This window comes from Haemaphysalis longicornis, unplaced genomic scaffold (assembly GCF_048455015.1).
Source record: "Haemaphysalis longicornis isolate Haplotype H1 unplaced genomic scaffold, Haemaphysalis longicornis Haplotype H1 scaffold_243, whole genome shotgun sequence".
Lineage (NCBI taxonomy): Eukaryota > Metazoa > Arthropoda > Arachnida > Ixodida > Ixodidae > Haemaphysalis > Haemaphysalis longicornis.
Genome location: NW_027526309.1, coordinates 104,575 through 331,275, shown reverse-complemented (window position 1 = coordinate 331,275; position 226,701 = coordinate 104,575). Strand labels below are relative to the sequence as shown.

Here is a 226,701-nt window from a genome sequence, read left to right as displayed (position 1 = left end):
CAATCAACTTCCAAAGGGAACGTCTTCCCAGACGACTACTCTGGTCTGCTTGTGCAGTTGACGGCGCAACAAGCCGGCACTTTTGGCGGGATGCGAGCGAAACCAGCCCATGAGCGCGCGAACTTCCGGCGGCCGTGCGCCGGAGTAGAGTGAACTAGAATCACAGAACAGGGAGGATTTTAGAGAAGCAAAGGTCTAGCTTTGCCTGTAGTGCCAGAAAAAGCATAGTGGCGGCGTCGTGAACTACCCAGTACGCCCGCTTGATGGCGCTGTAAACACGGCTTTGTAAACATGGCGGATGCTTTTTGCACAGGCCGCTTGAACTCTTTAATAACATGGCTGCCCTCGCACGGCGGCCGCCGGCTCGCTGCTCCACGGCCGGACTCGACTCTCCTCCTCCCGCGCGCGAAAGGGGCGTCGAGTCCGGCCGTGGCTGCTCCTGCTGGCTCCTGGCTGGCACGCTGGTCGCGTGTTTACTTGCGCCGCGCTAGTGAAGTGATGTTACGCCAGGTGACCAGATGGCCTCGACTGGCACAGACCACAGTGAGCAGCAAGTGAGAACAAATCGTTTATTGACATCCGCAAGTTTACAGAGGCCAGGACATCATTTCATTTCGATCGCTGCAATTGTACGTCGCTTTCGTGACAACATTTTTTTTTTTTTTGCCATAACAACTCGTTCACTTGCGCAAAGATTTCGAACGAAGGGCACAAATGAAGTATTGACGGCGACAACGGTTTCCTTTGCACCGTCTTTCTAGCGGAGTGCATAACGCTCACCTTCTGTTGGAAGAATCGAATATTCTGGCCTCGACAGCTGCCTTCCGATGCGGAATTTCCCACATTTGTCATTCCACAAGCACCCAATTCCCGTGTTTTGCCAGTCCTCTCAACAACTGATGGACGCAAAAGCACATAACAGCAATAACAGTCACGAAACCGGTGCTCCGCGCACATTGAAACGGTCGGCCGTTGCAGCGGTTTCAATTTGAATTGGCGGCTTTGTGGTTGCGAATTCAGAAACGAGGTGGTGCACCAGTCGGCTGTTCGTAAAAAGTTGCGTACATTTTTGCTCAACGGATGTTTGATGCGGAACTTGTTAATAGTATTTTTAAATAACACATTGTAAGCGAACTGTGTGGGCTCTTTGAGTCACGGAATGAATGTTTTGTATTCTATACCAAAAGTAACATTTTGCCTGCGCCGTCTGGTGGGCTTGATGGTCGAAAACAGCGCTTTAGGTTGGTCACGTAGGGCGTCGATTTTTACGCCGCCTATAGGGAAGACAGGGAACGTCCAAGCTTGAGAGGCCTGCTAGAATACTTGGGTAGTGGAAAAAGCGGCCGCCGCCGAGTGAGGCACTTCGTGTCAACCCCGCGCGGTGGCGCTCGCGTGCCCCGCCCGAGTGCTTTTTCGCCTCGGGTAGCGGCGTTTAGGCGTGCGTTGGGGCATTCTCCGAGGGGCTACAGTTCTTTTTTCGTGTAAAAACCATTAATAATGCTATTAATGTACAAGTGTTTTTATGGGAAAGGTAGCTACGTCGTGTATTTACTGTTTGCTCATTTCTTCATCCCATTTAGCCAACCGAGCAGACCGCACCGTGCTTTAGCGATCGAGCTCGTTATCATGCCGATATTTTTTTCTTCGTTGTTTGATGATTTTGCTATCGTATTGTGTCAACTGAGGAAAGAGTGGCGTGCTTTAGGCTGGCCAGCATACGTCACTTCTGATTTTTTTCTTTATTTTCTTGCTGATTTTTCTATCAAGATCTGCATACCGAGCAAACTGCGTCGTGCGTACGCAAACGTTTCCCGTTTTCTTTTTTTTCAAATTTGACCCATGCAGCACACATGACAGATGTCTTAAAACTTCAGTTAAGTCAACGAAAAGAGCCCAAATACAGGGTTCGCAGCCGCAATTCTCGGAAAAGCACCAAGTCACACGGCATAATTTTATTGCGTGATCATTTTATTTATTAAATACACATAATTGTATTGCACGTGCGCGTGCGCGCGCGAGTGTGCGTGCGTGCGTGCGTGCGCGCGTGTGTATGTGCGTGTGTGTGTGTTTATGCGCGCGCGTGTGTGTGTGCGTGTGTGTTCGCACGTGCGTGCGTGCGCGTACGTGTGTGCCTGTGTGTGTGCAAGTGTGCCTGCACACACACACACACACACACACACACACACACACACACACACACACACACACACACACACACACACACACAAATTTAAATAAGCCTGAGCCCGCCAGACTGTTTCTAAATATGAGCCCGCGTCCGACAGAGTATGAGCCCGAAAAAAATCGGCCTTTTCAACCTAGAGCGAGTATATATACAGATATATCGCATTTAATTTTCTTAAACTTGGACCGAGCTTCGTACAACACACACACACACACACACACACACACACAGATATATATATATATATATATATTTTTTTTTTTTTTTTTCCTGAAGCAGACCAGGCCACTGGTCGAAACTGTAGAAATAAAGTCTTTGTTAGTGTTTTCCAAGTGGTCGCACCCAAGTTTTTGAATATTTTAACAGTAGCGAAGAATTCATTCTCTGCTCTGTATATATATATATATATATATATATATATAGAAAATAAGGGTTGGCAGTCAAGAAAACCTCGGAAAGCAAAGGGGAGGTTGTGGTGGGTCATAGAAACAGATGAAGAATTTTTTGAGTCAGAAAGAAAGTGGTGAAAAAATGCCCGCCGGGTGGGATCCGAACCCACGACCTCCAGAATACCGGTCTTGTGCGCACCATACCGGTATTCCGGAGGTCGTGGGTTCGGATCCCACCCGGCGGGCATTTTTTCACCACTTTCGCACCAGACCGGTATTCTGGAGGTCGTCGGTTCGGATCCCACCCGGCGGGCATTTTTTCACCACTTTCTTTCTGACTCAAAAAATTCATCTGTTTCTATGACCCACCACAACCTCCCCTTTGCTTTTCGAGGTTTTCTTGACTGCCAACCTTTATTTTCTGTCTTATTTCACAGAGCCCCTCATTTCCCATTTTCTGAATCGCTATATAAATATCTATCCTTACATTGAAAATATTTTTTCAGTATAGTATCAGCGAAAGATATTTTTAACGGCGCCGCAGTGACCTCGCACTTTGATTTTTTTGTTTTTCATTTAGGCTAAATGATCAATGCGGAAACTTTTTGGCATCAACCATCACGAAGACACTGCATGCATGCGCTCGGGCAAGCACGTCCCAAAATATTTTTGTTGAAGCCCGAGCCTGGCCCGGGCCCGAGAAAATGCGTGCTACCTGTCCCGGGCCCTTGCAGTGCACTAATTCACGCAACACACACGATACGTTTTAAAAACTTCCCTCAAGTCAGCGAAAAGCATCAACATTCGCAACCGTACGTAGTTCTAAGAAAAGCACCACATGGCACACTTTATCGCGCGATCAAATTAAAAGTGCACAGTTCATTGGAACGCTGGTTACCCATTAACATAAAATAATTAGCGCTTTAGAAATGCACAAGTTCATGAAATGTACTGCCCACGTCTTGCAGACGTAAGATAATTATGAACAGTTAGGAACTCAACAAATAAAAGCAGGGTAAAACAAATCGCAAATATAAAATATTTCTAGCAATCGCATAAATTTATTAGGGGTGCAGTCCCACCCCACAATACTGCACAATCCTTTCAAACTGCATGAGCCATGCCCCTTCTGCAATTAGAGACCGTGCACGCATAACACCCTGTCCGTATTACCAATAAAAGACAGAATCAAGAACACTTAAGGATCAGTGCAGTGCCTGCAAGGCTCCTCTTGTAATTACACACAAAAAATACCATGTGCAGCGGTTAAAAAACGTCAAAACACAGCGTGAATCGCCGAACAGCAGCATAGCGGCACGTCGATCAACGCGCGCCGCTTCGGGATCTCCTCGGGCGGGGCACACCAGCGCCACACGCGGCGGTTAACACGTTTGGCTTCAAGGGCGCCGTGGGGAGCAGCCGTCGCTTTATCCACTACCCAAGTATGCCGGAGGGGAGAGGTTTTTTCCACGGGCGGACTCGACTCTCCTCCTCCCGCGCTCTAGCGCGCGAAAGGAGCGTCGAGTCCGGCCGTGGTCTTTCGCACTCACCCTCACTGCTCTCTGCGCATGCGCCGCGTTGCTATGGCAATGGAGGCGCGTCGCCTGCGTCGTCTGCTTCCTCTCCGCCGCGGCTGCGCTCCGCGGCGCCGAAGTCAAACGGGAGCGCGCGGCACGCCGCTCGTCGATGCGCGCCGTCGGCAACGAGAAGCGTGTAGCCGCGTATGCGATCACGATGGAAACAAAAACAAAAGCAAAACAAAGAAAGAAAAGAAGAAGATTCGAACGCGGAGATCGAGGCATTGGGCACATTTTTCTCAGCCTAGCAATGAACAGCTGATCTCACGATCTCAGTGCTTTCGTCAACTGCAATAGAGAATGCTTCAAACTCGTGGCATCGGTTGATTTTTCCTTTTTCAATGTCTCCACTGATCTCGTTAATTCTCTGGGCGACTGTGTTTGGAGAGAGGCCTATTTTCTCGAATGTCTTTTTCATGCTGGGACAGGTAGCATCAGCGACTCCGAGCAGGCACTGCTTCACGAACAGACCTTCAGTGAAGGGCTTGGATGATTTGGCGATAAGCTCAGAAATGACGAAGCTTGCCCTTGCCGTTTCGTCTCTTGCTTTGGCAGCCTTTTTGAACAGGTTTTGCTGCTTTCCCAACGCCGCCTTCAGTTGAGTCACGGTGTGCTCGCGAACGTTGCCAGTAAGAGCACCATATACTTCTCGTGATGGCAAGACATGAAGTGGCGTCGAACATTGTACTCCTTCGGCACAGCCACAGACTGGTGGCAGACTAAGCACAACACATTGTCTCTTGATTCCGTGAAGAAATAGGAAAGTTCCCATCGCTCCTGAAAGCACCTCTTCTCGTCTTCCACTTTGCGTTCTGAAGCTTGGACAACGACATTGTGACCCGTTAGACTTCCACAGCAGAAACCTTCGTCGTTTGCAGATCTTTAAAAAAACAACAGGTCAGAAACTGTCACATTTACAGAGGCGACAGGCGCGTAGGAGCACAATTATGCAGTGCGCTCTATCATGAATGATCTTTAGTAATAATCTCAGGATCAACACCGACAAAACAAAGGCAATTCTATTTCACCCCCGACATAAAAATATCACATTGCTTCCCACTCATATAGATAATACCGAAATAGAAATAGTAGCGCATTTCCAAACTTTAGGTGTATACTTTTCAGAGCATATGTCCTGGGATAAACACATCAGTTACCTAAACGGGAAATTATCGGTTGTGACTGGCTGTATGCGGAAACAGCTACTTTTATTTTCCCATATCTGTTAATATCATTTTATACAATGGTCTTTTTTCATCTCTATTGAATTATGGCGTATTAGTGTGGGGCACTACCACTCTTCAAAACATAGGAAAACTACTCCTTATGCAGAAACGAGTTATCCGAATTGTAAATAAAGTACCTCCGCTATCCCATACAAGTAGTCTGTTTCATGAACTTAAAATTATCAATGTAAAATCCATTTAAGTTATCTCAGAACTTTAATTCAGAAACAGCCAGAAACGTTGGCACAATGGCCGAACTTGCGAAACTACGAAAAAACGTCATTTCTTATGCAACCCGCAGTCCTAGAGCAATGGCAAGTTGACACGTGACGCACAAATTATGGAAAGCAAATGCTGAAATTTTGCCTCCCTTCAATGCTAAATCGACTTTATTGCGAACATGGAACTGATATTTTTACAGTCTCTTTTAAAGATCTGCGTAACGCGTTTTTGTAGTTGTCTCATAGACCTCCTGTATATATTTTGTTTTTTTTTTCATTGTATTGTTTCTCCTTTGTTATCAATGACATTTATATGTTGCTGCAATCCCAGATTAACTATTGTTCTTAGCGTCACACATTATGGAATGCCTTACTGACCTCCTGGTGCACATAAAAATCCTTTCCCTTATCTGGTCACTATAGTACGGTCTCTGTTCTTTGTTGTAGTTTTTTTGTTTTACAAAAGTGGCGCTCTGCTTCTGTACGCGAAAAACATGTAATTGCTTTGTTGCCAATATGAACAACGGCTCCCGTTACTCTCCACTGTGTGCCATGTAGGGGGCACGGACCTCTGTCAAGCCTTTGTATGGCTTTTTGTCTGTGCCTCCAAACATCCTTGATGTTGAAATAAACTGAATTGAATTGAATTGAATTGAATGATTGACTTGGGACGCCGCTACCTTTCCCAGTGCTGTCAACAGGTTGCGAGTCGGAGGATAAGCGCTTAGTTTTCAGTCTCGATATGGGGCGTTTGATGTCTGGAAGTACACAGTTTGGACGTGCAATGTGCAGTCTTTTCCTCAGCAGCGCGATGTTTCTCTCTCCCAGGCCATAAATAACGTTGCGACCCGCCCTTAAACGCACGTGGGCGCATTTTGGAGTCCGAACCCAGAATCTGACGTGTGTCTGCGCCCTTTTCGCCACATCTGCAGCGAAGTAAAAGTGTAAAAAAAAAAAATCAAATTAATCCTACAGCCCAACAGAGCCAGAGTTAGGTATATTTTTTCACAGCTTCTAGTAACATAATCCATGTATGCGTATCTGGTCATGGGACGCATTTTTGTCTTTAGCAAAGAATGTATGCTTTGTTTTGCCTGTCCTGTTTTTATTTGATGAATATATTGTTTCTGGGACACGTGTAATCACTCTCATAGATTTACTAGAGGGCACAATCTACGCTCTCATTCTGGTTTAGTACACTCTGTTCTGGTTTAGCAATTTCCAGTAAGGAGCAGTTTCCTATTTTGATATATTTTCCAACACTGTGTACCCCATACGTGTATATTCAACAAAACTGGTGTTAATTGTCGCATGCAATAAATATGTCCTGTGCTTTTTTAAATAAATGAATGATTCATGGATCCTGTGCTATAACCAGCCTCCCTTTGTCATTGAAGCATGGCATAATCCATCTCAAACGATCAGGGCCCGAACAAAAGAAATGCTTAAGAGGCCTTGCCGTTTTCTACGCAATGACGGCACGTGTATTATATTCTTATTATTGCGTAATTTTTGGCAACTTTAAATTCACGATGTAAACACGCCTTGTGCGGTGCATGAATGCGTCTGCTTGAGAGCGTTCGCGTTACTTGCTGCCGAATTCTGCTTTGTGGGGTCTACGAAAGAACCGAAAAACAAACACGCGATGAAGCTTCTTTCATTACGTGGTTCATCTTTCCCGGCCTAATGAGAAAAAAAAAAAACAAAAATCGTTGCGCGCGCGGAAGGCTTTCAACCCTGCAGTTGCGCGTAACCTTTGCCCTTTTCATTCGGGTTTTTCATAAATAGTTAGTAATGAAAATATTATTTATTTATTTATTTATTTATTTATTTATTTATTTATTTATTTATTTATTTATTTATTTATTTATTTATTTATTTATTTATTTATTTGTACGACAAGCCTCTATTTAGGCCCAGCACAGGAGGGTGGTGAACAGAACAACTTCGACAACAACAAAAAGACTGATCAACGCGTACGAGACTAGCATCGTCCCGGACAAAGGAAGCACATCAAATACACAGCTTACAAAAGTTGATAATTTGCGTAAGAAGTTCTGAAACAGGCGCTACAAGGATGGGATGCACAGACAAGGGCGCCGATTGTATCAAGTGACCATCGCAATGAAACCCCATGCTAGCGCCGATTTAGCTTAGTCACAACCAGCGCATTTCGAAATACGACACGAATCGTGAGATCAGCTGTTCATCGCTGGGCTGAGCAAAATGTGCCCAATGCCTAGATCTCCGCGTTCGAATCTTCTTCTTTTCTTTCTGTTTTTTTGTTTGTTTTTGTTTTTGTTCCCATCGCGATCGCATACGCGGTTACACGCTTCTCGTTGCCGACGGCGCGCATAGACGAGCGGCGTGCCGCGCGCCATGGAGGCCGCGCGCTCCCGTTTGACGCGTTTGACTTCGGCGCCGCGGAGCGCAGCCGCGGCGGAGAGGAAGCAGACAACGCAGGCGACGCGCCTCCATTGCCATAGCAACGCGGCGCATGCGCAGAGAGCAGTGAGGGTGAGATCAAGTGCGAAAAACCGCTCCCGTGGCAAGTTCAAACAAAGCAATGAAACATATCACGGTACGGGGGGATTAAAGAGAAGGGCGTGGCTGGTGCCACGCGCGTGGCTGGAGACGCTGCCATAATTATATTTATGGCCCTTCGAAGGTAAATTTTTTTAGTCTTTGTTTTGTTATCCTCAAAGCCTGCAAAATATTTACGAGGTAGTTTTTCCATTTGATTCAGAAGGGGTGCACGGCAACGTTGCAGAGAAAGTTCTGTGATGCCGGTGCAGTGCAGCAGCGTGGTTCCGTGGTGCAGTGCATCACGGCTGCACCGTCAGCAGCGCCCCTGCGTGTTTACAATCGAGCGAGGTGCAGGCATAGTCGTCTGCTAATCATCCTCGCCTGTCGTCCTCTATAATGGCCATCTGGGTTGCGTCGTACGCATCAGCGGCGACGGCAAATTCGTCCCGCGTATCTTCGAGTTCGACGGACATTTTCACGCGGTCGCCGCAACTGCCGGTAGCCGCCTGCTAACCCGCAACGCCCCAACGCTCACGGCACCGAATCGCTGCACCTCCTCCGTAGCAGGCGCAGCGATTCTCTGCACCGCGGCGGCACCGCTGCTGCACCATGAGCAATCGAGTGACGCGGTGCACGGCACCATTGCTGCAGCGGCGAATCGAGCGCTTTGGTGCAGCGCACCGTGCAACGTTGCAGGCGTTGCAGTGAATCGCGTCTGAATCGAATCTGGGTGGCCCCGGTTCCGGTTTCCCTACGTGTGCGCGCGCCTTTTGAACCGCAATTTCCGTCAAGCGGCCATCAATGATGCAAGAAGCAATATGCCGAGAAGATGCCGAGAAGTCAATCACGGGTTGGACGACGGAGCGACCGACGCGGAAATCGAGTACGAACTTGTGGCATCAAGATAACTCTATTTTCCCAGTCGTCTGGCGGCCAGACCTCTAGACGACGGCAAATCTACACGGTGCGCTACGCATGGTTGGAGAAACGGTGTTTTATCTACCGGAAGACGCTTAATTTGCTGCATGTTCCAATTGCGAAGACGCGGGACACAGAACGGACGTATGCCCGAAACCCAAGAACTTTGCCTGCGAAGACTTAGGACAACCTAACGCCATGCAAGACCATTCGTGCACTTTCACGTCCGCACTTATATATGCAGTGAATCGCACAAGACATACTCCAGTGAATGCAAGGAGAAATTCTTCAGACCAGACAAACCAGGGAAAAAGAATAACGAAATGCAAAATCCGGACCATGGTTGCGTACAAGCTAGAGCCGGGATCCCAGCAACAACGGGTGCGGGGAAATTCATCTCCGGCGACGGGAGCGAGTAGCACCTGCGGTGAAGATAGAAAAGTGACGACGTCATGCGGCCGCACCCACGGGCGGGTGATTGCAAGTGACAGGAGTGATATCCTGGGACAGGGCCTGCAGGGCCAGCTCTCTGCCGGGCAACACTCAACTGCAGCAGCAGCACACGAAAAGAAGCAGACGTCCTCGAGCAACCAGCAGACTCTTCAAGCCCAGGACCAAGCCAAAGTGCAGAGCAGTCAGGTGGACTGGCCTCCCTTACTCCCACTCTCTCTACACACAGAAATACAAACACTCCGGACCGAACACCAATCGCAAAAGGCATAAATCCGAGCACTGCGAACAGAACTCTCGGCCTTAAAGGCTCAAATGGCGGTTTTATCAAAATCCTAACCACTCCCCAAGCCGCTACCACCTACAGAATCCGTAGCCCCTGCGTGAACTCCTAGTCCCCTAGCTACCTATAATACCTCACAAGCCCCTCTCCTGGGAGACGTGTACCAACTTGTCCTACAGGAGTTCAAGGGTTTCAAAGAGGAAGCCAAGCAACATCAAAAGTGGGTGCAAACTCAACTCCGGCAGATAAGCGAGCAAATTGGAGGCAAGCGGCGCTACACTGAAACAGCAATAGCGGCACTTCTACGTGAGATGCAAGAACAATGCAGGAAGCGCATGGCTCTGCGAGGACTGACAGAGGATCAGTGGTCAGATACGGACTTGACATGCCATTCAGCCGCAAACTGACGCGGACTGCGGATTTCGCAGTGGAACTGTTAGGGGTACAATCGGAAGCAGTCGTCCCTCCAACTATGTGTAGAAAATGCTGTGCATTCCCCGGCAGTCATACAGATACAGGAAGCTCACAAAATGCCCATCAAAACTTCAGGGATACAACACGTTTCAAACGAACAGAAACACCGCCATTCTAGCTGTATGCCATCATGATGCACTTGACTCGGATACCCCTCGCGAATATGTGGAGACACACCCGACAAAACGAGGCAGACATAGTCTACATACCCTGAACGTATACAGCAGCCCTGGCAATCGCAACCCCACTTTGGGCTATCTAATCAAATCCTTCCTCATTTCGGCCGGCTGTGGTTCCCGTGTGATGGTGGCAGGGTACTTCAGTGCTCGCAATGTGGCGTGGGTTTACAAGCGAACGGACGCAAAGGGCAGGAAGTTGGAAGTACTGGCAGCACGGGAGCATCTCGCGTTACTCACCGACCAACTGCAACTTACTAGGACAGGAAATAGCGTCAGCAGGGACTAGCGCTTTACCTTCAGGGATCAGCAGGGACTTGACCTTCGTAGGAAATTCTAGGGAGGGGAAACCTAGGGCAGAGTCTCGGAAATGGCAACTTTATTCTACGGACAAGCATGGACGACACATGTGGCAGATGGGAGAGAACAAAATTGGCTGTGGCTTCACTCAGTTATGCCTGGGTGTGCGTAGCGAGAGGCACAGTTAATGTTGTTGTTTAGCTTGGTTCTCTATACGGGTACGACGCTTCTCGAGGCGTGCAGCTCGTTCTTCCTCTGTCTCCTTGGCTGGCTGCCTCCTCTTGGTTTTGTTCCGACGAAGAAGCCGGGCGACAAATCCCACCGAGCCGCCCCTTCTATATATACGTTTTCTAATTTTTTATTTATTATTTTTATTTTTCGTTTGTCTGTTATTTAATATTTTTATTGTTATTGTTTTAGTTTTTTATTTGTTTTACTTTTTTTCTTCTTCTTTCACGTGGCGAGCAGCATGGGTGCGACTGCTTTCACAACAAATCCCTGCAGTGCGGGGCTTTGCCTCGATGAGGTAGCCACCATTTTCTTGTTTTTTTTTCTCTGTTTGGTGGTGCAGTCGATGAGGTGGCGTCAGCGGCATTGACTCCACGTGGACGAGAAGTTGGCGCGTGTATCATGTTCGCGGCATGCATTGTCTTCAGTGGCCGGAAGATCAGATGCAATGATGAGCGAGCCTCCTGACCGACATAAGGTTATCGACAAGTATACCTCCAAGGGTTACATCATAAAGACGCATCTACTCCTATGGCTACCTGAAGTCAGACGATGAGGTTAAATAAGCTTTTTGAGAGGTCCTTAGCTGCCGTCAATGAGAGGTATGCTACATCAGGAGACCTGAACAAGTCATCTAAATGTAAGCATGTATCGATTGCTTCTTAAAAGTTTTGCTCAGCGCATAGATTTAGCATTGAAAAACGCAGTAGTAATTTCAACCAGGGACTCAACCCGGCAGAGCGACTTGTTTTCAGTTATGGTTAGGGCAAAACTAGACAATTTCTCTGGACTTTTGTAATTTCTCTGTTCACGGCAGCACTTCCCTCTCCACATGCATCATCTGGCCGATGACCTCAGGTGCTGTGCAGATGACTTCCGGGCTTGAGACAGCCTTATTCTGGGCGTGAGCTGCACCGAGTTTCCCTTGGGGCGCCATTGAGCACCGCAGCATCCCCGTTTTGTGGCTGGGAAGGCTTCATCATTGTGCATCTTTGCGCTTGACGTGATCTGCTCATTTTATGCTTTCTTCTGACCACAGGCGCCCAAGAAGCTGAAAGTGCGCCCTGGCTGGCTACATACCTGCTTCACACGCATGTGGCATTCAAGCAAAAATTACGCCCATCTTCCCGCGAGGGAACCCTGATGTGATGCGACGCATCGGGGGGTTCAATTGGTCGCAACGTTGCCTTGAGCGTTTGCGCTGACGCTGGTATTGGATTGTGTCAGCCCACTCACTGAAGGGACCGTCGCTTCCATCACGTCTTCATCGGAAGAATCAAGTCAAGCACGGAGTCGTCAAGCAAAGTCACGCGGAGTCGAATGAGAGCAAGCACTGACTGAACCGCTGCAGCGCGCTACCCGCTTTATATTCACAGCGCCTGAAGGAGAGGAGACAGCGGAGGAGAGTAGCGCATGCGCGCACGCAGCTGTTGTTTATGATAATGAGACGGAGTGAGAGTGTTGCGAACAGCTGTTGTGCACAACTGTCGGAGAGAACGGAGGAGGGATGCAGACGGACGGCGCGACGACGACGACGCAGGAGGGACATGCCTCAGAGCAAGAGATGCGTCGCATCTAAAAAAAAGTAACAGACAGGTGCGAGGCTTTTCTTTCAACAGCACCCACCCTCGTCCCTCATAAAAGTGCCCCAAGGTACCACCTCCTCCTCCATGCCCCCTCTACCCACTACCCTGGATCCTCTCCGGCGAATACCCACATTTTTTTTTTTTCATTTGTCAGGTTGTGCTTCACCTCCAGTAGGGTCGTGTCAGTGTACATGCTGTATGGTAAGAACGGAGACCAGCCTATAGTGCGAGGTGCTGATTGAAGGCTCCATGTAGCGACAAGTCCAGCATCGCTGCAATAATGGAGCCGCGACTGATTTGTATGGTGGGCCGTTTTGCCCCGCTCCAGGCAAAACATCGCTGTCAATGGCTAAGTTTAACTGACCTGCCTGCCCCTGTATATATATGCTCCTAATATATACTTTAAATTCAGAGCCCCCCTACACGTGCTTGAATGGCTGGGTTTCTCCATTGTCAGGTGTGTGGCAAAATAAATTTTCTGGGAGCATAATAAGCAGCTGGCTATAGAAACAGAATCCATGTCTTTTGAATTGCTCACAAATATGCTACCAACTGGGCCATTTTGACTTTCAGTTGATTGGGGGGAGGGGAAGAGAGAGAAAGGGAGGGGAAAGCCGAGAGGCTTTCCAGAATCTCAACACCAAATGGCTAAAGGCAGAACTCTAACCTTTCAATTTAAAAGATAAATCAATAAAAAAGTAAAAAGTAGCCTAAACCTGAGATTCATGGGCGACATTCTGGTGATTTATTTTAACATATCAATAAATGCTACGGATGCAAGCACTATGATAGTTTGAAAGCAGCTAGATTATAATTCCAAGGCAGCAGCTACCGCAACTAGGAACAGGCACAGACATGGTGGGAATCAAACATGGCTGTTGTGGGTGTGTAGTTTGCGATGCTGCCGACTGGGACAGAAGCAATCAGCGTCTCCAAAACATCCTCATTGGAGAATTCAGCTAGTAGAATGATGAATGCAGGAAAGTGTGGTTGTCGGATAGGAATATCTTTAACCAAAGTGTTGCTAGTGTGTGTGTGTGCAACATATGATGCAAGAATTCATATCTTTAATAAATAAAGTACAACACTAACTTACAAACAATAGGTGGTGTTAGGCAGTTGTATAATAAAATACAAAAAGTCCAAAATAATAAAAAAGCCTTTTGAAGCCGACTAGCTCATCCCTCTCCCCTTGTGCTATCAATTACATCTTCAGAGATTAGGCCATTATCTGCTTTTTTTGCCAACGCATGACTTCAATAAGGTGGATTCATTTTAAACAATGGTTATTTGATTACCTCCAAGGTGTCCAGAGAACATTGGAGTTACGGTCTTTCATTCACACTTCCCCATTATGACATTATGAAGCCAAGATTAAAACTGCAGTGGGCTTTGTACAATGGGGCTCAAATGAGGAACAAAGTCGAACTTCGTTACAACTTAGTAGTACCCGGGTGCTAAATTAGTTCGTTATAACCGATATTCGTTGTAACAGTAGTGGTAAAAATCGACTCAAACAAATCGGCAATCTGGCGCACGCAAACATCCTAGATATGAAAACACATTATTCTAAGCTTTGAACCACCTATAAATGTGGGAATCCTTACCTGTCCCCTTGTGATTTCAAACTAAATCGACCGGTACACGAGAATGTGAAATTACGACAGAACAAAGTTCATTTGACAATACAGGCCTGCACTGTTATTTATTTGAAGGATAATGGGGGCTTCATCTGGCGACTTTTCCCAGGACTGAGCAGGATAAGTTTTTCACAGTGTCCACCCCGGCATTTGAGTTTTTAGCCTCGCAGAAACAAATTATTCCTTCGTTACAGCCAATATTGGGCACAGCTCTCGCGGTTCCGGTTTCGTTATAAAAAAGAACAAGTGCCACTCACAGAAAGCGTGTCTTAGTTTGCTATAGCCGATAATTCGCTATATCAATGTTTGTTAACTGTAATCAGCAAAAATGTGTAAGGCATGCAAAATAAGAAGAAAAAAAAACAAATATTAGGCAGCTAAGCAAATGTGCCCAATCAGGTGGGGAGCCAGAAGCTATTATGCTCGTGTCTTCTTCTTTCAGCCCCCAGACACACATAAAGTGAAACAGTTATTGCTGCTGGAAAAATAACGAACAAAAACAGCCTTATTCAAAGTGAACAGTCACTTTATTTAAAAAGCACACTGGTGTAAACAATCACAAAAATACATTAAGGCACAACAGCTGATTTGGTCCCGAGAACATCATGCTGACAATCAACCATAAAAGTACATGTTGATACACTGTTTTTGTGCCTCTTGAGTACCGGCATGTGTTCCGCAATAATGTCCTGCACGTGTTCCCCCAATAACACATCAGTGTCTCTGTAAATATGCCTCGTACATACTGGCTGTCCATTATTAAAAACTACAAAGATGACTTCAGCTTGTCCAGCTGTGATAAAGGTTTGGGTATAGAGTAAAACATTGACCTTCTTTGAAAAAAAAAAACAAGACTAGTAGAGTAGCCACAATGCAAAATCACAGGCACGTTCAAAGGTTTCCGTGTTCTAAGGTTGTGACCACATTCAACAAACAACTGCGATGCATGTCCAGCATTTTGGGCCGCACCACAATCGCGACTATTTTTTCAAAGGCTCTCCAGCACTCGGCAGTGTTGTTGCACAGGCAGTATTAAAATTAGATGCTTGCTTTGTGCGCGACAGCACGCAAAAAGTGCCTTGCTGTCGTCTACTGCATTTACTTTGTGCTGTGCTTTGTGATCCTTCCTTCTCTGATTGTGACGATGCTTGAGCCTTTCCTTTACTGCACCTCCTGCTCTGGCGGGAATTCTGCTTTGAAGTACCAATAAAAAATAAATGAGAAACGGAAGCAATCAGACGTAGCTCTATGAGCAGCATTTATGTACCAATGATTATTATGCAAATGTTCCAGGTTAAGAACAGCACCCACCCATTGTCAGCCGAAAGAGCATTGACTAGTTAAAACATCTCTTGACTGTGATTTTCAAAGAAGTGACTAAGCTCAGCCGAGACTAGAGGTTTAGGCATCTGCCATTGAGAAATAGTGGCCTCTCCAAAAACTTGCCGTTCGAAAGCAGTAAAAGAAGAATAAAGAGTGCAGCAACCTATTGCTTGAGCATGAGTCACTCTGGAATTCCAGGTAATGAGACCGCAGACCGAATGGCGGCCGCTGCTGCCCTTACAACTACCGTTGACACAACAATACCCTTCACCGACCTCAAATCACACATCAGAAAACACCTTCTCACAACATGGCAAGCGCACTGGAATCAACAGACTGACAACAAACTACACATTATAAAGCCACTCTTGGGAGCATACACCACTGATACTCACAACCGACAAAACGAAGTTACCCTGGCTCGATTACGGATAGGCCACACGCATGCAACACATTCCCACCTGCTCACGGGATCTCCAAGACCCCTGTGTAGCAGGTGCGGGGAGGGCCTATCCGTAGTCCACATACTAATAACATGCAAGGCACTTCACACAACACGACACAAACACGTCAGAGAACTCTACAGACAACATATCCCACTACATCCATCTCTGTTTCTAGGTGACGATGCCAGTGTTTCTATGAAACGTGTTTGATTATTTGTCAGATGTTAAGTTTTTAAACCTTATCTCATATCACGCATAATCAAATCTGGCCCTATACACCAGCCATCACCATTACCTTTAATTGATTTTACTATGTCCCATTTACATGTTTTTATACCTACCTTTTTGTGGTAATCTCTTCGCTTCATTATATAACTTCTTTTCTGGCGCTCTTTGCCCTCGTTGGCCTTGCGCCATGAAACACCAACCATCATCATGCTTGAGCATAAATGAAAGCAGGGCACCGGATGCGTACCATAGCATTTACCATATCAAACATAACAAACTGATAAGCCCAACTCTTATATATATAAAAAAACGTGTGCTCCTGATAACCAAAAGAACACTTATTCCAATACGAAAATTCTTTCAGGCAAGCCAGTGTCAGAGGTTGCTACATTTTAAACGAGAAACATCATGAGAGGAAATGTAAAACCACAGCAATCTGACAGGAATTTTTACCAATGGAAACAAAACATTTTTTTTGTCTCAATTCAAATGTACAAATAACATTATAAAATGGCACAGGCAACCACTTAACTCGGCATGATACATTTGGCACTGCATAATCTGCTCATTCTTGAAGGGGCCATGAAGACTGATTACAAGGTAGTTCATTAAAAACTTCTCCAGAAAACAGTGAGATCAGTTTTATCGAAAACTTGCATTTGTTCCTTTGAAAATGTTAAAAACAAGTTGTATTTTGTCGTCATGGCCCCTTTAAAAAAAATGCATCCCAAAGTCGCCAAAACAACGGCTACAACAGAACAGAGTAACTATTCGTTGGTGCAGGTACTGGTACGCAAATGAGGCAATTTTTGAAGGCCCTTCTTTTCACCTTCTCAGCCTCTGCAATCTCATTTGAGCAAAATTTCAGTACGAATGAGTTACAACAGCCCACATCACAGGCAGCAGAGAACGTTCACAGACTTTTTCCCGAACGATGCTTTAACACGAGTATTGCCAAAACTTACTCTAGTTGTAAGCATGGTTTGCATGAAAAACAACTTTTAACGCATTTTGTCTAATTCAAGTGCACCAGGGCCAGAGTGAGGCCGAGTGCATTGCCTCAAACGGGTTGCCCACACTCACAAAGTGTGCAGTGCGAGCCTTGGCACATGATTGGGTGGCAGCGAAAAACCGGGTACATTCGCAAAACGTCTTCTCAAAATTGAGCAGAAGCACTGTACAGGCAGGAAGGCCTTTGACTGAAGGCACCCCAGATGAATACAACCCTGAGGACCAATAACGCTACGTCGTTCCCGCTGAAGAAACTGGAGAAACCGCAACCTCCCCCTCTTCCATCCCCCTTCCCACCCATGAGCTGGGGGAGAACCTGGTGACCAGCAGCTACCTGGATGTCCAGACACTTTTGGCCTCCAGAGCGACAGCTGCCCGCTCATCACATGGCTTCCTGGAATAGGGAACCACTCCCACTTCACCGGCACAATAAAACGTTTTTCACTTTCTCACTCTGGGGAACTAAGTGAATGCCATGAATGTAGCTGCCTTCTGGCACAAGCTCACAATCATCCGAGTTAAGGAAAAAGAAAAGTTGATAATTTGTGTAAAATGGAATAATATTGCACAATCAAGGGTTGAAATTGGTGCAAAGGGCACCCTGCATTTATGACAAAGCAAGTGGAATTGTAAAACAGTGCAACCCCTAGCAGTGACACAGTGACAAGATGCTACTTTGCACTTCGTATCCATGCACCATAAAACTCTGCCACCAACAACACAGGAAAAGTATCACGGGGCAGTAACTACCTGCGCGATAGAAGGCATAATGGAATGTTGTCAGGACGCACCTAACATAGGAAGACCATGATTTAGATGGGAAGGACAGGGCGAGACCCGAACATGTCAACCGAACGTCAGGTACGTCTTGCAACTGTGGGATAGGCACCTTGAAAGCATTATAACCTTCAAAAACTGATAAAACACTACTGCTAGTACTTGCATAGTGTGCAGCTAGCAAGTAACCTAATCATAAATCCAACTCTATTCACCTTTTTTTTAATCTTTTCTCTCAATGGAACCACTTCAGGAATACCAGCAATCAGGCGTGAGTGCATTCCAGCAGAAAAGACTCCGACATACCCTTGATTTGGGTGGTTTTAGCACTACGCCTGTGTCGGGAACGGCAAGTAATAGAACAGCCAAAAGCACACAAGAGGGGCAGCTAGAAGAACTGTCAAAATCGGGTGTGCTTTTCCCGCCGTTATTACTATATTTATAATTTGTTGCGCTCAGATTTTTTGCAACGTAAGCCACAAAAGCACATCTGAACGGGACCTTGAAGACCCAGTAGAAGTTTGGTTCATTTTTAAGAAGACTGCTTTGTCCCGGTAACGATGATGCAAGTTTTATCACAAAACTTAAAACAAATAACCCCGCAGTCACTTTCTGGAAATTTCTCAATGATGTCACACAACCTTGTTCGTGTGATTGGTGGCTGCCAAGAAACATGACCAGGCGACTGTAGTGGGGGCAAAGCCGCAGACAGAAGTGGGACAGATAAGTTTGTCTGCTGTGTAAACTTGCCCCGTCAGCATTCCACAGTGACGTTTGTTCGGCACATTTCCTTTTTCATGTAAAGAATTTTGTATTCATTTGGATTAATCAAAACATCCAAGAATTTAACTGGCAGGCAAACACACATTCAGTGTTTCATTGGAAGATGCACATGGCCAAAGCATGGTGCAACTGCCCAACAACACTCGGAAAACAGGCAGACAGCCCAGAGGTTTGTTTCTACAGAGGCAATGGTACAAACAAAAAAGCTGCTCAGGGATACTTTTCGAGCATTTCGAGAAATTGAAGTCCCCCAAAAAAGTGTGGACTGAGCAAATCTTCGATACTGAGGCAATGGGGGCATGTTATCACCCAGGTTTCCAAACACTTCTGTCTACCCTAAGGTGGGGCGCACAAGCAAGCCCTACTGCAGCGGGGCAAAGGAGAAGCAAAGGTCCCGTCGGCGGAGTGGGCTCACAGTAGCACGAACGTGGGCGCATGTTTTACGTACACAACACAGCTGCCCAGCAATCTGCCATGACTTTAATTAAACGACTCCCGAACCTGCTTTCTTTGCCGTCCGCGGGGAGGCCAGGGTTGAAATAGAGTTGCTTTTGCAAACCTTGTAGCTCGATGCTGACCGTTTGGCAGTTGCCCTTGTCGGAAACACGTGTGTTGACTTTCCCCTGAACGAGGAGCAGAAGCTCCAATAGGGGCATGGTGCAGGCGTGCTCGCTGAACACCTCGCAGACGGCCGAGAGAAGCCATGATCCGGTCGCTCCGTTCCTGTGCGACACGTAGTTGTCGACCGAGGCATAGCAGAAGCACGTGTCTGTCACGGTAGGCACCTTCTGGATTGGGACAGAATCCGAATTGGTCTGTACCGCGGCATCATCCGTCCTGTCAGGCGGAACGTACTTGGCTGTGCCTGCGTCCTGCTTCCCTGCACACACAAAAATTGCAGTCAATCACTCAATGGGATGCGACTTTCAGTGCCCTTTTGGGGCTTCGCGAAATGATTTAGTATCCTAATGCTGCACCTCGAATTCAACAGAACAATCGCATACATTCCGCTACTCCAGCTCCATGGATTCCACATGCATTTTCACTCTTAACTTGGTCAAAGAGACAGACAACTGATTTTTGTGGAGTGCATGTCCTATAGCTCATACGAAACCCAGCATTTTGTATGGCGAGGTAACAAGGAATTTCTAAATAAATTAATGGGAATAATTTCAATTTGGCACTAGACTTCCTGAAGTGTGAAAGGCCGCACCATGTATGGACTGGACTGAATTTGAATACATTTGGTAAATGTGTACAAACAGCTCTGTCAGTTTCAAGACTCGCTTAAAAAACTGCAGAAAGTATTCGGAACGACTTCATTTTAATATTGCATAGGCAGCGGGGACACGTTTTCAAACACCTCTTTTCGTCTAACGTACAGCTGAAAATACGTAGCCGCATGGCTCACAGTCACGGTAAGCAGCATTCGTTTTGGCATCACATGGAAGGCTGGTATAGATCTAAAAGTTCCGCTTTGAAATTTTCTAGGACCCTATAAAGGAAGCCGTTCGGGATGAAGGCGTTTTAAGCGCTGCCCTTTCATTTGGGATGAAAAGCGTATAATCCACAAAAACCGGTTGGCTGTCCCAACTCACGGGTGCCCATTCTTTTGAATGGGCACCATCACGGGCACACTGTTGCTCTCATGGCTCTGCTGCTTCTTCCTGCATGCAGATGATCCTTGGACGTGCCCTTGTGCGAGTTAACAACGCCGCATGAGCTCAATGTACGGTCAGTCGCACAATACAGCTGACACTCTTCGGTCGTAAGTGTCACATTTCATAGCTGATGTGTGTGCTCTCTCACCGAATTTTACATGCAAACTGCATCTTAAGAAACTCGGGGAGGTTTTGGCTGACTATTTTTGAAGCCAATCTGAGGCCATGGGTTACTGTACTGTTGCAGAACTACTTCCCACACTATTGTTACGAACAGATGCATATTTATACAGGAACCCCTCGTCAACTTGAACTTGCACCTCTATGAACATCGGTTAAGTCAAAACTTTTTCTCTCCACACATTTACGTCCATAGGTGCGATGTATTTGCCTACCTGTATCTGGAAACATTTTTTCGGGAGACCACAGATATCTCAAAATGTTGGCAGAGAGGACACAGTGCAAAGTCCACTACAGGCAGCTGATAAGGCCTCCGTGTTAACGCATAGGTCCCACAGCCCACCGAACAGGTTCATGAACGGGAAATTTTAAATCCCCACCTCCGCGGCACTTTCCCATCCACCGTGTCAAGAAACTGCGGGAGTGACAACTTATGCGTCATCAAGGCATGGTATGCCATCTGTGCGCGGGTGATCATAGGTTATTAAAGACGGTAGTCTTTCTTGGGCTACTTAAACCCAGAAATTTTGGTCTGTCTGTCTGTCTCTCTGTCTGTGTCTGTCTGTAACTCGATTCAGCCACCCGGCCAAAGTAAAACAAGGCCTGGGCATTGGTCTTATGTAGTCACAACTAAATCTACCTGTAATGCTAAAATCTACCCGTCCAGTGTAATGTTCGTACTTGTCAACATTGTTGAAGAAGAACAAGACATTATGCAAATATCAGACAACAAATTAATACAGAAGTGACATTTGCAGTGTTCCTTTATAAAAAATCATACATACTTGATTTTTGCAAAATTAAATACTTCATCAACTGCAGAAAAAAAAATTCACTCCACCGTCGCCTACTGTCGCCTGCGCCACTATAGCTTCTGGCGCCATTTTAAGAAATCAACCGGCAACAGTTACGAAAGGTTCCACTAGATATGTTCCACGTACTGCTTGGAATGCACGTGGAGTAGGGCGTTTCGATTCACGCGTGTCTCCGCCGTACGGCAGCGTTGGCATCGAGTCACCCGGCCTGGAGCAGTGGAACGCGGTAAATATAAAATGATTTAAGCAAACCTTTGGCGTCTTTACCTTGGGAGAAGCGCGACGCAAGAGGAACAATATGAGAGGTGAGCAAGAAAGCGAAGGGAGGCATTTAGTTGACTTGTCGACATTTGCAACGAAAGGTGCAGATACCCGGCCAATTTTTTTTTATCGGTCAGTCCGACCACAGACACACCCAGCCCTTGCAAGTGCACTAAGGAGGTTGTTCTGACTGTTATTTGCTTTCGCCGGTCTAGACGTGCGAAAACAAAAGCTCCCCTGTGCAGTGGAGCTTATGTTGTCAGCACTAGCTCTTATTTCAGTGGCCAGGCCACAAGTTTTTGGCTTTTCACTTAATTGGAAACTCGGCTTATCTCGAAATTTTTTGCGGATTTTAGGACTTCGAGTTAGCGAGGTATTACTGTAATATGTTAAACCTTTTTCACCTGAAATCAGGTTCATACACATCACCTTTGTTTAGCACAACACAAGCCCCATACATTAGGTCACTGTTGATACACAATGGGCTGGTAAACATAACTGTCAAAAAAATTTTGAGGACGTGCACCTAAGCAGTCCTTCTGATGTATTGATTGCAAAAACATGAGTTACTTTTAAAACAGCATGGGCACCTCAATTTCACTTCAATGATCTTTATTTGTCCTATACATTTCTCGTTTCGCATTGCAGTCTAAAATTTACTTACCGCATTTTAGCTACAAAGGTACAAAAATGGCGCAACATGTTTTTTAAGCATGTCAACAATTGTAAATATAGAAGACTGAATAGAGAAGCATGTGAATAGAGAACAATTCTCGTTTTAGCAAAAAAAAAAGAAAAGCCGGTGAAAACCCTGAGAAGCGAGAAAATGCCAAACACTTGTGAGCACGTGCATCGCGATGGCCGCCAAGCATCTCCGGCTCACACAATGGCTTTAGCAGGAAAAAAAAAGAAGAAAAGAAAACCCCAAAGAGTGCCTTGTGTTGCCTAGCAACCAACAATGCCACAGCTGACACAACCCCAGCTCCACGGAACCTCAACACAACTCCAGGAACACTGCGCGTGCGTCGTGCACATACGCGCTTACACTGCGCCCCAACTGTCATCAAGCACTATCGCACACGTAATGCTTGGCATGAGGAACATAATGATAACGATGCATATGGTGATGGCTACTTACTAGCATGACGCACAGTGACAACAGAACATGTAAATAAACAATGTCAAACTTGTGCAAAAACGTGGTGGTGTGTCCTTCAGTGCTCGCCAGGAAAAGAAATCCTCAGCTTTGCTATGGTTCAAGCCTTGAGCTATTTAGTGTAAGCTTCGCCAGTTTTTTTAAATGCAGAGCATTTCAGTAACTCACGATGTCACCCGCGTTCACGTCCGTCGTAGTCCGCACCCCTCCCCCTACACTATATAAAAAAAAATACTATCCGGCGCCTGGTTTCGATCCCTCGACCCTGCGGGCGGAACGCAATGTACATGGTGCTCTACCCACTGCGCCACAAAGCCGACACAGAATGGGAGGCTATGAACACGCCTTATATCCTGGACTCATTCAAACTACGTCAAGAAGCTGCTGATACAACGCATTCACTACCACCAATTCCCCAAACACTAAACGTTAACGCAATACACCCACCCCCTATGTGACGCATTTACTCGAGTCCCCCTCGCGGGGAGATTGGCCCAATTTTTTCATGTTTGGAAACAAAATAGCAATTATTTGTTTGGCGTAACAGCAGCATGCGAGGGCACTACAAGCCTCTCCATTACAAAGAACCCAACGTGTGGCATTTGTCCACACTCCTAGCAAGCTGGTGGGTCACTTGATCTAACTCAAGAGAAAAATAACAAAAAAAGCTGACTGTTTAATTCATTACTGCACTGATTGAGTTTGAGCTGGACGAAGGAGTGAATCGGCGGCATCAGTACGCTCTGCCGCTATCAGGCGTAGCGTTTCCCTGGCCTTACCGCATTAAACAACCGATGGTCATGGCCATATTTTTCTGTGATCACGTCAGGAACTTGTAACATAGCAGTAGACAATAGCATTGCGGAGGTGACGGTTGGGAAGGTGATAACGCCACAAAACTTGCATTGATGCAAAGAGCTCAATCAACTACGTTATTAAAAGCGACTGAAATAAATAAAAAGATATGGTAAAAAGATTGTGTGATGTTATTTTGCTTAACACATGCCTTACGCTCGCTTTTGTAGCTTTTGGATCAATGTTACTTGATAGCTTTGTGGTGTTGACGCCAATTCTAACCTTAAAAAATGTGTTTCTCTTGCCAGTCTAAACAGCCGCCCTAATTTTATAAGACATGCCAAGTGTTTTTATATCTTCTATGCGCAATATTTGATAACTTGGTTGCAATCTTTATAAGCTAAATGTCAAATTACACTCCATTCCACCATAGCTATATGAGCATACATCACTGATTGCTGACCGTAATTACCCGATTCTAACGCGCCCCCGATTCTAACGCGCACCCAATTTTCCTGGCAAAAAAAAAAAACGAAAAAACTTGCACTTTCGATTGTAACGCACAAGGAACTTTGTGAGCAAGGAAAACGAATGCGAGAGAAACGGGCGATTTATATCTCGAAGTAATCATGCTCATCTTACTCCTCGTCGCTCTCCGCTGACCACAACATCTTGTCCTTGGTGCCGTCAAGCGCGTTCACGATGCCACAGGCACACTTCATAACGAACGTTCAACCATAATCGATGGAATCGTGGCCCACGCCTCGCACGCCCATCCTGCGAACTTCTCCAGAGGCGCACGCTTCATCCGACCACTCGTTTTGAAAGCGTGAGAGCCGCTGCTGCCATTGCTGTTATCAAGTGCGCAAGTGGAACGATTTGACGATTTGTATGAACGCCGATAGAAAAGCCTGGGCGCCTATGCTTCCTGCGTCCGAAAAATCGTTGCTAAAAGCTTTGGCGCCATCTTGAGATGGCGATGGTGATGGGCGGGACGAAATTTCCGCTGTTTCGGCAGTTTCGGTTTCGTATCCGATTCTAACGCGCATGCGATTTTTCGACCTATTTTTCCGGAAAAAAGGTGCGCGTTAGAATCGGGTAATTACGGTACGTTTTGCTCATGCAAAAACATGGCGAATTTATCGTGAATTTATAAAGTAAAGAATAGGGCCCCCAGCGTGGTCTTTCCGATATGTTGTCGCCAGACACGCATAAAAACGTGTTACAGGTGCTTTCTAATACTGCTAATTCTTTCTTTCGGTTATTGATAGACGTGCTCACTTTATATTTATGCCGGCCGGGGCCTTTTGCCGGTTTTCGCACAAACGAGTACATGTGCCACTGTACTATGATGAGAGTGCCATGCAGACAACCCACGACTCCCAGCCAATCAGATTGCGCCCCTGCGGTCACGTGCAGTCAGTAGCCAATTAAATGGCGCATTCCGTCTTTTTTCTTCCTCGGTTTTACACACAACCAATGGACGAAATGAAGTGGTTATGGCGGGGAATTAAAAACGTAAAGACGCACTTCTGAATAAGACCAAGACGACTCGGACCAAGATGGCTCGCATGGCTTGGACGCCATAGCGCACGACCACACGTAGAACCCAAGCTAAAAGTTGTGCTATTTTCGCGTGCAATCTTGGTTTATTTTAGCGGTCGTCGGTGCTATAAATTGCCATTATAGCTCAAACACATTTCTCTGTGTCTGGATATTTGGCTGGCCAGAAGAAAAAGAGCTCTACTTTCCAAAAATTGGCAATTTTTCTAAAAAATCAATTTTTTTGGCCAAATTTCAGGATTCTAAAACCCGTGTCCCCACTTAAATTTAGTGCACATTCTTTTTATAGCAGTAAGAATGGTGGGGTAAACAATGGAAGTTATGAACTAACATGCAAACATAGAAGCATCAGTGCGCCTGGCGTGCACTATGACAGCCGTCCGGTGCATTAGGCTTTTCCGACATGACACTGGCCAACTTGCATACGCGACATTGTCTTACATGACGCTGTTTGTCGAGCATACCAAATGATTCACGAAACTATTACTATCAACCATAACAAAAATAAGCTTGGCACGCACAAATTCGGTCAAAAACAAAGTGATTGTGGACAACAGTCCTGAGCGGTATCGTAGCACCATCTAGGAGGGCCGACGGTAAACAAGGCAACAAAAGGCGCTTCGCCGTTCATTGCAGCCCTAGGCAACAGGCAACATACTAAAAATCGTTTCAAGTATTTGCCCTGGTTACATCATCGCTAACATCCCGAAATGCAGGGTTTAGCGGGGGATTAATATTTTGCCCCCCCTTAATCTTAGCAGAGGGTGCTAAGAATCCCTGGATCCGGACAGGCCACCAATGGAATCTGAACCTGGCAACGTTTAATGCGCGAACCTTATCTAGCGAAGCAAGTCTCGAGGTATTGTTCGAGGAATTAGAGGGCATTAAATGGGATGTAATAGGGCTTAGCGAGGTTAGGAGGGCAGGCGAAGCCTTTACGGTGCTGAAAAATGGACACATCCTATGTTACCGTGGTCTAGAGGACAGAAGAGAACTGGGAGTGGGATTTCTAGTCAATAAAAGCATAGCTGGCAACAGATGAATACTACAGCATTAACGAAAGGGCAGCAGGTGTTGTAATTAGGCTCAATAAGAGGTACAAGCTCAAGGTGGTGCAGGGCTACGTCGGCAATGGCTAAAGTAAAAACACAGTATACCGTAGTTATGGGGGACTTCAATGCTAAAGTAGGCAAGAATCAGGCTGGAGGCAAGGCAGTTGGGAACTATGGTCTGGGCTGTAGAAATAGCAGGGGTTACCTACTAGTTGAATTTGCAGAACGGAATAACCTATGCATAATGAATACCTTCTTCTGTAAACGGGAGAGTCGGAAGTGGACCTGGAGGAGCCCGAATGGGGAGCACAAAAATGAAATAGACTTCATATTATGCGATAACCCTGGCGTCGTGCAGGATGTGGAAGTGCTCGGAAGGGTAAGGTGTAGTGACCACCGTATGGTAAGATCTCGAATTAGGCTAGATCTGAGGAGGGACCGCAACAAGCTAGTACGAAAGAAGCCGATAAATGAGCTAACAGTAAGACGTAAAGTAGAAGAATTCAGGATCGCGCTGCAGAACCGATATTCCGCCCTTAACGAGGAGGCCGAGCCTACAACACAGGAAGCCAGCGACAACCTTACACGCATTATCACGGAGTGTGCAGTGGAAGTCGGGGGCACTATGGCTAGACAGGATACTGGTAAACTTTCACAGGAGACGAAAGATCTAATCAGGAAACGGCAAACCATGAGAATCTCTACCGCAACTGACAGAATAGAACTAGCCGAGCTCTCGAAGTTAATCAATAAGCATAAGACAGCTGACATACGGAAGTATAATATGGAGAGGATCGAATACGCTGTAAAGAACGGAGGTAGCCTGAAAGCAGTGAAGAGACGTCTTGGCGTGGGGAAAAATAAGATATATGCACTTAAGGATAAGCAAGGCAATGTCATCACAAATAGGGATAAAACAGTCATAGTTGCCGAGGAGTTCTATAGGGACCTGTACAGTAGCCGGGACATACATAATAATGCCGAATGAGACAGTAGTTCAGAGGAGATAGACATCCCACTAGTAACGACCGAAGAAGTAAGGAAGGCTTTGAAAGAAATGAAAGGGGGCAAAGCACCTGGTGAGGATCAGATAACAACAGACCTCTTGAAGGATGGCGGAGAAATTGTACTTGAAAAACTGGCAAACCTGTATACGCAATGCCTAATGACCGCAATGGTACCGGAATCTTGGAAGAACGCGAACATCATCCTAATCCATAAGAAAGGCGACATGAAGGACTTGAAAAATTACAGGCCGATCAGCTTACTGTCAGTCGTCTACAAGATATTTACCAAGGTAATCGCTAACCGAATCTCTGCAACCTTAGATTTCAGTCAACCTAAAGAACAAGTAGGGTTCCGTAAAGGTTATTCAACAATGGACCATATTCACACGATCAATCAAGTGATAGAGAAGTGCGCTGAGTATACTGAGCCCCTATATATAGCCTTCATAGATTATGAGAAAGCATTTGACTCGGTCAAAACCCTAGCAGTCATTCAGGCATTACGGAACCAGGGGGTAGATGAGCATTATGTAAGAATACTAGAGGATATCTACAATGGGTCTACAGCTACCATCATCCTCCATAGGGAGAGCAGTAAAATACCTATAAGGAAGGGTGTCAGACAGGGAGACACAATCTCTCCAATGTTATTCACAGCATGCTTACAAGAAGTATTCAGAATGTTGGATTGGGAACAGGTGGGAGTAAGGGTTAATGGAGAATACCTCAGTAACCTCAGATTTGCTCATGACGTTGCCTTGCTAAGTAACTCGGGGGACAAAGCATGCTTTCCGCACTGGGCGAACAGAGTAGAACCATGGGCCTGAAAATTAATATGCAGAAAACTAAAGTAATGATCAATAACCTCGGGACAGCACAGCAGTTTGAGATAGGTGGCGAGGCAGTGGAAGTGGTAAGCGAATATATCTACTTAGGCCAAATTGTGACGCCAGATCCCAACCATGAGGCAGAGATAATTAGAAGGATCAGAATGGGGTGGGGTGCATATGGCAGACATTTTCAGATAATGAATAGCAGCCTACCATTGTCGCTGAAGAAGAAAGTGTATGACAGCTGCATCTTACCGGTACTCACCTACGGGGCAGAAACATGGAGGCTCACTAAGAGGGTTCAACTTAAATTGAGAACGACTCAGCGGGCAATGGAGCGGAAAATGATAGGTGTACCATTAAGGGACAAGAAGAGAGCGGAGTGGGTCCGGGAGCAAACTGGTGTTAAAGACATATTAGTAGAAATTAAGAAGAAGAAATGGACGTGGGCAGGGCATGTAATGCGAAGGCAAGATAACCGCTGGTCATTAAGGGTATCAGAGTGGATCCCTAGAGAAGGCAAGCGTTGCAGGGGGCGGCAGAAAGTTAGATGGGCAGATGAGATCAATATGTTTGCGGGGATAAATTGGTCACAGTTGGCCCAGGACCGAGGTAATTGGAGAATAATGGGAGAGGCCTTTGCCCTGCAGTGGGCGTAGATAGGCTGGTGGTGATGATGATGATGAATATTTTGCCTGAAAATGTTTAATTTCTCAGAGAATAAAGCATTGTTTGCTGCTGGGCAAGCGCTGGGGGCACTATAAAAGACCAAATATTTCGAGCACAACGAACTTGTATTTTGTACTCATGGCCCCTTCAAATCAACTTGTGTGTGGCAGCCATCTGCGTCAGTGGCATGGCTTCTGTGGCAATACACAACCCTTTTTTGCTGCCAAAACACTGGACTTTGCCACTGTGCACAAATACCCATCGAACCTGTGCAACAAGTATTCAGATGGTGGTACGTAGCCTGTAACTCTCGCTCTAAAGGAGCCATCTGGGGTAGTTTTCCAAGGATTTGCAAGCTGCCCACACCTGGCCTTCATATGATTCGGAGTCAATACAAAGTGGTGGTGACAACAATGAGCAGCACACTACTTACTTCCACGGCATGCCTGGATGAAGAACAACTTGGGCTTCCCCTGAAGGGATGGACAGTTCTTGTTGTTAAACAGCTCGCAGATAGATTCCAGAGCAACCGGTTCATCGTCGGACCCATAGATACATTGCTGAGGAAGCGGTTCATTGTCGGACCCACGGATGGTGTCCTTGCCACCGTGCGACATCAGCACCACCACCAGGCAGTCCGCAGCTTTCTGCTGCTCCTCTTGTGCCGCCTTGGACAGCTCCTCCATCATTCCCTGCACAGGCAACAGCATTGTGCTTCACAGTGGGCTGAGCAGGGGCAGCTTTCCCCACTACCTTAGCGCACATCTACATGTATATCCGTGCACATATGAGCCCCGGTGTGCATTAAAGGGACACTGAAGTGATTTGTAAGCATTGCGGGATTACTAGAGCAAATTGTAGTCCGGAGCATGTATGCCATGTTTCGAGCATTCTTGCTACGTTTACACGACTTTATTCAGTCAAGAACCACGCATCCTCCTTGCCTATTTCCTATGACATTTCGTATGATAAAAAAAGATGGCTTGGCCTGACTGCACCACTGCACGGCTCCCCAACCTTCGGACAGAATCAGTCAGTGCAGCGTTTAGTCGGCCGGCCACCGGCGGGTCGTCACAGTTGAAGCTAACCACAGTACGTTTGTGCCCGGATGAATGTGCCTTTAGTTCGTCAGTTTGTACACTGAATCAAGCTCCAAGTACAAGTCGCTCCACACAAGCGCTCATGAGACGCTTCGCTGGCTGGTACGCTAGTAGAAAAATCTAAGGCCAATTGACGGCGGGAGAGGGGTCAGCGAAGTTAATATAAGTACTAAGGAATTAAAATCAACCGAAACCCTTAATGTTTTTGCGCTGGGTGAACTAGCCCAGTGGTCAGCAGCACGAACACACATCTGCAAATGCTTTTCCACCTAAGGAATGCAGTCACTAGAGACAGGATAGTTGTGGAAATTTGGGGGCTGCACGAGTGCTATTCAAGAAATAGTCACCTAAGCTGCTTCAAACGCTAAAACTTAATAAGATTTCAACTGGCTATACATTACATACTTCATATTTCTCCACCTGGCAGAGCTGGCTTATGACCGAGTGGTGTGGAGGACTAGGCATATCGCTTTGCAATTTCCAAGTTCGAATCCCTATAGAGCATGTCTTTTTTTAAATTGATTTGTTTGTCTTTGGTCATTGTGTTCTGTATACTGAATTCACCATTTTTGTGCTGTAATGCATGCTCCACAAGGAAGTTAGCAGAATGCGTGCAAGATTGACACTGACGCACTGGTGAGTTCTCGTTGGCATAGTGTTGATAAAAGCATTCATCCACAGCGTACGCCTGGGCCAGTGATTGTAGTGATTTCAAGTTGTGCTGGTTATAAGCTTATCTGATGCCTTTTACAGCTGACAACATGGCAGAAGTGCAGTATGCCGACTACAGAGATATCGAGAATACCCAACCAAAGATAAAATCGGATGCCAAGCATGTTGTTGCAATGAACCGAAACCGAAACTGATTAATATTCGAACCTTGGACATCGTCCAATCACGTAGTTAATTGTATTGACGTCACTGCTTTAGTTGGTGCGGCCGCCACAGACCACGCATGGCAGTTTTTCTTCTTTTGGGCTTTATAAAATTAATAGCACTTTATCGACCAGATAAGCGATGAAAAGTGCATTTACTTGAGCCAGTGTGCACAGTGAAAGCAAATACAGGAGCTTGACAAATTCACTTCAGTGTCCCTTTAAAGGGGCCACAGAGAGAAAATACAAGTTTGGTTCACCTATTTCGCCATAACACTGATACCAATTTTACCACAGACTAAGAACAAATAACCGAGATGATAAAGAAAGCAGATAAAGCAGTTGCAACTCCCCAGCCACTTTCCGGTGACGTCACAGACTCTTGTTGGCGAGATTGGCGGCTGTCGCCACCAAGTAACCTCAATAGGCAATTGTAGTGGGGGCTCTAGTTTTGTTTGACCGCATCACTCGAAGGCCAATGTGCAGTCGACACTCCGATAAGTATGTTTTTCATGCTGGCCCATACCAGTAGGTCACTCCTGCCCCTATTACATCACTGGAGCAAGAAATTCGAAAAATTTAACATTTCTTGTCTCTTGGGTTAAAAAAATGTCTTCCAGGGCTGTAATGGAGTCGAAGGAATTACCAAAGGCTTGTTCTTTCAAACTGAACAAAGTGGTATTATATTTTCATGGCACCTTTACGGAATTTGCACGAGCTGCATCCTGTTCCATGCAAGCTGAAAAATTGAGGCAGCTAGCTTATGCGTAACACTATCCTAGCTCCATGTTGTCTTACATCTGCCTGCACTGCACTGGAGGACTGTGGTCCTTGCATTGACCCGACGTCTAATCAGTGTAAGCACCCACAACTGCTGAAGTGCAGCAGCTAGATCGTGATGGTTCCGAAAGGGTATTTTATCATGACAAACCCTAAAGTTACTGCTTCGACATGTTTACACACACGTCTAGTGTACGCTTTGTGTCTAGTGCATGTGCTCATTGCATCCAAAATAGGGCTGCAAAAGGAGTTCTTTTCTTTTCCATTTTCACAGTACTAATACTTCTAGATCACCACAAAGAAAGCCTTGTTTGAAAAAAGAATGTCATGTAAGCATGTTTCAATTTTAGGAGAATTTGAAATCATAATAATGCCTTTTCACTGGAGACAACGAAACAATCTACAGCACTGAGAATTGTCCCTCTGCTGATATTGTAAACACAAAGTTTAGACAGAGTAAAACACCTTATATTCCGGATGTCATTTTTTTTAATGGCTCGAGCCTTTCACGTTTTAAGGGTTTGAGTGTAAGGGTTTGAGTTTTAAGGGTTTGAGTGCAAGAAACAGACGACAACTCACGTCTGCGATGAGATCTTGGAATATCTTGCACTCAAAGTGCAACCCCGTGAAGAGCTTCGCCATGCGATCCACGTCCACATCTGAGCCATCTCGCCCCGACAGCTTCTTGAAATTGTGATTGTTTATGATGAGGCACTGGCCTCTCGGCTTCCGCTCCATGGGGTAGATCTGCAGATCGAAAAAAAGGCCGAAAATGTGAGTTTTGCACACAAATGGCTCGGCTCATGGCAACAACATGCAGAGGTTTACACACGTTTACAAACACCCAGCTTCCCAGTAAACGCAAAACGTCCTGAGGACTTCCTCAAATGGTCTAAACATCCTGGATCCTTTACTGGGCGTCCAGGGGACATCCACAGGGTTAGATATTGTAAATGATCCCTCAATGGTCCATCCTATAACTTATTTTGGACCACAATGGATTGCGAATGACCCCTAAATGATCCGTTGTATTACTTCTTTTGGATCACAGTCCGTATGGACGTCTGACGCTGCCGTTACCATGGAGGAAAGGCGATTACACTCGTATCCCTAGCAAAAATTCTGATAGAAACTTGTGTTAGTCTTATACATTTTTGTATTGGGTGTATAAGACGTGCATTAGTCTTATACAAACTTGTATCAGTTTTATAAGTTTCACGTATAAGATGTATTAGTCAAATACAAATGAACCAATAAGGTTGTATTAGTTTACAAATACAAATAGATCTGATAGACCGCTAGTAGACTTAAGAGCTATTAGTTTGTATGAGTCTAATACGTAGAGGTGTATTGGTTTAAATAAAAACTAATACAAATGGACCCACAAAGTGCGATTTACTGAATTTTATTTTTTCCCGAAAATCACGCGACAAATAAAATTTATTTGGTATGACATTATGAAGCCTATTGTTCAGTTTTAAATCTCCGTAAATCTCTAACCAAATTAATATGCAAAATAGGTCAACATTTTTCTTTTTCTCACTTTCGCTCCTAAAAAATGCGCTGGAAGAGACCTGATGGGAGCTAAGAGCGCTAAAAAAAAGTGCTGCGCCTGTGAGGCCGCAAGAAGAGCAAGAAATCTAACCCGGAAAGACTGCAATGAAGTCAAGCCAATCCATGCCATAATCTTCGTTGGGTAGCCAATACTAGAGTGAACTAGAAGTACACTCTACCAATACGGCGACAAACATCGAAGTGCGGTTGGCGTGTGTGAACTGTGGTGTGAACGTTCAGGAAGAAGACGGCTAGAAGAAAACAGCTTGTAGCGTTATTTCACATCAGACGCGTGTGCATCGCATCATCGAGAAGTGTTGAAGATGTGTCTAACGCTCGCATAACTTTGGCAAGTATGAACCAGGCCACCGCGCAACCCATCTTGGACCCGTCACCTCGCCGCTTCGAACATCTTTGCTCCTTCTGCTATGCTGTGTAACGAACACCTGACATGGAAGAAAGCGTGCGCATCACGTCATCGAGAAGTGTTGGAGATGTGTAGCGCCCGCCTAACATTTACAAATACAATCTGGGCCGCTGCCCGACCCATCTTTCACCCATAACGCCTCACGACGAAGAGATTCCATTCTAATCGCGTGTTGCGGAAGGGTGAATGCCGTTTTGAAGTTGCATCACAATGGGAATGGTGTTCAATCGGCCATTAATGCGTTCGATGTGTGCCTATGACTGGACCGTGCAGGTTTGACTTGAGCTTTTTTGATTGCATGCTGCAGCTATTTTGTGGATTCGCATTGCAATTTATTCGTTCGTTCTTAATCAGGTTACGAAAGTATGCATCGTTAAATTATTCAGCCAGAGGAATTTGCCTGTGTACAGGGGGGATTAAAAGAAATACGAACGGAGCACACAGCCTCCGACGCATGCCACACCGTCTGGCTGCGCTGTCAGTAAACGGCGCGCATGCGTAATTCTTTCAGAGTGTTTGAGAGTGTGGTCTACTGTTAATGGAAATTCTTGATAAAGAAGGGACGCCGGCCATTTATTTTGGGGCGTCTTATGCTCTGTCGCCACTGAGCATATTGTTATCTACTACATTCGGGAGCCAAGCCCGCAGCATGCTGATTGCAGCTAGCATGATGCCCTTGAATGATCACCCTGCTGAGTGGCGACGCAGCGTGAAAAGACGGTTCTCAATAAACGATCGGGGTCGCGTCTTGATCAAGCATTTCCCATAAATATACGCCTCGAGCTTCGCGATCGCTGCGCCGCCTGCCGCCGCTTCTCCGCGGCGTTGACGGGATTTGCGCTGCGTGACTGATAGGGGCTCGTGCAGTGTTTTGGTTCTATTTCGCTTCTTTTCGCCTTTCCGCGCCCTAAAAAAACTTGTTATGGTGGCGACTATAGGCAAATGGTTCGTTTAAGTCACTTAAAAAGCAGTTGCGTCTTCGTAGAGTACGCGATCGCCTGCAAGAGCTACCCGGGGACGCGGTTCTGCGCGCTTCGTCGCCGCTCTTCCGGGCGTCGGCGACGGCAGCAACATATCACCCATGTCACCTCCAAAACATCAGGCACAAATGAATTCTACTGACGCCTCGTTTAGCCCTCATACTGGCACAATGAGAGGTTGGCTTCATTTTGCTGCGTGGACAACGAATGCGGCTTCGTTTCGAATATATACGTTGCAGAAAAATATGTTTCGGGGATGTGATTACCCAATCCCGGACAATAACTTATGCCTTTTATAAGAATATAAACCATGCGAAAATGTAAAGTATATTCCAAGCCTGTGCGTCGTTAAATATGTGACCACACACGCCATAGCAAGAACCAAGGAAATGAAACCACAGAAAAATAAATGTTGTGCCAATGCGGAATTTAGAAACATACTAATAGCTCTAACGGAAATGAAAAAAAAAAAACAGTGCAGCGTCTGGTACACTAAAGACGTTCGTCTAAACTTAAGCCAGGTAGGTTTCACTAGACCAACTATACGCGAAATGCACTGCAATTTCGCGAAATCGGTGGGGGGGGGGAGGGGGGGCGGGGCGGGGAGGGGAGGGGGACGCCGTGTACAAATGCGGAGCGGAATCAAGCAATGAACGTTTTAGTAATTCCACATATAAATCTGGCGTTCACTTTCCTTTTGTTTTTCTACTTCAACGAAGAGCTGATCGCACGGCGGAAGCATTTTTGGAAGTATACAGGGTAGGCTGTTAATTCAACGAGCGATGAAATGTGTCGTTGGAAGAGTGTGGTATGTGATAAGGCCCTCTGATTTCAGTTTCTGGTTTATTCTGCAGGCTCCCTGTGCCATATGACGATATTTCAAAGAAGCATTTAGTCGCGGACGCGGATTATATTGTAAGCCCGTCTCCGCGCTACTCGCAGAGGATATATGTAGCAGATGAAGGTCTGCGGGCGCGCACCTCACGACAACACGACTCTGTCGTGTGCTGATCCCCGAGTATAATTATGCATTGTCCATCGTACTTTTGTTGAATATTCCCGTAATTAACACAGGCTGGCTTGTAAATGGTGGTGATCAATATCTGAGGGATAATATTGGCAAACGTAACTGGTGTGCTGTCAGGTATGAGTGCTCCGCTGATTATGTAAGCGCACAAAACCGATTTAAATCGTAGTGTATAGCCGTAGCATGAACATCCGAGGAACCGGTGGTTACGGAGACACGGCTAGTAAATTCAGGTCAGTGTAACTACAATTGGCTCCATCATACGCCGGTTCCGCGACGCTGGCCTGTGACACACACCTGGCGCTTATACAGACCGAAAATACCACACTAAGATCGCGTCGGAAACATTTACACTCTCGTAAACACACCCCATTTGCGAACCGAGTGACTGCTCCACACAAACATGAATTTCAAACGCCCACAAACGGTAAATCTCAGTCATGAACGTGCCGCAAAAGCAGCGGCGGCACTGGGGAGCGATGCGCGGACTCCCGCGCCTGCTTTCGAAATGGGCCGCTAGGGGGATTTCAGTGGCGCCCCTACAGGCCGCGCTCGAGGCGTATAGGCCACACTCTCAAACGCTCCCAAAAAAATGCGCATGCGCGCAGTTTACTGACTTTGCAGCCAGACGGGGCAGCATGCGTCGGAAGCTGTGTGCTCCGCTGTTCCCATTTCTTTCAATCCCCCCTGTACCCTGATAATAAAACGTGTTGCCATGCTTCATTGCTTTGTTCGAACTTGCCACTGGTTCTGATAGAACTAGTACACTCTGGTAGACCAACCAGACTAATACACACTGATAGATCTAATAGACGAATACAGACTGATGGACCTAATAGACTAATACAGACTGATAGGTCTATTAGCGGCAATAAGTATGTACGTGTATTAGAATTTGTATCAGAATTTCGCCAATAAAAGAAAAACAGTTAAAAGTTTATCAGGAGTTTTTTTTTTCATAATTAGCCAAGTCCACTTTGGGTGGAATCGAGAAAAACGTCGTTTTTTGCTCCCAAAATAACGGTCGCAACTGCTGAAATAATTTTTTGCTATGGTGTAGAAGCAAGGAAAGAATGAAGTTGAACAGCGCAGGGACGGGACTAAGGGTAGAGGCAACAAACACGGGCGCCTCTGCTCTTAGTCCCGTCCCTACGCTGTTCAACTTCATGCAATGAACCAACTAGCCCAGTTACAAACCCTCCTAAAGGAAAGGATCTTATTTGAGCACTGAAATAGAAATGTGGCTGCATTACTTCCCTCGATGGTAAGTACTTGTAAAGTTCGGATCTTGCACACATTGATGTGACATGCAGAATTTGACCCATTTTGGATGAAAAGTTGTTAATTGCACAGGTCTTTGCGAGTGAATAACGGCTGGAAACATATCACTTAAGGGATTTTTAAAGTAACCTGCACAAAAGTAGTAATATGACTGTCATTTTTCAGCGGCAATGCCTTGCTGCTCTGGAACTGAGGTCACTGGGTGTCGAGAGCACGATTGATGCGGACAGAAGAAGTGTCTTCTTGGCAACATCCGCACTCTTCCTGTTCAACAGCTGCCTTTTCTTTATCTTGGAATATCTTCAAAAAGTCGGAAAAGTACTTCAACTCTTCATGCAGCTGCCATGATTCTCCAAAGCTAGAGAAGTCCCGTGACGCCTTTCACCTTCAGGGGGCTTACGTTGTGCTCGTACAAGCCACGCCTCTCTGGGGCACCTGAAAGATTCTTCCCTTTGCCTGAAACTGAAACAAAATTTGACACCGAGAACTGGTAATGTGGTTCTGCTCGAACTTCCAGGGTTCGTCTGTTGGGGTTCAGCTAGCCTATATACTCCGCTTTAGTTTTCTTGGGTTACCCGTGCTGTCTTTTTGGATGCAGTGTTTTTGCCTCCCTGCCAGGCACGGCTTCCCCAGGTTCTACTGTAATCATTTAAGATGTGCCTGATTTCTGTAGTGAGGCCTGTTGCATTAGCTTTCGAAAAAAAGAACGAGAAAAAAGAACATTAGTTTGTATCCTGGAAGTGTACGAAAATTGTCCAGCGGCATCATTTTGACGACGTTCTGAGGATGTACGCTGGACGGACAAACGGGCCCCGATTAGACTGGCTGAGGATAAGATATGGTCAACCTGAGGATGCTAAAATGTCCAGAGCCGGACATCCTGAGGATTTACCCAGGTTTGTTTTGCGTTATCTGGGTTAGAGGAGAGCTCATCACACTTGGCTATGCCATGCTTCCGGCAACCAAAGGCCCAAATCACGAATGCTCAATAAAACTTTCACACATGAAATGACCCGCCCTTTGAGCTTTCGATTTGGTGTCATCACAATGTGAATCTATAACAGTGCCCCAAATCGAATGCATTACAACTTCGCTCTGAAGGCATGGTGATGGCAGTTACATAATACAGTAACATGATACAGCTACATAATACCATCCCATCTGCATGCCCATAGAGCATCAGTAGCGCAAGTGACTCCAAAGCCACAACAACTTGGTAGCAGAGATGTATAAGGCAGTGCTATCCAGCTCTTTTTAAGTAGTTGGCCACTCCTTTGAAACAGCTACCTTGGTGGATTTAGGTCGCGTAAGTGATCTCATTCATCCACCACACTTACCTAGCTCGGCACGCACTTGAGTGTTATACTAGTGCCTGCCACATTATTTTGATGTGTTTCTTTTGGCCTTTGCTTTTTCATGCTAAAAAAAGATTAAAAATGCCTCCTTAATTAGCTGGCACAACCATTGTACCACTTGTCACATGACCAAAACCTGAAAACATGTTTCGAAAAATTTGCTTTAAAAGACCACCTTCCAATGTCACATTTGAACTGCAAAATAAGCAATAGCCCTCATAAAAGCCAACTTTCAATGCCATTTACGTGTCAATGCAATTCCCGTGAAGTTCTGCAAAAATGCATAGATTCTGCTTAATTCTCATGGTGTTCCGTTCCCTCCCTTTAGATGTACTATCTGCACGCATTGCAAATTAAGAAAACTAGGATAAAATAATTTAATTATTGCCAGTTTGGCTGGGACGTAAAAAAAAGCACCGAAAACCCTGAAAACACTGTTACAATATGTGGCATCACAAAAGCACCTTACAAGACAGAAATTCCCTTTTACAGGTGCCATGACCAACTTGTCCACTTCACCCCAGTGCCCGCTTGTCTGCTTGCAACAGCACGCAGGAAATCCGAGAATTGCAGCGGCAGAGCATTACAAGTGCAAAACGATGCACAAAGCAATGCACCCCAACTGTACGAGGCAATCAACTAGCGAGCCCTCTTTGTGCCTACCGTTCATCACAGCATGCATTTATTAGGAAAATGCACACACTGCGATTTCAATGCACATGCAGGCACGTTTCAATTAAGAGCCAACAATGCTGAAAGCCCAAAACTAAAAAAAGAAAAGCTCACTTTAGGTCCACTCTTTAACTCCGTGGCTGGAACAACCTTCACTTCGGCCGTGCTTCGTTCGCCCATTGTTACATGACCTGCAGGAAAAGTGAAATTAGTGGCGATGGACTTTCCCTGATCATGGCCCTTACAGTTTCTGTAATGAAAGCTGCACGTGGGACACATTTTATGAAAAAGTCTTCATTCTATTCGGAACGATGTGTTGGCAAAGTGGGTTCACAAGGAACCTGCACAGTTGTTGCTCAAGTCAACACTGTCAAGCAGCCAAGTGCCGTTTGCCAAAACAAATGAAACACCGCAGTAGCATCCTAGCTCTGACCAAATGAACGGGGATACTAAATTGCGACAAACTTAGCGCTACACTTAAAGCACCAAAATTGGACTAGCAAGGTGTGTGTGTATATATATGTATATTATATATATATATATATATATATATATATATATATATATATATATATATATGCCATCGCCTTTCTCATCAGTACCTTTCATCTCTAACCCATTTCATCCGTCACTGGCCAGGTGAATTCTTGCTTCAAAGCGACCAACAACCGAAATTTCTCGAGTGTATGCTGTCTACTGCATGTGGCAGTTGGCATTGTACAAACTAAAGAACATGTAAAAAGTGTCTAATTAAACCTAAATGAAATATTGTTAATCTGCCATTCAAAGCAGTGGAATAGGAAGGTGTCCAGTGCATAAACTTGTAATCACGTGACTTAAAAAAAGCTTAAAGGGGCCATGCAGACAAAACACAAGTTTAGCTCATTCAAAAAAAGATTGCCTCGTTAGAATCCCACTGGCACCACTTCTAACGCACACTTCGCTCAAATAAGCTATATATTTAGGAAAAAAGGAAATGGCCATGCGACCCGCTAGCTCATTTCCGATAACAGAACCTATGATGTCATATGCCCAGCTGTGCGATTGGCTGAGACCGGCAAAAGCAAATACAAATTAGGCAGGGCTTATAACCTTGCCGAACGAGCTATTTACGATTAAATGTAATGCATATCCACTTTGCAGCCATAAGAATGGTGGGGCAAACAATGAAAGTTGTGAAAATACTACACGTTAAGATAGAAGTACCGATGTGCACTGCTGTTGGTGCACGGGGCATTACGCTTGTTTTAGCTGCACAGCAGTCCACCTCTTTGGAGTTGTCTGGCCGAATGGCGTAAGCGGCGTTGTCTTATGCAACCCTGTATGTCGAGCATACCCCATGTTTCACGAAACGATTACTTTCTACTGTAACAAAAAAAAAGCTACGTGCAAATACGGCCAAAAATAAAGCAACGGCGGACAACAGTTTCCGGCTCCATATGGTAGCGCCATCTGAGAAGACTGAGGGAAAGTGAGGCTGCAGAGGCTAGTGGCTGGCGCACTGGAAGTTCGTTTGAGTACCTGCCCATGTGACTTCATGGCAGATGTCACGAAAACACACAATTTGGCGGAAGAATCAAAATTTTAACCTAAACTGATTAATTTCTCAGTGAATATAGCATTGTCTGCTGCCGGGCAACAGCTGGGGGCACTATAAAACACGAAAGCTTTCGAATAAAACAAACGTATTTTGTCTGATGGCCCCTTCAAAGGGACATAGAAGACAAAATGAAGTTACTCAAGATCGATGGATTAGCTCACTGAGAACACAAAATAGCTTTTCTAAAATAAGGTAGAAAGTAGCCAGAACATGAAGGCAGGTATCGCCACCACTGGCCATAGCCCACCACTTGCACCAGCAGTGGTTAAAATTGTGCGACATACTTTAACCGTACGACTTCACAGGTTTATAAAAATTGAACTGGAACTTTTTCTAGTGTCATGTCTGAGAGCAGGAGAACAAAAAGGAAGCTAGAAGCAACATGCTGGGAGCCCAGACGATAGATCACACGGCGATCTAACAAGTTTATGTCGGTTTCAGTGAAATACTGGGTGGGATAGCTGCAGCCCTCACGCAGTACTCTGTGCATAGTCAATCCTATTATGACCCTCTGCGTGCTTTTGCAGCACTAAAAGAAAATAAAAGGTGTCTTCGATTTGACAGCACTCGCTGCACTCATTCAGGTGGTGCAGCACTCGCCTCTTCGATTTTGGAGTGCAGCACGCGGCGCCTGCACTTTTCTCTTCGATTTAGTGACGGTGCAGGGAGTGCAGGATGGGTTCACGGCTTTTCCTGCACCTCCCAGGGAGGAGGTGCGGAAGCAGACAACAAAAGTGCAGGACCGGTTCTGCAGTGGCGGCGCCTGCGCTGAACTCATTCTGAACTCATGCAGAAAGTGCAGGCCAAATCAAGAGACCCAATAAAAAACACGGGAACTCCTATTTTGGCCTAATGGCCTTCCCGCAAGGAAGCACAGAGAAAACCAGCGGCGCACTCAAGCAGGGTGCACGCATCTTTTTACAAGCTGCACTCATGTCTTGTAATGAGAAGCGTGCACAGGTAACAGAGTAAAAAGGGTAAATATTGCCGCGAACCATGCATTGGGTTTGTTTATGTTTTGTTTTTGCCGACCGGCTGCGCCAGACTGTGTTATCCGTGTGCCAGGTGTGTGAAGCCTGTGTTCCATTCTTTATTTTTATGCTGCACGTGTTATCTCTTTTGATAGGGAGAGCGTTTCGAACTAAGGTCAACAGTCTAGAATAATCTTATTTGATCTACGGTGTTCTGGTTAAATCAATGGTTCGAGAAACACTTGCGCCCAAAGATAAATTCCTGCAGAGCAGACGCAGAGGCATTCGACTCGCCGACGCTCGCCTGCACACGACACTTTGTTGACTGCTGCTTCAACGCCTGTTCGCTCCAATACAACAGTTTTGCTTCAAGACAACTGCGTCGTCATCGGCTTCGTGACAATATAGACAAACACGATAGCATGCTACAAGAATTGGTAATTAACCAAAGGTGCCGCCGCAACCCGCCAATGCTGAGCAGACGACGCTTCTCTTCGCAGGAAGTGTGAGAAGAAGCCGTCCCATAGCACGATCTCTGCTTCGTGATCTCTGCTGCCTGGGCCAGTTGGTTCTTGCTGAAGCTTGGGAAAAACCAGCGAGAAATAAGACGTAGACACAAGCAGAGAAAAGCGCGTCTTCTCTTTTTTTTGCTCATGTCAACATCTTATTTTTTGCTGGTTTTTCTCAAGCTTTCCAATCTTTGCCCCAGCAATTTTCGTAACTCGTCCCATCACCTAGTTTCTGGCCTTCCCCTGCGTCGAACGCAGTCTCTTGGTAGCCACCGAGTTGTGCAGGTAGGTGGCCCATTTCTTTTCAGTCCTCTATATCCCATAATATCAGCCAAGATGTCTTCTATGAGAGTTGGCAATAATGCTGCTTTCCTATATCCCCATGCGTCACCTCTGTCATCTTTATTTCCGGGGCTCTTTGAGCTGTCCAATGTCTTATTTTGAGTTGGTCAACGAAACCTCGCACTTTTGCCGAAAACCTTAACACTGGAAGGACAAATTCGTTGTACAGCAACCTTTTTAGCTACAAAGGCTACGTATTGCTGTAACTTGAGAATGCGTGTCGAAGAAGGAGCTAGCCAGTTGGATGGCTGTCTGCACACTCTAGCAGGGCCGTAATGGTTCAGCGAGACTTATACCCCTGTCAAACGTGCCTATTTTAAGTGCACTTACGCCGAGTGCGCTCGGGCTCCCCGAATGATACTTTAAATTTGGCTGTGCACTGCTAAACGATGAAACAAAGCCTCCTTTGCCACGAGGTCAGTGACGATAGAAGGCGTAAATATTATGCAAAATGACTTCCAATTTCCTCTGTTTATCCCGTGAGCAACAATGTAAGCATTACTTCCTGTTCGCATTGTTCAAAATCGCAATCGGCGCCTCGCACAGATCCACGAAAAAATAATAATAAAACGGAATCGAGACGGTGACTGAACACCGGCGCTGAGATCTTCGCTGCTATTCACTGTGCAGCGAATCGGAGCAGCATTATCGCGTGGGGGAAATTATCTGAAAGCGTAGAATATAACAGAGAAGGCTGAAACGGGGACACAACCACAGGGCTAACAGGGCCACCTACGAAAACGCCGCAGAGAATGGCCGCCTTGGAGCAACACACCACCAGGCGGCCGTGCCACATTGTTCAGAGTGACATTTTCATGTTTTTGTCGCCACTTCTCTTTATATAAAAATAATTCAACAACACATGTATAATTGCCCTTTAACATGCCTGTTATCATCTAAACGCTCGCTGTTCTATCTTATTTATCCCGATTTTCGGAATCTGCTGACGAGATTGCTCATTCGGTGAGCTGGCCCCACTAAAGTGGGATTCGGGAACACATTCAAGTGCGTTTCGTGAGAAGCATCATTCGCGTTTGCCGTTTAGCTGCTCCCGAATGACATTTTAGCCGAGTGAACTCTGTGGAGTGCACTTAAATAGGCACGCTTGACATGAAGACAAATAACAATTTTGTTCAATTTGAAAGAACTGGCTTTTGGTAACTCCCTCAGCTGCATCCAAACCATGAGAGATGTTTAAAACACAAGAAATACTGAAATACTTCCAAAGTTCAGATTTCAGCGATGTGTTATGGGCAGGAGTGACATAATATGGCACAGCACTAAAACAGTTTTCAACATGACAGCGGCACATTAGCATACTAGTGATACGACCAAACGAAACTAGAGGTGTGGCCCAGGTTGGTGGCCACCAATCACATAAACACGGTTTTGTGATGTCACAAAAAATTGCCGAGAAGTGGCTGGCGCATCGCCACTGCTTCAGCTGTTTTCCCTAATATCTCCATCATTTCCTTGTAGATTGTGATAAAATTGTTATCGGGAAAAAGCAGTCTTTTAAGAGAACCATACTTCATGGCCCCTTTAAGCCTGGCACACAGGCAACAAGCATGCGATTTGAAGCAGACAACAAACGCGTCAGCTCATGAGGTTGCATGCAACCAAACTTGTCACTGCCATTCAGCGGATAGTCTAGTTGCCCGACTCGTACCGTTGCTTTGAGGAGGGTTGGTGGCAACAGGTTCACTGCCGGGCCCGGACGCCCAGACTTTGGTTGTTTCTTTTGGTAGCACTTGATGCGACGGGGTGCCACCCATGAGAAGTCTCAATGCTTCCCACATTTCATTATTTTGCAGCACGGCAAGAAAGCGTTTGTAGGCACGCGGTCCCATTTCGGACATCTGGTGCAGGAAGCACCTGTTGCGTTCTTCCAACTCTGCATGCTTCTGCAAAAAAGGTGATAATGATGACAATCATTATGTTGGTCGTGATGTTGTAATTATTATTACACCGGTGTCTGGAATGAAACATAAAAAACTATTTTTGATGGAACAAAAACAAAACTGGAAGGTTGCATTGCTTTTTGCTCCAGATCAAAACTGAAAAGTCGACTTTATGGCTTTTGAATTGAATTGAAGCTGAGGTTTAATGGCGCCAACCACAAGGTAAGGAGATATCTATGCAAGTTAAAAGTTTTGTTTAAGGTATCATAAATACAGAAATGATTATTTTTAAAAACTGTTTCGTGAGATGAATTAGCTAAAACTGGTGTAAAAAAGCCAGTATCTCTAAAAAATTCAAGAACTTTAATCAAAGGTACCATTGGTTCATCACTAGGTAAAAGCATTGGGTGTAAGGGTATACAAAAGGTGTATAAAGCTCTAAAATGTCTAATGCGGGCTGCTTCTAGGTATGGACAACTTATTAGGATATGCAGTACAGTAAGAAGTTCTCCACAGTGCTCGCAAATGGGTTCCTGTTCCTTTTTCAACAGGAAGCCATTATCAGCACAGCGGGACCGATACGCAGCCGGCACAAAATGACCTTGAAGAAACGATCTCGGTGTCTACAACTTTTCCATTCAGATACGTAAGGTTTGACTAGATGTAATTTATTTCTGGTTTGTTTATCCCATTCAGACTGCCAGTACAACTTCATTGACTTTCGTATGCTGTTTCGAAGGTCCTTGTAGGGAACCTTTAACTCTGTTATTTCAAGATGCTTGGTCTCATATGCTGCTTTATCAGCGGTTTCATTTTCTGGGATGCCAATATGGTTTGGTACCCAACAAAGGACAACTCTGACCCAGTGCTAATGTAAGGCAGCACAGTCGGTTTTTTAGCTCACCTACAGCTGCATTCTTTGAAGGGACAAGGGAGGTTACAGCATGTATGGCACTCAAAGAATCTGTAAAAATGGCCACTTTTTGTACTCCCTTTGCTACTACATCTTCAATAGCTGAGGTTATACCAAGAATTTCTGCAGTAAAAATGCTACTCTCATACGCAATCCTCTTTGCTACTGTCACCGGTGGATTGAAAACAGCAAAACCTGCATGACAGGATGTTTTTGAGCCATCAGTAAAGTAGTGGCAATAGCTACTGTATTTGTCCTTAAGTTCGTGAAATTCTTGGCGCAGAATTTGGTGTGGAAACGTCTTTTTGTTGTATTTTAACAAGGACAGATCACATTCGATGGCCCTGTGGTCCCAGGGGGCCACAGCGTCCGAAAAACTCGGAAGGTTCGATGGGCATATCTTGAACGAATAGCGAGACATGTATTCCTCCAAACGAAGGGCAGGAGGGCGGACCACTCTGGGCTTGTTCGCATACAGTTTCTTGCACCTATTTCGAACATTTCACCAGCACAGGGATGGTCCTGTATACATGCTGTCTTGGCGACACATACTCCACTTAAGTATGCTCGACGGTACTCCAGGGGCCATTCATTGCACTCAACGTAGAGACTGTCGATAGGGGAGGTGCGATATGCACCTGTGGCAAGTCTGAGGCCCAGATTGTGTACCTAGTCGAGTGAGGTGAGGACAGACTGGCGGGATGACCCATACACGATACAGCCATAGTCAAGACGAGACCGAACCACCGAGCCATAAATTCTTAACATACATGTGCGGTCTGCACCCCATGACTTGTGCGACAAAATTTTCAGTATGTTCAATGTTTTCGTGCAAGTCATTTTGAGTTTCTTTATATGAGCTCCAAATGTCAATTTTGAGTCAAATGTGACACCTAAGAATTTGTGCTCATTGTGTACTGAAACGGGTACATCCTTAATTTTTATATCAGGGTTGGGATGCATACCTCGTTTTCGTGTAAAGCACACACATGCACACTTCTCAGCAGAAAAACGAAAGCCATTTTCATCCGCCCATCGTTGTAACCGGTTTACTGTAGTTTGGACCTGCCTTTCACAGATAGAGAGGTTACACGAGCGAAAAGCGATCTGCAAGTCATCCACATAAAGGGAGTACATGACTGGCTGGGAATAACCTTTGCCAAAGAATTTATCTTGATGGCAAAAAGGGTCACACTCAGTACGCTGCCCGGAGGAACTCCATTTTTCTGACTGAATGTATGGGATAGTGTATTGCCAAGTCTTACATTGAAAGTTCATTCCTGGAGAAAATCTTCAATACATGAAAACATTCGCCCTCTGATTCCGATTGCTGCTAAATCCTTGAGAATTCCATAACGCCAGGTTGTATCATAAGCCTTTGCCATATCAAAAAATATGGCAAGGTAGAACTGATTATTAACAAAGGCATCTCGTATCGTTGTTTCAAGCCTCACCAGGTGGTCAGACGTAGACCGAAACTGCCGAAACCCGCATTGAAACCTATCTAGATAACCAGAACTTTCAAGAATAAAAACCCACCTAAAATTCAACATCTTCTCAAAGGTCTTGCACAAACAGCTGGTCAAAGTTATGGGTCGGTAGCTTGATGGACACTCTGGGGGCTTGCCGTCTTTCAGTCATGGTATTACGATAGCCTTTTTCCACGCTTTAGGCAGCCTACCTGTTTTCCATATTTTATTAAAGAACTCCAAAATCACTTCTAAACACCCATCACTTAAGTGCTGCAGAAAGGCATAGTGAATAAGGTCGGGGCCGACGGAGGTAGCCTTGCACTGAGCTAATGCTCATTTCAGTTCATACAAAGTGAGTTCTTTATTATATTCCTCTGTGTGATTGCTATTGTTTTTAATCTTAAACTTTTCAGCATTATTTTTATGTTCCAGGAATTCTTTTGTATAATTTTTATCACTAGAGACTTCTGCAAAGTGGGCACCTAAAACATCTGCTCGTGTTTCCAGTAAGTTGCACGCACCGTCTGTAGAGAAAAGTGGTATGCTGAACCGTCTGTATTTGCCTTTAATTTTACGCAAATGGTCCCAGACCTTTTTTGTGGGAGTCGCAGTATTTATTGTACTAACAAAGCTCTGCCATAAATTCCTTTTGGCCACTTTTCCTGATTTTTCGGGCGGCGGCACGGGCTGCTTTAAAGCTCAGACAGTTCTCTAAGGTGGGGTACCGTCTAAATATACCCCAAGCGTGATCTGCTTTTTCCGGGATTCACGACACGCATCGTTCCACCACGGCTTTGGTTGCTTGGGAATCCGTCCAGATGTCTGGGGAATCGCAACTTTTGCAGCTGCAAGAAGTTCCTCGCAGATGTAGGTATTTGCCTCATCAATGGACATGCTACTGTCAAAATGATCAAAGCAAACTAACACCTTAAATCTTTCCCAATGTGCCCTCTTGAGCTTCCATCGGGGTGCACAGCCCTTGAGGGAAGGAAGGGTCTGCACTTCGCGCAGTAAGGCAGGAAAGTGATCACTTCCATACGGATCATTCACAGCACTCCACTCATAATCCATCTGGAGGTCTGGTGACCCAACACAAAGGTCTAGAGCAGAAAAGCTTCCATTGCATGCAGAAAAATGTTTCTTGTCTCCGTTATTGAAAACTAAGCTGTTGGTAGTTACCCACTGTTCAACGAGTTTTCCCTGGCTATCTATTCTTTCACCTCCCCACAAGTAGTGATGAGCATTGAAATCTCCCATAATAATTATTGGAGCTGGAAGTTGTTCAACGAGGTCATTCAGTTCCTGTAAGGACACATGATCTGATGGTGGCAGGTACAATGACACAACAGTGACAAGCTTGTTAATATAGACTTGTGCTGCTACAGCCTCCAGCGTAGTGTTAAGTTGTATCGGCTTGAGAATTGTGCCTGGTGCCACAGCCAAGGCCACACCGCCCGAGGCACGGTTGCAGACTTCTCTGTCATTTCGAAGGAGGTGACAGTTGCCAAAGATGTTGTCATGTCTTTTCGTTAAATTTGTCTCCTGCAAAGCTATTATTATGGGTTCATATTTGTGTATAATTGCGTGAATATCATCTATATTGTGCAATAACCCACGGCAGTTCCATTGGACTATTTGCACCATACGGGTGTCTTCTTGAGTTGTCGTCAAGTAGGTGTGGACGAAGACATGCTCGCAGAGGCACTTTGGCACACCTCCATCTCCTTCCCTACCTCTCTTGCACTGCCTTCAGTTCCGTGAATACCATTAGGGGGACCAGGTGGTTTTCCCCGGCCCTTTGGCTTCTGCCGAGGGTCTGGGGGTCCCCAGGTCGTTGCCGCCCAGGAGCAGCACCTGCAGCAGTGCCACTTCCTGAAGGCACCCACCTCTGTGGCACGTCGACCGTCACCCGAGGAGAGGAGGTCGATGGTGTGGCAGGGGCGGGGCCTGCACAGTCTTTTGGTGGCTTAGAAGCCACACCACTTTCTTTGGTGGCCGGGAGCTTGGCTGCCAGCTTGACTCGTTTAGGGGGCTGTGGCTCTGCGCAGTTCCCCTGAGTAGACTGCGCCAGTTCTGGAAATTGAGACAGCCCCGCCCCCTTACGGGCTACCTCAGCAAAGAACCCTTTCCGAGTGAAGGCCAGGCGTCGGGCCTCCTGGAAGGACACATTCTCTTTCACCTTGATCGCTAGCAGCTCTTTCTCCTGTCGGAAGCGTGGGCCCTTCCTAAAGTACACGGGGTGTTCACCGCTGCAATTCACACATTTGACTTCTACATCACAGGCGTCATTTCCATGTTCGGTGCTAGCGCACAGTGCACAGGTCGGTTTTCCACGGCATGACTGCTGTGTGTGCCTGCACTTCTGGCAGCGGAAGCAGCGCCTGGGGTTTGGTACGTACGGTCTCACACGTAGATTCAGGTAGCCTAGGTGTACATTGTCGGGTAAGGTGGTAGAGTTGAAGGTTAGAACCAAATGTTTTGTGACAATTTCCCCATCTTTCCTGCGGATCTTTATTCTTCGCACTGCAATAACATTTGTCTGTTCTCCTTTAAACCCCTCCCGAATCTTATCTTCAGACACATCAATCAAGTCTTCATCTGACACTTCCCCCAACCTAGTATTTAAGGTGCAGTGGGCAGTTACGTGAACCTTGTGTGTTGCTAGTTCTTTCATTGACAGCAGGGCATCTGACTGAAATTTTGCTTGGACCTCCACAAGGAGATCCCCGGTTGGCAGCTTTTTAACACTGTATCTTGGTCCAAGTAGATTTCTCAGCTCTCTGGCTGTGGCAAACGGTGACACTTTCCCCAAGGGCTTCTGAGGGTCGTCAGATTGCATCACCAGAAATTTCGGGAAAGTCGTCTCAGTCAGTGAACGATTGCTGTTCGAACTTTGCGAGGCATTAACTTCGGTGCGCCCTCGTTTAGGAGGGCGATCAGGGTCAAGATTTTTCTTCTTTTCCATGAAAAGTAAAGTGTTCGGCAGCGGTACTGGTCGCCCACCACGGAGCCCAACAAGGAAACGTGACTTTGTCACGCTAACCATACAGCGCTACTATAACCCCATGACGTCTAATCAAAGCTGATTATAACCACAGGGTTAACCCTTGCCGCCAGAGGGGGAAAAGAGGAAGCTCAGGAAAAGAATAGGTGACAGGACAGCGGTGGAAAGGTGACAGAAAAGAGAAAGGAGAGAGAGGAAGGATAGGAAAAGGCGACTAGCTGATTTCCCCAGGGCGGGTCAGACCTGAGGTGCCGTCTGCAAGAAGCAGGGGCCGAAGTTGCGTGTTGTTTCAGCTGAGGGGCCGTAAAGGTCCAAAAACAACCTCGGCGTCAACTCAGCAACCAGGATTCCCTTTTCCTTGGATACGGCTAAGCCACGCACAGCTGGGGCATGGGTGGGTCCAACCCACATGGGCTCGGGGGTTCGCGGTGTCGCCACTACCATCACCTTGAACTCACAAAGTGCCCCTGCGGGGGTCACTAAAGTCACGTCCGAAAAAACCGAAAAAAAATATCGGTTCGGTTACGGTTCTGGTTCAGGCGAAATCAGCTCATTCCGGTTCAGTTCCGGTCCGACAAAATCATGTACCGAACCGTCTCACGAACCGGTTCGACAAGTTGAATTATCACTGAAATTAGAAAAAAAATGTTTAGTTGTTAAAAAACACAGTCTAATCAAAATACCAACAAAAATTCAAAATGCTGCTGTTCCCAAAGGGCAGGGGCGCAATTGCAAAGCAAACTCTAAACAATTACGAGATCTTAGAAAAACAGATGAAGTGGCGACGATTTACCACCTACTTTCTCGCCCAGACTTTATGTTGTCCTAGCGATTATTCATGAAGCCACCGCCAAGAGATATCACGGTCGGATATATTTTCTGCCCTTTCCTTTTTGTTGAAATCGAAATCGTCGCTATGAAATTGCCGATCACGCTAACCTTGCAAGCCTTAAATTTAGGCCTGCGTACTGGCGCGTTCAAATACCAGTGCTTAATACCAATGGTGCACATTTTTTTTATATTTGTAAAACAGAAAAATCCTACAACAGGCACATAAATACTACCAATGAATTAGATTATTTGGCCACCCTGAATATTTTGTTAGCTGTCACCTTATCGAATGTGTTAGCCACACTTTTGTTAAAAGTAAGCTTTAGTGAACGCTCAGTCACTGCATTATTGCTCTGACCACTGCAATTCCTTTTGAGATAGCAATACCGGATGTGTGCATTACAATCAGTATGTCATCGTACCGTCTGACCCCCGGCCATCGTTCCATGTGCTACATTGCGGAATCTTATAGTCGCAGTAGAAGTAACGTCGAGTTGGGCAGTCAGTACAAGTGCACCTTCGAAAAAAAGCAGATCTGAAAGAGACAAATTTAACTGCATCAGCAGCAAACGGCTTAGCCACTGAGCAGCTCCTGCGGTCACACTTGTCAAGTATTAACAATTTGCAGGTGTCGGACCTTTTAAACAACTTACGAAATGCAAAAACATTGCACACATTGGGTGTGGGCTTCCGCTGTTGCGCAGTGGAGCACTCCTGCAGCCTTATTGCTCCAATAAATTCGCAGCTAGGGAAGGGCAAAGTCGTTTTATATCCCCTGCAAGCTGCGAGAATGACATTTCGCTTGGTCAGCTTGCACTATGCTCGCGCTTCCAGAAACAACAGATCATTGCTACATTGGTGCTCATTCATTTCCCCTGTTGTTACATAGAGTGTGATAGTGTTCAATTGTGTGGAGGGGAGAGTGCACAAGCGAGTACGAAGTTGATGGTACGCGAAAGAAAAAAAAAAGGCCTGAATTGCATTGACTGTGCAATATCAACAACGGAGGGTCGAACCGTTTCGGCATGAACCGGTAACCGTTATTTCTTTTTTCGGTTCAGTTCCGGTTTGGGTTCAGCGTGCTCAAAAATACCGGTTCGGATTCGGGTTCAGTTCCGGCAAAAATACCGATTCAGTTCTGGTTTTCGGTTCGGTTCTGGTTCGACAAGAAGAAGACGACGTCGACTTGAACAGCCAAGTCTACGATGCTCAGCTAAAACTGACCTTCCAGAAGTGCGCTACTTCAATACTTCCTTGCGAAAGCATAAGGACGTTATGCGTGAAGTCATCAGGACCCTGTGCATACCAAAGGTTTGCCCGCTAGTGCCGTTTTTCATGGCCGGTTTTCTTCCCGACGTGGCGGTGCCGTGCTGGGCCTAACGTTCGACCTAGTACAAGCACGCACTCAGTGGCGATGGCGAGCTCGGCCATGGCCTCGACTCTACCTCTCAGCAAGCAGCACGACGATACCCAAGACGAAGACAACATGCAATGTGGTTCAAATATTCACCCACAGCTGGATATTGAATGTAAGCAGAGCCCAAAGACGGAAAGCCAAGGTGAGCGACACTAAGAACCAGAGCCTTGTCCCTCCGCGGCCGATACTTCGGCCGAGCATTCATAACGCGAAGCCTAAGCCCCCGCTGCTGCCGAAAGACGACTACAAGCTTGTCATTAGGCCGAAAGAAGGCCTAGCCCTCGCCAAGCTTAGCCCTGCCCAGCTCTCAGAAGCGCTTCTGCAAGAAGCAAAACTTACATGGCACGAAGCCGACTTGCTCATTTGTGTGGATGAGACCCAGAATATCTTGACTGTGAGCACGCCTCATCAGCAAGCTGCCAGGACTCTCAATCAAATCCGACAATTGAACATTGGTGGCCGGATCTACCCTATTAATCGCTACGGGCTCGCTCCCTCTGAGTCGACAAAGAAGGTCATCCATGACGTTCCAAACCACTATACTATGGAGCAAATTCTAGACGACCTGTACTTGCCAGGGTACGAGCTTCTCTCGTGTCGACGCCGCGGCACTACCGGAGCAGTTGTGATCACATTCCTTGGGCATAAAGTGCCGTTCTACGTGTATTACAAAGGAGTTGAAGTCAGGTGTTACCTCTATAAGAAAACTGTGCCATACTGCAGCAGCTGCAACACCACGGGTCACCGCTTTGATGTATGCCCAAACCCGAACATGCGTTCCTGCGAGCTCTGTGGACTGCGGAATCCTCAGTCTGGACACGACTGCAAGCCTATATACTGTGCCCTGTGTAAGGGAAACCATCTGACAGCCAGCAAAGGATGTCCCAAGCCTTTCTGCGAGCCTTACATCCTGCGGCGTAAGGCTCTGGATCGGGAGCGTGGAATCGAGCGGAAAGCTCCGGCGGTGCAGTCAAGATCTTCAAGAAGCACGTCTCGGCGACGGTCCAGCAACTCAAGGTCGACGGGTCCTATCCCGACAACTACCACATCGAGGAGCTCCCAGTCTAAATCGAGGTCCAGATCTGGGAGAAGGAAGAGCAGCTCTCATCCACAACCAGAGAATGGACAGGTGAGCTGGGCTGAAGTTCTTTCTCTCGCTGCTCACGCCCCCAACTCTGCGTGTACGAAATGTAACCAGATAAAAGCTGAAAATGATAGGAATAAAGCTGAGTGCTCTAAGCTGGAAGCCGAACTTCAGAACTTAAAAAAAAGGAATTTGTGTCCTCAAAGAATTCAGTAACCCTGTCTGCAGAAACTCAAAACCACTTGGTTGCGCTTAACGCTGCAAAGTGGACGAGAACAAAGGACACGTTGAAAACTCGGCAGAAATTCACCAGCTAAAATCAGACATGAGAGAAGAAATTAAGCAATCCTCAGAGGCAATCACCAAAATGGTTGGCGAAATGATAAAAGAACAGGTAGGTAACCTTACAGCGGAGGTTTCGGCGCAGATAAGAGCACTGACACAACAGGTGGCCACCCTAGCCGCTACCGCAGCCCAGCTTCAACAGTCAAACGCCGCTATAACCAATCGTGTAGAAGCCTTACAAAGCCCAGGTGTGCAGTCTTTGACCAGACATTCGCGTCGAGATAAACAGTACGCGCGACTATCACTGCAAGAAACTCAGGACAACTCCGACATCGCCAACTATGGCATGAACGCAAGAGGAGGCAGGAGCTAATAATATGGCTGCGGAACTGCAGGAGCATAAAACCCAAAATCGCAACTCTAATGCAGTACATGGGGTCCGGCTGTGGAATTCCTGATGTCATTGCACTTCAAGAGACAAACGCGCCAGCAAAGCTACCGGGCTATGTTTCACACGGGGACACCGAAAGACATAATGAATGAATGAATTTGAATTTTATTGGCGCAGCAGCCAAATTTGGCTATAATGCGCCAGACACAAGGTAAATATTTTGAACACACTACGGTAAAAGGCTCACATAAAAATCATGTAAAGTGGTAAAATCAAAGTTTCTGTAAAAGCTTGATGAGTGCACTCAAAAATTTAAAAACCGCTTAAGTAAAAATGACGTAACATGGTAAAATCAAAGTTTCTCTAAAAGCTTGATGGCACTCAAAAATTTAAAAACCTTTTTCAAGGGAACCAGGGGTTCATTTGCCTAGCAGTAAAGCAGGGTGCAAGGGAATTTGAAATTTGTAAAAGTAGGAAAAAAATTCACGACGATTGTTTTCGTAACTAGGACACTCGATAAGTATGTGTATTACTGTAAGGCGCTTCCCACATTGCTCACATTCTGGAGGGTCTTCTCCCAGCAATAGGAAGTTGTGGGTCAAGCGCGTGTGCCCACTTCTTAGGCGACATAGCACCACCTCTACAAATCTTTCTTTATGTCTGCAGCTCTGCCACTCTCTTAGGTGCGGCTTCACAAGGTGGAGCTTGTTTTCATTGAGTTCTGTCCATTCAGACTGCCACTTCTTCGTTATTGATAATTTTAGTCTCCATCTGTAATCCTGGTAGGGTAAACGAGTTTCCGCCACCTCGAACTCTTTTGTCTGGGCTGCGAGGGAATCTGCCTTTTCATTGCCATCAATTCCTACATGACTCGGTACCCAACAGAAGCTCACATCTAAGTGATTTTTGCTACAGTCCATCAGTTGGTTAAGCACTTGTTGGACAAGCTGATTTTTGGTTTTGTTTCCTGAACACAGGGCTGCTAGTGCACTGAGAGAGTCAGAGATGATTGACTGCGGTGTCCTTTCAGTGCATACTTTGTTTAGAACGAGCTGTATGGCATGCAGTTCGGCAGTGAAGATACTAGCGTCGCGTCTGAGCCGTTGGCATTCTTCGTAATAAGGTCCAATTGCAGCTGCTCCACATGCCTTTCTCCTTTAGAACCATCTGTGAAGTAAGTAGCACATCCGGCATACCTGAACTGGATATCTAAGAACTCTTGTTGCAGTAGTTCCTTTTGAGTGTTGTGCTTATTGTACTTCAGCAAGGAAAAGTCACACTGTGGCTTGAGGTATTCCCATGGAGCATAACCGGTTCTGTGGGTGACTAGCATGGTATCATCTACATAAAAGTCAAGGGCTTCATTAAGAATGCGGTACCTGAAAAACATGATTGGAATAGTCCGAGGCTTGTTGGTAAAGAGAGTTTCAAAGCGAGGTTTCAAAAACAGCTGTCGACAAGGGTGAGTGGTGCAGGAAAGAATTCTCATTATGTACATGTTTCCCAGGAGTACTCTCCGTTTGTTAAGTGACCATTGATTGGTTTCTGCACACAGGCTTTGTACCGGAGATGTCCGGAAAGCTCCCGTGCTTATTCGCAAGCCTGAGTGGTGAATGGGGTCGAGAGCTTTGAGTACAGATTCGTGACCTGATCCATAAATAAAGCAGCCATAATCCAACTGGGAACGAATTAGACTGTTGTACAGCCGCAAAAGGCAGGTACGATCTGAGTCCCAGGTTCTATAGGATAAATGCTTTAACACATTCATTGATTTCAGACATTTTTGTTTTAGATAATTAATGTGGCTTTGAAATGTTAACTTTTGGTCAAATATTAGACCAAGAAATTTGTGCTCAGTTCGAACAGGGATTTGGGCTGATTTAATGTGCGGCTCAGGATCTAACACAATTCCTCGGTACAGACTGAAAGGCCCATTTCCTCGGCCCACTGTACCAGACGGTTTATGCCAAGTTGCAGTTGCCTTCGCAGGATGCTAAGTTGCACGAGGAAAAGCTGATCTGAATATCGTCCGCATAAAGCGAATACATCAAAGATTTCGGTATTACATGTGCAATTGAGTTTAGTTTGATTAGGAACAACGTAACACTGAGAACACCTCCCTGAGGTACGCCATTTTCTTGAGTGTACACATCCGATAATACTGTTCCAAATTTCACTCGAAAGGAGCGATTGGAAAGGTAACTTTTCAACATCCCAAGCATTCTGCCTTTTACACCATATCCCTGTAGATTTACACCATATCCCTGTACACCATGTTTCCATGTGGTGTCATAAGCCTTTAACAAGTCAAAAAATATGGAGACGCAGTGTTGCCGTTGAACAGAGGACTCCCTAATTTTAGTTTCTAAATGGAGAAGGTGGTCAGTTGTTGAGTGCCTTGCCCGGAAACCAAACTGAAGGGTATCAATAATGTGATTTTCTTCAAGAAAGTGTGTGAGTCACTTGTTAATCATCCGTTCAAAACATTTCCCAAGGCAGCTTGTCAAGGCAATCGGCTTGTAGCTTGCTGGCTTCACTACGGTCTTTACCTGGCTTCCTGGCCCCGCTACTGGAAAGTAGGCTTCAAACCATATTTTATTGAAGAAATGCAGTATGACTTTTAAGGTTCCTGGGGTAAGATGTCTTAACATTTCATAATGAATTCGGTCTGGTCCTGCCGCCCTACTTTTTCCCTGAGCAATCGCCAGGTGTTGTTCAGCCATGGAAAAAGGTGCATTATATGCTTCTTCATTACATAAGTTTATCTTAATTATTCCTCTTTCAGCCTGTTCCTTATACCTGAGGAATGATTCGGAGTAGTGGGATGAACTGGACACTTTGGCAAAATATTCGGCTAGAATGTTTGCCTGCTCGGCAAGGCCTTTGTTACCATCAAAAAGTGGCATGGTAAATGCACTCTAAGTTCCACCCACTTTCCTGACCCTATCCCAGACCGTTTTTGAGCTTACGTTACTACTTATGGAACTTACAAAGTCCTGCCATGAAGCCTTTTTCGACTGCCGTCTTATCTTGCGTGCCTCTGCTCTGAGTTGTTTGAAGTTTATTAGACATTCGGCAGTGGGGTAGCGTCTGAAACGGGACCATGCGCAGTTTTGCTTCCTATGGGCGTCCCTGTAATCAGAGTTCCAGAACAGTTAACTCAGTGGGGTTCTTTTTCGCATCTTTCGTTCTCGAGCGCTTTTCCTCAACACCTAGCGCATGTGGGTTTGCCGCGACAGGATCCAGACCCGTGACCAAACCGTTGGCACTGAAAGCAGCGCCTTGGGTTTGGAATGTAGGGTCGCACTTTGCAACGCAGATACGCTGCATTTACTAAGACTGGTGGCATAGTACAGTTGAAGGTTAAGTCTTCTCCATTTTTCCTGATCAGTATTCTGCGTGCTGCAACCACCCCTTGTTCTGCAAGTTCGTTTTCTATCTCCGCGTTGGAGCAGTGAAACAGCTCGGACTCGGAGACCACGCCTTTAGAGAAATTTAGTGAGCGGTGCGTAGTCACTGTCACGTTCGTGTCGTTGGTTTTTGAAAGCTCCATGATTTTTGCACTTTGTTCTCCGGTGTGCACTTCTACCAGTACGTCACCATTCTGGAGTTTCCTAGCATTGTAGTTCTTCCCTACTAGTTGACTGATCGCCTTGGGTATTGCCAAGGGGGATTTCGTCTGCATGGGTTCTTCGACTCCTTGAATAACAAAGAATCGTGCGAAGTTGTCACTGTTTTTTTGCGGGATGTACTGTGCAGTCACTTCGGTCCGGGCCCTTTTCAGGGACCGATCAGGAGGTGTTTTGCTTTTCGCCATGTGGATAGCTGGTGTTTTTCGGTAGCCACACTGGCCGCCCACCACGGACCCCAACCAGGGGAGCGTGCAGGTAGTCACGCTAGCCATATGTGGCCACTATAACTTTATGAAAAGTGGTCTAGGTAGGCCATTTCGCACAAAGTTAACCCTTGTCGCCTGAGGGTAAGAGGAAAAAAACAGGAAAAGAGTAGGTGACAGGACAGCCATGGAAAGATGACAGGACAGAAAAAGAGAGAGAGTTAGGGAGATAGGAAAAGGCGACTGGCTGCTTTCTTCAGGGCGGGTCAATCCTGGGGTACCGTCTGCAGGAAGCAGGGGCCAAAGTGGCGTGTTGCCGCCACCAGGGGGCCGTAAAGGTCCAAAATAACCCTGGATTGGCTCAGTCACCAGGATGCCCTTTTCCCTGGACACGGCTAAGCCACGCACAGCCCGGGCATGGGTGGGTCCAACCCACATGGGCTAGGGGTTCGCGGTGTCGCCACTACTGTCACCTTGAATAGACAAGGTGCCCCTGCGGGCGAAAGACATAATTCAAGCACCCTCATACGGAAATGCATAACTGCAATTCAACACTCCCTAATTCAGCAAGAGGAAGTAGGAATCTTGTCAGAACTGATACGAGAAACGCGGGTAAGGCCAACAGTCTCTTCATACTAAATATGTACTGCCGACCAAAACACAAGACGTCTGAAATTCATTCTATTATTAAACAGGCGGTCAACAAATCGGCAGGTAACCCACTCATTGTGGTCGGGGACTTTAATGCCACACACCCCCTGTGGGGTTATGGCTACATGAATGGCAGAGGCACAAAACTCAATCTCATCATCGAGGAGGCGGACCTCACGCTAGTGACTGACCCGTCAGTACCTACGAGAACGGGCAACAGCGTGACCAGAGATACGTGCCCCGACCTCATGCTCGTCCGAAACATTAACGAAGTTCGATGGTGTAACACTGGAGAGAACCTGGGCAGTGACCACGACATAATCTAATCCTTGCGGACAATTACAGTGCTTATGTCGGGGAAGCGAAACTCACAGACTGGAGCAAATTTCGAGAGCGTCGAGAGACTCAGTCCCCGAAAGAAATTGAAAGTATAGGGGAATGGGCCAGCGAAGTCAGGGCCGACATTAAAGCCACGACGAAGAAGGTTCACCGCACGACGCAAATACCACACGTCGACCCCAGGCTACTCCACATGTGGGAGGCCCGTAGGAGTCTCATTCGTCGTTGGAAGCGACAGCGACATAACCGAAAATTAAAGAAACGCATTGCCTCACTTACTGAAGAAGCGGACCAGTACGCAGTGTAGCTCAGTCGAGAAAATTGGCCCTCGCTCTGTGATGAGTTAAGGGGGACCCTCAGTACCTCCAAGATATGGAGGTTGTTGAGGTACCTTATAGACCCGACAAAAAGCAAGGGTGAGTCCGCCAGAGTAATGGCCACTGTTATGCACTCGTTCCCCGGTACGCAGGACGACCTCCTTCAAGAACTGCAAACAAGATATATACCAAAATCTTGCACTGCACCCTTCCCGAAATACACAGGACATCCCAGCCCCAATTTGGACAGCGACATTCAAATCTTCAAAGTCAAGGCAGCACTTGCAAAAATTCGCAGGAACACCACTCCCGGCCCAGATCAACCAATCCTAACTCCAGGTCAGAAGCCAGAGGTCTGAGCCCAAAGTGGCAGATGTCCAGCGGGATTAACGCCGCAGCGCTTAGAAGGGGCGAGTCCACAAACAAGGCATTGGCGAATCTTGATACGCCCTCGGTGGTTGCGCTAACCGCATTTATGAATACTTGTTGGAGGTACGGTACGCTCCCCGCGGAGTGGAAGACGGCCGAGGTACGCTTAATTCCGAAAACTGGGAAAAAGCCAGACATCGAAAACCTCCGCCCGATCACCCTCACGTCTTGCGTGGGGAAGCTACTCAAGCATATCATCCTAGAAAGACTTCAATCCTACCTGCAAAAGCAAACAAGATGCTACCGACCATGTTTGGTTTCCGCCGTCATCTTTTAACCCAGGACATTCTCCTGCAGATAAAAGAAGATGTAATGGGCCAAGCCAATCGCCACACTCCGAAAGCCATCCTGGCCTTGGACCTGAAAGGGGCTTTCGACAACGTCACTCACCAAGCAATTCTGACCAACCTGAACAGCCTTGACTGCAGAACGCGAACTTACAATTACGTCCGAGATTTTTTTATCAAATAGAAAGGCCGTACTTAGGCTTGGTGACTTGTCCTCCGGTCCCATTGACGTGGGTGGCATAGGCACACCACAAGGAGCGGTTTTATCACCCCTACTTTTTAACATAGCACCTACCACCCTGGGGGCCATCCCGGATCTGCACCACGGCTTCTATGCCAATGATATTACAGAGTGGACAGGCAAGGGTTCGGTAGGCGAGATGCAGGACCGTCTCCAGCTGGCCACTGATGCTGTGAGTGAGTATGCAAGGAGGTGTGGGCTTTCCTGCTCACCACACAAGTCCGAACTTCTTATGGTCGGAAAGAGAAGAAGAAAGGAAGTCCAAGATCCGGGCATCGAGATCACCCTGGACGGTCATACCATCCTACCGTCACCTCACATCAAAGTCCTCGGTATGACTTTTCAAGAGGACTGTTCAAACACCATTCTTCTTAACCGGCTCAGTCACACAACGGGACAAATTACCCACATGCTCCGAAGAATAACCACCAAAGAGAGGGGAATGAAGGAAGCAGACACCCTTCGTCTGGTAGAGGCCTTCTTCATTTCACGCATTACCTACACCATTCCCTACGCTATATTAGGCAAGGGTGACTTGGCCAAGATTGACACCATGATTAGGAAAGCCTATAAGCATGCTCTGAGGCTCCCTATTAGTACCTCGACAGACAGGCTTCTGCAATTGGCCCTACATAACACGGCCGCCGAACTAGTCGAGGCCCACCTCGCCAGCCAGCGTCTGCGACTAAGCACAACACCCTGCGGGATGAGTCTCCTCACCAGACTGGGAATGGCATCCCCCGAAGAAAAATTGCAGCAATTACGCGAAGTACCTCCAAAAATAAGAATAAACATTGACTTTGCCCCTATACCCCATAAGATGGACCCTACTCACCACGCAGGGAGAAGAGAATCAAGAGCGCACACTCTCAACAAACGGCACAGGGACCGAGACCACGCAGTTTACACCGACCCCGCCAACTATGCCAGAAGGAGAGCCATGACCGCCGTGGTTACTTCAATGGTGAACCACCTCACGAGCATCACCTTGCCCTTCACAACCACTACCCAGGCAGAGGAAGCGGCCATTGCTCTGGCCATCTCCCTGACAAATGCGGATACCATTATTACGGACTCGCAACAAGCTTGCCAAAACTTCCTTCCTGGTGGAATTTCCAAGACGGCTCTGGATATCCTGCCGCAAAGGCCACCCGAAAGAAAAGTGAAGGTTGTTTGGACGCCAGCCCACTCAACCCTCCAGGGCAACACGACCGCCCGCGACATCGCCCGAGATCTATCCCGCCAGGCGACACGAGGGTGTAGGTTAGAGACTGAGTGTCCTTTGGTCACATATCAAGACATAACGGGGTACTATAAGTGCCAAAGAATGATCTATCCCCCCGGCCATGAATCTCTAACCAAAGGGCAGAAGCATTGCCTCCGGCTCCTCCAAAAAAAATACGTTTCCTCATCCGACAAAACTTCCCTTGCTCCATCCCACTCAGTACTTCCCGTTGTGCAAATTTTGCGCTTCCCCGGGCACCCTGTACAACACTGTATGGGAGTGTTCCGCAAACCCCAAAATTCAAATAATAGCGCACCCTTCCTGTGAGCAGTGGAAGAAGGAGCTGTCCAGCTCCGGTCTCGATTTCCAGCTCCGGCGAGGTCGTTCCGTTCCGGTCAAAATCATTCCGGCGGCGGGAACGCCCGGCGGATGGCGGAAGGGGTTTAAACGGTCTCTCCGGCACACCGTGCACTCCGGCGCCGCTAGAGCCATCTTATTGGCCGGCGAGTCCAATGACGTGCGTGCAATGCTTTTACTTTTTAAAGGAGTACTGACACGAAATTTCAAAGCTGTGATAACTATGTAAAACACTTCCTTTTTATCAGGAGATATCTCCCAGCAAGTTTCAACAGCAACCGTTCAGCGAAACATATTTAAAATCCATTTTAATCTTCGCCCGCACGAGAAAGCCCAGAGCGGGCTGACATGACATCATGTGCTACTTGCCCCAAACTGCCGACGTCGGGGCTCCCGTGACAAAGCCGACGCGCTGGCTGTGGTTGGCGCGCGCTGCTCGGGCGTGTGTACACGTCATGGTTTTGGGACTGACGTCATGCTGCCCGGGCCTGTGGGGACGGCGAAGACCTCGGCCGGTCTGGGCGCGCGCGTGCGCTCGCTCGCGCGCGCTTCCAGAGAGGCAGCGATGCGGCAAGAATGGTGACGTCATGTGATACATCCTGTCATGGCGGCCGCTCGGCGTTTTTCAGTCGAAACCGAAACTGGCACGAATAAACGACGCCGTAAATGAATGTTTACGCTGCGCTCGACCGTCTAATCTGTCATTCTATGATTAGTGGGCTGGTAGGCACGCATAGCAGCGAAAAAAACGTAACACGAAAATTTCATGTCAGTGCTCGATTCGAAGACGTTTGTTGTGTACTTTCGGCGTTGAGAGGCCGCGATATGGATTTACGCGAACTTCAGTAGCGTCCCCCGTGAAAATGGATAGAGCATTTCTAGCAAGAAATCGTAATTTCCAGCTTCATTTCCGACTAGATTATTAGATTCTAGCTGGAATCGACAACTTTCTAACTAGAAAAATTCTTTGTCTAGCTAGAAACGATTATTTCCAGCTTGCGGTTTTTTTTTTCCTTCTAGCTGGACCAGTGATGCTACCGGCTTAGGCCGCTCTGGAGCAGCTTTTGGAGCAGGCGTTGATGGAAGCAATTTTAAGACACGTATTGCATTCATGATAGATAATCGCTAAAAGCACTCCCTTCAACGATAATAAAAAAATTTAAAGAACACTGCACATGGATATTTTGTCCCCATTTTCATCAGTCTCCTGAAGGATGTCTGCATTGGACTTAGTGCAGCGGCCTGCACAACAAAAATTTAAAAAACAAGCTCTCATTTTTACACAATAGAAGATTGACTATGAACAAACTAAAAATTGTTCGTCACAAAATGTAAAATCCAGCACAATTGGAAGGCTACCGTGGGAGCACGGACCAAAAACATCAGTAGTGCCACGGCTTTGACTGAATAATTGAACATCGCGCTCTTCCCCGTGTTGCACATGCATCACTATTTAGCAGCGTCAGCGCTGCCACCGTAAGGGTATAAAATGACAAGCCACCAATAGCAGCGCTATTGTTTACAAAGGCAGCGGGCAGCCACTTCTGGCATATCAAGCAGCACCAGGCTGAATCTTGCCCCTTCACGGTACGTTTGCCGCAAGCAACCAACTAGTCCCCCCCCCCCCCCCTACCCCGAGACTATGTTAATTCCCTGCGAAACCACATGCGCGCATTTCACCTTCAATTTCCACGTATGTGAATTCTATGCCTCTATGAACTCTACGTGAAATCTAAGACGGGCATCGTCATATGCGTGCCGTACTCGTTAAGCTCGGACACAGCGTCAGGCTAGTGTCACTAACCTTATTTAGTGACTCTACGTCAGGCGTCGTGAAATTGCCGTACTCGCTCACCGGCGCGCGGCCCGAACTATGTAACCGTTTCCTGCCCTTGCATACCATTTTCTCACCCTTGCACTTTGCAAATTCTCATGTAAAATCTCGATGATACAAATCTCGCAGCACCGCGAAAAATATTGGCGGTGAGCGCGAACACAGGCGGCGCTGCGAAGCGCGCTTCCGTGACGTCAGCTTGGGGATTCTCGCATTTGTCGTCTGCTTCACTGAGGATCGCTCTCCCTGCTGTTTCTTTGCGCTCGGTCAACGTCTGATGCTTGTCCGCACCAGAATTGGCGTGTGGGTAACTTTTTATCATAATAATAGGCTTAAAATCGCATACACTAGCTCATGGTGTCAATTAAAGTATAGTTTTGGATACCGCTACGGGAGAAACATTGCCGGCGCCACCCCATTCCTTGCGAAGCCGGTCGTGTGCGGAGCGCGAAGAGTCGGAGCTAGGCGTCAGCTTCTCATGTAAGCATTCGAACAAAAGGAACAGTCAGCTGCTAATAACCGACAACAGCGAAAATGGAAGACCAAAACAAATTCTAGGCCTTCAGGGCTGTCGGCTTTGGCAGAAGGCATCACGATTCCCGGTAATCATATGCAAGGTAAAACAGTTTTTGCAACCTTGCCGAACGCTCGAACGCGTTTTGTCACATCACTTTACGTTGTCAAGGCATGAAAGTTTGCCGACATGCACTATAGACTGCAAAAACTGTAGGTTGAGTTCCAAATAACCCAGTGTGTATATACGCGCGTGCTGATTCTATACCAGGCATCTAACCAGTATGGAGGTTTATTGAGCAAAACGAGTCACGTCTTCGTTAAATTTATATAAAACACATATATGTTTGTTAAGACCTGGAGGGATATTTCGGAACATTTTGCACAGCCATATCTTCCCGATAATCGGATATGCGTTATAAGAAAACTGTACTCAAGAGGAGGGGGAGGAGCAAGGGGAGGAGGGGAAAACTTTGTTTCACAATTAAATCGATCTGGTTAGTGGGCCGGGTCCTCAGTCCAGGACAAGAGAGTAAAAGTAATTTTCTTGTAATCATAGAACGCCATCCCGAGTAGAATAGGATTTGTTCTTCGCTCCTGGAAGGGTTGAAAAGCAATAAAGAGCTACTTGGAATTCTTCTTCGGTTTCGAGTCTTGTAATATATGCAGGTATACTATTTATTACGTTAGTTAGCGAGTATATCATATGCCTTCAACACCGTAATCATGTCATCATTGTTCGAGTTGAGAGTCAGTTCGTTATGATAACGATATAATTACGATAGAGATTCGGAGCACAAAAGCCGCCTTCGAGTACTGTGTAACGCGTTGTTTAGGGCGCGATCGCGGTGGCGTAGCACAAACCTTCTCATTGTATTTGCATGTGAATAAACAAAGCGCGTTGCGGATATGCACCTTCTTGCACGCAGCCGTAATGAAAGCCAATTTGTGAAGAAGGGAATGTATGCCATACAAAATGAAGGAAATATCCACACGACCTTTGTGAGGCTCCCAAACATCCCGAAACCTGCTAATATGAAGTTGGTGACGGCGCAGAAAAATTAATGCGTTGGGCAGAAAAAAAAAGCAATAAACCTTAATCGTATACAAGACAACAACGAAAGAAACAGAAGAAAGCCGCTTTATTTCCTGCTATGCGATGAGCGTGTAGAGGCCGCTGCTTGGTACGTAGTATTAGACTGTTGAGTCTTCATATATAGCATCTCAAAAATACTGCAGGGAAGCCTACGTATTTTGGATACTTATCGAGAAGCTCTGATCGGTGATCCTCGCGAATAAGGAAGAAAGGATGAGTTACACACGATCTTCTGACCGATACTCTGAAGAAAGTTGTTCTCTATCTCTTCGTGTGTTGCAAACTTGTGGGGGATACAGCTTCAAATTATTCAGATGCGTCAGAAGCTGGCAAAATAACTGAGTCGCTAGAAATACGTTTTTTAACGCACTACAGCAACGAAGCGGGCGATTTCTAGCCCAGGCACTGTTGCCCCTCACAAGCGGAGTGTAGCAGACGACAGCGGCGCGAATCCCTAAGCCGACGTCAGAGCCAGGGGGCGCCACTCAAAGATCTCACCGCCAATACCCATGATCCGAAATTCGTGTGAATAACACAGACCAAAAAATTAAGCACTAAAACAAGTTTGCGATTATTTCCTTTTTTACTTTCGCGTGACGAAATCCGTGGCGTTTTTATGCTCTTTTTTTAACCTCCATGTCGCCGAGCGGTCCTTTCTGGACTTTTGTCTCCTCATCACGGTGTTCTCCAGCAGTGTTATTACGCGCGACGCGCGTGGCAGTGGGAGGAGCTTGACGACTTGCGCCAATGTGAAGGCGTGCGCCTCATGGCGGCAGTTACGAAGCACTCAAGACAGCCGGCTGGCTCCGCCGGAGATGTTTAGGCTTAGCACCCTGACAAATATTTCCTGGGCGCTTTTACTAGCGGCGCGGATGATGTTTTATACCACCGGTTTCGCTCCCATTATTAGTTCATTTACTGCACAAGAAACTTCGTGTGTGCTTTGAGCGGCATTTTAAAGAGCGGTTAGAAGCGGTCTCTTGAGCGCCCCGCACTACTTCGCGACCGTATCCGCCGCCGTATTAGACAGATTTAGTTGGGCGTTCCGGGCGTTAGCGTATTGCTGGGCGTAAAGCGGAGCGTACGCTCGTCGCGACGCGCCCATGCGCTAACGCTTGTGGCGCCACCTGTTGAACCCAACGCGAAGTACCCAAATTTAACCTTGCGGCGCCACCTGTTGAACCCAACGCGAAGTACCCAAATTTAACTTTTTTACGTGGCTAACCAAGGCAAACTGTAGCTGGACGGCGTTTCTTTTTTTTCTTTTTTTCAATGCGTTAATGCTGGTTTCGATTGTAAAAATCTTGCAAGTACGATAAAAAATACCCTCGTACCTTGATTCAGTATTAGGCAAAAATATGATACACCCGTCGCGATTGTTTTGCTCAACCGCGCGACGCCGAAGTTTTGAAGCAACACGCAATGCTCGGGATACTCACTTTATTAAGCTCTGAAATATGGCAGGACCATGCGACAAATACAACTGAGCATGGCATGCGACGCTAATGCGACACGCAAAATGAAACAGCGGGTAGGCTGGCACGGCGGTTTAGTGATACACTTCACCCGGGTGTAGCAACTCAATAAGATGCACGATGCGTTCCTATTACTCACTTCCTCTTATTCGTGGAGTCCAACTACAAATCCTGACGTTTCACACGGTAGCGCAACGTCCTCGGCTCGCACCCGAGGGCGCGACGACGGCGCAGGCGAAAATTCTTGAATTCCCTAAATGGAGGCCGCCGATCTGCACCAACACTGCGCGCATTCCACCGCCGCGACACGCACACAAACACCGCCGCCCGCTTCGGGAGCCATCCAGGTTGTCCTTGGTCGCTCATTTCTGGTCTGCATGCCTGTTGGAACTGAAACGTTGTCGCCTAACGAGAAAAAAACATCCCCCTCGCGAGGGGCACGATCAAATGCAGAGCATTTCTGCGGGGGGGGGGGGGCGCCTGCAAGTCGTATTTATTACGTATTGGTTGTTGTTGTAATTGTTGTCTTCCAGCGTAGACATTGTCGATGAAGTCGATGGTGAAACGTGCCGTGAACCCCCTGCCGCGGCTATGACGCAACGTGGAGCGGCTATGACGCAACGTGGCGCGGCTATGACGCAACACAATCCAACACAATCCACTTTAATCCAATCCAATCCAAATCCAAGCCAATCCAATCGAATCCAATCCAATGCCCCTCGCGAGAGAGTGTTATAGCGCCGAAATCGCCACCACGCGAACGCGTGATGCTGACGTCACGATCACGCCACAGATGTTAGCGACCGCAGCGCGCGCGAACGACATATGTGGTTTAAGCGCGAACCGACCGCGGCGAGAGAGCGCGTTGCGAGCGCCCCACCTGTTCTTGCGCGCGAACCTAACGCGGCGAGAGAGGGTGTTGCGCACGTCCCCACCTGTTGTGCGCCCGAACCGAACGCGGCGAGAGAGGGCGTTGCGAGCGGAGAGAAGTAGGGTGCCTGAATGTTCCTCCTCGCCGCCCCTCCGTGACGGGTGGAGACAACTGCGTCGTCTGCTACGGAAGCCGCCATGTTGAACCCCGCCGCTGGGGCAGCGCGCTACAAGCACGGGGATGTCCTATCGGATTCTTATATGCACACGCATTCCGTGGCCACAAACCGCTTCCAGAGGGAAGGAGAACTTATTTGTGGGCTTGTTTGTACGTCTTAACAGTGAAAACACTGCGCTAGCTAAGTCGACAAGACGAAATAGCGGGAGAAACACGGCACACAGAGGCGCATCCGTGCCCACCGCCTATACGTGCGTCTCCTACTTTTTTGTTTGTAAACTTAAGTCAGCGCAATGTCTCTACACCTTTAAATGTAACACGCATAATAAAGCATCAATGAGGCTCGCTTCTTGATCGTTAGTTTTGGTGTTAAATCTCATCTGCGAAAAAAGTTGCGTCTTATATAAGTGCGTTCGACCGGCAATGTATTGTGAAAAGAATTCGCGGGAGAGGTATGTTACATGAATCGCCCTGTTCTTCCACTAAGTCTGTCTGATTTCGCAGTTAACTGATATTAATCATGAGCCTTCTTTGCCGAAAATCATAGCCGCAAAAAGCATACCTTGTATATGCAAGATAATGCGCAAATGGCGAAGCGAGGACTCAGTTGTTGTAGTAGTGTATGTAGTTATTTCTCCAAGGGGAAAACGAAAGCTAAAAGTGAATGGACGAAATAGCAGAGGCTTATCTAAAGCACTGCGGTTAACACATAAAGAAAAAAAAAGAAAAATCTGCCAAGAAGCACCAAATGTAAACGCTTTGTAAATGAACAAAAATGCCTAATCGGCGAAGCCATTTAATAGGTACAGTAAATAGGGGCGCAGAATGCAGAAGTTAATTTTGGGTGAGGGGGTGGACCTTAGAGCTGTGCATGGGCCGAAATTTCTAGGCCCGGCCCGACCCGCCCCGATAGAGACACGGCCCGGGCCCGGCCCGAGCCCTCCAGAGTGTTGTTAAATATCATCCCTAGTCCGACAGGATATTAACATGAACTTGAAGATGTTTGTTGTTAACCTAAAAAGCGTAAGCACAAAGCGAATACGACTGTCTAAGATTTAAATTTCCTTTAAACTTGGATCGAACTTTGTACAACTTATCCTCACTTAGAAGCTTTTTTTTTTTCGGTAGCCGTGTAACTTCATTTGCCAGCCTTCGAAATCAAGGCACACCCGAGGATACCTTAAATGATTCCGAGTAAGGGGATTTTTTTTATTATTGTAGTTCTTCAACAGATATTGCACCTTGCGTTCTTCCATTCCTTGCTGAAATTTGATCAGACGATGCGTCCGGTTTCACCGTTTAATTTTTGTCTTTCCCTCTAGTTACGTTGGCAGCATGATTTTATCTGCGCTTCAGTTCTTTCTTGCCTTTAGTCATGGCTCTAAAGAAATTCTTACGCGAAATAATTACGGGCTCTGCTTAGAAAATTGGTTCTTCAAACTCTGCACACACTGCGAAATCCAGGCCACGTTTGTTCTGTTTGTTTTCGAAAAGGAGAGAGAAACTACAATCATGTTGTAGTCGGTGGCTGGAGTGTCCTCGTTTCCTGGCCCCTTCTCTCCCAATAAGCTGATGGTTTAATTGATTGTAGGGTTTAACGCGCCGACGCAACGCAGGCGATGAGGCGCGCCGTAGTGGAGGGCTCCGGATTAATTTTGACCACCTGGGGATCTAACGCGCGCCGAAATCTCGTACACGCGGGCGTTTCTGCTTTTCGCTTCTATCAGAAAAGCGGCCGCCGCGGCCGGGAATCGAACCCGCGACCTCGTGCTCAGCAGCACGAACTAAGCTGGTGGGACCCAGACGTTTCTTTTATTGATGTGAAGGCTTTCTAAGTGCAATCGTTTTTTTATCATGTCTTTTAACGGCGCGGTAGTGAATCAGCACTTCCTTTTTTTTGTTTTCACGTTACCTGAAATATCAACAAAAAAACTTTCTCTTGCCAACAATTTAGAATTTGCTGCACAGGATAGCCGTGCCTCAGGAACTGCCCGGGCCGGATCGGCCCGGCCCGACAAAATTTTCGGTTCAAGCCCGAGTCCGGCCCGGGCCCGAAATATTGCGTGCTACCCGGCCCGAGCCCGGCCCGCGGGTCGGGCCGAGCTCGGGCTTTCGGGCCGGCCCGGGCCCGTGCACAGCTCTAGTGGACCTACCTCCAAAAATGGAGGAGGGGAACTTGTAAGAAAACTATCAGAAAAAAGAAAAATCGATTCACAATCGATTAATAATTAAAAGTAAAAGAATTGGGGATCAATTGGTAAAAAGTTAAAAACAAACAAACACAACCAAACAAAAGCGAGAAGTCATGAAAGGGGAACTGATTACAACAGCAAGTCTCCCAGTTTGCTACACACAGCCACATCTCGTTATAATACTCAAAATGATGCAATGAAATCCCAAAAGTACGTGTCCGGTTCAGCACCTTCACTTGATCAATTAAAAATATTGCACAAGATACCACCACAGAAACATTCGCCAACCATTCCTGCAGTGGTTTGTGCACAGAGGCACGCAGCAACCAGGCATTCTGAGCCGCTAATCGCGGCCACACAGTGACAGCACGTCGGCCGATGCACAATTCGGCGGTTCCGCCGCAGTAGCGGGATTCGTAATGGCGGTCGGTGGCTCCGAAAACCGGTCGAGGCGGCGAGGGACCCTGCAAAGAATGTCTCCACCCTTCACGGAGGGGCGGGCGAGGAGGAACATCCAGGCACCCTAGAGAGAAAGCGAGGAGGACGCGGGGGAGAGGGCGCACCTCTGGCCGACGGTTGAATGAGTCAAGGATATAAGGCACGTTCGTAACCTTCCGTTCTGTGTCGGCTTTGTGGCTCAGTCTGTAGAGTACCGTGCACCTTGCGTTCCGCCCGCAGAGTCGTAGGATCGAAACCTGGCGCCGGCAAGTATTTATATAGTGTAGGGGGAGCGATGCGGACGCGGACTACGGACGCCAACGCGGGTGACATGGTGGGTTACTGAAATGCTCTGCATTTAAAACACGCGACGGTCCGCGTTTTCAGTCGGGGAACCTCCTGCCACGACCGGCCGCCGACATCGCCGAGGCAGCAGCCATTTTGAAAGCAAGGGGCCTCCCAGCAGGTCCGCAGCGCCCCGCCTCGCAAGCGCCCCGGAGCATACGCTCCCAGCCGTTGCGTGCGTAGCACCGCATCGCCGGGGCGTTTATGTAGCGTACTGTGCATGCGCAGTCGCGAGCCGCCCCGCCGGGGCGTACGCTCGCCCGGAGCGCGCGCCCAACTCCGCGGCCGGCCGCGCCCCGCGCAGCGTGCGGGCGGTTTCGCGGCGGTGTCAGCGTGCCTGTGGAGTGCGCGGCGCGTTTTCGCGAGCAGAAAACAGCTTGGCCGTTCCTTGAGAAAGAGCGCAAAGAGGGCAGAGAGCCCGTACGTCGCCGTAGCTTGCTCGCTCGGCAGCCGGGCGCCTCCCCGAATCCTTATCATCCGCCGAGCACCGCAGGTCCGTTCGAAAGAGCCAATTTTTTTCCCATTTCAAACAGTGTGATTTCGCCGGGGCTTATATCAGAAATTCGTATCATCCAGATTCCACTGTAACTACAACTCCTCCGCGTCCTCATCTCTTGCCTACTTTTCTTCCAGCACAACTCCGCAGACACCTGGTTACGCTGTCGGGGCACATTGGCGAGCGAGTACGGCAATTTCGCGACGCCTGAAGTAGTTGCCGAACTTCACGACTACGGCACGCATATCACGACGCATATCGCGGCCCGAAGACCGCGAGGCGGACGGTGGCGACGGCGGCAGCCGATCTCGCGAGTCCAATAGGTGCGAAGCGCACTGCACGGAATTAACAGTCCCGGGTAGGGGGGAGATTTAACAACGCCTACGGGGCGCCAGCCGCAAAACGCATCATCGCCGTTATCGCAACAAGGGCCAGTTTGTTTTGACTTGGCTCGGATTGCGTCCTGAAAACAGGTGCACCGCGATGCCGCTTTCAATGGAGAAACTCAAGTAGTTTCATTTATGAAAGTCGGCGTACACCCTTGGGCGCAGGATCGCCAAATTTAGAGGAAATGTAGCAGGATGTAGCAGCCAGAGCACTTGGGCGCAGTTTGGCGCAATTGGCGCAGCGGTATCTCAATCCATCTAGAAATGAACTAGAAACTGAATTTCTAGCTAGAAGAAATTTCTGGTTCAATAATCCAGCTAGAAAAAAAACATATTTTCAGCTGGGGTGAGAGCAGTCTGGAAAAACTAACCTGACCTGGGCAATGGTCGTGCTTGCGCGAGAAACGCGCAGCGCCCCGCGTCTTATGTTGCACCTGGGCGTCAATATTTTGCCAGCTGGCGCCCGCGCGACTGCACAAAGGCAATCGTAGGTAAAAACTGTCGGCAGCTGATTTTAAGCAACGCACGTACATACCGCGGTTTGCTTGTGCATGTTTACGCCATTTGTTTAGATACCCTTATTGCCCTTATTTATCATCGCTAGGTAGCTACTCCAGGATACTGATTATTAAAACCAAACATGCCGCGGATCTCGTTAGGGGCGAATGGATCTGATAGTACAGTGAAGCTAGAAGTGTCTAGTTCATATCGTACCATCGCCCCCGCTCCCCCGCCGACCTCCCGCTTGTCATATTCGACCCGTAGCCGTAGGACACCGCGGGACGCTGCCGCTTCCCATCATTTATTTAGCCTCCGCAGAAATTTAGATAAAGGGTCATAATATAGTTTTAAACTTACAATTTCATTACCCAACAGCGCTTGCACAAGTTTATTCAGCTTAGATTTGAAGTGACCCCAGTTTGCGAACTGTACTGAAGCAATATTCAGTCAACTGGGGCGGGTGGATCGCCATATCCCCCCCTTAACAACAAGTACCCATCTTCCAGCCTCTCCCTCACACAAACCCCTAACAACTCCACAATTCCGTAAATATTTTAAAATGACTGCAAACCAAGCAGCCTCATCAAGAAATGAGTATGACTAAGCCCTAGGAATACCCATGTACGCTCCAAACGAAAAATATGACGCGTTGGGTGTGCGCAACACTTTCGAAGAACAAATCAAGGTGCAAGCCATGCAGTGCACACTGCACACCTAGAGCACCTCACCAAGATAGCCGCGAGCAGACACCTATTAGACAGCCTAGCTGCGCATTTTATATGAGAATACCGTCGGCGACATCTCCACCCCTGCGGAGAGAGCTGCGAGTCCAGGAACTTGAGGAAATCCGCACGTTGTTTGTATTGACACAGCCACGTGGAGCTATGGTTTCAGCCGCTACCGACTGCTCGAGCCAAGTTCTTGACCCCTGCTCCACCCAAACAGCCAAAGGAGGACGAAGAACTGGCCTTTGCCCTAGCCCTATATAGCAGCTACCCAAGTGCGGAAAATGATTAGCGATTCCCATCAAGCGATCTGCAAAAGGAAGAATTTCCAGCAGAAGGCGCAGGATCTTTACCCGCCACGAGATGAACCAAAACACCAGACCCCCGCACATGTGGCACTACAAGGCAACGAACGGGCCAACGAGGCTGCCCGAGATCTCACCCACCGAGAGCCCCAGCACACATCCCACAGACAACTCCAAAGATCGCGTGTGTTCTCGCCGAGACGTGCTTGTCCACTACAAAGGGGAAAGACGAAGCCATTCGGTTGCTGGCCCCTCGCTCACCAAGAAACAAGAAGTGGTGTGTAGACGTCTCCAGATGATCACTTATCCAAACCCAAGGCTGTACTGGCCCTTCCATTTGGAAATAGACAACGCTGGATGTAAACACTACCCAAAGCTTGCGACCTTGGCTCGCATGCTATGGGAACGCCCCTGTATACAGAGACATGGGTTCGAAAATTCAAAAGGAACATTTATTATCACTAGTAAGGAGCAATGGGAAACAGTGCCGCACAGCGAAAAGCCTGAAATCCAACAGTGGGCCATCCAAAGGAAGACATCGCCAGAAGCCAAGGCATCTTGGCTGTCGTCTAGAATGCCACAGGCCTGAATAGGCCTCCCCTTTCGACCGCATAAAGTTATTTTCTCCTCCTCCGGACCGATCGGAGTTCAACATTTTCTAAACTAGCCATAGGATTTACTTGAAGTGAATTTAGTGCTGCAAAATATCATGAGCTAATTGCTAATTGGGCATATTTCAGAAAACTTCAGTGACAGAGAAGGATAATAGAACACTCAAAATAAATTCAACAAAACCCAAATTTAATGTCTACATGTGCCCAAATGCCCAGCTGTCAGTTGTACCACTGATGACGACCTTTGAAGGTTGGAATTCTGCAAATGCATTCAGCATTGTTTGCGAAACAGGGACTACAAGTTTATAGTGGCATGGGAGCTCAAAGGGAAAGACACGTGAGCGTGGGGGTGCAAAAAAAAACATCTTTTGGTGCAACATCATCCACCCACCAGTTACGTATCCAGGATTTCATTTCGGGGGAGGACTGGGGCCAAAAAAGGTAATAAAAGAGCATGAAAGGATGAAAGTGCACACAAAAAAAAATACAAGCCAGAGCAAGGAATTCATTACAAAGAAAAACAGCTTTGTTATCTAACTCAACAGCCCGCACAAGCACTGTTTGAATTGCCTGCACAGTGGACGAGCAGATATCACCCTCATACCGAAGATCCACAAACCTCCAAGGACTACACGCCTGTACCTCTTCTGTTGGCAAAACATATTTGAACACTTGGTACATACACAAATCACCACGCACCTTGAACAAGCGGACAGTATCCTTATGCCATGTTTGGCTTTTGTACCGGACTGTTCGCTCAACACGCGCTGTTACAGCCAAAAAAGGCGAAGAAAAAATTCTGGAGGCTCCGTTACATCACCTCTCTTTTGCAATGCTAATTACTCCACTCACCCATAAGACTACACCAAATTTCAGACCTTCATTACACTCTCTATGCCGACAACATCATACTGTGGACAATTCGAGGTCAGTTGGAGACGACACGACACCCTACAGCAAGCTATAGATACAATCAACACGCATCTCATACCAAAAGGGCTACGCTGCCAAGCCGAGAAGTCTGCACTACTGATGCTTCGCTTACGCATGCGAGAAAGACCTGCCGAAACCCCATCAAATTCTACTCTGGCGATTAAAAACACTCCTATCCCCCAAGTTTCTGCTCTGTGTAATCTTGGCGTTCCTTTGCATCATGATGGCCCGAGTGCTGCCCTTACCCTCCTACTCACTAACGCATGTTCGCAAGTTACATGCCTCACTCAATGTCTAAGACACCAACACGCAGTACTCAGAGAGGATGAATCTTGCAAGCAAGCTCAAACAGGCCCTGCTGCTTAGTCGCATCACCTACAGGATGACTTATACTCCAGTCGAACCCCCCTGAATTAAGAAAATTTGATATGTTAAGGGGGAACATGGGTCTTTGGGACCAAAAAATTGCCCAAAGCAGCATTTTTTCAGGTATTACTTTTCTCTTGATTTGCAGTTTTTCCTCCAAGAATTCCATATGTGGAACAGGGCCACCGACTTATAAAAGCCATAGAGGCCCGATTTTAATAAAGAAATAATTATTTTCCCATAATTCCACACTTTTTCGCCTCGAGTGGTATCGCAGTTAAAACTCTCGAGAGGTACTATCGGCGTCAAATGAAACGTGAACACGAAAATATGAACCTGAACACACAAATAGCGCAATTTCTTTCCATGCAAGTTAAAATGATGCGTCGCTTAGTTACAAAAACAAAGTTGGAAAAAGTGGATTTTCAAACATACCAATAGCAAGCCATTATATGAACTTTACGAACAGTACTTTTCGATTTTGCACGTTCTGGTTCATATTTTCATGTTCGCGTTTCATTTGACGTCGATAGTACATCCCAGCATGTAGTGCAACTAGAAATGATCATTTCTTTCACACTGTGAAGCTGAATGTGTAAACCATGCGATATGGGAAGCAGATTTTGCATTTTGTGTTTCAGTAGTTGTTTAATTAGCATTATTTTTAATTGGTTAGCAGTAGTAGTTCAAACCTAGAAGTTAGAATTGGTGTAAACTTGTATGTGATTGCAAAACAAAAAAACTGCTTCCCATGTTCCATTCTCCACAACTTCTGGTATCTATTCATGTCTTGCTGGCAATCTTTTGTTGAAGTTTTTTTTCTGTTCTCAAAAACAATCAAGGAATTCTTCTAATTAACACAGAAACTAGTTGCCTCACATCAAAACTAATTAGATATTTTAAATCAGCCAAAAAAACTGAACAAGCCCATGAAGTTTCATCAGAATTGGTTGGAAAGCAAAAAAAAAAGTTTCTGGAACCAGTGTTTCCATGGAAAGCCTACAAAATGGCCCTTCACCTGCCCACCTTTACACCCTCACAAAAACTCTTGGGCACCCACAACACAAACTCACTCAAGTTCACCTTCAACTTGCCACCTAGCATAATCAGAAGAAGTTCCAAGCAGGAAAATTGACCCAGAATGCAATACTGCACTGGCTAAGGAAATGATTACACACATGGTGGAGGGGCGTGTTGGCTATTGAAATGAACTTTACATGAAGTTTTGTTCACCACACATACAATTAAAGGTAGAAACTAGCAGGAGGACCAAAAACACTTTTCAAGACAACAATCAGTGTAAGTTCTACTGCTTTTCATTCAACTTAACAATTTTAGGCTTTCATATTTCCCAAAATTTTAACAACTGAAGGTTGCAGGCTGACAAAGGTTGATTTTCCTTGCACTTAAACTCAACATTAAATGCACATCTGTAGGTCTGTACATGCTTTATGCCAGATTGACTTCTATCTATCACCCGAGGCAAACTATGTCACTGCGATCGCTAATCAGCTATAGTGTCAGCTCTCAGATTTATTTTATTAAAATTCGGGATTGGATGGGAATAATACACGTCTAAAATGCGATCCCAGTACGCATCCCCGTCGCCAGTGTGTTTTATGGTTCCAGATGAAAGTGGGCCTTGTGAATGCGTTGTGGCTTTCTACTTAGAAAACACGGACAACTGGTACATGCAGCTCAATGTACAGTGATTTCGACATTGCTTGGCACGTAAAGAGGGTCGACATTACGGTAGTAACGACAGGGTAAAATGAATATTGGCATGACGACATACCAACTCAGGTGGATTAGCCAGCAACGACTACAGCTGCCATCAGAACCAATTGACTGTTCCACCAAATCGCATTTGGCTGCAACTTCACATATGCAAGCATAATTCTCACAAACCCATTGGCAGATGCAGAAGCCCAGCAGACACACCACAATGAAACTCTCTTGGCTATACCCATCACACGGCAAGATGCTAACACGATACTCTACCGAGCACGTAAACAATCTACAGCCTTGCATTCGTTTGGCCCGCAGAATCGACATGAACGGCTTCACAGGCTCGATGCAGAGCAAAAGTTCTAGCTCGCTCACACTCCTCGGCTTCGCAGAAGTCAAGAGACATTGCTACACCGGCTGCGTCTTGGAGTAGCATTGACCTAAAAGTATCCACACAATCGGACGCGAGGACTGCCCGGACTGCCTTCTGTGTGGTTGTCCTGAAACTATCGAACATTTGCTTAGCGCTTGTCCAAAGTACTCTAGTGAGCGAAAGATCCTTGGGGCAGCATTAATACTACACTTGGACACTCGCCCTGTAATAATCTGATTCAGCGTCCCATTGTACATGAGGCGTTTATTGGTTGTACTGCTTGTACATAGTTCATTTGCCGATTTCACTGTCATTCCTCATACCTTCCATATTCATTCTGTTCTCTTTTTGTCCCCAGTTTCATTCCCCCAATGGGAAATAGCAGGCCGAAGTAGTTTCTTAGGCCGGCCTCTTCTTCCTTTCAATAAACATTTACTCTCTCAAAAGGTGACAATGACAATGACCGCTGTTAGAAGCTCATGGCCAATTCCCTTACTCTCATAACAAACCAAATTCTCACATACCGACAGAGTGGGACTGGCGACTGATAATGAAAGGTGCTGTCAAAATTCACGGTGAATTCACCAGTTCCTATAAGCTGTGATGTGAACATACCCACTTGAAGGAACACTCTGTGGCATTCTTTTTATTTATTTATTGCACAATTTTGACACAGGGCATCAAAGTAACAGAGGGGTAAAAAAAGGAAAGTGAGGGGATGCAAGCGGCTTCATGACCTACAGAATGGTGTATAGGCCAGTCTCGGCAAGAAGTTCCAACAGCTGCTTGTGGAGAAAACCATGCGTGCAATGGGACACTAGTGCTTTTGCATTCCAAACCCATAAGAAGTGCTTCGGTGTCCTCGAACTTCTTCCCCTGTGACTTACACAACATATAGGTGTGCAGACGTTAACACATTTAAGCGAAACAAAATTTTTGTTCACTGACATACACTTACAGGGCAAAGTGTAGGTAACCTGTGGCATCACTACTAGTAACAGTGCTATGTGCACATACAAGTTTACCCCAGGGTACTATTTTTGGGGAAAATCACAGGCCTATACGCCTCGAGCGCGGCCTGTAGGGGCGCCACTGAAATCCCTCTAGCGGCCCGTTTCGGAAGCAGGCGCGGGAGTCTCCGTCCCGCTCCCCACTGTCGCCGCTGCTTTTGCGGTATGTTCACGACTGAGATTTAGCGTTTGCGGGCGTTCGAAATCCATGTTTATGTGAAGCAGTCACTCTGTTCGCAAATGGGGTGTGTTTACGAGAGTGTAAATGTTTCTGACGCGATGTTAGTGTGGTATATTCGGTCTGTATAAGCGCCAGGTGTGTGTCACAGGCCAGCGTCGCGGAACCGGCGTATGCATGGACCTGATCGTAGTTACACTGCCCTGAATTTACTAGCAGTGTCTCCATAACCACCCGTTCCTGTGATGTTCATGCTACGGGTATACGACTACGATGTAAATCAGTTTTGTGCGCTTACATAGTCAGCGGAACACTCATACCTGACAGCACGCCAGTTACTTTTGCCAATAACATACCTCATATATTGGTCACCACCATTTACAAGCCAGTGTGTGTTAATTTCGGGAATATTCAACGTAAGTAGAACGGATAACGCAGAATTATACTCGGGGATCAGCACACGACTAAGAGTCCTCTTGTGAGGTGAGCGCCCGCAAACATTCGTCTGCTACTTATATCCTCTGCGACCAGCGTTCAGACTGGCTTAGAATATAATCAGCGTCCGCGACTAAACGCTTCTTCGAAATATCGTCACATGGCACAGGGAGCCTGCAGAATAAAGGAGAAACTGAAATCAGAGGGCCGTATCACATACCCCACTCTTTCATCGCTTGCGAACTGCCTACCCTGTATACTTCCAAAAATGCGTCCGCCGAACGATGAGGTGTTCGTTGAAGACGAGAAACAAAACGACAGTGAACGCGAGATTTACGTGTGTGATTACCAAAACGTTCTTTGCTTGATTCCGCTCCGCATTTGTACAAAGCGTCCTCCTCCCCTACCCCCCACCTACGTCTCGCGAAATAGCGGTGCATTTCACGTATAGTTGGTCTGGTGAGCCCTACCTGGCTTAAGTTTTGACAACCGTCTTTAGCATATCAGAAGCTGCACTGTATTTTTTTTTTTCATTTCCGTTAGAGCTATTATTTTTCTTCCGCACTTACACAGCATGTATTTTTCGGTGGTTTCATATTAGATTGCCTTGGCTCTTGCTATAAGGCATGTGTGGGCACATATTTAACGACGTACAGGCTTGAAATATACTTAACATTCTCGCATGGCTTATATTCTTATAAAATGCATAAGTTATTGTCCGGGATTGGCTAATCACATCCCCGAAACATATTTTTCTGCTACGTATATATTCAATACAAAGCCGCATTCGTTGTCCACGCTGCAAAATGAAACCAACCTCTCACTGTGCCAGTATCAGGTCTAAACGAGGCGACAGTATAATTCATTTGTGCCTGACGTATTTGGAGGTGACAGGGGTGATATGCTGCTACCGTCGCCGACGCCCGGAAGAGCGGCGATGATGCGCGCAGAACCGCGTCCGCGGGTAGCTCTTGCAGGCGATCGCGTGCTCTACGAAGACGCAGCTGCTTTTTAAGTGACCTAAACGTACTCTTTGCTTATAGACGTCACCATAACAAGTTTTTTTTAGGGCGCGGAAAGGCGAAAAGAAGCGAAACAGAACCAAAACATTGCACGAGCCCCTATCAGCCACGCAGCGCACATCCCGTCAACGCCGCGGAGAAGCGGCGGCAGGCGGCACAGCGATCGCGAAGCTCGAGGCGTATATGTTGTGGTGTACAGCTGACAATCAAACCATTCAAACTGATGGCCTATGTTTCATCACTTTTGTGGCAAATAATTTCAATGCAGAAGCTGTTTTAGCTTATTACTGGACATAACTGTAGCTCTTTTCAAATACGTACTTCTCTGACAGAATCTGTTATGATGAAAACACTTGATAATTAGTTCAGTTGTGGAAGTTGAAGCTATTTGAATGACATCTGAATTCAGTATGGGGAGGCAGCTTCATGTTTATATCTGTCGCACAGTGATGTCAACAGTAGAAGCTTTCTACATGATGTTTTGCCCACAGGAAAGCCGGAATGGGACGTGCAGTACACACTGCAGGCAAACCGGGGATATTTTCCTGCTAGTGCTACCTTCTTTGCATGCCTTATTTTCCTCACAAGATATAACCAATTCTCAGAACTGATCTAGGCAAGCTAAAAAAGTAACAGCAGATAACAGCAAAAGGAACAAAATGAATAAAAGGAACAGCAGATAACCTGTTACATTCTTTACCACAGATCAACAACAAAAATTTAAGCAATGGGGAAAAAATATACTGCACTTGTTTAGGAGAAGCAAATGTATGTTTGGCTATTCAAGACTTCATTCGGCTTCATGTTTAAGTGACACACAAGAACTAAGACCACAAATGTGACAATTAGCGACCATAGATAGCGGGCTTGTAGTGTTGTGATTGGTCTGCGAGGGCAAAGTGCATGGGTGATTACCAGATTGGCGGCACCAAATGACATTGACTGCAGATTACCAACAACAAATGTTCTAACTCCTTTGTCGTGAGCCAGTAAATGCTACTCTTTTTTCGGTTTAGTTCCAGTTCGGGTTCAGTGAAAGCACTGTTTACTGCTGTACAGTCAGACCCAGTCCTCCTGTGTTCACAATGGTCTGCAACACAAGAGCTACTCGACGACGGGATCCTGGCACCTCCTAGTAATGCGAGAAAAATTGTTCTTCTGTAATTCATGCTATGCACGACTACGCCACAGCTGGGCATCGGTACTGTGCATGCACTCTTCACCGCACACAACAGCATTAATTTTTGCCCGGAAATGTGACAGTCGACCGAGCTGTACGTGGCGAGTTGCCCCCAGTGTCAACGCAACAAATGCCCCATGCCTGCTCAGCCGGGAAGACTCCACCCTGCGAATCCCCCTCCCCCCCCTTTACCAGTTTAAAAAGTGGGCATAGATTTGATGGTCCCTTAACCTCGGTCAAAGAATGGGAACCATTGGATGATCGTGTGCATCGACTACCTTTCACGCAATAGTGATACAGCTGCATTGTCATCTGCAACAGCTGCCAAAGTGACGAACTTCATTCTCAGTCGCCGTATACTTCAACATGGCCCACCTCGTGTCCTCATCAGTGACCGTGGGCGCCAGCTCACTGCTGACGTCGTTAAGGAGCTACTTCATCTGTCCGATTCTCAATTCTGCCATTCAGTGCCATATCATAAACAAACAAACGGTCTCACTGAGCGGACCATCCGGACACTCACTAACATGAATGCCATGCCTGTTGCTTCTGACCACAACTGGGACGACATCTTGCCGTTTATTACCCATGCTTACCACACTGCCAAGCATGAGACAATGGGTTATAGCCCATTCTACCCAGTTGACGCACGTGTTCCCCCAACTACCATAACACCATCTTTCCCTTTTTTCACGACGAGGCAGCCTATCAAACACCCTCTGCGTTGCTGAAGAAGCTCAGAAACTCACTAGTCTCCACATACTGCCGTCACAAGACCGCTCGAAACTCCGCTACAACAGCTGACATCAGGAAATTCGTACTCGCGCGGAGACCTGGTTTTGCTTTGGGCACCTCAGCGACAGCATCGACTGTGCAAAAAGCTGCTGTCACATTAAGTCAGCCCATTCGTGGTCCTTGACTGACTTAGTTGTCTGAACTATGTCATGTTCAGCTTACTGCTTGAGGACGGCATAGTCGCAGAACTCAAGTGGCTCGCGTACCTTGCTTGAAACGCTTTGAACCACGTGACTCACTGACTTGCAGAAATGACTGCATCTTTGATGGGGGAAATGTTATGGCCTCCAGGGCCTTGCGATATTGGCCGCCTTAAATTTTGACACCAACGAGAAAGATGTCACGTTACAGTACTGAGGAGGAAGACGAAGCTGGCTGGTAGCCCAGTCTGCCATCTTGGCTCGCCACCCCTTTGTAAATAAACGAGTTTTTCACTGTAATGACATCGTGGTGGCTGAAGCAGGCTTTGACAAGTGGTCTTGGGCAAGCAAGAATGATCCAGCTTCGCACCAAGCACTAGCCGAGACAGCATTCCACTCTTAACAGTTATACTGAAAACGATAATTGTTTCACCTCGAACAGCTGGGTACAACAGTGGGTGTGAGGGCCATCCTCAACATATCACTCACCGAGTTTAAACAATAAATACGGCATAAAGCTGCATTATCGCAATTTACCATGCAACTGCCAAGTGCAATCAGCAGTGTTTGATTCACAAACCAAACCAGAGCTTTATATTCATGAGCGACGGTATAGCTATTGCTGTTACATCAGCATAGCTATTGCTGTTACATCTGTCAGAAGTGCATTGTGCCACCACCGCTCACACCACATGGAAAGTTGACAACTCGAAATTCAAGTCTGCTTTTATCAGGTTATCGGCACTGCTTACACACTTGTAACGCTCATTAATGTCCAGGTGGCAACCGAGGAGGAAACCACTTTTGCCGAAAAATGTTTCTCAGTAGGAGTGTGTTAAGACATGACGGCCAGAAGGCAGCCAAGCAATCATGATCCTAGTTAAAGGAGTCATGAAGACAAAACACAAGTTTGGTTCATTCAAAAGACGGCCTCGTTAGAATCATACCGACACCAGTTTTAACGTAAACTTCGCTCAAATGAGCTATATAATTAGGAGAAAAAGGGAATGGCCATGCGACTCACTAGCTCATTTCCCGCAACAGAACCTATGATGTCATATCAGCCCAGCTGTGCGATTGGCCGAGGACAGAAAAAGCAAACGCAAATTAGGCACGGCTTATAGGCTTTCCGAACGAACTATTTGCGCTTAAGTGTAATGCATATTCATTTTACAGCAGTAAGAATGGTGCAGTAAACAATGGAAGTTACGAAAACACACGTAAGCATAGAAGTACTGATGCACACTGCTGTTGATACTGGGCGCACTATGCTTGTTTTAGGTGCACAGCACTCCGCCGCTTTGAAGTTGTCTTACAGGACACTGGCCGGTTGGCGTAAGCGGCGTTGTCTTACGTGACCCTGTTTGTCGAGGATACCCCAGGTTTCACGAGACGATCACTTTTTACAGTAACGAAAACAAGCCGGGTGCAAATACACTCAAAAACAAAGCAACGGCGGACAACGGTTCGTGGATAACTATAGTAGTACCAGCTGGGAGGGCTGACGGATAGCAAGGCCGCAAACCCGAATGACGCAGTGGAATTTCGCTTGAATACACGCGCTCATGACGCCATTGCTGAAATTACGAAAACCTACGATTTGGCGGGAGAATCAAAATTTTAACCTAAATTGATCAATTTTTCAGTGAATAAGGCATCATTTGATGCCGGACAAGCGCTGGGGGCACTATAAAACGCGAAATCTTTCGAATAAACAAACTTGTATTCTGTCTTCATGGCTCCTTTGTGTATACAATGGCCGTTCCCTTAATTTGAAGTCACAGAAAGAAGCCAAAGTGCCCACTCCTTCAATTAAGCACAGCAATTCCAAGGCAGACACAAAGCTGGAACACTGAAGACTACACGAGGTTGCAGCTGTGCTATGACGATTCCTAAATGGCAACAAGCCAACTTTTTCCATTTCATTAATGTCGGGAGCAAAAGTATGGAGCCCACACAAGTGGCGGCCAAAATGTATTGCAGGGCCATCATGCGAAAGAGCTTCTGCTGTCGACACACTGGTTGTGCGTCCCATTTTAACTGCATGCACCTTCGTTGGCTCGCCTGAGTTGATACGCTTTTAGTACGAAAAAGGACTGAGCTGTTTCGCTTCGGTTGCCCATGTGTCGCACCTTTCCCTAAGTGTTCTCGCTGAGCAATGATGAACGATGTAATTAGCGTAGAATGATATGCTGAACCAGTGGGCCGCTCTAGTTACTCCTTATCACGAACTCAAGCACACGACATGCTTCATTCAAAAAAGGCCAGAGTATGCATTATTTTACTCTTGAGTCCCAGATTGTATAGGAAGTGCAACAATGACTGAAGAAGACGGAGTAACAATAAAGAACAAAAACACAGATGACAATTAATGCGCACACATATAGCAACTGCAAATTCAGCCACTCACTGGGGCCACCTTTGAAAAGAGGCACAGCATGTGCAGCTGAAGCAACACTGTTCAGTCACTGCTTACCAACACTGCATCAACGCATAGGTGCAAACTATGATGTGTGCAGTTAAAATAAGCGACACAGCCTTTATCTCGACAGCAGTCGCCCTTCCCCAAGGTGGCACTGTAGTGTGTTTTGGTTGGTGCTTGCGTGGAATCCAGACTTTAGCTCCCGACAGTACACATTTGGCCATGTGGAATGGTTATCGATTGATTCCAAAGAATGAGTCAGTTTCATACAAACACCAGTATACTCAGCAGGTGACGAGCCTATTGTATACAGTGGGTGTACCCCAGAAGCAACACAGAACAGTATATCTGCTTTACCCCAACGAGCGTGCACTCTTACTGCTTGAACACTCCTGACACAAACGAGCACACTCAATCAGCCTAGCACACACCCAACCCAGACAAATGAGTAGACTGGGTCACTCACTAATGTTTCAATACACGACTCTTGAAACTCGTATTGTCAGCTGTTAAGAGAGGTTTGGCGTGTACTTATACAACTGCATGGTGTTGCTACAAAGCATATCCCTGCCTATGAAAAGCACTGCCCGTAGGATTACACCACCAGCGCCCGCACGCAAAACAAACTTCGGCGCAAGCGTGCTGTTGAGCACTGTTGCGCAGTGTACAGTGCTCGTCAGGCTTGTCTAGGGCAAGCGAACGTGCGGCTTCAGAGCATGCTGGCGACATCTGCTGATAGCGGCTGGGTTGGAGATAACTTGGCATTGCGCGTGCGTGGATTTCGGACAGGCTCGGGCCTGTCGCCTTTTAGCATGGGCAAGTCAAACTTACAGACGCCACTCACCAAAAGGGGCGCTTCTGCTCTGCAGTACCAGCCGTATACAGGCGGTGATACAGGGATAAGCGCGGAATTTGACGCGATGCATTATCAGCGCAGGCGTTACGTAATCGCACAAGAGTTTCGACGGAAAGAGCTGCAGTGCGCTCTTGTTTGGTGCTTTTCGTTTGCTAAACGTAAGATTCAGAAGATTAGCGCAGGGCGGTTGGCATGATTGAGCGTTGAACGACGCGTCCGTTCAACGCTCACTGTTGGCCCTGTGGAAGAAAAGCGCCCGACGAGGGTGGTGGCGTTCGGAAATTAGAGTGGCACATACGAAACGACGACTGGCCTGAGCCTATCCGAGATCCGCGCATGCGCAAAGCCAAGCTATCTCTAACCCAGCCGCTATCAGCAGATGTCGCCAGCAGGCTCCGAAGCCGCGCGCTCGCTTGCCCTAGACAAGCCTGACGCGCACTGTACATGACGCTGCCGCCGTAAATAAATGCTGCCGGCTGCAACAATCTTGCTGTCGGCGTAAATGAATGCTGCCGGCTGCTGTCTGCAACAATCTTCGTGGATGTCTAGCTTACTGCAATAAAATTTAAAATCGTGCGCGCGCTTACACGAATTGTCGCGGTCAATGCGGTGAAGAGCAGCACGGCAGCACATCACATACAACGTCCCACCGCAATGATTTCTTTGGCTCGCTTCATGGTGTATCACGGTCGGAACTTTTAGAAACCAGTGGCACACAACAGTCGCCCGTACACAGCGCATCGGCGCGAGACCCTGGCCGTAGTCGTTGCCGCACCGCGAACTCCCACGGGCCACGGTCGGAACTTTTAAAAACCAGTGGCACACAAAAGTCGCCCATACACAGAGCAAGGAGATTGTATAAAACTTCTGGAGTGGAGGCCGCCCATAGCGGGCAACGCGGGGAGATGAAGCCAGGCGAACTGTTCGGCGGCCATATTGCCGTGGGTAGAAAAGGCGCTGCGCCGGCAGGGACGCTGAAGTGCGGTCGCGTTTTTTAGGGGCGAAGCTCCTTAAGGCGTGGGTCTGTCCATCCTCGATGTATGTATGTAGCCACCTCTAGTTTAGTTCTTGGATTGTTTACTAGATGGCGGTACTTGTATATGATGAAAAGATGCGCTTGGATTGTTTACTAGATGGCGTGGCTACCTCTAGTTTAGTTCTTGGATTGTTTACTAGATGGCGGGGAGCGTTGTAATAAAATCCGTTCGCTGTTGGCGCGCGCTCGGAGTCGCCCGATGGATAAAGGCCGACTTCCATGCAGCGAAATATGCTGTGGATATGCTGTGACGCAGAATACATGGACATTCTGAGAGCCGGATTTACGCGTCCCTGCGTTCTACATCGTCGCACCCCGGCGCAAAAAATGGTCAATCCCTTCAACCCCTGGATCGCCAAGGTCCTAGATTCCAACATGGATCTTCAGGTGATCCTAGACCACTACGCCTGTGCAACGTATGTCGTCGATTACGTCAACAAGGCGGATCGCGGCATGTCCAACCTCCACAAGGCCGTAATGCAACGGAGAACATGCAGCCATCAAAGTCCTTGACTCTGGAATCGTATTCATGACCATGTATCTAGCTCCTAACCTGTCGGTCGGAAATGTCAAGGCATACATAGACACGGCATTGAAAGAGTACAATACAAAGTACAAGAATGCACCGTTCGTACTCGTTGGTGATTTGAACGTGGATATCGCAGACATGACCAATAATTGGCTTATCCAACATATGGCTTCTAGATACGCACTCAGATGTATATCGTTTGACCATATGAAACCTACCACGATCCGAGGAACATGCATAGACCTAGTATTTGCAAATTTTTCACTGCAACCCATACAGGAACCGCTCACCCTTCATTTCACGGACCATAAAGCCGTCATAATGAAGGGACATCGCAAGCCATCCATCCTCTCTAAGAACAAATAAAAGTTGATTTGTATATATACACACACAGTGTTTCTCACGTCTTTCTTGATGATGTAGTGGGCGAACTTTCACTGAAGAGTCACGGTTTTACCGATGATTTCCCCTCAGGAGCTCCGCCCACTCATCATCATTCACCCCGTGGATATGCTGTGAATTTTTTTTGGCTTTACAAGGGAGAAAACGATGGTAAGCTAGTATATCGATTACGATATTTGAGGGCAGACTGAATTTTGCCTTACGCGTAAGGTTTTGACGTAAGATATGGTTCAAGCAGCGAGTTCGCCTGTGTATATCTTACGGTGGTCAACAGAGCTGTCGATGCGGGAAAACGCGCAGCGCTATGCTAAAGGCACCACCCCTGATTTTATTTCAATAAACGTTTATTCGGTATAGCTAAGGCTATAGACCGCCCCCTTAACATTAAAATTACCTCATGTTGCGCGCCATGGCAAGAGAATATTCCGCGTTATAAGGTTACTATTAGCCGTGATTTCACGCTGGAAGTGCGGGACACGCGAAAGCGCGATTATTTGACGCTTGTTTCTTTTAGCAGCGTGGCTAGGATTAATGAATGCTTATTCATTAATGATTAATAAATAATAATGCAGTAGCGGTTCGAATGGTTTTTAAGCAGTACTGCAAGAATCATATCCATCAGGATATTGCAATCTTTATATGTAGTGCAAATGCACGTTTTCTAGTTTAAACAACATGCCCAGTTTTGCCCTTGCCGAAGACCAAATTAAGCACGAGCTTTTGATTGATTCATTCATTCATTCATTGTGGGGTTTAACGCGCTGACGCAACGCAAGCGATGAGGCGCGCCGTAGTGGAGGGCTCCGGATTAATTTTGACCACCTGGGGAATCTTTAACAAACACCGAAATCTTGTTCACACAGTAGTTTTCGCTTTTCACCTTCACCAGAAAAGCGGCTGCCGCGGCAGGGAATCGAACCCGCGTTCTAGGGATGAGCAGCACAGTGCATTAGCCACTGAGCCAACGCGGCGTGTCTATTTCCAGCTTTTCAATCGTATTTTGCGAAATGGATTTGGCACACACTGAAGCACATTAAAGCAGGTTTTTTTTTTATTCCGCGTGCACTTCACAGAAGGCATGGGACTCCCATTGACTTTATTTTTCAAATCCAGATGGTTACTTAATTGGATGCACGACTACATTAACCGCGCACGTTGGCACGATAGTAGCGTGCTATTGATAAGAAAACTACTCGCAGGAGGTTACTCAATCACATTCACAACCTCGTTGACCGGGCAAGTTCAGACGCGAGCAGCGTGCTATTGATAACAAAATCACGCGGACGAAGAACGCGGGAGAGCATTGCGGTGCATCAAAGACTTCTACGAAACAGCGCTAACGAGAAACGTCAGTGTATTCACGTATGGCCGGATGTAAAAGAAATGTATTAAACAAGAGTGCCTTGATTTTTGACGGTAACTACCTTAGCAATACTCTGCATTTAAATTAGTGCGGAAAAACAATTTGCGCCCCACATAGTTACAAACATGCGCAGCCAAGCGACTACAGGACCACCACCACTACGAGCGAAAACATTCGCATATCTGCGCAAACACGTATGGTATGCTCAGTAAGCGGACGGCAGGTGCTACGGCAAATTTTCCCTTTACATCACGCACAAACGGCGGGCGAATGTGCACTCATAACGTTATAATCTAGTAATGCCCTCGAAACCCAAAACAGATACCCTCAGTACTTACAGATGGAAGGCGATTCCCGACGCCTTCTTCGCGCAGACCATTTCTGCTTTCTACACCTTTGGAGCATCCATCCGCGAACGAGGATCGAACGAACACGAGTTCTGCTCTTTGGCAAGAGAGAACTCGGAAGAACGACACATGGGGCAGAAAAAAATGTCATTGTGTCTACTGTTTATTTTAGTTGTTAGCGCCCAAGAATGTAAATAATTACCAGATGTGTGCGCCCCCGGCGCACGCACGGGCGACTTGCGAAGCGCTTAACTAGAAACACGGCCTCCGCGATCGGCTTCCGGCCGTCCCAATCGCCCGGAGAGAGCGTAATTCTGAAGAGGCCGTTTCGCCGTTTTCTGCCGCACCGCGGCGCGCGGAGCCGATGGTTGAAACGAAAGGCGTGTATGCTGCAGCGCTCCTCGAAATGGCGTTTCGTCAGCTTTCGCGTTTTGTATCGGAATAAAAACAAAGCATACCTGATGTCATGGATGCAAAGCGACTCATAGAACCTGATGATTCATTTATTTTAGCTAGGATTGCAGATATGCGACTTCTTTAATATGTGCCGCATGACGCCTTTGACACACGGACAATATTCGCTGCTGCCAATAGATAATTTCTGGCGCTTAAATAACGTTCAGTTCGCTTTATAACGTACTTAACGCGTTATAACGTACTTTATATAATCTGCATGGTCAATGCAGTTTATTAGAGCGTCATACCCGTGACGAATGGCTGTGCTTTTATCTAGCCTTTGAATTAATGGCTGTTGGGTAGAAGGACCCATCATATTTTTGGGATTAACACGTTTAAGGAGTGTTACCCTGAGCGATAGCCTCAAGGATGCGGCAATCTGTTTTACACATGCGCGTTAAGCAAGTTACGGTTTCAACTTCAGTCGCAACAAATAAAAAACCTGAAGTCAGATGTACCCCGATTTCATTGTATTCTTAAACGTAATTCGGTGGCCACAGGCAAGCCCAATTTTGCCTATTTTGGAATGAATAGCCAAGACATTTAAATTTTCAATTACTGATTTCGAAGCACATGTCCATATGTTAAGCAATGATGACAGCTTTCATGTTTGCTTTGGACAATATCCACTTATATGTACACACTAAAAGTTGGGAACCAAATCTGTACTTAAAGGGCTGGTGAAGTGGTTTTGAAAGTGGGTAAATGTTTGTTTTTTTACAATTAGTATGTTGGATAGTTTATGACTGTAAAAAAATTTCTTCATATCTCGTTTGGGGACTGAGATATTCGTCGATAAAGTTGACCCGACGCCCCGCCCACCGCTCGAGGCTGTGCCGCCGGAAGAGCGAGAAACCGAGAGGCAGCGACCGGAAGTAGCGTCATATTCGGAAGACGGCCAGCGGCGTGCGCCGCCGCTTCGCTGTGTCCCAGTTTTCTCAGCGAAGTTCCGAATTAAGCAGACGTGCAATGTGCCCTTTATTAATCTCAATTGTGTAGAGTTGCTACCGCGTCGATTTTCAACCGTAATGCTGATGTGTGCTTCCCTAAAGCGACTCCTAGATACCAGAGATTTCCTACCCGAGCGCCCGTGGCTACTACATTGCCTTCACGAGTAGTCGCAGGGCCGGCCGTGTCGTCGGGTGCTCTGTGCTTCATACGCGAAGAGACTGGCTCGAACAAATATGCAGGTACCCCTAGTTCCTGACCCATATTATTATAAGGGGATTAAAAAATTCGTGGGACCGCAGCGCTCAGGGCTTCGCGAACTTCTTGCTCGTTTTGCCGATCGACGTTGTTGGCTGTGACGGAAACTGAGCTGAGTAGCTAGATTTTAAGAAGAAATCAAGCAAGCTGAAAGCATGAAGCGTTTTCTGCGCGCGGAAGCGCTCCGCACACTCGCCGGTCGTGCATTCCCGTACGGCGCACGAAACGTCTCGCTCGCACCACGCATGCCGCGGCAGCGACCGCTCTTGGCTGCCGGCCAGAATCAAGGCCGTCGCCAAAAGCAAGTGAACGTGCGAGAGAGTGGATGAATAGTGTGGTGAAAAATTGTGTTAGGGATTGTCATCCAAGGTGATTTTGAAAGATGTGATCGAATTTGTATCGCGATGCGGAGCGCCGACCGGTCGCGCAGCGCGTCGTCGGCAGCAACCTGCCCGAGCACGAGATGCGGCGAGAGGCCGACGGATGGCGTTACCTGCGCGCAAGAATGAACATAGACCTGACGTTCAGGAACGGTGGACGAGCACTACTGCGCATGCGCCAACTAGACATCAAAAAACAAAGAAAGCGACTTTTTTTTTTTTGCCGGATGTGACGTCATGGTTTTAAAAAAAAAATGGCAGTTGTTGTACGGTTATCTCGCTGCGATCTTCTCGCCGTGATTTTTGTCTGCCGTTGCAGCGGTGCATAGGTGTTCGGCTTGCCATTGTGATAAGGGCGCTCTCGAAGAACTTCTGGAGAGCACTCACGATGGTGTGCAGCGTGTGATTGAGACGCTGAGTGTGTGCGGCCGCCTTATTTGCGCGTAGTGCGTTACGACGGTGAACACGGGCGTTCTGCATCAGTTGTGCCGCCTCGATTTGCGAGAGTGATGAGTGCGCTCGCGACAAGCTTCTGCGCTGCATTTCATTAGAGCACCGTGTTGAGGCCGCTGAGCGTTTCGTCTCCGACGTGCCAGTGCGCGTATGCCTTCAACATCAAACGGCGGTGCTATCATGGCCAGCCGCGAACGATCGTTCGCACGAAACTCTTGTCGCTCACCACACGGTCATTGACTAAGAAATATCAAGACAAGACTATTGCGACCGGCCAGCCACGAACGATCGTTCGCACGAAACTTTTGTCGCTCACCACACGGTCGTTGACTAAGAAATAACAAGACCAGACTATTGCGACCTACAAAGGTGATTCCTGCGCGTCGCTTTGGTTCGTTGAACCCCGTGTCTTGTAATCGCTGCATGCTGTCATAAGCTCCTGGACATTATATTCAGGAGGTCATGGACCTGCTGCATATTCTTGTTAAATCATTGCAGAGGACTCTTGGCGCGCAGAAATGGAAAAGTTTGTAATTATCCAAGTTAGTTTCGTTGGTCTCCAGAGGGTTGCTTTCCTAACGAGTGTATTGATGCGTATATCGCGGTATGGAAGCTGTACAAATGTGTTGACGGATGTGGACGGGCACACTTTGTAGCTGTTCTTGGGGCGCTGGATATACGAGGAGTTCAAGGGTGTCTCGCTTGGTAGGTGGTTGAGGCGGGAGGTTTCGGAGTGATGGTAAGCTTCGTGCAGTTTATCTAAGGTATTATATACTTCCAGTTAGACCAACTTGCACGTGGGTGTCGAGAGGGCACTGTTCGATCTGTGAAAATATTTATTTCGCCCACCACCATATTTGGTGCCCGTTTGTGCTTCTGCGATCAGCCTTCGTCGTGTTCTGCTTGATTGTACACTGTGACTAAGTTTGATAACCGTAGCGGGACCCCGCACGACAAGCGGCAGTGGGCCAAATTAACATTCTCAAATGCTATTTCCATAACACTGTTGGACACGAATTCTTGTAACTTTGTTCCTCCTGTGGCTACACAGCCCGTCACCATGATGCACAGAATATACTGAAAGTCACATAGTTTGTTGTTCCTATTTCAATGTATCTTGATGGTACATAGGGCAGACAAGGACCTAACAGGCGGTGGTGGGAGCATGCCGCATTGGTGACGACTTGAACAGAAACCGATTTGGTGCTCCACTCCAAGACTCAATGCACGCTAGGTGGCTGCATGCCAGAATTTGATACGACGAGAGTGCTGAAGTTATATGGCACAAAACAGGAACGAGAAATCTTTGAGGCCTATGTGATAAAGGTGGGAGACAGATGCACTATAGAATACTGAATAATTAGTGTGAAGTGTGCAGCAGCTGTAATTGCTTTTTACATGTGGTGTTAAAGCAGTGTCACATGAGGGTTTTGTTTACTTTGTAATCACTCTCAGAGGGAAATGAAGCTTCGTTGATGAAGCTCATTCCTGTCTCTATCCTTTCCTTGAGTCATGCCTGACATTTGACCAAAATTTCCAAGATGAAGTCTCAACTAGTCTGCGTAGCCACCTTCATTCAGTTCACTGTTTTGATGCATATTTAAGCACAAAACCCTGGGACGTCTGCCATTAATCACTCGTAAGAAACCCTTGATGCCCGCCACACTCACCACTACCACTTCCACAACTTTGCAAAAAACAGATGCAAGCACAGCCATGACAGATTCCACCGTGCTTCCCAGTAAGCATGTCCCTTTATCAAGAAGGATGCATCACACCTCAAATACACTACAACGCATACAAAAGCTAGTGATCATCTACCTCATCCGGACATCACGCCTTTCTACAAGGGAATGAGGCGGCACGCACTGCTGCCCCCAAATTTACTAGCCACGGATTCGTAGAAAGCAGAAAAGACCTGCCAGATTCCCTCACCAACCAAAGCCGTTTTACAGATGCCTACAAACCCACACATACTACAACACAACATATTACCCAACACATGCCCCTATGAATGCCCACCCTGTAAAGGAAGGAAGGAGAGAGAGAGAGAGAGAACAAACACTTATTTCTAAGTCCAGGTCCTAATTTGAAAGTTCAATTCACCGGATCCGTGTAGTACTCCTGAATGCCTGGTCCTAATTTGAAAGTTCACTTCATCGAATCCACGTAGTACTCCTGAATGCCTGTGCGGATCTGGTGCACGTGTTTGTAGAGAGCTTCCTGGGCAGCCTGGATGTTCACTGTCGGCGGGGGAGACAGCCAGAGCTCCCAGGAAGTGATGAAAGCGAGGGATTGGGTAAGAGATGGTGGGGTGAAGTCCCAAATAGAATGAGTGATGGATGGGTAGGAAGAACAGGTGGGACAGGAAGGATGACCAGGGCGCCGATAGATGCGGTGAAGAATGTGATGGGAGGGGAGTGAAGAGGTTTGAGCCTGCCGAATGAGGCACGCAGCCTCACGAGTTAGACGGGAACTGGGGGGTGGGTACAGGGTACGTGATAGGCGTTGGGCGTATAATTGGTAACGGCGGGAAGCGCGGTGTTGAATACCAACAGTCGGCGGGTGGTACAAGGTTGGCCAGGACATGGGCGGACCCGGGAAAGGTACTCGGGTGAGCGCGTCTGCTAAGGCGTTTCCGCACATGCCAGCGTGGCCAGGAACCCAAACCAGTGTGAAGCGTGGCCGAGGATTCGATGCAAGTATCAGAGTGACGAAATCAGTGGTTTGTGGGTGGGTCTCATGGTTAGCGAAATTACGAAGGGTTGACTGACAGTCAGAGAAGATATATACTGGCGTGGTAGTAGGAACATTAAGAGTAGCATGCTCTATTGCAAGGGCAATGGTGTATTTTTCGAGGGAGGTCGAATCCGGTGGAGGAAGAAAGGAAAGCATAGCAGTGTTTAAAGAAGGGAGTAGGAGAAATGAAGCCATGCCCATTGAGTTTGAGGGTATGTAGGAGATAGTAAAGGGAAGACAGAGCGGTTAAGCATCCAATCAACTGCACCCAATGCTTATCAGTGATTTCAAATAAATGCGTCAAACTTGCATGAAACACCTTACTGCATTTTTAACTCTCGTTCATGAAATTATTTGTGTAAATTATACACTTATACTGAAGTGACCAGGAAGTATATTTGAAGGTGTGTGAACATTCGCAACTTAGAATACTGTGCGAGTACTTTTTGATATTCGATTTGCAGCTCTGTTTCAAATGTTTGAAATTTACAAATAGTAGAGGAACGAATGTTTGCTCTATCTGAAGACGTGCAAACTTTCAAGCTTCACTACATGGTAAGACCTTGCGGGTTGGTTTTTCTGCATGACACCGAAGCCGTGCCAAAAGCCTAATGCAGAAGCCTTGCACCAAGCAAGTGTTCGCTAACTGTGGTGTATGTTAGGTCAAGTGCAACACTATGAAAGCAAAATTTATAATCTAAAATAGGTTTCCTATAGATATAATAGCAGAAGTGAGAAATAAAACGTTATTGCTGGCTTGTTCGTGAGGTCCCACCGGCAATTGGCATGCCCAGCCTCCTTTCAATCATTGAGGAGAGTGGGGGGACTGCTGCCTATCATATTAAATATACCTAATATGCTTACTGTGTTCACAGTATTTTGAGGAACCCATATTTCTTTATCTCAATGTATGCAAAATTCTTGTTGCACTGGTTTGCATGTCTATGTTTTATTTTCTCTGTTACAAGTACCTGAACAGAGATGTGTCTAGTTCTGACTGCCTAAGCTGTCTTTTTTGGTGTAGTTATGTTTTATACACTCTAGAAACACCAAAACAAAGATAGTGTGGTTTGAAAATATTCAATTCGCAGCCAGCTTTTACTATTCGTATTCAAAAATAATTTATTGAATTCACAGCCACGTTTAACTTGTATTCAATTCACAGACGCAAAGTTGATAATCACACACCTCTAAATATATATACAAAAGGTAAGTTGTCGTTTGTAGTGACAAAAAACACTCAGCTGCAGTGGCGTCGCTAAGGGGGGGCCGGGAGTGCCTGGGCCCCGGGTACCAGCCCCTCAGTAAAGGGGGGGGGGGGGGAAGCCACTTCATGCTGACGTCAAAAACTGACGTCAATGCTGACGTCAAAAACTGGAAGACAACTGTAACGAGACCACAGCTTTGGCCTGTTCAATTTACATCCCCACCAGTCTATTCAAATTTGTTTCCTGGTACAATGGAAGAAAGCGAGGAGAGTTTTGGCATCCAGGAATGTCGCGGTAGTCGAGGATGGGTGCGGCTTGAGGAGTTAATTGGCTGCAGGGTGAGCGGAGGCGAACAAGGAACGATTCCTGGAGAGGGGGTGTGTCGGTATACGACTGCGACGCACGGAGGGGTGTAGCGAGCGAGCTTGCTTTTCAATGGGATGACAGGGAACTAACAAAGCCCCTTCATCACATCCAGGACCACTGTTAGGGTGGCGGACGAGATCAGTAGGGAAGAGGAGTGAAGGGGGAGGCATCCAAGCCTACGAGACTTGGGTCATGTGTCCTCGGCGGTTATTTATATGGCTTTTTTTACGCTCATGAGATGTTGTGTACGGGTCATGGTGAATGTTTAGCATTTTCTGGAGTCTTCGCAGTGACGCGTCGGAGACCATGTACCCCGGTCCAGTTGTCATATTTTCAGAAGGAAACTCAGGTGAAAATGACCTGAAAAAAAAAAAAAAAAATATGGGGAAGATTGTATCTTGAGGAAGCGGGGACTGATAATTAAAACGAAATGAAAGTAAGTGTGAAACATGCAATGAAGGTTGGTGCGGGGCAGCTAACTGTACAAATTAAGCCTGTGTTGGGAGGAGGGGCGCAAGTGGAAGAAGAGGGGTGGGAGCTCAGTTGTCCAACATTAGGCGAGACAAATGGGTTGTCGCGATTTCCCCTATGTTGCACCAGATTCCTTCAGTGCTTGCACTAACCAACCAATTTGTGATTTATGCAATCACGAAGGATCTGATATCGAGTGTTGATAGCTCATATTTTTTATGTCGTTGACTTTCCTTCATCGTGCCCAGTGACGCAGCCAGCACATGGCAATTGTACGAAGATGGCATTATATGGAAGGGGCGTATCCCATGCGGCCCCGTGTGATTAAACTAAAAGAACAACGGACGAGTAGCTTGCCGAACAAATTATGCAAGAAATAGAACAGTTATGTAGGCATTTATTTTATTTACCTAACTTTTAATCAGGTAAATCTACGTTTTTTTATTTCATTCCCCTGTAAGTTAAGAGCAATATAAATGAGTATCTGCGTTGCGCACATAAATAAAGTGGATAGCCGTGTGTTCATCTTCTTTCCATTTTATCATGGTTTTCGTGTGGCCGTCCCAAGGAGTTCTAAGTGAAGAAATATTTGAAGCTGATGACCTAAATATTTTGCTCTGGTAGGTTCATCTTTCAAGGTGGAGGGTGAGAAAAAAAAGGACAGGACAACGAATTAAGTGCATAACAAAAAGATAAACACCAGGTACGTCACCCACTTTCCATCATTAGGCATTCAATCCGCTGAGTGCTCCCATCCCGGAATATGGTCGGGAGACCCCACGATAATTGAGGTGGGAGTGAGGAGCAGTTTCTGTGTTAGTGAAAGCGTTCTGCTGAGTGCTTTGTGAACATTACTAGAAAAAAAAATGTTGAAGACTGTGCAACAAAGGACAGGACGCCCGGTGTCGTATACACGATTTTTGAGCTGAGTGCCCCTCCCCATGCATTGGGGAGGAAAAATCTACTGGAACGACTCAGGCAGCACAACGACGACGTCCAGCTGCAAAACCATCGCCCAGTACTGCAAAACATCAGACCGCAAAAGAGACTTCGGTGAGATGCTCCAGAAGCGTGACCAACTGGAGGAAAAGATGCAAAGAACATAAATCCTTCCCTCCGAACCCTCCCACTTGTGTACATGCGGGCACCGCGCTCCACAGCGAGGCGCTTTGTGAGTGACCAGCACTACAACGCGACCCCAGTCACCCCTGAAGGAAGAGGGAAACGAGATGGGTCCCAAACGTCGTGTTCTTGGTTATTACTCTTGGTTGGAGAGGGCGATATTATTTCCTCAGCTACTGGGAAAAGGTTGTTTCATCTACGATCTGTCTTGAGCTAGTTGACTTTACAACCACGTCAATGAAATCGTCACCAACACATCGGGATGGGTGCCGCCGAACGGTTGTGAGCCAGCGTGTGGCGCTGATACACTCGGGCCCGTACGAATCTGATATTTTACTCAAGAGTTCTTTCTTTATCGGTTCGTAACCTCCTTCGATTCAGATTTCCTCCATTGGCTGGTGGCTGCTTCACTGGAAAGCCCGAACCTCACATTTTATACTTTATACTGTGTTCCGTTTTCCCAAGACGCCAATGTCAATTAACTTATTTGCAAATGTGTGGTGGAATCTTTTTACAACGTACGAAGGGAAATGACAAAATTGTCGCAGACAAACATCCACACGACTAGCCGTGCACTGGCCGCTTAGACGACTCATGTACGGCAAGTCGTCTCTTTCCCCGCTAAATGCTCCCTTTCTATCTGCTTCCATTTTCAGTAATCACATAACCATAGAAATAAAGAGACCCGACAACGTATCTATTTCAAATGTACTAAAATTCTCACTTAGAGAAATTTCCAGCAGTTGCATGCTGCCACAGAGGCTGCCTTTAGTGACAAACGGGCAGGCGCAGGCGGTTTTTCCTAATTTATGGGGCGGCCGTTTCTTTCACACTTATCCTGCACAATACTTGGAAATAGCTTTCTTTCAAGTCCGGCTGTTGTTTATTTGCTGGGACAACTTCTATTTCTCCCCCAGCCTTCTTTCACCAGGCTCCGCCTGTGGTCCTTCAAACATAATTTGTTCAAGGTGCGTTCCTAGACACAGGAAAATTGATGCGAATGAAGCGACTATTTGTCTTGCATGTGTTGCCTTTAAACAACCCTATCATTGCTGGCCACCCTCCTCCAGGCCCGCGGGTCGTCTGCATAATTTAGTCGGCACAGCGGGTTGCAAAGCTTTCCGAACGCCTCTGGTGACCACCTTAAAGTGTCGTTTTCTGATGAGGCCCGAGACTCTCTCACACCTCCATTGCTCTTGCAGGCATCCATTCGCTTGGTATCGGCAGTAAGATGTGGTACTCTCACACTGCTGCATATCAGCCTTCACTTTTCCCCTACCCTACTTTGGTTTGGCGCATTACACCCTCTGCTGCCGCAAGTAGCTCTTGGCCACTCCTTTCTCGGCTGCTAATGGTGTTTTCGTGCTCACGAGTGACACACCATGATGCTCCTTACTGTTAGGATTTTTATCGATGCCTAATTCACTGAAAAGGTCGGTGTTGTGTATCAAGATCTGCACCAGAGGCGTCGTCTGGGGTTCTCTAAACCAAGCTCGTGTAGCTATTGCCTAAATAACACACGGCTTCTTATCTTGCTGCTTACTTTTCTAATACTACATTGCCAGTTCTTTATAAATAACTACACATCAAGTATCCTGTGGCTTCATTTTGCATCGCATGTCGCATATTATGCATGCTTGCATTGATGTTTCGAAGCCCGTGCATTAAGTAGCTGTAAAAAGTTTTTTTTTTTACGTTGGTATCCAAATGAAAGACACAAAATTTGCCGAGACCAATCGCTCTTGTTGCGCGATGAGAGCAATGCTGAGTGACAAGAGTGACAGAAATCGCTTTTTGTAGCTCCAGTCACAAGTAGAAGACATTAAAAGATATTAATATTATCAATAATAACAATAACACTAGTTTTATTAATAATAATTGTTTTGTATATGTGGGGGGAGACAAATTTTCTGGGCCCCGCGTGCAAGTTTACCCAGCAACGCCACTGCTCAGCTGCCATTGCCATCACTGCTGGAGAGAGAAAACTGACAAGCAAAACCTCATCCCTGACTAATTTCAGTTTTAAGTTGTAGTGGCACTTTTGTGCTGTTCGACAAGCAATAACTTATTTGCGGTAAGATTGCTGCAGACAAGTCCTCAGTCACGCTAAACACAGAAGAAATGAACTTGAAAGCATTGCACATCATATAAGATCTGTTCCTAAAAGTACCAACTGAAGTACAATATTGTTCTTCGGCATGTGACAGCACACATCAAGGACATATTGGGTGAACTGTCCAGCATCTGTTGAATGCATGGCATTATACCAGCTTGAACGTGCCTTAGAAGGGATAATTTTAAAAACGGTACCAACTTGAGAGGGCCCACGAAAATAAAAAAAATGCTTGGCACCAGGGCTAAGTGCAACTAGTTAATATTTTCTCATTCACTACTTGAGGCCTGGATGTGTATTATTAAGGCTTGGGTCTTACAGCCGGTAACAACAAAAAAAAAACTTTTTTTTTGTGCGCAGCCCTACGTCCCACCGGGCTGCATGTCCTATTATCAGCTGGATTAAGGTTTCAGACCAACAAAGTGATTAGCAGACAGATTATGGTAGTTACTACACTTTCGCAATGGTGAACATTACCTGTCTGCCTCACGACTCCGAACACACAATTATACCTTCGCACAGGTTAACTCTGTTGTACTGGGACAAAAACACAGCCCTGTGGTCCACGTAGAAGTGGTCTACGTTTGCAGTGGCTAGCTTGGTTACGATGGGAGTGGTCATGCGCCATCCCAGTGCCCTCGTCTGACCGGCGTTGCTGCCTCTCGCCACGGCACGTAGGCGGCGAAACGCCCAGCGGCCTCAACACGGCGCTCTAATAAAACACATTGCAGAAGTTCGACGGGAACGCACTCATCACAGTCGTAAATCGAGGCGGCAGAACTGATGCAGAGCGCCCGTCGTCACCGTCGCAACGTACTACGCGAAAATTAGGCAGTCGCACACACTCAGCGTCCCGATCACACGCTGCACACCACTGTAAGTGCTCTCCAGAAGTTCTTCGAGAGCACCTTCATCACAATCGTAAGCCAAACACCTATGCACCGCTGCAACGGCAGGCAAAAATCACGACGAGAAGAGCGCAGCGAAATGACCGCGCAGCAGCTGCCATTTTTCTTGAACCATGACGTCACATCCGGCAAAAAAAAAGTCGCTTTCTTTGTTTTTTGATGTCTAGTTGGCGCATGCGCAGTAGTGCTCGTCCACCGTTCCTGAACGTCAGGTTGAACATAGCACCGATGGCTAGAATGACTATCAACGTGAAAATAAGGTTCGCACGCGAGAAATGGGATGATAGTGCGGTGAAAAACTGTTTTAAGGATAGTCATTCGCGATTGTAGAGGTAGCAGTGACCAAATATCGGTCTCGGTGCTAAGCATAAAGTTCGCGACCTCCGAGGCGATCCGTGCAACCGAAGCTGGCTGGAGCTGTTCGGGAAGGTGTTTTTCTAAAGTTCGTCGGCGACAAGTGTGCTGCGTTTTGGTTCCGCTACCTTTCGGGTGACCACAACAGTTCGGTTCTCCTATTCTAAAACTGCGTTTGTGCAGCACTGACACGTTCCGCTGACCGGCCGCGCAGCGACCCGGCACCAGCACCTCCGCGCGACGCAGCGACCGGCCGCTCGCTAGCTGCTGCTTGTACGCATCGCAGGCCGCTGCACACAGCTTGTTGTACCGCCTGCCCGAACGCAAAAACAAAGTCGCACATGCGAAGAAGGGGATGATGGTGTGTCGAAAAAATGTGCCAGGAGTTGTGACTAGCGCTTGTGGTAAAAGCGGCGAACCAATATCTGCACAACTACCCTGCACCCGAGAAGCATAAGTCGGCCATGAGTCGTCGGGGGAGAACCTCTTTCTCAAGCTCGCCGCGAGCGAACTTGTTGCGCTTATACTTCCCTCAGGCTCTCATATTCTAAGGAAAGATTGTGTGAACCCTCCATTCACCAGAGGTCCTCCGGGCCCGTATCTGAACGGGAACAGAATGAGATCGACGAGATCTTCAGGCCGAGCAGTCACGGCAGCGCCGGCATTTCCGAATATGACGTCATCTGCAGCCGGCCAATCCTGAAAGGCAGCCAGCGCTCTGACCGCGCCGCCGGGCAGGCGTCGTTTATTTTGACGAAAAAAGATGGTTTGGGTGTATTTACATATTAAATAAACACGTTTTTCGAATTCAGCGTCAAGAAAACCATAAAGTAATGCCCCCAACAAATTTTTTTTAAAAAGCTCTTCACCAGCCCTTAACGCTCGTCCAAGAGCTGCATAGTTTATTGAACGTCTATTTACAAACTACACTGCACTTATATTCACAAATGTACGCTTTCAAGGCATCGATGCCTTGAAAGCGTACATTTCTGATCTGCTTGTCTTGACAAACAGAATAATTCAGACATGAAGCACTTTGCAATGCAGGAGCTCGGAAACCAGTTTTTTTTTTTTTTTGCTGTATACAGCGTTGTTTGTGACAGTTGCACCAACATTGGCAAGCAGTGACCTCACAATCACAATGGACAGAGTGATGGCAGCATATGTTCATCATCTCTTGCTGTGCACGTGAACAGAGGACAACGTTTTAGATGAGGCAAAATCATTGCTTTGTACGCACAAGCAGCACGCGCTTTATCAGGAGGAGGAGGAGGAGGAAGTGGTTGTTGGGGGTGGGGGAAGGGGAGATAGAGGCCGGTAACTGTCTGGCGTTTCGCCGACACCTCAACCGGCCGGCGCTTTATCAGCATTTAGGATAAAAAGAAGCTGCAGCTGTTTTCAAACAGGCCCGTCCTTCCTCCATGACAATATCCTAGACTTGTCCGTATGAAAAAAAAAAATGCTGGCGACAACACCGTTTGCAAAATAATTTTAGTTTGACAGCACAACCTACATAAAACTCCTCATAAGATTTTCTGCGTTGTGGGGCGCAACCGAATGCCTGTAAAGCTGCTTTCTTTGGATAGTGACAGTGCGCCTTCTATTTAGAGAAAACTGAATAAAGAATTATGAATCATACCATCGTAAACGGTGGCTAATTGTCTTAGCTGAGTTGCATGCCGCAAGAAAACGAATATAAATTAAAATCTTGTAGTAAATTTTAAAAAGCATGAGCGCAAGAAAATAATCAGTAGGCTGCATAGCAGGTGCACCCTGAACGAAGTATCAAACAAAAATATAGAAATGGTTGATTTCTAAAAATAACTGGTAAAAATCAAACACGGCGTCAATATAAAAATGCAATGACTGCTCTCGATTGTCCATAACCCACCCTATGCGGAAAAAAATATAACGGCTGTTCCAACAAGCAAGCACCCGATAAATCTGTCGCCGAAAAGTTTTCGCACCCAAATGTCCGCGCACCGGAATGTCTGCACCGAAATGTCCTGCACTGATCAAATCAAGCCCAACAAACAAAACGCGATTAACTTTTCGCCGTACCGTGACATATCTTGGTTTCCGTGCTATTCCTCGAAGCTTCTGAGACAAGCGGACTTCATGACCTGATCGTTTGGTTGGTCAGCTCAGCAAAAATAAAGCTTCAACACAGTTACGCGAATTCCGGCAGCGAAGACACGCAGCGATTCCGCCGCTCTTGCAGCGTACATGACCGGTTCACCAGCCCCACCACTATCAAACACCAATATACGGCCCCCATGGAAATTCCACCAATTAACGGATACACGACCTGTTGCCCGTATTCATCCCCGGACAGTTGGTGCTCCGATTCCGCCTTCTATGGAGATTGGTAGCCCCTCGTCTACGCTGATGTTTGTCGACGCCAGTGCTTCCGATACCTTACTTCATACGGCTCTACTCTGCCCGACTGTGGCTCCCGATCCAGTGACCTGCACTTACATAACAACGGAGAAGTGGCCGTCAACGCAGGCAGAACTCCTTGCAGTGCGGGATGCTCTGCTACACACATCGTTGCTAATCAACCACGCTTCACCACAGTGTACAATTTACACTGATTCGTCGGCAGCTGTTCGAGAGCTTCGTAAAACTCTCACGTCCAACGAACTTCTTCTAGAAATCCAGGACATAATGGACACTTATCCGTGTCGTGTGCGCGTGTCATGGCGCCAACGGAATAGCCACCCCGCAATGCAGGCTGCAGATGCCGGAACACACCCCGTGCGTGTGCAATATCCAGCTCCTCTTGCACCTTCGTCAAACGGTGTTCGCCTTGCCAGTGCAAAAGAACGTCTACGGCGCACCGCGCGCGCTCTCATACCCCCGTGCGGTACAGATCTCCCTGGCGGGTTGTCTCGCCAAGATGAGGTCCTGCTCAGACGTCTTCGCCTGGGAGTCGCCCTCACGCCAGCTGTGACGAGGTCCTGGCCTCCTCAATACCATGCCCCGTTCAACTCCACCTGCCCCTTTTGCCCCGCTCCAGTTGACCAGGCTACAGCAGAGCACCTGGTGTGGAGTTGCCCTGCTCTGCGAAGCCTACGCGCTGTGCACATCGCCACCTGCGGCCCGCGCCCCGGACGTCCGCCAGACTTCATGGCGTGGATACAAGGACCACATCACGGCCCCCTGCTCCGATTCCTTCGGGAATCCGGCGTGTATCTGTACATTTAGTTTCCCCTTATGCTGATTAGCAAACTTCCGCAATAAAAAAAAAAAAAAAAACTCAGGCCCCGCAAAGCCGTGGAGAGGAGTGGGTGCAAGCTGCCGATGATGATGATGATTAAAGGCCTCCCCTTTGAATCGGGGTGACGGCGTACGCCATCAAGCCTATCTTAGTAGTTTGAATTTAAATTTAGTCCCTCAACTCGGATTTCTTTTTAATTCTGCCCTGCCGCTACCCCTGGCTGGGATGTTATTTTATCGACTTCCCTGCTTTTTTTCCACCAATACTCTAGCCGCTGCTTAGTAATACCTACTGCTGACCAGTTAATGCTTCCATCAATTGCGAAGCCCAGTGCCTCAGGAAGTAGGACTTTCCCCCCAATTCTATCCGGCTGAATCTTTTGGCATCCCATTACTATGTGGTCGATTGTTTCTTTATCCCTGCCACATACAACACATGTATCATCCATGGGACGAATATTTGCTCATGTAGGTTCGAGTTCTCAAGCAGCCAGCCCGCGCCTCAAAGAGCAACGCACTACCTTTATTGTTGTCATAAAAGTTCTTTCCGGATCTCTTTTTTGCCTGCTTTGTAGATTCCCAGCGATCCCTTCTTTTCCATCCTCTCTTTACACATGAGCGTCTCTGTTTCCTTCACTTGCTTTTTAACTGCCCCCTCTTGTTTATTTGCCGCGGTCAAGGTATATTTAGTCGCCAGCTTTCGCGTCCTCTTCCGCCATTGGGTGTCCACACTTTTAAGGTACATGTACCTGTGCACTCTGGCTGCCCAGTTTTTCTCATGTAAATGTCTAAGCCGCTCCTCAAAACGTATCTTACTTTGCGCTTCCATCGCCTTAAATGAAGCCCAACCCATATCGCCTTGTACCGCCTCATTTGTAGTCTTACTGTGAGCTCCCAGTGCTAATCTGCCGACTGCCTTTTGGTTAACCTCCAATCCCGACAGGATATCGGACTTTAAGCATAATACGGCATTAGAGAACGTGAGCGCCGGCACCATTACCCCTTTCCAGATGCCTCGCACTACCTCGTACTTATTGTATCCCCACAGTGCTCTATGTTTCATTACTGCTGCATTTCGTCTCCCTTTCAGTTTGAGGTGTTCTTCATGGGCATTCAGGTACCCTTTTCCTTCATTAAGCCAGATCCCCAAGTATTTGTACTTATTTACTAATGGTATGGCTTCCTGTTGAATTCTTATTGGTGCTGTATGAGCACCAATGGAGATCTGTATGAGCACCACATGGAGATCTGCCGCCACCACACATGATGATGATGATGATGATGATTAAAGGCCTCCCCTTTGAATCGGGGTGACGGCGTGCGCCATCTAGCCTATCTTAGTAGTTTGAATTTAAATTTAGTCCCTCAACTCGGATTTCTTTTTAATTCTGCCTTGCCGCTACCCCTGGCTGGGATGTTATTTTATCGACTTCCCTGCTTTTTTTCCACCAATACTCTAGCCGCTGCTTAGTAATACCTACTGCTGACCAGTTAATGCTTCCATCAATTGCGAAGCCCAGTGCCTCAGGAAGTAGGACTTTCCCCCCAATTCTATCCGGCTGAATCTTTTGGCATCCCATTACTATGTGGTCGATTGTTTCTTTATCCCTGCCACATATAACACATGTATCATCCTGGGACGAATATTTGCTCATGTAGGTTCGAGTTCTCAAGCTGCCAGCCCGCGCCTCAAAGAGCAACGCACTACCTTTATTGTTGTCATAAAAGTTCTCTTTCCGGATCTCTTTTTTGCTTGCTTTGTAAATTCCCAGCGATCCCTTCTTTTCCATCCTCTCTTTCCACATGAGCGTCTCTGTTTCCTTCACTTGCTTTTTAACTGCCCCCCCTTGTTTATTTGCCGCGGTCAAGGTATATTTAGTCGCCAGCTTTCGCGTCCTCTTCCGCCATTGGGTGTCCACACTTTTAAGGTACATGTACCTGTGCACGTTGGCTGCCCAGTTCTTCTCATCTAAATGTCTAAGCCGCTCCTCAAATCGTATCTTACTTTGCGCTTCCCTCGCCTCAAATGAAGCCCAACCCATATCGCCTTGTACCGCCTCATTTGTAGTCTTACTGTGAGCTCCCAGTGCTAATCTGTCGACTCCCTTTTGGTTAACCTCCAGTCCCGACAGAATATCGGACTTTAAGCATAATACGGCATTAACGTGAGCGCCGGCACCATTACCCCTTTCCAGATGCCTCGCACTACCTCGTACTTATTGTATCCCCACAGTGCTCTATGTTTCATTACTGCTGCATTTCGTCTCCCTTTCAGTTTGAGGTGTTCTTCATGGGCATTCAGGTACAAGCCAGATCCCCAAGTATTTGTACTTATTTACTAATGGTATGGCTTCCTGTTGAATTCTTATTGGTGCTGTATGAGCTTCCTCGTTGAACACCATGACTCCAGATTTCTGTGGGTTAAAATGTACGCCTAGGTACGTTGCCTCATCCCCACAAATGTCGGCCAGTTTTTGAAGGTCTTCCGCATTATCTGCCAGCAACACTATATCGTCCGCGTACATCAATCCCGGAATCCGTTGCGCCACCAACTCTCCATTGCTTCGGTACGACAAGTCAAAGCCTAATCCACTCTCCTCCAATCGTCTTTCCATTCCTCTAATGTACAGTGTGAACAGCAATGGCGAAAGGGGGCACCCCTGTTTTAAACCTCTTCGAATGTACACGGGCTCTGTGGCTGTACGTCCTTCCCATGTAATATGCGCCTTGTTATCCTCATATATTGCCCTTATCAGCCCCACAAATTCTGACCCAATCCCCTCTTCTTCCAGTATATGCCACAGCAATCCCCTATCTACGTTGTCATAGGCTCCCTTTATGTCCAGGAACAGTAGCCATGTTGGTCTGCCCTGTGCTGCCGAAATTTCGATGGTCTGGTTTATTACGAAAATATTGTCTTCTAAGCGTCGACCCGGCCTAAATCCATTTTGCAGTTCCCCTAAAATACCGTTACTTTCCACCCACTTCAACAACTCGACTTTTATGGCTTGTATAGCTAATCTATAGAGCACTGACGTGACTGTAATCGGCCTGTATGAGCTCGCCTTGTCCTTCTCTCCCTTGCCTTTATAAATCAAACTCATTCTGCTTTCGCGCCATTGCGTGGGAATCCTCTCGGATTTTATAGCGCGCTCGATGGCTCTATACAAGTGCGTCTTTCCCGCTGGTCCCAAATGGTTGATAATCTCTATTGGGATACCATCCGGTCCTGTTGCCGTACTTTTGGGAACACTGTGTTCTGCCTTTTTCCAATCCAAAAATTCGATATTGAATTTTTTTTCTGTCGCTCTTCTATTGGCCACATGTGTCCGGGTAGCCGATATCTCGCGTGTTTGGCCGAAAGTATTTGCCATGACTCCATGTAGGTATTTTAATGCGCTGTCCCCCAGGAGAACGTTACCGTCCCCGTCCTGTATCTGAGTCTGCACCTCTTTAGTCGTCGTTCCCAATGCTTTTAAATGATTCCAGAATTTTTGGGGGGCGCTTTTATCCTTCTTACGTATACCTGATATCCATTTCTCACTCGCAGTTTTAATCTTTGCTTGTACTAGTTTTTGCACCTCAAATTTCTTTTCTCGGTACCGGCTCCACCGTAACTGCACCTCTTCCTCCCGATATCCCATTTGTTTTGCCTTTCTGTGCAATCTAGAAGCCCGTTGTCGCTCTTCAATAGCCAGTTTAATTTCCTTGTCCCACCAGCTTCGTGGTTTCCTTTTACCCCTCCAGCGGTTTTGTTTCCTTACTTTGTATATTTCCTTCTGTATACAACTCACAACCTCGTCATATTCCCACACCTTCGTGGGCTGGGCCTCTAATTCTCTTTCGATGCTATTGACGATATCTGCTATCTGCTTTTCGCTCAATTTCGGGAGCCCAACCTCCGGTGTTTCCTGCCTAGCCCCTCCACTGTCAAATTTCAGGATTATACGCCTGTGGTCGCTGCCCAGGCTGTGTTCTCCTTCTTCATCTATCGTCATTTGGTTCAACCGCTCGTACGTGTGCTCTGAGACCAGGCCGTAGTCTATGCAAGACTGTCTATTACCGCTTTGCCACGTTATCTGCCCGTCGCATTTATGCTCCCGGTTAACTATTACCAGTTGCTGTTCTTCACACATATCTAGAACCATTGAGCCGCTATAGTCCGTATATCCATCTAGATCCTCAATGTGGGCATTTAAGTCGCCTACTAATATCACCTCGCCGGATTCTTTAAATTTCGTTATGTCCTTCCTGAGGCAGTCCACCAACTCTTTATTTTGTTCTCTGGCGTCATTCCCTGTCAACAGATAGGCCACTCCCAACCGTGTCTTTTTTCCACCCACAATTCCACAAACCCATAAGTGCTCCTTACAGCCCTGATTCTCCCTTTGCCAATTCCCTCCTCGCCTAATCAACATGCCCACGCCCCCACCTTTCCTCTCTCCCGCTGCCCTGTTGCACCCCACCCATACGTAGTCATCCATCACTGGTGGCTCCTCCATATCTCTCAGGTGGGTTTCAGTCAGGGCGTACACGTCAATTTCTTCTTTCTCGAGTTGGGTTTGTATCTCAATCCATTTTTCCTGCTTGCGGCCACCTTGCATATTTATATAACTAATTTTAGTTCCACGGTTTATTTTCCTTTTCTTTGCTTTACGTTTCCGTCGCCGTGCATCAGTGCCCCCTCCTTCCTGCCTTTCGCTACCGCCTCCACTCAGTCCGCCTTCTTCTTGAACGTTCGGGGCCCCCCCTAAAAAAGCCACTGCGCGGGCTGCCAGTCGGTGCCCTACAGGCTCAGCTAGACGGCCACTGAAGTGTATGCCGTCGAACACAAACGCCCCGTTGCGGCCTGCACGAACCAGGTCCCGGTTCAGGTTGACCACCTCAAACTTCATCGTTTTACCCAGGGTCCAAAGCTTCCTGTTTGCCGCAACCACCGCCCTTTCTACGTGGACCCCTTGTTTCTGCACCTCCGGCACCGTGCAAACCGCAATCTGCACATCCTCCGAGACCGCCCTCAGCTCGGTGACCCCCTTCGCAATCTGCCTTGCGAACCCTCCCCCGCGCCCCTGCAACACATCGTTCACACCCCCCATTATCACCACCAAGCTGCGGTCCTCCATTCTATCCCACAGTTGCCCCTTCGCTTGTTGCATTACTTCCCCGACTCTTTTTCCGGGAAGCTTACTAACCTTCACGCGTTCGTCGTCTCCCACCCTCCCCTTAATCACCTCTCCCACCCTGCTGATGATGATGATGATTAAAGGCCTCCCCTTTGAATCGGGGTGATGGCGTGCGCCATCTAGCCTATCTTAGTAGTTTGAATTTAAATTTAGTCCCTCAACTCGGATTTCTTTTTACTTCTGCCCTGCCGCTACCCCTGGCTGCGATGTTATTTTTTCGACTTCCCTGCTTTTTTTCCACCAATACTCTAGCCGCTGCTTAGTAATACCTACTGCTGACCAGTTAATGTTTCCATCTATTGCGAAGCCCAGTGCCTCAGGAAGTAGGACGTTTCCCCCAATTCTATCCGGCTGAATCTTTTGGCATCCTATTACTATGTGGTCGATTGTTTCCGCAACGCCACCTGGCGGCGCGTTGCGGAGTTAGCCAAATTACAGGTTTTTGGTGGGGGACCGAATGGGACGGTTGGAGCAACGGCGCGCCGCCGGCCAACGTTACGCCGGCAGCCGATCGCGGAGGCCGTGCTAGAAACACGGAGAGGGGAGCATAACTGAAACCACATGCGGCGAAATGAACGCGCGCAAGAAAAGCTCGGTGCGCTTGAAGGTAGCCGCATGAGAGAATCAACTTGCAAAACAAAACAAAAAAAGAACGGAAGCAAAAATATAACGTAACCCGCCGCAAAAACAAGTACATTATGCGACGAATGCAATGCGTCTGCTACCGCGGAACGAGTTTTCTACCCACGGCAAGATGGCGGCCGTCGGCGTCAGTTTTCGAGCACCATCTCCACTCCAGAGAGCATCGGCGCGAGACCCTGGCCGTAGTCGTTGCCGCACCGCGAATTCCCACGGACGCACACAGAACTGACCGCTTGCTGGTTTGTCACTCCTTGGTCCATTTTGGACGATGGCGAGCACAAATGACGCTGTCAACTTCTTCAAACACACTCACGCACACCCAAAAACAAGGACAGGCCAGCCGTCACCAACATACACATCGGGGTATGCTTGCTGCCATAATATCGCGGCACTGCGGATCTCAAACTAAGCGCCATGCAGGTATACTTCCGCCGGCACAAACAAATGCTTCGTGGATTTATACCTCGATTCAAGCAGTCACAAAATAGTCGCGACGTACTATAAGCCGGTGCGACTATTTTCCTCCGCATCGCTTCGCTTGAGCAACGCCGCCATGTTGTTTAGCCCGAAACCTTCTGATAGCCCTGATTGGCCAGTAGGAGGTCGGTAGGAACCAATCAGGGCGTCGGATGATGGCTGGCGAAACGCGTCATCATCGCGGACCGGCAAAAAGTTGAAGTTGGCCAACTTTTGGCGGAAAGCGATTTTCGGCCGGAATGCACCGCGCTCCGGCCGCCGGAATGATTTTGGACGGGACGGAACGACCTGGGCCGTGGAGTCCTGGACTGAGGGCCCCGCGTCACCACATTACGATGCTGTCAATAAAGTTTCCGCGGTTAGAAAAAATAGTTCGTTATATTGCAGCTGTTTATACCCATGATTACTAATATTAGCGGCTGACAGTATAACCATCTGATTATGATGTCGTTCATATATGTTTCATTCCGAAGAATGAATGATTTTCACAGGAAAAAGAAAAAGTCATCCTCATTGAAAACTGGCTCAGGAGAAAAAAAAATTACTCACTAAAACAAAGATTATTCTTGATAGAAACTATTTCCGGTGTATTTTATGCTTAAATCAAAGCTATCTGTGATTGTTTTTCTGTCTTACTGTTAGACAACAGAAATAAACATGGGTAAGTCTCGTGCCCCGCGCGGGGTACGAGATCTAGCCCCCTCGCGGTGGCTCCTGCCCCGCAGAAGTGACGTCAAACTAAACTAGTCACGTGACTTCCTGTGACGTCACTTTTTTTTTTTTTTGCACATTTGAAGACGTTTTTGACGGCGTGTGTGAGCCATGTGGGATTCCGGCCTTGGCTCCAACCGCAAGCCTGCGCAACGTTACGTCCTTATCCACCCTGTTCTGTGTTATCGCCTTGCACAGCGGCTGCCTCGCGGCGCTTTTTTCTTGTTCGGAGGGTTGTTTGAAATGATTTATTGAGTATTTTTCGTGAACTTGCAGCTGCTAGTCTTGGTAAGCCTAACGCATCCTATTTTGACAAGCTGCTTCGCCCTGCTTTTTTCCGTGCTCCTTTTGTTGCCGTTAAATATGTTGCTAGCTTCATATTGTCTTGGAGTTCGCGTGCCATCGACTTTATGCTCCTGCATTCGTTGTCTACTTGTTCCGATCGCTACTTGCATTCCAAGCCTTGTATTTCGATTCTGGCGTAAAACGTGCGGACCAGTTTTCCAGCGCTTTGCGCCGTGGCTAACGAGGTAGCTGACTTTGATGACGTGATAGCGCGAGCGACGCAGTGTCAGCGGCGTCAGTGTGCACGAATCAAGTATCGTCAGGTAACGCGGGGCATCGTCGAACGCAATCCGTCCTGGCATGTAGCCTGTTCTGCAATTTTTCTAGCGGGGTACTGCGAGAAACCTTAGTACCCAGCGGAAACGATCCGTGCACGCTGCATGCAGGGAGCGCAGCTCCACTTTCGTGGGTGGCCTGGTGAATGGGAGAGCCCATAGGTACTCAGCTATCGCTGAAACCAACCGCCCACTGGCTGGCTTCTTGTGCAAGGAGGCTCAAGCTCCAAATGTGCAAGTTCGGGAGAAGTCAAGCCGATAAGATCGCCGTTTGTGCCAAGCTTGACACTTGTGTTAAATAGTGCTTTCAAGTTTGGTGTGCTCAAGGTAAACAAGTGACTCTTGTTGTTCATCTATGTTTTTCGAATTTGTTCCTTCGAATAATACTATTGTGCTTTCATGATATGCAAGACTTCAAATGAGCTGCGAATTCTAAGCAATCTCTAGGCAGCTATTATTGAATGCACAGGAAACAATGTTTTGTCTACCTTGAAATTTTCTACATAGGGTATGTGGAACTGCCAGCTAGCAAGTTTAATGAAAGGTTTTTATCTGCTCAATTATAGTAAAGAGGTAGCAAGGGATAGATAGGATAGCCCTCCCTCCTTACCAGCTGATCGTCTGGCCGCGTCTCATAACTTCGTTCACAATTACCGCATGGATTTTATTTCCCTAACCTTTGCCCCAGTGCCTTCTGCGTTCTTCAACCCGGTTAGCCAACAAAACGTCATCCTGCATCTGTTCTGATTATGTATTTTGGTACGCTAGTTTTTTGTTTACTCGTGTTTGGCTTGGAAGTCAACATAACCAACAACAATACTTTCATGCCCACTCAGTTGGATGGCCAGTAATGGTGAGAGCTTCTCTCGAAGGCTTACAGTGGATTCACGAATTCTGATTGACTGTGACATCAATGTACCCATCCGGAGCACCCTGTGGAATTCAACTTGACGTAAATACTTGTGTTCTCAGCTGGTAATTGTCTGCTCTGTGTTTCGGGGAGGGGGTGAACAGTAAAAGTTTCTAATTGCAAGGAGATATTTCATGTTCTTTTGCTTTTTGACTCTGTGCTGTGTAAAAAACTGTTTCGGCTAATTGCTTAAGTGACTATGCTTAGTTGTAAGGGCCATAATACAGTGTCCCTTATTTTGTTTGCAACGATGCATACCCAGCAGAGCCCAACTGCTAGAAAGCACATTCTCTGGTGGTGGTAATTAGCTTGAAAAAAAAAAAGGGGGGCACTGAAACTATTTTTTAAGCTAACAAGCCTAAAAAACAATTTATGGAACACATCTACGAGGGAATGGCTCTTGTACAGCTTGACATTACCCTCTCCCGAGAGTACTTAATACCTTGTGCAGGAACTGGAGCCAAGGACACCTATGTGGACGTGAATGTCTTTATTGTTGTTTGTGAATATTGCAGTACAGCTGAAAGCTGTAAGTATCCTGGAAGGCTTCAGCAATAAAATGACTCCAATGAACGTACTTCTGCTTTGGTGTCAACGGGCAGCATGTGAGCATTGATAAGTGCTTCGCTGTTGACATTTTTGTTACACAAAAACAGGCTTGATCAGGCACTGTAGCAAGTCCACGAAAAAACACGGGAAAGAAACTGGACAAAAAAGCTGCGAACACATGGACACTGTTCATCACAGCACCTTTCCTTGTACTTCAGTACTGTTATTGTCACTGTATTTTTCCCCAAAATATAAATCAACTCTTCCAGATTCACACCTTCAGACAGAAAGCAAACATGGTGTTTGTCAATGACAAGTGATTCTACCAAACTTCCGTGGCTGTGAAAAAAGTCAGTAGCTCTACTTTCTCTGCATGGTCTGTGGTGTGAAGTTCCTTTTCCAAATAAAACGCAAGGGTTTCTTGGCACAATACACAGAAAAAGTTCCAAATAAGCAAGTGATGCCTTCTAGCACTACACTACAGTCCTGCAGGAAAGCCAAACAACCAAGTGATCTTTTTGCTTGAGTGCAAAGCTCTGCAGAGAAGCCAAGAAAGATTCCTTTTTTGTTGACACCAGTCTAGCTGGCCAGTATCTGGCTGGCAAGTGGGCATTTGTTTAGTGACCACTGCTTAGGGGCACAGTAGGCAGGCTGTTGCAGAGGCTACGAAGAAAAAATACAAGGTTCGTTCATTAAAAAGACTTCTTTGCCCAAAAAACAAATGACATCAATTTTATTGTAAACTTCAAACAAATAAGATAGTACAGAAAATGTGTAGAGCAGTGGAAGTTCCATACACACTTAACAGCTATTTTTCTATGACATCACAGAATCTTGTTTGTGCAATTGACAGCCACCAACCGAACCCACCGTAAAAAAAGCATAACTGGGCAATTGCAGTGGGGCCTCCATTCCGTTTGATCATATCACTTGAGTGTTAATGTACAGTTCACAGATAACTGCATTTACAGTGCACGTCCATATGACGTCACTCGTGCCCATATTACACCAATGCAGTTTGAAATTGGGATGTTTTTCACCATTTCTTTTGGTTAAACTCCCACCATTACAGCCTTGACCTTTGCCTATCAATTACATTTGCAGTGTGTTCGCTGCATATACCCATGGACACAAACAATCCGCTGAGGCTTTCACGTTCCAGGCACATCTTAAGATTCTCTTTGACGTAGACTATTGAGCCTGCATAGAACCCATGGGTTTTCATATGATGGAGACATGATGGTTGGCCAAGTGTATACCCTTCCTGTTACCGTCTGTACAGCTTCTTCTGTGACCCTATCGGCTGGGTGTCCTGAATTAAGTCCTTTGCATGAGGGGACTCGGTAAAATATGGCCAACATAGCATATACTGCCACATATACAGAGACGTGAAGGTTATGCCAATGCAGCAGCTATGGCATGAAGCGCCTAGCTAGTGTACCTTTTGGAGGACCCAATTCTTAATTTGTCGTAGCATCATGTGTGTGCCAATGTGAGGAGCTGAATGCATGATGGAAACTACCCAGCCACAATCTGGGCCACGGGATACGAGACTGCCAATGTTCTCACTCTTTCACATCCTTTGTATCGCAGATAGCCACAATCTGGGCCACGGGATACGAGACTGCTAATGTTCTCACTCTTTCACATCCTTTGTATCGCAGATGTATTTCTGCCACATTTTACTGTAGTGAAATGGCTCACCACTACAGCTGCAATAATTTCTTCTGAAAAATCTTTTCAAGCGCTGAATACCATGCATTTATGATGCAAGAAGCCCATGATCACCAGACTTTTCCGCGCACAAAACTTATTTCGGGTAAACAATTCTAAGCCACAATTCAGTCCACTCGAAAATACATACAAAAAACACGACAAACTGCAGATTTTCGGGTCTTCTTTGCTAATCTCCTTAAAGGGGAAACTACTGTGCTGGGTTGTACGCGGTATATTTGTGGGAACACCAATGATTACCTTTTCTAGCTATCCGTGGTTTGCACTTCTAATGCGCACATGCGACCAGTAAAATATCAGTGGCCGCGTCCAGCCTACGTCCTGAGCACTGTAAGTTCCGCGCTGCTGTCATTTTGAAAACACCGCGATTTCAGGCCACCCGTTTAAGCATTCTGAACTTGCCGTGGTGCAAACTGTTGATAGCAGATGCCGCCGCGCGGACATGCCGCAGCAGGCTCACATAATCACGCTCGGACGGTGTCTTTTCTTGCGTGGGACGTGGGTTGTTCGAACGGGGCCACTCGGCTGCGCGATGCCGTAGATCTAACGCAGGTACCATCGGCATACAGCAGGCGGTCACAGGTCAGCATTACTCGAGAGGATTTCGCTACCGTGTGGAAAGGCTGGCTTGGTGCCCGCATACGGCAACGTTCTCGCACATTCTGATAGTGCTTCTAACTCTATCAACTCTGCTTCATCTACGTTGTCGACCCAAGAAATTCAGGCATTCAGGGCTTTCGGCACTTTCGGATACGCCATACCGCCAGCAGCGGCAGCACCGGCGGCTTCCGCAAGAACGAACAAAAAAATTCTTTTATAAAACTTCTAGCAAATGAGTGGCTTCCTAATTTTTTATTAAAATGTAAAAAAATGTGCTTTTTGTATTCTACTACGCAAACTAATAACAATTGCTGTTAATATGACGTCACTATGACGTTATATGACGTCACGCGGGGCAGGAGCCGTTGCGAGGGGGCTAAATCTCGTGCCCCGCGCGGGGTTCCAGACGCTGCCAATAAACATATAAAGGTTGAGTCTCCTGCCACGCGCGTGGCACGAGCTGCGCCCCCCTGGCAACAGCTGCTGCCACGCAGAAGTGACGTCAAGCTAAAGTAATCACGTGACTTCCTGTGACGTCACAAAACAAACGTCATATTTACGTCATTTGATCATGCCAGTTTTTTGTTAACGACGACGGCAGCCGGGTGTGCCCGTCTTGTGTCCCGATGTTCTCCGCCCGTGGTTCGAATGGCAGGCCTGACGCATCGTTACGTCCTTATCTCCCTGTACAGCGGCTGCCTCGCGGCGCTTTTTTCTTGTTGGGAGGTGTGCTTGTAATTATTTAGATTGGGTATTTTTTGTGAACTTGCTGTTGCACGTCTTGGTAAGCCTAACGCATTGTTTTCTGCACGCTGCTTCGCCCCGCTTTTTACATGCTCCTAGAACTGTACTGTTGTCGTTTAATATTTTGTAAGCTTCACGCTGTTATGCAGTTCGCGTGCTATCGGCTTTACGCGCCTGCATTTGTTGTCTACTGGTGCCTGGCTTCTTCCATGCCAAGCCTTGTGTTCTGATTCTGGAGTGGTGGCTCAATTATAAAACGTGGGGATCAGTATTTTCCATCGCGTCGCGCCGTGGCGAGCGACGTAGTGTCAGCGTGTGCACGAATCGAGTGTCGTCAGGTAGCGCACGGCATCATCGAACGCAATCCGACCTCGCATGTAGCTTCTGCAATTTTTCCCCCGGGCCCCAGTAGTACTGTCGCCGAGAAATGTATCCTGACTATTCCGCAGAAACGATCTGTGCACGTGGCGCTGCAGAATCCGTGCAGGGAGCGCAGTTTCACTTCCGTGGGTGGAGCCCAACTGCCCGTACAAAGATATATCTATTCAAGATACCACTGAAACCATTCGCTGACTGGCTGGCTTCTTGTACAAGGAGGCTCAAGCTCCAACTGTGCAAGCATGGGAGAAGTGCAGCCGATAAGATCGCCGTGTGAGCCAAGTTTGGAACTTCTGCTAATAGTCCTTTAAAAGTCTGGTGTGCATAAGATTAACAAGTGACAATTCAGTTATTGTTCATCTATGCTCAGATTTGTTGCTTAGAGTACCATTGTGCTTTCAACTTAGGAAGTCTTAATGAAATGATAGGCAATGCTTAAAATTACTGCTTGGCTTTTATTTCCCTTTCCTTCGCTCCAGTACCTTTCGCCTCCTCTAACCTGGTTAGGCAACAGAACTTCCTCCTGCATCTGCTTTGAGTATGTATTTTGATAGGCTCGTTCCGTCTTTACTCTTGTGTTTGGCTTGGTTGGAATTGAACATAACCAGCCACAATACTTTCATTCACTCTCAGCAGGATGGGCTAATGATGATGAGAGCTTATCTCGGAGGCTTGCAGTCTATGTACAAATTCCAAGTGGCTTTGACATCTATATGCCCATCCCACGCACTCTGCGGAGTTCAACTTGACACTAATGCTTGCATTCGCAACTGGTGAAGCGTGCTTAAGCGTCTACTGTCAAAGCCTTTGGGGTAGTGAACAGGAAGAGTTTCCAATTGTGAGGGGACGTTTCACATTCTATTGCTTTTTAACTCCGCACTGTGTAAACTGTTTTGGAAAATTGCTCAAGTGAATTTACTTAGTGGTAAGGGGCATTATAAAATGTCCCACATTTCGTTCACAATGATGCAAGTCTCGTCAGAAGCCAGCTGCTAGAAAACACATTCACGGGTTGTGTGTTGTGTGCCCATTAGCTGTTTCTTTTTCTTCCACAAAACGGGCACTTAAACAATCCTTTAAGCCAACAGGCTTAACTCTTTCGTTACCGCGGGAAATTGGCCAATTTTTAAGGGTCTAACAAAACATTTTTTTGCGTTGTACATATTGGTTAGACACACATGGCAGTGACATAAAAGGCAGATTATTCCACGCGCTTTTCAATGACACCAGTTTTAATAATGTTTTCCTAAATAATGATTGCGAAAAAAATTATCGAATTCGAAATTTCTGTCCACGCGTCGAAGAAAATAAGAAAACATAAGTTGTGTACAATAAACCACCAGTAGTAGAAAAAATTTAGAATATACATTTTGTAGGTAGACATTTAAAAAACCCGTCCTAGAAAAAAAATTGAGTTGCGCAGTACAATTTGTGAGATAAAGAAGAAAATGTTAGCCCGCATGGTGCCCATGCCATGTGGTGAAGCCCAACCACTATTTCAAATTTTGCTATTTTGGATGGTTCTCTAGAAGAAATCTGGTGGTTTGACATTATTAAAGGCCCAAATTAGCCTCCACGTGATGTAAAAACACCTTGTCAATGATTATGACCGGCACAATATTGGAAGGCAAGCAAGCGATGCGAAAAAATCCGCTTGGAGTTGAGAACCAAACTCTTTGGTGGATTATTGTTGACGTTCTGATGATCACTTATCAGTCAGAACTTTCATTTGCGGTTTATTATCATGTTCTGACTCCCTATGGTAGCCTTGCTTGCAGGAATAAGGTACGATGCGCTAGAATCATGCCCAGCAAGCGTTCACCACCAAGCCGCCATCGGGCTGTGAAACGAGTTCAGCACTCCGAGCCTACTACATTGCAGCGCCACCTAACAATTTCGAAGAGAAACAAATACAAGGCTGTTGGAGACTGTCAGAATAGACAGTACTACTAAGAAGCGACACTAGACCTCCGGAAATACCCTCGTATGAAAACGAAACTGGCCGGTGAACAGCTGGCGGTGTTCAAGGCCGATTGGAAGCGTTCTCCTCGTCTGAACTGACACCCGATGACTTGGTGTTATCGTTTGACTTTCAGCGGAAGCTCTTATCGTAGAAGCAAGGCGTAGATAAAGTGGAAGCGCGAGCGGCATGCTTGTTTGAGGAGCAGTAGCGGGCAACGGAGGCGCCATGGCAAATGAGCTTGTAGTTGGGTAACTGCGTAGTAGCGCCAAATATGAATTTCGCAATGCAAAAACGAAACTGAAACTTCTGGAAACTGGTTGAAAATGGCAGGCACACTTGCTAGACATGCGGGGGACCATCATAAATAAGCTTTGGGAGAATAAAGCTGCCCTTTGTCCGAACCAAAGATCATTAGTGAATAGCTGGGGCCATTTTCAAGTAATTATCACCTCTCAACGCTGTGGACTACAAAGCTGACCGCATTATTTGGTATTTGACTTGCCGGAAGCCTTTTGACAAAAAAAATATTATGGTAATGCAGCCTAGCGACGATCTGTATCCTTTTTTCTCAAGTGCAGCAGCCACACCCCCTTGGTCAAAAACACGCGCACCTCAGCTCGCAAAAAACGCCGCCAAAAATCTCAATGTCGCCGGAGCGGGAAAATTTAAACTGATTCTAAAAGGGCAGTGCCTAGACTAACCACTGACCGCATTAGGTGCACAAGAAATGACTACAACATGTCAAAATAGGCAATACAAATCATCGATCACCGGTGATCGATTTGAATAGGCGTGGTAACGAAAGAGTTAAAAAATAGTTCAAGTACAACTTCGGCGTAATGGTTGGTGTCGAGCGTGACATTGCCCACTACCGAGAGTACTTAATACCTTGTGCAAGAACTGGAGCCAAGGCCACGTGCGTGGATGTGAATGTCTGTCGGTGGTTGTGAAAGTTGCAGTACAGCTGGAAGGTGTATGGATCATGGGTGGCTTTAACAATAAAATGACTGCTGAACGTACTTTTGCTCTGGTATCAATGAGCAGCAAGTGAGCATTGATAAGTGCTTCACTGTTGACATTTTTGTTACACAAAAGCAGGCCATGTTAAGGCCCCCTGGCAAATATTCATGAAAAACACTGGACCAAAAAGCTGCCAACACATGGAAACCATGTTGATCATGGCACCTTTCCTAGTACTTCAGTACCGTTTATCAGCACTGCGTTTTTTCCCCCCAACTAGTAAACTATCCCAGCGTTGCACCTTAAGCCAGAAATCAAACACTTGCTTGTCAATGACAAGTGATCTGCCAAACATCCGTGTCTATGCAGAAAGTGAGTAGCTCTACTTTCTGTGCGCTATTTGTGGTGTGAAGCTCCATTTATAAACAAAATGCCAGGGTTCTCCTGGAAGATGCACAGCATTAAAACCTCAACAAAAAAGGAAAAAGCAAGCGATACTTTCTTGCACTACACTAGAGTCCTGTGGGAAAGCCAAACCAGCAAGTGATCTTTTTCTACAAAGCGCTGCAGACGAGCCAAGAAAAAGATTCCTTTTTGTGGACACCAAAGCTACGCTGGAAAGCCAAAATGTGTGGTGTCTGTTACTGCAGATTAGCTGCAAGACAAGCATGTTCACGCAAAGATTTATGAACCAGGCTGGCGGTGTAACAAATGAGGTTACAACAAAAGGTGTTATGAAAAATGATATAATACTGTTTGCTATAAATAGCAATTAAAGTTGTAAAATGGTTTTGACACTAGTTAAGTGGCCTGTTGGAAATCATTGGCAAAACCTAAAGAGCAACATTTCATACAGCTGCAAATGTGAAATAGCAAAGCGTGGTTGGGGCCTGAATTCAGCAGGCATGCTCGAGCTGAGAATGTATAATTGCAGAGCAAAATAATTATAAAGGCCTAGGGTAAAGGTGAGCTTAGTTGAGTTACCACCAAGGTATTTGGTAGAGAGAATAGTTACAAAAATAAAGAAGCAACATGGGAAGCTTTGTTTTCCCTGATTTAAGTTTATCAGCACTGAGCTTCATGTTCTGCATGTCCCATTGAAGAACGTTACACCTGCATGCACTCGGCACATCACATTTTACGGTATAACACAGTTTACTTCGAACACAGGTAAATAAGAGAATATTGCAAAGCAGTTCATTTATACGTGAAATAGAAACAGCAGGGTTTTTAAAACGAAGCCCGTAAGTGTGCTGAATGAAAGGGACCAATGACGAGTTTATGTTAAATAACAAATTTCAATGACCTTGTCTGAAACAAACCCCTTCTATGGAGGGACTGTGTGTAATCATAAGATTTTTTTTTATAAAAGGTTGTAAATGCCCTGTAAATGTATGTCAAAAGGTATTTTAACGCCCTAGTCGTGGCCTGTGAGTCATCGGCGCTTTTTTCTGGTGTTTAGATGATCAAGGGCTGTTGTACGGGATCCACCTTCTCTTCTCACTTTGGTCACCATCTTTCTTAGTCACTGCATTCATGTACTTGGTCAGGGAGCTAGCAAGCGAGGACGACAGTCGGCACCAACTATCAGCCGAGTTCCTTCAGGCAGGAACAATTGCTGGAGAGGCTAAACAATGTTTTTAAAATCCCTAACTGAGAGCTTTCACTTTTTGTTTTGTTAAAGAACATTTAGGCAACCATTCAAGAACTGTTCGAAATAACAAAAATGACTATTGTGCCCGTTAAATATTTAATCTACACACAGTGAACGATGGCACAAAATCTATCAATGCGAACCTACCCTTTGAACCTGCTTAATATTTAGCAGAGACTCACTCCATTCATTAGCTGTTTTATGGCACTGTGGGTGGGCTACTGGTTTCCACCTATGGAGCGTGTGGGCTGCGCTAGTTTCCAGTCGTCCTGTCAAATGTTTTTGGAGACTAGCACTACCCTGCAGTGTACGAGCCATGAATTCCTTGGGTTGGCCATGTGAAATTCTAGTGAATCGTTACAAGCCACCAAAGAAAGTGAGCACTGTTTTGTGGCCACGAAAAGTTTCGTTCATTAATTAAAAAGACTAACAAATGACATCAATTTTATTGCAAACTTCAAACAAATAACTGGTATTACAGAAAATGTGTAAAGCAGCTGGAGCTCCATAGCCACTTTCCAGCTATTTCTCCATGCCATCAGAGAATCTTGTTTGTGCGACTAACAGATACCGACCTATTCCACTGCAAAGAAACATAACTGGCCGATTGTAGTGGGGCCTTTAGTTCTGCTTGATCATATCACTTGAGTGTTTACGTACAGTTAACATACTGATGACTGTGTTTATAGTGCATGCACATATAACATCAATGTAGTTTGAAATTGGGATCTTTTTCACCATTTCTTTTTGTTAAATTCGCCCCATGAAAGCCTTGACGTTTGCGTATCAATTACATTTGCAGCATGCTCGCTGCTGATACCTGTTTACACAAACAATCCGTAGATGCTTTCACGTTCCAGGCACATCTTAAGATTCTCTTTGACGTTGCTTATTGAGCCTGTGCAGAACCCATAGGTTTTCATATGCTGGAGTGCATGTAGGTATATTAGACATGATGGCCGGCCAAGCGTACACCCTTCCTATTACCGTCTGTACAGCCTCTTCTTTGACCCTATCGTCTGGGTGTGTGTTCTGAATTAACTTCCTTTGCATGAGGGATTCAGTCAAGTCTGGCCAACATAGCGTACACCACGGTACAGTGAGACGTGAAAGTTATACCAGTGCAGTGGCTATGAGATGAAGCGTCTAGCTAGTCTACCTTTTGAAGGTCGCAGGTCCTAAACTGTCGTAGAATCATGTATTCTACTACGAAATCTTTGGTTTCCACTAGGAAATTTTTTTAAGCGCTGAATATCACGCAATTATGATCCTTGTGGCGCATGCTCACAAGACTTTTCTGCTCATAAAACGTATCGTGGGTGTAAAACAAATTTTAAGCTACAATTTCGCCCACTAGAAAATAAGAACTTCCCGATTTTCGGAAGTTTTCCTTGCTAATATTTCAGAAGAGGAGATCTACTGTAGTGGTACGTACAGCCGTGAGCTGAAGTAAACGGACCATGGGAGCGGTGGCCAAAACTAATCGCTGCGCCGTCTGGTTGCGCGGCGCCTGCTGTCGAGATCGCACACAGCGCAGGCGCGGCCTAGCAGTACAGCACACATGCCGCTATCGCTCGCAGCTTCGCGATTGTCTCACGATCCGATAAATTGACGCCAGGGGAATCACGCCGCGCAGTTAGAGGAACACTGCCGGGCACCGCCCTATCATTGAAAACGATGCGACTCACCTGATAAGTGGCAATGGTGCTACGCTGCCACACATAGCGTGCTGTGGCTGCGTTGTGCTCGTAGTCTTTTTTTTATTCAAAAAGCAGGAGGTTTCTTTTTTGTTAAGTGATGAAGTTTCTCAGTTGATATCTGCTGTCTTGTTGTTTGTTCGAGTTCGTGTTTCCTGCTGTTCGTGTTTTTCGAGTTTCGAGTTTCTGCATGAGAGTGACAGAGTTGGATCCCATAGCTATTTGTGTACACAACAACAATTGACTGTCTTTGTGGCCGCTCAGCGGCCTATATGTATTGGCTAATTGATAGGTCCTTCTCACTCTCGGTTGAGACGTCTCTTTGGGAGGCGGGACTTTTGTAATTAAATAAAGATTATGGCGTGGTGAAGGAAAGGGCTGCCCGCAGGACTTGGGATTTGCCCGACCTCTGATTTTTTATGCCAGTGGTACTCGGCCGGTAGCGTGCAAAGACTCCTCCTGGGCTTGCAAAAGTGGTGAGGGACCCCACGATGAAATATGTTGATACGTGTCATATTTGCGCACAATTAACCCTTGCAGCCAAAGTCGCTCATACACATATCTCTATGCACGCCCTTTGAGTGTGGCTTTTCTGCATAAATTAAACGTTGTGCAAAAAGCCAGCTTTAAAATTTGTGCTGTACGGAGGCGTTATTCTAACATGTCATGCGGCAAATCCGCTTTTTTTTAGTTCGTGGCAGGGTTTGGAAAAAAAAGGAAGTTGGGAGTATCGCGGAGGGACCCACGGAGTTCCTCTTCTCCCACGTTCCTCTTTTTGTCTGGGGACCCCCATCTATGAACGACAGCCCTGTGCAATGCTTTGTAAAATATTACCTGTAAATAAACTTGGCTGTTTTGAAGTATACCGTCGTTTGTTTGCCGCATGCCGTCGACCATAAGCTAGTAATCTTTTTATCTTCAATCGTAGACTGAAAGACCCTCTTTGGATCAAATCCTTCAATTTCAACTCATGGCACAGAAGTGCGCAAGAACTGTCAATAATGTTTTCAAGTGCAAATAAATCTAATCGAAAAATGTAGTTTGCATGCAGTTCGATAGTCGCTGGGAATTGAAGGCGTGGTTCAATGGTATCTCATATCGCAATATAGTTTTTGAACATAAAATGTATGTGTCGGTGCCTCGAACTTGAAAAATTGCGAAGCTATATTTTCTCGAGCAATTGCGAAATGGCACATATGCCGCATGCGGAAAACTAAGTTTCATAAATCAATGCAGTACATACCTAAACACAGCAGTATTTGTCAAAACCTTGGCATGTAAGGTTAGCATCAATGGTTTTCCCAGTTCGCTGATATTCTCGGGAGGCTGTGATTTCGCATCTATCCTCAAAACCGACAAATATGGTGTTGTGTTTTATTTTCTTCGACTGTCCAATGATTTTTTTCCGCTTCATTTTCTGCTTCAATATATGAAGGGGGGGGGGGGGGGGGGAGATTGCAAAAAAAAAAAAAAACAAGCTTGAAGCCCGAGATAATCACCAGCGCGCCAACTCTTCCAGCGGAGCCGCGTTGCCGCCGATTGCGCCAGCGCGCCATTTCCACTGAAGGTGTGTGACCCGCAGGCAGTAAAAGGCAGCGCGGCTGCCCTGGCGTCAATTTATCGGAGCGTGAGACAATCGCGAAGCAGCGAGCGATAGCAGCATGTGTGCTGTACAGCTAGGCCGCGCCTGCGCTGTGCGCGGTCTCGACAACAGGCGCCGCGCAACCAGACGGCGCAGCGATTAGTTTTGGCCACCGCTCCCGTGGTCCGTTTACTTCAGCTCACGGCTGTACGTGGTACATGTGTGGGGACATCAAAGATTACCTTTCCTATTCTTGGCGCAATTGTGTGTAATTGTAATGCGCACATGTGCCTAGTAAAAAACGGTTGCCGCCACTACCCTTCGTCCTCGGCACTGTACATTCTGATTATCTTTTGGCGCTGCCAAGTTGTCTTCATTTCGAGAACACACACCGCGATTTCAGGTCGCCCATTTAAGCATTCTGGACTTGCCGTGGTGCAAACTGTTGATAGCAGATGCCGCCGCGCCGACATGCGTCGGAAGGTTCACAGAATTACGCTCGGACGGTGTCTTTTCTTGTGTGGAACGTAGCTTGCTCGAACGGGGCCAGTCGGCTGTGCGATGTCGTCTCACGTACGCTGAAACTGTACGCAGGTACCATCGGCGTACACCAAGCATAACCAAGCGGTCACAGGTCAACATTACTCGAGAGCGGCTATTTTGCTGCGGTCTGGAAAGGCTGGCTGGGTCCCCACGCAATACATAATCACAAGCAACTTTCTCACGTTTTCAGATAGTGCTTCGAACAATATGAACTCCGGTTTACCTACGTTGTCGGCCCGAGAAAATCGGAGCTTCGTCACGCTTTCGGATACGCGACTCCATGTACGCGATACGGCCAATACGGCAGCTGGCAGCAGTAGCAGCATCGCCGGCTGCTCCCGCAAGAAAAAAAATTGTTTGTTTACGAAAGTTTTAGCAGTTCAATGGTGCGTTATTTTGTACTGCAAATAAAAAAACTGTGTATTTCGGACTACACTACACAAAATAATGACAATTATTAATGTTATGACGTCACGCGTGGCAGCAGCCGTTGCCAGGGGGGCGTGGCTGGTGCCACGCGCGTGGCAGGAGACGCTGCCACATATAAACAACGCGCACACGATTTTTTGGGTCTGAATAGTTCGAATTTCGACCACTGCACGTCGCTTAGCCGTCGTCTGCTTGGAGCATGGAGGAATCCTCCATGGCTTGGAGAAACATAATCAACATAATGGTCGTCGTTTTATTTTGTCGGGCTCGTCGCAGTTCGACTATATCTTCACTTCGCGTGTGCAATCATTGTCAAGAAATGTAGTCGGTACAATGTCTTCCACAGCAATCATCACCGCTAAATCAAGCGTCGTAAACGCAGGGTGGAAGAAAGGGGCGGTTCGTCGCCGCAATGGCTGGATGCAGTGCACGGACTGTGTAAGCCCAGGGTGAAAAGGAAACCAGCGGCGAAAATTCATCGGTGTCTTTCAGAAATCGGCCGCGATATCAACGGGCCACGCATTGTTCTATGTGACTGTTTCGAACGTAGTGACGCAGTGCAAACACCTATCGCGGCGACGCACGCAACCGTGGAGGTCGCGATGCCGCATAAGGTGTCCTGCCTTGCGAAATCAGCTGTAGGTGCGAAGAAACAAGCGTTATTTTATTCCGCTTCAACGAGACGACAACACCGCATGGCGCGAGCAGAGAACTGCGGGATGTAAAACGTTACAAGACTAAGCATTTCTACTTCACGAGATACGCGAGTGGCAAGACGCTCTACGTCAGTTGGTTAGATTGACAGTATACAGTGTCATGCTTTCAATCCAGGCGACCATTTCCGAGGTGTTTCCCGGCGATGTAATAAAAGAGCTGCCGGCGTTTCTTTAGTGTCATATCACCACCGCGCAGTTTACAGTGGAATGATAACGCAGAGAACCCCAACTGGCAGTGAAAATTGATAGAAAAACACCCTTAAGCACTAGCAGCCGCCTAAAAAAATTACTGTTGCGAGCTTTTATGGAAAAAAACGAATAGTGACCTACAAATGCATCCATCCGAAGTTCGTTTCCGAGTTGTGCTACATTCAACTTTCATTGGCTTTACACTGATGTGCAGCAGCCTACCGTGAAGATATTTTTATTGTTGATTAGGCTTTTGAAATAGCATACATAAAGAAAATATTCGGTTCAACATGTAGTTGCTTTGCAGCCATGTCATGTCAAGCTTTTGTGGAAGCATTTTAATTTCTGATAATCTTCCCGAAGCCAATAATCTTCCCCTATGTACGCCCAAACAGTGACGGCGAACACTGACTGCCCCATACGAAACCTGAACGAACAGCTATACCAGTGCACTCAATTCTTACTGCACCTATTTAGACAACCACACTCAACAGGCCCAATGATATGAGTATGGACGTGAGATCTAAGTGAATTATTTAAAAATGTGCCGACATCTCCATGCAAGCATTTCCATTTTATCCACTTCTGCAACCAATCAGAGCACCAAACTGGAACAGGGAGAAGAAATATTTAATTCTCACTGCCCCTTGTCAAGGTGTCATGGGCTACTGCACAAGCATTTTCTATTCTTACGACTCTTTCCAGCCAGCAGCACCAAAGTGGCAGCCTGAAAGTCTGACATTGGATCCATTTTTCATGGCCACAAACTACAACGTGTGTGCGAGAGAAGCAGCGATTTCATAGCCTGAAAGTGCGGCATGAATTTATTCTAACGTACTATGTAAGTGTCTTCAACCCTCACCACAACTTCATGGCTAGAAGCTACAATGTGTGCATAAAAAGCAGCGACATCACAGCTTGAAGGCCTGGCATAAACACATTCCAACGAATTTTATTAGAGCTTTCACTTTTTACCATAGCTTTCTAGTCAAAAGGAACAGTTCAACCTTGCAATGAGTTACATAGCATCTTGAAGAAGTGACCTAAAATCGTTGCGACCTGCTGAGTAAGTTTTTCCAATTTTTACTGCGTCTGAACCAGCTGGAAGCAACAGAACGCACAGAAAGCAGCGACATGACACTCTGGAGGCCTGAAGTTGAACCATTTTTATATGCCGCATCACTGCTTTCTATTATTCTTGCAGCTGTATAACCAGAATCAACAGTGCGTGCTTGAAAAGTATGAACATAGCATTCTGAAGGGGTGACATACCTCATTTCCGTAGTAGTGCGCACTGGGGGGGCAGGGGGGGCGGCCGCCCCCCTAATCATCTGAAGGGGGGCGCCAAATTCGCCCATATTTTGCCAATGTAACACATTACAGTAAAAATTTCTGCTCAGAAATATTTTGTATGCGTTGCAATTTCATCGCATTGAAATAAAAATTTTACGAACATCCCTCTTTGCACTGCGTTCGGACCGCTAGGCCTTCAGTGGGAAGAGGTCGGGAGCTGATGTAGGGGGGGGGGGGGGCGCAGCGCTAAGACTTTGCCCCCCCCTAATCGAGAACTCTGCGCACGCCTATCCTCATTTCTACCTGATACACAAGTGTTAGCAATTATTACTGCAGCTCTTCAACCTGAACCACCTTCAGTCACTGTTTGAAGGCTCTCCACAGTTGCTGGAACAATAAAAACATCTAAAAGTGGGAAGCGGTGTTGAATCTAAATTAAAGTATGCTCCATGATAAGACGCTCAAACATGTCCTCCACTCTGTATAATAACAGTCTATCATGACAGAGACACTGGAAATCTGAATGTCTGCCAATACACTGTAACCCTTTTGTTGAAACTTAAACTGCACAAGCACCAAAATGCAATCATTAAACTACAGCCATCACTATGACACACAGCTGCAATAGACAAATTTTTATAACTCATAAAGCCCATCACACAAACTGCATGAAAATAAAGGGAAGATAAACTATTGGTTCATTCCTACTAAACGCATTCAGCTATTTCAAAACAACTTTAACAGCTCACGACACTTATGAGAAATTCCACACTGCACACGAAATACGCAGCCTCAGTACATGCATAGTCAGTTTCTCTGATGCCACTTAGTGTAGCGATGGGAACATACGCACTAATAAGCTTAGCAGGCATAATAAAAAGCTGCGCGCGTGTGTATTTTTGGCAATGTATACAAAACTACGTGGTCATGTTGCGGGGCCACACATTTCCGGCTTCCTTCAACGACGTGGTTCAAAATCCACCAATCATGCAGTTTCGATGTTTATTTAGCCCTCTTATACGTTTCAAAAATGCTACTGATGATTACGACCAACCAATGACAGTCAAGAAACGAAACGCAACCACATTTGATTACCTCAACAATACTCGCACTCGTTCATACTTTTGTATGTTCGATAATGTGCCCATTGGCACAAACAGAACGCCATAGGCACCCGTCTCTCGCAGGAAGGCAGGTTCATACCGATTTTCTTAAAGCTACCCAACCCAGTCTCGGATAATTGTGCACGAACGTATATTTCTCCGCGAGTCTCTGCAATAATGGTTTAATCATACCTGTTTACGCCAGGGGGAAAAAACGCCACACCGCTGCTCCGTTCGTACCCCGGCAGGCTAAAGCAATGCGCGAATCGGCAAGGAAAGACACCTTAAATTGTAAGATTTGGCAATCGTCTTAATAACGTGTTCGGCTGTACGAGCGGTCGTATCCGGCAAAAAAACACGCCGCACACGTTTGCACGATCCGCGTCTCGGGCCGGACGGACACCACGTAGGCCTGCGCTCAACATCGGGCGCAGCCTACGCTCACAGCAACAAACGAAAACGCTTGCAACTTGTCACCGCTACTGCCGTAGACGAAAGCAAATCGCGTTATTTCGTCACAAAGGTTGCGTTACACCGACACAATTTCCACAATCACACCAGCAACAGATGCAGCTTCGACGCTTTGCCGTTCTCAGATCGAGTTCGTTGACGACGTTCCGAGTACGTAAAACAGCCCACCAGTGCCGCCACGATTTCCTCACGTACGTACAAACCACGACGCGGCAAGACACACACGGGACAGGTGACGATAAGCGGCTTCTTGATGCACTACAGCACATTCGTAACACAAATCGCCTACAGAGCTGTTGGTTCTGGGCAACCTCGTTGTCGCTCGACAGCGCAGCAGCGGTGGGAAAGCGAGCGCGGCCATATTGGAAGTAGTTCTCCTTTCAAACGTACGTCGCAGACAAACGGCGAGACGCCATTGGTTGCGGATGAACACAAAATCCCTTTGATCTTGAAAAGCCGCTGCAGAGTTAAGCTGTCACCAACTTATAACAGTGATGCTGGCTAGTTAGTGAGCGGAAGCGGTTTGGCAGGTTGGGCAAAAATCAAGAAACACTGCTATTCTTGATTGATTGTAGGGTGTAACGCCCCGACGCAACCCACGCGATACGCGCCGTAGTGGCTCCGGATTAATGTTCACCGCATGGAGATCTTCAACGTGCTCCGAAATCTAGAACCCACGGGCGTTTTTGCTATTCGCCTCCACCAGAAAAGCGGCCGCCACGGCCGGGAAAAGAGTGCTCTCATCGCCAGTTGCGCTTCCTCTGGGCGGAACTTAAGTGACAGCTGCCGTTAAAGCACCTGCATAAGCTCCCTAAGGAAGCTCGAAGAATAATCCAAGAGGTCCGAGTGATTTGCGGGTACGTCACAGCGAAAGCAAAATGCGCGCCGCAACCCCGTGACGTTCGTGCAGCTGCAAACGCCCGGTCGGGGACCGCAGTGCTCAACGTAGAAACAGTAGCTGCAAGATATCATCTCACCCGAATTTCGACGATCGTCGCCTTCGTCAGAACACCACTTGATAGCAAGCTCTGCGCTAAGCCGTCGAAATCTATGCATTTCACCAACTCTGGGTCCTCGAACTTGCTGCGGTGCTCAGGACCCATTTCTTGCGCCCTACTTGTAGAAAAACAGTTTCCCATCTCATTAAACAACTGCAAAACGACGTCGACGAAAGTCCATCACCGCGCGCAATCACAACTCATGCAACCCAAACACTTCGCGTGGAGCGACTACACAGTGCACACTACAATGGAGGATGTGCGTTTATACATCGCCTCCTGTATTTGTTTATACCAATCCATAATCTCAAACAAGAAACAGGATGATAGGAAGGGCACGACGGAACAAGTGGAGGCGCTGGCCACCGACAGTAGTGGAAAGAGTGATTGGGAGAGGGATGGACAGGAGGTTTTCGGCTCACGTTCCAGGCATCTAATTAAAGGAGGCGATGGCACGACACACAGCATCAAGGCCTGATAAGGTGTCGGCACCCTTCGCCAGACAGTTTCGGGCCTTTTCCTCCTACCTCCCCCCCCCCCCTCAAAGCCTCATCGCATCGCATCGCACACAGCATCAACTTTATCAGCATTTGTGGCACGTGCGATGCGATGACGATGCGATGAGGCTATGAGGGGGGGGGGGGGAGGTAGGAGGAAAAGGCGTGCCAACGTTTTTAGACTAAAAAGTGCGGAGCCCTGATTGGTCCGTTTAAATGACGTCACACACACCTACACCGAATGTATGTGACGTTTGATTTTTTTTTTTTTTTTTTTCGCCAGGGCAGTCATTTGGCGGCGTGAGGCGTGAGTTGACGGTTCTCTGTTCTGTGGTTCATCCTTTGTGCAACGCCAGGCAGCCAGGTTCGAGTGATGTCATTACGCGCGGTCGCGGAATAAATGGTTCCGGAACAAATGGTCCCGGAACAAATGGCCCCGGAACTTATGGTCCCGGAACTAATGGTCCCGGAACAAATGGTCCCAACTTCAAAGTAGGAAGAAATGGTCCCACCACTACTACGCCTTAGCGCCTGCATGAGGGAAGGAGTGGGGTCAATGTATTTATATTTATGCTTGTATCTGTGCACACTGTATTTTGCATCTGTTCGTACACAATATATTTGCTAATGCTGAATTTTCTTGAGCTCAATGCTGTATACTAACTTTTTTTGTCGCACGTGTACGATCTCCCGTGCCTGCTTTGTTCGTATTTTTTTGTTATTCCGAGTGCCAGGCAAACCAGTGGTGAACCTTTCAATCAAAAATCTGCGTGTACTGGGCCGCCCTCGGCCGGTGCTTAAAGGGAAACTGAGGCAGTTTTCAATTTGCTGAATACACAGAAATTCGGAAACGTTGACCTTAAACACCTAACCTACGAGGTATTTTTCTTTTTTTTTTTTGGTTGAAATAGCGGCGTAATAGGCGAATAAACAAGCGCCATCGCCACGCCCCCGCGACGCGCGGAGCGCAGGGGAGGAGGACGGCACGAGAGTGAAAGGGGCCGTGGTGACGTCGTCGTGAGGAGCGATCGGCCGCCGCGGCAAGTGTTCGGCCCCTGCTGCTGCCTTTCTCAGCGTGCCGTCCGCCAGCGTTAGCTTTCCTGGGCCCCGTGCTGTGTTTTGTTTTAGTTTAGCATCTAGCAGTGGAAACTTTTTCAGTGCTGCGTTGTACTGCTTCACAATCGTGCCGAGGAAGCGGAGTAACCATGCCGAGGTTCTGCTCGGCATTCGGTTGCAACAGCACCTATAGCCGCGATAAAGTGGTCTTTCACAGCTTCCCGCGGGAGCCGAAACTCGCTGCTCAGTGGGTTGCTACTGTAAAGAGGGTACACTTCAAGCCAACAAAGGCGAGTGTGTTGTGTTCCAGATATTCCCAGACAGGCTGCTTCTAGGCAGTATCGGGATGCCATTCTGTCGAAGTGCAACCTCCAGCACAGCCCTGTTGAGGCACACATTTTTTTTAGTTTTCTGGTGGTTGTGGCGCACCTGGGGTGCCTTTGCCTCTCTCGAACCTCCCGTATCTCCTGGCAACAGCAGCAATCTTCTTCGTCGGTCATTGTAACGCAGTGCGCGCATGAACACCTGTTATGAAAACATGCTTATCGTGATATGAGTGCCTCAGAAGGGACCACTACTGACCAAAGCGTTTCAATATAGCTCATGCTGAACTGTACGCCACTGCAGTTACAAAAGCCCCAGCGGCGGGATATCGGCTCTAAAATCTGGAACAGCAGTGGTGACGTCGCAAAAAACATGTGAGGAGCGGCTCTCTGTAATCAAAATTGGAGTATCGTGTCGCCGCTGCACGACTGAAGCCGTTGGTGCGTACTGGCGTGTGCGCTGCTTGTACTGTATGTACTCCTGAACTTCTTGTTGGATCACGGACAAAGAAAAAAGAGCTGTGCGCTGGTGCCGCGACAGTAATAATATGGATGTTATGGATGAACCCCCGGTGAAAAGACCTCTGTAGCACTTAAAATTTTCATATAAATTAGTGCGTACGTCAGCAGAAATTTGACCTCCTCTAATAAAGAAGGATATATACTTTGCACCATGGTACCGCATTTTCGAGAAGCACGGTGCGAGAAAAGGGAAATTAATTGTTGTGGCTCAAGACGCCACTTGCATGTTTCGAAGGAAATTTTCCATTGAAAAGGTGGTTGCTTCTCAAAATCAGCGCAGAAAATGATTCACAAAATGCATACGCAAACCATACCCCCTAAAAAAAAAAAAAAAAGACCTCGGCGGGAATTGAACCCGCGAAGTTGAGCGCACGGGCGCGACGCGCGAGAGCACTGCGCCACCGCACAAATGGCGACACGGTGCAAAATAGCCTAGGTAATAGATGGAGGCCCATCCTTCCGTGTCATATGTCGGTGTTTACTAGCTGGTTTACAGAATTCCTGGCTGATAAATTGAAATTTCTTAAATAGCGCTTGCACAGCAAGGTTCCCCGAAGCCCCCACAATAGCTTATCGCCATCAACTCCGCTGCTTCGCGAAAACGCTCGCAAAAATGTGTGTGCGCGGCTGCGACTGCGATTTCCCACTGCGGGGACAGAGCTTGTCGTACTTTGGTTTTACGTTTCACATGAAAAACTTTGGCCGATATTAATGCCTTATTACCCAAATTACCCTACGTAACTCTTCTTCTGCACGAAACTGACCTTACATTTTCTACAGGCGAGCCGTTCGCACACATACAGGCGAGCCGTTCGCACACGGCAAAATAAGTAATTGATTTGATTGATTGTGGGGTTTAACGCGGCGATGCAACGCAGGCGATGAGGCGCATTGTAGTGGAGGGCTCTGGAATAATTTTGACCACCTGGGGATCTTTAACGTGCGCTGAAATCTCGTACACACGGACGTTTTTGCTTTTTGCCTACATCAGAAAAGCGGCCGCCGCGGCCAGGAACCGAACCCACGACCTCGTGCTCAGGCAACGCCTTAGCCACTGAGTCACCGTGGCGGGTGCGGCAAAATAAGTAACCCCTTCCACCTTTATCGCGCACGCAGCAACGACATCCTTGTTGTTGTACCTTATAGCAGTTTTCGAAAAGGTGCACCCAAGCACATTGTCAGGAAATAGTGGGCCTTTATAACAATGGGTGCTATCGCTGCTCACGCTAACCAAGAACAAAGCCCACACGCGTATCCAACCACACAAAATCGCCACAAAGTGGAAAGGGTGGTTCACTAGCCGCGGGAGTGATGACTGCTTGAAGGAACAGCAACCGAGGAGTGCATAAACGGGTCCAAGGTGCGCCGAGAACTGTAAGGCGGAGGCGTTGTCTTTATCGGCCGAAGCTCGTGCAATAACCTTCAAACCGCGCGCGACTGTACAGTGCAGCTCAACCATGAAGATGTGTCACACTCTGCCCACTTGCACTGACTGGAGGGACGGCTTCCCCTTCCAGTGTGCCTGCTGGAGCTGTGCTGAGGAAATGTGGCTATGGTTTTCTTGTTAGGTCGGTCATCAGCCTGTGCAGATTGCTCATGCGACGAGGTTATGGAAACACGAAAGTTTAGGTGGGGCCAGGGTGGGCTAAAACAGTGCATTTATTAATTATCTCCAGAATGGTCATGGATAACGCAAGCAGAGATAACAGTACACATTAAGCTGACATGGACATTCAGACAACCAGCATAATATATGTGTAACAAAGAAGAAAATAAACAAATAAATGCAAGTGAGCGTATGAGTAATAAGACTATCTACAAATACTGCTGTCTCATGGCCAAAAAATTGCAGGAGTGGGTACAGAAATTCAAAAGCAAACAGTGCACACAATTGTAACTAACACATCCTAAATTCATCAGTGCTTAATCTATTCAAAGCACAGTCAAGTTCGTTCCAGTTCCATCGTGCGTGGGAAAAAACTTTAAGCAAACTAAGCGATAACTGAAGGGTACAATGTTTACACCATCTGAGCTATGCAGTGTGTGCACTGGTGTGTCAGTAGAAGATAAAAGGGCTTGAACACAGGTCATTTGTGTACAAGCTTGTGAAACAAAATAACACTCTCACGTACGGTGGTGTTCTAGTGAATCAAGTGACAACAATGAGCATGCAGACATAAGGAAAAGTCTCTATCATAACGAATAAGTATGAACTGTATACCCTCTTTTTTTTGTACAGATGCCGATCTATTTCAATCTTGCTCAAGATGATGTGACCAAATTACCGAGACGTACTCAAGCATCGGTCTCACTGAAGTCTTGTATGCAGATTGCTTGCAGTCTTTTGACAAATGTACTATATGCTGTCCAAGGAAACTTTTTATTCAAGAAAGTCATAGCTACGGTGTTGTTGTAAGGTATGGGTATTTGCCATGTGTCACTCCGATTGCAAAATAGCAAGAATACATATGTAACTGCTGACTGGTCTGGGAAGTAGAAACAATTGTAGAACAGATCATCATCCGCATACCAATGTATGTTTACAAGTGTTCCAGAGAAGGTTTCACTATCATCATAATATAATAACTAAGAGAGGCCTGAGCATATATCCTTGTGGTCCACGAGACATTGTTTCAATGCTGGACGACTGCAGATGGTTGCAAATAATCCACAATTCAATCAAGTAATTTTGAGTCGTTTAAAAAGGGACTCAGATGCCACAGACAAAATCAACACAGAAAATCTCAAAGGCTCAATTCGGACTCCTTCGAAAACACAGGATCAAACTGTCTTCCCCTGCGTGCAGTAGATTGCTAACTCTGAACAACCACAAAAAAAAAAATCATGAGCCATTTCACTCTGTGATGACGAATGACTGCCGAAGCTGAGGCGACAGGAAATTTTGAGCAAAGGTACAAGTTCTTGACAAAAGTTGGGCTGCGGCTAGCCAATCCTGGACGTCATTCAATCTGGGTAGTTGGTCTGGAATCAGGGTAGACGTATCCGTTTATGGTAGAGAATTTGGGGCACACCTATCGGCAGATTCTTTACTTGTCTCCTTCCTTCCACATTATGACGACAGAAGAGGCGTGCCTTTCTGTTTTTCGGTTCCATGTTCAGCCAGAAGACAAAGTAGCTGCCCCAGTAGATGTCTTTTTCAGTGGCAGCTGCCTAAAGAAAGCAAGTGCACATGCACACAAAAGCCTCAACGATTAAAAGGCTCACGGATAAAATTAATTTCCTCCTGTGTACGAAAAGATCAATGACTACCAATGAAGTCTGCCATTGTACGCATGCGGCCTGTACCCAAATGGTCTGGGTTATCCCAACCAAAGCCACCTCAGAAGGTCCTTGCTCATTGTGAAGAGACTTATAGTCCATTAAGCAATTTTTAGCCTTTTGATAAAACATTGGGAGTATAATCAAAGTGCAATGAAAAAGCTGAAAAAAAAATCGTACCTAATGAACATACATATGTAGTGGCATAACAATATGAATACAAAACATTACTGCAAGAGGCTTCAGTGTGGTTTGACCTCAGCCAGCAAAAAAGGGGGGATAACCTTCTGGAATAAAAAATAATGTACATGAAGGATCAGTTTGGGGACATCTGAAAACTATAACAAAGAAACCAAACTTAAGTGGTTTAGGAATGAAATTCTCACGGATGTGCAGTTGTGCACTTCACAAAACTGCCCAATTGATATTATTGGGCCTGAGTAAGAAAATGGTGTAACATTATGACTAGTGTTCACATTCCTATGCTCAGATGGGGCATTTTTCTGACAGTAGCACTAAACCATGGGAACAACTTTGCTCAGAAAGGTTTTGTTGCTTTCCAGGCTGGGACGTGCGTGCAGTCATGCCGCAGCTATCTGCTTTGTAGTGGACTTTTGGATGCAAGTATCCACTACTGATCCTGATCCGGGGCCGGCTCCAACGGAGTTGCCATGCGAGTGGATCAAGCCTCGTCTGAAAAAGGTAAAGGAACATTGCATCGATCATTATGAACCAGCTCTAACAGCTAGCAGCATGGCAGTAACACCAATTGTGCTGCTAGAACGGCTGCCTCTATCTGTTTGAAAGTCCGTGCAGCTTCATAGAACGAGTGTTCGAATCTTTCCAGGTTGACCTTGTGGAATCCAAGGACTTTTCCTACACCCGGCACAAATGTGACCCGGAACCAACAGTGCCAAGAAAGCGGAAGTTCGAAGAAATAAGAGCTCTGCCTGACACGGCTGGCTTTTTGAAGAGAGTGCAGGAGGTGAATGCTTTATCTTTTTGCTATATAATCGTTCCAGAGAAAGACTCAGTGGGAAGTAAAACTTGATTTGTAGACACCCTGCACAGGAGAAAGCACTTTCCCTTGTACTTTTTGTGAGGAATATTTATTAGCGATATTTCTTTTACTGCACTTGCCTCGATATTATGGAAACAGTTTGTAAGGGTAATTTTCGTTAAAGCGCGAGACACATGGACGATTGGTGCATGCAAATCGCATGCGACTGATCGTTACGACTGTCGCCACGATTAGTTGTACGAGTGAATTTGAGACACATGGCCCGATGTGTGCATGCAATGCATTGTTGGCGTTGCTCCCCCAATGTTTTTGCTCCATGGTCAACTACGACGATCGCTGAGCTGACTGTAGATTCCGCGCGGCGTTCGCAAGAAATGGATAAAGCAGGCAATCGTAAAGCGTTTCCTGCCCTCGAAAACAGTCTGCACGCACGCCGGCACACTCAGCGGCTCGAACCTGCGCAGACCACGGTAGCAACCGCTTGTTGCTGCTCTTCCAAATCAATCTGATCGCTAAAAAGAAGTTCCAGAGAAAAAATTGTGCTAGGGGATTGTTGTCGGGGCTTATTTTAAAAACGGCGATCAAATATCCGCCAGGATGCTAAGCTTAAGGTTCCCACCACCCGAGCAACGCAAGCCCGTTGCAGGCTCAGTGGGCTCTCATTAGCTGTGGCCTCATGACGATCGCAACGATGGCACGACTGCATCTGGCTTGCCAGTCGCATGTCGTGAGCCTCCTCTGACCAGCAATCGACGCCAAAAGCGGTCCTAACGATCAATCGTAACGATGCATCCGAATCGCGTGCAGCAGTCGCCCATGTGTCTATGTGTCTCGCGGCTAAAGGTAAATGAGGTGCATGATATTTCAGAATTTGGTGCTCATTCAGTTTTTTTATGCTGACGTCAGAGCAAAATCCCTGTTAACTTTTTCTGTGCATTTTCCAGGTTGCCCCTAATGCGAGGGTTTTTACCCTGAGCACATGCAGCCCACAGGCAAACAAACCAGCCAGCCCAGAAGCAGTGGACGCCACCCCCACAGAAGATACACCAGACTGGCTAGATGTTTAGCTCGGTGCACCCCTGACCTCGTACACCGCTACGTGCCTATCTAAGAAAGGTTTTCAGAATGAAAACGTTAGTGAGCTCTCCGAGTTAGTAATGGAGAAGGTGCGCATTACTGACCAGGAGTCGAGGGCGATAGAGGTGGCTACAAGAGATCAGGCGGGCAGCCCCCTTTGGTTTCTACACAGGAAGGGGAGGGTGACTGCGTCCCTGTTTAAGGATGTGTGCCGCTCCAAGAGGGTACGCTGCAGTACCCTCATCAACAAAATTTTCACCCACCGCCAACTGCATGTGCCAGCAATTCAGTACGGCATCGACAACGAGGGTGTGGCGAAGGAGAGGCTGTTGGCCTTCCTTCAGGGCCATCATAACAACGCGCGGATTGAACCATGTGGGCTCATGATCAATCCTAAGTACCCCCTACTCGGCTGCAGCCCCGACGGGGTTTTCCGATGCGACTGTCACGAGCCCGCACTGGTGGAAATAAAGTGCCTCTACAGCCTGCGAGAATGCAATCCCCAGGAGCTCATGGCTGAAGGGGTTTTGCCTAGCAGCCACGGGTGGCCTAAAAGAAAGCCACGCGTACTACTATCAGGTCCAGTCACAACTGCACCTTAACATCTTTAACATAACAAGGTGCTATTTTTATGTCCACGTTGATCAGGGTGGTCGAATGCTTGTTATTGAAAAAGACGACGACTTCATGCAAGACAACAGCACAAATGTACAGATGTTCTTAAGGGACATTGTGATGCCCAGGATCATCCTTGGAAACACAGTTTGAGCCATTTCTGCTTGTTGAATGACCCATTCATGTATGTCTATAGTTTTTCAATCTGTACAAGTATTCCTTTTGCATGTTGAGTGTATTACTTATGTGTGTATAGTTTTTCATTCTGTACAAATATTCCTTTTGCATGTTGAGTGTATTACTTATGTGTGTATATAGTTTTTTTTTTTTCAAAAAGGCTAAAAAAGACGTTTCAGCTTCCATACGGAAGCCTTGTTCACTGCGCGGAAAGGTGCGAAGCTCGAAGCTTTTAAGAAGTGCGTCGAAGTAATCGCCCCAGGCATCTTGCATACGTAGGCGGGAGATTGCCTGCGTTGTGGTTCAGTCTTTTTCTTCCTCAAGATGTCGGTGTGACAGCAGTTTCCTTTCTCTGGCGATAACTGACGCTTCGTCCCAGCCTATTTTGTGTGTCGTTGCTTCCACGTGTTCCGCAAGCGCATTCGACGCAATCTTCTTGTTTTTCATGTCATTCTTGTGTTCATAACTTCGAAAGTCGCAGTCGGCGCAGGGAATTTTGTACACCACCCCAGGGAACTTCTTTTTCTTGATTCCATCCTTGACAGCCACCAGCTCGTGCCTCAGCTTGCGCGCGGGGATGTGAGCGACGTGCACATCGTACGAGCGCAGAACCCTAGCCAAAGACTCGCTCACGCCCGGCACGTAAGGTATCGGAGCTCGGCTTCGGCAAGGAGGACCAGCGGGTTCTGATGGGCGTGATGACTGTTGTAGCATGGAGTCCACGAAATGCTTGGGGTAGCCGCAATTGCCGAGTTCTCTGCACACTTTGCGTAGATCAGCAGCCTCATCTTCTGGCCGTGAGCAGAGGTGCTTGCGCGTTAGGTGAGGGAAGCCACGACAGAGTGCTTATGACAGGCTGGATGAACAGAATTAAAATGGAGGTAATGTCCAGTGTGGGTTTCTTTTCGGTAAACCTTGAATGAAAGGCGATCGCCACGACGTTCAACCAACACGTCCAGGAAAGGAAGACGGCCAGCAGCCTCCTCCTCGACAGTGAATTGAATGGATTCCTCCGTGCCGTCCATGTTTTCCGTAAAGGCAGTTTAGTGAGTCCCTTTTGATGATGCAGAAGCAATCGTCGATGTACCGCAGAAAGACCTTGGGTCGTGGCTCGAATGAAGACAGTGCGCACGTTTCAAAGGCTTCCATGGTCCTGCTTGTAGATCACCCACCCGGAAAAGAAAATAAGTGTTCTCGAGGCAGAACTGCAACAGCTTCAGGAGATCTGGTTCTTCGATGGGGGTTCTTTCACCCAAACCATCGTCATATTGCAGGGCAGTCCAACAAACCTCCACCGCCAAATCCACGGGTATGCTGGTAAATAGTGACTTCACATCAAAGGACACCATTATCTCGTCGTCGTCCACCGTGACGTTGCGCACCTTTTCAATAAAATCTGAGGAGTTGCGTATGAAGGTAGAACCTTTTCCAACGAGTGGTGCAAAAACTTTGTGCAAATAGCCCGACAGGCGGTATAAGGGTGAACGTGTGAAGTCAACTATCGGTCGCATCGGCGCGTTCGGCTTGTGGATCTTCGGGAGGCCGTATAAAGCAGGTGCTCAGCCGTTGTGGCAAAGGAGCTTGAAGTACAGCGACTTGCGTTGTGGGGGAACCAACCGGAAAACGTCAGCCAAGAGCATTTGCAAGCCTCCTTCCACTTTGAGGGTAGAGTGCTGTTTTAGCTTCACGTACGTGCTGTCATCCTGCAGGAGATCAGACATTTTTCCAACGTAGTCGTCGCTATTCAAGATGACGGTGGAGTTTCCCTTGTCAGCAGGAAGTATTACGATGTCCATGTTACTGCGCAGGCTCTTGATCGCATCACGTTTCTCGGCAACAAGGGGGGTCCGAGGATGCCGTGGTAGCTTGGCTAGAATGCCGACTGCGCGAGTTCGAGCCTCGTCCCGGCTGCTGTTCTCAACCTGTCCAATAGCCTGCTCGACCGCACAGGTGAGCTTTCTTGTGTCCAGCGCAGGGCCCGCGTTGAAGTTCAACCCGAGCTCAAGCACAGAGAGTTCTGCCGGATTTGGGCTGTACGAAGACAGGTTGTGATCAGCGATAACCAGTTTCTTCAACTATGTATCTTTCACCCGACCAGATGAGCTTTCGTCAAACCTTAGATTTCATTTTTTTTTTCATTTCCATTCTGCGCAAATATGCTTTGCTTTGAGTGTACCGTTTATGTATGTATATAGTTTTTTTTTTTCATACTGTGCAAATATTTTTTCCTGCATATGAACATTACCTCTGTATAAATATATCTAGCACCACTTGTAGAGCAGGAGTGCACCAGACTAAGAAACTTTGTTATGTTGGGGTTTGACGTGCTGAAGTTGTCTCAGCCATGGAGCCTGCCATAGTTTTGGACTCCAGGTTAATTTTTGACCACCTGGGGATCTTTAACGTGCACTAAAATCTTGACCCACTGGCGTTTTCATACTTCGCCTCTACCTGATGACTGAGGCTGGTATTGCACCTGTACCTCAGGCTCTGCAGCACAGCACCTTAGCTATTGAGCCAGCACGGCCGGCCTGAGAAAAAACGTTCATCGACCAGTGTTTTCTTTTTTTTTTTTTTACTATTTATAACAAGCTAAGCTCTGTATTTACTGTCCTATAACAATGATGCCAACTTTACTGCAAACTTCAAACAAAGTCTAAATATTAAGAAAAGTAGATGAAGCACTGGCAACTCCCCAGCCACTTTCGAGCGGTTTCTTTATCGTCACAGGTGATGATGGTGAAGACTTATTGCGCAGAGCGGAAAGTTTTATGACTGCTTGGCAGTGGGGAGTTGGTATGAACGGCCACCGTTAAGAAAAGAAACTGTGTGATTACAGTTGGGCCTCTACCTCCGTATAGTGCACCACATTGAACGATAGTTTCACTGCTGCCGTCATGCGGCGCACAATTTGAGTTTTTCAATTTTCAAATTCCTTGTTTTTTTTGGGGGGGGTAAAGCAACGTATCTTGTGACTGGAATGGGGCTAAATGGGTCACCAAATGCTACACAGCTGCAGTAAATCATTTTCTCTATTTTAAACTTTGTTGCTAGCCTGTTAAAGTGCGTAGCAGCAACAAATGTAAATACCTGAAGAACTCGTGCTCAAGGCACTGAATAAAGGTTGTTATAGAAAGATAGCATCCCTGTTCATTATTTCCTGCCATTAGCACCAATGCCCATAAACTAAGATTTATTCTCGTTTTACTTTCTACCTTTTAATAAGAAAAGCAATCGTCATATTCCCAGCTGTTGTTTTATCACCTGTATGAGAAAGATTACTACACATCAGGTCGGGACATGCCTTTTGTTAATGCAGTTGCTGGCAGTTTCCCCATGGTCTGCGCGCTGCACTGGACATTATGTACCGCATCACTGCTGCGGCGCCTCGAAGTAGCTCAAAGAAAGATGGACTGATTATTCGGCACAAGTTGCATGGCAGAACACAAACAGAAAAGTCCATCCACGTGAACTGCTGTTCTTGAGCAAGCCTCATCACAACCATATTGGGGTGATTTGAAAGTAGTGGGAAATCTATTTTCCTTTATCAATGTTGATACGCAACCAACTAACCAGGCTTACCCGTTGAAGGTGTTCACATTAACTCTTGCATGCAGATCTTCATTAATGATTTGCTCACCTCGTCTAGACAGAGGTGCAGAAAGGTTGGCCAGCCCAGCCACAACAGCAATGACCTCATCATAAACGTCGACCACTGTAGTCTGTACGGTGTCCGTCATAATTCGCCACTTCTTCAAGTGCCCAATGGCCCTTTCCACGATGATTTGCGACGAGGATATTCTCCTGGATGCCGTCACCTCCTGACCAGGCAGTTGTACTCTGTTCTTGGTGAAGCTAGGTGTAATGAGCTGGCAGTTCCGCTCGAGGAATTCTTCAAATAGCAGAAAACCCCTGTCCGCCAGGACTTGGTCACCCGCTTCAAGGAGGTCCATAAATCCTGTGAAAAAAAAAGGTAGAAGAGGGAGGGCAATAAATATGTGAAATCACTAGGTTGCTAAGCTTAGCAATGCCAAACCCAGGGGTGAGACAGCTGTGCATATTGCGCAGTTTTGATACAAATCTGTTTTCCTGCGCCAGGCTGCTCCAAAAGCTTGAAAATCGCAAAAATTGCGCCAAACTGCTCCAAAACAGGCCGAGAGCCAAGGATTTTAACGCTCGTCAGTCTCAGTGGGGGAAAATGCTTACTGACGGCATAATTTTCCAGCACCCCCAAGGTGATGCTGTTTGTAAAGGTGTAGTGATTGATCATTCAATAAAACACCCGCATAAAACTGCCTCCGATATAGTTTTTTTTTTTTTTCGAAAGTCTCGTCAGGTTGCAGATGTTACATTCTGCGAGTTTTAAAGTTTCCCTATCGAAAACCATTCCAAAGTCCTGTAGAAAAAATGCTTAGGCGACAAACTACTTGTGCAAGTTAACGAAAAAAAAACGGCAATTTTCGGAGCGCCTTATCTCCGGAACGACATCAGCGTTCAGCGGGCGCCGCCATCTTGGTGTGGTGAAGATTGGAAAACATGGCTGCCGGGCGAAGCAGTCAAAGCAGTTGCTCAGACAGAGTGCTCTTCGCCGATTTGTACCGTGGTTTTGGTTATGGGGGTGGCTGGGTTTACATTTAGTCGTTTGATCTGTTGCGGGAAGTTGCGAGACTCGAAAGACGGGAGTTCATCAAAAACAACGTGGTGCTGGCGAATTCGCCGTGTTCCGGCCTTGAGTGTGAGGCGCGGTGCGTGCTTGAAGTGAAATTTCGCACTCGTTGCGGTGTTATAAAACGCTGATTTATTGCCGTCTCTGACAGCAAGCTTGCGAGCGGCGGGAATGGGACGATTGACGCTGCACAAGTGGCGGCGCAGGCTACATCGCCGCAAAATATTGAGCAGTGTCTGAGGACGGGCTATTATTGCGCGCTAGTAATAATGGTTCATCTATCTGAAGTGAAATTTGGAGCCAAGGGGGAGGTGGCTGAACGTACCAACGTTACTATCGTAGTGAACGTGTACCTTGGGGATTGAAATGGGGGGGGGGGGGGGGGGGGGGGGGGGTGCCACGACTGTCACCTCGCTTTGCGCAACTTTTGCCGCGGCTCTACACTTGTGCGTAAAGCCGGGTCTGGAATTGCAAAAATAATAATTTAGGCATTCACATGATAATCAAAACGCCTTGGAGTTGCTTAGTTTTTCAATTCTATATTCCCAACGGCTCTCCATGCTATCTATGCATAGAGCCTATAAATTTAAAAATGGTTTGTAAAAATATCGTACCAATTGTGCTACTCTGATAGAAAAACTTCATTGATAGCGGTTTCAGTGTTATGTACGTTCAAAACCAATTAAGATGTGCACTTCCCTTCTCCCCCCCCCCTGATTTGCCAGAAATTTGGTTTTTTAGGCTCCTAAGGTGACATAATAAATGTCGTTCTTCTGCTCCAAATCAAGGTTCTCCTGCTCCGAAATCGAAATTTTGCTGCTCCAAAAACTGCTCCCAAATCTGGTTCAGCTGTCTCACCCCTGCAAACCATAAGTGACCAGCTAAGCAGGAACCCTACTTGACTTCATTGCAACTCGGGGATGTAAAATGTGGATGACACACTGGCATGAAGCGAATGCCCTGTCAAAACAGCCTTATTTCCATCTTGCTCCTGACTTTTATGAGGAAACTGAAGAGGTGTACAATCAAGTTTGGCAATGTAAAAAGACTTCTATACCCATAACGACGCCGATTTTATTGCACGCTTCAAACAAATAATTGACATTAACAAAACGTATCAACCAGTGGCAACTCCGTAGCTATTTCCTAGCAACTTCTCTATGATGTCGCAGAATCTTGCTTTTATGACTGGCGGTCGCCAAGCCAAGCCACTCCAGGAAACTTGACTGGGTGATTTAATCACATCACTTGATTGCCACAGTGAAGTTAAGTTTTGTAGTGCTGGCCCATATTTACGTCCCTTGAGTCCCTATCACATTCACTCCAATGTGGCTGGAATAGAGCTGACTGAGTAGCCAAGGGCTAGTTCTTTCAAATCAAACAGTTGTTTTTGTCATCATGGCCCCTTAAATGGGCCATGACGGCAAAAAACAACTTTGCTTGATTTGAAAGAACTAGCCCTTCCACTGCTACTCCCAGAATCACTCGGCAAGTATAGCCATGTTGCCTCAGTAACCAACTTCCTGCAACTCTTGACGCAACGAGTAAAAAAAATTATGGTGGACACGTCGCACCACGCACTGAGGGGCCACATAAACACAGATTGTGTCGGGTGAATTTTAGACATCAGACGGCGTGCACATTTCATTATCCGCATTGCTTTGTTTTACAACAGCATGGCTGTCATAAAAGTCTGATGGCAAGACGGACAGGACAAAAGTGGAGAGCAGAGCTTGTTGTTCTGCCAGCTGCCACTTTTTGGGGTGCATTGTTTTGAAGAATATTATCTAGATAGCTGTACAAACACCTGGACATCCAAATTAACAGGCAGTTATCTGTTCTTTTTGTATTCTGTGCCACATTTTTTTATTGGACATCCCTTAAGATTGCACATGTCCTGCAGAGTATCACAGCGCATTACTAAAATAAAATTTGCACTGAACATACAAAAAAAAAAACAGGAAATGAGGACCAGCCATAAAAAAACTCGGTCTTAAGAGGTCTAAAATGTACTGAAGTTCTGCAACACTCAGGCATTTTTTCTCTCTCTTTTCCGATAAAAGTCCCCTCTCCACTTTCAGCATGAACGTGCCTCTGGTGTTGCACTACTGAGCACAAGGCCGGAGGCTTGATTCCCAGCTGTGGCAGCTGTTTTCCTCGTGTTTTAAAATTTCTGCCCACAGTAAAGGTGTCCAGGTGGTCGAAATCCGCAGCCCCCCGCAATGGCTCACCTTTTAGCCGAGGCACAAGAACAGCATGTAAAACCTCTGAGGAGCAGCTCAGCCACTGAATTGCCAGGGCGGTACATGGAGACAGCTTATCTTAAAAGTTCATCCACGAGTGCGATGGGGTGACAAGTCTCAGTGCTTCCAGCTTTGTAGGAATCTTCCCCAGAACTAATGCAGCATAACGATGTACTCACGAGTGAAATTTGGGTCATAGCAGAAATGAAACGCGAAATTGCAGTTACACACACCAAGGCAGCACCCTGTCATTGAGGCATGTCGTAGTGAAAGGCTTCAGATCAGTTTGCATTGTGTAGGGTTCTTTGGGCCCCGTGGATATTCTATAACCAAAAGAATTACGTTTTTCCCTCAATCAGAAAAACAGCAGCTGAGCTAGGAATCGAACCCATGACCGTTATTAATTGGCAGCAGAACGACCACGGCAAGTGGCTCAGTGAGAATAATTTCCATTTGAGGCCATGATACCCTACTGTGTTGACCTTTACGAACAGAGTGATCACTGCCAGTTCTTATGCAACAACAGGCAATGAGACTGAGTGCTGAGGCAATACAATGGATTCTATACTGTCCTATAGGTTACGGTGTACATTCTCCAAGTTCAAAGCTATTTTGATAGTAAAGCAAAGAAAAATGTAACCAGAGCAGTCAGCAAAATGTTGCTGAGCAAAGCTTACCACATGCCAATGTGAGCTGTTTGTCAGAGGCTCTGCCTGCGTACGCCTTAGAAATGAACATGACGGCTCCATGCGGATTCACTGCCACCAGGTACTTCAGTGTTGTGGCCTGCTTGTAGTGGCTCCAGACGACCTGCTGGCCATCCAAGTTCAAGGGTCTAAAAAGGAAGCACAACATTGCCTCGTACAGATTAGTACGCCTGATGACACGTGTATAATACGTCGAGGTGGGAGAAAACGTGCCTGGCAAGCCGCACTTCAGTGCAGTCGATGATGGTGCGCAGGTGCGGAAAGTTCTTCTTTTCTTTCTCAGTCAGCCAGCTGCGGCAAATTTCTGGACTGGAGAAAACTATTAGGCCCTTGCAAAGGTGGTGCACAGCTTGCAGCACCATCCTGAAGCTCCGGCTGATGGTCTTGCGTGTCACTCCAAAGCGATACGCCAGGTCCTTAAAAGGCAAATTTAGGCGCAACTTCATCAAAAATGAGAGAAGTTGCGTCTCGTGCGGAAATACCCTTTTCGCCTTTGGGAGCACCGGGGCAATGCTGTCCAGGATGGCAAAGAAAAGTGGTTTTGACAACCCTGTAAAAAATTGCCCCCACCTCCCCGAAGGGAATCGTGAGGAAGTGCGAATGCATTTCTTGCGCCGAGAGTACACGGCGTAGTAATTGTGCCATCGCCTTGAGAGGCGCAGTACCGGCGAGGGGGAGCTGTCAGGCGAGGGGAGAGGCGCAGCGATTGCTCCTCCGGTGACTGCGCTGCCGATGTCTCCCTGAGTGGCTACGATCGCGTGACCCGGGCCCTCGCCGAGAGGGATGGTGGAGTGGACGTCTTCCTAAAGCGCTACCGCCCCTTCAGTGAAGAGCTCAGGCGACAGCAGGACCGGACCCAACTCCTGGTCTTACAGCGCGCCGACCCCGCTCCTGATGCATCGCCTCGAACGTGTCCCACTGACGACCCGTGCTACTTCGCTCGGAGTGGAAGCCGGGGCGAGTACTGCGGCGTGTGCTTGGTTGGACACGTCTACGCCAACGTCCTCTCGCATGCCGTGTGTACTTCGCCGCTCAGAGACGACTCGGGGCAACGGTCAGTACGGCGTTAAAGGGGCCCTGAAAGGCATTTTGAGCACACTAAATGAACTAGCGCAACCGTTAGATTGGGTCGTCAACGTCCTCTGTGCCAAGTATTACTCTTTTACGCGCAGCGGAAAGCTCACACTTTTGTTGCAAAGTTTGTCGTTTTTTTCTCACCCTTTCCTTCGTGTTTTTGGACGCCGCCATCTTCACATGTCTACATCATCGATTCCCAGATGTTCGTCATGAGCTAGACATTCTGCTATTGGGCGGCTTTTTCACGCACTTCCGGCAAAGAGATGAGTCGTCTGCTCAGCGTCGGCTCGCCGGCTGATCTGCCAGCGGAGTGCCGGAGTGCTTGGGCATTTTACGACAAACGAAACAAGTGTAAAACAAACGCTTAACCGTTTGTATTGAATGCAACACGGCCATAACACGACATGGATATTCTCTTACCTGAGTACGTTCCATAAAGAAAGCGTTCAAGCCCCGTGGCACTTCTTTCGTGCAATCGCAGAGAACGCCCTGAGCCGAATGCCCGGGTTTGACGCATACATTTTATTCAGCTTCAAAACAATCCAGAGATGCGTTTCTAACGAATACAACGTCACAACATGCGTTGAAAGTCTGAACCACGATTGACAGAGGATGGGTTGCCTCCTGCCCGTCGTAAATTCGGTACTCACCTCGCGCGCGGTTTGCGGGGACGAACAGCAAGTCACTTAACTCTGGCGCACAAGCCGATGGCTTTTAGCCACGCACACTGCACATACCCCATGCGAGGTTGAGTCGTACGTCGCTCGAGAAAGATTATCCAGACCATGGGAAGAACTATCCACCCGCAGAAGCACAACGTCGCATTTCATCGCGAAACAAAGGCGTCCACAACACACACACCATCGCCTCCTGTAATGCCAAACGCATCTCGCACTTCCCAATAGGAGTGGGTGCATGGAGGAAAGAATACTCAGGAGAGGCCCCTAGTATGGTCCCTAGAAATATCTGCTAGTCTGCCGTCCGCCGGCCGCGAAGGGCGCTCCTCCGTGATGCATGCAGCGGCGGCGCTGCAGTCAATCGGAGCGCGGTAGCCGGCCGGCGCGATGAGCAGCGGCGGACGGCGCTCTGCCGTGCCGCTGCTGCCTTCGTAGTTCTGCCCGACTTCTGGGCGGGTTCAGCCCATTTTAACTGCCCCTTTTCGAACCCTATCCGTTTCTGTCGACAAACCAGATTAGCCAAATAAGTTGGTTCTTACCAGTACGAAGAGTTTTAATTAAAGCGTGAAGTGACAGGAGTACGTTTTCGCGTATTATGCAGGATTGAGCCTTGTAAAAACCGCGCAATCGTGTCGCTACGCTAGCCCCCGAGTATCTGTCGAACCGATTTCGACACATACTCGGGGGCTTCGGGAACACTGCCGGCACGGCATCGTTTTCCAGCTTGGAAACATCATGCGGGACTTCAGCTAGCAAACAACCGTTCTTTGTGATACCCCCGCCGTTGTTAACTGATGGATTAGTGAGCGCATGAAAATGTGTGTGGTGTGTCGGCGCTCCGCTTTTTTGTATGGCTCTTGGAACCGTCTTTCTTTGCAAGTTTCCCAAGATGTTGTCCCCTGTGCGTGTATGTAAATAAAGCAGCTCGAACCGGTGCCATCTGACCTTTCGTATCGTTGATCTGGAGGGCCTTAAGCGCACGTCTTCGCGGCCTCCTCAGTTACGTCCAGTCAACTGGAAATCTGTTAAATGTAAATGTCGAATAAAAAAACAAGACGTGTGCACATGCATACGAAGTTTTATCACCTTCGGTCATCAGATACAGTGATTTCTCCATAACTCGAACTCGGATATCTCGAAATATCGGTCAAGTCGAAACCGTTTTTTGCCTTGCGTATACCTGCCATAGGCGACATTTTCCACCCTTTATCTCGAAACGTCTTTTCGGGAATCACGGAGATCTCGAAATGTTGACAAAGAGGACGCAATGCGACATCCGCTGCAGGCAGCTGATAAGCTCTCGGTTAAAGCTTAGCTCCCATTTCGCGCCGAACACCGTCGCGAACGGCAAATTTGCGCGGGGTACGCACTGTGTGCGGCCGATGTCCCGTTAGCGGAGTGCTGTCCGACGCCTACATCGTTGATATAGCTGGGGAAGACGCTTCTGATCATGTGGACGACAACGTGTCTCAAGAAGTGCCAAAAACGGCAGAAACAAGAAAAACATATGCTTTGCCTGCTTCACAGCGAGATAGAATATAGCGTTGGCGACCAACAGTGAGAAGCTCGAGAACACCTTTTTGGGACCAGATGCGAAGGCGAAACAGGCGAGCATCACGCAGTTCTTTTTCCGCAATACCTAAAAAAAAAATTTCTGCAAATTATTTTGCCTGTATTCCGGAAGCGTCCCTGTGCATTGGAGCGTTTGTTACCAGCACTAGCTCTTATTCCAGTGATCTGGCCATACATTTTTCGCATTTCGCTTAACCCAACACTCCGCTTACCTAGAAAGTTTCAAAAATTTGGGTACTATCAAACCTCTTTTGCGTGCCTATAATTTTCGTGAATACTACGAATTTAAACATTCGCCAGCATTGGGTACGTGAAACTGATTTTTAATAACACCCGGCTGCAAATCAGTAACTTCGCTTGCATTCCTCATTGCACAGGTTCTTTTTGATCACCCACACACTCGGAGGGAATTGCGAGACGCACGCGGGGAAAGCAAAACGGGAGAATATTTGTGTTATGGTCAATCATTCTAATCGCGGCTGTTTGAAACTAAGGAGTAAAAATATTGAGGTTTATTTATACTGTCATGACCATATATACCTTGCTTTATCCCCCCTCCCCCGCACTGTGCCCGAAGTATATAGGAACCAGTTTTTGCTGGCACAACATTTTACTCAAGCTTTCGCTTTTCTTCTTGTCAGCCTACCAGCCGGCTGCGTGCTTGTCACCGTAAATGACGTTCGGGAATGACCCGGTAGTTTCGATGTTGAACAAAGGCAGCTTCTGGTGCCGCAGGGAGCTCTTTTTGAACGGGATCTCACTGTCTGAACATTGATGGTTGAACGCGAAGCTTTCTTGTGAGTGATTCCTTGTCGTCTGAGTTTTGACTTTGACTCATTGAGCTTTAACTTTGGCTCGCACGCATTTTGGACTTATGATCGCGCCGGATTTGACATCGACCCTTTGCCGTTTGATTTCACGCGAAGCAAGCTTCGTGTTCAACCATCGTTGCGGAGTGGAGGAGTGGATAATTTTTCTGACTAATTACATGCGCACGTCCATGCACTCCTCTCCAAATCCAAACTGCTTTGACCATGTTGGAATTGCGCATTGAGATAGACGTCGGCTTCAAAACGCGATGGAGCCAGCTTCGATTCTGACCACGGGAATCGTTTTTTTCCCTCTCACTTTACTCACAAACATCACCGTCATCAGAGACAGCTGGTTTTCCTGCAGTGCTTTTTAGAGGCGACATGGGCCATCAGTGAGACACAGAAAGCTTCACTTTAATAATGGTTCTAGCGGTGGTAGTGAAACGGCTACGCTGGTTGCTGCAGTTTCATCCTTCGGTCTCGCGAAATTCAGCGGCCGCAAAGAGGCCCCGTAGCCCAGTTCGCGAAAAACTCGGGGCGTGAAACTAAAAGGTCTTATAGTGCTATCGTACGTTCAATTGTGAGCTGATGTACCTCGAACCATTCGATTTCACCGCTCTAAGTGGCCGACAAACCCCGATGCGCGTTCGCGCTCCGCGGCAGTAGCGCGCGGCACAGGCCGGCCTGCGGCCGCTCTTGCTCCGGCCGCTCGGGCGCTCCGATTGCTCGCAGCGCCCTCTGCGCAGCGCTGTGCGTGCATCAGCGGCGCGGACACGCCTTCCCATAGAGAAAGCGCGCGGACGGCAGACTAGCACAATTTCTAGGGACCATACCCCTAGCATCCCAATGCATTGCAAAAAGTGTGGAGGAAGTTACGTCATTTTTCTTGAGCCCATGGACAATGTTGCTTACTTGTTTACAACTGCGGCGGCCAAATTTGGGCAAATAAAACGGACAAATTTTTAAGGCGCTTGGTATGTCGCTGCCTCGCTACCATTGCAAACCAGCGCAGTCGCTACGACAAACGTTTTTAGATTAGGCCAGTTTGAAAACTCCGCCGTCGGAGGCGGCCTTAACTTGTATCCCGCGAGCCTGTTGCTATGACGACGACAAACGCTACTTTGCCAGGCTTAAGAGCTGAAAAATCGTCCTTCTATCTTAAAAACGAAGGCCGTTTTTCGATTGAAACTTTGGGTGAGGGTTAGAAGGGGCAAATTGAAGGCGAAATCAACAGCTTAGAACATTATATCGCACCGAGGAATTAGCGACGAAGCTGTTTTCGCTTCGAAGCGGGAGGGCAGGGCGACGCCATGTTAGTCAAATGAAACCGGAGACAGCAAAGGATGATGGGATAGAGTGCTGGGCTCCGTGGGCTCAAGTCATGGCGGGACTCGGCTTCACAAATGTGACGTCAGGGCCTCTCCTAACCTTTTCTTTCCTCCATGAGTGGGTGGTACGCCTGCAGTGCCCACATGTCGCGAGATGGGGCCCCAAGCAGAACCGGGATCACGGAACCGTAACTGACTTCTCGAGCGGTTTGTGCCTTGTTGCCAAGGCAACCGATGTTTGAGATTGTCAAAGAAATGGCGCTCGCTCCATCGCTAGAAAGCTCAGAGCCGCGGCGGAGAATGTTTTGCCAACGTTGCCGCTCTCCATCACGCGTCGCCCCAAGCTGAACTGGTCACATGATTGAAGCGTTTTGTGTACGGGTTCTGTATCGGTTCAAAATGTCTTTTTCACATGCCGCCGGCAGGAATTACCACCGCCGCAAAATAAGACCCGGCACCAGCGGGGCCACATCTGATACGGCGCTTTTTGGATGAACAGTGCGCGGTGCATCAAGGGAACGAGCGCACGACCCTCCCCGTGCGGCTGCGAGTTCGCCGCCGATAAAAAGTCATGTGCCGCCAGCAACGTACACCGCGAAAGGGCAAGGCCAGGCCGCCGCATACATGCGGCCAGATTTTTCGTTCGCTTTTCCGGCCTTGAGCGGAGTGCGTGCGGGATTCATGGGGTCTATTCGATTCAGCCTGCACCTCTTGAACCAGTTCACAGTGGTGCAAAGCGGGTTCCGCCATCGGCGGAACCAGCCCTGCACTTTTGTCGTCTGCTTCTGCACCTCCTCGGCAGGGAGTGCAGGCAAAGCCATGAACCCGTCCTGCACCCGTCGGCACCACCGGTGAATCGAACGGCGCGGTTCAGGTGCCGCGAGCTGCACCGCTGAAACGAACGGCGAAGTGCGGCACCGCCTGAACTGGTTCACGCGGTGCAGGTGAAACGAATAGACCCATGGTGTCAACAAAGCTTGCCCGTAGCAGACGACAGTCTGAGCAGCGTAATAGCGGAAGTACGTAACCGCTGCGGAGCGCAGCATCATGGGAGGCGAGGCTCGCGCGCCGTCAACAGCGGAGAGTAAGTCGAAAGGAGGAGGAAACTCGGACCGACGATAATGCGCGGTTTTTGATTTACGATTTCTCAGCTAATACTCATCGCTTTAACAAAATTCTTGCGGGAGGAGATTGCAAATACATTGCTTTATTTGGGTGCATGTACATCCATGCATCGGCGGAAGGTATTTCAGGACCCCTTTAAGGGACAGATCGTGAACGTGCCCATCGACGTTCCGAGCGTGGTGGAGTGTCTTCCGCGGCTGGTTCCCGAGGACGTTGCGATAGACGTGCACGTGAAGCGGAGGCTGGTGAGTCCGGCTACGTACAGGCGCGGACTAGTAAAGCGTGGTAGCATCTTGGCGTGGTTGAAGCACCTGGATCCGAATTCGATGCGGTACAACGTTGCGGAAAGCAACATGATGATGATGCGCACTTATTCCTGGCCAATCTCCCACGTGGGTATGTGCCATGTCAGCGGCCAGGCAGCGCGCCCCCATCTCCCCCCGTTGCTAAGGGAGAAGAAAAGCGCGCGCACCCGCAGCTGTTGCTATGCGGACGGCGGAAGGTTCGGGGTCGCTTATAAAGTGCATTCGCACTTAATAAACGTCGTCGGTATACAGGTCAGATTACCCTTTCAACATGCAAGACAAACAATATGGAGTTTGTACATATTTTGTACCTGTGTAGAAGTGCACTTTGTCATCATCCATAACGCGGACGCTTCTGGCCTGTTGAAGGCTTCAAACCTTTCCCTGGAGGTGCTTAACCTGGGCTTCCAGAAGCCTGATGCGTATCTCTATGGCTCCGTGTCGCCGGACCCAGAGGGCGGAGCCTCGCACCTGTCAGTTTGGACTTCCACCGTTCTGACCAGAAAATGAAAAAAGAAAAAAAGTTGGTGCAACATATGTTATGAACATGTATACACAAAGCACAGCTAACCTCTTATCCTTGTCGTCCAACGATTCCTCCTCTGAGCTCCCATTCTGGTGTTCGGCGGCGCTTCCGTTCGCATCGAGACCTGTCATGCTGTGACGTAACGATTACGAAGTACATAACGAAAAATTGTCCCACCGCCATATTTACGCACAACGTCATTAAAAATCGTTGGTTCCGCCATATTTACGCCGCGCCCATAGAGAAAGCCCTCCATGGAGAAAGCATGGGAGTCGCCGCCGAAGGCTCCAGGGGAGGGTTCCGCTACGGTCCCTAGGGACCATAGTTCCGCGGAGGAGGGCAGCGTAAACATGGCGGCGCCCGGGAGTGTGAGGAAGCTCGATCGGTCATGTAAGAAAACAAGGCAGCGGAAAGCTATTTTCACGCCGATAATCACTCCCTGTCGTTAATAGTCAACGAATTAGGCTACTGGCGTATGCGTGCAGGGTGTTACCGGCCGCTGTAAATGGTATTTAGTTTTAGCGCGAGCTCATTATCGGCCGAAGTGTTCCGTAGGCTTAATTTACGCGTCGACAGACTGTGGGGCTGCCGTTGAAAATGTTTTGTCGGCTGTCTTGGAGCAGGTTATTAAATTGGGAAGTTGCGAAGAAAAAAAATAATAAAATCATTTGCGTGTGGACATGGGCATGTCGAAGTAACAGCATGTATCCGCGCGACCGGCTTTGAAAATCGGGCGACCGCACCAGCTGTTGCGGCGGTCAGCTGTTACTGCAAGAAAGGCGCCTGGTTTGTGCCAAAGAAGTTGCTGTTACTCGGTAACGTAGTGGTGTTCAGCATTTTTTCCCCAGCGTTTAACAAGTGCTCAGGGTCACGTAGCTTATTTAGCCCCTAATAAGGCTTGTTCAACGCGCACGGAACATTTGGGCCGTGTTGGTAATGATCGCAACAACACTTAACGAAGTTTGTCGCTTAAAGGGGCACTGACACAAAATTTTGAAGGCGAGATAACTTCGGAGATAGATTGGTGGGAACACATATACATCATCTGCAAAATATCAGCGGTGAATACAGCCTAGAACATATTTAAAATCAATTTTGAAGTGTGCGAAACGCAACCGAGCGGCCAGCAGATCCACCCTCGCAAGTGTAAATAAACAACATCCAAACACGTCACGAGTTTGTGTTTGCCGCTTCCGCACTGCCGGCTCGCCGCTCCAATCGGAGGGCCGGAGGGCGGAGCTTCTGCTCTCGAGAACGAACGACCCGATCGTTGGCGGCGGAGGCGCCGTGATTTCGTCAGCTCATCGGGCAGCTGGCCGCGACCAAAGTTCTACAGCGATTCCAGGCACTCTGTTTCTATTACTGTTTATTACCATTGGATGCGGAAACGCGCCGGAGGCACGAAAAGCCCACTGAGCAAGCCGCACGGTCGCTGTGCAGGCGGCGGCCACGGCCGCGAAGTGGCCCACGCCGGCGCAGGTAGCTCGAGTGATAGCTTGTTACCGCTGCACGAAATTGTCCCCAAGTCCCGACCATGGTGGCTTACATGAGAAAGGAGTTAATGATGCCATGGCGGGTTGCATTAAAAATTGTCATCTGCACCGCTTACGAGAGCGGCACTCGAATATCCGCCGCAGTGCTAAGCCGAACACATCTGTAGGCGGACCTGTAGGCAGACCGGCCGGCTGCTCCCAGCGCGCGTCTTGCCACCCATCGTCTCGAGCGTCGCGCGCCGTTCGTTAGCCGCGGTAGCATTTGCACTCGCAGCGCCTGCGTCACATCCACGGTCGCTTTTTAATTAGGCGCCTCACGAGATCAGTACGGGGGGGCATTCGCAGAAACTGCCGTCGATGCGGATTCGGCAGTGCTACGGCGGCTGTGCTCTGTAACTGTGCTTTCCCTCCGACGGTCACGTGGTCAGCTTTGTTCACACAAAATCCATCGTTTCGCGGCACTCGCTGAAACCGAAACTGCGACTGGCCGCATTGAAAATGCCTCTAATTAAACAACCGTCGCACGCTGAAGCAAATGAGGTTTCCACAGGTTATAAGTAGGTCACTAGCTACTTATCGAAACAAAAAAAAAAAACAAGATGCAAAATTTTTGTGTCAGTGCCCCTTTAACCTGTCGATTGCCTCGTCGTGAAATTGCATGCTCAAGCGTCCGTTCACTTGTTAGATAAGGAATGAATAGTTTGAGGAACAGGTTTTCACGCTACCTTTTGTTATAAACCGAGACCCAGCACTACGTATATTGTAAAAGCGCCTTGTCAAATAGGCGAACTTGAATACAAAGTTTTTACGTTTGGTGAGCCTTGATCGTCACCGACAGCACGCATGCATGTGCACGAATATTTTGACCGTTTATGACTAATAGCTGGGTTAATTTTTTGCTCTTTTCAGTTCAGTTCAGTTTATTCCCAGAAGCATCTGGACGACTTCCTGGCTAAAAGCTGCTCGAGCAGCTTGACAAAGGCGCAGGAAGCCGTTACAAGGCATGGAGGACGGACCACGTAACACAGATGTTAACTAACAGAAAAACAAAAATAAAACACGATTTCAATTTAACAAATCAGTTCTACAAATTTCATCAAAGATAATCAAAATTAGATGAAGGAAACACAGATTAGAGAAACAGGCCACGAACAGAATGAATAGTTTACATTATCAATAGGAGATTCAAGCACACTGTAAATAAAAATTAAAAATAATACGCTAGAAATATGTAGGAAAAAACATGATTCAGAACACAGTGCATAATCGATTCCAAACACACAGTAAACATACAATAGGACAGAAAATACAGAAGTAAAAACCAGTTAGGTTCAGTTACAATAGGCCAGGAATACAGAAGTAAAAACAAGCTAGGTTCAGTTACGATTGCAGGATGTATGTTCGAAGTTGTTTCCTACTGTACCCAGAAGTATGTTGGTGTCTATTTAGTGTCAAGGGAACATTATGAGATAATGACTGAAACTTGTAATTTGTACGAAAATGTGGTATAGCCCATATATCGGTGCAGCGTGTTTTAACAGTCGATGAGTAATGTTGTAATGATGCAAGAGAGGACAGGTAATTAACGATTTGAGGTGAGGAGCAATTAAAGATCTGTAATAATCGAAACTCATACATTTTATCGGCGCGAAGTACATTATTCACTAGAAATGCCTCTTTTGTCGTGTCGGTGCGTTTAAGATTTGATATTTGTCGTATAATTCTTTTTTGTATAGTGACAATCCTATTCATATTTCTTTTAGTTGTGGTAGCCCAAACCAGGTTGCAGTAATTTATGTGTGAGTAAAATAAAGCATAGTAAATTTGAAGCTTTGCTTGCTGCGGAAGAATACTACAGCAGCGCGACAGTACCCCTGTCACTGCAGATAACTTTTTACTAAGAGAATCAATGTGAGTGTCCCAATTCAAGTTTGAAGAAAAATATACCCCTAGAATTTTGTGGTCACTGACAATTTCCACAGGCTGATGTTCATAACTAAGGTGGTAAGACGAGGAAACTTGTTTGTTTTTAGCACGGAATATGATGGCCTTGGTTTTATTGGGATTAATTTTGAGTTTATTTATTTTGGACCACAATGATATCTTATTGAGAAGTTCATTGCATTTTAAAATTATCCGATCTAAATTAGAACCAGAGACTGTAAAAGTGGTATCGTCGGCGTAGATCATAAATTTAACTTCGGGATCAATCAGGACAATGTCATTAATATAAGTATTGAATAACAGTGGACCCAGTATGCTACCCTGAGGAACACCGTGAGTAACAGGTAAAAGAGACGATTTGTGGTTGTTAATAAAAACACATTGCTGTCGGCCGCGCAGGTAAGACTCTAGCAAGGCTAAAGGGCTCCCGCGAATCCCGTATTGTTTAAGCTTTATCGTGAGAATGTCATGGTCTATTAAGTCAAAGGCCTTACTAAAATCTAAAAAAAGACCTACTGTATATACATTTTGTTCAATGTTTCCAAGGATGTTTTCTTTTAACGTTAATAAAGCCAATTCTGTGGATTTTCCCGCTCGGAAGCCAAATTGAGACTCAGTTAGCACATTTTTTGCGTCGAAGAAATTTGTTAATCGTGAACATATAATTTTTTCTAACCCTTTAGAAAAAACAGGTAGAACAGAAATCGGTCTATAGTTCGATGGATTGTTCTTGTCTCCCCCTTTGTAAATCACTGATACCCTTGCTTTTTTCATGGCGTCGGGAAAAATTCCGTGCTCAATCGCCAAGTTAAAAATATGAGCAAGTGGGGAGGCGATGAAAGGCAAAACATACTTAACCGGTTCAATTTGAATGTTGTCAATATCCAGTGCCTTACTGTTTCGCAATAGCATAAATGTATTGTTTATTTCAATTTAATCTGTTCTTTGAATAAAAATACTGTCGGTAGAATTGCTAAACTGAGTGCTGATATCGGGTTGGTTATTATCAGCCACTTTTACATTAACAAAGTGAGTATTGAAGTAGTCTGCAAGTTCTTCGCCTGTAAGTTCACGGTTGCCTACGGTTAACTTTTGCACACCAGATCTATTGGTGTTACGACCAAGAACATCATTTATCGTCTTCCAAGCAACATCAGGGCGTTGTCGAGTGATATGCCCAAAGATGTTTTGATAATAGTTTATTTTGGAACGTCGCAATTCTGTGTTCAGGTTATTTCTAAATCTTTTAAACTGCTTTAGCGTTGTTTCCGAGCGTGTCCGCAAAAACGAGTGATAGAGGAAATTTTTGTTTTTTATCATTTTTATGTGCTCTTGAGTCACCCAGGGCTTCCGTATCTTTTTCGATGGCTTCACCACAGTGAACGGAAAATGTCGCATATAAATGCGCACAAAAGCCTGCATAAACTCCGTGTACGCATCGTTTACATTGCCTATATTAAGCACAAATGACCAGTCATGGTTCATGACGTCTTGATGAAATGATAGTAGCCTGTCTTGGGTGACTCGCTGAACAATCAAAGGCTCAGATCGAGCATCGTTTTCCACGCATAGTGGTAAATGAGAAAAACTGGACAATGATCGCTTAAACCCGATGCTACTGTCCCAGTTGTGGATATTGTTTTGCATGCATGTTGTGCAAGCTGATTGAAGAGCGTTCGTTTTTTTTTATCTTCACGGAAATAAATAGAAGTTGCTGTACCAGTGCTTCATTTCGAGATATAACCACACTACAGCCTGTATATCTCCGTAAGTGCAGTGAAATATTGCATTACTTACCCTACAAAAATAGTTCCCTTTCTGAATTGTCTGAAAATATTTCAGACGTTCCACCTTGGTTTTACAGACTAAATGGGGAAGGCTGTATTCATCAGTCTTGCAAGGGTAACAGAAGAGCTTAAACGTTCTCTCTACAAAGCACAACCGTTCAAAAATTGTCAAGTTATACTCACCTGAACTGGAGCTCACCAAAAGTTTTCTGTCGGCCGTGTGCTTCTTCAGTGATTGCGTAGGTGTTAGGTCATGCATTTTTTGATATGCCACCTCTCACAACGTGCAACATGCTTGCAGATGTATCACTAGACAGCATGACATTTAATAAAGCAATCGTTTGAAAAAAGCCTCATAAGAAATCTTTTGAGGTGTTTTATAGTCCTTACCGCAGCGTACATGAATCTGCTTTTGAAGTAAGTGTCACCTTTGGTGAAGCCAGTTTGTTGTTCAAAAGGCCTCGTTATAATGGTGGTATACTGTAAATAAATTAATGTGGCTGTCAGCTTGTAAGAACAGCTTTCAATGAAAAACGTGCCTTGCAATGGTGACCCTAAAGATGTTTCAATTCAAACTTTCACCGAGGAAGTTACACTGGCACTCATGTTATTGAAAATAAGCTATAAGTAGTTTTTATTCAAGTAGATTTTGAATTAAAAGGTAAATTTACTTTTTTGAAGCAGGGAAGCAACCGTAAACAATGATGACACACTGTTTTCATTGGCATAGTCAACCTAAATTTCCCAGCGGTAATTCACTTATCACTAATTTTAGACATTACTTTTTTGTAAACAGAGTACGTATGTCATAAGTTATTTCCCTTTTCCCTTACTACGCTTCTCACACGGATTAGCAATGTCAGCCACAGATACACAGAAACTTTATCAGTCACAGGATAGCAGAAACAGATCAGAGGCCTAGGTCGAGGCAGCCGCTGAAAGCTTTCATGGTGTGGGTTGCCAGTTACAGTTGTTCTTTGAGATTTGCCGCAACAGCCAGCCACTCGTGTATTTGTGTGGTTGTGTAGTCTTGTCCAATATCAATGGTCCGTGAAAAACAATGTTTATGACAAAAAATGGTTCATTCAAATTGGCAACTTTTGCTGAGCAGTATGGAATAAAGCCAGAACAGAACACAAAAACGCCTTTAGGGGCACTATGTACTGCAGACAGAGTTACATTGAATTTTCATAACCTCCATACAGAGCAGGTGCATGTCAGAAAGGCAGTGGAAACAGTTGACTGCTTTTGATGCACAATATGAGCAGCACACAAACTTTTCTCGAGAGAGGGGAGCAGTATCATTTAAAACATTTCAAAGTGCAGTCAAACAAAAGTCAATCTGCCTGAAATCTTGAACACGCAAGAAACAGTTATTCTTGTTAAAAAACGTGTTAAAGACGTGTGTTAAACAACTTTTGCTTTCCTTACAAGTCGAGTTGAAGGCTTCTTTATTTTTTAATTACCGTATTTACCCGATTCTAACGCGCACTTTTTTCCCGAAAAAATAGGCCGAAAAATCGCATGCGCGTTAGAATCGGATACAAAACCGAAACTGCCGTAGCAGCGGGGATCTCGTCCCATCCATCGCCATCGCCATCTCAGGATGGCGCCAAAGCTTTTCGCAAGGATTTTTCGGCCGCAGCAAGCCTAGGCGCCAAGGCTTTTCTATCGGAGTTCCCACAAATCGTCAAATCGTTTCACTTGCGCGCTTGATAACAGCAATGGCAGCAGCGGCTCCCACGCGTTCAAAACGAGCGGTCGGCTGAAGCGTGCACCTCTGGAGAAGCTCTCGGGATGGGCGTGCGATGTGTGGGCCACGATCCCATAGACCATGGTTGAACGTTCGTTCAGAAGTGTGGCATCGCGAACGCGCTTGAAGGCACCGAGGCCGAGCTGTTGTCAGCGGAGAGCGACGAGGAGTGAGATGAGCGAGATTACTTCGGGAAATAAATCGCCCGTTTCTCTCGCATTCGTTTGTCTGGGTCATGAAGTCCCGTGCGCGTTACAATCGGAGGTGCAATTTTTTTCGTTTTTTTGCCAGGAAAAGCGGGTGCGCGTTAGAATCGGGTAAATGCGGTATACACAAATGCTGGGAAGTCACAAGTAAGGCACGACCAGACCAGGCAGGAATTGTGTAGGCTGTTTTGCAGATGTTACCAGCCTTCTTGTTGGGAGGCGGGCAAAACCTTGGGGAATTAATCACAACGGCCTCTGCACAAAGTTAATCAATTCACTGTAACAGCTTGAGACTTGTGTCGTTGTAGGACATCAAACAGGCCACAGTGATTTTGCATTTATTTTTTCAGTCTGTACCTTCCTAGATTCTCATGCAATGTCAAATGACACCGTTTCTGAGGACAAGTTCATGCGGTAGCTTCCAGCTCCTATGTCTGTGTGAGGGCCACATTGCATCTAGGCCAACTGCACGGGACGGTTCCAAAATCCCGGCGACACATTTTCTGACTTCTTGCCCACTGAAGGAATAGCCTGGAAAGAAAAACAAAAAGACACCTGTAATTGCTCAGTTTATTGCACATTAGTACAGCTGCTTCTTAGTATGGTAACGTTTAGCCAGGGTTGCCACCTGCCCGGTTTTGGACCGGCCCGACCGGTTTTTTAAACAGTAGACCGGTTGGCAGTCCATACTTAAAACCGGCCGTCATTGGCCGGTTTTTTGGCCCCCGTGCCGTGATTATGTTCGTTTTGGCGTTTTATAAGCGTCAATTCAACAACTAAGACGACAAATATGTGTCGAAAAGCTGCGCAAAGACACGCGAGCAGAGAAAATACGCGTGCAAGCGCGCTGCCTGAGATAGGGACCTAAGGGAGGAACAAAACAACGAAATTCTGCCGCCGCGGTCAGCAATTGCGATTACTTTGCAGTGAAGCACATACAGAGCAAAAACCAAGCTCTCAATCCCTTTCAGTACAAACATTATGTTGATTGCTCTCCAAGAAAACGCGATAATAAAGGGCACTGCATGTCAAAACCATGGCGTGTTTTTTCAACACAAATTACACCTTCTTCATGCCACGCCCCCCCCCCGAAGGGCCGGTTTTTTTTTTTTTTTTTTTTCGGGGAAAGGTAGCAACTCTACTTTTAGCTCACCACTTTGCCTAATCAAATTTAGAGGTCCCATTCAGAAACTCTGCGTTGTAGTTTGCCAATAGTTATTTTATTTTCCGCTTTTAACTCGACTACCTTTTAGTGGTCCTACAGGAGTGTAATTGATGAGCGTCGAGTGTACGTGTTGCAGACTGAAAATTTTCAACCTTATCAGGGCGTGTTGCAGACTGAACATGTTCAACTTTATCAGCTTTTCCATCAATCTTTATAAGCGTGTAGGACACCATGCTTGTAAGGAATGAGGGCGTATTTCTGTTTTCTCTTGTCTTCTTTCTGTTGCCGTACACGGATGCCCTCCTTACATCCTTTCAGAATGTCAGGCGCACAACTGTTATCAAGAGATGCTCGGGAACCGGGCTTAGGTCAGTTAAGTCCAGGCTTTGTGCCGTGTTGCGGGGACAAGATTTCCTGGGGCTGTTTAGAATACACAAGTTAGCGACACCCCACTTTACAATCTTCGAGTGTCCAGACGAGAAAGGAAGTAACGGTTGGCATGCTCGAGGCTCGTACTGCCAAAACGGACAGCCATCATAGAATCGTTGTTTTAGGTCTATGAATTTTATTGTCTTGTCCGGGAGAAGTTGACGGGTTAAACTGAGCGGCTGCAAATGCTGAGGGAAAGCACTGAGTGTAGCAGAACAACTTGGTTGATAGGCAACAGCACCTCTAAACACAAGGTAGTCGTGCACAAAGCAAACAAACGTAACTTTGTTCTAGCTTTGCTGTAGCGGTTCAAATAGCCTGTTAGTCTGTCAAAACCTCCGAAGAATACCTCAATGAGAACTGGAGCCACACAGGACCCAATGCACAATTTGCTTGCTGGCAGATAAATGCTGTCACACCAATCCATGAAAGTTGACTTTAAATAAAGTGAAAACAGTTCAATAAACCCCTCCACTGTCAAACCAACAAAATTTTGAAACTTGAGCATCCCATAAATGTCGATGTTCTATAAACTCCAACAGTCGGCCATTAGGTAAGCTGTAATACAAGTCTTTAATGTCGACCGAAAACACTGTTAACGTCTGCTCGTGGCTGTCCTAAAGAACGTGGCCACCTCCTCTGATCCCTTAATTGTAAACAGGCCATTCAAATTGACCATTACTAGCTTCTTTCGAAGAAGCTAGTGAGGTTGTAAATCTACAAACTATTCTAAGCTTGTGCAACAAAGATATGCTGTACTGAGCAGTCACTCGCACAGATGGCGACTGTGTGAGCAAGCTGCATGAACACTCTGGAACACAAGCGGCTTCCCCAAGAGCAAGAAACAATAATTGGCTGCAGCATTTATTGACACCCAGTAATAACGGTTATAGAAACTGCATCACACACATACAGCTACATAAGTGCTAGGCTGAATGGCGATAAGGATCTGCAGGTAAACACGGAAACAAAGCAGCTCTTTTTGCACATTTGTACGACCCCTGCATTACGCAGAGGTGTAATATTTCTGCAATATTTGGCAAATGTGAACGCACTAACAACTGGAAAGACGAAATCGCAATGTTTGGAACCTGTAATGTTGCCCGAACGAAGTTTCTCACTTTTTTCATCGGAGCAAGTGAAACAAATACCACGACTTAGAAAGAGGCGTAACCATACCGCTAGATGTGGAAATGAACCCCACAGCAAGGTGTACGAAAAAGTAGTAGTTTGTTGGCTGGCTCTCAGACGAGGGCATATACCTATGTAGAAGATCGGCAACGAAGGTTACCTACCGAATAGTCTAACTGCATGCGGGATCCCTTTCTTTTCTTTGGCAATGTGTTAATAAACACCTTCTGTTGAATGGTGCAGCTGATGGTTGCTGGGTTCTTGTCTTTTCACAAAAGTTGTTGCTGAAAACTTGGGAATGACGTGACAAATCATCTCCTCAAAACCACTGAAGAAGCAGCCTTTGCAATTGAACCAAAGCCCGGTGCTACTACAATATGTCCAGTTCAGACCCAATGCTTTCCAGCTGCCAACAATCTTTAGGCTGTCCGAACCTGAGCTGGTGTGCCATGCCATTCGTGAATGAACTCAGTTGATCCCATGCCCAAGCCCTCCCAAGAATGGATTGACACAAGCGCTAGCAGGCCACCCTTTGAGTCGGTGTACCCACAATGAAACTCAACAAACAGACTGAAGAACTTGCGTATGATTACAACTCTGAGCTCGAGTGGAAAGCTGTGGAAGCATGTCATGTTTTCATATGTGTGGCCAAAGCTAAACTCTCACGTCAGAGCGAAGAAAACCAATACCCACAAATGGCAAAAGCCCCGATAAATAATGCAAGGTCACTGAGTGCACAAGAAACATTCGATGGAGCGATTCAAGGCGAGCGCTCCTTTTGGAATGAGTATGAAGACACCACACTACAGCACACAGCTGTCAACTATTGACAAGTTCAAATAACTCACCAAATACCTTGTTGGGAAGACACACGACAAGATCAGCAGCCTTTCCCTTTCTGACAGCAACTACCAAATAGCGGTCAATCTACTGGAGGAACACTGTGGAAGGAAGGACCTTGCGATTAACCAAAACTCACTTCCTACAGCTGCAGGCTGTTGATTCAGCTAAGAGACATCTGCTGCGACGTCTCTACGACCAAGTGGTTAAAAGCGATTGTTTTGAAGCACTAGGGGTGAAGCAGAAGTACAGTGCTTGCTCAGTGGTTATCAAGAAGCGGCTACCTCACTGCTGTGAGCAGAAGCTGATGCAGCTCAGTCCACTGACACATTTTCGGTGCTCCTGGACCTCTTTTTAAAAAGAAGTCCAGAGGCACGGAAGCAGTAGAAGTCTGTAGCAGTGAAGAGGCTTTGAAACCGTATCGGGTGAGTTTACTCGCCAGAAAAAGCCCTTACTGGCACTTACCACCATTTCCAGAAATAACAAAGCTGCCAGTTCTGCAATGCAAAAACCAACCTTTACTAGGTGTGGCAAAATTTAACCCTAGAGCAAAATTACCTACTCGAATGAAGCAGCCATTGCTGCAAGAAACTTCACTGCACCAAGGACTATCGAAAAGCATGATTCCTGAGTTAGCAAATCTGTCACTGCCGACACTTAAAAATTCTTGTGTGACCTTAAAGATACCAGTTGTTTGGCAACAGACACCCAGGAGCAGTTAGTCTGTCACAAAAGGAGTCCAAGTGAACAGAACTCTGACACGGGGTCCGGACAGTTTATCGAACAGCGTTTTATCGAATGCCGTTTCATCGAAGTCGTTTTATCGAATGCCGTTTTATCAAACGCCGTTTTATCTACGGGCGTTCTATCGAAGCCGTTTTATCGAAAATGTTTCTCTCAGCCTTTTCATTTGAGCCTTCTGCAGTATATTATTTTCGTTTTCTCTATGCTACGTAATTCAAAAAGATTGTCTCCACAGTGGTTCCTTATTATTTACCAAAATTTGTAGTATTTAAAGTAGACGCATTTTATTTCTTGCATGCCTTTAATGTTTTGGGGATGTGCAAAGGATTCTCTCCGTCAATTTCTTATTCGGTTCATTGGGCAGGCGGATCTTCTATAACGACTCTCCGTCTCTGTATATTCCCCCATCTGATCAACAGCATACACGCCATTGTAGCGTATAGGCTATAATGCCCTGATATGCTTCTCAGTTTTTCATAGTCCGGCTGTGTATCGCCACATCATTACTTTCCCGCGTGTGTTTATGCAACTCATTTCTTGGCACTTGAGCAACCCCGTCGCGTTGGCTCAAGGGATAAGGCGGTGTTAATGACTCTACGCTGTGGTGCTAAGCCCAAGGTCATGGGTTGTATCCCGGCCGCGGTGGGCGTTTTTTGGGTGAAGGCGAAAAGCGAAAACCCCCGTGTCAAAATTTTGGCGCGCATAAAGGATTTCTAAGTGGTCAAAATTAATCCGGAGCCTTCAACTACGGCGCGCCTAGTTGCTGAGGTCTTTCTTGGATGCGTTAAACACCAAAATCAATCAAATCAGCGCTTGTGCGTCCATTGTCAAAACTTTCAACTGGACAGCTAGTAAAAGCCTGCTCCGACATATGTGTTTCTAGCTCTTTTGATGAGTTCACATATGACGAGTTGGCTGTGACGGGTTCGCTTGTGACGAGTTCTCCCAGACTCCACCACCTCTGTTGGGGCCTCACTTTCATTGTTGTCCCCCCCCCCCCCTCCCCCCCCTCCCCCCCCCCTCCTTCCCGTGTTCCATTCATATAGCACTAATCTTTCAGAAGTTCTTGGCATGAGATTTCTCCAGATGCAAACAATGCGATCCCTTTCAGAGGCCTGAGTTAGCGAACTCCTTGAGAAAGACGGTGAAAGGAGTTCAGCAACAAGGAATATATTACACGTAGAGGGCAATGTGATGCGACAATTTCACTAGTTCACAAATTGACCTACTTTGTTCTTGAGTCTTAGGACAGCACAACTTGAAATAGTGTAAATGCTGTCACAGGTGGGTGGATATTGGGAAAAGTAGTAGTTAGTTGGCTACCCCTCGGACAAGGGCACATACGCGCACACAAGATTGGCCCACATGCTACCCTGCAAATGGGCTGACTGCAAGCATGATCTTCTGCTTTTGCCTTTGGTTATGTGTTAATAAACACCTTCTGTTCGATGGTGCACCCGAAAGGTGCTGGACTCTGGTCTTTTCGCCAAACAGGGTGTGAACAAATCACCGAGTCCCATGTGCATTTATTGGCTATGTTTGTTTGCCATGCCACGCCTTACTCTGGCAAAAGTGGATGCATGGCAGCTCTGGAACTTGCACACACCAGAAACTAAAAAAGACCCACAAGTTCAAAGATCAAGATGCTATCATACCAAACTGAAAACCACTACTTAAACATCCCGTGATAATTTCAGAATTGGTGGGGAGGGTGCCTGATGCTGAGCGTCAGAAATAGACTGAGGTGTTACGTGCACTATAAATAAAACAACTAATTTCCCTTGGAGAAGTGCAGAATTCCCACATACATAAGGGCTCCAGAAATTCACTTCCAGGTAATTTTACGAGCTGCTGGTGTTCCTGCATTCAACAAGAAACTTCCACAGCTCAGATGCCAAAGCACTATGCAGGAAGACGATATTGGAGTGGGTTTGGAATGCAGATTGTGTTCACTAGCAGTTATGGGCCGAACGTCCTCTTCCACTCTACTATTTGTGCATGTCATTCTATTTTATCAGTAGATAGGTCTAAGGGATAGGCCTTAACTCTTTCACTACCGCGCCTATCAAAATCGATCAACTTGATCGATACTTTTGGGAGCGCCTTTTCATAGCATTCCAGGCGTTTCTCGAACAAGTAAAGCTTTTCGGAGTTATATCAGAAAATGGCCTTTTAAAATCAGTTTTGTTTTCATTTTTGCAACGGAAACGCGATTTTTGACACGCTTTTGAATCACCTAGGTGTGGAAAAGGGGCGTGGTCATCGCGCGTCACGGCTACCAACGAAGAATGCGTGCAACTCGTAATTACTCTGCACCAGCACTTGTTTTTTGCTATCATGGCGTGAACGGGGAACTAGCAAACAATTTTCAATCGTCAGGTTCGCGCTCTGATAGTAATAATCCCAGAAATCGGCTGAAAATGTCAAGCAGTGCCTGGTTGCAAAGCTACTTTATGATTTTAGGTAGTTTTATTGCCTTTGCGCACGTTGTTCTAAAAACTGTGGTAGTTCTACTTACCCCAGGACCATTCGCAAACAGTTTATCAGTTTCGTTTCTGCATAGCTAAATTCATATTTAGCGCTACTACGCAGTCACCCAATTTCAAGGCTACCTGCCATGGCGCCTGAAGCGTCCGCGACTGATCCTCGAACAAAGCACGGCGCTCCTGATTACCCCCCACCCTAACCCGATTTCTGCGATAAGAACTTCAGATGCAAGTCAAAAGGTCACACCCAGTTGCCAGATATCTGTTCCACCGAGGACAGTGCTTCAAACTGGCCTTACACTGCCAGCTGTTCGCCTTCCAGTTTCGTTTCCATGCGAGGGTATATCCGGGTGTCTAATGTTCCTGCTTAGTTGAACTGTCTATTCGGACGGAGTCTCTGATAAGTTTTTGTACTGTTTCATTTGAAAAATGTTAGGTGGCGCTGCAATAGAGGAGGCTCGTTGTGCTGATCTTTTTCAGCGCTCAACTGCTACTCTGCCAAAGATCGCAGGGCACGATTCTAGCTCATCGTACATCATTTTTGCGAGCAAGGCTACAATTGCGAGTAAGAAGATGATAATAAAGCTCAGCCTTATGTTTTGAGAGATAACTGACCGTGAACGACAACATGCATCAGCCACTGCGCTCCGTTTTCAACTTCATGCATGTTTTTTTCCGATCGCGTGCTTGTCCCAAATATTGTGCTCGCTGTAAATGCAAAGTCAGCCATTGACAAGATGTTTTTACATTATGTGGGGGCAAATTGGTGCCTCTGATAATGACAAACCGCCAGATTTATTCCAGGAAACCACCCGAAATTGCACATTTTGAATTGGAGGTTGGGCTTCACCGCATGACACGAGCACCGTGCATGCTAACATTTTTTTTTATATCTGACAAACTGTTCCGCGCAAGTTGACATTTTTTCTAGGCCGCTTTTTTGAAATGTTTTCCTACAAAATGTATATTCTAATTTTTTTCTACTACCGGTGGTTTGATATACACAGCTCCTTTTTTATCATTTTTGTCGACAAATTGACAAAAATTTTGTTTTTGATATTTTTTTACGACTATGATATATAAAAACCTTTAAAAAACTGGTAGTATTGGAAATGCCGTTAAATAACCTGCATTTTGTGCTCCTGCAATTAGTGCCTAACCAATTTTTTAGCAGGAAAAAAAAATGTTTTCTTGGACCCCTAAAATTAGTCACTCTTCCGGCGGTAGCGAAAGAGTTAAAGTATTTACAACGCAATAATATCAGAAAGAAGGAATTAAAAGCAACAGTTCAATGTCGCATCACATCTTGCTCGAGGGAAAAAAGCAAGCTAATATTTATGCTCTCAGCTGTACTGCTATATTATTCACACGGTGTAATAAGACACCGTAAAAGCATACCATTCTGGGTCTGGTGCAGGTTCCTGTACCTTGGGGTCTGGCCAAAGTAGCGCTGCACCCTGCAGCAGAGAATTTCTTAAGCACAAAGATTTGCAAGGAGTAGGCACAAAGTGCACGCACAGAATGTATTTACATACACTTGTTCACTGTTAAGTCCAGTTGGAGGCTACCATATTAACCAAGCTTCTTCACACTGCCCCTCCCAATTTGACAAACAAGAGGTTGTCTAAATCAACAGGGCCTTCCGATTTGAAAATTCTGGGAACCTGTGCGGCTTTTCAGAACACAATTGTGGTGTCTATGTATTATTATTACTCAACCATTGCTAAATTTTGAAATCAAGCTTGTGAGATTATTAAAAAATTACTCTCACAAGGGTCCCAGGCTTTCAATGCCACCACCCCTCACTGCACAGCTTGCTGTCTTGTTTGCTTGTAATTGTTTATAAGATTAACCCAGCAACTAAAGTGCTCTAAGAAAATTTAATAAAAAAGACAATATCAGATAATAAAATACAAATAAACGTTCAAGTTAACCTGAAAAGTAAAAAAATAATACCTTTTAGCCACCAGTGTTGCTTCCTAAGGGGCCTGTTGCCGTTCACGTAGAAAAAAAAGGAAGCAAGGTTTCTTATTGGCACTGGTGCACAAGGCATTAGAAATTTTGTGATGTCAATAGTTTATTGGAATTTTCTTCATTCTCTGCGAACCGATTTTTCTTGTGGACTCCGAGTCATGCAAAAAATGTGATTCCACCATACAGTGTGAGCTCTTTGCAATTTGAACTGCATGCATGAGGTGGTTAATTTTTGCAATATTTTATTGTGTTACTGACACGACCTACTTTCAAATAAAAAAAGACACACAGAGCTCTAATGGTAGTTTGGTTAGGTCATTCGAGCTAAGTCATTGGCAACATTCTACTTCCTGCCATTTTTTAATGCATTACTTGGGTACTTGTCCCAAAATTTGTGCCTGTGTGAACCCAGCCTGGTAGGTAATGTCCCACCACTCATTCACACTTGCACTCCAGTCATTCCACAACCAAACCTCACCAGTGCAACCATCATGCTTGCTCTTTGCAGTCTATTTTAAGTGAGGATGGAATGGCATCACAGCCTCAGATGAGGACACTCCCCACTTCGGTGAAGATATGACTAGCATTCCTAATAAGGAACCTGGTACAGTTCACACCATCCCACCCTTTTTTTAATATGTCATCATTCTGCCACAGGGCGTCAAAAACATGGGGAACCTATCTTCACAACAATATCGGTTCTCATTTTAACCTTTACGCCAGCATGTATAAGGGTGAAAAAGCAGTTACTCCACTCTTTACGCCGTCCTTTCTAGTGGTAAGGCGCACAGGATGCCCTAGCACCAAAGGGTCACAGAAATGCTGTGTGATGCTTCCATCACTGTGCGGCCCCACTGTTCAGCAGGATGGAACAAGCTGACAACTGCCTAGGCAAAGGCAGGTTCCCCATCTCTGTGCTTACTTCTTGCCCCATCCATTTAGGAGGTTACTCAGACATGGTACAATGCTTAGTGAGGTTCCATAGAAAGTGTGCATACCACATCTACGTTGGAGGAGGAGCTCTCCGTGACTTGCGACTTGACCACAGGGGCGCTTGCAGGCGTGTGAGGCTGCGGCAGAGTAAAAAAATGGCTTAGGGAATATGCGGTTACAAACCAGCTTTAGACCATTTGAGACCTTTTCCAAACCCACTCTCAAGAAGGTTGCTTAAGACAGCCGCGCACTATCGGCTCCTTCACACTGCAAATTACTGTGGCTTATAAAAACAACCCATAAACTTTCTTTCCGTGTATCAAGGTAGAGCTTGTGCGTGTGCTTAGAGCTAGCAAAGTGGTCATAATGGCTCCAGCAAGCCTCAAAGCCTGGAAGAGAGCGATGCCTCAGAAACTCAAGTGGCACAGAAGGTGAAGAAGGCAGAGGAGGGAGGTCAAAAGACAAAGAAAGGAACACGGGGAAAGGGAAGGAAACACGACGTAGGAATAAAAGTATTCAACAAGTAACGAAACATATGCATTCAAAGGACATCAGCACACAAGTGCCTCGATTAATTTGTTGCAACATGTCTGTTTGCCAATGGACAGATGAACCAAGCTAGTCACGCCGATGGGCTTTGTAGACAGCTCAAAATTCTGCTGGACTTGTGCAGACGCCTCAAAAATGGAATGAAAATTTTGTGCTTGCCTTTACAGACATTCTAACCGTGAAAAAAGGTTGATGGTGCCCTTTTTGCGCTGGTACTTGACGCTAACCAAGGCCATAGGAATGTAGGCTGCAGTGGAGCATTGGTTTGCTGATCAAACTGTAAGATAAAAAGGACATTAATAGCTTATGCCACCCAGTCTGCAACAGTACGTTTGCAGCAACCCAGAGGTCTGTACTGCAGGCCATATCACTGCGAGCATAAAACAAAGCAAACAGCAATACAGACAAAACAAACACGATTGAGCATCCCACGAAACCGGTGGCACCGCTGTTAGTGAATTCAACTACAAACATTGTGGTCCCATCTGCTGGTTGCAACAAGGGCCTCTCAGTCTGGCCACAAGTCTCGATTTAGTTGTATGTGACACCAAAAGCATGAGTATCCAACCTCATGAATGCTGCTGAGCCAAGGAACAGGTGAAACAAAACGTTGCAAGAGGGGCTCATTACTGTCTGAATTACATGTTTGGCTAGAAATGCATAGTTCAGATAGACGCATATTTATTTACGTCCACGTAAAGATGTTCGCGCTGTTTCGGGCTGTGTAATATTTGTTTCCTTGAGTTTGCGCCCGAATACTGCTCGAACACGTGCCTTAGTTTCCTTCAGCCGTCTGCAATGTGTTATGTATTGCTTATGCACAGGGAGCGGAGACAAGGCTTTCGCGATTGATCTGGAAAGCGTTGCTCGCGAAAGGCTTGAGGCAAGCAATTATCCCACACTTGTCCAATAGGTCCACTGACATCCCCCAGAACTTCCTAGACATCTCCGTGAGCGCCCAGCGATACATGCATGCACGTAAAAAAAGGAGCCTCGACGGTTTCGACTACCGAGCGCCATTTCGTATTTCGCTTAGTGCGCTTTTAACTTTCGGCATGATGCTTCCATAACGGCCAAGAAGCGCGCAAATGTGCACCACAAAGTTTTTTGTAGTTTTAAATTTCGGTGACAGCGCGGTGGCGGTCCCCTAAGATTCATATCAACGGAATCTTACGAACGAGCCTGCTCGATTTGAATTGCGTCTTTGTTATTAACTCGCGAAAGGCGTATTTTACAACGTTCAGTTTCTTTCAACCCTAATTATGCGGTGCAAAGTTCGCATATTAACAATTCGACGTAGGCGCGCGTGGTTACCATGTCATACGTATCACCAAGCAGTGGAGAAACACGCAAGAGACATTTTCTAACTGCGCACTTACCTCGCATAGGTACGCACGTTTCCAGGCGTCCAGTCGTTACGGTGATGCTCTGTAACCATCGCGCCGCTTCTCTGGGTCTTTTGAGAGCCTAAACAGGCGAGGTATCGTAAGCGCTGCGGTTGCTGCCCCAACACAGCAGCCACAGTAAACACGGCGTCGTCGGAGTGGTCGCAGCTCGGCTGGCTCGGCGGTGGTTTGGCGTCTCCGAAGTACGACCAGTACGACCCACTCTCCGCGCACTGCGAAAACGCTGATAAGACGTACTGCATCTTTTGGCCGGCGTGTAGCAAGCCTCGTTGTCGGCGTCGTTGCCGGGGCCGGACGAGCGCGGGTGACGGGTCTGGCGGGTTTCTATGAGAGACGTCACGTTTTGTAAGCATGACGTCACCACTATTCGTGCTGAGCGTCCGCTCGCAGAAATGCATTGATGGCCGGTAGAGGGACTAAAACCTGACCACAACCGCCGCCAAATCGGCCTAAACGCACCCAGCTATGCTGGCAACGCTGTCTTTTTGGCCTCAAAATCTCTCCAACTTTGGTGTGAAAAATCGAGGGGCTTTGGCCATGCTGACAACGCTGACGACGTTGTTTTGTGCATTTCTTGTTTCTTGTTCGTCTGTCCGTGCTTTTGCGGCACCGTTTAAAACGGACGGACGGCTTGTACGCTGTTGTGGTTTGAAATGGCAGCTGTTATTCCAGCTGACGTTCCTAGGGTGCTACCGAGCCTCACGTCAGTCTGCGCCTCAACTTCAAACATTCAGCTTCGACGACACAAAGGCGGAGACTTCGAGCTCGATTTTGTGGCCGTCTACGTCGGTGGTAGCGACAAGCTCGTCAGGAGGTAAGTGTTTAGTCATCTGATATTGCGCTTTTTATACCCCGAAGAAAACACACAAGGTGTTGCTGGCTTAAGGGCTCGTGGTAGAAGTGTAGGCTCATTTTAAAGTGGGTAAGCTACGTGCCATATTTCTTGCGAACGCGCACCCGCAAGCATAGCGTCGTGATTTTTTTTTTTTTTCTTACGGGCTCATATGCGTAACTGAGCTCAAATCTGCTAGCTATGGTGTCACTATGCTTACTACTGGCGACAGATATTACACCGAGGTGAACGTTCACAGCCTCAGTAAGCAGAACAGGGGTTCTGGGTTGCATGCACAAATGCAAAGCGGGCACAGTTTCGGAGGTATTTATTTCGGTATCTTATGTCATCGAAACGTCGCTCACTGCTTCCATTACAGGGGCTGGTCGAAAATTTCCACTACAGCCGGTGCACGTGTACGAGTGGCCGACGGGTGACCTGCGCTGTTTCTAAAGAGAGACAGACCTACCTCAAGAGACTGCTTGTCGATGCCTTGGGCTAAGGGCGTCACTGTTCTCGTTGCGGGTGTAAGTATTTCGCTAAATCTGCGCTTCGCAGTCTGTCTTTCGTAGGGACAGTGCAGTGAAAGTATATTCCTGTTGAGAAGCTGGATTATATAAGCGTGCGTGTGTGTGTGTAAAAATACAATTTGCACCTGTCACCACAATTTCTGTTGTAATTTTTTAGGAAACATATTTGAGAATCCCTAGCGCTCGCATGCAGGAGTTAGAAGATGGAATGGATTCCACAGGATACATGCCGCGACTTATTCTCTTCAGGGGAAAGTGAAATGGAGACACTCGATGCTAACAATGAACAAATACTGCGTACCATGTGGTGCACCCACCTAATGCACTCACATTTGGTGCCCAAACATTGGTGTTGAGTGCATTCAAAGCTGCTGTTTCTTTTTTTTTTTTTATCGCTAAGACTGCACTACAGAGGTTGCTGTACATGGTCGTTTTAGAAGTCAGTTATTTATTGCAATTTACTAATGAAATTGCGTTTCGGCAAAAATTTCCTCAAGCAATGCAAGTGGGGTTTTAAGATTAAAGGAGCCTCAGGTAATCGAAGAATAGGTAGCCATCGCTACTTTTTTGCTGACACGGGGCACTCCTTGACCGGCCCCACATCGCCAGACCAGAATTTTTCTCACATTGCTCATGCCGTACTCATCATCCTGAGTCTATTTGTGTACACTCTAGAACAGAGGCCTGTCTGCTCCATTTCCGATTTCTCCTATCCTGCTTTATCCAAATCCATCTGCTGCCCATAGGTTTTCCTTTCACACTCATCCACCGAGTGTTCCGTTTTATTCAGGCCTCGCATTCCTTGATTGCAACCTTATAGGTGTGTGCAAGTTTTATGTAACAAAAGGTGCTTTTAAACGAGTAGTGATGCCAAATTCCTTGATGAAAAATTAATCATAATGTTTGACTTCGATCTCTACGTACAGTGCTCAGCAATTGAAACGCGATACTCTGAGCGCGTGGCTGCCGGTGCTTGTTGCGCCACAGGTGAGCGCTTGTGAAAGCGAGCTGATGCATTGTGGTATACAATGAGGGTGAGAGTGTTCGTGACGCATGCTTAGTGCATCCGGGAGACAGCCCTTCAGTGTGTGGTTCTTGGCGGCACCATAGGGGTGCTACATGCCATGGCTTCAAAACGCTGTGCCTGCGTGCTGCGCCGCACCGTGCGAAGCTGGGCGAGCGGGCACCGTGCGCATTATGAAGAATTTGAATGCACATTTATCGCGATGTGTTATCGTGGCCCGGCGCAGCACGCAGCCGCAGCGTTTTGAAGCCATGGCATGTAGCACCCCTATGGCGCCGTCAAGAACCACGCACTGAAGGGCTGTCTCCCAGATGCACTAAGCATGCGTCACAAATGCTCTCACCCTCACCGTATACCACAATGCGTCAGCTCGCTTTCACAAGCGCTCACCTGTAACGCAACAAGCACCGGCAGCCACGCGCTCCGAGTATCGCGTTTCAATCGCCGAGCGCTGTACACGGTCACTGGCCAATTTTTTTGGAATGTCCAATAATTCGAAAGCATCAGTGGCACTGCCATCTACCTGGCTGTGCCAGTGTATAACGACGTCTGAAATTTCATACGGTGAAGTTATTCGCCATCTGATTTTTCTGTCTTCTTGTTTGCCACGACGAGAGGTTCAAAATGGCCGTTATCGCAGCAGCCCCAATTCTGTTCTCTTTATCCCACAGCCTTTAACTGCAATTTTCACGTTCCCTTCCTTCACATGAAGCATTACAAGTTTCTCCGTTGTGGGTTACTACCAGTGAGATTGCGTTATCCGCGCACATTTGTTTTTTCAATTGCTTTCACATTCTCTTTTTTTTATGCTAAGTAACTTCAAATTAACCAATATATTGGTTGCAGCCAACATTGGCTGCAAGAGTTCCACTTTTGTGCAAGGCTTTTGTGGTACGCTTTCTTGCATGGCTTTGGTGTTGTGCTAAAAAACCTACCCCAAGGAACAAGCCATGCAGTGAGGCTTGTAAGTTTGCATGTTGTGCGGCAGAGCCAACTTTTATTTCTGTATTAATAAGCTTAAAATCAGACCTTCAAGTGAACCAGAGAACAGTAGGCCATTTGCCCTTAGGAGCGCATGGAAAAACAAGTAACGAAGCAGTGCACAGAGGAATGGCCTGAGCGGCATTTCCAGTTCGAGAAGCTCGGAGTAAAATATGTTTTGAGAGGAGGCTGAGAGCAATGGATCGACATAGGTGGACAGCTAAGGTTTTCAGGTACATATACATGAAAAGCGTGGACACGCAATGGTTAAGGAGGACTAGATGAAATGCAGAAACAACAGTGGAGAAGCTAAGACAGCCAAAGCAACCAAAAGGAGGCAAGGCAGATAGAAATGAATAAATGGAGAGAAGAAATGGAAGCTAAAACGTCGTTAGAAATGTACAGGGCTGAGAAATTGGACAATAGAAAGGAAAATTTCTACGATAATTCTAAGGGAAGCATTTTGCTTCTCGAGGCTAGGACAGATTGCTTGTGAACTAAGAGCTTTGTGGGAAAGTATACACAAAGTGATGGGGCATGCGCGGTCTGCGGAAAAGAAACAAACTATGTGGCACATAGTGTTTGAATGCGAGGGTATCCATCCAAACCTAGAGGGAAATGTTTGGCTTCCAGAAGCCGCAGGGTTTCAGGGTAGCACAGAGGAAGTCAACTTCAGGGCTGTCGAGGCGACAAAGAGAAGATATTCTAATAGAATGCTGGTGGATGAAAAGCAGACGGGAATATTGCCTAGGACAGCTACCACGTGTAACAGAAAGAATAAGTATTCTGTGCCTAATAAGTTTTTTTGTGCCTGCCCTAAGAGCAGAGCTAGTATTAAATGCGTGTAAAACACACATATATTAGTTTTTTTTTTTTTTTTGGTAAGATGACATGTCATCACCCCACTACAAAAGGGATACCACTATCAGTTATCATCATCATTATTAATGAGGTGCAAGCCTTATCTGCTCCATGAGGCGAAATATTTAGTGTTATAAGCAGTGAATGGCCCTGATATTTATCAGGTACGCGTGGAGCATGGCTTATGAACAAAAGTGTGCTAAAAGGAGAAATAACATAAAAAACGAAAGCAAGTCCTTGGTGGCTCTTACAAGACTGCGTGGCTCAATAACCTCCCATCTGGAGCCACCAGATTGCCTGGTATTTGTCGGAGCTGTTGGAGGACTACATAATTGTGCCTCAATAGCACGCCAGGCGAACCTATCAGTTTACATGATGTTTCTCAAAGGTATTGGAGTTACTAGCACCGTGTCTTGGTATGGAATGTGCTTGACGTCGGGTGTACTGCTAGATTCTGCACCAGCTAACTTTGGTTGACCAGGCAAGTACAATGACAAGACCAAAGTGCAGGAAGCATATAATGCCAGCTGAAGCCACAATGCTTGTTATTTGAAAACCACATAAGCAGACTAAGTGCCCCAAGGAATTTTTGTAAATTATAAATGCTTCAAACAGTAAACAATGCTGCAAATTGAATTAATAGCAAACACTAATCATGAAGAATTTTAATTTTCCCAACTTTAACATAGCATATAAATAGACATTTCATTTTGTCTTTAAAATATTTATTGCCTTGGTGGACTTGCTTATTTTACCCATTTTTTAAATGTAAAACTGATGCTTCACTTAATTATTCAATTGCTTCGGTTAAAGTGAAGCAGGAAATTTGTAATGAAAGTTAAGGTGTCATGGCCATACAACTTTTCATGTGAAACACATATAAACATTTTTTCTTGCATGCTCATGCTCCCAGCGCTGCTGGAGCAGCAAAAAAAGTAAGGAAAGAACGGAAAAAACACTTTTTAAAAATGAACAAGGGCTGGAGTTAAACAGCTGTATATCATGCTTTTGCTGACTGGGGTAAATTGAACAATGCCAACTGTTCAGCTACAAGGTTAGGATAGGTTAGGTATAAAAGAAATTTCATTGAAACACAGCTTTCTAAGGTAATCTGCTTGGCATTTCTTATTTAGAGGGCACCCCTTAAGTGCCCACTTCGCTTCTGTGGTTTCACGTCGCTGTCGGCTTCAGTGTAACCGAATAAAGAGGGCACCAGAGATAAATGAGATAGAGCAAACAGGAAGGTGGAGGTTCACATCACTGTCGGCTACGGTGTAACCGAATGAAGAAGAGGGCACCAGAGATAAATGAGATAGAGCAAACAGGAAGGTGGAGGAGGAAAGTATGGTGAAAGTGTGAGGGGGAGGGCAGTAAGCAGAGGCCGCGCGAGACATGCTCGGCGGCAGTGATGCACTGTGATAAAACACCAGAGTTGCGCCCGCTGTCGTGTGTTCACTGATGACGCGGTCACTTCTGAGACACAGCAGTTACGCGCCGTCACCGAGAAGACTGCAGTTTGCACTGCGCTCCGATTTTGCATTGGGGTATCGTAATCTTGAGCAACCTTTTTTTTTTCCCCTTTCTTTCTTTACTCTTTTTTTTTTTTCCTTTTGAGAATTATTTCTAGCTCAGTGTTCAGAGAGATTCACAGTATACTAGTTACGTATTATCATGTTTGCGATTTCTTCTAGTGCAGCCAGTGGTGAGCAAATTCAGTGTCAGATATTCTGCTACCAATCTTATCAAAATCACTCTGTACAAACTGCAATGGAGGACAAAACACGCATGGACTGCCGACATAGCTCAGAACATTTATTTTGCATTCCAACTTTTTAAATGCTCCTTTATCTTTATACGCACAGTGGGCAATGGTATCATCATGCTGGACTCCAATGTGCCAGTGTATTTGTCCAACAATGCTCAAGCCATAGAAGAAATCATTGTTTCTGAAATAAACCAAACAGAACAAGCTATTCTTAGTTGAGCGCCAGTTTTCTTGTGTGAGCCATGAATCTGGCGGAAAAGCGAGCTTGTTCTATTTCACACATCTGGAGAATGTAGAAATGTGTGGAAGCTTACCTCAGGTGCCACACACACCTGATTGAACATAGCTTGCAGCATATGGAAAAAAAAAGTGAAAACATGCCTGTTACAGGTGGCTGGTCACAGAAAAGAACGAATAAATGCCGGACTTTTTTGAAAGACAACTCTAGCAGCAAGCCACACGGTCCGCAGAAGCAGCGCGACACAGGACAGTGAGCGTGCTGACCCACTGAAAGACAGCATAACTAAATAAAAATACCTTGTATGCATTAAAATTTTCTGCCAATCCATTATGGTGACACAATTGCTACAAGCGCATTCTCATTGCACCATAATTTGCAACAGCGAATTTTGTGTTTTGTGGATGAATACCATGCTACTTTGGCTTTGTTTTTAAGCTTAATGAGTACCCAAAATCGCAATAATTGTAAGTGGCCTTTTAATTTAGCGAAATGTCGATGCTCGTCTGGTAACATTGATGTAAACAAACTTCCAAGATGGCGGCGCCCATGTCTGTTTACGGCAAGTGAGTTATCGAACTCAAATACCGCTTAATAATTATTTACGGTCTATATTACGAGGTTTTCGAGCTTAAGTGACGCACCCGAAGTCCAAATAGCTTCGAAGCCTAGCGATTCTCTACTGTTAAGCTGTGTATAGTAAAAATACCAGTGGAATCGGCCGACCTGCTTACCGGCGTTGTTGCGCGTCCCGTGGCTGTAACTTGGTTGCTTCATTGCTTGCGGCTGTGCCGTTGTTTTTATAGTACTCCTTTGATGTTCAGGCATGATTTGCCGTGAATGAAACCTGCCTGGTTGCATCGATATTGTTGAAAACCGCTAAGAATGACCGTTACGATTTGCCGATCTTCGCTTCGAGAACTTGTGACGATGCGATGACGATTGGATGTCTTGTGAGTGAGAGAGTGCGAATCAGTCAGTGATCGAACATTCTTTTGAAAACATTTAAATGTAATGAAATCTGATTTTTATGAGGTTGAAATTTACGGGTAAATTTGTCCGCGGTAGGGCGAGGGCGACGCTCACAAATGTTGCACACATCGGTGGCGCAGCTGCCGGTATTGCGGACGTTCAATGGGAATGCGTAGCGAAAATTAGAAGTTGATTAAACACTGAAAGCGTGCATAATAACCTAACATAATAGACAGGACGAGATTGCAATAGACGTTTGCATGTTTTGGAACATGCAGTGAGCACCTTGCTTACACGTTGGTTGACTTCGATGGCCAAACAATTATGGTGGTTTTTGCTTCAGCTGTCAAATATTACCCCACAATGGAGTAAGCTAGAATGCTATCCCCATACACTGCAGGGTGTCGTTACGTTCTAAATGTCCATGCAATGCATCCAGTACTGTGGGCCCACTGTCGCTCAGCTGAATGCTGGGGAGTGCCACATTTTATCAGAAATGTGATGTGTGCTTGACTGTATCAAAATTTGCCCGGATCCACAGTACAAACATCAGGAGTTCCTCCACCACAATTTAATCTGGCTGGTGTTGTAGTGGCCAAGGCCCAAAAGGCGTTGGCTAAGAAGCTATACACAAGTTTATGCATCTTGCCTATGCCACTAGTGCGTATGTATACAAAATATGTGGGCACACATATATGCATACACGAGCATATATGCTTACGGAATGCAATGCATGCTAGATGAAAAAAAATTGTTTACCTAATGTCAATTGATGTGGTAGTGCTTGAACTGACATTAAGCACTGCTTAGTGACTGTTACTTATGTTGTTCTGTGTGACTAGTACAGCTACTATTCTGGGTTCAACAGTGCATGATGACCTTGGCATTGTTTATGCTGTGAAGTTCTAGAGCGTGTGGCTAAGGCGTGCTGCTGAACACGAGGTCGCGGGTTCGATTCCCGGCCACGGCGGCCGCTTTTCTAATCGAGGCGGAAAGCAAAATCGCCCGTGTGTACGAGGTTGCGGCGCACGTTCAAGGTCCCCAGGTGGTCAAAATTTATCCGGAGCCCTCCACTATGGTGTGCCTCATCACCTGCGTTGCGTCGGCGCATTAAACCTTACAATCAATCAATCAAGTTCTAAAAGCGTGATGATGAACACAATATCAGCTGAATTACATGGCCTGTTTCTTTGAAACTATTGGAGGGTAGAAGAGAAAATGTTTGGGCATGTTAGTTCATACGCACACGAGAAACATAGTGCAGTAAAAACACAAGTCGAGGACGGGACAAGTGCAAAGTTTCAACAAATTCTTTATTGCAGGACCAGCGCATATAAACACATCTGGCTCGTAAGAGGAGAAAAGGAAAAAGAAAGAAAAACAAACAGGAATAGATGAGAGACGAAAACCGCCACGTGCAGGACGAGAAAACAAAATGTACAAACCACATACAGACATCTGGCCGCTAGAGAAACGCTACTTTTTTTCAAATTGATGAATACCAATTCGGTTGTGTTTTAAGAAATATTACAAAAGGCAAAAGTAGCAACTGGTCCTGATAAATAGTGATTATAAAAGTTCCCTCAGCTTTCTTGCAATTCTTAAACTTACTAAACTTTAAATCGGTATAAATTGGAATCACTAAGCTCACATGCCAAATTGTTTCGGTGTCTGCGCTTGTGTCACGCAGTGGCGTAGCCCCAAGCTAGCACATCAGGATGGCTAGGTTCTGCTGTCTCACCCTTCGGAAGACGCTCCTCTCCATTTTCTTTATGCCAACGCACGGGCAGGCTATGGAGGCAGCGTCCACCACTCTAGCCAGGCCGTGGCCGACGCTGCAGCATTCGGCACGCCGCCCCCGCGGATTTCAAGTAACGGCTGGCAGAATCTCTGGTTTCACTCGTTGTAGAGCCACGTGTGAGACGAATTCAAGGGATATCCCATGGGCAATTGTTGTGGGTGTCGTTTAAAGCTTTGCTTTCCAACAGTTTTTCGTTTTGATGTTTTTCTCTCTTTCATGCCTATTACAAGCCAGATGTGTTTATACATGCTGGTCCTACAGTAAAGCATTTATTGAAAGTTAGCTCTTGTCCCGTCCTCACGCCATCCTTTGCTTCTACTGTGCTGTTTTCTGTGTGGTCTAACATTGTTACACTCTTTCTTTTTTTTTCTTTCTTGCATGCATATTTCGGCAGACTTCACAGGTTGACAAAATGACAGATGCAATTCAATAAGGTAGGGCACCTAGCAAACTTATACTAAAATTTATCTGTACTACTTGCATCACTACACACTGTCACAGCCATCACTAACTCGGGGGAGGAGCCGCACTCCATTAATGAGAGGGTGGGGAATGATGAGTGGGATCACGACTGTGCTTACAAGAAGCAGATGTGGTCCTCACTAGTGTAAGAAAGTCATGGAAGCGTGATGCAGCTTCTTATGTGTGACAGTTACGAACGAGTAGAATGCCGCTGTCTCCCTTCCGCATCATCATTCCTTCTTTCGGTCTTGCCATCTTTGACATGCTGGCCACGTCATCCAGCAAGATGAAGAGCATAACATTGCCCCTTCGAAACGGGCAGTGTTACGTCACCCATGCCTCATTGACATGGAGCCTCCTTTAAGGAGTGCGTGTGTGTTTGCTCATGCATATATGTGAAATTTCGTTGTGCCATGTAATCCTGTAAAAGGAGAAATTTATTTTTTTCTCCTTGCAATCATTTGTCTAACTGTTACTGCCCATTTTTTTGCCAGGACCTGTTACTCCGAGGGAGCCACAAGCCAGGACGCAACAAACTTTGTATAAACTTGGCACCACAGGTGTTATGTTGCTGGAGCCCAACTTCTGTTCATGGTCAGCGGAGTAGGGTGCCTCATCTGTTTGAGCTGCGTGTTAGAGCCAGGACACTTGCGGAGCAAGAAGAAAGTGATTGCTGTGGAGCGATTCAGTGATTTTGTTGCTCATGCCCTGCAAAAGTGCAAAAAGAATAGTTTTGCAAAGAATTATTAACACTGCTAAACTTTTTTCTTTGCGTGCGACATGGCCAGCAGCGACATGGCCAAAGCATTTTTCATTTTGCTTCCTATCGCTTTGGTACGAGGGCATGGCTCAAAAAGATATCCTGAAGATAACTACATGTACGGTTCTCATTGCTGGCCTTGACCGGGGTCAACTGTTGTATACCCAACTTGGCCACTTGTAGGGCTGGCAAGCCGCCTTGCGGAAGGTGCTACAAGAGGGGCACAGCTTATCCGAAAGCGCCACAGGCCCTGAAGAAATTTTTGTCAAGTAGTGCTCCTGCTACTGCAAAACATTATGCTTCCGCGCAAGAATGACGGCGTTGCCACGCTTGAAATATGGCCAAGTTGGAACTGTTTTGCACACACTCAAGCATTTCCGCATGTGCGCAAACGAGCGTCATGCCAAAAAAAAGCTTCTCCATGTAAAGACAAAGTTGGTAAAGGTTCTGAACGCTTGAATGAACAGGTATGCTCAAAAATTAATAATGGTAGTCAAGCAGGCAGATGACGCAGATTATCGAGCAGGCAGATTATGGTTTAGTTGTGCACTTTGACTTCTGCATAGGTGAGAATCGGGTCCGGCTGACTGATACTGACTTGTGACTAAGTGCTGAATTCGAGGTGCTGACTGGTGATATACATACCGACTGGAACGGTCGGTACTGATTGTTACAGCCACTACATCTTGGGCCAGCAGTCACACTGTGAGAAAAGCGAAGCTGGTGAAGTTGGAGATTATTTAGCGTGCCGCTCCTACACAGCAATTTTTTGGCACACTGACCCCCATTGTCGCTGGCTGCCATCGGTAGGTCACTATCTATGAAGCCAGTCGTGGTTTTAGCCACGGCAAAGTAAAAAAAAAAAAACTGCGGAGATGGATAGATCCTGTCTTTCATACTCTTCAGCTGACTATACACATAATCCACATGGATTGTTTAGGTATTGTTGTTGAAGTGCAATTGCAGTATGCTAGAATATAATTTTCAATGGGTACGTGTGCCTTTCATGGCCATTGCTATTGTTTTTGGTGCCTACAGTTTTGTACACCTCAATGTAAGCACACAAATGACGCAAATATATTCGTTAATTGCAGTTCATGAGGATGGCTTGGTGGGCTAGTTGGTGTAGCATCATAAAGGGTTGACAGCGCGTAAACACGACGGCTGTCTTCTCTTCCTTGTGTCGTCGTGTTTATGTGCTGTCAACCCTTTATGTTAATTGCAGTTGTACGCCTTATAGCATAAAACCTGCATTACAAGTGCATGTCGGTGTATATATTTGTGTGGATTGCTATGAATAAAATTTATTTACTAGTGCGATTCCTTTTCTTGTGTTGCATCTTGTCATTATAGTTTGTATCTGCCTGTCCAAGTGTCAGTTCTACCCGCCGCGGTGGCTAAGGCGTTGCACTACTGAGCACGAAGTCGCGGGTTCGATTCCCGGCAGCGGCAGCCGCTTTTCTGATTGAGGTGAAAAGCAAAAACGCCCGTGTGTACGAGATTTCGGCACACGTTAAAGATCCCCAGGTGGTCAAAATTAATCTGGAGCCCTCCACTACGGTGCACCTCATCACCTGCATTGCGTCGCCGTGTTAAACCCTAAAATCAATCAACCAAGTGTCAATTCTACGAGTAACTTTGACGGCCAGGCCTTGCTTAACAGAATGAAATGAAATATGGCAGCAAAGCAAGCCATAAATCCTACTTTATTTTTCACTAAGTGCAGACAAAATTTTTACTGAAGAGTTGTCAGTTCGTCTGTGTACACTAGCTGGCAGGAAAGGCCTCCACGGCACTATTACAAATTTAAAAGTTCCCAGTCATAACATGGATGGGATGACAATTTGACCAAAATGTTTAGAGGTGGCACAACTTTTCACTGCGACCAGACTTCTCTGCTCTTGCCTGAAATGGCAATATCTGGTGTACACCATGGTTTCCTCACTGTTGAAAGAAATACCCTAAATCCTGAAGGGCTGCGATAAAACACCGGTCTGTCAAGGGAGCACCAAATTTCTAAGTCAATAAAAATCTTAAAGTAAAGGTCCTCTATTAGTCTAATGTAGTTAAGTGATCTCAACAGCTGAAATACGCATCCTTTTTGCAGGAGGGGGGGAGGGGGCTTTGTTTTACGTGCCGAAGCTGCACATGCTCCTTGAAGGACACCACATTAGGAGCTATGGATCAAGTTGGACCACTCGTGGGCCTTGAAATGTGCAACGAAGTCTCTATACAGCGGTTTTCTTTTCCACCTCTACCAGAAAAATGGCTGCCACAGCTGGGATTGAACCAACGTCTTCGATGATGGCAGCAAAACATCCTAGATGCTGGGCAGTTACAGTGGGTTACCGCAAGACACGCCTGCTTAGGTCGGCTTTATTGCACAACACCTACGCCATGCAAGAAAGCCTAATGCACGCAAAACCTTGCCCAAAGCCAATTTGTTCACTCTGGTGTACATTAGATGAAGTGGAATGTTACCAGTACAGAATTTATGAGCTGGGAAGAACCATCTACTCAAGAGAACGGCATGAGCAAGACATTGAGTTATTACTTGTTGGCAATGCCTGCAGTAACATCCTGGTCCTAGTAGGCATGCATAGCAAGGGCCTCTTTTGAATGACTGGAAGGACTGCATCCAGTCAAATATATACTGCTATTCACAGCATGTTGAAGAACCACATCCATGTGTGCCAAATTTTGTTCACTGCTCCGCTGTCTTTTCTTCACCTTTTTTTTGTACCATTTTCTAATCAGTGCACACACTCGTGTTAGGTCGTGATTGCCCAAGTTACCTTTGACCTCAGCTTTCAAAGCTGTTACACTAAACCAATGATATTCATATTCGAACATAATTTATTATATTTGCAGTTACTTTTTCTACTTGCGGGTGATTTGCAGTACCGAATTTTATCATTGTACACTTCTAGCAAAAAAGGAATATCGCAGGAATAGTGCATCTAATTCCTTTGGAAGATAATGTTTTTGTTTTCGCAATCTGATGTAGCATGCACAGTCGGCGCTTCATTTTCATTGTTTTCTGTGAACTACATATCCTCCATTATAAAGAAGAGTTTGGAAGTCATTTGACTACAGGAAGTGCAAGTAGGAGCGCTTGAGTGGAGGAAGCACAGCTTGGTCATCGTTCTGATTTGTTTTTTTGTTCAGTACGATGACTGTGTGTGATACTGAGCTTCGATATCAGTTGAAATAGTTGGCCTGTCCTACCGCCAGTGGAGCCTGTGGGGCCAATACACTGCACAAGCATGAGGAAATGAAGCCACACAGGCCAGAATCCGGATATATATATATTGTAAGAAAACTGTGCCTCTCTCACAAAGCCATGTTGATTCCTCGAACTGGGGCTCCCCGCTTTTTCCGCCCCTCCAAGTTGGTGGCTGCCCTCTTTGCTGCCGTAGTAAATTGACCACTGGCCATGCTCAGCTCCCTTTTCCCAAGGCTTCAAACCTCTACAAGTACCAGAGTCCGCTTAAGATGAACTCCATGTGCCATGATTAAGACGAACAACACTTTCGTTTACTTGTAACATCCACAACGCAATACCGTCCGCTGAAGACGAATTTCTGGTAATAGAAATTTTCGCCGTCCCCTCGAGTTTGTCTTAATGTATATATATATAATGCTAACCGTCTCTCCGCACTATCGTCCGCTGCGCATCCTGTGCAGCTACAGCACTCACTAAGTGGGTCCAGATGGACCCTGCTCTTAGTGCCTCCAAAGTATAACTGTACCCTGTCCTTGCCAATCCCTGTGAGAGCATACGCTACTGTTCAGGGCACACACAGGCTTGAATGACAGGCTTCACTCAACAGCGGGCACAACACTACAAAGTGGGGAACCTAGTGCTCCCGCATAAAAATAGTGCAGGTGGAAACGTTATCTGTTGTGTAGTCCTCTAAACATCTTGGCTGTGACTCTTATAAGGCAAAAGCTGTGTCACCAACGGCTACTGCAGACCATTTTTGAAATAAAACTTTTTCCAAGATCATACCAAGGTCACACCGAAATGTGCACAACTTTAAAAAGGTCGCCTCCAGATGAAATCTTCCGACAGTGTTTTCGGTACCTTTAAAGTGTGCCATGCTTTGTACAACAACAACACAAGGAAAGATGCACAAAATTTGTGGTAAGAAGCATGCTAAGCCCCTTGTTAGTTGTGCGATGAGACACCTTTGACTTGACATAAAGCTTTCATTGGCCAAATCAGTGATGTATCAGGGACCACTTGAAAATGTGCACCTTCGGTAGAAAATTACACTGGCCGTTTGAGTGCAACATTGTAATTGTGCACCCAAGTTGACAAAAAGAAAAATAGTGGAAGAAAGCACGGATGTAATGGCACATAATGTAACATGTTTTGCATCAAATGAAAGAACAATTTGTGAGTGAGCCCCCTCTTTATCAATCTACTCCAAGGAATGTGCTCTTGCCAAACGCCTGTGACCTTTTTTATGCTTCTTATACCTGATCCTGTGACCTTTTTTTATGCTTCTTATACCTGATCGACATACCCTAAATAAATCGGTTGCAAGTAGCGCCCGTCCTGTCTGTTCAATGTCCTTATGGTCTTCGCACCCAGAACTGATGCACGTACCAATGACCTCTTGAAGAGTGGTTGGAAGGTAAAAGTGGCTATGGTGCAGCTGTTCCACTAGTAGAAACAGAAAATCCAGGGTGGTTGGGTATAAAACAGATTTTCACCCAAAGGCCAAATTGGGCATAAAACAGCACATCATCCTATCCTAACGCAGAATGCAAACACAAAACAGTGCGGCACTTTTCTGCTGTATATGTGGCAATTATTTGGAAGCAGTCTGTACCTGCCTTGCTGACATAAATATAAGCGAAGCAGGCATCATAAGTGGGTAGCACAGGTAACAGCTGTAACTAGAGCTTCTATGTACAGTTAAAAAGCATTGTGCGTTTCGTTGTTCGCCCTTCGCACTAAACTTAAGACAACATGCTCAATAAATTCTTCTGAAAGGAACATACATATACCGACACACGTAAAAATATGCGACTACAGATCCCACAGGCTAGAATGCACTACTAACGCTACTAACATACTGAAGCGGAGCTTGCACGCTCTAGTAGATTGTAAAACCATGTTGAAGCACACTAGGTTATCTAGAAGTTCTGAGTTATTAGTCACTACTGCTAGGCATATTCCATCACAACTATGAGATAAAAGCGACGGCCGGAAGCACGCCGGGCAATACACGAAGCAGCACAGGCACCAATGTCGAAAGCTTGCAGGAAGCGTAACGCTCGCCTTCCACTCTCAGATTACTTGGCACAAACGGGTGGTGGTGCTGCACCAAATGCACCACGGTGAGCCGACTTCACTCAAGGATCGCACGGAAAACACTCAGCAGCAGTTTGAAGAAAGCAACCAGCAAGAAGGGCACATTGCAGGAGCTTCCTACTGATTCACTGTAGCTCGGCAGACGCGTCCTGTAGGTGATGGGCAGCATAGCTGAGCGAAGCGACTAAAACCTGACCACAACACGGTCGTCGTTCAGTGCGCGTTGCAACACTTCACACAAGGATCGCATGGAGAACACTCAGCAGCAGTTTGAAGAAAGCAACGAGCAAGAAGGGCACATTGTAGGAGCTTCCAAATAAAGCTGGGCTACTGATTCACTGTAGCTCGTTAGACGCGTCCTGTTGGTGATGGGCAGCACAGCTGAGCAAAAACCTGACCGCAACACGGACGTTGTTCAGTGCGCGTTGCAAGTGTTGCCAGCGTAGTCGTGAGGGGCAGCGTTCAGCGTCGGTTGCGGTCAGGACGAAGCAGTGTTGCCAGCACGCGTTTGTACAGTATGCTGGCAACAACGTCCGTGTTCCAGTCAGGTTTTAGTCGCTTCGAGGTTGCAGTCGCTTCGCCCAGCTATCCCCGCGCATTGGCAAAAGTGTGGAGGAAGTCACGTGTTTTCGGCGGCCATTTGAAGTCGCGTTAGCAACGGCGTCCTAGCAACAGCCCGCCCGCCGTTCGCCAGTCATGGAGGAAAGGCAGCGCCTGCCTTGTCGTCCGATTGCGAAGATTGCTGCTTCGCTTTGCTGCGCTGTGGTCTTGCGGAACTCGAAAAGGATGCTGCGAGTTGCGACAGCTGCGCCGATGTGAATATGTCATTTAATTTCTACTTGCAAGTGCACATTGTACCGCGTCAAGCTTTTGCTCCGGTCGCGATCACGACGCGCCTATTGAAGTGCAGATATCGTGAACGCGCCGTCCCGTCGTACGCGCGGACACCCGTCAGGTAGATTTTCGGGAAGTGATACACGGTGTGCAGTACGTAGGCGACTTGCAACCGAACGATTCGCAACTAAATTTTTTGGTTATCGCCGCTGCAATATATAGTTTGCTAGGCCGGCAATGCGCGGCAGTGCCTTTGCAACTGTTACAAGGTAGATTCCCAGTTGATATAATTCCATCGTCCTATTACCTTAGTAGGTGTCCGTCTGTTGACTGGAAGAGTGCTGGATCTGGAATCTGGATCTTTTTGTGGTCTCGCTCTGGATTTCGCTTTTCAACGCTTCATACTGCGAGGTTAGTGTATGAACGTTTTCAACTGATATCACCTTGAATTTATTGACACTGAGACAAGTTGAAACTTGGCGAAAAAAAGTTTATTGACGCCACCCACCCTCTCTTTTTTTTTTACTCAATAAAACGTTTTGCCTCCTCCTCCTTCGCAAAAAATTCTATCGAAGGCACGCGAACAACGGTAAAAACATTCCACAATTTTTTAGCGTGAAATCTGCATGAAGTACTGCTTACCTATATATATAGAACGGCCGTTTAATTGACTAGACATCTCTGGGATTGCCAGTGAAACTGCAACGCAAACTTGGGCACTTTCCAGTCCGGTAGCCGCACGGCGTTCGCCCACTGTTTGCGGCGTTCTCCATCGCTTGGGAACCGCGGCGATTGCAAACAAAGGATGAATGCACACCAATGTACAGCAATACTTGTCAGCGGAACGATGCACTAACCGGTGGAAAGTGACGCCCAATTCCTTGGGTACCGATCGCGACTTGCAGCCTGGCACCGAGCATTGCGGCATTGTTAGAGCGAGCCGCTTCGCAAAACTGCTGCGGCCACACTGAAGACGTGTAACAGTGTAACCGCGCGTTTAGGTTCACGGTCACGCGCTGCAAAACGGCCTTCTACCTGCCTATCAGCTGATTTCCGCCGGCTCGGCGCTGGCAGATGCAGACGACAAGAGAGGCGATACAGGACGGAGGAGGCGGAGAAGGTGCACCGAGAGAGAGAGGCAAAAAGAGTCCGCCAATGGCATGGAGGGCCAATGGTCCGCCATTAGACTTACAGAAATGGCGTTTCCGGCTGCGCTGGGTGTGACGTCAGGGCCTCTCCTAAGCTTTTCTTTCCTCCATGGCCGACCTAAACATGAGTGCCGGCACCATAGAGTTTCATACTAATGAAACTAGAGGGGACACTGGCGCTGCAATCGTTCAACCCCCATGGAGCTGATTCGCCCCGAGCGCGAACACAGTCGGCCCCTGGCGGCGGCGGGACGAACTGCTCCTAGTGTGGATGGCGCTCTCGCGTCGTCTGCTTTTTCACGTTGCGTGCGGCGCAAGACGCGTGCTGCACACGACAAAACAACCAATATGTGTGCTCGTTTGGCAGTAAGCAATGACATAGTAACCTCTGCGTGCTCGTTTCCTCTAGAAACGCAAGAATCAGCGGGCGTTGCGGGTTAATGAGCTGGTTTATAGTTCCACGAAACATCTTCGCTGTGGTCAACGCTTGAGTGTGAAACGTGTTATAAACATTGCTTCCACACATTGCACTTTTCGTATTGTTGAGTGGAGTCGTCTGCCGTTTCGGGAACGTCGAAGGGTGGCGTGGCGATTATTTAAAGGATAAAAGTTTTGTACGCGAAACGGGTAAGAAGCGACAAGACCTGTGCATACGCGCATGCTAATTCCACACCCTTGTAAAATCGCGCTGTGTCCTTATAGAAAGAAGAAACAAACAAAAACATTTACACTGCACACGACCCGTGCGCTATCGCCCATACATTACCGGACACGTATTTTACACCCGCAAGCGTCTGTGTGATCGTGTCCTTCCCGTACCTTTTCTAAAATAAATACCATTTTTGGACAGTCGTTGGTTATACTCAGGAGGAGGAATAAACATTTATTCAACTGTATCGAGTTGCTAATTTTACGTATTATTTAAAATACGTTTCTATGGATGCGCAAGAGTATTTAGGGGGAATGTTTCGGTAAAATTAAGTAGTTGTGAGTTTGCGTCAGTCATGTGGCATTTTGTGTGTCATTTTCATATATATCATTTTCAAATCCGACATGAATCACCTTGTCCAGAAACGTGTCTCACTCAGCATAACCAAATGCCTAATTTGGTCACGTCTTAACCTCTTAAGGTGGACCTAAGTTTAAAGAAAGAGAAGAAAACGCGTTATATATAATGCACGTTGTTGCCCACATGTGTGTGGGGTGTGTGCCATGACTCGCTGTTTTTTTTTTTCCCCACAATGCTTGCTTTCAATACAATTTTGAAAAAGGCGTCCCACAATTCCTGGACAATCTTGGACCATCGCCCGATCGTTGTAAACCGCGCATGCGGTTTACAGACGTTTGTGGTTTGTGGTTAATCATTTTGGAAAATACGTGTACTGCTTCTTCACCGCTACAGAACACGACGCCTAGTGTAGTTTCGATTGTAAACACTACTGATAACCATAGTTTGGCTTTTCGCGCGCGTTACATGCGTTCTCTTCTCGCTGCTCTTGCAACGTTGGCAGGACCACCCCCCCCCCCTCCCCCTTCCCGAAAAAGAATGAAATGCGGAGAATTTCATTTTTTAACCAATCCTCAAGAATTAAATGCCAAGACAAAGGCGATATTCAGTTTACAAAACAAAGTAGTTACCGGGAACCCGTTACGCTGATTCGCAAAGAGAAATAAAAAGGAAATGTTTTACTACAAGCGCAACTTCATTTATTGCCGCCTTTTCGTAAGCGACCTTATACGCAAGAATGCAAACACATCTCGCTGTTGCAGGCACCTGTTAGATTTTAAAAGGAACGCAAATCGTCAACAGAGCAGCCGTCACAGAAAATTTGGGCTCACTGTGAGGTCCCAGTAAGCTTGGTTTGCACACTGTAAGCCTGCTTGTCACTTTGCGAAAACCTAGCTAAACATGAGATGTTGATTGTAATGCGTGCGTTGACAATTCAATTCGCAAGTTCACTTGCGACAAAAGCCGTAAATAAGTGATCCGAAACCGTTATTCATGAAACCTTCCTTCAGAGTCGCTAAAATATCATTTAAAAGACCCGTTAGAGCGGTTACATTTATATCTCTGCGCTGATCAAAATTCGGTAATTTTATGTTGCCTTTTGAACACACAAAAAATATCGTAAGCTCTTAGAAGGAATTTCGGGGCATGTTAAGTAGTGTTACCATTTCAGAGCATCCCACAAATGCAAGAATGCGTCATGCTAACAGTGAAAGCGACTGAGATTGCCGTTGTAAACTGAATTTCAGAGATCGAGGCTTCCTAATTTGTTTCTATTTATGCTTTTATTGAAGGCTCAAAGCCATAGTCTGGAAAGATCGAGCTTGCTACGAGCCACAGCGTACAAGTTCATTGTCACAATTACGGCCATTCTGAGATTCCCGATGAGTCGTCGCGTTTTTTGGCGTAATAATGAAAACTGACTGCCGCTTCCATGCTATACATTGAACGTTGAGTAACCGAACTACAGCATACCACTCTTGTTTGCACCTGTCGTGCGCACATACGGCGAGAAAAAGGCACGAAGCGCGCCCACAGTGAGCATTCTTACGGGCCGCTCAGCGGAGCATCCACACTAGCAGCGCGACGCTGTCGCCACCTACATGTCGAGCTCGCGGCGAATAGTGCCTGGAATATTTGTGTGACGTAGACTCGTGATTTTCGAACTTGGCTTAACTTGAGGCTTGGCGATTGTTATATGTACTAGGCTTCGTACTTTTCCGCTCCGTCAGTTTCGGTTTCGGCGTCGAAAGCGTCGGTGGGTCATTCCGGGGCAGAATTGCTGTTGGCGTTCGATTCCAGCGGCTGCAGTGCGCAAATACTGCACGGCTGGAATGAATGGATACGGAAAGCACTGCGCGCCGGGTAGTGCGTTCCATCCTAGCCACGTTCATGACTACGCTTGCGATTATAACACGAGCACGGTAGCGCCGAAGACAAATAAAAATCTTTTATCAGCAGTAAGTATGTGTGCACAGCCGGTGATTTTTTTTTTTTTTTTTTAATGTTGCGGGAGCGTCCACCAGCGGGTGGGTCGGCACCTTATCGTGGGAGAAAGCGGCGAAACAAGTGAGGGTAGGCCGCTTGCATAGGACGATTCCGCCAGTGCAACCGTCGTCTGCTAGGCTGTTCCCGCAAGCACAACACAGCCGACACAGTCCCTTTCCGTTGCTAATCAGCTGCGTGTATTCACCGGTGTAACCAAGGCTCACGCGCAATCGCTGTGGCTGTGACCGCCCGCAACCATGGACGCATATGGGGTGTTTGAAGCTGAAGGTAAAAACAATGTAATGAAATGAATACTCTGTATATGCAGTGCAGTATCAGACAGGGGAAGAAAATGTACCTCTGCAACGGTAGAATGGCTTTACCTATTGCAACAGAACGTGGCCAAATGATTGCCTGGGGCCTACCAGTACTTTTGGGCCATAAACTATGGCTTACATAGCTATGTACTGGTGAAGCCATATGAGGCGATCACCAGCATGCATGCTTGCTATTCAACGAAGTCGCTGTGAGTCTACATTGGTCACAGTGTTCCCCATCCAGTGGCAGGTGTTGCTGTAGCAACTGTTTGCGTTAGTGGAACCCTGGCTCAGCGCCTGGAGACAGGCATATTGAGCACAGAGAAAAAGTTGGCGACTGCACTAGGCGAGTACTGTGTGAATTTATTGTGCCAACAGCAAAGTGCAGAATTCCGTTTCACTCATTTATAAAAAAGCCCTCACCACAGTCATACTCTGTAACACTAATAAAAAAAGCACAGCATTGCTTAATACATCAAAAGCAAGAGTGCAAGCTTACCTTGAGGAAGTTGTTTTGAACTTTTGAAGGCTGGTAAACAGCAAACATGCAAACTATGCAGCGAAAATGAGTGAAGGCATAAGCATGTCGCATCAATGTATTTATTGTCCCATCCAAGAGCCAGCATTGCTTAATACAACAAAAGCAAGAGTGCAAGCTTACCTTGAGGAAGTTGTTTTAAAATTTTGAAGGCTGGTGAACAGCAAACACGCAAACTATGCAGTGAAAATGAGTGAAGGCATAAGCATGTCGCATCAATGTATTTATTGTCCCATCCAAGAGCCACTGTGAAGATATTGGTACCAGGATTTAGTTTGTAGCTACCTACCAGCATTGCCATTTTCGCAGCCAGCATACTGATGTACGCAGGCTGCTTTATGCAGGAATCAACAAAATGGTTACTGTAAGTGGCGAACAAATGCGACGTTAGGTTACGGTAAAAAGATTGCATGAAAGGAACCCTAGAAAAGCTTATAGCTGTAGAGCAGAAGTGTTTCGATCAGCATCTGCCAGCACAGCAGAAGCAGGGCAACAATATCTGATCAACGAACAAACAAAGGTCTTAAAACAGCGTACACTCGGCATGAGAATATACAGCCACAGTGAACAGCAGTGGGTGGATACAATCTGCAACTTGATAACAGCCAGTAGTAGGTGAGGCAGCCTTCTACCCCACTGATCAGAACCTTTTGAGCCGTACTAACAACAATGCAAGATGGGAAAGGGCAGCTTAACATTTTTCAATCCATTATTTGGACATACATCACAGGTGCATAAACAAAACACTGCAGCCACAACGTATAATGTAAGTTTTAACTGGCATTCACGTGGTGAAAGCTGATCCCCTACGTCACACCTTCATGAATATGTTGCTGGAGGAGGTGGCGGCGCCACAAAAAGTTTGTGAAAGGTGCACAATAAAACCTGGCTTCAATGGAGATTTACATGGGCAGTGAGGACGTGCCAGCTCTCTCACAGTCATTGGCACCACGCACATTCCTCCTCAGCAGGGTCCCTCAAGTGAATAACACTTTGGAACACAGTGGGCTAAAATACCACGCAGAATACTTCCACTTTATGCATACAATGGATGGTTTCGAACAACTAATTTTCTTGCACCCGAGAAAAATAGTTTGAATCTTGAGTGCCTAACAAGCAAGATTCAAAGAACATCTTCCATGCACTACAAGGCACTTTCCTCACCACTTGTTTTTCTCTTTATTGTGCAGCTGAATGTACAGGATTGTTTTTACTATTTACATATCGTAGGCTGCAATCAACCTCTCCCCAAGCCCTTTTGCTTTTTCAACGGTGGCCCTTGCTAGAATTTTTGTGTTTTTGGCAGCTTGGCGGCATGCCTGCCTTGTCTTGCGCTGCTGATGATCCATCCAATGATCCTGACTTGGAAACTGGTTGCATGCCTGGTGCAGCTTCTTGTGTTGCCTGCTGGTCTGCTCCTTGTACTGCTGACACAGCTGGGACCTGTATCGAAATGGATGGCATCATTGAAGGTTTTGCAAGGCTTTTTTACAGATATTTAGAGCACAAGTATGTACTCTTAAAATCCAGCACACTAGCATGCTTATTTACAAAAAGGATTCCAGCAACATAACATATTCAATGACTCTGGCTTTCTCATAAAAACACACAGTTACGATCAGCTGCGCGCTGCTGTGTTGACACTGAAGTCATTACTTAAACCAAAGAGAAGGCACATACAATGAACTCACAGGACGCCAACAATGTTTTCAGAGGTCGTGCTTTAGAGAGAGAGAGAGAGAGAAAAAACTTTATTTCTGTTCAGATTAAGTCCTATGCGTCGTACTCTTCCGCAAGAAGAATCATGGCTCGCTGGTCAACGAGGGCCGCCGACGCCAACCACACTCGCCAGTTCGGAGGAGGGGGGTTAGGGTAATGAGGAGACTGCTGGGCAGCGGGGCAGGAGAAAAGGATGTGCTCGACATTTGCGTACGTAGCGGGGCAGTTGGGACAGTATGGGTCGGAGCGATAGCCGTAGTGGTAAAGACGTGCCGGAGTGGTGAGGGTGTTCAGCTGGATTGCCCGAAGGGTGTGCACTTGTGCAATGGATAGGGTAATGTGTGGTGGCGGAAGAGTCTGTAGCGAGTGCCGGAGGTGTTGGTAGTGCTCTTTGAGGGTTTTCTTGTAGAAATATGCCTCGTCCGCCATGGGAGGAAAAGGCCAAGGGATCACCGGCGCCCGGTTAGTAATCTCGCGGGCCAGCTGGTGAGCCAGCTGATTGCCAATAATCCCCGAGTGGCCCGGCACCCACACCACAGCGACCGAGGCAGGGGAGAGGAGTGAGAGAGTTTCAGAGAGGTCGTCATGCAGATCTTCGGCAATTCGGTTGTCGCGAAGAGCTCGAATAGCCACCATGGAGTCGGAGCATATGCGGTAGCGTAGGGAAGGGGGTAGGGAAGTTAGTTCTCTAGTTGCATGAACGATCGCCGCGAGTTAGAGAGCTAAGGGAGAAGTCGGATGAGAGTAAGGGCCTGCTGTGGAGGTTATTGGGGTGTCTTAACAAGACATGACTTTAGCAGTTGGATTATTCAAGACTGAACAACCACACAAAATGAGTAAATGTTTTGAACTTATTGTGGAACAGCTACGGAACAACGAATGCATGAAGGCAGCTTGTGTATTGTGGAAATGGTACCCCAGAGGCACTATTTAGTTGCTATTTAGGCAAGCACCGTCTGATCAGCAATATTTACGCTGTTTGACACCTTCGCACGTAATTTCAAACTGTTCCTGCGCTTCGGCACGCTTGTATAGAGGCACTGGAAAAAATAGAGAGCCTTCAATTTCACACGCGTACCTGGTTATATCTGGGCGTGAGACCTCGGTTAGACAGGTGATGATTCGTACTTGTGGGCGTGTAATGTACACACACGGTGCTTAGATATATCAGTGCGCGTTATTGGTCATCTAATAGAAACATTCTACACGGGAATTTTCACAAAATTAGGAACTCCCGTAAAATGCAGCCCACTGCTCCAGAACGCCCTGCATGCCTGCCGCTCTTAGCAAGACGAGGCCGTCTTCTGGAAGGTTAACACGAATGAAGTACGAGAATTTTTTCGCTGTGTGGCCTGATAAGATACCCTGTTTCCTACGTTTGTCGCTCTCAACATATAAAATTAACATTTGGTCACAGAAACAGCTCTACAGTGCGTCAAGACATCAAGAATACACGAATAGTACAACAAAGAAAGAACCCGATTAACCATCCGGTCAATAAAACATCGTCTGCGTGTTAGCGACGAACAGAGGTGATATGGTCGAGTTCCGTGGTCGAGTTGGCCGTTATGGCTTGTTTAAGGCACCAAAGCAAACGATCAGCTGTTACTCAGCGTCCTTTCACGATTTTGTCAGCATGCCGACCGCACGTCGGGTAAGGCGACAACAGTTGCACTTATCAGTGGAAATGAACAACAACCGTGTATACTTACTTGGGGTTATATGATGCGTCGCTCCGCTACTCGTAGTCTTCCAGAACGAAATTTAACGCTGTACAGCGGCCCTTCAGCAGACACATGCCACCGCCGACTCGCAAGCAAAAAAAAAAAAAAAAACGAAAAAAAAAAACGCTTCGCCGCCGAATCACCGGCTCCGCTAAACTCAGCCGCGTATGCCAGAGTTACTCAATATAGACAGTTGCGAAACTCCGCTTCAGAATCCGGGCGGCGCTAGCCCCCCCACTCCGTGGAAGCTGAGGGGCAAGTCAACGCGCGCGGCACCTAGGAGATAAAAACGGAACTTCGTTAAACTATTATTATTCAAAATTCTTCTGTAAAATAAAGATTGCTTTTTAAATTAAAACACAATAGTTACGTAAAATTTACTTGTGTTTTTGCGGATTTTCTTTTTGTGACTTACGGCAGCAGCCGCAAGCACTTGAGTACTGCTTCAACGTTCTGCCGACAGACGACAGGCTAGTCAACTTGCCCCGTGCTTGCCCCGGCGCAGGGGGGCAACCGAAGACCGGTTTTCGATACATGGGGCCTATGGGGAGTTTCGCAACTGTCTATATCCAGTAACTCTGGCGTATGCCGTTCACAAATCACTTCCCCTCTTATAAAAGAGTACTTCTAAACCTTAATTAAAACTTAACGAATAGTACAAGTTGTTTATGCGACTAATAATTTATACTGTAATAAACATTAGTTGTAGCTTTTCAATTTATAAAAAAGATATTTCGAGTCAAGTCAAGATGTTGGCATAGTCAAGCCAAGTTTGAAAATCACACGTCTATCTGGCATGGCCGCCCTCATGGGGGTTGAAGCAGACGATCAACGGCTCGCATAGACACTAGCGCCAGTGTCCCCTCTAGTGTATATTAGTATGAAACTCTATGGCCGGCACGACCGCTTTGCACGGCCGGCATGGTACATACTTCGTACTAGTTTCGGCGATCAACAACGACGACCAAATCCAAGAAATAATAACAAAAAACAGGTGACGTCACTTCCGTGGGGCGCTCCAGCCAGCCCCGATCGGGCGAGGCTGGAGCACCCCGGGGGAAAGGATCCCCGGGGTGCAGCAGCCTTTGCCAAGGCCGTTTTGCAGCGCGTGACCGTGAACCTAAACGCAGCAGTTCTGCGAAGCGGCTCGCTCTAACAATGCCGCAATGCTCGGTGCCAGGCTGCAAGTCGCGATCTGTACCCAAGGACTTGGGCGTCACTTTCCACCGGTGAATGCATCATTCCGCTGACTAGTATGGCTGTACATTGGTGTGCATTCATCCTTTGTTTGCAATCGCCGCCGTTTATCGGTTCCCAAGCGATGGAGAACGCCGCAAACAGTGGGCGAACGCCGTGCAGCTACCGGACTGGAGAGTGCCCAAGTTTGCGTTGCAGTTTCACAGGCAATCCCAGAGATGACTATTCAATTAAACGGCCGTTCTATATATATATATACTCAGGGACAACTTTCTGTGGCAATGGTATGGAGAGAAAACTACGGAACGGGAGGGGGGGCGAAGTGGCCGGCCGAACCACGACATTTCGCTGCGCAGTTGGAAGTAGTTCTACAAACATTATTCAATGCGCATAACCTATGCAATACAAAAATATATATTTCTTTTTTTCTAGCCTTGCTTTGACAATGCGAATAAATCACCACAATATAATCGCCAGTTAGTGTGTCACTACCAAAAATATATGCAATACTATTGAAGTAATTGCAATGTAATGCAATTACGCAATGTTTGTGTTGACGTACGTCACTTCCGTGGGGCGCAGCAGCCAGTTCGGGGGGAATCGGCTCGGAAGCCCCGGGTTGCAGCAGACGCAGCCAACGGCCTTCTACCTGCCTATCAGCTGATTTCCGCTGGCTCGGCGCTGGCAGATGCAGAGACAAGAGAGGCGATACAGGACGGAGGAGGCGGAGAAGGTGCACCGAGAGAGAGGAAAAAATAGTCCGCCATTCGACTTACAAAAATGGCGTTTACGGCTGCGCTGGGTGTGACGTCAGGGCCTCTCCTAATCTTTTTTTAATTCCATTGCTCTCGTCGTGACCTCCATGGTCGTTGAGCACAAGCATGGGCAGTGCGAGCGGAGGCGGCGCGCGCCGGCACCGCTGCTGGCGAACGGAGCGGCGGCGCTGCAGTCGCCCAATCTTCCGTTTCTCCCAAGCTTCCGAAGCGGTGTTTCGCGGTCTTGCTTGTGAATGTTAGCTACTACAGCTCGCAAATGGCGCAGAAGCAACGCCTAAATCATTGCTTCGCACCTGGGTGCAACACAGGGTACTTCCGAATCAAGCAAGCGCAGAAATTGACGTTGTTTAAAGCGCCCGCTGACCCGGTGAGAAGCGTATGGGAACGCAACCTTCGCACAAGCGACAGGAGACTCAGGCCTGATTGTGCTGTATGTGAGTTACACTTTGAGAAACGTTTCATTGTCAAGGACTGTTCATCATATTAACGGCACGGAGGTGCGCATTGGGCACGGGACCCCGACGCTCGCACCGGGCGCTGTTCCAACGATTCTACCGAACATGCTTGCCTCCTAAAAGAAACGAAAAAAGAGGAAACCTGAAGAGAATGTCCTGCCGAGAAAAAAACGCACTACTGACTTCTGCAGACGAGCCTGATGTTGACAATCCGGCGACAAGCGACGGAGCCGCTGTGACAGGTGCGTCATTGAGAGGAGCGGCATTAACCAGTACTACTGGACATTTCATGAGCTGCAAGATGCCCAGGGAGCATGTTTTACGTCTTGCTCACTGGACGCCGGCATATGGGATGTGACTGTAGAAAAGGCAGTATTTTTTTTTTCTTGTAAATAGCGACTCAGCAGAAGCGGCAGTGGTTACGAGGAGGATGTAGAAGCTGTATTGAATCAAGCGGACGCACTGCACTTGTGTACAGGTGCAGCTACTGAAGCTGTGAACTAATGACAGTAAACTTGTTTCGTATCTTGTTTTCAGTTATATATATATGTAATATGTATGTGGGCATTTTTTACTATGCATTGTTGCTAACATATCAGTACTATGCAAAAACTGTACTTTCGTGATTTTTTTTTTGTGATATAAAATTGCAAACATCCTGTCTAAAGCACAATTTTTGAATGGAGTAGTCACTTTGCCATTTGTTTTATTTTGCCTAGTATACTTTCTGCTTCGGTGTTTCTGTTGCTTACAAATTTGCTCTGTCAAGCTCCTGAGAATAAAATGATTTTGTGGGTTCATGCAGGATCGACTTCCTTATTCCGTGAATAGATGCCCCACTCCCTCTAATTGACGTCCTCCTGCAGGTCTTACCAACTCTTCTGTACTTTTATTTACGCAATGTTTGGATTCTCCAGGCTGGTCTTCAAAAGATGCAACAAACTGTGGGTAGCTTGCACTGTAAGTGTTCCATTCGATGAAAGAATTAGAATTTCGGGGCTATATATTTGCTGACAATTTTACTACGTTTATTACGGCGGATGCAGTTTAGCGCGCTAGGCGCCGTGCTTGTTTCAGCGGGCGCTGTGGCTCTCCGGTAGAGGTGTATAATTTTTTTTGTTGTAACCAGAGTATGTAAATAAAACTGTTACAAACGGCAATTTCGGAGCGCGCGAACGCTTCGCCCGCCCGCTTGGAAGACTGGTTGACCGCAGCGCCGCCGCTACTGGCGACGTTGCGGGAGTCACACGGGAGCGGCGGCCGCTGCACTGCTCCTTCTAGTACCTGCAATTCCAGACCAGCACCTTTCGTCGACGTAGTTTTGCTGTAGCTGTAACGGCTGTAATTCTTATTTACAAGATGGGAAATGGGATATCTGAAAATCCTGCGCTAGAAATGGATTATGAGGACAGCAGGAAGGTCGAGGAACCAAGGTTTGTTGACAGACTGGCGGAGAACATCGACTTCGACCGCTTAGCGACGAGTTTGCGAGAAAGTGGTGCTCCGACTGAAGCGACGATCGACGATATTCGGGTGAGATGATGCAGCTATTGTCTGTACATTAAGCCTAGCGGTTTCCGTTCGGCCGTTTGCAGCTGCACGAACGTAACGGGGAGCGCATTTCTGAAAAGAACGAGGGCTCTGTTTTCGGCTGGCCCGCGTAACGTTACGGTCCAGCCAGTTGATTATGGCTACACGTTTTGTCGGCCGGCTGCCGTCGTTCTTGAGAGGCCACTGTGTTGCTTGTGTCTGCGTGTTAGAACAAGTTGGTCATTGTAAATAAGAAGAACGAACAAATGAGCGGTCAGCCTCCGACGCATGCCGCACCGTCTGGCTGCGCTTTCACCACACTGGGCGCATGCGAAGTTCTTTCAGAGCGTTTGAGTGTGTGACCTACATTTAGGGGAAACTCTTAATAAAGGAGCGACGCCGGTAATTTATTTTGAGGCGTTTTTTAATGCTCTGTCGCCACTGAGCATCCTGTTATCTACTACATTCAGTAGTCAAGCCCGCAGCAGGCAGATTGCTAGCATGATGCCCTGCAACGATCATCCTGCTCATTGGCGACGCAGCGTGAAAATGACCATCAAAATAAATGACCGGCGTCGCTTCTTGATCAAGCATTCCCCATAAAGGCCAAAATACATGAAGCGAACTTTCACGACGAAGTTCGCGCGGCATGGCGCCGTACGGAACTGCATGGAACGACGACGGCGTCCGCCGCCGCTGGGGCACGACTGGGCAGGTGCATATTCGTTCCGCGGCGGGCCCGTTCACACTTGCGACGAAGCGACGCGACGAAGGCGTAAGCGGTCGCCACCCTTGCTGTTCACACTTGCACGCGACATGGAGCGACGGGCGACGACTATTTTTTGCTTTTCTTGTTATTGTCTTGCGCTCGGAGTGAGACTTCACGGGAGTTTCGCCGCTTGTGGAGAGACAGCATCCGGGTGCTCTGGCAGGATATGACGTCAGTTAGTTTCGCCTCCTGCTTCCGCTTCAAAAGCGACGGCGCGACGGAGGCGACAAAATTAGGTCGAGACTAGAGATGGGCAAAACGGCCCACTTCACTGAGCGGCTCAGAACGGCTCAGTTCACTGAAGTGAACCGGTTCATTTGAATGGTTCAGCGGTTCGTTTAGGTTTGTAACCTGTGTTAAGCATGCATAATCTAAATTATTACTCAATTGTTATTGAGGCATTTATTTTGTAACAACATCCAGTGTATTTGTGCTGAAAAGAATTGGCCTCGCCATCATTACAAAAGTTTTTGTGTCAGTGGTATTTCAGAATCACTCTCGGTCGATATATAACGAAAAAAAAATGCAACTTTTTGTCAACTTTATAACCTCACAAATATGATCTCTACTAGTGTGCTGTGACGCCAGAAAAAATGATTCTGGAAAACATGATACAAGAAACTAATTTTAATATTGTGACCCGCAGCGGTGGCTCAGTGGCTAAGGCGTTGCGCTGCTGAGCACGAGGTCGCGGGTTCCATTCCCGGCCGCGGCGGCCGCTTTTCTGATGGAGTCGAAAAGCAAAAACGCCCGTGTGTACGAGATTTCGGCGCACGTTAAAGATCCCCAGGTGGTCAAAATAAATCCGGAGCCCTCCACTACGGCGCGCCTCATCGCCTCCGTTGCGTCGGCGCGTTAAACCCTACAATCAACATCAATTTTAATATTGTGGTGGTGAACAACACTTTGTTCAGTTTATTCGAAGCGAGACGGGTCCGCTTTTTGGCAGCGATAATAGATGACGCGAACGTTTCACACAAGACCCAGCTGGGTCGGCCGATACGCCTCTAATAACTCTACCGGAACGTGCCGACACGACTCCTTCAGAGCCATGCTCAACACGATTCTCTAATCGAGCGAGCAGCCGCTGAACGTCGGTTCTTAGGAGAGCCGCTCGGCCAAAGAACCGCCGGGAGCCGAGAATTGCCGCGGAACTGAGCGGTTGAGAAGATCTGGCTCGTTCCTGACTCGGACAACAGCTGCACGCACAAAATGTAGCTGTAGTGATTCTAGTGAATCATATGGTCACAGGAGTTTATTTTCCTATTACTTTGAAAATACAGACGTAGTTCGTTCACTGCTGCCATTGCGGCCTCCCGATCTGTCATTCACCGCCGCCGCCACTGCGGTTCCCAAATGGGGCCTCAGAAGATCCGCTTCGCGAAGAGCGGCTTTCGAAAAGAGCGGGAGCCGTTCTTCGGTTCAGTAACTGAGCGGAAGAGCCTGAAGAGCTGAAGAACGGGTCAAAACTGCATCCGGTTCTTCTGGCTCGAATTGTCTGCTCCCACGACAGGGGGCGTGCTGGAGGAAGTTGGAAAATTAGCCCCAGCTGGCCCGGCAGTGGAGTTGCTTTCTCGCGCCGGCAATAGCTGGCGCAGAAAGCTTTGACCCTTCTTTTCGGCTCCGTTGGCTTGTACGACACGGATCACTGAGGGGGCGAGAAGGGGCTCCCTCTCTCCAAAAGAACCGCCGCTCACTTTTACTGAGCCATGGCTCACTCGTTCTTCAAAAAGAGCGGCTCAAAAGATCCGGATCACTCCTGAGCGACGCATCTCTTCGTCGCGCGACGAAAGCGATGAAAGGCGACAAAAGCGACAGAAATTTCCGTCGCTTTCGCTTGCTTTCGTTGCTAGTGTGAACGGGCCTTCCCGCGCATTCGCCTCGCTGAGGGGCAACTTCCTCGCCCTCCCAGTGAGTGCCTGCGCAGTCGGGTCCCGGTAACCCGCAGGCGTAGCGTGAGCCTCCGGTAAGGTGGCTAGAATGGGGAGGTGTGAGTGGTGTGAGTACCGCGGCGCCTTTCTTTGGTCGCGCGTGACTCCCTTACGCACGGATGACACCAGGGAAAATGTGGCGCTGCCCGTCAAGGCGGGTAGCCGCAGCCGGCCGCGCCGTCCTGCCCGCGCGCTCGCATGCGTCTAAAAGGAGGAAATTATTCCACGTTTTGATTGGCTCCTGAAACCACTGTCAGTTGGGGACAAAAGTTAGGGACATTTAGGGAATTTGTTGTTGCAGCGAGCAGGCTTGATTTGGCTTTGCCATCGCCTCCTTTATTACTACAATGCCTGCGGCGTCACCCCAAAGCGTGCCCGCCTTACCCTTTCCCACTGCGCCTGAATTCCGCCCAGTGGCGCCACCCACCGATCCTCCCGCTACCGATCCTCTCCCGCTAGTCGCGTCACACGGTAGCAGACGATCCGCGGGCAAAGCGCGCACTGAGCATTCTCGCTTCTTGCCAGCATACCTGTCGTTAAAGCCGAGTAAGTAATGACTGCCCGCTAATTAAGCGACGATTTTGCTCGTGAAATAAGTATACCTTCACAGCCGAAGAATGCGATGTTGCTGCGTTCCATTCTGTACATCAAGCGTGCGGAAGAAGGAGCCCAATGTCTCCTACCATGAGTTCCCAGTGGACGAAGCCCTGAAAACGCAGTGGTTAAAGAACATTTCTAGGAAGAACTGGGAACCGAACTCAACGTCGAACTACTCAGTGGTCTGCAGCCTTCACTTTCAGCCGGAAGATTTTCGGACTGACACGAAAAGGCGTAGGTTGAAGCAAAATGCTGTGCCTAGTGTTTTCCCACACTACCCTAAGTACATGAAGCCGGCTCCGAAAAGAGAAACAAGAAGCGACCCCAGCATCAAAAAAAGAAAGCGGGAACCCTCACCGGCAATAACGACTAGTGCTGCACACAAAGCATCGTCCACGTTTGTGTTACCAGCAGTGACTTCACGAGATGCTGCCACGGTCGCAGCATGTTCAACTCAAGGCGAAGTCTCAGAGATGGAGGGAATCGATGTTTTTGGCCAACGCACGTATTCAAGCGACTGCAAAGATTAGGAACTGGACATGGATGAGGCAGAAACGATGGCAGCAACACCTCGCCCTGCATGTGCCCTACGGACCATTGGCACACAAGCAGAAGTACGGTACACCTTGGCAGCTTACTTGGAAAGGAAAAAATGGACAGATAAACAACGAGCACGGAAGGCACGCAATGAGAGGTTGCAAGCAACTGTTGATGCCTATAAAAAGGAGCTTGCTCGTCTGAAAGAAGATAACAACGTGGTCAAGTTCCTAAGCATTGTGAATGACGCGCACCAGGGAAATGCAAAAGCAAGGCTCATCATGGATCAGGTGGTCAACTACGAGGCGAAAAAGCCGGCATGGAGCGAAATTACCGTCAGACATTGCATCATTCTCAGAAACCTTTCAACAAAATCCTATGAATACATCAGAACTGAAAACTTGCTCGGCCTTCCATGTCACACCACGTTACAAAAGTATTTGGGAAGCACTTCAGGAGAAACCGGTTTCAGTGACCTGGTGAAGCAAAGGCTGAGCACCGAGCTGGAGTGCCTCCAAACGCCGCAGGCAAAGGTCTGCAGCCTTGTTGTGGACGAGATGCGGATTAAGCAGAGGCTCGAGTACCACAAACAAAGAGACGTGTTTCTTGGAGACGTCGACGTGAGCAAGGATCTTGACCACCTTTTATCTGCATCGGATAAAGGTGAACTCGCCAACTCACTTCTCTGCTTTCTGCTCTGTGGGTTGCACGCCAAATTTAAGATTCCGGTGGGATATTTTTTTACGAAAGGCTGCACGGGCGAGCTGCTTGCAGAAACCATCAGACATGTCATAAAAAAAACCGAGGAACTTGGATTTCAAATTGTCCGGCTGGTTACGGACAATCACAGAACTAACGTTGCAGCGATGGAAATCTTGTCGGGAGGGCAGCTTCAAACTCAAGTAACCCATCCGGCCGACCCATCTAGGCAACTGCTCCTTGCTTTTGACCAGAGTCACGTTATCAAGAATATTCAATCACAGTTTGTATCCAAGGACTTCGGACAAAACCAAGAAATATCATCGACGTATGTTAAGGACACCTACGAGCTGCAGCGGGGAAGCAGTGTGAAGCCTGTCCGGTTCCTCACCAGAAGACACCTTTACCCATCGAACTTCGAAAAGATGGGAGTCAAGACTGCACTGCAAGTGTTTTCGCCAGCTGTAACCGCTGCCTTGAGTTTCATGAAAGTCCTAGGCAGGACACACCCGTGACGCAAAGTTTGCAGGAGTCGGCCCAACAGTTGAGTTCATGAGCAACATGCACAAGTGGTTTGTGCTTATGGATGTGAGCAATTGCCAACAGCACATCCACCAAAACAATCCAGACACCAAGGAATTTTCTCACCCTGACGATCCACGACTTCAGTGGCTTGAACTTGTATTCATCGAATACATTGAAAACCTCAAAGAGACAAGCTCAGAAGACAGCTTTCTCACAAAGGAGACCTACCATGCTCTCGTGTTCACCACTGTCTCTAACGTGCAGTGCATCAGGCTTCTGTTGAGTGAGCTTCGGTTTCAGTTTGTTTTGACAAGGAAACTTTCTAGCGACCCAACAGAATCATTCTTCGGAATACTGCGGCGCTGCGCGGGCTGTAACGATATGTTGGACGTGCGGAGCACCCTTTGCGGCATAGAAAAAATGCTGAAGACCGGAATCGTGGCTTCTTCAAAGAGCAGCAATGTCAGCAGCTCGAAATCTTTCTGCTCATCCCGGGCCATTGTCGGAAGCAACGTGCACAGCACTGAGATCACCCCGTCTCCCACCGTTAAGCTGGCACAGCAAGCGCTACGAGACGTCTGCACGTCGGCGACACCATTCCTGCCAACAGCAGACATGGCCGCGCTTTCATTCGTCGGAGGATACATAGCTCGTGCTGTAGCAGAGAATATCATGTGACAAGTGCGTTGCTTTGGTCCAGAAACCGAGGGGAAGCTGCGCCACGGACGGGCTGATATCCCACCAGGACAGAGGTGGGCTGTCATATCCGACGCAGCAGGTAGTGCGACTGCTGCATGGATTGAAGAAGTTTGTTGACGCCATGCTTTCTGATCGTCGCTCACTTACGAAGCCCCTAGAAGCATGCTTGACGCACAGTGTTGAGGTCATCACGTCAATGCCAGTCTTGGTGTGCGCAAATTCCGACGAAGGTCATCGGCGAGAGTTGGTGGAACTTATATGCAGAAAGTTCATCAAGCTGCTGCTGACCAACCATGCATTTGATATGACCGATAAGAATGCAGTGAGAAGGATGTGGTGCACAAAGCCTCTCTCACGAAAAGTTCTCAAACTTTGAAAATCGGCTTTCCACATGCACGTGCAGGTGCGGCGCATGCAGTGTGACATAACAACTCTGTTTTCACATCTGTTTTGTTTGTGTTCATTTACAAGTTCTTGAGCTGTTTTATGCCGGTTAATTTGTCTGAATTTGTAATAAACGTATGTGTGTTGTCCGATGCGCGTCTCGATCGTATCGTTGCCCAATGAAACCGACAGCTTCACCGCTGCTGTCATGAGTCGAAACACAACCATTCAGTACATATCAGAACAGCAAACTGTACAGGAATCTGATTACGTGTAGGGAGTTACACCTGTCTATTCAAAGTAGCCAATATATCCGCCAAAGAGCGACAAAACCGATACAGTTAAAGCACGTACCCATACACTGTACGAGGGAAACAGAATCTGTTCATTTAATGATTGCACTATAAAGCACCCTGGAAAAGAGCACAGTTATCTAAAATAACAACAAAAACGCAGGGATACAAGTTTTATTTTGTAATATACTTCAGATGGAAGTAAAATTGCGCACAAAAACCTGGCATGAGCTGACGCCAGCAACCGCTACCGAGGATCGGTCACTTGCGCCACCGTGCGGTGAGTGAGTGAAATAGGCCGGCGATCTGGCAGCAATGGGAACTGGCGTGACGCTGCAGGCATCGTAGTAGTAAAGGAGGCGATGGCTTTGTGCGCTTTGCGCGTCGCCTCCTAGGGAATTCCCTGTAAGAAGCTGAGTGCAGAGAGGAGGCGATGGCCAGCGTCTAGCAGCAGTCGACGCAAGAAACGACTGGAACTGACGCTTCCTTTTGTAATTACGTCAATTTTTACGGGTGTCTTGCTGAACGATTTTTTTTTTAAATGCGGAGCGTGCCTGCCTGACCGTGTCCATGGTATCGCTCCAAGTTTGTCCTGCGCTGGTTCCTTTCTCCTCTGTGTGGCCCGCGCACGCGCCAACCAATCATCAGACTTGGAGGACGTCTTCATTATTTCTCCGACACTTAATTACCTCTGCGTTTAAGTTTCTGCTTCTTTCAAGAACGATGAGAAAATCAAAGAGAAATTCCGTTCACGGCTGCGAGATTTCCTACAAGCGCGCGTGTACCCGGGAGAAGAGTTATCGCAATAGCAGTGTTACTTGTGCAGTGTGCCACTTTTAAACTAAAAAGAAACGTAGGGTGAGATATTGCCCCTTCAAGTCAGTTTCCAGATGTGGTCATTCCAAAATGCACATTTATTGGCAATAGATGGTAGCATAGCTTAGTTAGTGGCTCCAAGTCTAAACAAATTTGTTATTATAGGATGCTTGATTGCTATGACACTAGCCCTTTGTAGTAACCGATGTAAAGCAAGCATTAGATTACTTCCAACTTACAGGCTTCAAGAGCAGATGTGAAGGCCGGTATTAAAATATGCAAAATCTTTAGAACCTGCTGTTGTAAGTGAACGTGCAGTGTAGCATCTCAATCTTTAATAATGTCTTCTTGTGAAGACCTTTAACATGTTCCTCGGACAAATGAATTTTTTAGCTTGAGAGGTACAAGGTTGTAAATGTTGGCTACCTGGCAGTTCGGTTAAACTGCAGCATAAATACCAGATAAGTGACCAGGGGACGATGACGTGCAAGTGCTTGTATATTGTCCTCTATGTTATTTCCACGTTCTTGCACAATGTAAAAGGAATATACCAAATGGAGGAGACAGTTTTTAGTTTTATTTATTCCCAGTTTCACGGCCATAGAAGACGACAGATATCAGAGGTGCTCAGCACAAATGTTGTAGGTGCATCCAGATGCTTGTTGAGACCTCTAGCTGTCACTGAAAAGTAAAAAAGAAATAGCATTTTGAAAACTGGTCAAGCACTACATATGTTTCCTTAGGAGCCTCCCATTCACAATTCAAATGAACAAATAGCTTAAACACAGTACACTATTATTGTGTTTCTTGCGCGTATGGTTTTTAGTATGCGTGTGGACACTGACATTTCTGCTGTATCTTTTTTTCCTTTATTTTGTCTTGTACACACGTGGCAGAATTCTCCTATGTTATTATTCTTCATTTAATCTGCTCCGGTATCACACCCCTCATTAATGCCCGTGGGGCCATAAGGGTATCTTGAATAAACAAACATAGAACACCAAATACTTGGTGCTGCATCTACAAATTGAAGTTCCTGTACCAGTTAAAAAATTTATAAAATAAATAATAAAATGGCACATTTCCTAATACAAATAAAAGCACGGCCAACTCCAGCTTTCCTCAAAACGTTGTACACCAGTCTCTTTGAACCAGGCAATAATACTGTAAACATCTTGAAAACAATTTTATTTGCACGTAAATTGCAGGCAGCTTAACTTAGGTGTCGCAGAAGCTGTCATGCAACGATGACTTACTTGCTCTTCTCTATTTTTCTGATCTTGCCCTTCTACAAACAAGTCACATCCTACAGTCGCCATGAGGTTGGTCGACCTGTTAACATGTTACAAAAAAGAAAGCTATTGTATTGTGCTTATTTCTAACACTATTTTAAAGTTCTTACTCTCACTCCTGTGACACCTAAGGCTGATTCAGCTGGAGAGCACCCCTATGTAGGCAGCAAATTCTATAGTGGTCCGAAGTGGCAAAGATGGAGATTGCTTCACCTTTGCACGATAATGCATTAATCACGACTAAGTTCAGTTAGGTGTCCTCGACATTTCAGAGAAGTGCCGAGCAAAAATAGTTTTGAAGAACAACTCAGAAATACTGATGGCCAGAAATGGGTGGCCAGAATGTTACGGTCTCTCTTAACTCCAAACTAAAAACAAGTAAAAAATACCTTAAAGGAGTAGCACCACTATTAAACATTCATAGCATGATTAGGCTCTACTTAAAGGAGTACTTGAAATATCAAAGCTGAGACTATGCAAAAAGTTTCCTTTGTAGCTGCAGATTTTAGTAGCAACCATTCGGTATAGGGTAACATATTTTAAATCAATTTTAATATTTGCATGCACAAGAAAGCTCCGAATGAATACCCTTTCGACACTGGCATAAGCAAGATACGTGGAGTGCCTCGCCATGCAGTTCGCCCCAAACTGCCGACATTAGGGCTCCAGTGACTTAGCCAACACACTGGCTGCTGATGGTGCACGCTGCACTGCCTTGTGACTCATGTCACAGTTTTGGGACTGATATCGTGCGGCCCAGACGCGTGCGGCCGTGGCCAGCTTGGGCCACTCTAGGGCGCGCATCCAGTCTGACCATGATGCAATGAGAATAGCGACATCAAGAGTGCCATTCTCTCATGGCGGCCGCCTTGGTGTTCGTTTTGTCCAAGCCGAAACTGACACAAATAAACAAGGCTCAAAATAATTATACACCCTGAGGTCGACTATCTAATGTTCCATTCTATGATTCCTGGGCTGGTAGGCACCCATAGCAATGGGAAAAATGTAACACGAAAATTTCATGCCAGCACTTTTTTAGAATATTTACATAGACACATGAACTGCCTGCTAGTGGCCCTTTCTGCCAGTTGTTGCCCCCAGATTCAGTGCTTGTAGCAAATAGATATACCGTATTTTCCGGTCTATAAGTCGCACCTTTGTATAAGTCGCACCCCCCTCAAAATGACAGTTTTTCCGAAAAGAAACGTATATAAGTCGCACCGGTGTATAAGACGCACCGGTGTACAAGACACACTTGTTAATTAGGTAAACTCACAGTGAATCAGATAGTTAGAAAGTGCGGCGAAAGTACATGGTTGCGGCGGCCACCGCCTATCAACGCATCGCCCGGTGAGGAGGGCTAGACACGTGCATCTCCCGTACAAAGTCTTGACTCAACAAAGTTCTCAAAAATGGTTTATTGATACACACAGATGGCATGTACTATTATGAGCAATATGAAAGGGAACACAGGAACGCGTGGCAAACAGCCTCGAAACAGACTCGGAGCATATACTCGGATGGCGCTGTAAAAAACGAAGGGGAAAGGAGGGCGCTGTGCCATTAACAGTTGGCACTCCCACCGCGCTGGCGTTTCTACGAAGCAGCAGCTTAAGTAATTTCGCCGATGATATGGTGTCGTCCGAAAGCCGATAAGACGCACCGCGGGAATGGGAACAGTTGTTAGAACAGCGTCCCCCTTTCCACCTTGTTTCCGACGGCGGCCGCTGCGTATCACTGATAGCTGGGTCTGAGGGTGTTTGCCACGCGTTCCTGTGTTCCCTTTCATATTGCTCATAATAGTACTTACAAACGGCATTAGGCAAAACCATCGAAGTCTTCCTCCGGCTCGCTAACAAACAATTCAGCAACTTCAAGTGGGAGTTCCGCCAGCACATCGCTATCACCCTCCGACTCACTGATATCTTCTTCGCTAACATCGTCACCACTCACGGAACGGATCATTCCGGTCTTTATGAACCCGGCTACAACTGCTTTTGCAGAAATGGAGTGCCAAGAGTCCGAGACCCATTTGGCCACCTCTCCAAACGTCGCGCGTCTCTTGCGTGCTGTCGTAAATCAGCGCAATAAAGGTGTCATGGCGGACGGAAGTGACGCGACCGCAAGCGGCCTGAAAATTGAAACTTATCAGCAAGCTGTCATTTTAATATTAGCAGCACGTTTACCTCCTTCAGAGTAACTCACTGTAATAATTTATAAGCTGCATTTTATTTTCGCTACCCAGTTTGATATTACTTTGAATTTATTCTGAACTGTAGCTACTGCGCATGGCAGAAAGTGGCGTGCAGTTGTCGCAGGCCATTATTATTGTTTTCGACTGGAATAAACTGCTAATTCTTTGATTTAATGTCCTGAAGCAACATATGGGCTATGAGAAACACAGTAGCAGTGGGCTTCGGATTCATTTTGACCATAAAGCTGTGTCTCCTAACGTGCGCTGCCCACGCGCGGCCGCCGCGAACCGGAATTCGCAGCCTTCTTCCATACATAAGTCGCACCGGTGGATAAGACGCACCAACGAAAATTTCAGAAAAAAACCGCGACCTATACACCGGAAAATACGGTACTACAAGAATTCATATCCAATCATATAGCAAGCATTGTGTGTGCTGGGAAAATCACTGACAGAATTCTATAATTCACAAAAATTTAGAAGATATGCAGGTCCAACCATTCTATAGGCCAGTTGCTTTTGCACATCAATTTTGGCAGATTGATTTTTTTCGTTTTTTTTTGGCAGGCACCTCACTTCTTGTAGAAATCCGCAGAGCGGGCATTGCTGAGCATGGTGTAGGCGTTACCCCTTGATCGTTATTTGATCAAGTTAGTGCCTTCCATATGCAAAGCTATGTCGGCAATGTGACGCCGGCACACATGGGGAGCAGGCGCTCGTGTGAGCCGAGCACACAGTCACCGCAGATACTATCTCGTGCCGCATCGCCAACAATTGTTTTCAGCGCTCTGGCGGCATGGTGACAAAGCAAGCATGCGAGCGAGGAGGGGGCAACATATCGCAGTGGGACACGCAGCCTCGCTCCCGTCACCTCAACTGCGCATGTCTGTGCGTTTTCCACGGCCGCTGCCAGGTGACGGCACCGGTATCTTCGTCAATGCGCTCCGCGGTTTGCATTTGAATTGTCCATGACTCTAGAATGCTTAAGCTTCACGCACATACTGTACTTGGTACAGTTTCTTTTACTAAAACGAAGCTTCCAGCCTCTCCCTCATGTGTCTGTAGTCCACCCAAAATGCACAGCAGGAAAACCAACTTTTTCTGATGACGATCGTGGGTGAAGTGAAAAAACATTAAAACGCTTCCCGTGATCTCAACTGAACCTGGGTCCCTCGTGTTATGAAGCTGAAGTCTATACCATTGCGCCATTCCAGCACAGCCGAAGCAATTTGTATTTGCATGGACATGGAAAATTACACAGAAAATGCACACCTCCATCTAACAACAACAGTTGTACGCTACGGAAGGTCATTGATTGCCTGCATCAGTAAAGCTCTGAGAGCACAACTGCAGTGCAGCAGACCATCCGGATAAGAAGCAGGTGCTCAGTACTGGGCTGGTTAATTTGGTGTTGGTCTTGATTTTGCAAAGCTTCACGTCCCGTCCCCCATTTTTCATTTTTGTCGTTTCAGCAAATGGGCAGTTGATTTTTTATTATTAAGTCTTCCCGTCAGTAACTAGGCCACAGCTACATATTTGGTTGTCATACTACCAGGGTGGTTTGCGAGCGCACGCAGTCTGCCTGCTGCTAATTTCGAGTGTACCACAAAAGCAGCCACTTGTGGAGGCATTCACCTGCTTTCTATGGGTACCCAGAAAGGATGTAGACCAAGGCTTGCCCTCCAGGCCCTGCACCAACATCGTAGGGGCCAGGTCCAAGCACTTTTTTTCCACTGGAAGCCCTCCTATGTAGATGCTGCAGGAACAGGATTAAATGCTGCATCAGCACAACTGAAAGTTGGGTAGGCTAATAATACATCTTTGAAAAACAAAATGCGTAAAAGATGGCGACGTGGAATAAGATCACACAGGACAACCCACTACAAGAAAAAGAACACACAGCACATCGTCCTGTGTGTTGTTTTCTGCAAAAACAAAAGTCAGAAATCTCTGCTGCATTGTTAATAACAAGGATAATCCGAGGAAAGGGAGAAATGAGTGCGGTGTTAACCATGCGCAGCCTTTCGTTCGTTGTACGATTGGCATGATTTACAGTATTCCGTTGTCATGAAAGTCCGTGTATGTGGGGACAAACAGGACGCTGTCTAAGCGTCCATCTCAGAGAGCATTTGTTTACGATCACGAATTCAACGGGTGCAAATCTTCCTGCGCATTATAAAAAGTGTGGGTGTCGTTCTTTGTTTGATGAGACTGTGATGTTGCACAGGCATAATGATCAGATTGTTAGGGAACGCGGTCAGGCCTTCTTTATCGATGAACATAGTAACAAGTGTATCAGCTAATCGTCTATAACTCTACACGGGCAGGAGCACGCGCTAATCAGCACCATATTTCTTCAATCTATTCATTCTTTCGTATATAAACTTCGTGTTTTTCAACAAAACGGCAGTTGCCAGTAAGTGCTGTGTGTGTCCCTCCTGCCTGTACACGTTATTTGTGCGCTTTCAAATTTTCGATGGCCTTATGCCCTGCCAAATACCATTTGTCCCATACGCAGCTTCTTCCATTCACCTTCAATGTACACTTTACTGACAGTTGCTCCTGGTGCCTCCTCATAAAGGGCCCAAAATGTTGCGTAACCTTCACAGCCTTTCGGATGATTTGATTCTGCTGCCGTCATTTGGTCTATCCTTTCTCTCGCCCTCTTCCGTCTTTTTTGGCTCATGGTTTCACGCTTTTTTTCCCCCCTTTGGCCGCGATATTCTTACGTTCTCTGTACAGAAGCGATGTTTCCAATTCCTCTCCAGCAACGCAACTTAACTGCCCGAAGAGTTAGAACGTTGATGCGTGCACACGGCATACTCGCGAGATTAACGCTATCAAACACATGCATACTTACGATCGAGGCACTGCACTTCAAACATCCAGGACAGCGCTTCGGGGAGTACACGCCACCGGTTCGATCAAACTTGAGCAATGTTATGTGCTCCTACACAAAAGGAAAAATGAAACGCTTGAAACTGCGGCCGGAGTGTGAAAGGACATAGCATCGTAATTTGAATTTAGCGTGTGCTGCATACTTGGGCGAGAAACAGGGAGTCGGAAAAGAATCCACACGTACTACGTTGGATACACGAAGCAGGTGTTGGTTTGCGCGCCAACGTCTGGTTTGTCATTTTCCATTGTGTCTGTTCCTCGCCCAAGTATGCAGCGCAGGCTAAATTTGATTCAAGATTATACAAAAATCGTTAACATCACAATACGATCGGGAATGAGAATGACAGCTAGGAGGCCGAGCTAGGCGGCCTTGTAAGCAAGAATTCACGCAGCTTTAGGGTACACAGTACAGTGGTATAAACACAAAAACTACAACAAACATAAAATAGCGATGTTACTGACCTTGCTGGGAAAATGAGCGCATCGATGCCCTCTTTTCCGCTCTTCCGTGTCTGTGACTGCAAACGCCGGAGACTGACATGGCTGATCTACGCTGAGCTCAGGTACAGGAGGCGATGGCTCAGGCTGCAAGTCTTTCTTGAAATGTCGTAGTAGGTATGTCGGATACGGAGATCGCACCAATACTAGCATTCACGGTATATTCACGCATCTGCAGCTTCATTTGGTAGCAATCAACACAAACACACGCTGCAGCTACTCAAATCGTTCACTCGGGGGACCCAGGGAAATGCTGCGCCTACTTCGGCGTTGTCCCTAGGCGCTCAAAAACAAGTCAAGTGACGTCACGATTTGATCACGTGACCCAAGGATTTCTTTCCTCCTTTTAGCCGCTCCGCGCGCGCTCGCCCTGCCCTTGCCGCTGCCAGCTTCGTCATGCGTTGTGGACTGCCTCGCGTCGTTCTCCCATTCTTGGCGCGATGCAGTCGACAGCAAAGAAGACGGAGCAAACGGAGAAAACAAGTAACACGTTTGCATGCTAAAGCGGCGGCAGAAATTCGCTAGTCAACGGGTGATGTGCCGCTTGCCCAGGGCATTCTGGTGCCCTGACGGCAACTGTTGCACGGTTTTATTGCATTACGAGGATACACTTTATACTTAAGGTGTGAACCAGCAAGGTAATTAGAAGAAACTGAATGCAGTGAAGCCTTGCGTGTTGGAGGCTGAATTTCACAAATTCTTGTTTTTTTTTTTATTCTTCACATGTAAAAAAAAATTCAGGGAAGCTTGCATTTACGCGCAACACTTGAATGGTGAAGCTCTTGTAGGTGGGCATTGGCGGACCCATAGTTAAGTTTCATTATCATTGTTTATTTGCATAGTTGCGGAGCTAGTAATTCGTCGTCATATGCATTGAAGAGGTCGTCGTTTTCTTCGCAGTGAGTAATAGATGCAAAGTCATCCTCAGCATTGCAGACTTCCACCATGCTCTTCTCATGCAGTGGTGGCGGGATCTGCAAGTCGTCTCGGGAAGGAGGGGCGCACTCCTATCCATGTGTCCTATTTCCATAATGGCTTATGCGGCTGCCCCGGTGACCTCTCCCAACAGGGTCTTTTAAGTTTGACATTGCGATAAAGTTTTTATCTATTTTTACATGGGCGGTAGCGCTTGACGACAGCGCTGTTTTTATTATCATTATTATTAAAGGGCCCCTGAGATGGGGTTTTTTGGGGGGTCGATGGTATCGGAGCACAACGGCTATTTCTTGAACTAATCGTGACGTGATAGTGCGCTCTTGATTTAATCAATTTTTTTACGAGCGTAAAAACATCAGAAAGCTACAAAACCATCTTTTGTTTGTGTGTGCGTTTACACAGTCGCACATATTTGTTCTATACCAGAGTGTAAAGCACTTACCGGGCCAAACCGGGCTTGACGCTCCTCCGTTCTCGGCGGAAGGATACAGTGAGCGCCGGAGCAACGACGCTTGCAGCGTGATCGCTCAGCGCCGTGTGTCTGGTGTAAAAAAACCATCAGAGTATCATCAGTTTTCTTTGCATTTGCTTTCCTGGACGCTGTACCCGAAAGGATTCTTTGCACCATCTGTGTTTCGAGCGTAGCCTCGACGTTGTTTCAGTTATGAGGTGGTAACGAACGGCGCGCCAAGGGAGCGCCGCGCCGCCGACGGACGCGGAGCTCCGCACGCAGCGCTTGGACGACGCCGGGCACTGCTTGTGATCACGAGGCGCCCGCCCAAGTGGGCTCTCGCGGGCTGAATAAATCAGTTCAAGCCCAAACGCTGTCGCAGCTGATTCTCTGCGCCGGTCGCGACAAGGGCAAGAGCATGCGCATCCCGTAACGACAACCCCTGCCAAAGAGTTTCATTTCATTGCTGCCCATCAAGTCATGATCGCAGGAAAGTGTGGTTTGCTGCACCGGCCTTCTGTATGAACCTGTTGCCTAGTGTCCTTAGCGCGCTTTACCATTTACCGTGTTAAATGAAGCAAGAGTAGCCGTTTGCCGCTGCAAACGAAAGGATTGCACTCTGCGGTTTCTGCATTCCGGCTCTGCCAAGTAGCGACATCTGGCGAATTTGTCTCAAAGCAAATGACACAAAAGTTTGTTGTCCAGAGTGGCCCAGAGCTGTTTGCTTACGCTTGAAATAGCTTGAAACGTTTCAGATTGAACTCTCACAATACAATAGTTTTCTTTTAAAAGAGCCGTATATTTCTGCTGTAGAGCTTAAAAAAGCTCTCCCCCCCCATGCTCTCGCACTAGGTCGTATTTAGGTGAGCTCCTTGCTGAGCTCAATAATATCCCCACTGCACTGCACGAATCACTTCTTTCTCTCTATTGAAATTGTAGTGGAGCACTGCAGATTCTGAATGGCATTTGAAGCCCCTCATTTGCGTCGAATGACATTCGGACGCCATTGTATCAGGGGTATAACATGCCTCGCTCGCAAACAGTGAGGGTGAAGTGTGTGTTTCTAGCTCTGCCCCGATCCAACAGATAACATACCTTCCGTCTCGGTGACAAAATTGTGCCACAAATATTCCATGCTGTCTTCGTACTTCTTCCTAAACCTTCCAGTTGTTGGTAATTAAAAATGAGCTCATCAAAATAGAAGGAACTGAGGTGACAAATAATGTATCTGAATAAAGTGTGATGAGAAGTCACCTTCTACATGTAGAAATACAGGTATTGACAGAGGCAAGACCAAAGTCGAGGTTTGCGCAGTCGTGGGAGTTACAAAAACTAACAAAAATACTAATAGGTTGCAATACGCGTTGAATTTATGGATACAGACACACTCTAAAATTTACCTTTTCTTTTATACAGTCAAACAAATGCTATCGTCCTTAAACCGAAGTATCAAAATCTCGTTGCAATGCGTCTGTTGTCAGAGCAAGGCAGATAGAGCCAAACACGCTTCACTGTCGCTGTCCGCGGCTGAAGCGTGTGCCAGCGAAAGGTGTTGGGCATAAAAAGTGGCTCCTAATGCCAAGCGTGCAATGCTATCAGCTTTGCCGCTTGAAGTGAAGGAAAAGACAGGGTATAGGGACTGGGCAGCTGGACGGGTGGCGCAACCATTCGGCGCTCCCCTCGTCAGTGGAATGAGCCGGTGCATTGGACTACACAGCCTCCCGTTGTTTTTGTCGTGTTTGCTTCGGTGCTTTGAATGTTTTGGTGGTGTTCTGAGCGTATATGTGCGGTGAAACAAAGTCTAGACAGATGTGTTGGGTTCTTAGATGCAGTAATGACTACGTAAACTTGTCGGACGCTTCTAAAGTTGGGTATCGGCTGCAATGGCATGAACGCATTTTTCAGCGATTGCGCTTGGCTACACCCGTTCTGAGTACGAATAAAACTACTATTAGTAGTATTATTTTCTTCTTAAATGCACTAACGTCTACGCAAACTTATCGGGTGCTTGTAAGGTTGGGAATGGGCTACATCGACAAGAGCGCTTTTTGCAGCGCTCTGCGCCTGGCTCCGCGCGATCTGAGTAGGAATAAAACTATTAGCAATATTATTATTCATTTGTACAACTTTTAATTATCTTCACTGGTTTCAATGACTACGGTTTCCACGCCAGCCTTAGCGCTGGGATACCTCGATACGTGTGCTTTAAATAGAAAGGCACTTGCATACGAGGTGGATTACCGTGTAGCCGTAGAAATGTTGCGGTAGTTTACACTTTCTGTAACCGTGAGCTTTGTGCCTTCGGTTTTGGTGAGCGACACTGTGACAGCATGGGAGCCTGAAAGCTGAAGTGAAAATCCCACATTTGTGGTGGTCATTTTATCAAGAGCCAAAGTTATTCACCAACTCAACAGCCCAAGCTACAAACCATCCACCATCCCTCCTCCCCTTCCCGTTTTACCACCTGCGTAGAATAAAGGCTGGCACCGATAGTTAAAAAAGGTATACCAGTGTTAACATCAACCGGTGTTTTTTAATGCATAAGTATTCTTTGCAGAGTACCTAAAAACATCGTGTAATGCCTGGTGAAGACACCAAAAACGCGCGATTAGTTGCCTCAAATATGGGTGCATCAGCCCGAGTCCTCCAGCACAGACACAGTTCCGACACGCTGGACAAAGTTTAGATTTGGAAGTTCAAAATTAAACAGCAATATCATCTAGCCCTCCGTCTAATGATTATGATGGTTGAATGCAAAGCTTTCTTCCTGCGAAATCGAATGGGAAATGGTCAAAGTCAAAGACGCTGCGATCAAAAGACCAAACTGTGTGCTGGTGAAATTCGACGCTCAACTAGTCAAAGTTTAAATCCGGAAGGCAACCAAGGAAACGCACACGATAGAGCTTTGCGATCAACCCTCATCGTCGTTACACGAAGGTGTGCACAGTGTTGCCACCGCTGGGCGTCAGATATCCACTAAAAAGCCATAAGAAATCCGCCAGATTCCGCTAGATTCTAAAACATATCCGCTAAATTTTCCGCTAGGGCCTATTTTATTAGAAAAACAGTGCAATTTCGTATGATAAATACCTTTATCATTCTTAGAATCTCCCCAAAACTGCGAGAGCTGAAATAACATAAGAGTCTTCCAAGGAGTCTAACTAGAACACTTGAAGCTTCAGTGCGGCGGTGGTCGTCATTTGTCAACCTCATCACAGATGAGGCTAAAATTTATAAGTGTTCCCACTGATGAAAAAAAGAACTCACAGGTCAACAAAAAACACATCGAGGTCTTCGTCGCCGCTGTCGTCGTCTGATATCATCTCTACAGGAACTTGTTCAGGTACTTGTTCAGGGACCAGAAAGGAGACTTGGTTGAACATACGTTGCAGATGTCCCGATGGCACTAAGAACTGCCGCGGGAAGTTCGTAATCAAAACAACGTTTCTGGTGTCGCTTCAGCCCCGCTCTTACGACGAAGATGGCGTTTCTAGTTTCAGGCTTCATCTTGTCCCGCAGCTTGGATTTTAGTATTTTAAGCTGACTAAACATCCTCTCTACTTCGGCATTTGAATACGGCAGCACGAGCATCGACATGGCAAATCTGGCCAGCTCGGCGAACAGGTTTTCGCCGCAGGCGTCCTTACAGGAGTGAACTTCACACCAGAACGACTGCGTAGATGATATTTGCCTCCATTCAGGAGGGTGAGTTTGCTCCACTGGTTCTAAATTTTTTCTATTGTCTCAGGGGGCACTGCCATTGCTTCCAGCAGAGGAATCAATGGCTCCTTCACGACGCACAAAGCGTTTCCGATCGATAAGAGTGATGTTTCCTGGAGAACTGTGATCTTGTAGGGAAGCCGCTGTCTGATTTGATCTACTAGCGTGGTAATAAACCTTATGCAGCTTTCTCGCATCACAGCTTCATCTGCGAGAGAGAACCCGTCGGTCTTCTGAGCTTTCACGTTGTTAACGTACGTGTCAAACACGTAGCCCAGATATGGCTTGGGGTTCAAGTGGTCCTCAAGTCTGCACGTCAGAACGTCAATCTGCTCTGTCGGAATTACGACTTTTTTAACCAAGCTTGAAAGCAAAGTCATAAGGTCTTTCTTACAGGGCGATTTTGAATCGGTGCACTGCGTGAGGTATTCGCCAGAAATCCGCTATGTATGAAAATGGCCCGCCAAAAAATCCACTAGCCGCTAGACTAATTTTTTCCCCGTCAGAACAAAATGAAATCTGCCAGATTTAGCGGAAAATCCGCTAAATTGGCATCACTGGGTGTGCATGATTTTTCAAGCGTAGGTGGCAGCTTTAAACCGACCGCAGCATTAAGTTGTGAAGCTGAGTACAGGTTTCGGGCACCCTCCTGTCTTCGTCCTTCAGCCACGCAGGAATTGGTTTTTGAAAAACCATTTACCAACTAGCCAGCAACCATTGCAATTCTTGTAAAGCAATGCTTCTCCATGACAAGCAATAACATTCTACTATCATGCGGTATTTATTCTATCAACGATTCCCGATGACTGTAGTAAGAGCATTTCTGTGAAATTAAACACATTTCAGCCGTAGGTAATGAAGTTACGGAAGCGTTGTCCATCACAATTTCTGTTTTGAGGTAAATCTTAGAAGACACCCCCTCAACTTTGTCTTTCGCTTGTGCACGACGTCAACGCCGTTTCGTCATCAACTGCCCAAGGCCAGCGCCGCAGCATTCCTAGATCGGTTGCACACACCGGCTTTGTGGAAGCATTTAGCTGCAGTATACTCCTCGATACGCGAAACTGCATGCAAGCATCGAAAAATTCCATGAAGCAACGAACTTTCACTTCCAGCTTGACTTCCAGCTTGGCGCATTGAGCGTCGTCTGCTATTTGTAAATACAGAGTATGGGCGTAAATCACACATATGGCATGCCTCGTAAAGGTCACATCCATGCTCAAGATTTACCGATCTGAAAAATGCACGTGGGGTTACGTACGCTTTGCAAGCCGCACCGCAGAAAAACGAGAGAAAGCCATGCACAGTTACGCTGCGCTGACCGCCACCGGCATGCCACTGATGAGCGGTTCGCCACGGGTGGCGCTGTTCGCTGAAGCAACGGTGGTGCCATACAACAGCCGCCCGGCCCCTATTGGCAGTGAGATCTTTGAGTGGCGCCCCCTGGCTCTGACGTCGGCTTAGGGATTCGCGCCGCTGTCGTCTGCTACACTCCGCTTGTGAGGGGCAATAGTGCCTGGGCTAGAAATCGCCCGCTTCGTTGCTGTAGTGCGTTAAAAAGCGTATTTCTAGCGACTCAGTTATTTTGCCAGCTTCTGACGCATCTGAATAATTTGAAGCTGTATCCCCCACAAGTTTGCAACACACGAAGAGATAGAGAACAACTTTCTTCAGAGTATCGGTCAGAAGATCGTGTGTAACTCGTCCTTTCTTGCTTATTCGCGAGGATCAGCGATCAGAGCTTCTCGCTAAGTATTCAAAATGCGTAGGCTTCCCTGCAGTATTTTTGAGATGCTCCTACGAAGACTCAACAGTCTAATACTACGTACCAAGCAGCGGCTTCTACACGCTCATCGCACAGCAGGAAATAAAGCGGCTTTTTTCTGTTTCTTCCGTTGTTGTCTTGTATCGGATTAATGTTTCTTGCTTTTTTTTCTGCCCAACGCATTAATTTTTCTGCGCCGTCACCAACTTCTTATTAGGAGGTTTCGGGATGTTTGGGAGCCTCACAAAGGTCGTGTAGATATTTCCTTCATTTTGTATGGCACACATTCCCTTCTTCACAGATTGGCTTTCATTACGGCTGCGTGCAAGAAGGTGCATATCCGCAGCGTGCTTTGTTTATTCACATGCAAATACAATGAGAACGTTTGTGCTACGCCACCGCGATCGCGCCCTAAACAACGTGGTCCACAGTACTCGAAGGCGGCTTTTGTGCTCCGAATTTCTATCGTAATTATATCGTTATCATAACGAACTGACTCTCAACTCGAACAATGATGATATGATTACGGTGTTGAAGGCATGATATACTCGCTGACTAACGTAATAAATAGTATACCTGCATATATTACAAGACTCGAAACCGAAGAATTCCAAGTAGCTCTTTACTGCTTTTCAACCCTTCCATGGGCGCGAAGAACAAATCCTATTCTACTCGGGATGGCGTTCTATGATTTGAAGAAAAATACTTTTACTCTCTTGTCCTGGACTGAGGACCCGGCCCACTAACCAGATCGATTTAATTGTTAAAGGGGCACTGACACAAAATTTTGAAGGCGAGATAACTTCGGAGATAGATTGGTGGGAACACATATACATCATCTGCAAAATATCAGCGGCGAATACAGCCTAGAACATATTTAAAATCAATTTTAAAGTGTGCGAAATGCAACCGAGCAGCCAGCAGAGGACCACGCGCAATTGTAAATAAACAACATCCACACACGTCACGAGTTTGTGTTTGCCGCTTCCGCACTGCCGGCGCTTTTTGCCGGCTCGCCCGGCTCGCCGCTCCAATCGGAGGGCTGGAGGGCGGAGCTTCTGCTCTCGAGAACGAACGACACGATCGTTGGCGGCGGAGGCGCCGTGATTTCGTCAGCTCATCGGGCAGTTGGCCACGACCAAAGTTCTACAGCGATTCCAGGCACTCTGTTTCTATTACTGTTTATTACCATTGGATGCGAAAACGCGGCGGAGGCACGAAAAGCCCACTGAGCTAGCCGCACGGTCGCTGTGCAGGCGGCGGCCACGGCCGCGGCCGGTGCAGGTAGCTCGAGTGATAGCTTGTTACCGCTGCACGAAATTGTCCCCAAGTCCCGACCATGGTGGCTTACATGAGAAAGGAGTTAATGATGCGATGGCGGGTTGCATTAAAAATTGTCATCTGCACCGCTTACGAGAGCGGCACGCGAATATCTGCCGCAGTGCTAAGCCGAACACATCTGTAGGCGGGCCTGTAGGCAGACCGGCCGGCTGCTCCCAGCGCGCATCTTGCCACCCACCGTCTCGAGCGTCGCGCGTCGTTCTTTAGCCGCGGTAGCATTTGCACTCGCAGCGCCTGCGTCACATCCACGGTCGCTTTTTAATTAAGCGCCTCACGAGATCAGTACGTGGGGGCATTCGCAGAAACTGCCGTCGATGCGGATTCGACAGTGCTACGGCGGCTCTGCTCTGTGATATCCCTCCGACGGTCACGTGGTCAGCTTTGTTCACACAAAATCCACAAAATCCATCGTTTCGCGGCACTCGCTGAAACCGAAACTGCGACTGGCCGCATTGAAAATGCCTCTAATTAAACAACCGTCGCACGCTGAAGCAAATACAGGTTATAAGTAGGTCACCAGCTACTTATCGCAACAAAAAAAAACATGATGCAAAATTTTTGTGTCAGTGCCCCTTTAAAGTTTCCCCTCCTCCCCTTCCTCCTCCTCCTCCTCCTCTTGAGTGCAGTTTTCCTATTACGCACATCCGAATATCGGGAAGATATGGCTGTGCAAAATGTTCCGAAATATCCCTCCAGGTCTTAACAAACATATATGTATTAAATTTAACGAAGACGTGACTCGTTTTGCTCAATAAACCTCCATACTGGTTAGATGCCTGGTATAGAATCAGCACGCGCGTATATACACACTGGGTTATTTGGACCTCAACCTACAGTTTTTGCAGTCTATAGTGCATGTCGGCAAACTTTCATGCCTTGACAACGTAAAGTGATGTGACAAAACGCGTTCGAGCGTTCGGCAAGGTTGCAAAAACTGTTTTACCTTACATATGGTTACCGGGAATCGGGATGCCTTCTGCCAAAGCCGACAGCCCTGAAGGCCTAGAATTTGTTTTGGTCTTCCATTTTCGCTGTTGCAGGTTATTAGCAGCTGACTGTTCCTTTTGTTCGAATGCTTACATGAGAAGCTGACGCCTAGCTCCGACTCTTCGCGCTCCGCACAGGACTGGCTTCGCAAGGAATGGGGTGGCGCCGGCAATGTTTCTCCCGTAGCGGTATCCAAAACTATACTTTAATTGACACCATGAGCTAGTGTACGCGATTTTAAGCCTATTGTTATGATAAAAAGTTACCCACACGCCAATTGCGGGTCGGACAAGCATCAGACGTTGACCGAGCGCGCAAAGAAACAGCAGGGAGAGCAATCCTGAGTGAAGCAGACGACAAATACGAGAATCCCTAAGCTGACGTCACGGAGGCGCGCTTCGCAGCGCCGCCTGTGTTCGCGCTCACCGCCAGTAGATATGAGGGGTCGGACGCGCACGCGCACATCGGTGTCTCGACACCAGAAGTGCAACGTCAGATGGCACGCACGGCAATGCATTTTGGCCCAACTTATTTTGCCGCCGGGTGTACTTTTAGTGAAAATCTATACAATTGTTGGCCTTCCCCTGGTAAGTAGCCCGATGAAGGGTATGAGAAAAATGAACCTTATTCCTTTTGAGCCATTCTCCAGTTAAGCAAACAAAGAAGCCCGCATTTCTAGCCTTGTGCACATAGCATGCATTAGTTCTTGGCGTGTCCCTGCAGGGGTATGTGCCCTAAGGTGACGTGTGCCATATGTGTTAGTCCGGGGTTGTTTTGTTATGTGGACACCAAAGGAACAACCAGGTCTCCCTAACAACTACTTAATGTGAACATCTCAGTTCATTTCTTGCCTGTATGTGTGCCCTCTAATGCAGGATTGCGAAATCAACAGCTAATGATGACACAATGCTGCAGGGCTGCAACTGAACGCGCATTTAAGAAATACGCGGCAAACATTCTCTAGGAGCTGCATCTAGTGCTTCTATTCACCAGCGGGCAAACGATTCGTGTGCCCGAAGAAATGGCATGATTGTCTTATAAAACTCCCTCTCTTGTCCTGAGTTTTTTTATTTCTTTAACTGCCTGTTCCATCTGGCTAGGACGTGTGACACCATACCGCAGCAGGGCTCCAACTGAATGTGCAGGATAATACACAGTAAATATTTTCTAGGCACGACACCTGGAGCTTTCTCACCTGGAGTGCACAAACGATTTGTGCACTCTGAAATGGATGGCATGATTGGTGTATGAAATTCACTCCATTTTTTATCTTTTTGAGCACCTGTTGGCGTGGCCTTTCTTGCTTGCTTGTGCATCTTTTAAGGTGCTGTACTGCGAATGTATTTTCTGCCTGAAATCTCCAGACACTGTCAAGCCTGGTGCCATACACACCTCTTTGTTCTGAGGAGAAAAACTTAGCTTTCAAAACGCTTGTTCTACACTGGTTTTGGGTTGCTGGTATGCCAAGACCTACCTACATAAGAGCTCTGGGCCAAAGAGTTCTGGGTAGAGCTCTAGTCTGGGTAGAGACTCTTGTGTAGAGCACTACACAAGAGTCTTAGGAAGCTGCAGATTGTTGTTGAGCATTTTGAGTAAGAACAAGTGATGTTTAGAGGGCGTAACACAGTTTTCAAGTTACGCCCAGTTTTCAAGTTAGTTTTCAAGCCGCTGCACCACAGTCAATGAAAAATGACCGAAAGTAAAATATTTTTGTGGCTTATCGCTAGCAGATAGAATAATATTCGCAAGAAACGTTGTAGTTTATTAGAGGTAAATTTAGGCGCCCATGTTTGACGATCCTGGCTTTGCTGCCTGCAGTGCTTCTTAGTAACATGTATTGAACAAAGAGGTTCTTGGACGCTTTGCCCTCGCTTGTTAATTCGGCTCGCTTTTGTTTTTGAGGGAATTGCTCATTTTTGCCTGTGAACTCTGGGGTTAGCTTTGCTCATTGGGGGATGGTCCAACATTAATCATGCCTTCTAACACGCTCTAGTTACGTAGTCTGCGCCGTCAGTTCATCGACCCTCGCAACCCCTGTGACGGGCAAAGACAGAACTATGTTCACCATCGCACGGACTAAAACTGCTTTTCGATAGGAAAAATGCTAGTGAACACCTTGTTTTACGGAATGCCACCACGTGTTCGCTAAAACACTGCCGCTTACGGGACATGAAGCAAGGCCTGTTATCTGATCCCCTTCGAATCTGCGTGAGGTTTGACATTTGAACAGTGATAATGAGGCCTGCTTGCTGGGGCCGAAGGTAGATACCGTATTTTCGCGCTTATAACCCGCACCAAAAATGCAAACCTTTCAGTGGCGAAGTATGGGTTCGGATAATACGCGGCATTTTTCCTTTAGTGCAGCTTCACGGCAATGCGCGTTGTGCCGTGAAGCTCGTACGCAGTAACACTGACTGAGCCTTACATGGCAGGAACTGCGCAAAAGCGTACAGGGACAAGGAAGAAAAAACAAGGACGATTGCACTCTAACTGACTTTTATTAGTGACTTGTGACTTTCGCCTTGCAGTCACTGTATTCTACTTGCTAAATTCTACTGTATTATGTGTTGCTTGAGCAGTAGCTCTGGCGAAGCCTCTCGTGTATCACATGTACGGGAAATACGCGAGGATTTTTTTCTTTTCCGGCGTGCTGAAAGTGCGGGTGCGGATTATATGCAGGGGCGGGTTATACGCGCAAAAATGCGGTAACTGTGCATGTTGCAAACC

At 46.8% G+C, this 226,701-nt stretch overlaps 3 protein-coding genes and 4 long non-coding RNA genes across 8 annotated transcripts; 2 read left to right on the top strand and 5 right to left on the bottom strand.

The window, feature by feature from the left end:
• Window positions 1-14,656: 14,656 nt before the first annotated feature.
• LOC144172590 (caspase-3-like) lies at window positions 14,657-129,675 on the bottom strand. The gene is made up of 6 exons (XM_077701246.1): window positions 129,392-129,675; window positions 43,879-44,113; window positions 38,902-38,978; window positions 32,071-32,238; window positions 29,170-29,428; window positions 14,657-19,627 (listed from the first exon to the last, which is right to left on the bottom strand). The coding sequence occupies exons 1-6, from the start codon at window positions 129,551-129,553 to the stop codon at window positions 19,188-19,190; spliced, it is 1,341 nt and encodes a 446-aa protein (XP_077557372.1). The 5' UTR covers window positions 129,554-129,675; the 3' UTR covers window positions 14,657-19,187.
• A 991-nt stretch (window positions 129,676-130,666) lies between these two features.
• LOC144172588 (uncharacterized) lies at window positions 130,667-142,386 on the bottom strand. The gene is made up of 2 exons (XM_077701245.1): window positions 141,620-142,386; window positions 130,667-135,782 (listed from the first exon to the last, which is right to left on the bottom strand). Exons 1-2 carry the CDS (start codon window positions 141,930-141,932, stop codon window positions 135,772-135,774), a joined length of 324 nt encoding a protein of 107 aa, XP_077557371.1. The 5' UTR covers window positions 141,933-142,386; the 3' UTR covers window positions 130,667-135,771.
• On the top strand, window positions 135,654-139,101 carry LOC144172589 (uncharacterized). Its single transcript, XR_013323055.1, has 3 exons — window positions 135,654-135,791; window positions 135,937-136,074; window positions 137,055-139,101. It is a non-coding gene; the product is annotated as an uncharacterized LOC144172589 (long non-coding RNA).
• A 1,895-nt stretch (window positions 142,387-144,281) lies between the features above and the next one.
• On the bottom strand, window positions 144,282-152,886 carry LOC144172582 (uncharacterized). The gene is made up of 3 exons (XM_077701243.1): window positions 152,803-152,886; window positions 145,809-146,145; window positions 144,282-145,723 (listed from the first exon to the last, which is right to left on the bottom strand). The coding sequence occupies exons 1-3, from the start codon at window positions 152,831-152,833 to the stop codon at window positions 145,537-145,539; spliced, it is 555 nt and encodes a 184-aa protein (XP_077557369.1). The 5' UTR covers window positions 152,834-152,886; the 3' UTR covers window positions 144,282-145,536.
• Window positions 152,887-160,465: 7,579 nt separating this feature from the next.
• LOC144172584 (uncharacterized) lies at window positions 160,466-172,219 on the bottom strand. Of its 2 annotated transcripts, XR_013323051.1 has the most exons (5): window positions 171,831-172,218; window positions 170,611-170,728; window positions 169,968-170,039; window positions 168,394-168,452; window positions 160,466-160,731 (listed from the first exon to the last, which is right to left on the bottom strand). It is a non-coding gene; the product is annotated as an uncharacterized LOC144172584 (long non-coding RNA). The 2 variants fall into 2 exon arrangements; XR_013323052.1 differs by lacking the exon at window positions 170,611-170,728 and having other exon boundaries at window positions 171,831-172,219.
• Window positions 172,220-172,283: 64 nt separating this feature from the next.
• LOC144172587 (uncharacterized) lies at window positions 172,284-182,025 on the top strand. Its single transcript, XR_013323054.1, has 3 exons — window positions 172,284-172,671; window positions 173,069-173,216; window positions 181,818-182,025. It is a non-coding gene; the product is annotated as an uncharacterized LOC144172587 (long non-coding RNA).
• Window positions 177,854-181,826, bottom strand: LOC144172585 (uncharacterized). Its single transcript, XR_013323053.1, has 3 exons — window positions 178,823-181,826; window positions 178,165-178,196; window positions 177,854-178,031 (listed from the first exon to the last, which is right to left on the bottom strand). It is a non-coding gene; the product is annotated as an uncharacterized LOC144172585 (long non-coding RNA).
• Window positions 182,026-226,701: the final 44,676 nt, after the last annotated feature.

What these genes read in the sequence shown, in the direction of transcription:
- LOC144172582 (XM_077701243.1), bottom strand. Translation starts at nt 152,833, where the DNA reads ATGGATGATGACAAAGTGCACTTCTACACAG. An exon ending in CAAAGTGCACTTCTACACAG is followed by an intron (nt 146,146 to 152,802) that starts GTACAAAATATG and finishes AATTTTTTACAG; the next exon opens with GGTTGTCAAAACCACTTTTC. An exon ending in ACTGAAGTGCGGCTTGCCAG is followed by an intron (nt 145,724 to 145,808) that starts GCACGTTTTCTC and finishes CTTCCTTTTTAG; the next exon opens with ACCCTTGAACTTGGATGGCC.
- LOC144172588 (XM_077701245.1), bottom strand. Translation starts at nt 141,932, where the DNA reads ATGGACCTCCTTGAAGCGGGTGACCAAGTCCTGGCGGACAGGGGTTTT.
- LOC144172590 (XM_077701246.1), bottom strand. Translation starts at nt 129,553, where the DNA reads ATGGGAAACTGTTTTTCTACAAGTAGGGCGCAAGAAATGGGTCCTGAG. An exon ending in CAACCCTCCTCAAAGCAACG is followed by an intron (nt 38,979 to 43,878) that starts GTACGAGTCGGG and finishes CTTTTCCTGCAG; the next exon opens with GTCATGTAACAATGGGCGAA. An exon ending in AGTTAAAGAGTGGACCTAAA is followed by an intron (nt 32,239 to 38,901) that starts GTGAGCTTTTCT and finishes TTCGATCTGCAG; the next exon opens with ATCTACCCCATGGAGCGGAA.